We start from the raw sequence: 248,553 nt of genomic DNA, 5'->3' as shown, positions 1-248,553 counted from the left end.
TTGCCCACTCTAGCCATCCAGCCTGTGTGCCATTCCTTGAATATGCCAGGTACACTCCCACCTCTAGGGCTTTGCATACACTGTTCCTTCTTCCTAGAATGCTCTTCCAACAGATAGCCCCATAGCTTGGTCCTTTACTTCTCTCAGTCATACAGATAGGTTTCTTCTCAGTGAGATATTCTCCAATTATGCTATTTAGAATTGCAATTCCTATCTCTACTTTAGGATACCTAATTTTCCTTTCCCTGATTTATTTTTCTTCATGATATGTACCATAATTGGACAAATTACATATTCTAGTTATCTGTTCATCGAACACCTCTCACCTCACTATAATGAAAGCTCTATAAGGGCAGGAGTTTTTGCCTATCTTCTATAACATTGTCTGGCACATAGTAAACTCCAGTAAACTCTGGTTGAATCGACAAATGAATATTGAAATTTGCTAACAGCCTGGATCTAAAATAGACACTGATGTTTTTAGAACTTAGACGTTTGGGCAATATAGCTATTTTCAAAGCTGTTTTACAGTGAAATTAAACAACTCCAAAGTTATCAGGATGAGTATTATTGGGGTAATCTAGGACGGAGAATGCGGAAAGAATAAATGCCTTCCTCATTCCCTACTGCAGAGGGAAAATGATTTTAAATAGCCTCTGTTTTTGTCCTTCACCACAAAAACTACGAAAAGCGTTTATGCAGAATGACACTTCTAAAAATATTATCTCTGGCTCCAAAAATATACATTTTAGGGAAACTGGCATAGGTCTTTGGCAAAGCTCTCTTGGAGGTGATTGATATGTTAGCATTGACATTACGTATCTGTCTAAATAATAAGTGTTACCATTAGAGTCTTGAATTATAATATTTAGGGAACAATTAGTATTTTTCAGGTTAGTTGTATATGTTTACATCCTTAATTTATTTACCACTCGTAACAATATTATGAGGATGGCATGTTTGTTATCCCCATTTTACAAGTGAGACAACTGAAGTACAAAGGGATCTGAACCCTATGTAGTTTGGCTGTAGAATCTGTGCTTTTAACTTACTTTTGGATGGTTAGCATATGCATTTATCTGTGGAGAGAGATATTTTGTTAACATTTTCAGAGTTACCAGTTGACTAAATCCCCTTTGGATGATTTGGGGAAAAGAGAGAAAAGGAACAACTTTTTTTTAGAATCTACTGTGTTTTGCATGTGCTACCTCATGTAATCCTCGTAATAGCTCTGGAAGATAACGATTGCTACCCTCATTTACAGAAGAAAAAAACGGAAGCAGAGAGAAGCAGGTAATAGTGTCATAGGCCCTAAAGCTTTTATGTGATGTGATTCAAATGTGATTCAGGCTGGTGTCTGTCTGACTCCAAATGGCTGTATTCCTCACTATGACACATAGTAGGGAGAATGTACCCGGTGAATAGCGAAGAACCAGAGAGGAGGAGGAATACATAGTTCCAGCTGGTAGCAGGCTGTCATGGAGTTGTGGAATCAAAAAGACAATAGGCACAATCCTAACTGAGAATGTTTGGATCCAACGATACATTTTTCTGACCTTGGCCTTCAAAGCTACTCCCAGGTGAGCTCAAGGTGAATGAGCGGGAGAGGGGCTCTGCAATCACAGCCAGGCTAATTCTTCATTCTTGTATGAGATCTTCAATAAATCATACATCCTGGGCCCAGTGGTTCAGACTGAGGAAGCTCCTCTTCTTACTGTTGGAGCCGCACTTGCCTCTCACGATTTTCAGTGTTACCACGACTTTCTCATGGCCCAAGTGAATTCGTTTATCTTCATGCTTCAACTTTTTGCTTTTGTTTTTTAAAAAAATTAAAAATACGAAACATTCAGAGAATGCTATCCACTTTCTTGGTGAACTTGGGACTTAGTCATAGGTGTGACATGGATATTGCTCTCTTGACTTTAATGACAAAGTGTGACTTGCAATGGGATATCAGAATAATAGTTCCAAAGTGGTAAGCTGCTGAAGGACACCCACTCACTAGGTAGCAAAAAGGGACATTTCTATTGAAAACTCAGTGAAATATAATCTGGAACAATGAAACAGACATCAATACATCAACACAGTGAGAAAAACAACCAGCAACAGAATGCTTAGTGAGGAGAAATACAAGATGGAGAGGCTCAGCTAAACAAAGGCGTCACATTGATTATAAAGCTAAGAGTGGTCCTTGTGTGGTAAGTGCCAGATTCTGCATGAAGCAGCTGGTCTCAGAATCAAAGAGTAATGAATTTCTGTCCACTTATTGGTCTTTCAGCCTCCGGAGGACTTACTCAGCCAGCAGTTCTATTTTCAGAAGCAGAGGAAAAACGCATGCTTTAATTCCATAATTTAAAATCTAATAAGTATTTTTAACGAACATCTGTGGCCAGTTTTTCCATTGTTCTTTTGTATCTCTATATATACATCTATCAGTATATCTCCACAGTTAGCTTCCATTATCCCTTATATACCAGCTCACTTAAGAGCTTAATCTCTAGCCTACCTTGCTTGAATTCAAATCTGGGCTGTAATGTATTAGCTGTTAATTTGCTGACGTTAGAAAAAGTTCCCCATCTCTTCATTTGATTGGGGTGACCTCGGAGCATAATGCAACCTCTGAAACAACGTAAACCAAGACCGCACTAATCTCAGTGAGCCATTGCACATTGACCCAATAATTTGATCAACAGAATAAAACGAAAATAAATAAGTTATTTTCCATTTTCCTTCTTTGAAAACTGGGAGAAACAATAGACCTAATGGAACTGCTTCATAAGATCGTGAAGATTAAATGAGATAATCTATTTAAATTGTATAGAGTCTAGTGTCTGGGTTGTGACACTCAATAGTGAAGTGAGAAAAAAACTCCAAAACGTAGTCATGGACAGCAATGTATAGTTTGTCAAGAGCTTTCACATGCATTTCCATTTGGTCGTCAGAAGACGAGGCCTGGATCATTCAGTGGCTCACCTAATATCACAGAACAAGTGGTAGAGTCAGAACCTTTTATCTAAAGGAGATATTTTCATCCTTAGATTAATGTCCTCTTCACAATCTCATACTACTTTCCTTTAAAATGAAATTGCTGTTCTTTTTTGTAATTGATTTGGCCAACTTCATTTGTAATGGAAGAATCAAAATTAGAGCCCGGGTCTGGTCCTGCAGTGTCTCGTCCTGAACCTCTGGTCTCCCTCAGGAATGACTCAGAAGGAACGGAACTGATTACATTAAAATTTTGCTCATGCATGTTATCATTCATTTCTGAAAACTTGCTGGGATTTTAAAGAACTTTTAGTTACCTAAGGGAAGGAAATTAAATTTTACTGAGCAGAAGTCTTGGTGGCCAATGACAGAAACCCACCTCAACTTGGTTTTTGTATAAAGGGAATGCATTCCCTCTGTTATAGGCTATATAACAAACCCAGTACCTCAGAATGTGACCTTATTTGGAGATAGGGTCTTTGCAGAGGTAATCAAGTTAAAATAAGGTCATTATTGGAGAGTTGGGGGTGAGGAGCTAATCCAATCCGACTGATGTTTCTATGAGAAGGAAAAATTTGGGCAAAGATACACATGGAGGGAAGCTGTGAGATAACACAGGGAGAAGACAACCATTTACAAGCCGGGGAGAGAAGCCTTGAACAGATCCTTTCCTCACAGCCCTCAGGAGAAGCAAACCCTGCACCTTGATCTGGGACTTCTAGCCTCCAGAACTATGAAGCAATACATTCTGATTGTTTACACCAGTCAGTTTGTGGTTGTTAGCAGCCCTAACAAACAAATACACTCTCTTGTTCCTGAAAAGTTCAGGAATAACTCAAGAATTTAGGCTCAGATGGACTTGAGGGATCAAACGATATTATTAGGACTGGCGACTCTTCATCTCTTTTTCTTCTGTGCTGGTTTTGCCATATCTCATTAATTTAAAAATGCATGTTTTCCTTTTCTTTTTCACATGTCTGAAATCAAAATGCAATGTACAATTTCTTCTTACATTTCTTGATTGTTAGTAGTGTAGAAAATAATGGTTTATCTTGTAATTAACGGCATCTTAGGAAACCTTAGAGTGTTCACAGGCAGGCTATTTATGGGGGCAAATTTGCAGCTCAAAGCTTAATATCTAAGTTACTCAGTGACTCCAGAGAACCTTTTCCCAATTGTTTCAGCAGAAGGCCCTGAGCAAATGTTCACTGGCCGTAAGTGACCTGGCTTTGCACACACTCAACCCTGGAAAGCAGGTTGGGGGAGGGGCAGGTAGACGTCAGCACACTGAAACCACATGGCCTAAGAATGGTCAAAAGGGGATTTCCCAAAAGAAAACAAAGTGCTTTTACCAGGAGAGGAAGGGCTGAATGCCCAGAAGACCTGTGTCACCACAAGTACCTGCCTGTGCCAAGGGCTGCCACAGGACTCTTGCTTGATTCTCATTACAACTCTGTGAAGCAGGAGGTATAGTCAGATCCACTTCATTCATCAGGAAACTGAGGCTCGAAGAGCCACAGACCTATAGGCAGAGCTGAATATTGCCAAATGGTTACAGAGTGCTTGCAATGTGCAAGACGCCCCCTGAGGTCTACAAATACAAGGATGAATATTGTCCGTGTGCCTGAGGAGCTCAGCCTAGAGGGGAGATAGACCCAAAGCACCAAACAGCTTACTGTGAAATAAAAGGGTACCACAACAGAAATGGGAACATAGTACTGTGAAAACGATTAAGTCTGCTTCGGCAGGAGGGGAGACCCAGTATGGAAGCGGGCGTTGGGAAAGATTTTCTTCACACCCTAAAAACACCTTTCTTACACTTGTGGCAAATTCCAACAGCAGAGCACTGGGAAACAGTGATCTTGTTAAACCTTGCAAAGGGCCCGGTACATGGATAGTGTTTATTAGACAGCTACAGAGTGAGTGATTACAAGGATTAAGTAGGTCTTACTCAATGAAGCTAAATGTCACTGGACGTGATCTTGCTTTACAGGTCCTGGGCCTCCAGCTTTGTGGGCAGTCATGATATCTAAGGGTGCCATTTTGCTCCAGATTTGCAAACAGAGGGACTCATAGCTCTCAAGTTCCCGCTGTCTTTTCCTCTGAACTTTGAGCAACATTCTTCTGCTTGTTTGAGCTGTTTCATTATGAATCATCTCCCTATATTAATAAACATTTGTTTTCTAAACATTGGTTTCATGTAACTTTAAAAAAATCTTACCAGGTTGTGATAGAGCTCACTTTTACTCTGCTTTGTTTTCATAAACTAAAAAAATATGTAATTTTATAAAATATGTAAGTTTTCATAAATCTTTGTGTCTCAGTCTATAAGAAAGTGATATGTATTTTTAATTTCTATTCTGTTGATTTTTTTTTCTTTTTTAAAATGAAACTAGAAGCAAATCTCATTTATTCTAATTTTTTATGATCAAGTTTTATCACAAGACAAGGACGGGTAGCTGACTTATTCTCACGCTGATGCCCTCTGGTCTTCCTTGCTGTGTTCCCTCCCCTAGTTTCTGGAATCTCCCTTTTCCATCTAAGATATGCTCAGTATTTTATTTATATATATATATATATATATATATATATAGAGAGAGAGAGAGAGAGAGAGAGAGTCAAAAATTAAAAAGGATGGAGTACTGGCTATGTTTACCAGGTTAGTACCAAACTCCTGGCCTCAAGTGATCCTCCCATCTCGGCCTCCCAAAGTGCTGGGATTACAGACCTGAGCCACCACACCTGGCCTCCACTACTGTTTTATGAGTACCTTTATGATGTCCAGTATCCTTGTTGGTTGGACCTTTGTCCACTACTACTGATAAACCCAATTACTCTTCCAAAATGAAAATTTGAGCTCATTGAGAGTTGTTTAGGAATTGTATTCCTTTTCTACACACACCACCTATAGCTGGTCTCTCTAGGCTGAGATATTTCTGCTCACTGGAGACCAGATCATCAGTTACAGAGGCTTGGGTCAAGAAATATCTTAGTCACAGTGAACCCACTACATTCCACTGTGTATCTGTCTCCCTTAGGCATGAACTTAGATTTTTCATATCAAAATTCCTGTAAGGCAGTGTGAAATTCTGTAAATTCTTTTTGGCAAAAGCATTTCTGGGCTTGCGTAGCTCAGATATAAGTCCCTTAATCTCATTGCCATTTTATCTTTATAAGCCGATCTTCAATAACTCTGCAACTATTATAATGACTTTTTCAAACCTTCAGGTAACCTTCAGGTGTCTGTAACTCATACTGGTGAAATGCCACTATACAACTTCCTAGAAATGATCAGAACTACCTAGAAATCTTGTTTGGGGTAGAAATTGTAGTTATATATAAAGCACCTTTATTCTTGAAAAGGGCACTGGCTCTATTCATCAAAAAATTCTCAGTTTAGGTGACCTTTTGAGAGTGAACATGAGCAGAACGCAGACCATCTGTGGCTTAGGTTTTGCTGGCATGTTGCAGCCCCATTGAAAGATCTGGCTGTTGCAGTGGGAGTCCTCATGGACCACGGGTCCTGCCCACCTTTCTTTTGTCCTGTGTATATTGTAAAGGGCTGGCTCCTACTGATGCTAGGACTTACTTTGTCACCCTTAGGTAGTATCTGTGCTTAGACTAAATGTCACATCCTTCTTTCTTGAATTACCCACTTATTGCAAGTTAAGATGCCTCCATGCCTCCTAAATCAATGTGTATCTTCTAGTAATAGAAACACATATTTTTTGGTAGTGACCACAGGAAAATACAGAAATATATCGAGAAGAAAACAAAAATCTCCAGTAATACTACTGTTATATCCAGAAATAACTACTATTAACATCTTCTGTATTTCCTGGCACTGTTGCTTTTAATGCCTGTGTGTGTATGCATATTTAAAAAATAAACTTGGCTTTATAATAGATATAAATAAAATGTTGCGTGTTTTCTCATATGTCAGTATTTCATGAGTGTTTTCCTGTGCAGTACATTTTCTTTGGACATGTCCTATTATATATTCCTTCATTATGAATGAATCATAATGATTTAACTCTGCACCTATCATTGGGTGTTTGGCTTGTATTTATCTTTTATTGTTAATGGTGGGCATATTTATATCTTTATTTTCTTATCCAATAATCTACTTAGGATTAATTCCTTGAAGAGGAATTGCAGAGTTAAAAGCTTTGTTTTTATCTTAATGTTCTTGATACATACTGACAGATTGCCCTCCAGGAAGGGATTGTCAATTTAAATACCAGCTCTTACGCCTGCTTCTTTGAAAATTCTCCCCAAAATGAACGATATTTTTACTAATTTTATTTCTCTATATGATGGGTGAAAATGTTATTCACTCTTCTTTTATTTCTTTGGATAATAAGAAATTAAACATTGACTCTCATGTGTTTTTTTCTTATTTACATATATTTTGTATGTTAATTCTTTCTATTCTGTTCATTTTTTTTTCCTACTAGATTCTTAAGGCTTTTCCTTCTTTTCATTTTTGTTAGACCTCAGCTACAGAGGATTGAGTTAAATGATACTCCTCTTTTCATGGAAATTATTAGCATCATTCCCTTTTATCCTGATTCCTGATTCCCATTTTCCTCTCCCTCTGCCCCACAGACACACATATGCAAGCTTCCTAGTGTGTTCAATGAATACTCTTTCAGTTATATGAATTCTTATTAAATGTGTGTTATTGTAAACTTGCATTTTCAATTTATATAAATCAAATGGTACTGTGTATTACATTTAATTCTACTTCTTATTTTCATTTAGTGCTCAATAGCCACATGTGGTTAGTGGCGACTATATTGGACTGTGTAGATTTGGAACATTTTCTTTATTGTAGAAAGCTCCATTGGAGAAAACTATTCTAGATATTAGATGCAGATCAATTGTAGACCTTGAGATGTCTTCTCCTGTTCTGTCATGTGTCTGCTAAATTTGCCCATTATTCCTCTATTGTATAGAAGTCTCCAAGTTTGAGGTAAATACATTTATTGTTACCCTTACGATTTGTGCTTTGCAAATTTTGTTTAAGAAGTCTTTTCCAACCCTAGATCACCGGTATATTCTGTTATGTTACTTTCCATTAATTTTTTATAGTTTCTTCCCTTTTACATTTAGATTTTCAGTCTGTTGAAGTTCACCTTTGTTATTTGGTGTTAGGTAGAAATCTAGTTTTATTTTTTCCATACATGAATAAGTTTCACCAACATTGTCTGTTTTAAAATCTATGTCTTTTCTCCATTGATTAGTGGTGCTATTTTTATTACATATAAGTTCCCATGAGTGTATGGATCTGTTTCTGAACTCTGTCTTCTGTTTCATTGGTCTAGTTATTTGTTCTTCAAAATTCATACTTTTTATTATTGACATTGTTCTATGTCTTAGTATCTGACAGGACACATCCTGTTTTTATACTCTTCTTTTTAAAGGGTTGACCTATTTGTGGACATTTATTCTTCCAGGTAAATTTTAGAATACATTTATTTTAGTTTATCTAAAAGAAAACTGGAAGTTTGAAAGAGATTGAATTCTATTTAGGCGAATTAAGTCTAACTCGAAAAACTTTGACATCTTGGATAATTAAATCAGCCTGTTTTAAACCATATATTTATATACTCATCTGTGTCCTTTATTGGCATTTAGAAGCTTCCCCCACCCCAGAGATGTTGTATATTCTGGTTCGGTTAGTCCCCATATATTTTATTGTTTTATTTCTGTAGATTGTATCTCCTTTTAAAGTTTTCTAGTTGATTATTGCTGCTACAGAGAAATGCTATGACTTTTGTAAGTTGGTCTTATAAGTGGAAACCATGCGAAAGCTTATCCATTCTTATAGTTTGTTGATCTGTAAAAACTCTTAATATATTAAAAGTATTTTGCTATCTGTAGGTCATATTTATTAGAAGTATTTTCCAGTTTGTTATTTGACTTAGAATTTTATTTATGATGTATTTTTACACTTCTAAGTTTTAAATTTATCAGGTAGCAAATTCTGTTAATGCTATTTTGTCATTGTATCTATGAATTTATGCTATTTGGCAAAAGGAAGTATATTTTCCTTTTTTTTTCTTCAGTAGTAGCAACCTGTTTTATTGTTTCCCCAAAATACAGAGTTCTTCACGGAATGCCCAAGTAGACAGAAAGTGTGTGTTGCGCTTTTGATCCACTAGAGGCCAACACTTGCTTGAAAGAAACTGGCATGCCTTCCTAAATCTCCTATTTTTTTGCTCTCTGAATGGGAAGAAAGTGGCTGAAATAAAGCCTTACAGAAAATAACTAATTTCTATTTAAATTAGATGTCTAGAAATGATATAGAAAGAAGAATCTGCACAAAAAGAAAAGGCTATTTTCAAAGGCAACAAGTTATATAAAGAGGATTCAAAGCTGTTTTTAGTGGGAAAAAAAATGAAAGCAGAAAATCCAAATAAAACAGTTTCAAATGTTTTAAAAATTTAACTTAGAAGAAAGAGAAAACTAAAATAGAAATAAAAAAGGTCCAGCTTCTACTCAAAATACACATTTAGTGTCATTAAATAAGAAGTAGGTGACAAGAAGCTGGGCGCAGTGGCTCACGCCTGTAATCCCAACACTTTGGGAGGCCAAGGCAGATGGATCACGAGGTCAAGAGATCGAGACCATCTTGGCCAACATGGTGAAACCCTGTCTCTACTAAAAATACAAACACTTAGCCAGGCGTGGTGGTGGGCGCCTGTAGTCCCAGCTACTTGGGAGGCTGAGGCAGGAGAATCACTTGAACCTGGGAGGCAGAGGCTGCAGTGAGCCGAGATTGCACCGCTGCACTCCAGCCTGGGTGACAGAGCGAGATTCCATCAAAAAAAAAAAAAAAAAAAAGTAGGTGACAAGAAACAGCAAACAATAATGGCTTTTTCTCCCTTTTCCTCTATGCTCTGAAAAACCAGGAGATGGGGCTAACCTGCCTCCCATTCTGTAGGGTTCCTGCACAGATAACTGAGTGGAAAACAATTCCCAAACTGAAAAAAAAATCCATTGTTTTAATTCCAATGAGGTGATCTGTAGGAAATAACCCTGTATAAGAACCAAGCTGTCTTACAAGCAGACACTGAAAAGTGATTCCTCTCTGAGGCTTATTCTTAAAATCATGTTTATCACTCAAAAGCAGACACATCTGCAGAGGGAGGGATGAAGAGAAGCAGGGAAAGAAGGAAGGAGGGAAAGAGGAAAGGCGGACCAGTACCAAGAATGGAATTCTCTTATCTATGAAAACATAAAGAACGGTGAAAAACAGTTCTTTCCATATAGACAGAGGTGCTTATAATTTAGACCTGGAAAAAAATGATCAAGCTCAAATGATAGCCCACACGCAACACACTCTAAAAAGCAAGGTACTATTATTATGATTACAAAGGTGCATCTGCCAGCAGGGATCTTGGCTTCTGGGTGCCCTTTCATAAGTAGGGCAGCTACGTCATATCAAATATGAAAGCCGATGCTATAAAAAGAAGTTATTTTTACATCAATCGAAATAAATGCATAAAAGATTTACGTTTGTATTGAAGACAAGGTACAATTTTTAAAAATCAAATGGAAACTCATCTCAGACACGCCAAGTTATATTATAAAGAACTTCCAAATGAATATGTTTTCTGCTGGCTTTTGATTTAATACCTATAAAAACTGAGTACGTACAAGAGGAAGGTCACATTTACAAGGATGGACTAAAAAATACCATATGTTATTTCACAAAGTTTAGTTATTTAACTTTTAATGAATTAAATTTATGTTCATTTATAAGAAGTATGTGCACAAGATAGAAAATGCACACACAACGAAGGGGTTTCATTGGAAAGCACTCTGCTCTCCTAAACCCATTCCCATTCCCTGATCTACCAGTGTCACCATCCACAGTTAACTGTCATTGCACTTTCTTGCCATCGGTATGTCTGATTTTTTTTTTTTTTACAAAAATGCTAATATGCCATACAAATTGTTCCACATCTTGCCTAAAGATGCCACAACCATCACCAATAAGCACTTAACATGATTTGCTCTTCAACTCAGGTCAGTTAGGTCAGAAGGAGGTATGCTTTATTCTTTTTTTTTTTTTTTTCGCTCTTCTTGTGACGGAGTCTCGCTCTGTCGCCCAGGCTGGAGTGCAGTGGCCAGATCTCAGCTCACTGCAAGCTCCGCCTCCCGGGTTCCCGCTATTCTCCTGCCTCAGCCTCCCGAGTAGCTGGGACCACAGGCGCCGCCACCTCGCCCGGCTAATTTTTTGTGTTTTTAGTAGAGACGGGGTTTCGCCGTGTTAGCCAGGATGGTCTCGATCTCCTGACCTTGTGATCCGCCCGTCTCGGCCTCCCAAAGTGCTGGGATTACAGGCTTGAGCCACCGCGCCCGGCCCATATGCTTTATTCTAAGTTACAAAGTATTCCACCAGATGAAGGTATCATAGTTGATTTGTCTAGTCTCCTACTGAAAGACGTTTAGATTATTTTCAGTCCTTGGCTATAAAAACAATAATCCAGTGATTTTCTGTGAACTTCTATTTTCTTTGTGGAAATATGATTTAGGAATGGAAACCTAGAAGAAAAATTGATGGGTCAAAGGTATGAGCATTTGTTTGTTTGTTTGTTTTTGTTTGTTTGTTTTGTTTGTTTTTTTTTTCGTAGTCAGCTATTTAATTAGGTTCTTAAGGCATTTAGAACACCAATTTGTGAGGATAAATTCCATTCGTCAGAGCAAACACAGGTCGCAGGTAGCCCTGGAGCTAAGGAACAGCTTTGATTTTTCGTAAAATGTGTGAGTCCGCAGCTTTCTGATCGATCTTGCACTGCCCTGTAATCTTCTATTTCTCTTTCTGTGTCAAAGATCTCACCTTCCTGGTCTGGGCTTCCGCAGCTGCTTCTTGAAGTAAGCATCAGTAAGATGTTCGGGGACTTTTACGTTGCTGATAGCAATTTTGGTTGAGGTGGCAGTGACAAATTTCTGGTGTTTTCTTCATAGAGGAACTCGATTGAGGGCCAGAGGTCCAGTCACAAGTAACAAGCCACTAGCCAGCTGCTTCAGGAAAACCACCGCCTTGCCCCAGCGGCCTCCAGTGAGGAAGGTCAGAATGGTCCTGGGGGTAGTGCTGGCTCGCAGTTTTCTCACATGCTGACTGAAGGGTTTGTTGCCGTGGCTCAGCAGCTTTCCAGGCACATCTTCAGTAGGATAATATCTAGGCATTTTGTGAAGTTTAACCACCCGGGTACCACCGTTCTTGTCACCACCAACCGGTTTTGTAACAGTTGCAAGAACCTTCTCCTTCTTTTTCTTTTCAACCTTGAATTTAGCGGCTGAGTACTTCCTCTTATACATGGTCTTTCTGGAATACACGGCAGGTCGGGAATACCTGCCAATTCCTCTGACAAGGACAGGATTGCACTGCAATGGGGCTTCCCCTTCTTAGGCTTTTTAGCCTTGAGGTGACCCTTTTTCACCTTGCCACCAGCATCAGCCTTCTTGGCTTCGGGTTTCTTCTCTTGGGTATCTGGCTTTCAACTTTTTCACCTGCCATCTTGCAAGATGGGAAAGAGAGTTTTTTTGTTTTTGTTTTTGTTTTCATGAAATGGAGTTTTGCTCTTGTTGCCCAGGCTGGAGTGCAACGGCACGATATTGGCTCACTGCAACCTCTCCCTCCAAGTGATTCTCCTGCCTCAGCCTCCTGAGTAACTGGGATTACAGGTGCCCGCCACCATGCCCAGCTAATTTTTGTATTTTCTGTAGAGATGGGGTTTCACCATCTTGGCCAGACTGGTCTTGAACTCCCGACCTCAGGTGATCTGCCTGCCTTGGCCTCCCAAAGTGCTGGGATTACAGGCATGAGGCACCGCACCTGGTCTGGCATGAACATTTTAATGTGTACAGATACTGCCAAAATGGCCCTTCCCTGGGATAGTACCAGTCTGTATTCCCAAGGGGAATGCCTTTCCCACCACATTCTCCCCAAGATTGCTTTTAATCAAATATTTTGTTCTTTTCCAATCTGATGGGAGAAAAAAAAAAAAAAGAATCTTGTGGTTTTAATTTGCATTTCTCCTATTGTGGGTAAAAGTTTGACATCTTTCTATTTTAAAACTATTTGTATTTTTTGTGAGTGGATTATCGTGCTTTTGCCCATTTTCCTGTTTACCTATTTTGATTGTAAAACTTACAAAAAGTATTTGTAGATCCTTATGTAACATAGAAATTAGCCCATTGTCTGTTTTATGTGGTACAAAAATTATTTTCCTGAGTTTATTAGCAGGAATTTAAAAGTTTTAAGTAGCCAATTTTTATTTTACTTTTAAATCTTTGATGCAGCTAAAATTCATTTTAATGTAAGAAATGAAGTTGATATCTAGAATTATTTTCTTTCTCCAGACGGTTCCTCAATAATATCCAATGTAGGTTTTGACAGTTCATCTTTCCCATTGATTCAAAGGGGCCATTTCTCATAATCTGCCTTCCTGTATGCATATATGTCGGTCTAGACTCTTTTGTTAGTGTTTTTTTTTTTTGGGGGGGGGCAATGGAGTCTCACTGTTGCCCAGGCCAGTATGCAGTTGCACGAAGATCGTGCTTCTTGCAACTTCAGCCTCCTGGGCTCAAGTAATCCTCCTGCCTCAGCACTTCCCAGTAGCTGGGATTACAGACACGTGACACCATGCCCAGCTAATTTTTTTGTATTTTTAGTTGGCCAGGCTGGTCTTGAACTCCTGGCCTCAGGTGATCTGCCTGCATAGGCATCCCAAAGTGCTGGGATTACAGGTGTGAGCCACTGTGTCCGGCCTGTTGATTGGTCTTTATATCTATTGATACACTAGACATTTTGGCTACTATTGCTTTGTAATATGTTTAACTTTCTGAAAGGACTAGTACCTTCTTTTTTAGAATTTTTTTTGTTCTGAAAAACATAAATATTATTATTATTATTCTCCTATGAACTTTAACACAGCTTATATTTAAAGGTTTGTTGTTTTTTTTATTGATCACTTGAAATGTATATATTAGTTTAGGGAGGATGTTTGTCATTATATAATAATACTAAAACTCCTGAGTCAAAACCAAATTGAGTTCTATTTAAGTCTTGTTTATCTCTGTTCAATTTTATTTTATTTTATTTTATTTTATTTTATTTTGAGACGGAGTCTTGCTCTGTTGTCTGAAGTGCAGTGACACAATCTCGGCTCACTGTAACCTCTGCCTCCTGGGTTCAAGCGATTCTCTTGCCTTAGCCTCTGAGTAGCTGGGACTACAGGCCTGTGCCACCATGCCTGGCTAAATTTTGTATTTTTAGTAGAGATGGGGTTTCACCATATCGACCAGGCTGGTCTTGAACACCTGACCTCAGGTGATTCACTCGATTCAGCCTCCCAAAGTGCTGGGAGTATAGGCATGAGCCACCATATCCGGCCTCTCACTTTACCTTTTAAATTAAAAAAAAAAAAAAAAAATGCAGATTTAAAAATTTTATACAGGATTAAAATTATTTAATACAGATCTTGCATGTTTATTGTTAAGTATATTCCTAAGAATATTTTAGTCACTGTTATATACACCTTTTATTACATTATATCTATTATTTGATTGTTCTTTGTGTATTGGAAAGCTACTACTTTATTTTACACTAACTTTGTACCTAGCCAGTTTACTGAATTTTTTTTCTTATTTATAATGCTTTTGAGTTACTTCTCTTGGGATTTCCAGGTATTACAGTCACATCATGTGATAATAATAGCATTTAAAACTTTTTCTGTCTTCATTTTTAAGAAGTAAGAATATACTAAGAGTAAAGTTGCAAAAGTTATCTTTGTTGTTCCTAGAACCATTATTTATAGAATAAACATTTGGAATCAGAGTAAAGGTTGGGTATATATTAAAATAGTCAGGGTTGGGGGTGAGGAAGAGAGGGGAAAGAGAGAGAGAGAGAGAGATTATCAGAAAAAAAGAACAGCGAGCTCTTGGTGGTTATTAAGAAAATTAGCAGGGTGATGAAATAATCTGTACGACAGATCTCCATGACACAAGTTTACCTGTGTAACAAACTTGTACTTGGACCCCTGCACTTAAAAGAAACCCAAGAGATTAATATCTAGACTACCTTAAAAAGGAAAATTAGAAAACCTAGTTAAGAGTCAAATACATACAATGAACATGAACATTATGGATATTAACATCTGTTAAATCTTTTCGATGATGGCGCCTACATTGAACTTCCTGGCTAAAATCTTAAAATTGTGACTGACATGATCAGTCAAGTTATGTGGGCATGTCCTTTAAGCCCACAGCTGCAGCAGCTCAGGAAGGCAGAGGGCCCCTGCCCCTCTTGCTGCCAGCAGACGCTGCTGCTAATGGACAGTGATCACGCTTGCCTGCTTCTGATTTCCCCCCGGCCGGAGATGAAAGAACTCTCACTGTCTCTTAATAAAAGGAAGGGGAAAAAAGGTATGAGAGCACCAATGGATGTAATAGAATATGACTCAGTAATGAACTGACTGTCAGCAAAAGATGACAAACCTTTTGCTATTGTCAAGGTGGAGAATGCTGAGCATGTCATCACTGTTGGGAAGAGTCACCTTCTAATGGGCCAGGCAGTTTGCCTCACTCTGTTGGAGGCCCCTCCTAACTCAGCTGGCTTGCTTTACACTGGTATTGCTGCACTGGCAGGCTGCCTGCTCCCCCTATCTGAAAGTATTTTACATTCCATTCACGTTTTGCTTCCGAATTTATTTTTACATTTCTAAAAACTCGGATGCTAAATATGTCTATTTATGTGCTAAATTCATTTTATGTGCATTTAAGCTTTTCTGTTAGTCCAATAACTCCTCCAGCCCTCTTTTTATTCATTTTCAACCAACTAGATAGAAGACAGACAGATACCAGTGATAGAGTTTTAGTTACATAAATTATCCTTGTTTGCAGATGACATGATCTTATATATAGAAAGCTCCAAAGATTCCACTAAAAAAAAAATGAGTTAAAACTAATCAACAAATTCAACCAAGTTGCAGGATATAAAATCAACATACAAATTCAGTGACATTTCTATACACTAATAGCTATCTAAGAAAGAAATCAAGAAAACTACTGGCCAGGCGCGGTGGCTCAAGCCTGTAATCCCAGCACTTTGGGAGGCCGAGATGGGCGGATCACGAGGTCAGGAGATCGAGACCATCCTGGCTAACACGGTGAAACCCCGTCTCTACTAAAAAAATACAAAAAAACTAGCTGGGCAAGGTGGCGGTGCCTGTAGTCCCAGCTACTCGGGAGGCTGAGGCAGGAGAATGGCGTGAACCCGGGAGGCGGAGCTTGCAGTGAGCTGAGATCCGGCCACTGCACTCCAGCCTGGGCGACAGAGCGAGACTCCGTCTCAAAAAAAAAAAAAAAAAGAAAGAGAAAGAAAACTGCCGCATTTACTGTAGACTTGTCCTTTTCACTTTAACAACCCATCTTGACTTTTGATGTCAGTACATGTAAATGGAACTTGCTCTTTTTTTTCTTTATTTCTTTTTTATTTCAGGATCAACCAGGTATGGAACTCACTCTTTTAATGACTTACAATTACAATGTCTGCAATATGTACCACTCCCTTACTGATGAAAATTTGGGTTGTTCTGTCAAAATTTATTGCACTATATTTAACTCCCTTTATTTATTTATTAATTTTTGTTGTTGTTGAGATGAGTTCTGCTTTTGTCATCCAGGCTGGAGTGCAGTGACGTGGTCTTGGCTCACTGCAACTTCCACCTTCCAGGTTCAAGCAATTCTCCTGCCTCAGCCTCCCAAGTAGCTGGAATTACAAGCACCCACCACCATGCCGGGCTGATTTTGTATTTTTAGTAGATTTGGGGTTTCATCATGTAGGCCAGGCCGGTCTTGAACTCCTGACCTCAGGTGATCCACCTGCCTCGGCCTCCCGAAGTGCTGGGATTACAGGTGTAAGCCACTGCACCCAGCCTTAACTCTCTTTAACTTATGAAAGTGTCCAGAATTGAGAATGAGGATAGTAATGCCAGAATTTGAGTCTCCCCCAGCCAGAGCAAGAATCCGTCACAGTAGAGCAGGAGTCACCCTGTGGCAGTTGGATTGGGAGCTCTGGTAAGGGCCATACGTGTTTGGCTTTGGTGGCTTTGGCAGCTTTGGTGACTGGTCTGACACAAGAGGCCTGGGGAGAAGCCATGGTACTCGGTTTGGAACTTCCAGCAGTCAGGTTTAGTAGCTGCAGCATTGGAACAAAATGACAAAACTAGTCATATTTATTTTCATAACCCTGAAATACTGGCACTAATGCTGATATTACTAGCAGTATTTTATGAAAAGATACCATCAGCATGGTGCCATCATTTTCTGCACTTTGTTCTGAGAGAATAATGAACCTGAGAGACAGCCAGACCAAGGACTGTTGTTCTTCTGCCCTGCCAGCCTAAATCTCTCTAAAAAGGATAAATTGGTGAAGAAGTTAAAATAAATTATCTTAGGAGAGAACAGTCTATTTTTAAGAAAATGAATTTGGTGCTCTCAGGAAATAAGAGAAGAAAAACCACTAATCTGGACATTTCTTTGTCTTTTCTTCCCCTCTTCTCCCTAATACTTCTATCCTTCTACATTTTCCTTAAGGCCCTTTCTTCACCCACTACCCCCACAACAATCAAATCCCATCTGAGGTTTCTGGGAATTGATTAGGCTAAAACTGACTCTGAGGAAAATAGAAATACTACAAATCAAAAAAGAGGCCGGGCGTGGTGGCTCACGCCTGTAATCCCAGCACTTTGGGAGGCTGAGATGGGCAGATCACCTGAGGTCAGGAGTTCAAAACCACCCTGGAAAACGTGGCGAAACCCCATCTCTACTGAAAATACAAAAGTTATCCGGGCGTGGTGGCACACGCCTGTAACCGCAGCTACTCAGGAGGCTGAGGCAGGAGAATCCCTTGAACCCGGGAACAGAGGTTGCAGTGAGCCGAGATCATATCACTGCACTCCAGCCTGGGTGACAGAGCAAGACTCTGTCTCAAAAAAAAAAAAAAAAAAAAGAATGCTCAGTGATATGGTTTGGATATGGTTTGGAGATCTGTGCCTTCTGAATCTTATGTTGAAATGTGATCCCCAGTGTTGGAGGTGGGACTTAGGCAGATTCTTCTTGAGTGGCTTGGTGGCATCCCCCTGGTAATGAGTGGGTTCTTGCTCTGTTAGTTCACCTGAGACCTGATTGTTTAAAAGAGCCTGGAACCTCCCTCCCTGTCTTCCTCTCCCAGCATTTAATATGCCTGCTCTCCCTTCACCTTCCACCATGATTGGAAGCTTTTGGAGGCCTCACCAGAAGCAGATGCTGCCACCCTTCTTCCTATACAGTCTGTAAAACTGTGAGCCAAAATAAACCTCTTTTCTTTATAAATCACCCAGTCTCAGGTATTCCTTTATAACAAAGAAAATGGATTAACACGCTCAGTCTTACTAGTCATTTAGGAAACTGGAATTAATGCCAGATAACATTTTGAACAAGTTTTAAAAGGGAAGTGGTGTAGTCAGAATGCTTTCTATTTAAAAGCAGCTTTATTTGATATGAAATTTAAATGTGGTATATAGCTCTCTGAATATATATCATAATGCACATAATTCAGAGTTTAGATTTTTAAATACCAAAATAATGGCACTACATCAAGAAAAATACCAAAAGAATACTTGGTTCTTTAAAAATAGCATCATATTCTGGAATACCAGAACACCACAAGACTACATTTCAATCATTCGTTAAGTCAAGGTCGCACAGACTAACAGGCAAATTACCAGTGTGAAACACCAAGCTGGCAACTGGAGGAAACCCAGGAGATGGGACTAAGTTGCCCACGATAGTGAAAAGGGCCTGGATTTGGAGTCAGAAGACCTGGGTATGAAGTTCTGACTTTCACTTTCTTCCACTCACTATGGCCGTTGGATTTTGGCCAGGTTCTTCCAATCTCATTTGTCCTTATTTTCTTCAATACAATAAGCATAGTAGTATTGCTCTGCTTCTCCCCCAGGGGTGTTGTAAGATAATATAAGTAAAATATTGATAATAAAAGCTATAAAGAGGAGATCCTAGGCTGTAAGGATAGAATTATCCTTTATTTAAACATGTTAATGTTGGGAAAGAAACATCATTTGATTTTGCTCTCAAACACTGCATAAAGGATCCTCTGCTACCACATCTCTCTTTCTTGAATATTCCCTTACTTCTATTTAGATATAAATTGAGAGAAAATTTTGAACTACAGAATGAGAAGTGCCCTTCTTCACTAACCACACTAACTGGTATGTTTCATGAAAATCATTTTCAATTTCTAGCCGTTGTCATCTCCATTTAGAAGGAAGTGTTCTGAATTTAAAAAATAGCTTCTTTTGTTTTGTTTTGGAGATGGAGTCTTGCTTTTGTCACCCAGACTGGAGTGTAATGGCACGATCTTGACTCACTGCAACCTCCGCCTCCCAGGTTCAAGCAATTCTCCTGCCTCAGTCTCCCATGTAGCTGGGATTACAGGCGCCCGCCACCATGCCCGGCAAAAAAATAGCTTTTTATACCAGTGTTTGAAGTTAAAGGTCTAGTTTTGTTTAATATATACATGTGGGTCCTCCTTCCATTATTTCAAAGCAAACCTCAGACATCATCTCAATGCACCCTTTGAATGTGATGTTTGATTTGAATTGTCTTGGATTCCTGGGTATCTGTTGGCTTTATACCCTGTGGCTGGCCAGCTGATCCTGGGTCCTTACCCCTCTCCCACATCCCCACCTCCTGTCCCTTCCCTTCATCTTGAAGTCTCACTGGGCATAGAAGCCTTGTGTGGTTTGTTTGCTTGGAAAGGGAGGCGGGCTGTTTTCTAGCTGTCACCCTGCCTCATTCTTGTTTGCTCCTGCCTTGTTTTGCCCTCTTGCTCCATCTTTGAGCTGTGGCTCCAGGAGTGCCTTTACCCCTTGCTGGTATTTATCTTCCCTGAGCTGGATTCTTCCCCTCTCGAAGGGACAGTGGCTTGGACTTGACCTTCTAAGCTTTCCTGACTTTTGCTTCTTCAGGCCGGTCACAACCTAGTTCCAGCCCCTCAAATCCCAGCTCCTGGTGCCACTGGTTTACTGCCGCCTCAGTAGAGAGGAGAAGAGGACATGTGAATGTGTCACTGCTTTCTCCCACACTGGGTCATCGCTTCTCTTTCACTGGCTCCTTGACATGTCCTCTGATGGCGTGCTTCTGGGCAGAATCACTCAGTCTGAAACTTCATGTCAGAGTCACAGTGTGAGCTGGGAAAAAGGCAGGAAGTATCCTTTTCTATCTGTGTTAAATACTGCCATCCTTTTCCTTAGCCTTTGCTCTCAGTTTTCTACAGTACTTTTAAGTCAGCAGCTCTTCCTCTTGACTTGCTTTTCAGAATCCATGCAGCCTCCTTTACCCAGCAACTGTAAGGAGGAACTGAGGGAGCACAACTCCCTGGGGCTAGGGTGGGAGACAATTTGAGTGACACTGGTTGTGCAGCACTAAAAAATCTCTCTCATAGATGCCCTGTCCTCTCCGTTCCTGGAATGCCCTAGACCCTCTTCCACCTGAGTGAGTGGCTTCCTGATACACTACACAATGTTGAGGGGAGGAAGGACTGTTATTTCCTAACTGTCCTGCAAGGGCTGTTTTGCCTTTAGAACCAGCCATTAGCCCTAAGACATCCAATCCTTGTCTTATTTTTGAGGCTAGACCAATAAGCAAACAAAATGGCCACCAGGCCTATCCCCACTTACCACATCACATTACAGGCCCTGCCTTGCTAAGGATATTCAGCCCTACTGTGGGCTTTGATGATCCAGAAGTGGCTACAGTGAAGATTGACTGAACTGAATGCAAATTTAGGAGGCCTCAGGTGTAGCTCCATTTTTGCCTTTCCCATTCAGCTAGTAATGATTCTTTTCATTCAACTCTGATAGAGAGGTAGTGATTCTTTCTTCAGGTGGAAGAAATACACGTAAGAGTAAACTTTATTTTTATTTTTATTTATTATTTATTTTTTTTATTTTTATTTTTATTTTTATTTTTTTTTGAGACGGAGTCTCGCTCTGTCACCCAGGCTGGAGTGCAGTGGCCGGATCTCAGCTCACTGCAAGCTCCACCTCCCGGGTTCACGCCATTCTCCTGCCTCAGCCTCCCGAGTAGCTGGGACTACAGGCGCCCGCCACCTCGCCCGGCTAAGTTTTTGTATTTTTAGTAGAGACGGGGTTTCACTGTGTTAGCCAGGATGGTCTCAATCTCCTGACCTCGTGATCCGCCCGTCTCGGCCTCCCAAAGTGCTGGGATTACAGGCTTGAGCCACCGCGCCCGGCCTTATTATTTATTTTGAGACAAGATCTCTGTTACTCAGATTGGAGTGTAGTGGCATGATCACGGCTCACTGCAGCCTCCGTCTCCCGGGCTCAAGTGATCCTCCCACCTCAGCCTCCCAAGTAGCTGACACTGTAGGCACACCACTACCCCTGCCTAATTGATTTATTTTTATCTTTTGTAGAGATAGATTCCCACTTTGTTGCCCGGACTGCTCTCGAACTCCTCAGCTCGAGCGATCCTCTTGCCTTGGCCTCCCAAAGTGCTGGGATTACAGGCGTAAGCTACCATACCTGGCCCAGAATAAATTTTCTGTGTGTGACTATTTTCCTTCCCCCTCTCAATTCCATGTGTAGATTCTCTTCGAATAAACTTTTCATCTTCTTCTGTTATGGATTAGAGTTAGGTGTGCCTTTGAACTGAATCAGTATTCATGGGAGAAATGATTTTCTCCCCAGGCAGAGTGCTGTGTGGGTTTGTTTCTGTTTTCTGAAAACACATCTGAAGCTGTTCCTACCTTATGACCTAGAGTCTCAAAATTCTAATTGGTGATGCAAAAAGCACATTATCAGTTGCCCAACCTGTTTTTAATTTTCTCTTTGCTACTGCAAGAGTGGAAGAAATGTCAGAAGAATGAATATGGGCAAAAAATTGACAGTTGCTGGGATGTAAGGTTTGTCTTTTTCTCTCTTTCTGGTTAGGCTAGTTGTGTTCACTTGGCAAAGGGCAGCATAGAATGGAGAAGAAGGATGGGGAAAATGTTAGAAAATGTTTTGTATATAACATTTGCAAGGTAAGAACAAAGTCGTGTGAATGCCTATGTGCAAAGAAGGTGAACAATACAAATGCAGATATATATATGTATATTTATATTTATTTAGACACATAAATATACACTATACAAATATATATACATATATTGCTAAGCATTTCTACATGCACTATTTAATCTTCATTGAAAACCCTAAGATGCAGGTACTAGTATGATTTTCATATTGTAGATGAGTCAACTTGTGCGCAGAGAACTTAAATAACTTTCCGAAAACCATGTATGTTTGGAGCCAGAATTGTTTTTTTGTTTTGTTTTGTTTTGTTTCATTTTTGAGACAGAGTCTCAAGAAGGCTGGAGTGCAGTGGCATGATCTTGGCTCACTGCAGCCTCCGCCTCCCAGGTTCAAGTAATTCTCCTGCCTCAGCCTCCTGAGTAGTTGAGACTGCAGGCACACGCCACCACACCTATCTAATTTTTGTATTTTTTAGTAGAGACGGGGTTTCACCATATTGGCCAGGCTGGTTTCAAACTCCTGACCACCGGCCTCAGCCTCCCAAAGTGCTAGGATTACAGGCATGACCCACCGCGCCCGGCCCGGAGTCAGAATTTTAATCTGGAGAGGCTAATTCTAGACCTTGCATTCTTTACCACAAAGATAAGTCTGATTTAGCTCTGTGGATGGTGAGGAGTGAGAGGGCAGGGAATTTCCTTGAGGATTCAGCACCACTTGAGGTAAGTGTGGGTGGCTAGTATGATCTTCAAATGAAAGTAGATCCAGTTGGTCAGTCCCCTCTAGAAAAACCTGTGGACGAACCAGAGACAGTCCTGGAAACCCAGATCTAAAACAAATTCTGGTTCTGAATTAAATTGATCTGACCATTTGAACAGAAGAGAGAGTCTATCAATTGGACTGTTTTGTGGACACCATAAAATTGTCACATGGCACTGGTAAGTATGAAGCATATATTTTTATATTTTTTTCTATTGGTCTGATTTCTGATCCAGTTTTATAAACAACCACTGGCAGTATTCCTTACCATTCTGCTCTTATCTTCACAAGAACATAAAGTAGTAAAATTAATAAACCCCTTTATTTTAACTCTTGCTTCAGCATATAATTTTCCCCATACATGGCCAGCTATCTATAAGATGCACCTAATATCAAGATCGTTTGTTTCACATTGTAAAAATCTTTCATTTTTGCCTTCTTCCAAATATGTATCGCTTTTTGTCTACAAATAATTAAGTCAGTATGGCAGAACAATAATATTTCCAGGCAATGAACAGAAATGCAGAAGTGGAATTGACTAGCCAAACACTGCATCTGAGTCATTATACCACAAATAAATTATGTGCATGCATGAGCAATACATAAACTTATTTGTTCAATTTGTTCTGACATCATAAGACATTTTAAGGAAATGTTAGAGACTTTTAGCTCATTTCTATTCATTGAAAAATTTTATTTAGCCACCTGTGCCTCTGTGCTTTCTTCCAGTCTATGGCCTTTTTTTGTAGGAAAAAAAAATTCTAAAAGTAGATATGCCATTCCTTTTAAAATCAAATGCCTTCTTCAAAGAAGTTGCCGTAATAGAAATAGTAAGTAGTACAGATGGTATAGCTGTAAATTAAAGTTTATTCTGACTTAGATACCACATGCAATCATCTATTATTTAATAATAGAAAAATGGGGACTGGGACTGGTTATATAAACATGAATCCTTTTAGTTGATCCCTTTCATCTCTACCGATCTGTATTTCTAAATCCTGTAGACCCCGTATGCGTTGTTTTTGTTTTCCTGTTTTTAATGTCATGTGAGTTTCCTATAAAAATTGCAGATTTGCTTTCATTCAGCTTAAGACAAATCTTTCTTTCTGAATCCTATGCAGACGATGCCTGTAACTGGCAAGAAGAGGCATAGATTTGTTAGAATTGGAACGTTTCCAATGCCCACATGGTGCTTGTACTGACTTCCATCATCGCACCTGTAACATGTGGTTGTCTATATCTGATTCTATCTTTGTTTCCTTTCTCAGGCATTAAGTACCTGAGGGCAGAGTTCATCTTTTTTGTTGTTTTTTTTCCTGTGTATTTCTAGTTTTTTACACAATATTTGTTGAGAAAATTAATGTCCCATCCCATTCCTTACCTAGTTATTTATACATTGAGGAAAAAACTGATGTCTCTAAGAAAAATATAAATGTAAGCAACTCATAAATAGGTAAGTTAACATTTTGGGGCATCCACGGTATAATACTACTGATAGTTAAAGGAGGTATAAAGAAAACACTAGACATGGTTCCTTTCTTTAAGGTACTTCTAGAATAATGAAAAGAGAGGGCTCAAAAGCACATGTGTACACAATGTATGAGTATCTGTTTACCAAAATAACTACAGCCATCCTGTACAAAAACACAAGCCATACAAATGCAGTCTGTTTCACAATTAAGTAGGCAATATTTGTATCATGTGTTATTCCTGAGATATTTTGAATCCCAGCTAGATTTTCTACTGCTACCTAGCAAACTTCTAGCCATTTTCCCCCAACTATCCAGCAGTTATATGTTTAGTAGATGAAACATGTCTTCGGTGTTAACCTATAACATAATTCAGAAGGTGTATCCATTATAAAATATAATATATATTTTTCAGTGTCAAATAAAAATAGTGTATGGAATATCAGATTCTCTGTACCCTACTTACCAGGATAACTTGGCTAATTGTAATCTGACCTGAATTCGAAGCTTTTCCTTCCTTACCATTGCTCCCAAGAGCTTTTAAAATTTTCTGCTCTGTTCTTTCTGTGTTTTCTTTTTCAGCTCTTTACACACACACACACACACACACACACACACACCCCACTTACTTTCCCACTCCATTCTCTCACCTAACTTTACTGTGCTTTATACTTTCTTTTCAGCCTTTTGCAGTATCGGATAGTCTGACAAACTAATCCTTCTGTATGTGTTCACAGGACAGGGACGAAGGTTCTATGTCAAGGCATATATCAGTTTCAACACTTAGGCATTCAGAAACAATGTTTTCACTGGATGATCCAGGAGGGTGCTATTCAGGGATAATTTTTCAGGTAGGAGTCTAGTGGAGGAACCCCTCAAATGCCACTATGGAAGATTATTTTCTTAACATATAGGTAGGGTTGAATGTCTGGATTCAGGAATGACATGATTGATACTGGAAGACTAACAGGCTGGAATAATACTGCACAGCTTTATAAATAGGAACATCCATTTATTTGATTGATGAGGACTGTGCTCACTGCAGACACCGTTCACATGCATTGTGACTGAGGCCCTCTTGTCTTGACTGTATCCTGACAGGGAGTCTGAATAGTCATTTCAACAGGTGATGTTTTTGCTGACAAAGAGCACATTCTGAATTATCCATGAGATGTCCATCATCAGCTTTTCTTTTATGGTCAGGGAGGTCGAGTGAGGTCCAAATTCAGACCTCAAGGACTGCCATGGCATAGAGCCTTAGGCTTGGAACTCACTTCACAGATGGTACAATAAAACCATAGTCCACATGGGACCACCTACCTCTACAGCTCTTCTCCTTGAACACTAGTAATCTGCCAACCAGAGGCCAGAATGTAACAGCAAGGAATATTTCCTGTCAGTTTAAGTAGAGCCTAATATGCTGCTTTGATCAAGATGAGTATTAACACATCATCTTTCACAAAACGATTTATCTGTGTACTAATATGTCACGTAGAAGTTATAGTTGCATTATTTGTTCATCAGATTTACAGTTACCTATTACATATGTTTTTATTGTTTCATGTAGTTTTCTGAATATAACACTTACGGTTTTCATTATTACATTTCAAATCTAAAATTATTGGTTGGAATAAATTTATTGGTTTGGTGCCTATGTAAATTTCAATCACCATATACATATTTATTTCAAGGTAAGTAAATACATGCTCCTATTAGATATTTTAAGATTTTTGGCTTAGGGTGAAAGAAAAAGGAGAGAAACATCTCTAATTGGCTGGTACCACAGCAGGCACTGTATGTACCTTAATTCATTTAATCTTCCCATAAACATAGGAGGCACATTTTGTTCTGAGGATATCCACAGGGAAACTGACTCTTGCAAAGGCTGACTTATGTGCTCTGTCACACAGCTAGCAACGGAGCCACTCAGGATTTGAAGCCAGGTCCTTCCAACTCTGTTCTCTCTACTATCTGATGCTTCCTCTTTCAGTACTTCATGGTATTCGGCATCTCCACTGTGCACGGACTTTCTGGGAACCTCTGTTCAACAATTCTTTCAATGAGATACAGGATGGCTGCCCCCTCTACCCCTGTTCCAAAACAAAAGCCAGAAAAAAAGAACCTGCTCTCTGCATCTTCTATGCCCATCACTCTTGCAGTCCCATTTCTTTCTTTGTCTTTATGGTAGAGCAGCTTGGAGGAGTCGATATCTCTGCTTCCTCGCCTCCTGTTGTCCTCCTGGGTCCCTACAGCTTACTTCTGCCTCCACAGACACTCCACTCCTTAGTTCTCGGAACTTAAAGGACAGCTTTCCGCTCTTACATATTTGACCTTGGAAAATTAACAGTGTTAACCATTCCTTCCTTCTTGAAACCCGCTCTTTCCTCATTCCTGTGAGTTGTCTCTCTGGTTCTCTTTTTGCCCAGCACCTGTCTTGTCCCCACTCATCCCCACACTTTTTCACTACCTCTTGTTGTTTCATCTTCTCCTTGCATGTCAGACATTTCTTAGAGTTTTCTGCCCTTTCACTTTCCCCACTTCTCTTTTTCTCATTCTATTCCATTTATTTTCTCTACGAAGTCTTGCCCTTGCCACAGTCTCAACTCGCTAAATATATGTGCAGTTCCAGACTTCATTTGAAAGTACATCTCAGTGTGTGTCTCAAGACACCACATTCCCAACACACTAGCTCCCTTCCCATTGCCTTGCTCAGCACCCTCCCCCAGCCCCCAAACATTGATTGCTGTGTTCGAGGCAATAATATAATACTTTCAGATTCCTCCTTTATTACTTCATGCATTTTGATGATTTATTTACACATCTTCACCTTCTGTGGTTGATTAGCCATGAAAAAGCTCATGTTCCATGTTTATAATAGTTTCTTCCATTTTAGCATAGTTTCTGGCCTAAAGTAGTTCAGTGAATGTTTATTGAATAAGTGACTAATACTGCAGGTAGGTCTTTACAGCATCAGTTGAATCGTTGTGGAACAAATCCGGAAGCACAATAATAAAACTGTCCTTCACAGCTCAGTTTTCTGTGATCTATGAGGATAACCTGAATTCCTGAGATGAAAATATGGGCCACTTTTGTTGAATATTTAAGTATGTCACTGAGGAACATTGTGCAGTTATTGACAGAAGTTGGTCTCAAGATCTCATCCCAATGACAAAAGTTAAATAAGCTTAGCTTTGACCACAATGACTCCATACCAAAGCCCACCGGAAAGGTCCATCAGTTCAGTCCCAGTGCTCAAGCATACTGACCACAGAAACCTAAGGTTAGGACAAATGTGATTAATTCCCCAAGTTCCATTGTCGTTTTGTTTTGTTTTGTTTTGTTTTTGGCTTATCATGATTTTACTAATAAATGGAGTAAAAGCATTGCAGAAGCCTTCACTCCAGCTTTGCTGTCCATGACGCCTGCCTTTTCTCCTCTCAACCCTGGATTCTTGTTATAACTATCCCCAGTAGATTTGACTCACTCTGTGTGGCATCACTCTGTTAAGTCAGAAAGCTCTTAGGCCTAGGAGTAGCCTTCAAGATTTGTATTTCTTTACAACCCCATTTCTCAAACAAAAGTATGACTATTACAGAGATTTTTTTTAGTCTTTGTTTTTTCTTTCTTTCTTTCTTTCTTTCTTTCTTTCTTTCTTTCTTTCTTTCTTTCTTTCTTTCTTTCTTTCTTTCTTTCTTTCTTTCTTTCTTTCTGTTTGAGATGGAGTTTCACTCTTGTTGCCCAGGCTGGAGTGCAATGGCATGATCTCAGCTCACTGCAACCTCCTCTTCCTGGGTTCAAGCAATTCTCTTGTCTCAGCCCCCTGAGTAGCTGGGATTATAGGTGCCTGCCATGACGCCCGGCTAATTTTTGTATTTTTAGTGGAGACAGGGTTTCACCATGTTGGTCAGGCTGATCTCAAACTCCTGACCTCAGGTGATCCATTCACCTCAGCCTCCCATAGTGCTGGGATTACAGGCGTGAGCCACCATGCCTGCCTTTCTTAGTCTTTTATGGAATAAAACTGAGTTGGATAAGATATAATTGAGCGGGTATTTCTCCCTATAGTCAATCCATCAATAAGCATTGATTAAGCTCCTAGAGTGAGCAAAGCATTACATTAACATAGTGGGTAATCAAATGAAGAAAAAATGTGGTGGTGGTTTTTTAGAATGTCTGCATGTTGACTCATTTAGAATTTGATCACATGTTATGTAATAATCTAAGTTAGTCCTAACCACCTAAAGCTGTCTGCACATCATAATCCCCTTGATATCTTTAAAATAATAAAGATGCATTAGCACCACACCAGACACAGCTGAATTAGCATTTTTAGGGGATTGGGCCAGAAAATATGTATTGTGTTTTTTAAAAACCCAATTCTTAGCTGGTTCTAATGCAGCCAATGGAATCACTGGTTCAGATTTTATCTAGGTAAAATCCTGTTGAGGTATTGGATATGGCAAAACCAAAAGAACCATGTTAATTTAGATCTACATTTTTAGTGACCCAATTTTTAGAAATTTAGGCAAATTTGTAGTTTATAATTTTGGAAAGTAAAACCTCGGAGAAAAGAAAAATGTCAGTGCATTTATTTTATCCTAAATGCAATGTCTGTTTTTTTCTTTCGTGATTTATATACAGTTTACTTATTATACTGGAGTCATTCATGATTCAGTTTTGCTAATGAGTGCTAATAGGAAGAGCATCTGGCATATTGGAATAGAATTAGTTATAGCAATCATGAAATTAAAATCAAACGACAAATATTATCAAGTGCCTACTGTGTACCAGGCATAGCGTACAAAACAGAAAAAAAAATTTCTTAAGAGGAAATGAGCTATTTAAAAAGTGACACCATGGAAAAGCAATGATTTATAAGTAGTAGCGTAATATCGGAGTGATTATCATAATCCCTGTGATTCAATAAAGGGCAAATGGAATTAAGTCTGTAGTATTCACGCTAATACCATTGATTTTGGCGTTATTAATTTCATTTCTTTACTATTCATCAAAATGAACTCAAAGATCTTCTAGAGATGCATACATTTAGCAGAGTGTTCATTAGTTTTCAGTACTCAGTGCAATGGTTAATTTTAATATGTCAACTTGACTGGGCTAAGGGATACCCAGATAACTAGGAAAAGGTTATTTCTAGGTATATCTGTGAGGGAGTTTTCTTAAGAAATTAGCATTTGAATCAGTAGACTAAGTAAAGATCACCCACACCAATGTGAATTGACGTTTTTCAATCCTTTGAGGGCTGATTTAGAACAAAAATGCAGAAGAAGGGCAATTCCCTCTCTGCTTGAACTGGGACATCAACATTCCTAGCTCATGAACCTTTGGACTCTAAGTGGAACTTATACCGTTGCCCCTACTGATCTCAGGCCTTCAAGGCTGGATGGGAACTATACCAGTAGCTTTCCTGGGTCTCCAGCTTACAGATGCAGATTCTCAGCTTCCAGAATTGCATGAACCAATCTGTCATAATAAATCTCTTTCTATGTATACGCCTTTGGGGTTCTGTTTCTCAGGAGAACCCTGATTAATACACTTAGGAAAATAAATTTACTAAGTTCCAAGGCAGCTAAGATAATATAGAGGTGGAATAGTAAAGAATTGAAGGTCAGAATGTTGATCCATGACAATTAACCCAGGAGCAAAATTTAAAGTACTCCTTTGGCCAGAGATGAGGTATGGGGAGGGGTAGAGGAATAAAAGGAATACATGAGTTGATTTTGGTATAAGTCATGGTGTGTGGGGGAAATGGAGTGTCTTTAAAGGAGGGTGAAAGAAAATGATATTTGGAATTCACAATGGCATTCTATACTGATGTTCTAGAATCTAGAAAGATATGGTAGTCTTTGAAGTCGATGGGGTAGGGGAAGGAATTGGAAAGGGGTGAGACCTTGATATTTTAAGTGTCTGAAAGCAGATTAACTTTCTCCCTCTTCAGTACCAATCAACAGACAATTTTGACATTTTAATTGAGAACAATTTAGACGTTTCATAACCCTTCCTATATTTTTAAAGAGTAAATTAATTGCATGGTTAGGTTTTCAGCATAGCAGCCCAAACTCCAGAAAATTCTTATGTAGTAGCAAATAAATCTAAAGGAAACTTACTCCTATAAACATAATAAAATATTTATTTTGGGGTATTTTCTAATGGTTGCATATTTATTGTAGCCCTCCTAAGTGACTTAGTAATAACACATTCTCCTTTATTGGTAATCTATCTTTCAAAATAATTCAGGGGGATTGTATTAACAAAAAAGAATTCATGATATTATGACAAATGTTATTCATTCCCCAACTTTTTTTTTTTTGCTTATCATGGTTTTAGGAATGAAAAAAGAAAAGGTTTTGAAATCTCATCCATTTACTCTGTATGCTTATTTACGTTGAAAGGTCTGAGTTTGTTTTTTAAAACTCTTGAGGTTTTATTAGTCCCATTTTGTAAAGAGACTTCTTATTACTTCTTCAGTGGCAAGTAAACACTTGCCACTGCAATCTTTTTTTTTTTTTTTTTTTTTGAGACAGAGTCTCACTCCGTCGCCCAGGCTGGAGTGCAATGGCGCGATCTCGGCTCACTGCAACCTCTGCCCCCTGGGTTCAAGCGATTCTCGCGTCCCAGCCTTCTGAGTAGCTGGGATTACAGGGTTATGTTTGCCATCACACCTGGATATTTTTGCATTTTTAGTGGAGATGGGGTTTCACCATGTTGTTCAGACTGGTCTGGAACCCCTGACCTCAAGTTATCCGCCCACCTTGGCCTCTCAACGTGCTAGGATTATAGGTGTGAACCACCAGACCCAGTCCGGCCACTGAAATTTGGATTTGCAAGTAGACTTTGTTTTATTTTGGTTGTACTTTATAAAAATGGGTCAACTTTGAGAGAAGCTGACACGATCATTCATGAAAGGAAGCTTATTCAGACACAATCATTCATGAAAAGAAACTGGAAACTTGGAATAAAATTTGGAAAAAATTTGTGGGTTTTGGTGTAGTGTCTGGCATCTGTAATCCCAGCACTTTTGGATGCAGAGGCAGCAGGATTGCTTGAGGCCAAGAGTTCAAGACCAGACCGGGGGCAACATAGTGAGACCTTGTCTCTACAATAAATAAATAAATAAAATAAATAAATAAATAAATAAATATCCAGATAATGTTTAGGGCAGTTAAACTACTCTGTATAACACTATAATGGTGGATACATGTTCTCATACATTTGTGCAAACCCATAGAATGTACAACACCAAGAGTGAACCCTAACGTATGCTGTGGACTCTGGGTGATGATAATGTGTCAACACAAGTTCATTAGTTATAACAAATGTACACTCTGGTGGGGGATTGTTTATGATAATGGGGGCTATGCATGTGTAGGGGTAGGAGTAAATGGAAAAATCTCTGTACTTTCTCTGCTCTATTTTGCTGTGAACCTAAAACTGCTCTGAAAAATAAAGTCTATTACAATGTGTGTGTGTGTGTGTGTGTGTGTGTGTATGTAATCATCCATCCATATAAACCTTATCCCCAAAAAACTATGTTAATTTACAAAAATGCATGTAATACAAAAGAATATAATAAATTACTTGTGTAATCTGGGCCAGAGGAATATCTGTGCAAGAATATAAAACATAATCATGTTCTAAAAGCGTTGCTGAGGGGAAGATATAAATTTGGATCTGCATTTTCTAAGTTTTCAGAGAAAAGAGGAAACAACATGCAGTTATAATAATTATGGTGTCCACAAGATCAAAGCAGATTAGTTCTCTAGACAAAGCACAACATTTCTTAACCCTGAGACCTAAGGGAGGATTTTTGAGTTTTTGTGAAGACTCTGAGTTGTCCAGTTGTGGTGGCTCATGTCTGTAATCCCAGCACTTTGGGAGACCAAGGCAGCAGGATCGCTTGATGACAGGCGTTTGAGACCACCCTCAGCAACATAGTGAGATTCTGCTTCTACAAAATAAAAAAATTACCCTGTCATGCTAGCCCATCCCCTTAGTCCCAGGCTTGGGAGCTGAGGCAGAAGGATTGTTTGAGCCCAGCAGGCTGCAGTGAGCTGTGATGGTGCCACTGCACCCCAGGCTGGGCAACAAAGTGAGACCTTGTTTCAAAAAAAATAATAATAATTTTTAAAAAGACTCTGAGTGATCTAGGGATGATGTAATCAGCATTGTATCTTTGTATTAAGTACAACAGCAGGTTCTGTTTGGCTGTTCATTACAGTGTCCTTCGATTTAGGTTCAACAAAGTTGAAGTAAAATTTAGTAAATGCAGTTCAATGAGTTACCAAAATGAGATAATCCAAGTATTCAGCTTTCAAACAGTATAATATGATTCAAGAGACAAACCACACTGAATTGCCTTTCCCATATGTTGAATTGTCCTATTAAGGAATGAAATGAGAAAAATTAAGTTATAATAGAAAGCTACATAGAAGAATAACATAAGAAATAGCCTCCTGTATGCTGTACAAAATTATAGCTTTGTTTTCGTCCTTCTGTCACTGGAATAATATATAACTCCCTGAAAGAAAGCAAAAGCCATTGAGAAGATAATGGGTTAGGATGTTCTCCATAATATGGAGCTCAGCACAGGCATCAAACTCCAAAGACCCAATATTGTACTTTTTTTCTATGTGTTGTTAACACTTGGTAATCAATTTGGCTGCTGATAAAGAGCTTTTGAAGAGGTGACTGGTAGGCATATTCAGTTTCTTCTTAGCCTAGGCAAGAGGAAAGAGGCTGGGAGCTCTATAGCCCTCGTTATAGGTGGTGGATGTGTTGCTGAATTAAAAGAGTGTCGGCTGGGCGCGGTGGGTCATGCCTATAATCCCAGCACTTTGGATGGCCGAGGCGGATGGATCACCTGAGGTCAGGAGTTCAAGACCAGCCTGGCCAATGTGGTGAAACCCCCTCTCCACTAAAAATACAAAAAATTAGCTGGGCATGGCGGTAGGTGCCTGTAATCCCAGCTACTCGGGAGGCTGAGGCAGGAGAATCGCTTGGACCTGGGAGGCGGAGGTTGCAGTGAGTCAAGATCATGCCATTTGCACTCCAGCCTGGGCAAAAAGAGTAAAACTCCGTCTCAAAAAAAAAAAGACGGTCATTAGTAACTCAGATTGTCTATCTGTTCTTCCCTCTCCACTGCCTTTTCTCACCACAAAAATACAGTGTAAATGGGCTAACTAGTGACACACAAATAATTTCATTTCCCGTTTCTTCAACTGTAATGCAATGGTTATAGGACAAAAGTCATGAGACAGGACAGCTCTAAATGAGCAGCCACACCACGCCACGTACAAGAAAAAAACACATGAGATCAGCACATCACTTGATGATTTTTAAGACACTGAGGTAAACAGGGCAGGTGACACTCCTATTTCCAGATAAGAAAACTGAGGATCAGGAAGATTAAGTAAGTTCTCTGCTGTCACACAGCTTGTGAGTCAGAACAGGCTGGACAATGAATGGTGATGTCCTAATTCCAAACCTGGTAATGTTCCCGCTGAATCATGTATATCAAGCTGCCATTCTGCTGATACTTACAGGTGCCTACTCTGTGTAGGCACTGTTCTAGACCTTGGGGATATAGCGCATGATCTAACCAGAGTTCCTACTCTCAGAGAGCTTGTCTTCTAGGCAGGAGTAACAGATAATAAGGAAAATAAGCAAACCATATTATGAACTGGTGCTAAGTACTATAAAGGACAAGTAAGAAGGACGGAAAGCTTATGGGTGCATGTGGAGAGGCAAGTGTGGAAGGTGCCATTTCAAATAGAGATGGTCACATAAGGATTCTCTTATAAGGTGACATTTGAACAGAGATCTAAAGGAAGTGGAGAAGTGCCCTGGGGGAAAATGTTCTTGTTTTATACCAGATATGCTGGCCGAAGTATATAACTATCTTTTCTGATACGTGGCTTATATTGAAAGTACATGCTTTGTCCTATATATTTTAGACTTTTTTGGTCTCATGTAAAAATTATCATTGGTGATTATTATCACATTGGTAATTATTATGAACTGTTTCCAGCTTGGTGGGAGTAAAATCTGGTAGACTAAATCTAATTATGTTATCCTAACATATAATAAGACATGGCACCAAATGTTGAGGCCACACACAGACAGGTGGGTGGGCTTGGCCTCAAAATTGGGCTGAATTAAATAGCAGATGGGGTTTCAGGATATTATAGAATAAAGATAGCCAGGGTTTTATGGCCAATATTGAATCTTCTGCTAGATTTAATTCAGTAACTCAGTTTCATCGATTTCTAAAAGTATACAATTTCCCTGCTTTCAAAAGGTTTATAATGTAGTTTCGCTAAAAACAAACAAAAGAACAAAGCAAAGCACTCGAACATATAAATAAATTAAATAACACATGGTGTATAGCCGAGGTTCATTGTCCAGCCTGTTCCAACTCACAAGCTGTGGGACAGCAGATAAGTTACTTAATCTTCACTGGGAATTAGGAGACTCTTGGCCACTCTGCTCAAGCACTCAGGGTCTAGTTAATATTTCTTCCTTATTTCGCCCCAGTATTAAAAAAAAAAATCCCTTATTCTGTAATCTTGAATTTCTGTGTTACACAGAGCTACCCAGTGATGATATGCACCTCCTTTGGTCTCAAAATATTTTACCCTCTCCTTCACGCTCCTAGTTCAGTACTTCTTAACCCTGGCGGTAAGTGAGGAGCCCTCACCTGGAGAGATTAAAACAGTAACAAAAAAATGATGCCTACACCTCATCCCTGAGATTGAAAAGTAACTCTAATCCCTGGCCCTCATTAGTTTTTTCCTGCTGCTATTAAAAGTTACACAATCTTAATGGCTTAACATAACACGAACTTGTTATCCTAGAATTCTCTAGGCCAGAAGTCTGAAATAAGTGTCTCGGGGCTAAACTCAAGGTGTGGGCCAGACCATGTTCCTGTTGGAGGCCCCAGGGAGAATCTGTTTTCTTGCTTTTCCAGCTTTAGAGGAAGCCTACATTCCTGTGTGGTTTCTTCTAGCTTCAAAGCACCTCACTCCAACCCTTCCTTCTGTCACCAAATCTCTATTTGACTTTAACTCTCTCTCCTCCTTCTTACACTTTTGGGATTGCCTTGGGCTCACCTAACTCATCCAGGATAATCTCCCCACCTCAAAATCCTTAATTTAATCACATCTGCAAAGCCCCCTTTTCCATGTAAGGTAACACATGCACATATTCTGGGGATTAGATGTGGACATATTTGGGAGAAATTATTCTGTGCATCCCCTCACCCCCTCCCCGCCAACACACAGGAAATGTGATTTTGTGAAATTTCCCCTTGTGATTGCAGTGTTCAGCTATTTGAGGATCATTGCCTTAGTTGATATGCAGAATCTATACAATTCTTATGTTTTTCTTATCTATTGATGCAAGAGGACATAATACTAACAACAACATTAAGAATAATGATAATGGCAAGCACGTGACTAGTGCTCCCTATGGGTAGGGCACTGAGCATTTTTTATTTATTAACTCATTTAATCTTCACAACGACTCTGTGTACTAAGTACCACTCAAATGCCAAGAGGAATGAAATGTCACATGACATTTTTTGCCTGGCCCCAAACCAGTCCAGTTTAGGACATCACCAAGTCACTCTTTGGCAGCCTTCATCCTTCTCTCATAGCTCATTGTTTAGAAATAAAACACAAAATTAATAAGAGAAACTCGTCTATTTTTTTAAAGGTACAACATGCAGTAATTCTAAACATCAGGTCATGAGAGCCGTTTCGTTCTATTTTTAATGCTGTCACATGTAGTTTTGAGAGTTTTTTTTTAAACTTTCATTGGTAAATATAGCATAGCGACAGATAATTGGAACAAAACATAGATGCAAAGCTTAATTTATCATCACCAAGGGAACATCACTGTAGCCATCAGCAAGTCACGAAATAGAATGTTCCCCGTGGCCAGGAGGCGTCTTCCATGCCCCTTGTTTATCAGTCAGTTTCCATCAGAGGAAACAGTGAGGGCTGCGACAGAATGTGGGATTTCTTATGAGGGTTTCACCTTACACAATCGTGGTGGCTTGGTGAACAGTTTATATACAGCTGTTGCTTCTGGGTCTTATGCTGGCTCTGAAATGAGCAGGGCAGGCAATCTGGCCCAGAAGTTGGAAAAGTTAAAGAAGAAGGTCTGGGGTAGTTGTAAGAGCAGAGATTGCCTCATTCCCAGGTGATTCAGGAAATCGGGGACAACATCCACTAAATGCAACAGTACTTTGCACCTGCCTTTGTGCACAAAAACATACGGCTGCTGTTTCACTTCTGCCTTCTGTGTTATACCCAGGTTCAGGTAGCCTATGCTAACTTAGAATTACATGGAAGAAAATTCTGGATAAAGTAGTTAGTTACAGCTAAGCTAAGTTGACACAGTACAAATCTACCATACCACCTCCCAATAACTACACTTTCTTTCTGCTGAAAAGATAACCACTATCCCAATTCTTATTTTTTATTATTATTATTATTTTTTGAGACAGCGTTTCACTCTTGTCGCCCAGGCTGGAGTGCAATGGTGCAATCTCGGCTCACTGCAACCTCCACCTCCCAGGTTCAAGTGATTCTCCTGCCTCAGCGTGGGATTACAGGCACCTGACACCACATCTGGCTAATTTTTGTGTTTTTAGTAGAGATGGGGTTTCACCACATTGGCCAGGCTGGTCTCGAACTCCTGATGGGTGATCCACACACCTCAGCCTCCCAAGGTGCTGGGATTACAGGCGTGAGCCACTGCGCCCGGCCTTATCCCAATTCTTATGGAAACCACTTCCTTGTGGTTTAATTTGTGTCTGCCTTCTGTTCAACACTGTATTTTTGAGATTTACCCATTTTATGCATAATTAATTTATTCATTTTTATTGTATTCTGTAATATAAATATACCAAGAGTTATTTAGCCATTCCACAACTGGTGGACATTGAGATTGTTTCCAGTTCTGAGCTGTTGTGAATAACGTAGCTAGAAACATTCTCTTACATGTCTCTTGGTATACATGTGCACATATTTCTGTTAGATATACACCTAGGAGTGGAACTGCTGAGTCACAGAATGTTTGTTTGACAATGTTAGTAGATAATATCAAATTGCTTCCCAAAATGACTCAACCAATTTACAGGTCCGCCAGAAGTACACAAGAATTGCTGTTGTTGCACGTCCTTGCTGACATTTGGTATTGTTTGTCCTTTTAAATAATTCTGAGGGTTTTGTAGTGGTATAGTGTGTGTGTGTGTGTACTTATATTTTTTAACAGACTTTATTTTTTAGAACAATTTTAGTGCATAGCCTTTCCCAATATCAGCATCTTCTACCAGAGTGATACATTTGTTCCAAGTGATGAACCTACACTGACACGTCTTTATTATCCAAAGTCCATAGTCTCTATGTTGAGGTTCACACTTGGTGTTGTACATTCTGAATTTGGACATGTATGAAATATTTGTATTCACCATTGTAGTGCGATGCAGAGTAGTTTCACTGCCCTAACAATCTGTGCTTCAGCTATTCATCACTCCCTCACTCCCTGACTTCTGGCTACCATTGATCTTTTGACTGTTTCCATACTTTTGCCTTTTCCAGAATGCCAAATAGTTGGAATCATACAGTGTGCAGCCTTTTCAGAGTGGCTTCTTTCACTTACTTATCTGCATTTACATTTCCTCCTATCTTTTTATGGCTTGATAGTTCATTTCTTTTTAGTGCAGAATAATATTTCATTGTCTGGTTGTACTGGTTTATCTGTTCACCTACTGAAGGACATTTTCGTTGCTTCCAAATTATGACAGTTATGGATAAAGCTGCTATAAACATCAGCATGCAGGTTTTTGTGTGGGCATAAGTTTTCAGCTCTTTTGGGTAAATAACAAGAAGTGTAATTGCTGTATCGTGTGGTAAGAGTATGTTTAGTTTTCTAAAAACCTGCCAAATCGTCTTCCAAAGTGGTTGTACCATTTTGCGTTCCCGGCAGCAATGAATCAGAGTTCTTGTTGCTTTACATCCCCACCAGCATTTGGTGGTATCAGTGTTCTGGAGTTTGGTCCTTCCAATACATGTATAATGCTATCTCGTTGTTTTAATTAGTATTTCATTGATGACATACGATGTTAAGCATCTTTTCATTTGCTCGTTTGCCAACCGTATATCTTCCTTGATGAGATGTCTGTTAAAGTCTTTGGCTCATTTTAAAATTGAGTTGTTTGTTTTCTTACTGTTGGGTTTTTTGTTTGTCTGTTTTGAGATGGAGTCTAACTCTGTCACCCAGGCTGGAATGCAGTAGTGTGATCTCAGCTCACTGCCACTGCAACCTCCGCCTCCCAGGTTCAAGTGATTCTCCTGCCTCAGCCTCCCAAGTAGCTGAGACTACAGGGATGCACCACCATGCCTGGCTAATTTTTGTATTTTTAGGAGAGATGGTGTTTCACCATGTTGACCAGGCTGGATCTGAACACTTGACCTCAGGCGAGCTGCCCACCTTGGCCTCCCAAAGTGCTGAGATTACAGGTGTGAGCCACCATGCCCAGCACACTGTAGAATTTTATTATTTATATGTATTTATTTTGAGACAGAGTCTTGCTTGGTTACCCAAGCTGGAGTGCAGCAGTGCAGTCTTGGCTCACTGTCACTGCAGCCTGTGTCTTCCAGATTCAAGCAGTTCTCCTGCCTCAGCCTGCCGAGTAGCTGTGACTACAGACATGTGTCACCATAACCGGTAATTTTTGTATTTTTAGTAGAGATAGGGTCACCATGTTGGCCAGGCTGGTCTTGAACTCCTGGCCTTAAGTGATCCATCCATCTTGGCCTCCCAAAGTGCTGGGATTACAGGCCTAAGCCACCATGACTGGCACTGTGGAGTTTTAATAGTTCTTCTTGTATATTACGTAACAGTTCTTTATCAGAAGTGTCTTTTGCAAATATTTTCTCCCAGTCTTTGTCTTGTCTTTTCATTCTCTTGACAGTGTCTCTTACAGAGCAGATAATTTTAATCTTAATGAAGTGCAGTTTACAAAGCCAGGCATGGTGGCTTATGCCTATAATCCTAGCACTTTGGGAGGCCAAGGTAGACAGATTGCCTGAGCTCAGGAGTTTGAGATCAGCCTGGGCAACATGGCGAAACCCTGTCTCTACTAAAATGCAAAGAAGTAGCAGGGTGTGGTGGCATACGCCTATAGTCCCAGCTACTTAGGAGGCTGAGGCACAAGAATTGCTTGAACCCAGGAAGTGGAGGTTGCAGTGAGCCAAGATGGTGCCATTGCACTCCAGCCAGGTGACACAGCAAGACTCCGTCTCCAAAAAAAAAAAAAAAAAAAAGAATCTATTTATGAGGTACAGTTTATCAATTCCTTATTTCATAGATTGTGTCTTTGGTGTTGTATCTAAAACATCATTATCAAATTGAAGGAAATTTAAAATTTCTCCTGTTACCTTCTAGGAGTTTTACAGTTTTACATCTTACAATTAGGCTTATAATCCATTTTGAGCTAATTTTTGGGAAGGATGTGAGGTTGCATCTGAATTCATTTTTTTGCGCGTGGATGTCCAGTTGTTCCAGCACTATGTGTGGAAGTCTATCTTTTTCTCCATTGTGTTATCTTTGCTTCTTTGTCAAAGATCAGTTGACTGTATTTATGTGGGTCTGGTTCTGGGCTCTCTATTCTGTCCCATTGATCTATTTCTTTTTTTTTTTTTTTTTTTTTTTTGAGACGGAGTCTCTGTCCCCCAGGCTGGAGTGCAGTGGCACGATCTCCACTCACTGCAAGCTCTGCCTCCCGGGTTCACGCCATTCTCCTGCTTCAGCCTCCTGTGTAGCTGGGACTACAGGTGCCCACCACCGTGCCCGGATAATTTTTGTGTTTTTAGTAGAGATGGGGTTTCACCATGTTAGCCAGGATGGTCTCGATCTCCTGACCTCGTGATCTGCCCGTCTTGGCCTCGGCCTCTCAAAATGCTGGGATTACAGGCGTGAGCCACCGCGCCTGGCCTGATCTATTTCTTAAGTCTGTTGCCAGTACCACACTGTCTTGATCACGATAGCTTTATACTAAGTCTTGATATCAGTCCCCCAACTTCTTTCTTCTTCTTCAATATTGTGTTTGCTATTCTGTGTCTTTTGCTTCTCCATATTAGCTTTAGAACCAGTTTCTCAATATCCCCAGAGTAATTTTCTGGAGTTTTGGTTGGAATTGCATTGAATTTTTAGATCAAGTTGGGAAAAACTGACATCTTGATGATATTGAATCTTCTTACCCATGAACATGGAATATTTCTCCTTTATTTAGTTACTTGATTTCTTTCATCAGAGTTTTGGGGTTTTCCTCACATAGTTCTTCTATATATTTTGTTAGGTTTTTGCCTAAGTATCGTGTTTTTAATTTCAATTCCACGTGTTCATTGCTGGTAAATAGGGAAGCAATTGACTTTTGCCTATTAATCTTGTATCCTACAACCTTGGGTATAATTGATTATTAGTCCCAGGAGTTTGTTTTTGTTTTTGGTTGATTATTTCATCTAATATGGTTCTGATTAGCATTATCTTGATTATTGTTAAGAAAGTTGAGCACTTTTTAATACATGTATTGGCTATTTGTGTAGCCTCTTCTCTGAAGTATCAGTTCATGGTTTTTTTTTTTTTTTTTTTTTGCCTATCCTAGTGGATTGCCTTGATTTTTCTTATTGATTTGTTGGAGTTCTTTATATATTTTAGATATAAGTCCTTTCTTTGTTACATGAACAAAAATCTCTGCCATCCTACAGCTTGCCTTTTTTCTTTCTTAATAGTCTCTCTTTGGTAAACAGGAATTTTAAACTGTAATATAATTCAATTTACCCATCTTTTCTTTTGTACTCAGTGGTTCAAGAGATCTTGTTGCTTCTGTTTTTACCTTCTTGAAACCATCAGATCATTATGTAAAGAACTGTGGTCTTGCCTCTTTGTGTTTTTGTTTTGTGTTTGAGACAGGGTTTCGCTGACTCACTCAGGCTGGTGTGCAGTGGTGCGATCTCAGCTCACTGCAGCCTTGACACCCCAGGCCCAAGTGATCCTCCCACCTCAGCATCTCCAGCAGCTGGAACTATAGGCCTGTGCCACCACACCAAGGTAATTCGTGTATTTACTGTAGAGACAGAGTTTTGCTGTGTTGCCTAGGCTGGTCTCAAACTTCTGAGCTCAAGCGATCCTTCCACTACAGCCTCCCCAAGTTCTGGAATTACAGGTGCGAGCACTGTAATCTGGCCCCTTGGCTCTTTGGAGAGGAGAGATCACACAGAAAGAGAAGTCCAGTCAGCAGTCAGCATCAAACACAAGGAGGCCATCTTAGACCATTTAGACACTCACTGCAGTTGTGTGAGTGGCACCAGGTGAGACCAGAAGAAATGCCCAGGTGGGGCCAGCCCAAATTGCTAACCCACAGAGTTATGAGCAAATAAATGATTGCTGTTTCAAGCCACTCAATTTTTTTTATTGTTATGCAGCAATACATGGCTAGTATAGAAGGAACTTACATCTTTACAATATTGCATCCTCAAAGCCATGAACATAAATATACCTTTGCATTTAGATAGAATTCCTCAAAGTTTTCTCTAAAATGTTATATTGATTTCTTCATTAGACTTTTTCCCCTCCTCTCTTTTAATATGGAAAAAACGAAAACAGAGAATTTGAAAGAACTCCATAATGAATACCTATATTCCTACCACCTAGATTCCATAATTAATGTGGTTTTAGATATGCTCTAACACATATCCATCTATCAGCCCATCCCTCTATCCATTAGTTCATCTTATTTTTTTGATTCATTTCAAAGTAAGTTGAAGACACTAGTAATCCTATTAGCGTGCATATCAATGAGAATATTAGTTTACAGTTCTTAATTTTTTGAAAAAATTCACATACAATGAAATGCAGAAATAACATTCAATAAATTTTGAAATGCACACCTAGCTGTATAACCCAAACATTATTAAAATGAAGACCATTACCATTCAACCTAGAAAGTTCTTTCGTACCCCTTCTAAATCTCTAAATCTGTCTGTGACATTTGCCCTCTCTCCCAGAGGCCACCATTGTTTTAATTTTTTAAACTGAATATTAGTCTTCCCTGTTGTAGAATTTTATAAACATGGAATCATACAACATGTATTCTTTCTGAAAAATTCTTTTGACTTAACATATTCTCGAGATTGGTCTATGTTAATGCATGCATTAGCATTTTATTCCTTTTAATTGCTGAGGATTCCGTTGTCCTACCCTACCATAGTTTGTTTAGTCATTCTTCTGTTGTGGAAGCTAGGCTTTTTCCAATTTTGAGTTATTATTAATAAAACTATTATAAAGACTCTTGTTTATTTTCTTAAAGTATATTTTAATATTAATATGACTATATTGATTTTCTTAGGTTAGATTTTGCATGATCTATCTTTTTTCATTCTTTTAAGATTTTGGTGTCCTTGTATGTTAGATGTGTTTATTATAAACAACATTTAGTTGGGATTTTGTGTTTTAATCCATTCTGGCAACCTTTTAAATTTGCGTACTTAACCTAGTAAAGGTTTCATAATTATTGATATATTTAAGGTTAAATCTACCATGTTACTATGCTTTTTCTATTTGTTGACCCATTTTCTTCCTTTCTTTGCCGCCTTTTATATTTATCTGGAGTCATGTCTGGACTACGTGTGAATAAACTTAGGATATTTTCTTCCAGATAATATTTCTCTAAATGAAGAAGACAAACATCTAGAGATCTGACTGGCGCATTTTTCTTTTTAATAATAATTCTCTTGGTACAACACATAGCATGACCTGAAAGTGCCTCTTACTGCACATGTCCTGACAGTCATTCTGGCTCTGGAGTAAGGTGACCGGTGGGAGGAAGTGGAAAGCTAAACATTGATAAGCATATGATTTTAGACCTACCAATGCTATTGATTTCATTTGTTTTCTTATGTGTCAGTCTGCTCATAGTAAATGAGAAACACTGCCTAAACTTCTGGCTGCTTGCTCCTTGCATGGTATTCAGGTCACCAGAACTCCCTAAAGAATCTTCCCCATTAGTAGGATGGCCTGACACCAGAAATGACTGGTGAATGACACCAGAAATGACTGATAGTGTCTGCTGGTTTCTCCCTCTCATCCTGAAATAAAGAGAAGGTATCATCCAAACGTTGCCATTTTATGTGCAGCAGCCATTTCTGATTTTTTCTTCTTACTTGGGTATAGCTGGGAAGAAGGAAGAAGCCAGATTTATTTGTGGGACTAAATTTTTTTTCAAACTTCTTCTTCGTGATACCTGTGAAATAAAGAGCATGTCAGTTAGTAACTGGCATTGTACCGACAAACACAGTTTTCCAGAGGCAAGTCGTATTGCTAATTTACAAAGAGATTTTAATCCTCCTAGAAAAAAATGAATAGTTATTTACTTAACAATCCTATGGGACTTCAGGAAGAAAGTGTGTTAAAAGTAGGAGGTGGGGCTCCTGAAGGATGCGGTGGACAAGCCGAAGCTGAAGAGCTACTTGACTGGACAGTTAACCATTCTGGGACGCAGCTGCAGTGTGGAAGGGGTTGGGTCACAACAAAACAAGACTTGGTTAATTAATAATTAATATTGTGTATGTCCTGCCGAAGCAAGCACAATTAATAATTAATATTGTAGATTAATAACATCAGAGTCCATTGGCTCGTAGGAAAATAAAATCAAGTAATTATCAGTCACACAAATGAGGACTAAAAGGTTGGTTTTTGTTGTGTTCTATTTTGTTCTGAGACAGGGTCTTGCTCCGTCACCCAGACTGGAGTGCAGTGGCACCATCACAGCTCACTGCAGCCTCAACCCCTGGGCTCAAGCAATCCTCCCATCTTAACCTCCCAAGTAACTGGGACCACAGGCATGTGTCACCGCATCCAGCTAATAAAAGTTTGTTTTGCATTGATTATTTTTGGAAGAAATAGGTATAAAATTTAAACTAATTTGGTTTAAAAATTCATATCAGTAATGTTCAACCAATATTCATAATACATGTTAATTTGATTTTATGGTCTATGATAGGGAATAAGAAAGAAAGAAGAAAAAGGGAAGAGGAGACGTAGAGAGTTATAAGGAAAGGGAGAAGAGTGAGCTCCTAAGGTCAATATTCAACCACTTACAGGGCCCAGGTTAATAAACAGCAACTCGAGCATCCTAGAGGCAGCCATTCTGAGATGAAACAACAGGCACTTCCTGCAGGCCAAACAGGACTGCCAGGACCACATGACAGGGGCTGATGGCACCAGCACACAAACACTTACAGTAGGATCCTTTAAGCTTGCACATTAACAGGTCACATGACTACTCGTCTTTCTCCCACAGCCAAGGTAGGAGGCTTAGCTCCCTGATCAACCTGCTAAACCCCAGCAGAGGGACTTCCCAGGCTGCACAGATCTTTCTTTTATTTTCTCTTTTTCTTTTTCTACTTGTTTTGAAAGCTAATTCACGCCTGTAGTCCCAGCTACTCGGGAGGCTGAGGCAGGAGAATGGCGTGAACCCGGGAGACGGAGCTTGCAGTGAGCCGAGATCGTGCCACTGCCCTCCAGCCTGGGCGACAGAGCGAGACTGCGTCTAAAAAAAACCCCCTAATCCACTATTTCATTCAGCAAATGTTTCTGCAGTGTCTCTTATGTTCTAGACATTGGCACTGCAGCAGAGAGTGAGTTAGGCAAAGTTTCTGCCTTCGTGGATCTTACATTCTAGTGGGATAAAGGCAATAAAAATGACTTTTTTTTTTTTTGCCTTACATTCTAGTGGGATAAAGGCAAGAACAATGATGCTATATGAAAAATACTTTTGGAAAAAATGAATTTTTATATGATATAATGTCATGTAGTAATCAGAGTTCTGAAAAAAAATAAATCAGTGAGGAGACTGAAAAAGATGGGAAGGGTGGGGCTCTCTAATGTTCATTAATTGTTAGTTCTCATAAGGTTATTCTGACCAGGAGAGACCTAGCAGCTCACCCATCTCTGAATTATACTGCATTGCATTTAAGTGTCCAGGCTCTGAAGTTAAGTGACTGGGTTTATCCCAGCTCTATGACTTGCTTCTTTTGGAATCTCAGAGGAATCACTTATCCTCTGTGTTTCAGTTTTCTTAATTGTAACAGGAGGATGATCATTGCAACTATCTCAAAGTGTTTTTGCAAAGATGAAATGAAAGAGGGCATAGCAAGTGCACAGTATCATACTGGGCAACATTGATTTGAAAACAAAGGTTTGCTGTTATCATTAGAAATATTACTGAGTTACAGTTTATATATTCTTTTCACCTAAAATAAAATTGTGAGAATTTATCTGTTTTTTTTTTTTTTTTGAGACAGAGTTTTATTCTGTCACCCAGGCTGAAATGCTTTGGCATGATCTTGGCTCACTGCAACGGCCACTTTCCAGGCTCAAGCGATCCTCTCACCTCAGCCTCCCAAGTAGCTGGGACTACAGGTGCACACCACCACACCCGGCCAATTTTTGTATTTCTTTTTTTTGGAGAGACAAGGTCTCACTATGTTTCCGAGAGTGATCTCAAACTCCTGGATTCAATCAATCCAACTGCCTCAGCCTCCCAAAGTGCTGGGATTACAGGCATGAGCCATTGTGCCTGGCCTGTCATTAAATACTTTGGAAAAACTATGGAGTATGTTATCACATATACCATCTTTCACTTAGCCATTTTTGCATGATTGGACATGTTTCCACAGTTTTGAAAATGGGTTACGCTTTCCAAAGTTCACTTTCTTCCCTTCTCTTCCTACATTTAAACGGAAAAGGAAATATAAACTCATGTTCTGATTTATCTTTTGTTGTACCATGATTAATATTTTATAATGTGTTGTTTAATTCTAAAGAGATGTATACATGATTTAAAGAAGTTCACATTCAGAATTAGCATTTCTGTATTTAAAAATAATAAGTCAAAAGAGACTAAGATATCTGTTATTGAACCTTTTACTCAAAGGACTTTCTTCCAACTGTACTTTAAGTTCCTTAATCTATAAATGGATTCCTGGTGCCCGGAACAGTGCAGGGGACATGATGAATATTTTAAGGTGTTCCATAAATATTTGTTTCATTAAAGTGAAATTTCTCCGCCTAAATTTCTGGGGTCGTTTTATGCCCACAATTTTGGAAGTGTTTTTATGAAAATAGGCATTTGGTGTCTAACTATTGGTTTTATTTCATCCCTTATTTTTCCATTTAGGCTCTTTGGAGTTCTAAAATTATAGACAGGTAGCATAGTGGTGCTTCAATCCATCCCAGTTTCCAGATTTTGTCATCTTACTAAGTGCACAGTTTTTAACAGGGTCTTAATTTTATATTGGAAACCAATTTTGACGCCCGGACTTGACTATTTCCTTTAGTAAACCTGAAGAGAGTTTTATGTGAGGATTTTTCAATTTAAGCAAATTAAGGCATCTATTTTCTATAAACAAATGAAGACATCTATTCCTTTTGTCTTTCCGGTGTGATCAACAATCTATCAGAGTGATTAAGAGAAAATAAAGGATCTGTCAGAACATCAGGTTATTAGACATCTTAAAAATGTGTTTATGTTTGGATAATTTATCATTCTTTATGATCTCTAATAAAATTAATTATAGTAGAGTCAAACTCTGGTTATTGGAGTGTAGATTAGTCTTCATTTAGATTAACTGTGAATAATTTTTAATTCCGTATTGTTTTCCCCCGGTACCTAAGACATATTTAGCCATCTTCTTTCTGTCACTTAGTATTTACTTAAAGAATGTAAATTATATAACATCAGATGAGATAAAATTTAAGAGTGCAAATAGGCGTAAAATACATGAATTATAAAACATAATGCATATATTCACAGAGTCGTGCAGAAAAAAAATGCAAATACTTTCTTTATTACCTTTTAGTTTTGGATTTTTTTTTTCATTTCCACGTCTCTAGACAAGGTTTTGTATTATTTATACAACTGTGTTTCGTCAGTTACATAAAACAATTAAAAGTAAATGATTTTTTTTAACAGAACACTCTTCTAATACCAAAAATTCTTACTCAAATAATTGTCAGAGTTGATGATTAACAGAAATTATTCATATTCTCCTTAAGTGCACAAGCTAACAATATTATGGCAAAGTTTTCAATATTAAACAAAGCAGCTTTGAATATCGTTGTTGTTGTTATCAGTATTTATCTATTACTGAATTAGGCACAATCAATAAAGGCCAACTCCTTTTTAATTTTAATCTGACTTCATAGAAAGGAGACTTATTAAAAAATTACAGTATGCTGTATCTTCCCCCTAATGTTTGATCTATTTTAAAGACTGGATAAATGGCCACGGGTTAAGTTAGGCCCCTGAAAGCTTCTAGAACTAGTAGAAGAGTGATAGGTTATATAGTGATAGCAGTGTAGGCTATCATGGTTTAATTGAATGAGCATGGAATTTGGAGTCAAGAGTGGATCTCAGCTTATCACTTCATTTGTATGTGATCTTTGGTAAGGCACTTGACCTTACTTTAGACTCCATTTTTTTTCCCAGCTCTAAGAGAGTATAATATTTTCTTTGTACTTACTGTGAAAATCAAATGAATCACTTATGAAATCACTGCAAACTATAAAGCACTGCATGTTCGTTATTTTTATTAATACTTCAGAGAAATTCTTGCAGCTCCGAGAGAAACTGATCGATGTCATGGCTTTACTCTGTAGGTGCAACCAAATTAAGATGCAGGGATGCTTACACAGCCCTCCTCTATGTCGTGTCAAATCTCCTGGTTTCTAGAACAGCTCGGTGAATTTCAGTCGTAAAGCTCTAGATAAGCTTCATTAGCTGAGGCTTATTGATCTTATTTGATTTTTCTCTCTCTCTGTGTCCAGCAAATTCATGATTTTCATCTCACTGAGCTAAAACACACACATCTGGAATATTCATAAAAAGTATGAACTGAGGCTGGGATCGGTGCCTCATGCCTGTAATCCCAGCACTTTGAGAGGCTGAGGTGGGTGGATCACCTGAGGTCAGGAGTTCGAGACCAGCCTGACCAACATGGAAAAACTCTGTCTCTACTAAAAAAATTACAAAATTAGCCGGACACAGTGGCGCATGCCTGTAGTCCCAGCTACTCGGGAGGCTGAGGCAGAAGAATTGCTTGAACCTGGGAGGCGGAGGTTGCGGTGAGCTGAGTTCGTGCCATTGCACTCCAGCCTGGGCAACAAGAGTGAAACTCCGCCTCAAAAAAAAAAAAAAAAAAAAAAAGTATGAACTGAAATGATTTTAGGTTCAGAATGTTTCTGAAAGCAGAGACATATATATATATATTTTTTTAAAAAACAAACAGAAATAGGATACACTGAAATTGGAGTTAACTGTGGAATTAGTACTAACTTACTTTTTCATGTTGAACATGACCTCCCTTCTTCTTTCCTGTAATGCCATCTGAAGAGTCCTTTTGGGCTTCTACACCAATCAGTGGAAGAAATCTCAGACTAGTGGGGCTTGATATCTGGAAGCCATAAATTAGTCAGTGAGACACACTCAAAGTGAAGACTTCTGTAATATGAATTCAGGAATTGGGATGAGGAATGAGAAGGCCCAGCTGCTTCAAAATACACAGCCCCCTTCTTCCCAGTTGCTCAATATTAAACCTTTATTTTATTTTTTATTTTTAAAATAGAGACAGGGTCCCATTATGTTGCCCAGGCTGGTCTCGAATTTCTGGGCTCAAGCAGTCTCCTTGCCTCTGCCTCCCAATGTTCCGGGGTTACAGGTGTGAGACACTGCATCCAGTCTACCCTTTAGAAATTCACTATTAAATCTTGATAGTTCAGCCTTTAGCATCATCTGTTAGCTTACGTGTGATACCTATTACAACATGTTCTTAGGAAAGATAACATTTAAGATGTAAGTTAATTTGAAATATTTGCTCTCTGGCTTATTATTTCTTGGGTTAATTAATTAGTTGTCTAACCAAGGTTACCTGGGGTGGAGACTTAAAGGATGAGTAGGGATTTGGAGGGAAACAAGAAATGAATGAATCCTGGGCAGGGGGGCAGCACAGGCACAGTTTCAGAGGTGTCGGAGAGACCAGTGATGGTTAAGGCATGGAAAGTAATTTCATATGGTTGGAATATAGGCAGAGTATAAGGAGAAGGTGGTGAAACAAGAGGGTGGATCCTGGAGGTTGTATGAGCCAAGCAAAGGCATTTGGATTTTACCCTGTAGTTGATGAGCCACCAGAGTAACGTTCAAAATAATCACCATGTGGTATGGCAGAGATAAGGGACCCGGTCATTGACACACACAGCCCAAGACTTTTCTGGGACTGCACATAATACGTTTTTGGAAGCAACGGTCCACTTGACTGTATGATTTTCTCCAACCTTGCTTGGTAGCCCAGGAATGAGATGGCAGATTCCCTACTGTTCTGTGACCCCTCTACTCCTGGAAACTCCAACTCACCCTGTATATAGGCAGAGAGCCGAAAACAATCCCTGCCTCTCTGTTTTCAGTCACAAAACCTTCCAAGGGATATCTTCGAATCTGCAAAACAAAGGGATGAATGTTTAATGAAAGGGGCACATCCTATCACTGGTAAAATACCTGGGTTCAAATCCTGACTCTGTCACTTATTAGATGTATGATCTTAGACAAGGGCGTTCCCTGTTACCTCATTATGAGAATCAAATGAAATCATATGTAAAGTAAGGTGCTACTCAATTTAAGGTTTAGTACCACTGTATCATCATTCACGGTCACAATACATCAAAAAAGAAATTAACAGAAGAAGTGAATAGATAAATATTACATAATTGAGAATGAAAAGGAATGGGCATAATAAGACTGCTGGTGAAAATCAGAGTCCTAAGGGAAAGGCATTTTAATTTAACTTTAGCATTCAACTTTTGTTGTTTTACCAACCAACTGAGGTAAAAAGAGAATAAAGCAGCCGGGTGCAGTGGCTCATGCCTGTAATCCCAGCACTTTCAGAGGCCAAGGTGGGCAGATCATGAGGTCAAAAGATCGAGACCATCCTGACCAACATGGTGAAACCCTGTCTCTACTAAAAATACAAAAATTAGCTGGGCGTGGTGGCGTGCGCCTGTAGTCTCAGCTACTTGGGAGGCTGAGGCAGCAGAATCGCTTGAACATGGGAGGCAGAGGTTGCAATGAGCTGAGATCACACCACTGCACTCCGGCCTGGGTGACAGAATGAGACTCTGTCTCAAAAAAAAAAAAAAAAAAAAGAGTAAAGCTTATAATATGTGGGGCATTCAATTATTTCATTTCAAGGGCTCTAAAATCCATTATAAGGATTTCTCCAAATTTACTTAATGTTTCAGTTAAGTTACTTAAAAAATGATTTCTTATCTCTAAATTGAAAGAGAATGTTAAAAGTGAATTCCAATCTTTATTTCTAGGTTGTACTATTTTAGGCCTATTCAACAAAATCGAGTATCTGTTACAGGCTATGCATGTATCTGTGCTCATAAAGAGCTTATGATTTAGTGGTAGGGATGGGAAGTAGAGGTAATTATACAAATAATTCCTTTTTTTTTTTCTTGAGAAAGAGTTTTGCTCTTGTCGGGGTAGAGTGCAATGGTGCAACTTCGGCTCACTGCAACCTCTGCCTCCTGAGTTCAAGGGATTCTCCTGCCTCAGCCTCCCAAGTAGCTAGGATTACAGGCGGCCACCACCATGCCCAGCTAATTTTTGTGTTTGTAGTAGAGACAGGTTTCACCATGTTGGCCAGGCTGGTCTCAAACTCCTGACCTCAGGTGATCCACCCGTCTCAGCCTCCCAAAGTGTTGAGATTACAGGCATGAGCCACCGCACCCAGCTGAATAATTCTTGTTTTTTTTTTTTTTTTGAGACGGAGTCTCACTCTGTCGCCCAGGCTGGAGCGCAGTGGCGGGATCTCGGCTCACTGCAAGCTCCGCCTCCCGGGTTCACGCCATTCTCCTGCCTCAGCCTCCCGAGTAGCTGGGACTACAGGCGCCGCCACCGCGCCCGGCTAGTTTTTTGTGTTTTTAGTAGAGACGGGGTTTCACCGGGTTAGCCAGGATGTGAATAATTCTATCTTAATGTAGAACACGATAATAGGACATGTTATGAGACATGAAGCAGGGATATATGGGGCCTTTGGTGAAAGTGGAACTAATGTTTATTGAGAAACTAAAATGTACCTAGTATGTATTTTCTCATTTAATTCTCACAGAAACCCTTTGAAGGATTTTCAGATGAGGAAAGAAAGAAGGAACTTATCTAAAATTAAATCTAAGTCTGTTAGACTCCACATCCTGTGGCTTCCCTCCTTATCACCCTGTCTTGAGGGAAAAGAAGGTACCGCAGCTCCATTTGGACAGAAAGGTAAAGCTTTAGAAAATTGTTTCATTTGAAAAGAATTGAATATTAAATATTTATTAAATATGAGGTAGATACTGTTAAAAAATAATGACATACTGAACATTCAGTGGACGCTTGTACATCTGCTGTCTGTTTTACAAATTGGAACAACACCCCCAACTTTGAGCTTCTCCGTATGTGAAGCTCTCCCTCACCCCACTCCTGCTCATCTACCCTCAGACATAAATGACAATCCAGAATTTTGTGTTTTTAATTATCTTGCTTTTGTTTATATAATTTTAACTTATACATGTTTCTTGCCCAAACAACATTTTGTTTCGTTTTACCTGTTTTTGACTGTTACATAAATGAAATTGTTATGGATATACTTATGCAAAATTGTTCTCATTCAATGGTTGCTTCAAACCTTCATTCCTGTAGATGAGCGTTACTCTCATTCATTTATTTTCACAGGCCTATAGTATTCCAATTGATGAATATGCCATAATTTATTTGCCCATTATCCTGTTGTTGAGCACTTAGGCTGCTTTCAGGGGTTTGCTATTGCAAACTGCACTTCTCTGAGCATCCTGGTACCTGTCTCCTAAGGAGAAGTTCAAGTTTCTCCAAGGTATACATTTAATAGGATAGGCCTGTTTTCATCTTTACTAGATAATGCCACATTGCTTTCCACAGTGGTTCTACCAATTTACACCACTACCATCAGCATATTAGTGTTCTGACTGTGCCACAAAACACCAACCCTTGATCTTTTCAGACTTTTTGGTATTTGTCAATCTGGCTTCTGTGGAGGAAGGGCTCCTATGGAGTCCTCCTCTGCCATCTTGCTCAGCCCCTTATTTTAAACCATTTTGTTGAATTGTCTCTTTTTTCCTCACTGATTTTAGGAGTTCTTTCCATATCCTGTACAGTAACCTTTTTCTGTTATTTTTTTAATTATTATTATTATTTTTATTTTATTATTATTTTTTGAGACAGAGTATCACTCTTGTCACCCAGGCTGGAGTGCAGTGGTGCCATCTCAGCTCACTGCAACCTCCGCCTCCTGGGTTCAAGCGATTCTCCTGCCTCAGCCTCCTGAGTAGCTGGGGTAGGTGCACACCACCACGTCCCACTGATTTTTTGTATTTTTAGTAGAGATGGGGTTTCACCGTGTTGCTCAGGATGGTCTCGATCTCCTGACCTCATGATCCGCCCACCTCGGCCTCCCAAAATGCTGGGATTACAGGCACGGGCCACTGTGCCCGGCCCCTGTATACTAACCTTTCTATGTGTTACAAAGATAGGGTGGACTTGGACAGATGGAAGAGGTTATAGATATGGCAAGGACATCCCAGGGGAACTAAAGTGTAGGGCAGAAGACAGAGAGGAATGCTCAGGAAACAGTAATTAGTTTGATTTGTAGAGAGTGGGGTAACTGTAGGTTAGTAATGGGAGATACATTTAGAAAGGTTCATTTGGTTTATTTTGTGGAAAACCTTGAGGAAATCAATTTTATTAATGCTAGACCTTAGCCTAAAGAATCATTTTGTATCTGTTCTCTAGAAGTGTTAAAATTAGAAATAGAATGAATAGTACACTTTTATCTCTTAATTCTGCACTGAAGGAAAACGTGTCTGTCTGTGAAAGGTAGAAGAACAGCTACCAAAGATGTCTACATCCTTTTCTCCTACTTCCTAACTTGTGAATATATTGCTTTACTTGGCAAAAGAGATTTTGCAGATACGATTAATGTTAAGAACCTTGAGACAAGGAGATTATGCTGTATTCTCTAGGTAAGCCAAGTCTAATCACTTTAATCTTTTGTTGTTTTTTCTTTTTTTCTCTTTTTTTTTTCCAGACAGGGTCTCACTCTTTCGCCCAAGCTAGAGTGAAGTGGTGGGATCATAGCTCACTGTAACCTCAAATTCCTGAGCTCAAGTGATCCTCCCACCTCAGCCTCCCAACTAACTGGGACCACAGGTGCACTTTCACCATGCCCAACTACTTTTAAAACAAATTTTTAATAGAGACCTAGTCTCACTATGTTGCCTAGACTGGTCTTGAACTCCTGGACTCAAGGGATCTTTCCACCTTGACCTCCCAACATGATGGGTTTACAGGCCACTGCGCCCAGCCCACATAAATATTTAAAAGCAGAGAATTTTTCCTGCTGGGTCAGAGGGTTATAGTCAGAGAGAGGACACATTTCTGGCTTTTTTTCTTTTTTCTTTTTTTTTTGAGACAGAGTCTCACTCTGTCACCCAGGCTGGAGTGCAGTGGTGTGATCTCAGCTCACTGCAACCTCCGCCTCCTGGGTTCAAGCGATTCTCATGCCTCAGCCTCCCGAGTAGCTGGGACTACAGGTGCTTGTCACCATGCCTGGCTGATTTTTTTACTTTTAGTAGAGATTTTTTACTTTTACTTTTCGCCATGTTGACCAGGCTGGTCTCGAACTCCTGACCTCAGGGGATCCACGCACCTTGGACTCCCAAAGTTCTGAGATTACAGGGGTGAGCCACCATGTCGGGTCCATTTCTGGCTTTGAAGATGAAGGAAGGGAGCCACAAGCTAAGGAATACGGGCTTCTCTCTTACAGCCCCCAGAAAGAAACTCAGCTCAGGTGACGACACCTCAGTGTAGCCCCCATGTAGAACTTTTGGCCTCCAAAATTGTAAGATAATTAATTTATATTGCTTAAGCCACTCAGTTTGTGGTAATTTGTGATACCATCAATAAAAAATTAATATGTTATATTACTAGACATATTTGAATTCAGAAAAACAAAAGCAAGGTTTTTGTTGTTGTTGCTGTTTTTTCTTTTTCTTTTTTTTTTTTTTAAGCTACCTTAGGAGAAGAAAGAGACTTGAAAAACTTGAAGTCCTGTTCCACTTCAAAGGCCTTGGGAGGTGTGCGTTTGAAAAGCAAAGACATTGAGCTCATTTTTCTCCATCTGCATATAGAGACAAGAATAAGTACATACCCATACTTTTTATTCTCTGCCAACTAAACAAAGATCCATTATGTCCTTCTCTGGTGCCCACATTTCTTGGTTCCTATGGCATCAGTCCCAGTGACAATATCTCTGAACCCAACTCTTATTCCACTTGGTTTCCCAAATATTCCTCTAAAGAAACCACAGCAACTCCCACTCAGCCAGAACATTCCATTTATTTATTTATTTATTTTTATATTTTTTGAGACAGAGTCTCGCTCTGTCACCCAGTATGGAGTGTAGTAGTGCAGTCTTGGCTCACTGCAACCTCCACCTCCCAGGTTCAAGTGATCCTTGTGCCTCAGCCTCTCAAATAGCTGGGATTACAGGTGCACGTCACCACGCCCAACTACTTTTTATATTTTTACTAAAGATGGGGTTTTGCCCTGTTAGCCAGGCTGGTCTCGAACTCCTGACCTCAAGTGATTTGCCCATGTCATCCTCCTAAAGTGCTGGGATTACAGGCCTGAGCCACTGTGCCCGGCCATTTCATGTATTTAAATTCACTAATAGCACTTGGGGAGTGGGAGGGGAAACTGTATATTAGGGACTAGGAAACCTCTTTTACAAGACCAGTGCTTGACTTTTGTGTAGTTCAAGGAAGCTTCCCCTATAGTCAAAACTTAATTATGTATATATTTAGAAAGTCATAACTATTTTTTCTTAACTTTTATTTAAGTTCAGTGGTACATGTGCAGGTTTGTTATTTTGGTAAACTCGTGTCATGGGGGTTTGTTACACAGATATTTCATCACCCAGGTATTAAGTCTAGTACCCATTGGTTATTTTTCCTGATCCTCTCCCTCCTCCCACCCTCTACCCTCAAGTAGGCCCCAGTGTGTGTTATTCCCCTCTATGTGTCCACGTGTTCTCATCATTTAGCTCCCACTTATGAGTGAGAACATGCAGTATTAGGTTTTCTGTTCCTGCATTAGTTTGCTAAGGAAAATAGCCTCCAGCTCCATTCATGTTCCTGCAAAGGACATGATCTCATTCTTTTTTTGTGGGTGCATGGTATTTCATGGTGTATGTGTACCACACTTTCTTTATCCAGTCTACCACTGATGCACACCTAGGTTGATTCCATGTCTTTGCTATTGTAAATAGTGCTGCAATGAACATACACATGCATGTATCTTTATGGTGGAATGATTTGTATTCCTTTGGGTTTATACCAAGTAAAGAGATTGCTGGGTTGAATGATATTTCTGTTTAACATTTTCAAAAGACAAGAAATACTATGTCCTGAGATGAAGTCATTCTACAGAACAAGGCCCATTTTGCTACAGATAAGCCAATATTATTTAGCAACAACAACATAACATGAGCACATGTCCTACGCTAAAGCTGTCCCATATATACCATGCCCTTTCATGCTTCAGGATCTACCATTCACATCTGCTCCCTCTGCTTGTGATATTCTCCATTAGTCATTCTTTATTAGTTCCACAAATGTCTTTTGAGTGCCTGCTGTGTGGTGAGCACTGAGCTATGAACTGTTTTATACAAAGATGTATAAAACAAGGTCCTAGTCTTCAAGGAACTCACAGTGTAGGGAAGAAGACACATATGGACAAATTGGAATCCTGTCTTAAGTACTAGGATATATGAACATTAAAGGCTAAGCAATTGCCCAAAGTAAAACTGAGCAACTTTGCTTGGTAAACTTTGCTGCATCTTGAAGCTTGGCTTACTACACCACCTCTTCCATCTTAGCCAGCCTCTTCTCCAGTGCTCCTTACTGGCCAGCCAAAGTAGTCCTTGAACACTCTGAAGGGATCACCTGGAACCCTTATTGATTGTTTTCAAGTTGTTCCTGCTTTGATCTAAATCCTGTGTGGCTTCTGATTTTTAGCTTCAATTCCTATTTAGAACCCTTCTACCATCTTTTGAATTAGGTAATGACCTTGGGTCTTTCCAGCCTTGAGTGCACTTGGGATTTCCCTAAAGGACTTTAGCTTTGACATCCCTCTCTGATTCTTTCCATTTGGACTCATCTTCCTTGGCTCCCTTAGTGCTGGTCTGTGAGGTATAACCAGTCCAGGCAGGTCTGGTCCACTGAGGGCTAGATATTTTGACATTCACCATCTAGGGCTAAGCTCCGCTGATACTGAAACCTTAGAGTCCTGAACTCTTCCGTTGTGACAAAGGCCTAACCACATCTAAAACCAGGATTGAAGATTGCAAAAGCGGAAAATAGCTTCTCTCTCACATTCTGTGCTCTATCCTTCCTCCCCTATGCCTTTAAGCATGGTCAGATTACCCCCACTGAGTTATTGCACCTTTGGTCTTCTTTGGTTAAATCCTATTTGCCCTTCTGTTACTATCTTAAGAATCAGATGTTCCCAGAAGTACTATGAATTATAGCTTTGTTTAGAAACAATACATCTCCCTTCCACTGGATTACAAAATTATTGAAAAGTTCTGGGCCTCTTGCCTTGAATCCTCCACCTCAAGGACAGTGCCACAGCATCTCAACAGTTTGATTCTTGTACGCTTATCTAAAGAAGAGCTAATGGTCTTACTTTTCCCGGTCAAATATCAGAGGATATTCATATTTTTGCTTCTCTGTGAACTTGCTTTCTTCTTTTATTTCAATGGGATATTCAGTAACATCACAAGGCAAAATGAAATCACTTGTCTGTGATAATTCAAAGAGCCTTCGCTGTCCAAAATAGCCACAATAATGTCCGTTGAGGGCATGCCAGAGCCTGAGGGAAGGAAAAGGAAGGGAGGAAAAAGTAACTGGAAAATTCGGTCAAAGTTATTCTGTTCATTAGATCATTTATGTAAATTTGTTCTGGTCCATCAAGGATTTCTTACTTGAGTTCAACACCCTGTCTATTAAATACTGTGGAGCTAATCAAAATGTAAACTTTTTTTTTTTTTTGAGATGGAGTTTTGCTCTTGTCACCCAGGCCGGAGTGCAATGGCACGATCTCGGCTCACTGCAACCTCTGCCTCCTGGGTTCAAGTGATTCTCCTGCCTCAGCTTCCCGAGTAGCTGAGATTACAGAAGCCCACCACCATACTTGGCTAATTCTTGTATTTTTAGTAGAGATGGCGTTTCACCACATTGGCCAAGCTGGTCTCGAACTCCTGACCTTACATGATCTGCCCACCTTGGCCTCCCAAAGTGCTGGGATTATAGGCATGAGCCACCATGTCCGGCCAACTTTTTTTTTTGAGAAGGAGTCTCGCTCTGTCGCCCAGGCTGGAGTGCAGTGGCGCAATCTCGGCTCACTGCAAGCTCCACCTCCCGGGCTCACGCCATTCTCCTGCCTCAGTCTCCGGAGTAGCTGGGACTACAGGTGCCCACCACCACGCCCGGCTAATCTTTTTTTTTTTTTTTTTTTTTTTTGTATTTTTAGTAGAGATGGGGTTTCACTGTGTTAGCCAGGATGGTCTCGATCTCCTGACCTTGTGATCCACCTGCCTCGGCCTCCCAAAATGCTGGGATTAATAGGTGTGAGCCACTGTGTCCAGCCTCCAGCCAACATTTTTATCAGTTAGACTGTAGTCTGCAAACTTTTTGGGAAATATTAGTTTGAATCTGTACTTATGACACCCATTTGTCAAAGCTAGAAAACAAATGGGCAGTGTTATTTCAGGATAATAAAACTGCATTTGGTTGCTAAGGGTAATGGCCTCTAGCTCCATCCATGTCCCTGCAAAAGACATGATCTCGTTCTCTTTTATGGCTGCTTAGCATTCCATGGTGTATGTACACCACATTTGCTTTCTTTCTATTTTCTTTTGGGAAAACAACACTGCCCATTCAAGCTAATCAGAACCCTTGTTGACTAACAGTGTATTCGTTGAATTAGGTCTTAGAATGGGCTGTGTCTCAGCTGGCTACTTTTCAAATCAGCATCAACCGAACTTCAGGGAGGAGAGATCTCATGATGCTTTTACTACTATCAAATTCTCCTCAACCCCCATCCACAACTGCTACTATTGTGTAAATACCCTGCTAATGTTTACAACTGAGTTCTGAAATAGGACAGCAAGAGAAGTGACTCGTTATCCACATGCCTTGTTTCACTATCACTTCATTCCAAGAGGTCCCTCTAAATAGCCCATGTGGTTGAAAGTAATACAGAGTATTATTAGCTGGAGTGTGCCCTAGGCCATATGAGAACATAAAATAGTATTTGGAAGATCTTCCTTCTATTTCTTGATTTCAACCTCAGAGTGGCAAATGATGGAATTAATCATCATGAGCCCTGCAGCAGTGACCTAAAAGGAGGAGGAGGCAAGCAAGCTAAAGAAACTAAGAGTAGATTCTGCGAAGTCTGAATAGCTTCCCACCTCAGAGAGGTAGATGCTGAGAAGGAGGCAGAAACAGAGGTATCTGTTTGGGACTTCTGCCACTTGACAGTGTCCTGATTAACATGAGCATCTTCTATCCCTTCCATGTATTAATTTTCCAGCCCTATAAAAATGTCGTGGCCTGGCCAGAGCCTTTACCAAAGAGAAATAGACCAGCCCTTTAATAGTAAAAGTTAGAAGGGTGAGGGACTAACTTCAGAACAATTCTAAATTTATTTTGCTTTAGGCAGGACTGAAGAGATTGTAGTCTCCTTGTTTCAGTGTTTCCTGCTATGCATGGAGCTCTCCCAAATAACTGATCCTGCTTCTCAGCTTGATTTCCTGGGCCTCAGATATAGAACCTTAGCTACCTTGAGCCCCACTTTGCCTCCCTGAACTTTTGTCCAAAGACTGGTCACCCATCCTGTATCCCAGAGTTCAGCCGCAGTTATGTTTGTTTCATATTTTAAAATCTAATCTTTTTGACAAACAAGATTTGGAACGTTGAAACTGCCTAAGTCTTTAGAGAGTGGCAGCGAGTATTAGCAAAGGGACATGGCTGGCATCTAGGCGCTTTGAACTGAGTATCTAGGGAGATTTTCACTGTAAGAAACCATAAAATTAATTTCTCCATGCCAAGGATAACTGGAGTGAGCAGTGCTATGGCGTGAATGTTTTTGCTCCCCTGCCAAATTCATATGTTGAAACTTTATCCCCAAAGTGGTGATATTGATGTGAAATGGGACATGCTTAGGTCACAAGGACTCAGTCTTCACGAATGGAATTAGTGTCTTTTAAAAAGAGGCCCAAGGGAGCTCGTCTGCCTCTTCCGCCATTTAAGGACACAGCTAGAGGGCGTCATTTATGAAGCAGAGAGCAAGCCCTCAGCAGACTCTGAATCTGCCAGCGCCTTGATCTTGGCCATCCCAGACTTCAGAACAGTGAGCAATACATTTCTGTTGTTTATTAATCACCCAGTCTAAGGTATTTTGTTACAGCTGCCTGAACAGACCAAGACAGGCAAGGAATACCTTACAACAACAGTGGCGTGTACATATGTGGTTGTGCCGTATGTGCACGTCTGTGTGTGTGTTACAAACTCAGATGAACACTTCTGCTTACAGGCAGCTGAAAATAAACTGGAGCAGAGACCAAGGGACTGAGTTGTTAAAAACATCTATAATAATGACATTTAATGTTCTTACTCTTTCCTGCAAATAAAACAGCAGATGTCTTTTCTTTTTTTTTTTTTTTTTTTTTTGAGATGGAGTCTCGCTCTGTCACCCGAACTGGAGTGCAGTGACGCGATCTCGGCTCACTACAATCTCCGCCTCTCAGGTTCAAGTGATTCTCCTGCCTCAGCCTCCCAAGTAGCTGGGCTTACAGGCACGTGCCACCACGCCTGGCTAATTTTTGTATTTTTAGTAGAGACAGGGTTTCACCATGTTGGTCAGGCTGGTCTCCAACTCCTGACCTCGTGATCCACCCGCGTTGGCCTCCCAAAGTGCTGGGATTACAGGCGTGAGCCACCACACTCAGCCCAGATGTCCTTTCTTACAGAGGAAGTAACTCTAACCTTTTGCCTCCAAATAGGACCTTACTCCTAAAGATTCACCTTGAGTTCAACATTGTAAAGCTCTTTATCCTTCCACATTCTAAACATTTTCCTCTTTTAGAGCCCTGTAGCTTAATGATTGGTTCTAACATTCACCTAGTTGCATAAACCAGGTGTCATTCTTGACATTTATCACTTAGCTCCCCTTTGAATTAAAGTTCGTGTCTTCTTGATTTTACCTCCTGGATAGCTATCATCAAATCTAAACCACTTATTTCCAGACTGTTACCGCTCCTCTAATCCAAGCCATTACATTCACCCTGGACTTTAAACTGATCTCTTTGCTCCCACTTTTGTTGCCCTGCAATCTATTCCCCACCCATTACCTTCCAAAAATATAAATCAGGTCATATTACTCCCCCACGTAAAATTCTGTGCAGAGGCTATTTCTTTCAGGGCAAAGATCCACATTCTTATCAGTGCCTCCTGGACACTGTATGACTTTGGTCTGTCTAACTCTCTAGCCTCAAGCCCACACAGTTAGCTAGGCTCTCTTGAATTTCAGTCCAGCAGCTTTTATGCAACATAAAATATTCCTTCCTTTTTATTTTGATTACATTTAAATTCTCTAATGTACTTCAAAGCCTCTCTACCTCTCTTAATCTTACCTAACTTCATTCTTTTAAGGGGATAATTCATTACCATGATTTTAAGACATTTCAATATGCAGAAATTTGTTTCTAGAAATGCCATGATATTTCCTTTCTTTCTCTTTGTATGTGTGTGTGTGTCTTTAGCATTTTGTGTATAGGTACTTAGCATTATCTAGGTAACTGAAAACAATAGGCTTTGCAAAATCCACCACAGTGTCAATGAAATAATGAGCTTACCCAGTTTTCTCAGCATCAGTTGCTCTCTTTTCTATGACTTTTCTATGACTTCTGATTCTGAGTCCCCCTCTGTGACTTGGATCTAACTCTCTGAGATACCTATCTTGCTTAATTCTTTGAAATTATTCTACAAAAAAAGCTTCACTTTTATCAAAAGCATTTGTGATACCTTTTAACATCGATGAACATGACATCACATTTCCTTGGTCATGAAAGAGAACTCCAAATCAGTGGCCATCTTTTCAAAGTCCTTTTGTGTCATCTATTTACTTATTTATTTAAATCAGTTTACCAAGATTGCATTTGAACTATAGACTTCAACTTTAGTTTAAAACCTTTACCTTTCATGCTCACAGTACTGAATTCACAATATGATGCCATCTTGGCCTACCTTACTGAGCCATCGATGGAGGCAGTAATTACCACTTGTTTTTCTTCTACATAGATTACTTGAATAATTTCCAAAGAATGCGCACGCCAGGAAAGCAGCTGCTTGAATTTCTAGATAGCAACAACAAGGCATATTCCTTGGAGTAAGTACATGCTAGTCAAAATGTGATCTTGAACAAAAGCATTTTTCATTGAGCGAGGCTTATGAGTGGATGATGTAGACATCTGTGCTAGATGATTAAGTCCTTGCCTCAATTAGCTCTTCTCTTGCTTGTTGGGGTACCAGAAGTCCTGTTTTTAAAGACTTATTAATTCATACATCTCCCTGGGAGAGGAAGTATCTTGTGTCTCTGGCAATTTATCATGTAACTGAGAATCAGCGATTCATTTAATTGATGATGAGCAGATGACTAGAGGAAAGACATGCTTTAGGAGAAGGTTGGAGGGGGACTGAAAGTAAATATAATCAAGAATAGAAGGAAACAGAGCTGGAAGGTAAAAGCTAAAGGGGAGATTGGCAAAAAGACTTTTCCTATGTTCAGATTTTGTCTAGAGATAGAACTGGCTGTTTTGTTCTTTTTGGGGGAGTGTGGGTTAGGAGATATAGGCTATAAGTAATTAATGAAAAGAATAAAACTCAGCTCATTCTCTTTCAAAAACATCATGAATCATCTGTCACAGGAGTAGAAAAGAAAAAAATCATGAGGCTTGATTTTTTATGTTTCTTCAGGGTGTGGTTATACTCAAGTTTAGGGCCTCTCATGGGCCTCGGGAGACATTCCAAATTGTGTGAACTAGAGTTGTTAACTGGAGAGTTTGCTCTGCAGTCACACCCCCTGTGAATATATTCCCTCTTTATCACTGATAAGCCTGGACTAACACCTTACTTTGTCCTGGGTCATTTACCTAGAAGTGTGATGTGATGACAGTCCTGGCAGTTTAGAGTTCTCCTATGACTCTTCTATTCATTTAGGCTTTAACAAAGGGTAGGCACAGTTCCTCCTAAATTTGCAGGCCTTCTGACTGAATTCCCTCTGGTGGTTTTTAGAGAGCCAAAGTAAAATCTGGACTCTCCTATTTCTTTTTTCTTTTCTTTTGAGACGGAGTCTCGCTCTGTTGCCAGGCTGCCGTGCGGTGGCGCGATCTCGGCTCACTGCAACCTCTGCCTCCTGGGTTCAAGTGATTCTCCTGCCTCAGCCTCCTGAGTAGCTGTGACTACAGGCGTGTGCCACCATGCCCAGCTAATTTTTTTTTTTTTATTTTTAGTAGAGACGGGGTTTCACCATGTTGGCCAGGATGGTCTCAATTTCTTGACCTTGTGATCTGCCTGCCTCAGCCTCCCAAAGTGCTAGGATTACAGGTGTGAGCCACTGTGCCTGACCTATTTCTTATTATCTCAAAGCTATTCAAGAATATCTGGTCATCGAAGGTTTCTTTCTCTGCCTTAGGATGGCATTCTCTAACACAGACCGTATTTATAGTAAGATACACATTTTGCTTTATGACCCAGTGAATATATACATATACTTACACATGTGTCTGAAACAAGTTTCTTGAAAGGATACTTCACCTATGTGAAATGTACATCAATATGATCTATTCTGTTCTACTGCATTGCATTCCATTCTCTTCTATTTTTATAAAAATACTGGTTATGACTAATTTAATGATTTCATGACCCCGTGACGGATTGAAACCTGCAATTAGAAGCTAAGATTGTCCTTTCTGTATGTGTGTATATATGTAATTATATGTGTGGTCTCTCTTTCTGTGGAGAGGTTTTGACTGTCTTATCTTTTAGAATATCTGTATACCATGGAGCTTCTTTTTTTATCAGTAATATCGGGAGAGAACAAGATTGACCTTTTTTTCTAGACTGACCTTTTAGGTGTTCACTGCAGCTGTAATCTATAGCCGGACCTGGTTTAAGCACTGGTATATGTTGATCTATGTAATAATGAGGCATTTTATAGCTAGGTTCTATGGTTCTGTTGTATATTTATAAATAGGCAGCCATGTACAAATGGCATGATCCCATTGTCTGAGTACAGAAAAGGTTGAAATGAAGTTGAATACGAAAGAACTTAAAATAAGTTACTAAAGATTCTCTAATTTTAAATTTGTGAAAATGCTTTAAAATTATTTCTACTATTATTGTAACTCAATATTCTATAACTTTGTTTTGAAGATTTTCTCTAAATTTTGAAAGATCTCGGTTGCTAGTTTATAGCAATTCCATTTGCAAAACTTTAGGCTTTGAATGATATTTTATCTGTTGAAATTAATAATACAATAATAATCATCAACAGTAGGATAAAACAACTACATAACTTTTCACCTATATATGGTTCAAGCATACAGTTTGTTTTTGTTCAGCTTACAGCATGCGTTGATTATAAGCGATTTATAGTTACTGGTAAATGAAACTTCATGTTTCCCAAGTTGTTTGAACCTTATTGTTTTTCGTTTGATAGCATAAGTATTATATATGGAAAGAATATTGGACTAGCAAGAAGAACCCCGGTCCTGGCCCTGACTTCATCACTGTCTACGTGACCCTAGGCAAGCTATTCTCTGATTTACCCTCTGCAGGTGGAGATAGTCAAACTAAAGTTGAATACCGAGACCTTAAAAGAGTTAGAATAAATTCTCTGAAACAAAAAGAAAACTCTGTTAATCAAATGAAACAATATTTGAAACAATAACTATTCTAAGACACTCTGCAAGGAATCAAATCCTAATAAACATAAACCCCTTGTTAATACTTGTGATCCAAAAATGAAATGTATCTATTTAGGCTAATATTTAGCTTTTGATCTGATGTGTTAAAGAAAAATAAGGCTATGCTAAAATAGCTGTTCCTTGCTATAATATTTTAAAAAATAGAATAAAATGTGCTTTAATGTTAGGGAGAATTTAGACTAGAAATAAGAAAAAAATTCTTAAATGGTTCTGCCCTAGATTTGCAAGGAAGGTCATGGAATATCTTATAAAGAATAAGATATAGAAACTGACTGTGGAGGACTATATAATCTATGAACTCTTTCTAACTCTGGGTTGCTATATAAATTCTCACAAATAAGTCACACAAATAAGTCAGTCAAAACATGAAGAAGATGCGAAGTGACCAGTGGCTGGCATCCTCCCTCTCCCGCACTCACTTCTTCATCCCTTTTCACCAGCAGACCATTGCTATTTGTCGTGTAGCTCAAATTTCAACAGTGTATGTGCCTTGACAACAGAGAGTCTTTTACTTCTATCCTTTATGGTGTCTAGCACAGAAAAATGCTCAATAAATAAGTGCTGACTCATAAATTAAAGTGGAGAACTGAAGTTCTTACCTTTTCATCATGAGGTGGATCCAGGAAAGAGCTAATATTGCAAAGGATAACATGTCCTTCTGTATAAAATTTAAACATTGGAATCTTTGATTAGCTGTCATGTTATCTGAATCAATACTATCCAAAAGTTATTTTGATTTAGGCATTTATAATGCTGAATAAAACAGAATCTGAGAAAACAGAAATGAAAGTAGAAATTTCATATTCATTTTTATTTATGTATTTTTTTTTGAGACAGAGCCTAACTCTGTAGCCCAGGATGGAGTGCAAAGGCATGGTCTTGGCCCACTGCAACCTCTGCCTCTTAAGTTCAAGCAATTCTCCTGCCTCAGCCTCCTGAGTAGCTGGGATTACAGATGCCTGCCACCATGCCCGGCTAATTTTTGTTTGTTTGTTTGTATTTTTAGTAGAGAAGGGTTTCACCATGTTGGACAGACTGGTCTTGAACTCCTGACCTCAGACGATCCACCTGCCTTGGCCTCCTAAAGTGCTGGGATTACAGGCATGGGCCTCCGCACCTGGCCCATATTCATTTTTATGTGTAGAAATTATTTTGTTTCTGTCTTGGTAAGTCTTAATGAGATTGCTTCACCCACTTAGAGTTCTTTTAGAGATCAGGGTAATGGAAATGAATATACCACCAAACAGAATCCAAACTCTTACAGAGATATTCAGCCTGCAATTTAAATGATAGTTTCAAAAACTACATATCAAAGAGCAACAACGACTACACCTCAACGTTTAAACTATTTACACTTCAGGAAAACAAAGGTATAAAAAAGAGTCTTGAAAGAAGCCACATGGAGAAAAAAAAAAGCACAAACATAAGAATGACATCAAACTTCTTATCAGAAGCAATGCCAGCAAGAAGAGTGGAATGAAATATTTAACATGTTGAGAGAAAAAATTGACCAACCTAGAATTCTGCACTTTGCAAAATTAACCTTCAAAAGTAAAGGAGAAATAAAGACTTTCTCAGACAAACAAAAATTGAGAGAATTTGTCACTAATAGGCCTGCCTTTCAAGAAGTGTTAAAAGAAGTTCAGAAAAAAGAAAAATGATATAGGTAAAAAAACTCAGATCTACGTAAAGAAAGTAAGAACATAAGACAAGGAATAAGTGAAGATAAAATAAAAACTTTTATTTTTGTTAATCTTAATTGATCTACCAGATAATGGTTTGTTAAAAATAATGACAGCAACAATGTATTTAATAATTATAACTCATAAATACTTGAAATGAATGATAGTAATTATACAGGAGATAAAAGACATTAGGAATAATTTGGTATTATAAGATACAAAGTGGCATAATGTTATTTGAAAATAGGCACAGGCTAATTGTGAATATACATTATAAACTCTAGGGCAACCACTAAAAAAAAGTTTAAAAGGAAGTATAATAAATATGCTAAGAAAGGAGAGAAAATAGATTCACACAAAATGCTCAGTTAAAACCTCAAAAGGCAGAAAAAGACTGGAAGACAAAAACAGGAATAAAGAGCCAGGGCAACAAATTAAGAATAGTAACAAATATGGTAGATACTAATTCAATTGTGTCAATAATCAATTACTTTAGATGCCAACAATCTAAATACACCAATTAAGACAAAGAGAGTGTCAGAGTGAATTTAAAAACATGACCCAACTATATGTTGTGTATAAAAAACCTCCTTTAAATATGGATACATATAGATTAAAAGCAAAGGAATAGAAAAAGATATACCACACTAACACCAATCAAAAGCAAGCAAGTGTAGCTGTATTAATTTCAGACAGAGCAGACTTCAGAGTGATAAAACTTACCAGGGATAAACAGAGGGCATTACTTAATGATAAAAGGGTCATTTCTCCAAGAAGATTTGACCATCCTTAATGTAGATGCCCCTAATAATAGATATCAAAATACTTATAGGACAGAAAGTTGAAATAGATGAATCCATTATTATAGTTGGAGACTTCAACACCCCTCTATCAAAAATGGGCAGGCCAAGCAGGTAGAAAATCATTAACAATATAGTTAAAATCAATGGCACCATCGATAAACTGAATATAATTGACATCTGTGGATTACTTCATACACACACATTCAGAACACACATTCTTCTGAAAATCGTGTAGACATTCCTCAAGATAGACCATGTTCTGGGCGACAGAACGCACCTTAACAACTTTAAAAGAAGAGACATCATACAATGTATGTTTTCAGGCCAGTAGAAACCAGTAACAGAAAGACAACTGGAAAATCCCAAAGTACTTGGAGATTAGGTAGAATATTTCTAAATTCTTTGGGTCAAAGAATAAATCTCAAGGGAAATTTAAAAGTATTTTTTATTAAAGGTGAGACCAGGCATGGTGGCTCACTCCTGTAATCACAGCACGTTGGGAGGCTGAGGTAGGTGGATCACCTGAGGTCAGGAGTTCGAAACCAGCCTGGCCAACATGGTGAAACCCTGTCTCTACTAAAAATACAAAAATCAGCCAGTCATGGTATCAGGTGCCTGTAATCCCAGCTACTTGGGAGGCTGAGGTTGGAAAATTGCTTGAACTTGGGAGGCGAAGATTGCAGTGAGCCGAGAATGTGCCACTGCACTCCAACCTGGGCAATAGAGCAAGACTCTGTCTTAATTAAAAAAGAAAAAAGTGAAATTGCAATTTATCAAAGTTTGTGGTATGCAGCGAGAGCATTGCTCACATGGAAATTTATAGCATTCAGTGCATATATTAGAAAGGAAGAAAGATCTAAAATCAACAATCTAAGCTTCTGCTGTAGGAAAATAGAAAAAGAAGTAAGACCTGTCTCTACAGGGAAAAAAAAAAAAAGAATACACCTGTAGTCTCAGCTGCTGAGGAGGCTGAGGTGGAAGGATCACTTGCACCCAGGAGTTGGCAGTTACAGTGAACTATGAGCACACCACTGCACTCCAGCCTGGGCCACAGTCAGACCTTGTCTCTCTGTCTTTTTTTTAAAGGCAACAACTAATGATGTAATGATGCCTAAGGATATCCGATTTAATCTAGTGAATAGATAGCAGACTTCAAAGAAGTTCTTTTAACATCTCCTGAGGCAGAGAAAAAGAAAGCCTAGTAGCAGAATCTAGGAGCAGTCTACTTTAGTTATAATGTAGATGAGGACAGATTGGATCCCGAACCCACTCTATTTTTTGGATCACAAGCAGAAACCACAAATTTCAGGATGAGAATGGGCTATATAATAGTAAAGTATCCTACGCATAGGCAAAGAGAGGACTAACCCTAATAGAGGTCCCTGCTGGGAATTCTATAGACAGTTTCGAATTTTAATTCTCTGTATTTGTCAGAAAAGGCTTGCCACATAGTAGGCAAAGTTAATGCAAGAATAAGCAGGCTGTTTTTAGAAAGAAACAAAATTTGATCTTAGCTTTCTCTACAAGTTTTCTGTAAAAGAATTAGTGTCTATATAAATTTTACAGATGGATAAGTGAAAATCAGAAGTGTAAGAATATCAGAATGTAAAAGGATTGGTGGTAAGCAAAAACAAACACCAAAAAACTCCAGGAAAAACAGGGATAACCTTAAATACCTTAAATTAAATACCTTAAATACCTTTTTAAAAAACCTTAAAATTTATTTATAATACTATATACAAATGTAGACAATTATTTTCAACAAGGTCCAGATGACTCAATTGACAGTACGAAATGGTTTGTTGTAACTTTTTTATGAAATAAGTTTTGAGGCTGGCATGGTGGCTCATGTCTGTAATCCCAGCACTTTGGGAGGCTGAGGCAGGCGGATCACTTGAGGTCAGGAGTTCAAGATCAGCCTGGCCAACATGGCGAAACCCCATCTCTACTAAAAATACAAAAATTAGCTGGGCGTGGTGGTACACGCCTGTAATCCCAGCTACTCGGGAGGCTGAGGCAGGAGAATCGCTTGAATCTAGGAGATGGGGGTTGCAGTGAGCCAGGATTGCACTACTGCACTCCAGTCTGGGCAACAGAGATAGACTCTGTCTCAAACTGGAAAAAAAAAAATAAATAAAACAAATTTTGAAATGAGAAAAATGTTTATAAAAGAGAATATGAAAACTTAAGTATGAAAAATAAGTAAATTTGAAATGTAAGCATTTAAGCAGATCTAACCTAGATGCAAATCTTACAATTGCATTAGCAAAACAATAAGCAAAGGGGTAGATATGGAGAAAAGAGAAAGTGAAAGGGGGCTAAGCTTTTTGTTTTAACTGACATTATGCTGTTTAATTCTAACTGATTGTTTTGAAAAACTTAAAGATAAACGCTGGTAAAATAAAAAACTGTTTTTACACATGCATGTGCATTCACATACACACATAATCTTTCAAAGTATAGGAGAGAGGAAAGCAAAGAAAATTTAGGATTAATTCAAACAACAGAAGACAAGCATAAAGGAAGAATGTAAAAAAGAATTTTGTTAGATGGAAGAAGTAAGACTGACCATATTAATTATAATAAATATAAAAAAGTCCCCTACTGAGAAAAAATCATTCATTTTTTTTCTCTAATTTATGGCACGACTTCCTTTAATAATTAAGATTAACGCAACATACGCTTTCAATGTTAAAAATTAAAACTTTATATTTTTTTCCAAAAATGTAAGCTGCACAGATGGGTAGACACATACCCATTTTAAACACAGAAGAAGGCAATGCCTTGCTCTAAATGGAGAGCTAGGAATGAAACAGGTTCTCCTGACACTCATTTATTCTATTTATTCAGCAGGCTATTCATAACACTTTCTCAGGCTTGAGCATACCTCTTAGTCTCTCTTTTGTCTCAATATATACCATGTATTTTTCCTAAATTCATTTTTTGTATCATGTAAATTATTAAGATGCCTGTGGCTGGATATATAAGAGTAATAATGACTCACCCACATTTCCAGCCAGTAGTATCCTCGTACATGAATCAGTATACAGCGATGTCAGAGAAATGGCAGAATGTTTTGTGAAAGGTAGCATATCTTTCAGTAGTCTTCCCTAAATAAAGTAAAATGTAAATAAAACTTTTTCTTTGCTAGTAAATCTTATAAAATCTTAATATTGAAATTGATTTTTCTATGTAAATAATGCATCTCAAGAGTTCTCTCTACTACTGAACCACGATCCCCCTGTTCGTAATGAAAATCATTTGAAACTATCCATAGGGACTTATTTCCTCAAAAATAAATATTCTAAAGGTGTGAACAACTGTTAATTAGAAGGATCTAGACTCTGAGTATTATAGACTGTGTGTACAGTTGGGGTTGTTTTTGCATACCCCATGACCCTTTTTATGCAGTTCCTCAGACTTTCTTTCCAATTACATATTTTCTTTTTATTTCTTCTTTTTAAATTTAACTCAAGCAGGCATTGACATATTTTCTTTTTAGACATTCTTTTCAGAAGGGAGATACACTTAAGTATATGTCAGTTGTTTTAAACAAATATTTGCCTTTTCAGAAATATTTATTTTTTAATATCGGTGCAAGACAAAGAATTGTTAAGAGATTTAAATTCAAACAGTTTTTTCAGTGCTCAGTATAAGCCAGCACTGGGAAAGACTTTCACACGTATTATCTTGCTTAGAGAATAAACATCATCAACTTCAAAGCTTGTGAAGAGTTCAAATATGCTACTCCTTTCCTTAGACTGCTTGGACATAATCTCTTCTCCTATTTCCTTTACTCTTTCATTTCTGTATTAGAAAAATAAAAGGGGGCATTGTTCTAATACCAAGATCATCTCAAGGGAAGTTATTGTTAGAATACTTTGTATTTTCAAACCAGGGTTGTTTTCACGAATAAGTTAGGATCTACTGGTAGACTTAGAGTTTTATCTGGCAGAAAGCCATGCAGTTCTGTGTTGTTGGATCCCATTATCTGCCACATAAAACAGTTGTGTTTTCTGAGTTTCTCTGTAGGAAGGAGCCTTATCACAAGCGAGGTCACCTCCTCTGCTTTTCTAAGGATTTCATTGTCATCATCCTCAGGCTACTCAGGATCATTCCTTTCATCATCTTCTGTCCTCTTAATTTCACCCTAAATCATTTTAAATCTTCTGGTAAATGAAAGTGATATTTTTCTTTGTAAAATGTTGAAGGACACTGAATACGATGCAATACCTTCTTTCAACTGTCTGGTAAACTAAGAACTTATTGTACACTCAACATTTCAGTGTTCTTGTATTCTTTTACTCTAATACACAAGTAATATCCTCTAATATTATTTAAATATCCAATAAGATATTTAGTGGCATATATTCATAGCTCAATTTAAAAGAAAGATTTGAATATTTTGAATGCATGAACCCATCAAAACTAATGCCCTTGGCCGGGTACAGTGGCTCACACCTGTAATCCGAGCACTTTGGGAGGCCGAGGCTGGCGGATCGCGAGGTCAGGAGTTTGAGACCAGCCTGCCCAACATGGTGAAACCCTGTCTCTACTAAAAATACAAAAATTAGCCGGGTGTGGTGGCACCTGCCTATTGCCCCAGCTACTCGGGAGGCTTAGGCAGAAGAATTGCTTGAACCCAGGAGGTGGAGGTTGCGGTGAGCCGAGATCACGCCCCTGCACTCCAGCCTGGGCAACAGAGAGAGACTCCGTCTCAAAAACAAAACAAAAGAAAACAAAAACTAATGCCCTCTTCCCCCCAAGTAAAAGAATTACAAGCAGACTCAATAGATTTTTCTAGTAAATCTTCATGCCGGATTCACCTTTCCTGCTTCTATTAGGGACATAAGGGATGAGACTGAAGCAGTGTGCCAAAGGTGAAGACCTTCCCAGAAATTCCTGACTGTGAGGCTTGCATGACTGGTTGAACATTCTTCTCTCAATACGGGTATCTATCTGTGTGCAGGTATCTATCCCAGTGTGGGTATCTATCTGTAATGTGTTTGATGGAGAAGTAGAAGGGCTTCCAAAAAGAGGGAGAGGTTTGAAATAGCTAAGTTAGCAGTTTTGATGATTTGATCTTTGGAGTTACAAAACCTTTCTCTCGTAAAGTTTGGGTAGCATTATCAATAAACAGACTGCAAAATCAGCAATTTGGCTAGAAAGTTGAAAAAACATTAGAATTGGATGCCATATGGAAGAACGTTAAGATTCATTTAATGATTCTTTTTATCTTTCCCATTCTTTCCTATTCCCAGACTTGCTGGGTTCCATTACCTCCAGAGTCCACAAGCGGAGGTGTCCGTCCTCATGAGCAGTGACAAGGATAGGCGGCTGGGCTTCTGGTAAATTGGCACTTCCAGGGTGTTTTTTGTCCACTGGCTGTTGTTCTCCCACCGTGACATCTGTTTGTTCACCTATTCGAGAAATTAATGAACTATCATGAGGCCAGGCGCGGTGGCTCATGCCTGTAATCCCAGCACTTTGGGAGGCCAAGGCAGGTGGATCACTTGAGGTCAGGAGTTGAGATCAGCCTGGCCAACATGGTGAAACCCCGTCTCTACTAAAAATACAAAAATTAGCTGGGTGTGGTGGTGGGCACCTGTAATCCCAGCTACTTGGGAGGCTGAGGCAGGAGAATTGCTTGAACCCGGGAGGCAGAGGTTGCAGTGAGCTGAGATGGCGCCACTGCACTCCAGCCTGGGGGACACAGTGAGACTCTGTCTCAAAAAAAAAAAAAAAAAAAGAGCTATCATGGAATTTGCAATACTTGGAATTCCAAATTTTTATGGAATGTAAAACAGAAGGCAGACAAGAAAATAGCAAAAGCAACACATTATTTTTTTCTTCTTCTTTTTTTTTTTTTTTTAACGCAGAGAACTTCAGTCGGGGCAAAGGACAAAAAAAGCATTAAAAAATTGAATCCTGGATCACTGAAAAAATATAAAAAGCTTATTTTGATCATATTGCAAAAGCTTCTATACTATACATAACAGCTCACACAAGGTATTTATTCACAAATCTTACACATACAGAATGGTTCATAAATGCAGTATAAGTTTTAGAAAAATGGCTGGAGACTAAGAAGTTCGGTAATATTCTGGATTCTTAAAATCTATAATTAGTATTTAAGAAGGCATCATCATAATGAAAATTCTGCCATTTAGGCTACTGAATCCTATAGCACCTCAACATTTGGTTCCAAAAAGAATATGTATATTCTTTGCATATATATACACACACACACGTATATATGTATATGTATGTGTGTGTGTGTATATTATATATACATATATAATGAATATATATATGAATATATATAATGCATTCATATATTGAGGAATATATATATTCATAAAAATACTCTGTCACCTAAATGCCCTGTTGCAAAGGAGTTGCTTTATTATAAAGAAGAGAGGTGATTTCATACTGACCTTTAACCTCACTGTCATGTATGCTTTGCTTGCTTCCCTGAATTATGGGAGGAAAAGAGAAAATATTTCTATGACATTGTAAGAAAATGAGATATACTGGGTGAGTAAATTCTCCAGACAGTTGAATTTTCATTTCTAAGCATTAATTTTAAAATTATACTTAAAATTTTTTTTGAAAAAAACCAGAAATAGAGAATTCATAACACAACATTCTTCTAGTGGTTGAGGTACCAGCATAGTAACGAGAGTAATTAAAAATGCCTAATGCAGGCTTGGTTCTTGGTTGACATGATCTCTAATTGTATTCACAACCATGCAACTTCATCTTTATTATTCCCTTTTTACTGAAACAGAAACAGAAACTCAGATTAAGTGACAGCTCTAAAGCTAATCAGATATTAAAAGAAGGACTTGGGTTCAAGTACAATCTGTCTGACTTTTGCTTCCATATAAGTTTATTCTTTCCACTATGCTGGGGATTTAAAAACGATTTTTTCAGTGACAACTTTCCTTCGAACACAATTCTAACTAGAAATGTAAAGCATAAAAACATATAAAATTGAAACTGAGAACACAGTTTGAAAACCACTGCATTACAGTACATGTTGTAATGTAATTATATTACCTGCTGTCTCTTCTCCCTGTGACATATGTACTTTTTAGCAAAAGAGCACTTACTTTTTAGCAAAAGAGATAGTCTAAAATTACTTCATTACTTTGTAAGTATCAAAATAACATGCATGATTTATTTTATTTGTGATTGTATATTGATTATTCACAGATATAAAACTTTGAAAAAATATATAAAAATTGAAAAATATATAAAATTGAAAAAACAACTTAGATATTGCATTTTTTTGGCAAAACAATGTGTTTTTACACATATGCATGCACACACAGAATTCTTCCACTGTTACCTTCTATCAAAGGAGGGGCTCAAATGCGCAATAGCACTATTTTTGAGCCAACGTTGTGACAGGAAGATAGACTCTCTCTGTGTCTTGCTTACCTTACTGCTCTGTGGACCTTTGCTGGATTCACACTGGGACGAAGAACATATGGAATCCTGACTTGATCTCCTGTAAGGGGAGGGGGGAAGCCCAAGGATAAATGTTAAGATATTCTACCATACTCAAAGGGTGTGCTTCTCTGCTTTAATTTTAGCTGATTGCTTCTTTCATCATCTGTGGATACTGAGCCACTCAGGAAACAAATCATGCCTTATATTTTGTGTAATAAATGTTGACCACTATGATATTGGTGGAGACTATTGGGGAACCTCAGGAAATAAGGTTTGTTGCTCCCTGGGTCAGAAAATAAAAGTCTTGGCTATCCCACTGCAAAGGCCAGATTTAGTCCCAGAGGCTCTTACACTGAAATGGCAGGGGGTAGGGTGGCGGTGGGAGGACCTTACAAGCCTGTCTAACTTCCTGCTTGACAATGTCTAGTTCTAACCGGATCCTAGTCTGTGGCACTCCACTGAAATCGGCTGAAAGTGGCTTAAGGTCTGGTGCAGATGTCTACGGAATAAGTCCTCAAAATATTCTCAGAACAGTTTTGATGAAATTTCATGCCAAGGGGTAGGGAAGGGGTTACATTCTGGCTGACCTCTGGGTGACCCCAAACCAGCACAGAAGCTTCTGATTTCTCTCCAAAGTTATGTGTGGCATTGTCTGTTGCCTGCAAACCAGAGCTCTCACGCAAATATAAATAGGAAAAACACTTTTTCTTAAATCCCCTGCTCTCTCAGAAATGGATGACAATTGCTCAGTTACAGTGGATGGTGGATGAAACCTCCGGCCATATGACCTTCCATACCTACCTTGCAAGTCCTTCCTTCTGTTTCACACCAGTGTTAGATTCTGGCGAAAAGTACGGCCAAGTTAGCATTTTCCATCTCTGCTACTGGGATAAAGGGTGCTGTGAGGCTGACATGGTGAGGGGACCACACAACACTTCAAATCCCTGAGGAGAACCTCGCCTCCAAAATGACAGTAATGGGAAGAAAGCTGAAGCCACGTGTCAACCCAACTGATGTCTTTTTTTAGGTGTCCCCTCAAAGTTGGGATGAAGTAAACTCTGTTACTTTCAATAGCAAAAACCACAATTAATTTTGCATCAACCTAATGTACCAGCCACCTAAGTCCCAGACGGTATTACTGGTTCAGTAAGTACTGAGTTACCTTGCACATTCAGGGGTACGAAAGAGGAACAGTATGTCATTAATTTTAAAGTGCTTGGGATGCAAGTCCGGGTTTACAGGGAAGCAATCTTCAAGTCGGCACCTGGAAGCAAGTATATATTTATATGGTAAGAAATTACAAATTATGGAGCTTACAGTACTAAGATTGTATATCCCCTGCAGAGCTAAACAATTCCTCAAATGCTAATATTATTGAACACGAAAAGAAAATGCATGGAAGTAGAGTTTGAACATACCTTTTTTAACAAGGTTCTGTTAAATCATGATCGTTAGCGGTTTAAAAGTCTTTTAGTTCAACTAACCGGTCTTGTCTTCCTACCTTTAGATCAGAGAATGGACTTCTATAAAATCCCGTGGATAAAACTCTATTTTATTTTACTTTTAGAGATAGGGGCCCACTATGTTGCCCAGACTGGTCTTGAACTCCTGGGCTCAAGCGATCCTCCTGCCTTGGCCTCCCAAAGTGCTGGGATTACCGATGGGAGCCAACACGCCTGGCTGGTTTCATACAGTTTAAATAGTAGAGTTCTAATATTTTTTTAAATAAGTGGAGTAATAAATTTGAATAAAATATTATTACCCTTAAAGAGCTTATAATGGAGTGGAGAAGAACAGGTAGTCCAGTAAAGACACTGCTCTTGCTGCTCCAGTCTCCTGTTGACCCAGATTCCAAGGTCAACATTGAACTTTCTAGGCACCATCCTAGGAACAGGGGACTAGTCCCTAAATGCCTGCACTGAAACATCATGCTTGGCTCTTAAAGCTGCATTTAACATTCGTTATAGCAAATAGATCTTACAGCCAAATTTCCCCTTTTTCTTCAGTGGAAATTACTTCTGGTAAGTGAACCCAAGCTCAAAAGAGAAGTCTACGAGCTTGATGACTTGTCGAGCTCAAATTTTTTTTAGAGATTTCTATTGTGCAGATGAGCTGAATCATGAAGTGGATTATTAATTAGCAAGAATAATATTAAGTCTGGGCTCAAAAAGCCTGACGCTTAGAGCAGGAAGAGAAGAGTTATGTCCTCTGACTGGTGAAGGGGTCTTAGGCGAAGTTTGAGGTAGACAAAGAGATGGACTCTACTGCAAATATGGAAACCATTTTCAGTTTCAGAACCTTTAAAGCTGGGCCTAAATGACCTTCCACAGATCTGTGCTAAATCATATATTTTGCAAAATACTGCACTGATTCGAAGTCAATTGTCTTATATAATCATCTGCCTATAGGAAAGGGACACTGTGTATGACCCACACTATACTTGGTTGTTTTCCTCTGATTGGATGTTGGATATGCATGCATCCCTTGGCAAAATAACAAGGCACTTTAATAAGGAGGATCTTCACCTTTAAAGTGGGCTTATTATCATGAGTGTTGCCTCCCTCTTTAGGGTGTGGCATCGAGATAATGGTCTTCTCAGTCTATCTGCCTTCCCTTCTTAGGAAGGAGTCATACATAAGCTGACACAGCGTGAAAGCATTGGCAAGAAGGAGAGGAAGTTTGCAGTGCAGACAGGTGTAGGTATCAAGTGGCAGGTACACAGTGTGTGAGAAAAGGCTGGGGGCATGGGCTGAAGTGAAGGAACAGAAGGATAACAGGAATTCCAGGGGCAGGATCCAGGAGTATATGGACTGAGGGGCAGAAAGGGGGTTCTGCAGAAACAGCTATTTCAATTAAAGGTTCAAAGAGAAGAAATCCATAGTCCAAAGAAGAAATGATTATTTCCTCTCAAAAACTGGCTAAAAGGAATGACTCAGACTTGGATGGGAAGGAGCAGACAGACCAGCAGTATGTTAAATACTGTAAATAGAGGGGCAGACATTTCTTTTGTATTTTCCTCTTCTTTTCTCTTGTCCTTTCCAATTCTCCCTTCTCTCCTCTTTTATACCTCTTCCTGTCCCCCAAATGCTTAGATAAACTTGATTTTATTTTCATTCATTGTTAAGGTTCTTGGCCGTCTTGTATCTGCAAGTAAAATTTTCCAAACCCCTTTGCCATAGGGTGGCCACACATGGCCCTTGCATAGATTCCAATTACACAGCTGGGGAGAACTTATTATTTACAATCCATCCAAACAAATCATTCAGTGTTACTTTAGTTCCTTTGCAACAAATGGAAAAAAAAAATTGAAAAGTGGATGGTATGGGGAGGGTAAGATCTTGGCCATAGTCCAGAGTAAATCTAACTGGTTGAGAGGAATAATTGCATCTACCACATTGGCCCTTGTTAGCCCCAACCTGTAATAAATCAGACGTGTTGAGGTGGTGAATGAGAAGGACGTGCTACCCAGGAGTCCTCTCACCATTTGACTTTGGTGGCTGAGTGGATGGTGGTGGCACTGGGGATACGGGAATGGGAGAAGTTTGGGAGTGGGGAGTAGGTTGGGAAGATGTTTTAGCTTTGAGGGTCTTGGTAGTGATCAGATGGTAGCGATCAGATGAAAATTGCCAGTAGGCAGTTGGTTATGTGTGTTTGAAGCTCTAGAGAGATTAGTGTTTGAAGTTGTTATGTACTTCAATTATTTGTTGAGGTCATAAATTTGGGCAAGGTCACACATGAAAAGCATATACTCGGTGAGAATAGTAAAGATCAAAGCTCTTGGAAATATAGATGCTTACAATTCACCTTACTTATATCATCCTGGGATTCAGAAACTTAGAACATAGTCCGTTCATGAATATAACTTCCAGGAAGGCCTGCCTTGAAAGTTATCACCATTTTTATGTATTGCTTTTTTGTCCCCTGAGGTTTTTTGTTGTTGGTGGTGGTTTTTTGTTTTTTTTTGTTTTTTTTTTCTGAGTTTCACTCACTCTGTCACCTAGGCTGTAGTGCAGTGGTGTGATCTCAGCTCACTGCTACCTCCACCTCCCAAGTTCAAGCAATTCTCATGCCTCACCCTCTCCATTAGCTAGGTTTACAGGCAGGCACCAGTGCACCTCGCTAATTTTTGTATTTTTAGTAGAGACAGGGTTTCACCATGTTGGTAAGGCTGGTCTTGAACTCCTGGCCTTGAGTGATCCTCCTCCCAAAGTTCTGGGTTTACAGACCTGAGCCACGGCGCCCAGCCCTTCCCTGAGTGTTGCATGTTACTTGGCTCTTCTGCAGTAAAGTTTTTACATTGTTTAAGGATAATACACAACTTACACTTTTTTGACAGTAGACGTCACAAAATTCCATAAGATGATCACACCATTTAAGGTTCCAGCTGCTATCAAATTATACCCTTCTACTTGTAGTAAATCAATGCAGTTCACTCGTAATGAATCCATGACGGGATTCTGAAGAACGAAGAAAACAGAACACTATGAATAGAGTATTCATGATTCACGGTATAAATGCCATGTGTACACTTTGTAATTGTCATCAACTTAAAACAAAATGCTTTATTTTATATATATATATTTAATATCAGAGCATGAAATTTAGTAAAATCTTATTTTTCTTGCACGAAAATTTTTAACTGGCAGAATTCATCAAAGCAACAAAAATATACTCCTGTTTACCGGCTGCTTTTTCTCAGCCTTATTTGTTCTTTCTTACCGACTATTAGATTAACTTCCCATCATCCTCTTCCCTTCAAACTTTTTGAAAGAATATTCTACATTCATCATTTCCACTTACTGACTTTTCTTTCACTCAGCAAATTTCATTGGCTTCTGCTCTGTAACACTCTGTGATAGCTTTTCCTATTTACCATTAAGATATTTTTCAATTGTCTTGCCTCAAATATTTGTTAGATATCTACTATGTTAGATACTTGCAATACAAAGTCAAGTAGGACATCTGTGATCTAGAGAAACTTATAATAGTTTAAAGTACTCAGATAAAGTGTTGATTATGGTGCAATGTGAAAGTGCTGTATCCGAGGGAGGCACGCATAAGACTTCACAGGAGCATAGAAGAGTGACATTTAAATAAGAGGAGAGGTCTATTACCACTGTCAATTACCACTCTCAGTTGCTCTCCCCTTCCTGAAACTCCTTACTCTCCTGATGTCCTCGACTCCAGGCTTTGCTGGTTTTGCTGTGTTTCTGCGACTTTTATTTTTCTGTTTCCTACTTGGTACCCTTGCCAGCCTTTTAAATATTAATACTTTGGAGGTTTATCTCAAATTCATTTTCTTTTTCTTTTTTTTTTTCAACTCTTTCTGAGGAATCTCAGATTATGTTTCAAATATCTCAATGCTAATGACTTAATTATCTAGTCCAGTCCTCTCCTACAAGCTTCAGGCTTATACATTTAATTACTTAGACATTTTACAGGTATCTCAGTGTTAATATATATAACTTGTCACCTCCTTTAAGCATGTTTCTTTATTCTATTCTTTTTTTCAGAGACAGATCTCCCTCTGTTGCCCAGACTAGAGTACAGTGAAATGATCACAGTTTACTGCAGCCTTGACCTCCAGGGCTCAAGCGATCCTCCCACCTTGGGCTCTGGAGTAGCTGGGACCACAGGTGGCTGCCACCATGCCTGGCTAATGTTTTGATTTTTTTTTGTGGAGACAAGGTCTCACTGTGTTGCCAGGCTGGTCTCGAATTCCTGAGCTCAAGTAATCCTCCTGCCTCCGCCTCCCAAAGTTCTGGGATTATAGGCATCAGCCATGGTGCCCGGTCCTCTATTCTTAATTTCATTGGTTAGCACTGTTTTTCAGTTCATCATTCAAGTTAGAAATCCTGGAATTGTCCTTCTTTCCTTCCTTTCTCTCAGTACCCTCCTCTCCCAACTGCATGGTATCAATTGCAAGTTGTGCTACTTTTACTGCTAGATATTTTCTGAAACCAAAACCTTTTCTTCTGCACTACCTCCATTGTCATGACCTTATATATTTTATTATTTTTTAATTGTAAATTTGTTTAGAGACAGAATCTTGATCTGTCACTCAAGCTGGTCTGCAGTGGTGCAATCATAGCTCACTACAACCTCGAACTCCTGGGCTCAAGCATTCCTCCCACCACAGCCTCCCAAATAGCTCGACTAAAGGTGCACGCCACTGTGCCCAACTAATTTTTAAAAATTAAAAAAATTTTTTTTTGTAGAGACGAGGTCTATGTTGCCCAGGCTGGTCTCGAATTCCTGGCCTCTAGTGATCCTCCCACCTTGGCCTCCCGAAGTGCTGAGATTACAGGTGTGAGCCACTGAGCCTGGTCATCTTTGTATCTTTTAACTAAAACAGGAAGTAGCCTGTTGCCTGAATCTTCCGCCTTTAGTCTTGGCCCTTTCAAATCTGTCATCCAAGCAATATCAAAGATGAGCTGCCCACAACACAAACCTGATCGTGTCATTTCTCATTTAAAGCCCTTCAAAGGTCTTCCATTTGTTACAGGATACTCAAGCTCCTTATTCTTGTAAGCATGGTCTGGTCCCTACCTATTTGTTTGTCTTCATATTTTACTACTCCCAGTATTACTGTAACCACACTGAGATACTTGTAGTTATTCTTCACAAACCATGCAATATGTTACCTCCATTATTTTGTTCACATTACCTCTTCTACTTGAGATTCACTGTCTTTTCACTACCCTCTAGAAACTGCCTATCTGAGCCAAGCTAACTCCTGAGAGTTCTTTAGCTATAATTCGGCAATTATCCTCTTCAAAAACCTCCCCCTCTCCCCAGCACTCCAGGATCTCTGCTGTACTTCTATAGTGCAGGTACTATACCTCATTAATCTTGACATCCCCAGTGCTAAGAACAGTGCATGATACGTGGCAGGTATTCAATAAAAAGTGCTTCCTCAATAAAAGAGTTTTAGGGAGAGAATTTCCATGCACAATCAAATTTTTTTCCTAAGTGACTTTTGCAAACTTTTCTTTGAGACTGAGTCTCACTCTGTTGCCTAGGCGGGAGTGCAGTGGCACGATCTCAGCTCACTACATCCTCCACCTTCCGAGTTCAAGTGATTCTCGTGCCTCAGCTTCCCCAGTAGCTAGGATCACAGGCATGCACCACCACACCCGGCTAACTTTTGTATTTTTAGTAGAGATGGGGCTTCACCATGCTGGCCAGGCTGGTCTCAAACTCCTGACCTCAAGTTATCTGCCCGCCTCGGCCTCCCAAAGTGCTGGGATTACAGGTGTGAGCCACCGTGCCTGGCTGACTTTTGCAAACTTTCAATCTATAATTTTAAAGTCTGTTGCAAAAAAGAAGTGCTATAATGATAATTATGATAAGTACAAAAAATAAAGGTTTCAAAATTGGAGATAATTTACATTTACATTAAAAGCCCAAAAGGCACTTTATTGTGCTTCAGTAGTTTATTTTATAATTTATCACAATAGTTTTCCTTTTCTTTTTTTTTTTTTTTTTTGAGCAATCATTTTTTGGTACCTATGCAATTATTTGCTAACTGCCTGGTTCTGACTCACTATAGAGGCATATTCTTTCTGTTTGTATTAGCTATAAGTAAGATTTCATATATCAGATACATATAATTGAACCTAGTGTTTCCAATGATATGTAGAGTTGAAAAGGGAAGTAGGCTAGACTTTATGAGGACATGCATTTTGTTCTGTCTTTTGTGCACATTACATGGTAACGTTATTATGACATAGTCACTGTATATATTGATTTCAAAGGACTCTTAGCTAAGAAAAAACCTACTTATCATTTAAACTAGCAATGAATGACATTCAAATTGCAGTTCCAAACTGACATTTGTTTCAGTATGAGGAAAACTAATACAGTTTCTCTCCATTCTATGATAAAATAATTGTTTCCAAATTCCATAAAACCATCTATATTATTCTATTTTTTTTTTGCAAGGAAGCTTTATGGTTAATAATAATAAAAAGGAAATAAATTATATTATGGTTGTTTTGCTAAGGTCAGGGAGAAAAAAACTGAAGACTTTTCTCAGTTGCTCTGGCTGTAACTTGCAGTTTTCCTCCATTCTTTAGTGTCTGACCACTTATCTCTCTGAAAGCTGAAAGGTGCAAATGGTTTGATTAGAGTACTCTAATATTAGAGTAAATCAATAAAGTTAATCAAGATCCTCATTAAAAAAACAATTCGTTTAAATTTCTATGGGAACACAAAGGTATAGTTTTCTTTTTCTCCATTCTTCAGCCTCAAACATATGCCCGCAACACTTCATCCCTCAGACATGCACACATGCGCCTGCCTTGTTGAGGAGGTGTAAGCATATCACAAAAATAGGTTTCTGAAGAGATGGCAAATTAAGCTATTGAATTCAACATATACAGCTACTTTACTCAGAAAAAAAAAAAAAAAAAGATTCCTTTCAAAGTATTACTGCTCATTGAAAATGCATCCAGGAGCTCTGATGGAGATGTACAACGTGAATGTCGTTTTCATGCTGGTGAATACAATATTCCTTCTGCAGCCCATGGATCAAGGGGAAATTCTGACTTTCAAGACTTATTATTTCAGAAATACATGTTGTAAGGCTATAGCTGCCATAGATAGTGATTCCTATGATGAATCTGCCTGCTCAAATTGAAAACTTTCCAGAAAGAATTCACCATTCTAGATGCCATTAAGAACATTTGTGATTCATGGGAGGAGGTCAAAATAGCAACATGAACAGGAATTTGAAGAAAAGGATTCTAACCCTCAAAGATACTTGGAAGGGTTCAAGACTTCAGTGGAGGAAGTAACTGAAGATATGGTAGAAATAGGAAGAGAACTAGAATTAGGAGTGAGGCCTAACTTGCTGCAATCTCGTGATAAAACTTGAATGGATGAGGAGTTGCTTCTCATGGATGAGCAAAGAAAGTTGTTTCTTGAGATAGAATCTGCTCCTGATGAAGATACTGTGAACACTGCTGAAATGACAACGAAGGACTTAGATGACTGGGCAGGGGCAGGGTTTAAGAGAATTGACACCAATTTTGAAAGAAATTTTACTGTAGGTAAAATGCTATCAAACAGTATCACATGCTACTGAGAAATTTTTCCTGAAAGGAAAAGGCAATCCATGCGGCAACTTCATTGCTGTCTTATTTTTAAAAATTGCCACAGCCACCCCAGCCTTCAGCAACCACCTCCCTGATAAGCCCGGATCTATCAACATCGAGTCAAGACCCTCCGCCAGCAAAAAGATTAGGACTTGCTGAAGGTTTAGATGATTATTAGCAATTTTTAGCAATAAAGTATTTTAAATTAAAGTATATACATTTTTTAGGCATAATGCTATTGCATACATAATAGACTGCAGTATAGTATAAATATAACTTTTTTTTTTTTTTTTTTTGATATGGAGTCTCGCTCTGTCGCCCAGGCTGGAGTGCAGTGGCACGATCTAGGCTCACTGCAAGCTCCGTCTCCCAGGTTCCCGCCATTCTCCTGCCTCAGCCTCCCGAGTACCTGGGACTACAGGTGCCCGCCACCACACCCGGTTAATTTTTTGTATGTTTAGTAGAGACGGAGTTTCACCGGGTTAGCCAGGATGGTCTCAATCTCCTGACCTCGTGATCCTCCCGCCTTGGCCTCCCAAAGTGCTGGGATTACAGGTGTGAGCCACTGCACCCGGCCAACTTTTTTTTTTTTTTTTTTTTTTTGAGACAGAGACTCACTCTGTCACCCAGGCTGGAGTGCAATGGCGCGACCTTGGCTCACTGCAACCTCCATCTCCCAGGTTCAAGTCATTCTCCTGCCTCAGCCTCCTGAGTAGCTGGGATTACAGGCACATGTCACCACGCCCAGCTAATTTTTGTATTTTTAGTAGAGATGGGGTTTCACCATGTTGGCCAGGCTAGTCTTGAACTCCTGACCTCAAGTGATCCCGCCCGCCTCAGCCTCCCAAAGTGCTAGGATTACAGGCATGAGCCACCACACCCAGCCTAAATATAACTTTTATGTGTGCACTGGGAAACCCACAATTTCTTGCTTTGCGATATTTGCTTTATTGTCATGGTCTGGAACTGAACCGTCAATATTTCCCAGTCGTACCTGTTGTTATTAACATTTCTTGGTCACAAACACTTCAAGAATCTTAAAAAAAAAAAAAAAAAGCTACAGTTGAATACTACTGAGGCATTAAACTGAGTGAGCTACTGATTCATGCAGCAGCAACAGACAAATCTCAAAAGCATTATGCTAAATGAACAAAACCTTAAATGTATACTATATTACTGCACTATGTGACGTTCTAGAATAGGAAAAAACAAATGTTTGGTGAAAAACATTAGAACAGTGTTTGCCTTTGGGTAAAGAGCAGATATTGAATAGGCAGAGACATGAAGGAACTTTCTGGGGTGGTGGTGAAGTTCTTTATCTTGCTAGGGGTTCTGGTTGTTTATGTTTCTCTTCAAACTCATTGAATAGCGGCTTCAATTTTGTACATTTTATTTTATGTACATTTTACTAAAAGCAAAACCATAAACAGTGAACTCTAGTTAATGATGCATACACTGAAGTGTTTAGGGGTGATATGTATCAATGCCTTCAGCTTACTTTGAAATAGATTTTTAAAATAAGATGGATATAAGGGTGAGTAGAAGATGAACCGATGAATAAATATGTGATAAAGCAAAGACCGCAAAATGTTAATAGTAAAATTTAAGTGGACGAATATATGGATGTCCGCTCTAAATTTTTCAACTTTTCTAATGTCTACAAATTTTCATAATAAAATGTTGAGAAAGAAAAAGCTGTGAACCTTGCACTCTTCAGAAAAAAAAGTTTTGCATACAATTTCAGAGGCTTTTTAGACCCCCAAAGTCTACCCATGGACAGACAGCCAGTAGATTGCAGGTTAAAAACTCTGGGTGTATAACTTTTGAAGCTCTATCACTAAGAACTTATCAGGGGCAAGTACTTTAATATTCCTTTATTATGAGAAATTAAGGCTGGCTATTTTAAGACTAATTACAATTTTGGAATTCAGAGAATATCCTGAAAAAAATAATCTGATGATATACTTTCCTTATTTAGGTTTTAAAATAACCATTAAAAAAAGAAGATACAACAAAACAGGTGCCTTTACAGTTGACCAAGTGATGCTGCTAGAGCAAGAAGGGAAGCTTTAAAAAAAAAAAAACAAAAACCTATAAAAAGAGAAAGCTGGAATTTTATTAACTGACCCTGAAAAATCTAGTTAAAATCTTATGATGTAAAAATGATCAAATTAGTAATTGGCTAGAAACAGTGACCGACCATTTTGTGATGTTTTTGGTATCACAAACTTGTCCTTCTTAAAATCTCAGAGAATTTAAAAGAGCTACCTATTTTTAGAGAGACAAGTTATTTTTAGATAGACAGATGTGATTTTTTTATTATTATTTTTATTATTTTAATTTTTTTGAGACAGAGTCTTACTCCACTAGAGTGCAGTGGTGTGATCTCAGCTCACTGCAACCTCCTCCTCCTGGGTTCAAGTGATTCTCCTGTCTCAGCCTCCCAAGTAGCTGGGACTATAGGCACACGCCACCATGCCCAGCTAATTTTTGTTTTTTTGGTAGATACGGGGTTTCATCATATTGGCCAGGATGGTCTCAATCTCTTGACCTAATGATCCACCCACCTCAGCCTCCCAAGTGCTGTGATTACAGGCGTGAGCCACTGCACCAGCCTATTTTTAGATAGACGAATGGATTACCTGAACAAAGCCTGAAGAAGACTTATGATTATATCCAAGAAGTAGTTCCTGATAACCAGAAACCTCATCTACACCCAGCTTCCCAGAACTTAGCATTGCCATGGCAAACAAGGCCATACACAAAATGAAAACACTAATAAGAAACTGGAAAAAATATGTGGAACTTACATCACAAAGGACAAATATCCATAATATATCTTCTTAATTATTTATATATACATATATGTATATATTCCTAACGTATCTCATATACAAAAAGCTTTTAAAACATTAGAAGGAAAAGAACAACAACCTAGATAGAAAAATTAACAAAAGATACGAACAAATAGTCCATATGTGTATTAAAAAGATGCTCCCCTCACTCATGATAAGATAAATGCAAATTAAAGTATACCAAATTATATTTTAACAGGAAGGCTAAGTTTGGGACTGTATTAAAAGGTCACAGAATGGTTGTTCATTCTTTTCTGGCCAATTATTATTTCACTATTTTTACATCATGTAATTTTAACTAGATTTTTCAATGTCAGTTAATAAAATTCCAGCTTTCTCTTTTCATAGGTTTTTATCTTTTTAAAAACACTTCTCATTTTGCTCTCACTTGTTCAAGTATAAAGGCACTTGTTTTGATTTCTCATCTAGATTTGAAAAAGTTCCAAAGTTTGACTATAATATATACTGTTGGCAAGGCGGTGGGGAAATAGGCAGTCTCACATATTAGGGGCAATGCAGAGCTCTGTAACTTCTGTGGAGGGGAGTTTGGTAATGTCTAGGAAGATTATATTAGCATTTACTTTTTGATCCAGTAACCCAATCCCTCTTCTTGAATCTATCCCAAAGACACACTGTCAACAATGGAAACCAACTCTCTCTATATATATATTTCATAAAGTATATATGTATTTCATAAAGTATATATTTCATAAAGTATATATATATACTTTAATTTGCATTTATCTTATAATGAGTGGAGCATCTTGCTAGTACATGTATGGACTATTTCTTCATATCTTTCGTCAATTTTCTATCTAGGTTGTTCTTTTCCTTGTAATGTTTTAAAAGTTTGTTGTATATTAGATATATTAGAAATATATATCTATGTACACATAGATATGTATATATAGATATACATACATACAATATGTATATATAGATAATTAGGAAGATATATTATAGATATTAGTCCTTTGTGATATAAGTTCCACATATTTTATCCAGTTTCTTATTAGTGTTTTCATTTTGTGTGTGGCCTTTTTTGCCATGGCAATGCTAAGTTCTGGGAATCTGGGTGTAGATGAGGTTTCTGGTTATCAGGAACTACTTCTTGGAAATAATCATAAGTCTTTTTCATATATATATATGTTGCAGCACTACTTTTAATTGGAAAAGATTAAAAACAACCCAAATGCTTACCTACAGGGGATTAGTTGAATAAACAATGGTACATCCATTCACATGAAATACTTAACCCCATTGTCTCAGCCCAAAATCTCCTTAAGCTGATAAGCAACTTCAGCAAAGTCTCAGGATACAAAATCAATGTGCAAAAATCACAAGCATTCTTATACACCAATAACAGACAAACAGAGAGCCAAATCATGAATGAACTCTCATTCACAATTGCTTCAAAGAGAATAAAATACCTAGGAATACAACTTACAAGGGATGTGAAGGACCTCTTCAAGGAGAACTACAAACCACTGCTCAATGCAATAAAAGGGGACACAAACAAATGGAAGAACATTCCATGCTCATGGATAGGAAGAATCAATATCGTGAAAATGGCCATACTGCCCAAGGTAAATTATAGATTCAATACCATTCCCATTAAGCTACCAATGACTTTCTTCACATAATTGGAAAAAACTACTTTAAAGTTCATATGGAACCAAAAAGAGCCCATATTGCCAAGACAATCCTAAGTCAAAAGAACAAAGCTGGAGGCATCACACTACCTGACTTCAAACTATACTAAAAGGCTACAGTAACCAAAACAGCATGGTACTAGTACCAAAATAGAGATATAGACCAGTGGAAAAGAACGGAGCCCTCAGAAATAATACCACACATCTACAACCATCTGATCTTTGACAAACCTGACAAAAATAAGAAATGGGTAAAGGATTCCCTATTTAATAAATGGTGCTGGGAAAACTGGCTAGCCATAAGTAGAAAGCTGAAACTGGATCCCTTCCTTACTCCTTATACAAAAATTAATTCAAGATGGATTAGAGACTTAAATGTTAGACCTAAAAACCATAAAAACCCTAGAAGAAAACCTAGGCAATACCATTCAGGATATAGGCATGGGCAAGGACTTCATATCTAAAGCACCAAAAGCAATGGCAACAGAAGCCAAAATTGACAAATGGGATCTAATTAAACTAAAGAGCTTCTGCACAGCAGAAGAAACTACCATCAGAGTGAACAGGCAACCTACAGAATGGGAGAAAATTTTTGCAATCTACTCATCTGACAAAGGGCTAATATCCAGAACCTACAAAGAACTCAAACAAATTTACAAGAAAAAAACAACCCCATCAAAAAGTGGGCAAAGGATATGAACAGACACTTCTCAAAAGATGACATTTATGCAGCCAACAGACATATGAAAAAATGCTCATCATCACTGGCCATCAGAGAAATGCAAATCAAAACCACAATGAGATACCAAGTCATACCAGTTAGAATGGTGACCATTAAAAAGTCAGGAAACAACAGGTGCTGGAGAGGATGTGGAGAAATAGAAACACTTTTACACTGTTGGTGGGACTGTAAACTAGTTCAACCGTTGTGGAAAACAGTGTGGCGATTCCTCAAGGATCTAGAACCAGAAATACCATTTGACCCAGCCATCCCATTACTGGGTATATACCCAAAGGATTATAAATCATGCTGCTATAAAGACACATGCACACGTATGTTTATTGAGGCACTATTCACAATAGCAAACACTTGGAATCAACCCAAATGTCCATCAATGGCAGACTGGATTAAGAAAATGTGGCACATATACACCACGGAATACTATGCAGCCACAAAAAAGGATGAGTTAGTGTCCTTTGTAGGGACATGGATGCAGCTGGAAACCATCATTCTCAGCAAACTATTGCAAGAACAGAAAACCAAACACCTTGTGTTCTCACTCACAGGTGGGAATTGAACAATGAGATCACCTGGACACAGGAAGGGGAACATCACACACCAGGGCCTATTGTGGGGTGGGGGAAGTGGGGAGGGATAGCATTAGGAGATATACCTAATGTAAATGATGAGTTAATGGGTGCAGCACACCAACATGACACAAGTATACATATGTAACAAACCTGCACGTTGTGCACAGGTACCCTAGAATATAAAGTATAATAAAAGAAAAGAAAAGAGAAATGAACATGTGTACACCCATGTTCATGGCAGCATTGCTATTAATAGCAAAAAAGTGAAAGCAACCCAGGTATCCATTTATGGATGAATGGGTAAACAACATGTGTTCTATACATACAATGGAATAATGTTCAGCCTTTAAAAGGAAGGATGCTGTGACATACGCTACACATAGACGAGCCTTGAGGACATCATGCTAAGTGAAACGAACCAATCACAAAGGACGAATACCATATGTTTCTGCTTATATGATATACCCAGTGTAAGTTAATTCATAGAGATGGAAATTAGAATGCTGGTTGTTAGGAGCTGGAGGGAAGGGGAAATAGGGGGTTATTGTTTAATAAACAGAGATTCAGTTTTGCGAGATGAAAGCGTCTGGAGATGGCTGGGTGATGAAGGTTGCACAACAATGTGAATGTATTTAATGTCGCTAACGGTACACCTAAAAATAGTCTAAGTGGTAAATATTACTTTACGTGTATTTTACCACAATTTAAAATAAAAGGAAGATGAAGATCTCTATGTACGGCTTATAATGGTCTCAAATAGATTATTAAATAAAGCAGGGAATACAGGGATGTAAATCGTATTCTATCATTTGCTTAAGAAGGTGGAGAGGGAACCAAGTATTTGGTTATATTTTTTAAAAACAGCACGGAAACATAAACCAAAAACTTAAAAACAAAAAGTTAACTATAGGTTAAGGAGAGAACAAGGTGGAAAAGACATGAATACAATAGACTTTGTTTTGTAGCTCAGAATAGAACTTGTTTTGTAATTTAATCTTAGAAGTATGGAAATGTTTTACATAACAATAAAACAAAACTGAATTTTAAAAATGCAATACATTTGAAAAATGAAGCAAATTAACCATATATAGAGTTGGTGGTACAAGGAATTATTTTAAGCAATTTTAAAGCACAGTAATTTGACAGTACATTCCACATGCTATACACCCTAAGGACAAAAAGAACTGCAAAAAAAGCAAGATTCTGAGCTGTGTCAGGTATCATGTTCCTAGAAATTTTATTGTTTTCTGAAACTAGAATACAATGTAATGTACAATGATAACATATAAAATGACATAAAGAACCTGTATATTATGTAGAAGAATACATTATATAAATAATAGCATAAAGCAAATAAGTAATGATGCTTGTATCATTAGAAATCAAAATTTTCTGAGAGAAAGGTATAAATTAAAATAAAATTAGTAAAAGCCATATAACCTTACATTTGAATTGGGAATATCAGTGCAAAATAGTAGTGCATTTTCTCTTAATGTGTTTTCTTAGCTGTCTATTGAAAAAGTCTAAAAATAAGAACCAACCTAGTGGCAGTGGGCAGCTCTAGAACCCAGGTTGTGGTTTTTTAAGATACTATTTCTCACTGAAATGAAGTAGAATATATTGGAGAAATAGTGGATTTTAGATCTGGAAAGAAATGTACAAGATGAGCCTGGATCATCTTGTCATACCTAGAAGCTATCCACAGCTTCTGAGGTCACATCAGAGGAACTCAGGAGCCTGAAGAGGCTCCAACCAGTTTCAGATGGGACAGTTTGGGCATCAATAATAATAACAAATTAAATGGACTGAAACACATCAAGAACATTTAAATTTGTGAGTCAATAATGATATTAAATAAACAAAATTCATGGACCACCTTTGGAAGATGCTAGGAAACCTATTCTCCACTTTAAAACTGATAAATATAAGGAGCAAATCGTGAATTAGTTTGCTTTTCTATATAAACTGTACCTCAGTGTAACCAAGTATTTGATAAAGGAGAGGTTTTCTTTAATGACACGTTCCAGTAGTAAATGAAGCAGAAAGGCAGCATGAAAACTTTGAATGAAAATAATAGACCTAGGTAATAATCATCAATGACTGCTGAGATAAAAAAAAAAAAAAAAGATAACTGGTCATTGTGAGAATCTTGATGGAATACAGGACAGCACCTATGAAGGAGTATTGCTAAAAAAAAAAAAAAAAAAAATTCCATGTTGTAGTCAATTAAGCCACCAGATTAACTACCAGATTGCAGGAAGTACAGTGGAACTTCTTAAATAACACCACGAGGGTGCAATCAGCAAAATCTAGAAAGTGGAAAACTATGGCGTCAACTGTCCAGCTTCTTCAGGACATAAATTGCAAGGAGAGAGAAAAAAAAGATATTTAACAGATTTTTCCAACCAAATTCAACAAATAGACCTTGTTTGGATCTTGGTTGTTGAAACCAATTATAAGAAAGAAATTATAAGGATATCTGGAAAATTTGAACACTGAATGAATATGTGATGAGATTAACAACTTCTTACAAATTATTTTTAATGTATTTTAGAAAATAATGGTATTATTTTTGAAATAGTCATTATTGTTTAGACATATATACTGAAATAGAAAGGGATGAAATGACATAATGTTTGAGATTTGCTTCAAAATCCATTTTTGGTGGGCCAGACACGGTGTCTTATGCCTATAATCGCAGCGTTTTGGGGGGCTGAGGCAGGAGAGTCATTTGAGCCCAGGTGTTGGGGTCTGCAGTGAACTATGATCACACCACTGCACTTTAGCACGGGCAACAGAGCAGGACCCGGTCTCAAAAAAAAAAATCCATTGGTGGTGGTCATGGTGAAGAGCTGGGAATAAAGAATAAGAGCTGGGAATAAAGAATAAGTTTGGCCATACACAGAAAATTTTTGAAGCTGAGCGATAACGCATAGAAGCTCTTTGTATTATTTTCTATACCTTTATATATGTTTGTAAATTTCCATAACAAAAAGCAAAAGTTAAAAAGAAACTAAGAGAGGAAACTTACATTAGAAGGTTGAGAAGCATTCCTCTCAACTATTAACTCGACATCTGGGAAAGGAATAGCCATGTTCCTATCTCTAGTAGACACTCTCAGATGCACAGCATGTTTCCCATCTTGTAGGAAAGGCACAACATCGGGCAGCTCCCAGATCACCATGAGGTAAATATCATCTTCCTTGCCCTTTAATAGAAATCCAGTGAGTACATGAAAAGTTCAATTAATTATTTTATTTTGAACTGTTTTAAAGAGATAGAGAAAATAGAACCTACACTGATGTATCCACCATCTAGCTTTACCAAATCTTCAACCCCATCTCTTCCTTGCTTATTAATATAATTCCTCTTTCTTCCCTCCCTAGAGTAACCAGTAATGTGAATATGATGTCAGTCATGAAAGTTTTAATATTTCTATGTATACATATATATACGTTCTACATATATATGATAGTGCTTTCAAACTTTAAGCCATTTTATGAATGCTGTCCAACTATATGGATTCTTCTTCAACTTTCTTATTTCACTCAATAGGATGCTTTTGAGATTTATACAAGTTATTTCATGGAACTCCAGTTTATTTATTTTAAACTGCTTTATCGTATTATATAAACATACTACAATATATTTATCCATTCCCCCATTGTCGGATGTTCAGAGTGCCAATTTGGTACTGCTTTCCTTTACAGACAGGCGGCACAGTTTCTACAGCATATATCTGGGGTAAAATTACCTAACTATAAGATATGCACATCTTCAACTTTACTAGCTATCACCTAACCACTTCTCTAGGTAGTGTTTAGCTATGTTCACTCTCACCAGGAGTAGATGAGAGTTCCCCTTTCTTCATATTCTTGCTAACACTTGGTATTATTTGATTTTCTTAATGTTTTGCCTGATGAGTATGAAATGGAACATTTCAAAACTAATTTTTAATACCCTTTCAAATAGGAAGACAGGAAGTCAAATTGTCTCTATTTGTAGATGACACGATTGTATATTTAGAAAACCCCATGGTCTCAGCCCAAAATCTCCTTAAGCACCTTCAGCAAAGTCTCAGGATACAAAATAAATGTTAAAAAATCACAAGCATTCCTATACACCAACAACAGACAAACAGAGAACCAAATCATGAGTGAAGTCCTATTCACAATTACTACAAAGAGAATAAAATACCTAGGAATATAACTTACAAGGGATATGAAAGACCTCTTCACGGAGAACCACAAACCACTGCTCAAGGAAATAAGAGAGGACACAAACAAATGGAAAAACATTACATGCTCATGGATAGGAAGATCAATATTGTGAAAATGGCCATACTACCCAAAGTAATTTATAGATTCAATGCTATCCCCATCAAGCTACCATTGACTTTCTTCACAGAATTAGAAACAACCACTTTAGATTTCATATGGAACCAAAAAGAATCCATACAGTCATGACAATCCTAAGCAAAAAGAACAAAGCTGGAGGCATCACACTCCCTGACTTTGAACTACACTACAAGGCTACAGTAACCAAAACAGCATGGTACTGGTACCAAAACAGACATGTAGACAAATCGATTAGAACAGAGGCCTCAGAAATAATGCCACACATTTACAACCATCTGAACTTTGACAAACCTGACAAAAACAAGCAATGGGGAAGTGATTCACTATTTAATAAATGGTGTTGGGAAAACTGGTTAGCCATATATGCAGAAAACTGAAACTGGACCCCTTCCTTACACCTTATACAAAATTAAGTCAAGATGGATTAAAGACTTAAATGTAAGACCTAAAACCATAAAAACCCTAGAAGAAAACCTAGGCAATACCATTCAGGATATAGGCATGGGCAAAGACTTCATGACTAAAATACCAAAAGCAATGGCAACAAAAGCCAAAATTGACAAATAAGAGCTAATTAAACTAAAGAGCTTCTGCACAGCAGAAGAAACTATCAACAGAGTGAACAGGCAACCCACAGAATGGGAGACAATTTTTGCAGTGTATCTATCTGTCAAAGGGGTAATATGCAGAATCTACAAGGAACTTAAATTTACAAGAAAAAAACAACCCCATTAAAAAGTGGGCAAAGGATATGAACAGACACTTCTCAAAAGAAGACATTTATGCGGCCAACAAACATATGAAAAAAAGCTCATCATCACTGGTCATTAGAGAAATTCAAATCAAAACCACAGTGAGATACCATCTCATGTCAGTTAGAGTGGCGATCATTAAAAAGTCAGGAAACAACAGATTCTGGAGAGGATTTGGAGAAATAGGAATGCTTTTACACTGTTGGTGGGAGTGTAAACTAGTTCAACCATTGTAGAAGACAGTGTGGCAATTCCTCAAGGATCTAGAACCAGAAATACCATTTGACCCAGCAATTCTATTATTGGGTATATACCTAAAGTATTATAAATCGTTCTACCATAAAGACACATGCACACGTATGTTTATTGCAGCACTATTCACAATAGCAAAGACTTGGAACCAACCCAAATGCCCATCAATGATAGACTGGATAAAGAAACTGTGGCACATACACACCATGGAATACTATGCAGCCATAAAAAAGGATGAGTTCATGTCCTTTGCAGGGAAATGGATGAAGCTGGAAACCATTATTCTCAGCAAACAACACAGGAACAGAAAACCAAATACCACATGTTCTCACTCATAAGTGGGAGCTGAAAAATGAGAACACATGGACACAGGGAGGGGAACATCACACACCAGGGTCTTTCAGAGGGTGAGGAATAGGGGAGGGATGGCATTAGGAGAAATACCTAATGTAGGTGACGGGTTGATGGGTGCAGCAAACCACCATGGCACATGTATACCTATGTAACAAACCTGCATGGGCCAGGTGTGGTGGCCCACACCTGTAATCCCAGCACTTTGGGAGGCTAAGACCGGTGGATCACAAGGTCAAGAGATCGAGACTGTCCTGGCCAACATGGTGAAACCCCGTCTCTACTAAAAATACAAAAATTAGCTGGGCTACCAAGCATGCACTTGTAGTCCCAGCTACTCGGGAGGCTGAGGTTGCAAGAGGAGAATCGCTTGAACCCGGGAGGCAGAGGTTGCAATGAGTCATGATCATGCCACTGCACTCCAGCCTGGTGACAGAGCGAGACTCCATCTCGAGGAAAAAAAAAAAGAAAAAAAAGAAAAAAACCTGCACGTTCTACACATATATCCCAGACCTTTTATAAAGTGTATAAAATGAGATACTAAAAATGAAAACTACTTACCACTATTAAAAAAATTTTTTTAACTATTTTTTAAACATATTAGTTATATTAACCATTAATAATATTTCCCTGACTGTTGTGAGTTGAACATTTTTTCATGTGTCTGCGAGCCATCTGGATTTCCTTACCTGTCCTTTGTTCAATTTTCTATTGGGCTATTTGTGGGTTTTTTTTTCCTGCAGTTTGTGGGGTTCTTTACATATCCTGGTTTCTAACTCTTCTTCAGTTAGCTGGGGTGCAATGGCCTTTTCACTGTCTGTGACTTGTCTTTTCACTTTGTTTTTTAAGACCAGCTTTTATTTTTAATTTGAACATAATCATGATACCTTTGCCGTATCCCATCTGTGGATGTGGTATATCTCTCCATTTATTCAGATTCTTTTCACACCCTTTAAGATGTATTTCCACAAAACTTTTGCATAGTTCTTGCTATGTTTATTTTAGGTACCTTATACTTTTGTTTGCTATTGTGATGTGATCATTTATTCCACCTGTACTATGTTTATGTTTTCTTTCGTGAGTGTGTGTGACAGTGTCTTGCTCTGTCGCCCAGTTTAGAGTGTAGTGGTGCTATTTTGGCTCACTGCAATCTCTGCCTCCCAGGCTCAGGTGATCCTCCCACCTCAGCCTCCCAAGTAGGTGGGACTACAGGCACGCACCACTACATCCAGCTCATTTTTGTATATAGAGATGGGGTTTTGCTATATTGGCCAGGATAGTCTTGAACTCCTGGCCTCAAGCAATCTGCCTGCCTTGGCCTTACAAACTGCTGAGATTACAGGCGTGAGCCACTGTGCTGGGCCATATTTGTATTTTATAACTGGTTATTATTGATGAGAGGCCATTAATTTTTAATGTTTGAATTGTTATATGGGAATAAAAGTCAAAATTTTAAGGTCAATTATTTTGCTTGCAGAACAGGACTCTATGTTGACGAGCAGTTATGGAAAAGTGGAGAGAATATTGGCCTAGGAGTGAAGACAGCCGGTTTCTAGTCTTAGTTTTTGTAGGACCTCGGGCAAGGTCCATACCTTCTTTGGCCCTAATTTTCTTTTTTTTTTTTTCTTTTTTTTTTTTTTGAGATGGAGTCTTGCTCTGTCGCCCAGGCTGGAGTGCAGTGGCGCGATCTTGGCTCACTGCAAGCTCCGCCTCCCGGGTTCACGCCATTCTCCTGCCTCAGCCTCCAGAGTAGCTGGGACTACAGGCGCCCGCCACCTCGCCCGGCTAGTTTTTTGTATTTTTTAGTAGAGACGGGGTTTCACCGGGTTAGCCAGGATGGTCTCGATCTCCTGACCTTGTGATCCGCCCGTCTCGGCCTCCCAAAGTGCTGGGATTACAGGCTTGAGCCACCGCGCCCGGCCTGGCCCTAATTTTCTTTGGCCCTAATTTTCTTATTTGCAAAATGAGGACTTTAGCTAGTTGATGGATAAAAGTCCTTCCATTTTTTAAACTTTGATTTTAGGTGTTGCCCTAAGGCCTCTGTTATTTCATATCCATGTTAATTTAAAAGTATGGGCCAATAGTACTCCTGCGTACTGGTGGGGTCTTTGTTTAGAGTTTGTGCCATTGTGGGACAGAAGGAATGAATCTCAGCAGTATCTCAAGAGTGACCAGGTATTTACACTGAGTAATCGCTTAGTTAGATTTATGTGCCTACCTGGTGGTATGAGTTAGTGACAGTGGTTTAGTTTTTTTTGTGTCTTTTTGAGGCAGAGTCTTGCTCTGTCGCCCAGACTGGAGTGCAGTGGTGCAATCATGGCTCACTGCAGCCTTGACTTCCCAGGATCGAGCAATCCTCCCACCTCAGCTCCCCAAGTAGCTGAGACTACAGGTGTGTGACACCATGCCTGGCTAATTTTTATATTTTTTTGGTAGAGATGGCGTCTCACTATGTTGCCCAGGCTGGTCTCAAACTCCTAGCCTCAAGCGATCCTCCTGCCTTGGCCTCCCAAAGTGCTGAGATGACAGGCATGAGCCACCACACCCGGCCCGACAGTGGTTTTTAAACAGGCTTAACCGGTTTCAATAGAATCTCCTATGACAGTGGCTCTCAGACTTTCTGAATTCACAGAGCAGTAGAATTTACAAAACACCTTTTGAAGATTGACCTAGAGTTACTCACATTCAATTTTACCAAGTGAGGACATGAGGGAGAAGGAGATGGGAAACTCTACTAACATTATTTTATGAAAAGAAAGGCTATAATAATACAAAACAGTAGGAAAGATACAATCTTAAAATTAAAAGAAGTAAAAGTAGCTTTGTGAAAAGTTACCCTTATTTTCTACATTTCATCTCTACTTGGTGAAATCTTTTATCTTATATTGGAATTGGCTGGTAGGTCTTTAGGAATCAGTTATCTAGCAAAACAGCAGTTCATATAATGCTAAGAGCACTATTATGTTAATTGCTTCATAAAGAAAATCATTTACTTTAAAGGACACACAAATATAGCTATATGAGTAGATCTAAAGTACTGTGGATAAAAGGAAGGTAAGTAAGTGGGTCTTTAGAATGTGAATGATTTTGAGATCAATTAATCATCTTCCTGGAAACCCCCACAGTGCTTTGTTTATTATGTTAGAACAGTAATCTCTCACCAACCTATGGTTTTGTCAACAATGACTTGGGGGCAAATTTCTCTCAAATTTGCCAAAGGTTTCATATAGGCAGAATGCAGTTCTATCCCCTTAAAACTGAGATGATGAGAAGAATTATTGTTTTCTTCTCTTGTTGTCTATGAAGTTGTATTAATAGGCCAGTCAATTTACAGACTGCCCTCTTGTTACACGGCTTAGGAAATCATGCCCAGAATATTCAGCACGGCCATGATTTGTGCCCAGAGCGGGCAGTTGCACAAGCATTTTTCTGAGACTTGAGAAAATAAAACCAAGAACAGAAGTGTAAGAGAGATATTGTATTTAAGCCATTAAGGACTGTTTGAACACTTTTAAAAGTACATGAGACTTTGGAGACCCTTCTCAGCTCATACAGCTCATAATGCATCAGCAGTGTTTCCTGAATAACTGAATGTGATTACTGAAGCAGATTTTGGCTTTTTGGTTTGCTGGGGGGCGGGGGGGTTGTTTGCTTTTTTGTTTGTTTGTTTTTGTTTTTGTTTTTAAGGCAGCTGGGAGTCTAGGAAGATAGAGGTTTGGTTTATCTTTCCTCCATTCCACTCTCAGCTCCAACTTCCACCTGTCCACCTTCCAGTTTCTGGTGCAAACAGAGAAGCGGGGTTTGGAATTTAGGGAAAGAAATTTATTATAAAGCTTGTTCTGTTTTTAGCTGGAAAAAAAAATGTCCTGGCTACCCAATTAGTCTGACAACCATCCCACCACACAAGCTTCTGAGGCACTTTGTGAAAACACTCACAACACTTGTAATAGGGGGATCAGTGCAACTCCTATTAAATTATGAATTTCATGGTGAAAGGGAATATCCTTCTGGAACATGGCAAATATTTGGTAAATGGTCATTGAAAAAAATGAATGAATGAAAGTATTCTAGAAAATAAGTATGTAAATCAAATTATTTTATTTCAAATAGGCAGATTTAGTAGATAATAATAATAATAAACTAATAATAATATGCAAATAAGTATACTTTCAACATTACATTATAAAGCTGCCTGCTCCAACACTGGTAAAAGTTCTCCAAACACCGCTCATAAATTTACTGTTGTCTACCTTAGAAGAGGTTCTTTATTTATTTTTATTCTTTCTATCCTTAATGAGCACCTGCTCTGGGCATGGCCAAGAATACAAATATAAATAAGAGAGGTTTTCAGTTCTTACCAAGATCCATCTGCAGGTTCTAAATGCAGAACCAGAATAATCAAAGTAAAAAATGCTACAGTAGAACTAAAAACAATTTTGGTGAGTGAATAGTTCCATGCTACTTGTTGCAGCCCTCAAAAAAGGAGCATTTGTGACAACAGACATTGTCTGGTAGGAAGGGCATCTTGATGAACAATGGCACTTTATAAAGCAAAAATCAACATTTCATTTTGTTTTAGAGTGCATTACTAAGAAATGCCTTTCTACTGTGCCATTTTGGATTGCTCAGACGAGAGAAGAGTATATTACATCAGGGAAGTTTTTTACTCCTTTTTTCCAGTTCTTAGGTCATCCGTCATCTTAAGCTGGTGCTTCATGTTTGCTGTGCTATTCAAGACTTTTCTTTTTCTGGTCTTAGCTTTCAGAAGGGGAATAATAAAGGCAGTGAGTCCTTGAGTTCGAGGTGACGGGGTGAGATCCGCTCAATAGCCAGGATAGATGATCTAGTCTTCATTATAAATTTGAAGAGGGCATTAGCATTCCGAGGTGGTAATAGAGTCATAGGAAAAATAAATTAGCCTACCTCAATCCTCCCCAAACAGCCCTGGGCAGATTGCATCATTAACCTTAAAATAAACAAAGCGATTTTGGTGACAAGCTGGAAAAGTGACTTGAGCATCCCTAAATGCATTATGGGTGATAAGGGACAGAGCCTGCCGGAAAGCAATTCTGCAGTGAATTATCCCCATATGAGGGTATAAAGCATGTCCGAGGTGGCAGCTGAGTATAAATTTAACATTCTTGACACCCGCCTTAGGAGACCCTGACTAACCCTTCAGCAGAAGCTTGATGGGCAACATGCGGTGACTGGGCAGGGATTCTTTTTTGCTCTTTGCTTGAACCTGGGCAAAGTTAATGAGGAGCATCACGAGAAGGTTGACGATAAACACTATCTTCAGCTGGCTACCAAGAGAGGAGTTACATGGGTGGGGATTATCCACGGACTCATTTGATTTTCCCAAAAAGGGCACCTGCAGTACGAATATGAAATGGGATTATAAACCTGGATCATTTTGATAGTCCCGTTGCGCTCCAAGGCCAGGACCAGGTGCTGGTGTTTTTCTTGGGCTTTGAGGAAAACGAGGCGTTGTAGGCAGTGCTCCTCCTCCTTCCAGTCTTTCCCCTCCGGCAACACTTTCATCTCCTGCCCACTGCCAAAGTCCCAGATTCTGACTGTTCCTGAGCATACAGAGAAAAAGATTACGTAGGTAAAAGTGACTTAGAGAAAGCTTGGCTTTTTGCTCAGAGAAAATTCATCCGATTGAAAGCTTTCTGCCAACAATTTATCCTATATTTATTCCCTACTCAGATGGGTGAGTCTTCCCAGGCTTGCTGTGCATGAAATTTATTCCTATATGCCTTGATTTGTCACAGGCTGAAAAAATAAAAATAAACAGGACCAGGCAACGCCTTGAAATCTGCCCTCAGGCTCTCCTACTAAGCTTTTGCTCTTTAGTGAGTCTCTTCTGTTTTTATTCTCCCAACGCTTTTCAGTGTGCTAAACACGCCGTCCCGAACACGGGAATGTTCGCTACCATGCCACAATTATTATTCACAGCGAAAGATCATTCCAGTAATCTATCACGTTTCTTAATGTGCTGACATGTTTTAGGACATTAGCTCTTATTAGATAATAAAAAGTTGGAGGGAATCCCAGTCAGTAAGAATCTGCCAAGCTTGGAGATTGGTTTTGTTGGTTACATGGGAGGAAAGTGAAAGAGAAGTATGGAGTGTTTTTCTTTTTTCCTTTTTTTTTTTTTTTTTTTTGAGACGGAGTCTCACTCTGTCACCCAGGCTGGAGTGCAGTGGTGCAGGGTCTGGGCTCACTGCAAGCTCTGCCTCCAGGGTTCATGCCATTCTCCTGCCTCAGCCTCCCGAGTAGCTGGGACTACAGGCGCCCGCCACCACGCCCGGCTAATGTTTTTGTATTTTTAGTAGGGACGGGGTTTCACCGTGTTAGCCAGGATGGTCTCGATCTCCTGACATTGTGATCCACCCGCCTCGGCCTCCCAAAGTGCTGGGATTACAGGCGGGAGCCACCGTGCCTGACCGAGTGTTTTTCTTACGTTTAAAATTATACTTTCTGTTTGAAACCTAATCCTCGATATGATGGTATTTGGAGATGATTAGGTCATGGGGGTAGAACCCTCATGAATGGGATTAGTGCCTTTATAAAAAAGGCCCCAAATTCAGATCTGCTGTGACTCAGATGAAAAAAGAAAAGTAAGTAATAAAATGGGCCCCAAGGATCTGCCTTACCCCTTTGTCATGTGGGAACACAGTGAGAAGGCACCATCTATAAACCAGGAGGTGGGCCCTTGCCAGACGCCAGATCTGCCAGCGCCTTGATCTTGAACTTCCCAGCCTCCAGAACTGAGAGAAATCGATTTCTGTTGTTGGAAAACACCCAGTCCTCCTGCCCTGAGTGGTAAAGCATGTCAAATGGGCTGAGCCCAGGAGGTTTTCCTACCTCCCCTCAAGAGGTAGAGAACAACTTGCTCAGCTCTGTCTCCCTTACAGTAGGTCTTCATCTACAATATCAGCAGGAGGGTTTGCTGCCCTTCCCTCAGTGGCTTAGGCATTTGCTTTGTCGGTAAGACGGATGCTGGTGGGACTTTCTGTGGCTCCACAGTGTAGGCTGTTCCTGTCTCCCAGATTTGCACCATGAGGGAGGCCAGCCCTGTGTGACATGTGACAAGCCGTGTGAGGAGCATGGGAATGGACGCATACTCCCTTTGTGTTTCTGGCTTTTAGAAGCGCTGTACTCTCATGCTATCCTACACTCAGATCTCAGCAGTTCTTACAAATCTGACTACATTCTCACCCATCTGAATGCCAGCCCCATTTCCTTCTCATCACTACCCTAGGTTAGCCAGTAACTGTGTCCTATCTGTCCCCAGAAGTGCCTGTGTCTTTCCTTCTATTTCAGGCTATTTGCCTGCAACATCGATTCTCGCATAGGTTCAAGAAAAGTTCTGATTTCATAGATCAGCTTGCTTTTTTATAGATGTCAGTGTGGGCCCAACAATCTTTCCATCTTATTACATACCAAGGAGACACTGTCAGCTCCAATTCTGATAGTGCTTAAAGCATTTTAATTAATCTGATATATGACATTTGAGACCTCAACTAATGTAAAAATTTAAAGATTTATATCAGTGTTTCAGTGTTTGGCAAAATTTGTTAGCCTTCTACATTGTTTTGAACTTTGAAAAATAAAAAGAAACAGAAAGTTGCAAAAATAGTAAAGTCCTGTGTATCTTGTCCCAACTTCCCCCATTGCTTCCAGCCCATGTGACTACGGTATAGTCCTAAAACAAGCAAATTGACATTAGAAAATCCCATTAACTAGACGACAGACCTTGTCCAGATTTTACCAGTTTTTTGCATGCCCTCTCGTGTGTATGTGTCTAGTTCTTCACAATTTTACTGTGTGTATAAATTTGCACAACCAATATACAGAAATGTTCCATCAATCCACAGGAACTTTCGTGTTAACCTTCATAGTCACCACAACCCCCACCGTCACTATTTGGTAATCAGTAAGCTGTTTTACTTATCTAAAAGTTTGTCATTTTGAAGACATTTTATTTTGTTATTTCAAGAATGTTATTGGCTGGGCGCGGTGGCTCATGCCTGTAATCCCAGCACTTTGGGAGGCCGAAGCGGACAGATCATTTGAGGTCAGGAGTTCCGAGACCAGCCTGGGCAACATAGCAAAACCCTGTCTCTACTAAAAATACAAAAATTAGCCGAGCATGGTGGAAAGCGCCTGTAGCCCCAGCTACTCAGAAGGCTGAGGCAGGAGAATCGCTTGAACCCAGAAGGCAGAGGTTTCAGTGAGCCGAGACCCTGCACCACTGCATTCCAGCCTAGGCAACAAAGCAAGACTCCATCTCAAAAAAAAAAAAAAAAAAAAAGAACTGAAATGGATGAGATTGACTCTTGTCTTTTGTTAGTGTCTTTCAGATACATTCAAACTGCTGCAAATATAACTAGCTTGTTTCTTTGTATTACTTGTAATAACTGTAGTATTCCACTGTATTGATGTACTGCAGTTTGTCTAACCAGTCATATGTTGAAAAATGGTTTGTTTTTCAGTTTTTGGTTATTATCAATAAATCTGCTATAAACTTTTTTTTTTAAACACCACCCACTCTATGGCATTCCATTGTAGCAGTTCAAATGAGTGGAGATACTTTCTTTATCGTTAACTTCATTCATTTGCTTTGGGGGACCTGGAAGAAGGGGCCAGAGGGATGATAAACAGTATAGTTGTGGAATGCCTGTTTCTAGGTCATTGCTCAGAGGAGAGAATTCTCTTCTCACATGGGCTTTTATAGTGGTCACCTCAAGTTCAGACTCTAGTGAACCACAGGTCTTTTCCTCTCCTCCTTTAACCCTACCCCCTTTCTTATCCCTCAGCTCGAATCCTGCTCGACACCCAGAGTGTTTTCACTGCACTGTTTTCCTTCCCCTACACCAGGTTCTCTCCATCAGCAACACTCACACCCCCAATATTTGTTTGCTGGCCACTAACAACATCATTAAACGTCGATTAAATACTCCCTGTATACCCAGCACGGTGGTAGGAGCTGGGGGTACTTAATGAATAATCATAGTGCCCATCCTCAAGGACTCTGTGGCATTATAGGAAAACAGTCACACAAACAATTAAAAGACATTATCATGTTCTCAGACATTCCTGGGTTATGCAGAGGCCAGTCTCCTTGTCCAAATTTCCTGCTACCTTGGGACTTGGGCAGTCAGATTTAGTGGAGCAGAGAGCAGGGAGATGTACTCCTCAGCTTTTCCCAGGTGATGGGTGGTAATGAGAGGAGACCAGTGGCTTGTGGTTTGAACTTCACTGGGAGTCAGAAAATCTCACTTCCCAGGGTGTCCTGGATCTCTGTCAATTTAACCAAGAGGGCCTGGCACAGTGGCTCACTTCTGTAACCCCAGCTACTCGGGAGGCCAAGGAGGGAGGATTACTTGAAGCCAGGAGGTTGAGACCAGCCTGGGCAACACAGTGAGACTCCGACTCCAAATAAATAAACACAATAAAATAAATTTAACATATGTACCTTTGAGAAGGACAAACTCAATATCTGAAAGAATTCTAGGTTCTAGAACTAACAACATAAGATATGGCTTGCTTGCATATAAACAATACTATTGTCAGTCATATATTGAATTGCTTAATGCTTCTGCGTGATAATAATTGTGTACATGGCTCAGAATTTCAACAACTACATTTCGTGTCTATGCAGGGTGTGCTTATGGAACAGTTAAGACTGCTTTCTCAAGAACTGGTCCACGTGAAGGGCAGTTGCATTTATTCATACCCCATTGACTCAGTATTCATGATTTTATTTCACATGGTGTTGTCATCTGCTCACACTTAAAAAAGTCAGACTTTCACACATCGAGATGCTCACTCAATTCATCAATTGGCTTATGCGTGTAGGCCTAGGGTAAATATATTCAGAGTAGTGCATGCAATTGGTCATATGGTCTAGATAAAGCAGTTCTTTCATTTAGTATGTAGTGAGTGGGGTGAAAGGCAGGGCAGTCTGTAGCTCTTTAGTTCCTGGAAGTCCTACCAGTGCTGCATAGTGTAAGGCACATCAAACAGCCCACCCCAACCTGGGCCTGGCATCCTCTCAAGTTTGGCATGGCACATGCCCTCCGCAAGGCTAGACATGTGAACAACTCCAATATAGAACTCTAGGAGTAATGTGAAAAAGTTGGCTGGGTGTTTTGTCTGGTCCAGAAATCTACTGTCGGTAAAACTATTGTTAGCAAGCACTGAATCCGATGTCTGTCTCTTAGCTGATGGTACCCAAAAGTGGAACGATAGGATGAGTCAGTGCAACACGGATTAGATGAGATGTCATATGCGAAAGACTTCTGCAAACTATTAAAGCGACTATGTAAATGCAATGTGAGGAATCATTTTTAACATCCATATCAAGACATTGATGCCTGTTAGATAAGGGACTCTACCACTATTCACCCAGGCACAGGAATTTCACTGGCACCCAGACATATTCCAGCCTGCTTCATGCTCTCCTTCTACCCCAAAGAATGAAAGAGTTTTCGGCAGAAATTCTCAGGACACTAAAGCAGAGACGCCACATTCTGGATGTTAGTCTGACCGTTATATGCTCCTGTGGCAAAAAGAAATCCACTTTCATCGACAGCTGCAGAAGTCACTTCAATATTGAAACCATGAGGGTCTAAAATCTGGTATACTTGGAGCCCAGTCTCGAGTTCCCATACCTGTGGGAAAGAACAAAAATATCAAATAATCCCTTGGAATAAGCCCTTCAATTCTCATCAGAATTACACCATATTCACAACAGCCTCACAGATGGAACTCTGTACATCTAACACATTTCCTAGCACTCTGCCCTGAGTGTTGGTTTGATCAAAGATAGTTCTGAAAGATAAAGTGCGTTTAATAGTTACTGTGCTCTCCCGGACTGTGTCTGCTGCAAATGGAGGGCTGAGACAGGCAGGGACTCTATTCCAGGCAGCCCCTGGCCATGGAAGAAGTGGTCAGTTGGTACTGTAAGCCTGAAGCAAGGTTAGAAATGGAACAATTGCAAGCTCAGCGACAAAAGAAATATGAACTGGATTTATTCCCTGGAGACACTCATCCTAGTTAGCCAGGGATCATGGGACAGGATGTGTGGTTAATAGCATGGGACCTGAGAGAAGAATCCTGAGGAAAGAGCTCATTGACCTTTCCTAGGAATGTTGTGACTAGAGACATGGGCCCAGCGAGAGAGAGAATGGGAGAGAGAGAGAGACATATACAGAGAGAAAGAGAGAGACAGAGAGAAAGAGACTGACCTCAGAGGAGGCCATCTGTGTCATTAGGATGGGTGTAATCAGAAAATCTAGAGACATGTCAAGACTCAAGAGTCATCATTATCTCTCTCTGGAAACACAGTAGGGGCCTTAGACCTGCAGATTTTCTGTCTGAGTCTCTCCTTCATGGAGTTGCCGTGCTCAGATGTAAATTGCACTGCCATAACGTGCCAGCACTGAACCGGCAACACAGAATGATTGCACTCTAGGTATTGTGGCAGAGAGGACAGCATATACAAAGTGCCAGGGTGAGAAAGTTCATCTTTCCTCCAGGGAATGGAAAGAAAGCCACTGTAGCTGGGTGAAAGGGGGAGTGTGGAGGGGATGGAGCTGATGAGATAGTCTGGGGGCCAGATAATGAAGGGCCACTTGTCGGGAAGTGGTAGAGCTGGGATTTGAGTGAAGTCAGTCTGGCCCTAGAGTCCGTGCTTTTAACTTCTGCGTGTCCCTGGTTATAGACGAGGTTCATAAGGGAGAAAGAGGAATGTGGGTCATTGCATGAATGGGTCTCAGGGGTCACCCATCTCCTGGCCTGCAGTGTGATCTCTCTCCAACCAACCTGGCATGAAAACTCACCTTCATGTATTCCTTTCCACTCTTTTATCCCACACAGGGATGACATTTTCCCCGTAAGAGGTGACTGCATGAAATACTGATTGCACGAAAGCAGGACAGGTTTCCGTTTTCGTTTTCCTCTACCTCTCTCTTTAGGCATTACCAGAAATGCACTAATATCATGAACTCAGGAGATTCTCACTTGAGAAAATCTCCAGCAAACGATCACAGAAGTCAGAGACTGAGAGGTAATTTGAAGGGTCCCCAGAGGAATGCTGTCTGCTAGTCTAAACGTCTCCTTTTGGAGAGCATGCATGAAATGAAGGGACAAACACCTGAAGCACACACCTCCAGCCATCACTGCCAGATGACTTCAGTGGTCATAATGATGGACACAGTTAGCATGGCCACAAGCCCTGGCCTCTAGGAAATGCTGTGATGGCCATGTTACAGGAAAGGGGTCCTGATCCAGACTCTCAAGAAAGGGTTCTTGGATCTCACACAAGAAAGAATTCAGGGCAAGTCCACAGAGTAAAGCGAAAGCAAGTTTATGAAAAAAGTAAAGGAATAAAGAATGGTCACTCCATAAACAACCCCTTAGGGCTGCTGGTTGTCCATTTTTATGGTTACTTCTTGATGATATGCTAAACAAGGGGTGAATTATTCATGCCTCCCCTATTTAGACCATATAGGGTAACTTCCCGACGTTGCCATGGCATTTGTAAACTGTCATGGCGCTGGTGGGAGTGTAGCAGTGAGGAAGATCAGAGGTCACTCTCATTGCCATCTTGGGTTTGGTGGGATTTGGCCGGCTTCTTTACTGCGACTTGTTTTATCAGCAAGGTCTTTATGACCTGTGTCTTGTGCCGACCTCCTATCTCATCCTGTGACTTAGAATGCCTTAACCGTCTGGGAATGCAGCCCAGTAGGTCTCAGCCTCATTTTACCCAGCCTTATTCAAGATGGGGTTGCTCTGGTTCAAATGCCTCTGGCAGCTAGGCTGGAGGAATGCGGCAGAAAGGGCATGGGTACTTACATCAAAAAAACTTGGGTTTATATTCCAGCCCTCATGCTTATCCCAGCTATGTTGCTTGATCTCTCTGAGCCCTAGTTTCCTCATCTTTAAAATGAAACTCTTTATCTGTCCACAGAGAACTGTTGTGAAGATTAAATAAGATCACAGAGACTTAAGGCTCTTGGCAAGTATTCTGAATCTACAGGGGTTACAGTAAACACCTATAAATTTATTCCCCTTCCTTCTTAACATAAATCCTCTTCCCATACTCCGTTAAAAAAATAAAAATAAAAATGCAGACTAGTTCTATCTCCTTGATATATTTCCTTTAAAATTCCTATTTTGATAGTGAAAACTAGCCATGTTTATTCAGTGGAGCATGTGGGTTGACAGCAAGCAGTCTGAACTGGCTTAATTAAAATGCTTGTTTTTCACCTACTCATGAAAGCTTAAAAATCACTGTAATGTATGGTCTCATCATATGTGCCGCTACATTTGCTTAATCACTCAACGATTTATTTTAAGAAGAGAAAATTGTATCTGCTTTGCCTTTTTTCTGTTTGAAAAGCCAATAGGTACTTACCCTAATTATGGATTCAGAGCAGATAGTGAGTACTTGGTGAAGATATTTGTTGTAAAGCATGACATTGATTTCTCGTTCATGAGTGTGAGGAACCTGTTTGGTATCTTGTATCATCCTAGTCAAAGGATACATGTCCATAACACTAGATCCTGGAACAGAAGTAAGAATCTCATAAATACCCAATATTTGAAGTTTCTCATCACAAAGGATTTCAGCCAAGCAGTTGGGTTTGGAAACAGCCAAACAGTGAGATTAGCAATATCGATCAATGCCTAGGAAATTTAATGAGGTGAGAATATTTTCATTTATTCTAGAACATTTTTGACAGATAAAGCACATATGATTCAGCCACAGAAAAGCATTCTTTTTGGACTGGATTATTTTTCAAGTGCAGGCCATTTGGACTTCCTTGATATCCTTTTTAGTGAACCTCATTTTCCTATATTTCATAGTCTACTTCTCTCCTCCTTTATTATGCCTGCAGCGTGCCTCTCCATCTGTTGCACAGTAATAATGGTGATGACCAGCTTTCTGCTGAAGGTTAGCCTCCACTTAGTGGTGGAAATTTATGGTTAGAGAGCCCCTTTCAACCAATAAATTGATAAAGCACTCTGAAAACATGGTCTTATTAAGTATAATGAACGAGAATGATCACAAGCCAGTGCTTGCAACATCGATATAAGGTTAATTTCTAAATCACCACTGTAAAGTAGAAGTAGATGAGGAGCAGGTATGCTTTACTTGTGTTTTTCTAAGTATGATTTAAGTATCAAAATTAACTGTGGCTCTGTTTTAGTGTAATGTCTAGAAATATTAATAAGAATCTCAATTAGCCTGGTGTGGTGGTGGGTGCCTGTAATCCCAGCTACTCGAGAGGCTGAGGCAGGAGAATCGCTGGAACCCGGAAGGGAGGTTGCGGTGAGCTGAGGTCATGCCACTGCACTCCAGCCTGGGCGACAGAGTGAGACTCTATCTCAAAAAAATAAAAATTAAGATAAAAAAAATAAGAATCTCAGAGCATTCCTGTGGCTCAAGCAAAACTGAAACTTCTTCCTGATTTTATTGATGTAAAGATTAAGTTAATAAAAGGCAGATTTTGCATTGAGTTTCTCAAGTTTCTCCAAAGAATTCTCAAGTTTAGGAGAAGTTTCACCAGGAGTTACTAAAAACCCTCCGAAGTGTTTAAATTTTAAGATAAAATCTGTTCATGCGTAGATACGGACTGAGATGGCTCATCTGGTTGTATTTCTCAGTTCATATACCTTAACATGGAAATGTGAACAGAATATGGTAACCAGATAGTCAAATTATACTTGGACCTTTTGGTAGATCCTTTTCATTATAGCAACAGTAACTGACTTCATTCAGAATGGATGTCAACAAATCTTGATATGCTTATGGAAACCTGGCAATCTTCTGTTTTTTGGCTAGTTACACTACTGCTATAGAAATGATGTCGAGACCATCCTGGCACGGTGAAACCCCGTCTCTACTAAAAATACAAAAAAATTAGCCGGGCGTGGTGGCGGGCACCTCTAGTCCCAGCTACCTGGGAGGCTGAGGCAGGAGAATGGCGTAAACCTGGGAGGCAGAACTTGCAGTGAGCCAAGATCGCACCACTGCACTCCAGCCTGGGCCACAGAGTGAAACTCCATCTCAAAAAAGAAAAAAATAAAGAAAAGAAATGATGCAGTGCCAAGAAAGAATGTGGAGCCAAGAGTTAGAAGCTCTGATATTGAATCTCAGCTCAGTATTTTAACCTTGTGTCCTGCCACTAGTCAGTTGGGCTGTTTGAGATTCAGTTTCACCATTTATAAAATAGAAAAAATGATTACTACCTCATATGGTGGCTGTACAGATCAAATGAAAAAATATATGATTCTAATGGTGCTTGTCTTAATAAAAGTAATAATGGTAACAACAGTGACAGCAGCAATGACATATTCTACAAAGCATTTCTAGAACGTGGTACTGCTGTCATTGGGGTTTAGAGGACTGATGGCTGCTTCATTTGAATCAAAGAATGAATTAAAATCCTAGACATAAGCTTCATGTAATTCTGATGTCAAGTTCATGGTCTCAGTAAGTGTCTGCAATTTTGGTGATTAAACAATACACAGAGCTTTAAATTTTTGCAAACAGAGGTGCTATCAGAATGGTATAAAATTGGGAAGAAATCTTGATTTTTCTGTCTTCTTTTTCTTTGCCTTACTATTTGAATCCTTAGTGACTATGATGATAAATGGGATGGGAATGCTAAGCCTAGTAATCAAACATGCAAATTGGGGCACTAAGAGAGAAAATTTGTTTATAGTCATTAGTATGTTCCTTTTAGAGGAGGTAAAACAGAGAATAGGTGTTTAAACTAAAACTAAGTCCTGTTTTATAATGTGGAAAGTTCTTTATCAAGTATGAAGTGCTAGTTCATTCCTAATCCAGGAAATAAAAACACTGAATGTCAAAAATAATTACATTCTCCATCAGCAGAGACAGCACCAACCTCTTCCCTGCCTTAATTAATCCCACAGGAACTCAGAGCAGGTGGCCAGTGGGAAAATGCTTAGAAAATTCACTCTAGTTTTGTGTTCTAGAAGGAGGAGCTACTATTAATATAATTCATTTTTATCCTGAAGCATAAAGGTGTGCATATAAAAAGTGCTCCCTAGTTGTCTAGCAGGGCTCCTTGTTTCTTTAGTAGGCATGACTTTCTAAGAGGCTACAAGAAAAATCAGCAACAAATCTGTTGGCATCAGCACTGGGACTCCATCCTCACTCTCCATTGGTCTTCGTCAAGAGGCAAAGGCTGGTGAAGGTGTCAGCACTTTTCCTACTGAGTAATGACTCGTTAACTAGAATGGCATGGGCCCAAATTTCCTCGCTGCAGAAAAGGGGCTTGACTCGGCACGCTGGTGCAGCCACTGTAAGATAGGATCATATTCCTGCTTCAGAGTCAAAACAGAGCTGGGTGTGGGGGCTGGATTTGCCCTCTACATAGCAACAAGTTATATACATCCCACTTCTTTGCTTAACCCAGGCCCTTCTTCCTAGGTCCAAGAACTTAAAGCAATCACCTGGTATTTTCAGATTATAAAAACTATCCTTCCAGGGAGGAAAGATAACTATAGAATTACTCAAATAGAACTTTCTTCCTAGGTTCAAGAACTGAAAGCAATAACCAGCCTGGTATTTTCAGAAAAGTGCAGTTACACATTTCATTCACGCAGCCACAGAAATATATAGGAAAGAGCAGAATTGAATTGAATATCTACTGTCATGAATCATGGTTTTATAAGTTACCCTTCAAGTTTTGTTTTTCTTCTCGTTAGTGCTCCAGTGCTAGTTTAAAAAAGGTGAAAAATCAAGACATGAGTTTCATTTGGCATTAATTGTATACACTTACCTGTAATAAGCATGCCGTGATTGGCATCATATATCATGGAGTAAATCTGCATGTCTCCTGGCCCTCCCTGGCTGTCATGGAAGACTTGTAACAGTGAGAGAGTTTGTATATCCCACACCCTGAAAACCTGGAAGAATAACAAACACAGTTCACCACTATTTATACTCACTTTTCCCACCCAAGATATTTAGGTGAATCACTTTCAGTCTGAAATATGCTCTTACAAACTTATACCAAAGTATTATATGATGAACATAAATTTGCTAAACTCCAATTTAGTTCTGGGTTGAATTATTGTCCATTAATATCAGAGGAAAATGGCAGCAGTGATTAAAACTTTGCTTAAAGGTAAACCTTTAGGAATTGGATTTTTCTATCATTATAGAGGAGGAACATAGTATTTATTACTCTTTAAGAACATGGAGGAATAATTAAAGATCATGGCTTACAGTTGAATTAAAGTCACATTTCTCTTTGTAGTATGGATGAGAAAATAGGGAGAAGACATATTTTAAGTGGAAGCTTTCAAATTGCTCTCTTATGACAATGGAAACATCTTACTAAGTGAAGTTACTAAAAACCTCCCTCTCCACTTGCCCAGAGATGTAAGCATTATAAAAGCAGTTTTTAGGGATGGTGTAGACATACTAGGAGTATGAGAATATAGGTTTTTAAAACTATCTTTTGAGGGAGGAAAGATAACTCTATGATTACTCAAATAGAACTTGAGTTGATATCAGAGAATAGAAAGAACAATGAAGCACAAATTTAGCAAAATTAGGTTCAATTAAGGTTAAATTAGGTTAAATTAAGTTTGTGATCTGAAAGAACTGGTCTTAGCTTCTTTATTATTCTGCTTTTTTAGTAAGTTAGTGTTATTGAATTTCAGAAATAAGTGTTGACTGATCAATAATTACATTTCTTCAGTTATAGAAGCTGGGGGGAGATTACATTTTCTAGCTATACATCAGCCCTTAAATAATATTTTCATGTTATAGTAAATTTATTAACCTATGAAATTGGAGTATTTGTTGAGTAAATGGGTGACCATTAACAGAACTACATATAAAACTTTAGTAAGTCGTTTAGTTAAGAGAGCTACTAACTTCTAATTAGAGGCACTTATAATTGAGTTCATTATAAGTTAATTAGGTTCAAATCTTCACTATTACTAAGGCAGGTTAGTCCTGACATGTAAGAACACAAAATCGTCTAGGTCTTGTGACTTGGAGAACATTGGTGAGGAGCTTTTGCTCAAATGTAAACCCTCCGTAGGCTAGTATCACTCAGAACTTGTACTGTTGATATTTATTTTATTTGTTCTAGTGAAAATGCCAATTTTGAAAGGGTAGCTAGAACATTGAGCCTTTTCAGGTGTTTGCATCATAAAGTAAACAAGTATAATGGATTATATGGATTTCAATCCAGAGCATAGAATGAGAGACAAGTAGAGGAAGAGACACAAAAGTGGATTCAAGGAGTTCGCCAAAAAATGTGTTTCTATGCAAACTGTTTTTTATTTTATTGCCTCGGCTAAGGTATGCTCATGGTGAGCAGTCTTTCTGCTGTATGTATATACATTCTGAATTGTAATTGACAAAAAGAACAAGAGACTAGGCAAAGGAGGATTAGGGTTTCAATTCTAGTTCATCACTTAAACTCCTTGAGTCTCAGTTTTCTTGTTTCTTGAATGGCCGTGATGACATCAGCACCATTCACCTTATTTAATTGATGTGATTATGTTTTGAAATCTGTGATGTTCTCTGTAGAGTTATTATGTTTGCTTTTGTCTTCTTCCCCTTCTTCAGGGTGCAGTTCTTCGGGTCTTCCCTGTGTGTTTTAGAGAAGTGGCAGTTGTTGGGCTGTGGGAGGCACAAAAACCTTCTGCGTCATACTGCTCCTACCCTCTGGGCTTTTTTGCTGCCCCTCTCCCTGTATGCCTTCTTTGCTACTGTCATACCAAAGTGTTTTGCATTTCCAAAAAGCTTCTTATTCTGGTCTCTGTGCATTCACACAAACTCTTCCTTTCATCTGCGATTTCCTCTCAAAGGCCTTCTCTATCTAGCTAACTCCTACTCTTTTTTAAAAAACTCTTCCATAAAGACAACTAAAGAGTTCAGGTCAGAATAGTGCTAAAAGTTTTTGCTTTGATGAGCTATTTCTTCTCCAAACACACAGAAAATATATATTCAAAAAAGCAAAAAGAAACAGCAGGGCTCCAAAGCAAGATACATCTCTCTAGATCTCTCTAGATCTCTCTAGATCCAAACAAGAGAGACGCATAAAGCAATGGATGGGCTGAAGCCTCAGACCTGGGTGCTTGGTCTGGAGCAGGCAATGGCAGCCGAGCAGCTTCTGCAGACAGACAGGACCAGAAGACCTCCATGCCTGGGCTCCACGGCCGAGGGAGCAGCAGGTCTTCCAGTTCAGAAAAGCAACAGGCTGTGCTCTGTCCTTACCTGGATGTGTAGCTTTTTCAAAGATATGAGACCAGTGAGGGTGGGGCACATCACTTTTTGACTAGGAACTAAAGCAAGGTAACCTCTGGCTCAGGGACGAGAACTATTTCTGAACTGGGACCTAAAGGGCCAGGTAGAGGAAAGTATAGATTGAAAGGAGTGAGCATATAGACACACACACGCAGAGAGAGAGAGAGACGGACTGGGAGCAGTGGCTCACATCTGTAATCCCAGACACACACACACACACACACACACGCACACGCACACACACACACGCAGAGAGAGACAGACTGGGAGCAGTGGCTCACATCTGTAATCCCAGACACACACACACACACATGCGCACACACACACACAGAGAGAGAGAGAGAGAGAGGCTGGGAGCAGTGGCTCACATCTGTAATCCCAGCCCTTTGGTAGGCCAAGGGGGGCGGATCACTTGAGGTCAGGAGTTCGAGACCAGCCTGGCCAACAAGGTAAAACTCTGTTTCTACTAAAAATACAAAAATTAGCCAAGCATGATGGTGCACACCTGTAATCCCAGCTACTCAGGGGGCTGAGATAGGAGAATTGCTTGAACCCCGGAGGTGGAAGTTGCAGTGAGCCAAGATTGCGCCACAGCACTCCAGCCTGGACGACAGAGCGAGATTCCATATCAAAAAAAAAGAGAGAGAAAGAGAGAGAGACAGAGAACTAGGGAACTAAATATAAAAATGAGACTATACTTTTTAGAAAAAATATAGGGGGTATCTTCAAGAACTTCAGAGTTGGAAGGGATTTCTTAAATAAACACAAAAAGCATAAGCCATAAACACTTTAAAAATTAAAATTAAAAACTTCTGTTCAACCAAAGCAACAAGCACAAAGATACAAAGTGTAGAAACTACTCAAATGTTCATTGACCAACTTAGACAAATAATATGTGCTGCATTCATACAACAAGATTCCATCAGCAGTTAAAACCAATGAACTGGAGCTATATGTAACAGCATGAATAAATATCAAAATAGAGTGTTGAGGGAAAAACTGTAGTAGGGTGTATTCATTATAATATTTATACTATAAATATTATATAAAACATGCAAAATAAAACTATATCCGGGACACTTGCACTAATGGTGTAAAAAACAGGGTGCTGGTTAAAAATTAACAAAAACTCAAAAAAATTAATCTTTAAACGACTTTCATGGGACACCCTTCCAATTAGATGTTCTTTCTCTAGATGCCTACAATATAGCCATGTGCTGCTTAAGGACAGGGATATGTTCTGAGAAATGTGTCCTTAGGCGATTTTGTCATTGTGTGAACATCACAGAGTATACTTACACAAACCTAGCAGGTATAGCCTACCAGACACACAGGCTATATGGTATAGTTATATGGTCACCATCATATATGCAGTCCATCATTGACAGAAACATGGTTATGCAGCACATTACTACCTGTCTATATTAATAGCAGTTAGGAATTATAATATGGTGACTCATTCGGTGGCCTTCTCTACTAGACTATAACTCTCGTGGGGGGAGGAGCCACAGTCTATTTGACTCTTTTTTTCCCAGTGTCTTATGTATTCTGTTTAGCTTGATTGGTTAGTCAGTTTTTGGTCTTATTCTCTGTCTTGGTCAAATAGGAATTTATATGACTTCACACTGTACAGACAATACATTTTAAATTTAATAAATCCATTAATAAATAGCACAACCTCAGAAAACATAATCTACTTACTTTATTCTTAGGTGATCACAAGATATTAGTTGCTTTGGGGAAAGAGAGTAGTGATATTTGTGAAGCCCAAATATCTGAGAGAGGTGAATTCAGAAAGTTTATTTTGCCAAGGTTGAGGCCACACGCCCGTGACATAGCCTCACTCAGGAGGTACTCAGGACATGTGCCCAGGGTGGTCGGGACACAGCTTGGTTTTATGCATTGTAGGGAGACATGAGAGATCAGTTAATAGATGTAAGATGTACGTTGGTTAAGTCCGGACAGGCAGGACAGCTCAAGCAGGGAGGGGCTCTCAGGTCACAGGTAGGTGAGAGACACACGGTTGCATCCTTTTAACTTTCTGATTAGCCTTTCCAAGGAGGGCAGTCAGATGTGCATTTATCTCAGGGAGCAGAGGGATGAATTGCATAGAATGGGAGGCAGGTTTGCCCTAAGCAGCTCCCAGATTGACTTTTCCCTTTAGCTTAGTGATTTTCGGCCCCCAAGGCTTACTTTCCTTTCACGTGTTAATTAGGCTCTAGTCTTCTTTCACTTATTCCCCTGGAGGTTGTCAGTGTTCTCATGGCAGGTATTAGTGACGCAAAGCTTGGCAGGACAGAAATGGAGCCAGGTCAGCACTGAGGGGGTTTAGGAAGAAAACAAGGGGCAAAACATGGCAGAAGCAGACTAAATTGGTATAAAAGGAGACTGAGTCGCTTTATGGCAGGGAAATGTCGTTAAGACTTGTAGAGAAAATCAAGGAGGACAGGTGGCTTCTACTAAAGAGGCCAGGGCAGAATGGAACATTTATAAGTTATAAATTAAATATTATATACATATGTGTATATATGCATTATATATAATATATGAATTGTATGCATATAAATTGAAATTATTTTAAAAATGTATCTTCTAGTTGTAGCAAAAATAATAATGATGATCTTCTCTTCTCTTCTCTTCTCTTCTCTTCTCTTTTTTGAGACAGAGTCTCACTCTGTTGCCCAGGCTGGAGTGCAATGACATGATCTCGACTCACTGCAACCTCCGCCTCCCGGGTTCAACCAATTTTCCAGCCTCAGCTTCCCGCATGCCTGGGATTACAGGCACCTGCCACCACACCCGGCTAAATTTTGTATTTTTAGTAGAGATGAGGTTTCACCTTGTTGGCCAGGCTGGTCTCGAACTCCTGACCTGAGGTGATCCATCCACCTTGGCCTCCCAAAGTGCTGGGATTACAGGTGTGAGCCACTGTGCCCGGCCGATAATGATTTTCAGATGCATTGGGAATGGAGTGAGATGGAGGGATTTTTTTAACACTGGGAAAAACATTCAACTATAAGGTTGATTAAGTGTTTTGAGGGTAATTTGGTAATTGAAGTCACTTATCATAAAATATCAAAGAAAAGGACAAGAGAAAGACTTCTCCTGGAGCCTTTTGTAAGAATTAATTAATAAATACTGATGAAGTGGAAGAAGTTTAAAAATATATACCCGAAGTGAGGATTGTTTTGAATCAACTACATTTCCTGGCATTTCTTCCTGCAAACTTTATGCCAATTATTATTGTCCAAATGTATTAATAAAGTAAGTGGATTTGTTTTTGTTGTCGTTGTTTTTGTTTTTGTTTTGAGACAGAGTTTCACTCTTGGTTGCTTAGGCTGGAGTGCGATGGCACCATCTCAGCCCACTGCAACCTCTGCCTCACAGGTTCAAGTGATTCTCCTGCCTCAGCTTCCCATGTAGCTGGGGTTACAGGAGCCCACCACCACGCCTGGCTAATTTTTGTATTTTTAGTAGAGATGGGGTTTCACCATGTTGGCCAGGCTGGTCTCAAACTCCTGACTTCAAGTTATCCACCCACCTCAACCTCCCAAAGTGCTGGGATTACAGGTGTGAGCCACCGCGCCCAGCCAGGTATCTGTTTTTTGATGGGTGTTTATTATAGAGTGACTAGAGCAGAATGTCTGATTTATAAGAAGATGCAACACTAACAAGTCATACAAAATTCATTATACATCAAATAATTATGAAATTCTAGCCTAGGTGTTATAGATACAAAGATTAATAGAAGCTCCGTTGTTCTTGAGTAGATCTAAGTCTCGCCAGGAGAGTAGATAGATGAAAATGGTGACACTGCATTGTAAGAAACAGTTGAATGGAAGTTTGAACATTATTCTATAATGACAATTGTACCAGTAGAAATCTTTAGAATTAGAACAACAGTATCATTTAGATAGAGCAAGGGGTCTGGGGAATTCACCATTTTCTGATTGTAAAGGAAAATCAGAATGTGGCCTGCCTTTCTAATTTTACCCAATGGCTACAAGAGGCTAATGAGATTTTTAGTCCCCAAATGAATCAAATCAGGGTCACTCAATTGATTACATGATTTTACATTAAGGAGCCTGAAGATATATGAGATTATGAAACTCTTTCGAGAGTTAACATAGTACTACAGACAAATGGTGCATTTGAAAATCAGGATATGTATGACAGTACAGTATAAATGGCAGGCATTCAACACTGTTTAGGAAATTCAATGCTGAATGTATTTATTAAGTTCTTACACATTACTTAATAAGAAAAAATATTTTTAGCACTGTAGGTAGAACCAAACCTGTTAATTTTATCTTCTTGTTTTCACATTTTCCCTGTGTGATAACTGGCAAATAGAAAATGAAGACATTCAGCATGTCTTTAAAAATTAACTTTTTAATTACCAAACTAATGTACCTAGTAAACAGATTCAAACAGTACAAAACCAGAGTTCTCCTTCCCACCTACCACTTAACGCTGTACTCCTCAATCCCACTGCTTAGGTAATAATTGCTGGAAGATGCCACTTCGGGAGGCAGACTATCTCAGTTGAATCCTGATTCACCTCCAATAACTGTGTGCACTTGGGCAAATCTCGTAACTTCTCTGAGCCTTAGTTATCACACTTGTAGGGAGAATAATACCAGTACCTATCTCAACCTATCTCATAGGGTTGTTATGAACATTAAATGAGTTCATATATATGAAGAGCTTACATCTATGTTGGGACATATTTATGTACTTAGATTTACCTCTTTCTTTTTTTTTAAGAGACAAGGTCTCTCTATGTTGCCCAGGTTGGTCTTGAACTCATGGGCTCAAGTGATCCTTCCGCTTCAGCCTCCTGCATAGCTGGGACTGCAGGATGCACCACTGTGCCTGGCTTTATCTCATTCTTTTAGTGGCTGAATAATATTCTGTTTGTGAATGCTCCATAGTTTCTTGTAGTTAGTTACCTGTTCATATGTATTATATTTCTTTATTTTCTTCTATTAAAGCAGTAGTGAACCTCTTTGCACATATATTTTTGCAAAGTACACTGGCTTTGTAAAGCAATATAGATATAGCTGAATGATAAATTCCTACAAATAGAATGTTTGTGTCAAAGGGTGTGAATATTTTGAGTTTTGAGAGATATACCAGATCAGCCTTGCCTTTTGAGAAGATTCCAGGCAGTTTGATAACTTCCTGATTTCAAGTTGCACAATCAAGTTCAATTTTCCTGGTCCAGTTTAACGGGAAAATTGAACTTGATGTCTGTGTCATTCCTAGGTTTGGTCATCAAAGATTTGGGGCAGCTATGCTTTATTTACTCAAGTAGATTTTTAGCTTCTTTTGGACAAAGATTACATCAAAACGTAAATAGGCACAGAGCCTAATGCACTCTCAGGCATTTAGCAGGGGGTCATATATTGGTTGACATATTAATGCATAGAAAGTTGGGATTCCTAGTTGTACAGCCCTGAGACACAGTTTACCAGCCAAGAAACAATGCGAGGGAACCACATTTTGTGAGAGAGAAAAGATTAATGTCAATAGAATACCCAGATAGTTACCTTAGGGAGGCTGTAGTGAATATGTGTATGTGTGTGTGCAGAGGTTCTGAAAGCTGGTAGAAGTGTCTAGAGAAAGTCTAGAGGATAAAATAAAGATACTCAGAAACACAATAAGAATTAACAAAGGAAAGAGTCCCAAAGGGCAGCAATCACAAACAGCCTGCCTCATCTTAAGTAAATGTGCAATCATAGCTAAGAGCTCCTGGTTATAGAAGTGTGATAGCCACACTCAGAAGGAAGCCTCATGTAGGGACTGCTTCCTGGTCTTGGTAGGCATGTTTGCCCCCAGGACTCAGAGCCCTCCACAGGGTCTTCCTTTGAAGGTTATCAAGGAGCCATCCTGGGTGATGAACTAAAGAAAAAGCAACAAGACCTGCACAGAAGCAAAATGTATTGCAAGTTGAGAACTGAATTCCAAAGCATGTGCCCTCGCCCCTTTTCCTTAGTTTTTATTTTTTCTTCCTAGATGGCCACTCACATTTTATGTTTCCTAATACATAATTTATCTTCCCCAGAAAATTTTCCTACAGTCACTCAGGAAGGTTTTCAAACAAGTCTTACTCTTAAGAACGTTGCAAACAGTTTACTCAAAAGGAATGTCCCAAGCCACAGAACGAGGACACAAGGTAGTAAAATATGAAGGCAGTGAAACCAGGTTCTCAATCATGGATGTTTCCAATTATCAAAAAAACAAGAAAAATAAACTTTTGAACTTACGTCATTTACGATAATCCCATACAAACAGAAAGCACAAGGAACTAAAGCAAGGAAAGATTTCAAATTTTTAAAACTTAAAAGTAACATTTTAAATTCTTAGTTTTTCTTTCTATCTCCAGGTTTATTTCAAATTTACACATTTCTCACTCACGAAAAGGGAAAAAACCCTCCATTTTTGTCTTAGTGAAGGCTTTGTGCATGACTCGATATTTCACTTAGATGTGAAGGATAGATAGGATGGCTGGGAATGGGACGAGAATTGTTTCAGACAAAGACGGGAATGCATAAAGCCTTTGGAGAAGCATTTAGTGAAGCTTGAAATTTCTGAAGCCAAACAAAGCTGAAAAGATATTCTGGTTCCAGACCCTAGAGAACCTTAAGAACTAGAAAAAATAAATTGAACTTTATTTGTAAGGCATGAGGGGACTTTGAATATATGTGAGAAGGGAATGACAAGGTTATAAATGGGTTGGAGGAGGATCAACATGGCCATACAATATCTGAATGGTTTGGGGAGAGAAGAAACTGAAGATAAGAGGTCTACAAGTGCTTTCTAATGGGCCACCTGCAACTGGGCTCCCCTTGGTGGATGGGTCTGAACCAAGGCCATGACTCTGGGAAGAAGAATGAGGTAATTTATAGGAGACACATTTTAGAGACTTCAGACTGACCAGTGGCAAGGCTTATGGAGACAGAAGGATCAAAGGTGACTTTGAAGTTGGATCACGGCTCACTGGGAAACAAATGATACCATTAACAGAGGAAAATCAGAAGTAAGGAAGAGAAGACTTGAAGTAGAAAAGAAATTCACTTTTAGGTATGCAGAATTTTTTTTAAAGATAACTGCCTTTGAAGAGATGCACACTCACAATCTAGTCAAACTGCCTTTTCTCAGGTTTCTACATACCACTTCCAAAGTGAAAATGTACAAAAAACAGCAAGTTTTACACACATTTATAATCTGTTATAAGTCATCGAAGTATGTAAATTTCTCCCCTTCAGAGAAAAAAAAAAGAATCAGCCTTTTGGTCAGTAGAGCTGTGCTTGCGAAGGTTTCCAACCATTGCTCCCATTGCTTTTGCTGATGAAATGAAAGTAAGTGAAGATTATATTTGTCTCTGCATTTTTCAACATTTGTCAGTTATTCTTCAGGTGTAACAGATGTGGCATATCTGTTCAATACTTGGGTTCTGTGACTAGACATACAATTTTAGCAGTTGGGGAAGAAAATAATATCCTGGTGGAAAGACTGCAAAATTAGAAGAAAGAGTGAAAATCTTGCTATTTTAAGAGCTTAGGAAAAGGCATGTAGTGGGTATGCAACTACACATGGTGATTTATGTGCTTTCTGCTTAATGTGATGAAAGCTAATTTATATGAAATAGTTTGAAGGGATGTTGTCTGTTCTCTTTTCTGTAAATAATAATATAGCTTTGATAAAAAAAACCAAAAACATGTATGTGCCTAGTTTGCTTTTTTTTTTTTTTTCTTTTTTGAGACCGAGTCTCACTCTGTTGCCCAGGCTGGAGTGCAGTGGTGCAATCTCGGCTCACTGCAACCTCCACCTCCCAGGTTCAAGCGATTCTCCTGCCTCAGCCTCCCAAGTAGCTGGAGTTACAGGTGCCTACCACCATGCCCAGCTAATTTTTGTATTTTTAGTAGTGACAGGGTTTCACCATGTTGGCCAGGCTGATCTCGAACTCCTAACCTCAAATAGTCCACCCACCTTGGCCTCCCAAAGTGCTGGGATTACAGGCATGAACTACTGCACCCAGCCTAGTTCGCTCTTCTTTCTGCCTAAATCGCCCTTTTCCTTTTCCTAGCTCTTCATGGGGCTGGTTTGCCTGATCATTCAGGCTTCAGCTTTTATGTCACCTCCTCACAGGTGAGATTCAGTCGCACTGCACCGTGATGTTTTCTATTTCTTTTCTTCTTCTTCTTCTTTGTTTTTGTAGAGATGGGGTCTTTCTGTTTTGCCTAGGCTGGTTTTGAACTTCTGGCCTCAAGCAATCCTCCTGTCTCAAAGTGCTGGGATTACAGGCATGAGCCATTACATCCAGCCCTGTTTTCCTATTTCTTACCATAGTTATCATACTGTTTTCTCGTGTATTTGTTACTTTGCTTGTTTGTCTCTCTCTTCCCCTAGCATGTCAACCTTCTCATTGCAGGGCCCTGGTCCTCCTTGTTCAATGCTTTGTCTCTGGAACTCAGAACTCAGAACAGTAGCTAACACAATAGACACTCAAGAAATAAATAAATATTTGCTAAATAACCAAATGAATGACCTCCTTTCATCTTTATGATGGCCCTCTAGGCTAAACATTCCTACATTTACAGATGAAGAAACCAAGTGGAAAGATATTAAGTAATTTTCCCAAGTGGTGCTACGGAGATGCATGAATGAGTATCATTTTAATACACTCATTACATTTAAAAGAAATAGGAGAGGTTCTCTCTTCTGTCTCTTCATCTCTGAGCGTGAGTGATCTCAACTTTTGCTAGAAGGATATCTTATTTCTCTTTAAATTATCTGTAGGAGACTCCAGATCTCAATCATAACATGTTTTTAGTTTTAGTGTCTCAAAATCTTCACTGTTTTTCCAGTACTACTTAAAAAAATTAAAGTTTCCTAAGCTGGGCATGGTGGCTCACACCTGTAATCCCAGCACTTTGAGGGGCTGAGTCAGGTGGATCACCTGAGGTCAGGAGTTCGAGACCAGCCTGGCCAACATGACAAAACCCCGTCTCTACTAAAAATACAAAAATCAGCTGGGCATGGTGGCAGGAGCCTGTAATCCCAGCTACTTGGGAGGCTGAGGCGGGAGAATAGCTTGAACCTGGGAGACAGAGGTTGCAGTGAGCTGAGATGGTGCCATTGCACTCCAGCCTGGGCAACAAGAGTGAAACTTCATCTCAAAAAAAAAGTTTCCTTATTACAAAGTAACGTATATTTACTATTAAAAAAACGAAGAGAAAACAAAAGAAAAAAAATCCATTCATGTATATCCATAAACTTGTTAGCCTCACTAAAACATCTTGCTTTTAATCATCTCCAATAACATATGATAGACACGTTATGTTTTAAAATTGATTACTTACATATTATTGTATTTTATATATTATTTAGATATTTTCATATCACTATTCATTTACATAATGTTGAATGTCTATGTGATTATTATATATGAGGATACAGCATAATTTACTGAATCAAAGCCTTTTTTTCTTCTTGAATTTTACTTTATTGGTACATCACCCTAATTATCTTTCATTATTGAGGTGTAATCTATTTACCTTAAAACTCACCCGTTTTTAGTGTAAGGTTCTGTGAGTTTTAGTCAATTTAAATAATTGTGCAACCATTATCATAATCTTTTTTTTTAAAGATGGTGTCTCACTATGTTGCCCAGGTTGGTCTCGAACTCCTGGGCTCAAGCGATCCTCCCGCCTTGACCTCCCAAAGTGCCAGGATTACAAGCATGAGCCACTATGTGCAGCCCCTTACTCTTTTTTAAAAATTAATTTTATTAATGTATTTTTAAACCCTATATAGCCAAATTATTATCACTTCAACATATAGTCAATGTAAAAACGATTGACCCAGTGCCATGGTTCAGGCCTATACTAGTGCTTTGAGGCAGGAGGATCACTTGAGCCCAGGAGTTCCAGCAACTTAACAAGACCCCATCTCTACCAAAATTTAAAAATTAGCAAATTAGAGAGACCTACAAAAAATAAGAGAGCTCTCTACAAAAAATAAAAATAATTAGCTTTGTATGGTGGCCCCCACCTGTAGTCCCAGCTACTGGGGAGGCTGAGGTGGGAGGCTCCCTCGAGCCCTGTAGGTCAAGGCAGCAGACAGCCTCGAGGCTGCAGTGAGCCCCATTGCGCCATGCCAGTGTACTCTAGCCTGGACGACAGAGCAAGATCCTGTCTCAAAAAATTGAGGGTTTTTTTTTTTTGGTGGGTGGGGGGGATACTGAATCTTTGAAGTCTTGTGTATTTTACACTCACAGCAGACCTCAATTCGGACTAGTCATGTTTTAAGAATTTGTGGCTACCATATTGGCAGGTGAGGGCTGCTGGCCCTGCTGGTGAAGCCTGCAGGTCAGGAGGTCACGTCCTCAGCTATGAGGTGGAGGAGGCAGGTGCCGGGTGCATTTTCCTCTCTGGCCTGGGAGGAACCCCTCAAAGGTCCTTAGAGTCTTTCCCTTGTGGTTCCACATGGCAAGCACGGGCTCCGGGGAGATTCACATAGTTCCGTGAGCATGGAGGGAACGACTGGGCCTTGGAGATCCTGATTGCTTCCATCGAAGGGCTTTGCATTGGGTAGAGGGTGTGTGAGGGGTAGGGGGTGTATGCGAGGAGGGAGGTGCGGGGGTGGGGGACATGGGGCAAAGAGGGAAAGCATCCGGGTTTTCTTCTTTCCCCTCCCTTCCCTCTTTCATATCCTTTCTGTATTTCTTGTTTCCTCCCTCTTCTCTTTTGTTTTTCTTTTTTCCTTCTTAAATCAATGTAAGCAATAGTGCAATGAGCATCCTTTTATACAGATCTTTGTGCACTCATCTAGCTATTTTATTAGAATAAATACTCAGGAAGTTTTTGCCAGTTTTATTTCCGCACAGCAGTATGTAAACCTGTCTGTGTTCTTAAACCTTTGCCCTTCTCTCCTCTTTCTTTCCCCTACTGATTTGCTAGAGATGTTTGATATTTGTTCAGGGATATTATTCCAATTTCTCTGCTTTTTATTGCATTTTTACGCCCCTGCCCCCGCCGTCTGCCTTTAACTTTGTTTATGGGTATAGGGAGGCAGGCTGAGGAAGGGCAAATATGGGATTGGCCACACTTCGGCACCAGATAGCTCTGTGACCTTGTGTAAGTGATTTAGATGTCATTTTCCCTGACGTGTGTAAAACAGGGATAATTACTTTATAGGGTCGTTATTAGCATCAAAGAGTTACATATATAAAATACATAGCACAGTGCCTGGCACTTAAGCACTCAACAAATGATAGTTATTATAATTTACAGAAAGTTTGAATGTTTATTTAGTCATATTTATTTTCTCCTTAGTCGTAGGTGCTATGCTGAGGAATTACCCAAAAGTTGTAAGACTATTCACCTATATTTCTTCTGGAAATCTAGAATTTCTATGGTTTTGTATTTTAAATTTAGAATCTTTAATTCATATGTAATGTATTGTGCTGTATATTATGAAATGATGATCTGATTACATCTTTCTTTCTTTATGGCTAATCAGTTTTCCCAACACTTATTTAATAAGCCATCCTTTGCTCACATATTTGAAACATTATTTCTGTCCTATACAAAATTCCCCCATAGACATAAGCTAATTCCTGCATTTTCTCCTTTGCTTCATAGATGTGATTATTTCTGCATTGACTACTGCTCTGTTTTATTTATTTTGACTTTATGATATGCTTAATATTGGACAGGGAAAGTGCCATCTCATAATTATATCTTCCAAAGTTTCTAGGATATTTCCATATACTAGTATTTTTACATTAACTTTAAACTTGGCAAGCTGATACTTAAATAATTCTGACTAGCAATAAATAAATAGATTAATCTGATGGAGAATATCTTTTACAGCACAACATTTCCATGAAAGAACATAGCATGTCCCTTAATTTGTGTTCTTAAATAAAAGTGCCTCAGTAAAACTTCATAGTTATCTCAATGTTAGTAGTTAATATTGCTTATTAAGTTTATTCCTAGGTATTTCATATTTTTTACTCTGGTGAATACTATCTCTTTGACCTTTTTTCTCACTAATTATTGTTCTTATATAGAAATTTATTTATTTCCTTTTTTATTTTTTAGAAATTAATTTTTTTATTTTATTTTTAAGTTGCTATTGCAACTAGCCACCTTACTGAATTTATCTATTCCTACACTGAAAGTTGATTTATTGATTTTTTTTCAAGCAAACGATCCCATTATTTGCAAATATAATTCAGTCTCCTAATTTCTAATATTTGTAACTCATTTTTTTTGTTTTACTAAATTGGTTAGAATGTTTCAAACACTGTTTAATAACAGCAACAATAACAGAACTCCTCATTTTTTCCTAATGTTCCTATCTATTGAAAGGCCTCTTACGTTTTACTTGTGAGGATAATATTTGCTATCTTTTCAGTACTGTTTTTCTTTTACACTTGTTTTTAAACTTGTGTTTGTTCTTATGCTATAATCAATAGACACAGAGAACATTGGCTTCTCATTTCCTTTTCCCTCCTGACAATATTTTTCTCAATGATTCAATGACTATCATTTATTTCAGTCAAAAATTGTGTAACCGCTATGCCTTCCAACAGATCATTTTAAGGAAAAAACTAGTTTTGTTCTGTTATTTTCTTTTTGTTACCTTTGCAGAGGAGAGGCTGACGATGTGTTGGTCTTTTTCATTGGTGACGATCTCAGTGATACTGAACATGTGTCCCACAAGTTTGCCCACGGGCTTGGTGCTGATATTGGGGTGCCACAGCCGGATGACCTTATCGTCTCCTGAAAAGGAGGACAGGGAAAGATTGTTTGTTTCCTCAGGTGGTCAGAGTTTCAAATGTATCTCTCACTGTATCACACCCATATCTTTCTTCTAAAAGCAAATCACAGTCTGTTTCTGGCGGGATGCATCATTCTGTGATTGATGTGCTAAGGGGCTGGCCTTGGTTTGGATCTGCCACTTCTGGTGAAGGCTGTTTTGTGAAGACTGTATTTACATACACAAATGTGAATTCTCATAAATATTTTATGAGCTCTTTTCTTGATTCAATCTTTTCCTATACTTTCATGCATTAATGTATTATTTATACTTTATTTACTTCCAAAAATATTTAAGGCAGCTGCTCTTTTGTTTTCATTCTTAAATTAAGCAAACATTATAATAATGAAAGAAATCAAGGAAAGAGGAAACTGCATTTAATCTTCACCATTATAACAAATCAACTGTTGTCATTTTTCTGTCTTCCCTTCTAGCATGTATTCATAGGCATATATCATTTATGTGTAGTTACTACCATAGAATAAATATGATTTTTTAATTGCTAAAACATCATAGAAGGGTATAATTTTTATAAAAATGTCTTTTCCTTCATAATCTCTAATTTAACTCCCTGTAGGAAATCACTGTTAACTTTTTAAAAATATAAATTAGATACATTTCTAGATACATATTTATACCCACTACTTTTTTATATTTATGAAAGACCATGAGCTCATGCCCTCATAATTATCCTTTTAGTTACTATTTCTCAATTTCTTAACCCCTTGTCCATTGATTAGTCAACTAATTCTAGTTTTTTACTTTATTCAACAATACTGTAATGAATGGTTATTGTACTTCTGTGGTCTTTTTTTTCCTTTTGGATTATTTACTGTGGATAAAGTCCCAGGTGTGGCATCATTATGTTAAAGGCTATAAACATTTTTATCACTTTCAAACGTATTGCTAGTTTACTTTCCAAAATGACTGTACTAAATCCCAAGGCCATCAATGATATATTCTGCCAGTTTCATTAAATTCTGGCCAGCACATGAATATTGTCATGATTTAAAATGTTTGCTATGTTAATAGGTCTAAATGGTACCTTATTTTTAATTACATTTTATGATAGCTAATGCTGTTGGGTATTTTTCCCCAAATAGATCTGCTAATTGTATCTTCTTCTTCTGTAAATTTTTTGACTATATCCTTTAGCCATGATCTGTTGGAATTTTGATAGCACTAAAACTAAAAGTTGAACCAGGCATATATTATCATATGTACACACAAACACACACACACACACACACACACACAGTTTTATGAAAAACCTGGCTACGTGTTCACCAAACCCATATCCTCTCTTCCTGGGTACACATTTCCAGGCTCCTTTGCAGTTAGGTGTGGTCAGGTTACTGAGTTTTAGCCAGTGAATTCTGAGAGCTGACATTAAACTTTACATTTTCATTGTGTTGGACCCATTCACATTGTGGGGGTTATTTTTTACCGCAGCCATCATTACTTAAACAAACGTGCAGCTGTAATCTAATTATGTTTCCAAAAAGAATAAAAACTGTAATTGTTTACAAAATATAGAATATTTTTTAAGATATTAAATTTTATGTTTCACAAATAATTCTTTAAATGTCATCCTGGAAACTGAGTCATAAAAACATCAAAGAACTTCAAACTGGGATCCTAGAAGTTGCATAATCCAACTTTCTTATCTCACAAAAGAAAGAAACTAACTCCCAAAGTTTAATAGTTTTAACTGAATGAATTAATTTAATTATTTAAATGTGATTTGTACATCTCAGAAAATGGAATTGAGTTAGTAATACAACAAAGCATTCCTAAGCACCTTACATATTACCAAGGACCTTTAGGCTACTAGACAAAGAGGCTGTATAAAGGCATTATAACCTAAGTTATAATTTATATATAACCTAAATTATTAACAGTCATAATTTACATATAAAAAGCCTAAAATTCAAAATAGTCATTTTACATTCTTCACAGAAGTAGAAGAAACTATTTTAAAATTCAAGTGGAACCAAAAAAGAGCCTGAATAGCAAAGACAGTCCTAAGCAAAAAGAACAAAGCTGACGGCATCATGCTACCCCACTTCAAACTATACTACAAGGCTCCTGTAACCAAAACAGCATGGTACTGGTATGAAAACAGACACATAGACCAATGGAACAGAATAGAGATCTCAGAAATAAAACCACACATCTACAACCAGCTGATTGTCAACAAACCTGACCAAAACAAGCAACGGGGAAGGGATTCCCTATTTAATAAATGGTGCTGGGAGAACTGGCTAGCCACATGCAGAAAACTGAAACTGGACCCTTTCCTTACACCTTATACAAAAATTAACTCAAGATGGATTAAAGACTTGAATGAATGTAAACCCCAAAACTATAAAAGCCCTAGAAGAAAACCTAGGCAATACCATTCAGGACATGGGCACGGGCAAAGATTTCATGATGAAAACACCAAAGGCAATAGCAACAAAAGCAAAAATTGACAAATGGGAAGGAACTTCTGCACAGCAAAATAAACTATCATCAGAGTGAACAGACAACCTAAAGAATAGGAGAAAATTTTTGCAATCTATCCATCTGACAAAGGTCTAATATCCAAAGTCTATAAGGAACTTAAACAAATTTACAAGAAAAAACTACCCCATTAAAATGACAAAAGACATGAACAGATATTCCTGAAAAGAAGACATTTATGCAGCCAAAAAACATATTCAAAAAGCTCAACATCATTGGTCATTGGAGAAATGCAAATCAAAACCACAATGAGATACCATCTCATGCCAGTCAGAATGGTGATTATTAAAAAGTCCAGAAGCAACAGATGCTGGCAAAGTTGCAGAGAAAAAGAAATGTTTTTACAGTGTTGGTGGAAGTGCAAATTAGTTCAACTACTGTGGAAGGCAGTGTAGCAATTCCTCACATATCTAGGGACAGAAATACCATTTGACCCAGCAATCCCATTACGGGCTATATACCCAAAGGAATACAAATAATTCTATTATAAAGATGCATGGCTGTTTATGTAATTGCAACACTATTCACAATAGCAAAGACACGGAATCAACCCAAATGCCCATTGATGATAGATTGGATAAAGAAAATGTGGTACATATACACCATGAAATACTGTGCAGCCATAAAAAGGAGCAAGATCATGTCCTTTGCAAGGACATGGAGCTGGAAGCTGTTATCCTCAGCAAACTAACACAGGAACAGAAAACCAAACACTGTGTGTTCTCACTTGTAAGTGGGGGCTGAACCTCGAGAATGGACACATGGACACATGGTGGGGAACAACTCGCACTCACTGGGTGGTGAGGAAGAGAGAGGATGAGGAAGAATAGCTAATGGCTGCTGGGCTTAATATCAGGTGATGGGTTGATCTGTGCAGCAAACCGCCATGGCACATGTTTACCTATGTAACAAATCGGCATATCCTTCACATGTACCCTGGAACTTAAAATAAATTTGAAGAAAAAAAGAAAATAAATAAATTTTGAAAACCCAAAATAGTCATTCCAGTTAATCTGGTATTATATATTGGGCCACACATTAGGATGTATTTCCTGATGTATATCGGATTTTTATTTTGATAGATTATCCACACTGAAAGAGCCAGTCAGGTATGGAGGAATAATTAGTTCACTTGTTCGTTGGATATTTATAAACCAGGCACATTTGATAGATGCTTCCATAATTCTATGATTATTTTATTGGGCCTCATGAAAAAGCATAGTATTTTCTCTACCTTTTTTCTCTTCTTTGAGGATCCCAGTCCATCCATCAAGTCTCAGCACAGCTTTTCCTCCAGTAATATTCCAGAATACTTCCATATTCTTCAGACCTGAGTGCTCTACCTATGTGCCTCCTTCATCCCCATCATCCTTCATAGTTAATTATTTGTCTGGACCACTATTAGACTCCACGTGCCTTGAGAACAGGACTTGTTCTTGTTTACTGTCACATATAATCTATGGTAAGAATTCAAAAGATATTTTTTGAACCACTTCAATAACTTCATTGTTGGCATGGTGAATCACAGCTGAGAGGTTTAACTATCAAGTGCCAAAAACGGGGAAAAACGTGTTCAAACAAAAAAATGGATCTTCGTTGAATGTTCATCTAATATTTTTGGAAGGTCATTTGTTCATTTCAGAGGCTCTCACTTCTTGGAGTGTTATTACAGGCAGGCTGAAAAAAAAAAACTCATTGCATAGCTGATTCTTGGTTTCCATTTCTTAAGAATTGCAGTGGAGTGAATTCATTCCCTCCCAGATTTATATATTGTAGCCCTAGCCCCAACACGATGGTGTTTGGAAATGGGGGGGGCCTTTAGGAGATAATTAGGTTCAGATGAGGTAATGAAGGTGGGCCCTCATGATGGGATTAATGTCCTTATTAGAGGAGACACCAGATCCTGCTGCCCCAACCCACCCTCTCTCCCCTCTTTCTCCCTGCTGTTTGCGAACATGGAGAGAAGGCAGGTGTCTACAAGCCAGGAAGAGAGCCCTCGCCAGAAACTGACAATGCTGGCACCTTGATCCTGGACTTCTAGCCTCCAGAAAATTTCTGTTGCTTAAACCTTTCTGTTTATGGTATTTTGTTAAGGCAGCTCAAGCTGGCTAAAACATCAACCAAGATATTTTAGGGGCTGTGGCTGATGAACAAGTGGAATATTTTCTTAAATTTAAAACTTCCATGATGCTCTTATTAACAACAAGAAAGAAAATCTCTTGAGAAGTTAACTGTGCACTTACTGTTTTTTTTTTTTTTTAATCTATGCTCCCCCTTCTCTTCTGATACCTTTGTGCCCTTAGTATTTTGCAAGATGTGAAGGATACAAAGAAATTCTAGATGTTGTTCCTGCCCAAGGTCTACTTTTTCAGAGACCCAAGTTTATACCCTTTTAGACTTAGTTTGATTATTACTCTCCCCAGTGCCTTCCCTAGTCACCTTTCTCTGCCCTAAATGGAGTTCAGACTCCTTCTGTGTTTTTACTGTGTTTTCTTCAGCTTTCTTTTACAGCACTAATAATTATTTGTTTACCTCTCTGTTTACCCATTATCTGGTGAGCCTAGTAGTTCTCATTCATAGCAGTGTTTGGCAAGTAGTAAGCACTTAATACATATTTGCTAAGTAAATGAGCTGGCTGGTAGAGTCACTCATGAAGTGGTTAAGGACACATATTTTGAGTGAGTCATATTTGATTTGAAACCTGGCTCTGTCACTTAATTAAATTTATGACTTTGAGTAAGTTGCTTTGCCTCTCTGCATCTGAGTTTTCTTATCTATAAAATGGGGATAAATGGAACTTACATCATAGTTGTATTGTGAAGATTGAGTGGAGTTACACATGTATAACTGAACAGTTTCTGGACCATAAACTAATAATTACTATTACTATTATTCTAAGTTCCTACAATGCATTTAGATTATATTTATGGGAGAAGAACTGATACACAGATATATGAAATATGATCCCTGCTCTTGAGAGTTTACAATCTAGTAGGTAGTAGCAATAAGGTAAGGAGATATAGAGGGTAAACAAGTATTTGTAAAGAGTATGTCAAATCTGAAGATAGGTCTTTATAGTATAAATATTATGGTTCATAAAGAGTTAATTCCATGTTTTTTTGTTGCTTTCTATTTTTTTCTTTCTTTCTTTTGTGCGTGTGTGTGTGTGTGGTGTATGTGTGTGTGTGAAGCCGGAATTTAGATAAAGTCACATATCAAAGAGAGGATTTTCTTTCCTTTAGCAGATTATTCTCTCAGTTGGTGAGTCACTTCATCCAAGTGCATCACTCTTGATGAGATGAGCGGGCTCAGTTCACACAAAAAAGCAGGAGAGAGAGAGTGTCTAGTAAACCAGATTTCTGTGGTCCAGGAAGAACACAGGGCTGAGTGGGTGCAAAGAGAACTGACTCAGACTCAGCTCTGCCAGCTAACTAGTTGTGTGACTTCTCTGGGGCCTCAATTTCCTCATGTAAAATAATAATCTTCAAGGCTCCATCCAGCTCTAAAATTTCATGATTATGTGCTCCGGAGGGAGAGATCACTACAGTTAAAGCAGAGGGCAATCTGGAATTTTTATAGCTAGTAAGAAACTCACCAGATATTCAGTTACACGATTCAAACTGAATAATTCCAATAACGCAGTATCTTGCCTGCATTTGCTTTTCACTGGCGATGGCCGAGATGTATCACGCTCTTCAGACATGTTCAGAACCTAAGCCTTGCACCCACACGCGATCTTACATCGTGCTGGTGGGACATCCCCTGAAATGGGCATTAGCATTCCTGGATGATGAGGCTAGGCAATAGGCTATATCCCCAGAAGAACATCTGTAACTTGTGTATCACATGAAGAAGAATGCAATAGAGAACTGCCACCTGAGAAATATCTAGGCCTCTTAAACTCATGGCTTTGTCCATTATGCGTTGTGAAGAAAACCCAGTCTTCTGGAGGTTCCCTATTGCCTGATCCCAGATGTCCTCCAGCTCTGCTTGCCTTTGTTGCTAGGAGTGCAATCATACGTGGTGGCTTTGTGGAGGCAGAATGAGCAGAAAGAGACAGATTCTAAGCTCTCAAAGCCTATATTATTTCATCTGTATTATTATCACCGTCACCATCACCATCATCATCATCGTCATCATATGTTGATTCATGCTATACTTTGTAGTTATCTATAAACTTGTCTTATTTATACTATTAGACTTTAAATGTTCGCAGGTTAGGAATACAATCTGACCTTTATAAGGTTAATAGCCTAATCTATAGCAATTGTGCAGAAAATATTTGTTGAACAAAACATGAAAAAAAATGCATGCAGAGCCCCCAAAATATCTTTTTGGGAGGTTAATTGTGTTTCTACTCTGAACCTTCCATACTAGGAACTTAATTCCTAAAAAGGCTAGTGCAAACACTATTCAGCAAAAACATTCTTGATGATCACCAAAATAATGCTCAGGAAATTTTTAGGTTTTCTTGGTAAACACTCTGTCCTGGTTTGGCTTTTTTTTTTTTTTTTTCCAGCAAAGGCTTGTGCTTTTTTGAAGCTCATCAAATGCCCCTGCACATTTAACACATTCGACTAAGCCTAGCAAAGCTGCCTTTATTGTATATTTTGAGTCGTCAGCGGGTACATACGGTACATTTAGCAACGGTGCTTGGCTGAGTCACTAATCAACAAGAGTACTCTCCCGAGAAAAATGTGTTTTCAGTTACTGGGAATTTGCATTTTCTACTAATAGAGGCTCCATAACTGTAACAATTCAATAAATTATGCATGATGAAAAGTATTAGTTGCTTGTCGGTCATACTACTAAGTGTTTTCTTCCCTCTGTGAGAGAGCTAGAAAACCTATAATTAATACGCTTTCAAAGCTGTAGATGAGGATCTTATAATATAATGAACACTGAGGTTAATGAGAGTCAGATGGCTTAATCCAAAACACTGAAGTGGTTTAAGTCCTAAAACTTTACCAAACACATTTTCCCCCCAGAAATGATTAAAATACTAAGATTACAAAGCCTGTAAAAACCGGTCAATTCTTAACATTTTGTGTTCTTTTGTGTGTGAGGACAAAGGGCTGTTCAGAGGAGTTGGTTAAGATTAATGTGACAGCATAATGTGACAATCAGATTTTAGAATCAAATTTTATATTAGCCATGTATTTAGGTACTGCTTTTTCAAAGGGTTTCATGTGCAGGGTTTGCATTGAAAGAGGAAGAGGGTTAATATTTTTGCCTAACTAAAGACATGCAATGGAGAGAGGAGCATTCATTGCAGTTTGATTCTCAAACATGTTTGCTGCTTTCTCTCTCATACCAAAGGGCTCTCCCTCCCTCAACTCTTGCATCCTCCTTCTGATGTGTGGTCCAGACCAAAATCTGTGCCCATTTCCATTGGAAGTAATAAGCCAAGACCGTCGTTAACTCAGGAAGGGGCAAAGGGGATCAGGCAATTGGGATATAAGTAACCCACGTCTTTTTCTGAAAGTATCCCACTTCTTTTTCTGATTCTAGCATTTGTTTCTTGATGTATTCTAGACCTCAGTATGGAGCTCTTTAAATAACTGTAATTAGTTTGGTTGAGAGACTTGGATTCCTGTTTTTCTTAGAATCATCACTACCAAGTATCAAGAAACTTGCTCCCTACCCAAGCCATGACTCCCACACACTTCTTTACAGACTTCTTATCCATATGCCTTCCTTTCTTTTCTTCATGTCCTCACTTGAGTTTTAGAGGTTTGTGGACAATTAATGCTTTGGTTTTTCTGAGAGCACAAAGCTGTAATTATATATTGAGTAGCATCTAATTGGCAAACTGGGTTCCAAATTTTCCAAAGGACATTTTTAGTTTATCTCCCTGTGAACAGGCAGTTCTTTAAAAAATAGAATCACAGTATTTTAGGCTCAGAGGGATCTTGAAATGTATTTAGTCCCACTTCCTCATTTTACCAGATAAGGAAAATGAGCAAAAGGGAACCATTAAGTGATTGCTGAAGAATCAGAGTTGGTGATTGGCCAGGTGATGGCTAAACCCAGCTATTCTAACTTCCAGTGCATTGTTTTTATTTGTTGTGCTTGCCAATAGACTACTATATCATTTTGTAATACTGTTGGAACCATAAGCTAATTTCAATTTAGAGTTGTAGAAGGCCCAAAGCTGAGCATAGATTTAAATATAAATTTTGAATGCACAGTGTACTTGAAAAAAAAAATAACTTTATGCCCTTAGGGGAGATTCCCCAGCCATGAAATAGGAGCTCAGCTGTCTTTATATCTAGCAGTAAAGGCACTTCAGGGATGAGGCAGGACACTTTAGATAGGAAACCAAACTGCCTGCTGTGTATGTTTGAGAGTGAAAAATTTGGAGAAATCTTACTATTGACAGAGTCAATAGCATTTACTCATTAAACATCATGGCTCCTTTAATAGATATTTTTGCCATAAACTCTTTTACCAATGATGTATTTATTGATTTTTTTTCTTGATGACAGTTTCTTCTTTTTTTAAAAAAATTTATTGTTTCTTCCCTTTTTAAAGTTTGGGTTTGCAATACAAGTCACTTTCTTGATATTTGTTTGTTTGTGTTTCTGTTTTGCTCATTGAAGTCTTGCAAGCCTACATGCCTCCTGTCTCTTGCAAGGCCACCCTGGCCTCCTTGAGGAACCTGTGGGAGCTCATCTCCTCCCTGATTCAGGTAGCCTAGGAGCCCTGACGTCATTCATCTCCAACCAGATCTTTTCCTGTCACCAAAAGGAATCTTCTCTTGGATGTCTAATCAACACTTGACATTTAAGTTCACAATTGAGCTTTCTTTTGTTCTCCTTCCCCAGGTAAGCACCCACTGCCTCATTTCTGTATAACTATCAACACAATTGCTACTTTTTCATTTCTCCTGCCTTGCAAACGTGGAGCTGGTTGATTTCTCTTACTAATTCCCAAAAGCATTGCATCTCCAAGTCTTAGGAATAATTAATTTCCCATGTCTTTGAGATTGAGTCTTTCTTTTTTTAAATAATAGCACCTACAGTAATTCAGACCTTTTCCATCTCACTCATGTCTTCTCTAACAGTCTCCTAGCTGGAATAGCAAATTTCATTTTATTCCGACAAAATCTCCACATTTGCCAAAGTGATTTTGCCAATGTGTTTAAACAGAGAGAATTAATATTTATTGAGAACCTATTATGCACCAAGCATAAATTATCTCAATTAATCTTAAACACCATCCTATGAAGTAGGTATCTTTCCTTCCTTCCTTCCTTCCCTCCCTCCTTCCTTCCTTCTTCCTCCCTTCTTCTTCCTTCCTTCCTTCCTTCTTCCTCCCTTCCTTCTTCCTTCCTTCTTTCCTTCTTCCTTCCTTCCTTCCTTCCTTCTTTCTTCCTCCCTTCCTTCTTCCTCCCTTCCTTCTTCCTCCCTTCCTTCTTCCTCCCTTCCTTCTTCCTCCCTTCCTTCCTTCCTCCCTCCCTTCCTTCCTCCTTTCCTCCCTTGCTTTCTTTTCTTTTGTTTTCTTTCCTTCCTTCCTTCCTTCCTTCTTCCTCCCTTCCTTCTTCCTCCCTTCCTTCCTTCCTTCTTCCCTCCCTTCCTTCCTCCTTTCCTCCCTTGCTTTCTTTTCTTTTCCTTCCTTCCTTCCTTCCTTCCTTCCTTCCTTCCTTCCTTCTTTGCTTCTTTCCTTCCTTGCTTCTTTCTTTCTTTTTGAGACAGGGTCTTGCTCTGTCATCCAGGTTGGAGTGCAGTGGCACAGTCACGGCTCACTGCAGCCTCAACATCCTGGGTTCCAGCAATCCTCACACCTCAGCCTCCCTAGTAGTTCGGGCTACAGGTACACACCAAATGCTCAGCTAATTTTTAAATTTTTTTTTTGTAGTGATAGGATGTCACTGTATTACCCAGGCTAGTCTTGAGCTCCTGGGCTCAAGCAATCTTCCCGCCTCAGCCTCCTAAAGTGCTGGGATTACTGGTGCGAGCCACTGCGCCTGGCCAGGTATTATAATCTTATTGTTTGTATTATTAATAACAAATTTGTATTGAGCACTTTGAATTAGTTAGTTTTGTCGTTATTGTCGTTGCTGTTTTGAGACAGGCTCTTGCTGTTGCCTAGGCTGGAGTGCAGTGGTGCAAACATGGCCCACTGCAGCCTCAACCTCCTACGCTCATGTGATCCTCTGCCTCAGCCTCTTGAGTAGCTGGAACTAGCAGTCTTTTCATGTTGTCTAGGCCGGTCTTGAACTGCTAGGCTCAAGCAGTCTTCCTGCCTCGGCCTCCCAAAGTGCTGGGATTACAGGTGTGAACCATGGAGCCCAGTCAGTTTAATTCTTATAATAACCTTATGGGTAGGTAACTATTATCAACTCCACTTACAAATGAGGTTGAAGCTTAAAGGAATGAACAACCTGCCCCCTACCACATAGCTCACAAGTGAGAGAGCCAGGAGTTGTACCCACACAGTCTGACTCCAGGGCCCCGGCTCAAAGCCACCCTACGGCTATTAAAACCCCAGTATTATAAATAGGGAGTCTGAGTCTCAAAGATCATTTCCGTCCTTTACCTTCCCCCCGAAACTTATTGTGTCACCTTTTTCTTTCCTCATAGCAGATAACCTTTTTTCTCAATTTCTACCTAACCTATCCCTTAAATGTTGGTATTCTTCAAGATTCTCTTCTTGGCCCTCTCGTCTGTTAACTCTAAATCACTGGCTCTTGACCTTTTTGGTCATGATCTCCTTTGGAGGATCTGATAAAATTTTGAAATTTTTCTCCAGAAAAAGGCACACACACACACATAAGTGCCATTCTGCTTCGGGGGCTCCAGGTCTCCTGGGACACCTAGGAACTCATGTTCTCACACATAAAAATAAGCTCTAGATGGATTAAAGCTCTAAAGGTAAAACAGAAAACAAAACAATAAGAACAAATTCTAGGAAAAACAGGAAAATTTGTCTCACGCATTCTTGGGCTGAAGAAGGCTTTTCTAAGTATGTTATCAAATCCGGACACCAGAAAGAAAAAGGCAGACAGATTTGAGTTGACACCAATTTGTAAATTCCCTAATGTGTTTTTCCCAGCACCAAAACTCAAAGAGAACGACGTTTGCAAAGTAGAAAACCCCTGTGTAATGTGAACCATCCTCTCACCTCCAGTGACAATCACATTTGCTTTAACACAGTAGCAAAAAGTGTTCGCTCCTCTTGGCATGGAAAACTCTCGGACGGGCCTGGAAAACACAAATTAGATGTAAAACGTATATATTTTTCTTTTTTTTTTTTTTCTGAGACAGAGTCTCGCTCTATCACCCAGGCTGGAGTGCAGTGGCATGATCTCGGCTCACTGCAAGCTCCGCCTCCTGGGTTCACGCCATTCCCCTGCCTCAGCCTCCTGAGTAGCTGGGACTACAGGCACCGCCACCACGCCCGGCTAATTTTTTGTATTTTTAGTAGAGACAGAGTTTCACCATGTTAGCCAGGATGGTCTCGATCTCCTGACCTCATGATCCGCCCCTCTCGGCCTCCCAAAGTGCTGGGATGACAGGCATGAACCACTGCACCCAGCCTATATTTTTCTTTATCAAGTTAATTATGTGTTATACATTGATTATGTTTAATAGGCTCATTTCTAAGTTGGTTGTAAATCCATTTGCCCACAGGCAATATTATAAGTAATGATTAAGTCGTGATTAACAGTAAGAATGTACTTATTCCATTAATTGGTGATATTTGCGTAGTACTTTGTATTGTTCCTGTTTAAAAGAAAATCCAGCCCTCCATGCTGGGTTTGTGGTTTTGCTTGTGGTGAGGATGGGTCAACCTATATAAGGTCTTAATCCAGAAAGGATATTGGGTGGCTAAGTGAGTCTGTTGGGTAGCACATAATGCCAGGAACCCTTTTGGACACTTCTCCCTTGCTCACCAGCCACATCCAATCTGCTGTCAAGTCTTGTTAATTTTTCCTCTGCAATATACCTGAAATCTGACCACTTCTTCCCACTCCTACTGCAACATGTTGGTTCAACTCTCCATCCTCTCTCACCAGAACTACTGCAATAAACTGGTAATTTCTTTGCTTCTACTATTTTTTATTTATTTATTTATTTATTTATTTATTTATTTATTTATTTTGAGACAAGGTCTCGTTTTGTCACCCAGGCTGGAGTGTAGTGGCACAATCCTGGCTCACTGTAACCTCTGTCTCCCAGGCTCAAGCAATTTTCCTGCCTCAGCTTCCTGAGTAGCTGGGATCACAGGCATGTGCCACCACACCCGGGTAATCTTTGTATTTTTAGTAGAGATAGTGTTTAACCATGTTGGACAGGCTGGTCTCAAACTCCTGACCTCAGGTGATCCACCTGCTTCGACCTCCCAAAGTGCTAGGATTACAGGCATGAGCCACCGCGCCCAGCCTGCTTCCACTATTGCCCGTTCTTCTTTCCTCATTCCCAACCCAAATCCCATTGTCATGTTGCAGACAGAGTGACCCTTGTAAAATATAAATTAGATCACATCACTTCTCTCCAGTGGCTCCCTGGTGCTCTAAGAAGACTTCGTTTCTTTTACTTGGCTGGCCTGGCCCTGAGTGATCCCTATCACTCTTCCAGGCTCACCCCATGCCCTCCTCTTCCCCCTGTGCTGGATTCTAATCCAGCTATACTAGTGTCTCTCATCAGCCTCCCTTCTGGACATACTGAGCTCTTTCTCTCCTCAAGAGCTTTTGCACAGGCCAAAGATGTTCATCTCCCAGACTCCAGCCTCACTAACAACCATCCTCCTTTGGGCGTCAGCTTAAATGTAACTTTCTTAGGCCTCTCCTGGACATCACTGCCACCCACCTCTACCAATGAAACTCTGTCTTTTGTCTTATTCTCCCTTAAAGCATGTAGCATCTACCGTATAATATTCATATGTATGTTTGGGGTGTTAGTATCTGTGAGTGGTATTGTGCCATGGTTAAAAAAGCTCAAGTTTGAGTGACAATGTGTGGGCTTCCATCCTGGCTCCATCACTGTGCTTCAGTTTCCTCACTTAGTGGACGGGACAATGGACAATAATAATACCAACCTCAGAGACTAGCAACAGCTGAAAGCTGTTACTTCCATTGATCAGATAGCGTAACAAGAGGAAACAGGGTTATTGGAATAGAGGGGCCACCCAGAAGGACCCTAGACAAGATGCCCAGACAAGGAGGTCTGGGAGGAGGCACTTGCAGATCTGAGACACACAAGCAGGGAAGGTGCAGAGAAGAAGAAACCTGGCTTCTTGCTGTATATGCATGTGTTTTTCTTTTTAAAAAAAAAAATACAAAGGGTAGCATATACCATTCTGTTCATTGCTTTTTCACTTAATAATGTATGTTGAAGAGCTGTCTAAATCATATTTTTTAAATGTTCTCTTTTTTTATTGCCACCAGATACTCCTTTGTATCACTAAATTAGCACTTATTTAATGTCTGAGGGGAACCCGCCTGTCTCAAATTTCTTGTGATTACAAATAATATTGTAATAAACAGTCACTTGTGAAAGGGCCATTTTTGTATATATATATGTATAAGATGAATTTCTAGAAATAGTATTGCAAGTCAAAATGTATGTGTATTTATAATATTGAAAGATACTGCAGTTCCTTTTTAATTCCCTTTACCCACTGGACTATACTTTTAAAAGTGTATCTCTTTACAAAAACTGGGTCTCACAAAGCCTAATTTTCCTTCTTTTTTAAGCAGAGACAGAGTCTTACTCTGTTGCCCAGGCTGGAGTGCAATGGCATGATCATAGCTCACTGCAGCCTCAAATTCTTGGGTTCAAGCGATCCTCCTGCCTCAGCCGCCCAAGTAGCTGGAACCATAGGTATGAGCCACTGCACCTGGCCAAAGCCTAGCTTTAATGTAGTTTATATTTTGGAGTCATGTTTGAGATATCGAACCTAAGGGGTAATAACCAGAAATATCTTGCATTGCAATTATCACCCCAGACCTCAGGCAAGAATGAATTCTTGCCACAGCTGCCCAACTATTGAACTTTCATATTTCTCAATATGAAACAAATGGATGCAAATTAAACAAAAGCCTGTAGAGTGTTCAGAGCACAGTCACAAAATCAATGAGACAGCATGGAAATAAAGTCTGAATTGCAAACTTTAGGAGGATGCAGATTTATAATTTAGCTGAAACATATCTTATTAGTTTAAAAAAAAGAGTTTGCTCAACTAAATTTGAGCATCACAAATGAGAGATCCATACTCAGCAGTTCAGGCATTTATCTGAGTCTATACTGGATACCATGGGTCATATGTAGCTTTTCCAATTAAATTACTTTATTCTTCCTTAAGCCTAAAGTAAGTAGTTATCCTTAGACCTGTATATACAACTTCATCAACATCTTAACTTTACCTAGGTCAGAATGCTCAAGACCTTAGCGTAGTCGTTCCAAAATCTGGTTGTGCATCAGAATCACTTTGGATATTAAAAAAGAAATTCCTAGACTGGGTGCAGTGGCTCACGTCTGTCATCCAAATACTTTGGGAGGCCGAGGTAGGAGGATTGCTTGAGCCCAGAAATTCCAGACGAGCCTGGGCAAATAGTGAAACCCCATCCTTACAAAAAAAAAAAAAAAAAAATCATGGACCTCAGCCCTAACTTGATAAATCAGACTCTCCAAGGGTGAAGTCATAAATGTCTTTAAAAATTTTTCTTAAAGGCTGGGTGCAGTGGCTCATGCCTGTAATTCCAGCACTTTGGGAGGCCAAGATGGGTGCATCATGTGAAGTCAGGAGTTTGAGACCAGTCTGGCCAACATGGTGAAACCCTGTCTCTACTAAGAATACAAAAATTAGCCAGGCGTGGTGGTGCACACCTGTAATCCCAGCTAATCAGAAGGCTGAGACAGGATATACTGGACCCTTGAAGGGGAGGTTCCAGTGAGCCAAAACTGTGCCACTGTACTCTGGCCTGGGGAAGTCTGTCTCAAAAAAATAAAAAATTCTTCCAATTGTTTTTCATGCACACCACTGACATTACTTGCAAATTATGTACATATATTACTGAATTAAAATTGTATAAACATCATGAAACAGACAACAATAAAATAATGAGATAATAATTTAAAGGAAAGAAAACTTCTAGAGTTTTCTACCCCCATTGTGATGGATCATCTTGCATACCCCCTGGAGTATATTCGCCCTGCTTTGCAGACCTCACAGGACATGGGCTGGCTCCTGACACAGTTTGAAGAAAGAACGAGCACTCTTTGGCTCTTCTTATGGGAGCCCCAGTAAAAGGAAGAGGTGGGATGGGCAGACTTCTGTAGGACCCTGCCATAAAGTGGGTGGAGCAGGACAGGGCCGACTGGTAAAGTCGACTTAGAATGTACTGTGGACATGAGGTCAGGAGACCTAGATTCTGGCTGTGTTCTGTTGCTAAATATATGACTTTAGAAAAGTCACTTAATCTTGCTGAGCTACAGTGTTCCCACTTATGAAACCAAGGATTGACTATGACCTAAATAGTTTCTTCCCTTCTTAAAATCTTAGATTTTGTCCTTCCCCTATAGCTTCAGCTGGGGCAGGGGTCAAGCAGGGCAACTGCACAGGCTTTGTGGATGGCATTCCAGAGCTGTAGGGGGCACAGCCTGCACAGCCAATCGCAGTGGTCCCTGGTTGGGGTAGACGTACATGAATAAGGATTCTCATAATTCATCATACTTTCTGAGCAGCAATGCACCTAGATGTGGAGGAAGAAGCAAAATCAGAACAGGCTGGTGGGTGGTGAGAGATCTTGATTTGGGGATTCTTTGCAGGTTGCTGGCTATAAAATTTTATATTGGGAAGGCTTAGGCTTGTAAGATATTTGAAAAGTTCTGCTGTGTGTAACATTGCTAAAAAATTAGTTTCTCATATCAAAGAATGTCTAGGGCTCATTAGAGAGTTAAGAAGAGAGGACAGTTGACTCCAAGTGTACTCCAAAAGGGAAATACTCAAGGTAGGAAAGTTGCCAGGGGCAGTGAGGCCTATGAAGGAAGTAGAGTTTTTAGGGCCTACTCAGTGGGTCCTCAGTCAGTGAGTCAGCACTTATGAGTGCCAGCTGTACACCCAACACTGCCCTAGGGGATAGATACATCAGTGAACTACAAGAACAGAGGTGAGAGTGTCCATCGGTTGAGGGTCACAAACTCAAAGTCTGCAGCAGCCAGGCAGGTAAACTAGCTGGGAGAAGGGGTTGGGTGTGACACCACAGGGAGAAGGAGGGCTGTGGTGAACTGAGACTGCATGCCCGTGAAAAGGGGGAGCCCAGGCCCAGAGCCAGCGAACATGCACAACAGGAAAGGCAGGTTCACCACAAGCAAAGATGAGAGAAATAAGTGATCCCCCAAACACATTTTGTAGCTGCATTTAGCTAACAGGCTACCAGTTTACAGGAATAGCTCTCATAGTTTTTGAAATAGACACTACAATTAAAAATCAATTAATTAAATAAAATTTGTTAAAATGTCTTAATGGGTGAGAATAATCACCGGAAAAAAATGTGACTTTTAAAATTTTAATAAAAAATAATGCAAAATAACCAAATTCACTGCTAGGTAGAAAGCTTTACTAAATGGAAGAAGAGATAGTATTATCTTTATGTGAAAGAATACTTCCAAAATATTTAAAACAGTTTTTTGAACTAATTTAAATCTACTTTGTAAGTAGTTGTTATTCTATCAAATGCAAAGTTCGTAAAAGGAGTCTCAATTTAGTAACATAAATCAGAAGTCAGTATTTACACTTTTGAAAATGCTTAAATGTCCCAGAGGAGAAGTAGTTAAGTTCCAACTGATGACTCATTTACAGGTTTGCCAGTGACATACTTTGTCACCACAGCTGGTTGGCTGAATGGACTGAGCTGGATGTAGTACAAACTACGAAGGGCCTTATTTTCCTCCACCCTGTCTTATCATGTCACCTCACCCCAGCAGCAGATCTTCTGGGGCCAATGCCCATTAGGATGGCTCCAGCGAAGCTACCTTCTGTGGCCCAAAGGGAATTCACAGGATGCTGGCAGTACCAGTGTGAATGCAGCCTTGCCACTCTGTGGTGGGTTCCTCCAGCCAGGGTCAACCTGATCCTTAGGCACAGCTGGCACAAGGCCTGGAGCCCAAAGTACTTTTAGGGGCCCGTGGAAATACTCTGATTGTACTTTAAAGTCAGAAGGCAAAAATAAAAGCTTAGGGTCGTAGGATATTTTTTTTTTTCACATCCCAAAATTAGAATTTTTAGGGCCCATGAAAACATACTAAATTTTTCCTAAGACAGAAGAAAAATGTTGAAGACATAAAAGTATATGAAAAATCATGTGTAAGATTGATAGTATTATGATGGGAGGGACCTATAAAGGCAAAAATGCCCAGGGCCAGGAAAGTCAGAATGTGGCCTGGCCTGCAGCCTTCAGAATTCTCCATGAGGGCTGGGCATGGTGGCTCACACCTGTAATCTCAGCACTTCGGGAAGCCAAGGTAGAGGATCATTTGAAGTCAAGAGTCTGAGATCAGTCTGGGCAACGTAACAAGACCCCATCTCTACCAAAATTAAGAAAAATTAGCCAGGCATGGTGGCACACATCTGTATGCCTAGCCACTCAGGAGGCTGAGGCAGGAGGATTGCTTGATTCCAGGAACACAAAGGTGCAGTGAGCTATAATCATGCCCCTGCCCTCCAGTCCAGGTGACGGGGTAACATTAAGACCTTGTCTCTTTTTGTTTGTTTGTTTGTTTATTTTGAGATGGAGTCTCACTCTGTCGCCAAGGCTCCGCCTCCCGGGTTCACGCCATTCTCCTGCCTCAGCCTCCCGAGTAGCTGGGACTACAGGCGCCCATCACCACGCCCGGCTAATTTTTTGTATTTTTAGTAGAGACGGGGTTTCACCGTGTTAGCCAGGATGGTCTTGATCTCCTGACCTCGTGATCCGCCTGTCTCGGCCTCCCAAAATGCTGAGATTACAGGCATGAGCCACCGCGCCAGGCCAAGACCTTGTCTCTAAAAAGAAAAAAAAATAAATTCTCCATGAGGAAGCGAGTAGTGGTCATCACGTACATGTGTCACATGTCAAGCTTGCCCAAGGTGAGCCTGTGAGTTCTGAGCCTCAGCAACTAGCTACTGGGGAGCTAGATACGTTTCCCCACTTCAGGCTCTTCTGGAGTAGGTCTTCCTGGATCTACCAGCACTTGCTTTGTAGCAGCAGAAGCTGTCACCCCAACCTCCACTCCCATTTTGGGGAAGGCAGACAAAATGCCCCTGCATTCCCCCACTGGCCCACAACTATGTACCTTAATCCCTCTTTTCAATTATTTTAGAATTGCTGGTTGTATCATATTCATATTTGCTGGCAAGGGATGATGGTGTAAAGGTCATGGATCTAGAACAATCCACTCCAATAGTTCTTGAGGATGGTCTACTATACCTCTCTTTAGAATGGCATTAGCTGGAATTCTAAGACAGCAGGAGAAGAGCCATTTAATACCCTATTAATTGATTATGAACAAATCTAACAACCTTTTTACTTGAATTTCTCAGCATATGGAATTGTGTTCATACTTCCCATTTTAAAAACTTCAGTTTCTTAAGGATATTTGCCCTTTAGATGTAATTACTCTATTTTCCTATAAAAAATAATTATAGGAGCCCACATAATTAAATGAATTACAAATAAGTGAACTGGGCCTTTAAATAAAACTTCTTTCAAGTAGAAAGGCTCATATAATTGATGTCAATTTGGAAAATGAAAGATGGCCTGCTTTCCAGTATTTCATATTCATATTCAGCTGCATATTCTTTGAAAGACTGCTTTTTCATTCTGTTACTAGAAGTATCTTATTCTAACCAGTGTGCATAAAAAAATCAAACGTTTCGTGAGAAATCTATCATGATATTAATGAGCATTTCGATCACACTTTAAGAGTGAAGAGCGTTTTCTCATATACTTTCCAGTGCATTGAGATATCAGTTTGGTGTTTGGACTTGAGCCCAGGTCCACCACACCATACTCCCTTCTCAGGATGGCAGGGGTGGCGTTGGGAAGGAAGGAGACTGTCCTCTTGGCCAGGGCACCTTAGTAAGCCCCACCTGTAAACACTACCCATAGCAGAGTGGCACCAGACTCACAGTTTCATGTACAATGTGGGCCCATGATGTTCATTCATAACAAAATAAAATGTAGATACCATGTGATATGGTTAGGCTTTGTGTCCCAACCCAAATCTCATCTTGAATTGTAATCCCCAAGTATTGAGCAAGGAACCTAGTGGGAGGTGATTGGATCATAAGGGCAGTTTCTCCCAGGCTGTTCTTGTGTTAGTGAGTTCTCATGAGATCTGATGATTTTATAAGTGTTTGGCAACTTCCTCTTTTGCTCACTTTTCTCTCTCCTGCTGTCATGTGAAGGTCCTAGCTTCCCCTTCACCTTCTGCATGATTGTACGTTTCCTGAAGCCTCCCCAGCCATGTGGAACTGTGAGTCAATTAAACCTCTTTCCTTTATAAATTACCCAGTCTCAGATAGCATCTTTATAGCAGTGTGAAAATGGATTAATACACAATGGTTCTTTGAATATAGAAGGCTCCCAATAAATATTTGTTTGAATATCCTTAAGGGACAAATACCTAATTGACAATAACCACTTCCCAGAGTCACACAGAACAGAAATGTATTGATTCTGGGAAGTTCATCCTGAATTTTTCCCTGATCCCCCTGAAATGATAGCATTTTTAAAGAGAAACATTTTCTGGCAGTTTCTTCAAGACAGGAAAAAAAAAAAAAAAAGCTTTTGATAGAGTCCCCTATCAAAAGACCCTGGCTGAATTACCACATGCTTCATCTCAGACTTTTCTCCTGTTGTTCCATGAATTAATGAGCATGATGCAGGGAGAGAAACAGAGTAATCAGGTAGAAGGTAAAGGGGTGACTCTTTTCAGGGGCCATGAGTTACACGATTGCGGTTGTTCACTGAATGGAAGGCAATGCTGCAGACAGGAAGCATCCCAGGGGAACTGTGTGATTGCTGAAGAAGCAGGGCTACTGAGTAAGCAGAGTCCCTCAATATTTTCTCCTGGTGACGGTGAGGTAGTTGGTGAGGAATGAAGGCAGGAAACAAGGAATAAGGCATTTCTCTCTTCCCCTTTATAAGAGGTAAGAAATTTCAGAATGCCTCAGGTAAGGCATTTTTTAAAAATGGCCCTAACTCTGTATTATTGTCTCTTATTGATCCATAGTGTGCCCATTCCCAAGGGGCTAGGGAGGGTGCAATAGAAAATTCTAGATCAGACATTGGCAAACTTTTTCCATGAAGAATAAGATAACAAATATTGTAGATTTTGCCATAAAGTCTCTGTTGTCACATCTACTCAACTCTGCCACTGTAGAATGAAAACAATCATAGATAACACAAAGAAGTATGGCCGTGTTTCCCTTACAACTCTATTCATGAGCAATGAAATTTAAATTTCATATCAATTTTATGGGTCATAAGATATCATTTTAAAAAATTTTTGTTTCAGTCTTTGAAAAATGTAAAAACCATTCTTAGTTTGAGGATGTTATAAAAACAAGTGACTCATTGGATCTGGCCTTGGGCTACAGTTTGCTAACCCCTGCTTTAGATGCAGTAACAGGAAGCTTAAACCAGTGCACAAACCAATCTATGATAGCTTCATCTATTCTCCTTTGTATTCAAGTTCTTTTTTTTCTCCTTTAAATCTTTTCAGTATCTTTCTTAGGGGAACAAGAAAAGGAACCAATATTTATTGAGTACTTTGTGTCAGGCATTAAACAAGGCACTTTACGTGAATTAAGTAATTTTTATAAGACTATCATGTAGGTATATTCATTACCATTTAAAGATGGGGAAATTGAGGTAAGAACTAATGGTAAAGTGTTCAGTGGTCACAGGGTTAGTGAATGCTGGGACAAAACCCACTTCTGTGTATCTCCACAGCAACGTTACCAAGGGGCACTGTGCTCTTTCTAATATGATACGCTACCTCTGAGTTGGTAACTAATAAAAAGTAATGCTGAGTAGTTAGTTGCTTATCTCTTGGAAACTGGCAAGCTATCAAAGGGTTTAAAGATTCAGCTTATGTCTTGCAACAGGCAACATGCTTTGCATGGCATAATTAATTGCAGATGTTTATTTTCCTGCTAGTACAGAACTCCATTTGTGAAATTATCATACAGAATTACAAACAGAATGGTAATCACTTCTGAAATGGAAATTTTTTTGAGAGGACTTTTTTCCTGCCTTTTTGGGAGCTGTTGGCTCCCATTTTAACAGCTGGCCAATTATGTATTGTATAAATGCAGCTGTATCTGGTTCAACTTAAGATTCATTATAGGAAATTACAGAAATAGGAATATGTTGAGTCTAGAGATGGAGGAGACCCAACTCTCAGTCTATTGAGATGACTCTCCAATGTCAGTGGCTGTTCAGGAAAACATGATTACACTATCTCACTTGAGAAGCCTCTTCGTGGCCCAAGTGAGAAAGTAGTTGAAAAGCTCATCTAGCGTTTGACTGAACAGATCAATGACCACTATTTGCTGAGGTTGTCATTACTACTCAACTGATTTCTTGACTTCTTCTCAGAGGAATACATTACCAACCAAATTCCAGGAACCCCAGCACTGGGCTCAAAGACAAACTCCTGTCTATTGCAAAGTAGATATTGTTCAGAGCAAAGATCAGATTGCACTGGTTAATCAGAAAAGTAAAACTTTCTAGATAATCTAAGTGTTCACAACTACTAACTACCAAACCTGTGGAACACGACGGAGAGTAGGAATTTAATGCCCCTACAATACCATTACATAACTTACAAATATCTACAAATATACATTTTGAAAAAACATATAAAAAACAAAAAAGTTGCTTTAAACCCCAAGAATGGCTGAGGGTGTGTGTGTGTGTGCGCGCATGTGTGTGTGTATAAATGGAGTGGAGTGAATTAAGAGAAGGAGATAGTGAAAACGTGTCTAACTCAACTTTGCTCTTGAGGTTACTCCCCGCAAAAGGTATTATATTTGATTAGAATCATGCTAGTTGAAGGTCATATTTTTCTTGACAAAAAGAAGATGATGTCCAGTCTTTAGATAAAAATCGATTACTCCTCATTTAAAGCCTAACACAAACTTCACAACCTGATTGACAGATCCTAATGCTTGAACAAAGGGAATGTTGGCATCATCATAATTGGTTCCCAGAGGAAGATATGAGTGCCTTTCCTTTTCTCTGGTGTTGGGGTATTTATTATTTTCATGAATTTTGACAGCACACGGAAATCGAAGTCTTCTTTAAAAGTCCATTCTTCAGGAAAGCTTAAATGACTGTAAGCAAATAATAATACTTTCAAGTTGTACTGCATTTTATAATTTCCAAAGCACCTTCACCCATCTCAGCTTATTTGACCATCAGAAAAATCCTGTGAGATAAGAAAGTTAGTGCTATTTCCATTCATAAAGGAGGTTATTGAGGTTCAAATAATTTCAGTAACATGCGCAAGACCACATGGCCAACAAATAAGTTGGCAAAGGTTACATTAGAATTCTTTTGCTCCCTTGAAGCAAGTGAGCAAAGTGCTGCCTTGCTCACTTATATTCCATTACAGTAAATAGTGCCATGTAAACAGCCCTCCCAACCAGAAGCCTGACAGTCACCTGTTCTCAAACCTTCTTCCTCTAAATATTTGTATGATTTGACCTTCACCACATTCAGATCTCTGCTCAAATGTTGTCTCTTCAGAGCAGTCTCTCCTGACCATCCTGTCAAATATACTGCCTCCCCTCACCATCTATCCTCTCCCTTCAATTTGTACTATTTATTTAATTGTTTATTATCTGTCTCTCCACTAGAAGAGGAGCCCCATGAGAGCTGTTAGTCTCTTTTGCATACCACTATATTATATCACTACCTGGAACAGTTAGTTTTTGGTCTAAAATAGGTATGCCATAAATACGTTAAGGATAAAAAAAAGAAACAGATTCTTCCCTCTCCTTTATTCTTCTCATCCAGTAGGCCACCAATTCTTGTAAGTTATGCAAGAATATCTGTTCTCTCTCTGTCCCTACTTCCCCTGGTTAAGCCCAAACGCTCATTATTTCTCTTCTAAAGTAGTATTGTCATATCTTCCTCAATTGGTCTCCCTACTTTGAGCTTGCCCTTCCCCAATCCATTCTCCACTCTGCTGTTAGGGTGATCTGTCAAAAACATATTTTTTTCACTCTCTTGTTTAAAGCATTAGATGGCTTCCAATAGCTTTCAGGTTAAAATCCCAACTCCTTAGCATAGTATGCAGGTCTTTTCATGTTTGGATTATCTAGCCTCATCTTTCCCAATTCTTCTCTCACTCAATTCTCCAATTATATTGGATCATTTGCAATTTTGAGAACTCACCATCTTTTTCTCTCCCATATCTTTGTGAACACCACTTCTGTATTGTGTCTGTTTATCCACTCTGCTACCTCTCAGTTGTTTTGCCTGACTAATTTTTACCAATTCTTCAAAACTCGGCATTTGTGACATCTTCAGGAAGCCTGAAGAGTCAATTAAACTTCTTTCCTTTATAAATTACCCAGTCTTGGGTATGTCCTTATAGCAGCAGGAGAATGGACTAATACAGCATGAAAAGGGTATTTAACCTATCTTGGAAGAAAGGTGCTGGGGAATGGTCAGGAAAATTCCTTGGAGTAGGTACCATCTGATCCTTAAAGATTCCTGGAGGTTGGAGGACAGAAAGAAGAGGAAGAATGGGGAGAGTATTTCAGGCTCAAAACATGTACAAAGTTCCAGCATGGGGGTTTCAAGGGAGCAGCAAGCAGTTCAGATTTACAGGAAGCTAAGTACAAGGCAGTGAAGGGCACTGAAGGGGATGAGGTAAGGGGTATGTGGGGGGCTAGATCATGGAAGTACTGTGGGGAGGGGACAGAGAACTGTGAAAAGTATTCAGATGTTTGGATGTCATCTTCAGGAGAATACCCGGGAAGATTAATGAAGAATAGTTTTGACAAGGATAATATTGAGGCAAGAGGGCAGTTGGAGATAAGGGCCAGGAGAGTGAAAGGAATAGAGATAAAGGAGATAGGACAGATTCCATGAGTGGTTATGAGGCAATATAGACATATTTGGTGATTACTGGTTTGTGGGGATCAAGGAAGGGAAAAGAATCATGTGAGGTGACAGGTATATATTTTAGAGTGGGGGGAGTTAAGCTCAGATATGGTCATATGAATCTGAGGGGCTATGAGATATCATCCAAGTGTAGATGTTGAGCAAGAATAAGTCCCAAATTCAAGATACCTTGGGTTTCATCAGTACACAGGTATCAGTGTATTGAAGAATACAGCTATCGCCCAAGAAGAGGATAGAATGTAAGAAGAAAAGTTGGCTAAGGACCAGATGCTAGAGAATGCCACCACTAAGAGAAGGCATGAAAAGAAGAATCACAAGAAAGAGGAACCAACAGTAAGATACTGGGAGAAAACTCTGGCTTCCCAGAAACCAGGAGAATAGTTTCAGAGTGGGTGAGATCAGTAATGCTGAATGTCCTGAGGCTTTCTGATTCCACAGAATAGATAGGGAAGAAGCTACATTAGAGAGGATTATGGAGGGAATGACTAACATCAAGGAACTAGAGGCAGTGAATGCAGAGTACTCTTCTGGGAAATTAAAATAAGAAGGAAAGAAAAGATGTAGGATGATTGTTAGGAGGAAAATGTAGGTCAAAGGAAGGGTTACTCATATCGATAGAGACTTGAGTATTATAGTTTGAAAATAAGAGTTTAAGCTGGGCATGGTGGCTCCTGCCTGTAGTCCCAACTAGCCTGTTGGATGCTGGAGGAGTGAGCTATGATTGCACCACTGCACTCCAGTCTAGGTGACACAGTGAGACCCTGTCTCTAAAAATAGAGAAAGAAAGTAAGGAGACAGTGGAAGAACTGAGACACAAGGTCCTGGAGAAGATGGAAGGAGTTGAGCATAAGGTCACCAATGGAAGGTTTGATACTTTAACCTCTGAAACAAAAAGAAAAGAAGGTATGACCAGAGATCATTTTGAAAGGTATGATGTGTTAAGGAATTCCCCTTGAGGCTCCAGGTTTTGTCATCATATAGGAGGACAGGACATCAGTGAAGAGTGAAAAAGGGGCAGAAGTCTGGAATAGTCAGTGGAGAAAATGAGACAGGAAGTAGAGCAAAGGCACGTAAAGGGATTAGGAGTCTAGGCTAAGGGCTCTGCTAACAGAAGGGTTGGGGTTCTGCAATCAGATGCAGTGATCAGATAGGGACATAAGGCCAAGAAAATGCTGGTGAGATATTATCTCAGATGATCAACCTGGGGTCCAGCTCAATAGGAAGGGAAGCAAGTAGAGGAGAGGGCTGACAAAATTTGAGATAATGAAGAGATCAAGGTGTCAGAGGCATTTGAACCACAACAACTCCATCTTGAATAGGGGCTGGGTAAAATAAGGCTGAGACCTGCTGGGCTGCATTTACAGGAGATTAGGCATTCTTAGTCACAGGATGGGATAGGAGGTCAGCATAAGATACAGGTCCCAAAGACCTTGCTCATAAAACAGGTTGCAGTAAAGAAGCCAGCCAAAACCCACCAAAACCAAGATGGCAATGAGAGTGACCTCTGGTCATCCTCACTGCTCATTATACACAGATTATAACGCAGTAGCAGGCTAAGAGACACTCCTACCAGCGCCATGAGAGTTTGCAAACACCAGGACAACGTCAGGAAGTTACCCTATATGGTCTAAAAAAGGGAGATGCCCTCAGTTCCAGGAATTGCCCACCCCTCTCCCAGAAAACTCAGAAATAATCCACTCCTTGTTTAGCATATAATTAAGGAGTAACTATAAGTGTCTTCAGTCAAGCAGCCCATGCTGCTGCCTGGCCTATGGAGTAACCATTCTTTTATTCCTTTACTTTCTTAACAAACTTGCTTCCACTTTACTCTATGGACTCGCCCCAAATTCATTCTTGCGTGAGGTCCAAGAACCTTTTCTTGGGGTCAGGATCAGGATCCCTTGCCAACAACAAAGATATCTGAGACTTCAGTGAGGTCATTGAGTAGCTATAGTGGCAGTTAGAGTGTTCAAGAGCTGATAAAAGAGGTCAGAGAAAGGAACTTTCTCTGAAGAGAACTTTTTCTGAAAGAAAAAATTCCAGGTGCTATAAGTTAGGGTCTTATCAGTGCTATTCGGACTAATGCTTTTTTTTTTTTTTTTTCTTTTTTTTCTTTTTTTTTTTTTTGATACAGGTCTCATTCCATCCTCTAGGCTGGAGTACAGTGGTGTGATCATCACTCACTGCAGCCTTGACCTCCCAGGCTAAAGTGATCCTCCCATCTCAGCCTCCCAAGTAGCTGGGACCACAGGCGCATGCCACCACACCTGGCTAATTTTTAAATTATTTGTAGTGACAGGATCTCCCTATGTTGCCCAGATTGGTCTTGAACTCCTGGGCTCGAGTGATTCTCCCACCTTGGCCTCCTGAAGTACTCCGATTACAGGCTGAGGCACTACGCCTGGTCTCAGACTAATGCCTTGATTTCTATTTTATAATCTTAGCACTGGCAATAGGCAATTAAATGCACCAGTGTAAAGATACTCTTTAAGAAAGTAGAAATAAGCCACCTCATCCCTCCAAATGTAGAGTTGGTATGTTTACTGTGGCTGCTGTAACATTTCTTGTTAATGAAATCACTGCCAAGTTTATTTTTACAGTCCTCTAAATAAGATTTCTTGTTCTTATCTTTAGGCTTGCTGAGGACTATCATTTATCACTCCGTTTTCTTAACTTCTACTATGCCTATAATTCTAAACCATTCAACTGGTCTTTGACATATCCTGCTTTGCACTGATAATTATCATCCCATGCAATGGTGTGCTGGTAAATGTGTAATATTCAGCTGCAGCCAGGGAAAGCGGGGTGGGTCCATTGATTTTTAGAGTTTGCTGTTTTCCATGCTATAGATATGGTAGCATGGCTGCTTCCAAATTACCAATGTGACGTCTCTAAACATGGAGTTAGGAAAAAACATAGAGTTGTGCACCATTGTACTGTGTAGTATTTTCTGAGGATATTAAAAAAAAAACCCTCGAGAACACAGACAGTGCTAAATCGTAATAAGTAAAAAAGAAGTGATGTATTTTGAGTATTTACTGCCTTTGTTCTTTATATAATTGAATCACTAGCTTATGTAATTCAATTTTGAACGATGACAGTGATCATTTGTTTGGTTGATTGTTTTTGGCTTAGGTTTGACATCCCAAGATGACAATGTTTTACAACAGGCTTTGCCTAATTCCTGAAATTTTAACAATCAATTCTCATAAGCTAATATGAACTGGCTCCAACATACCACTGACTTTATGTCTGTATTCTTTATCTTACCACTTAAATTTTAAGCATGTAGAGGTAGGGGTCATGGCTTAAATATATTTGTATTGTCCATAGTGCTTAGCCCATAGTGACTTACTAAATAGTTGTTGGATAACAGATATATTTCTGGACTAAAAGCGATATATGACCTGTATAAGTTTCTGGTTGCTACATTAGTTGCTGTAATCACCCTGGTAAATGTGCTGGAAATGTTCCAAGATTTGTGTATCTTGGAAATGAATATGTTTTCTCTGGATGTTGAAGTAGAATATGTCTTCTGTAGGACTACAAGGGCATATTAATCTGCATATGTTTTCACAGTGTTCCTTTATGGTTATGAATGTATCATGAATTGCCAGCATAGTATACAATCACATGGGATATAAACTTGCATCTATTTCTTAATTAAATGTTTCAGAAATGCACTCCTTTAAAATGCAAGAGTATAATCACTAGCAGTTAATTATATTACAGAAAAAATGAAACTGTGCAATTAATTATGCCATATAAATGATATTTGTGGAATCCAATCTGGTGTCAAGAAATGAAATTGTTTTTAATGTGCTGTGAAGGGTTTTTAATTTGTCTCTCAGTGCAATATGTTATACACCAAAATAAACATTTCATCCTTTCTAAATGAGTGAAAAAAAAGTATCTTTCATGAAGTCTACAACTTTCAAGAAAATCACATCTTAGAAAAAAAATCACATCTCAGAGATGTGATAGTCTGTTCTTCCATTAAATTTCTAATTCTGTTATTTCATTGCTTAAATTAAAAACCTCAGAATTTAAAGGAATTCTAGCTCTGTATATGCGGAGGCTATGTTTGTGTCTCTTTTTTGTGTGTGTGAATTTCATTTAAACAGTTCAAGAGCACCTAAAGGACATCATGCATTTTGTTAGGGGGACAGGCTACTCACCATTTTTCCTAGCACTACTTTTAGTTGTACTCTAAGTGTAAAGGTGGGGAAGGAAACCAGGTTCTGTGGCTAACAATCAATCTCATTTCGACTCACCCATTTTTTAGATTAAAAAGCTGAAATTTAGAAAAAATTATTAGGGTTTTGAAAATAAATTTTTAAGAATGGAACCAAATCACCAGAGAAGGGTTGTATGTTTTAACCAATTGTTTTTTAGATAGGTTGATGCTCATTCTTAAAGCCAAATCTGAATAATATGACTGTTGTTGTTGCAACAAGTCAGATTCTTGTTTGTAGCTCAGCACATTTTTAAAATAGATTTTATTTTTCAGAACAGTTTTAGATTCACAGCAGAACTGAGGGGAAGGCACAGAGATTTCCTGTATACTTCCTGTCCCCACACATGCAGAGTCTCTCCCGAAATCAAAATCCCACACAACAGTGGTACATTGGTTATAATAGAGGACACATGATTATAAACCAAAGTCCATAGTTTACATGAGGGTTCACAATTGGTGTTGTACACTCCATAGGTTTTGAAAAATGTGTAATGACATTATCCCACATTACAGTATCATACAAAGTAGTTTCAGTGCCCTAAAAATCGCTATGCTCCCTCCCTCCCCTCAAAGCCCGGGAAACCACTGATCTTTTTACTATCTCCACAGTTTTACATTTTCCAGAATGTCATATAGTTGGAATCATACGTATGTCACCTTTTCACCTTGGCTTCTTTAACTTAGGAATATGCATTTAAGGGTCTTCTATGTCTTTTTATGGCTTGAAGGCTCATTTCCTTTTAGCACTGACTAATATTCCATCATCTGGATTACCAGAGTCGGGTTATCCATTCAGCTACTGAAGATTTCTTTGTTGCCTCCAAGTTTTGGCAATGAAGAATAAAGCCGCTATGAACATCCACGTACAGATTTTTGTGTGAATATAAGTTTTCAACTTCTTTGGGTAAATACCGGATAGTATGACTGCTGGATCATGTGGTAAGGGTGTGTTTCATTTTCTTAAGAAACTGTCAAGCGGAATTCTAAAGTCGCTGCACCACTTTGCATTCCCATCAGCAATGAATGAGAGTCCCTTTTGCTCCACACCCCACCGGCATTTGGTGCTGTTAGTGTTCTGGATTTTGACAACTCTAATATGTATGTACTGGTATCTTATTTTAATTTACATCTCCTTCATGACTTAAAGTGTTTAGCATCCTTTCTTATGCTTATTTCCCATCTGTGTATCTTACTATTTATTCAGATCTTTGTCTATTTTTCAATTGGGTGGTGGTTTGTTTGCTTATTATTAAGTTGAAATAATTTTTTGGATATTTTGGATAACAGTCCTTTATTAGATATGTCTCTTGCAAGTACTTTCTTCCAGTCTGTATCTTGTCTTCTCATTCTCTTGGCAGTGTCTTTTGCAGAGCAGAAGGTTTCAATTTTAATGAAGTACAGCTTATCAATTATTTCTTTGTTCCAGAACCATTTGTTAAAAAGAATATCTTGCTCCATTGTATTGCTCCTTTGTCAAAGAGCAGTTGACTATATTTATGTGGGTCTATTTCTGCTTTATTGATCTATTTTTTCCATTGTTTTACAATACCGCACTATCTTTATTACTATAGCTTTATGTCTTGGCTTGTCAGTCCTGTGATTTTTTCTTCCTCTTCGTCGTTGTGTCGAATACTCGAGACCTTTTGCTTTTCCATATAAATGTTAAAATGAACTTGTCAAGATTCACAAAATAACTTGCTGAATTTGGGGTGAGATAGCATTAAATCTATATATCAAGTTGGGAAAAACTGGTATCTTGACAATATTGAGTCTTCCTATTCATAAACATGGAATATCTCTTCATTTAATTCCTTGATTTCTTTAATTGGAGTTTTGTGGTTGTCCTCATATGGATCTTGCATATTTTGTTAGATTTATACCTAAGTATTTCATTCTCAAATGCTAATGTAGATGGCATTGTGTTTCTGTTTTGTTTTCTTCTTCCTCTTTTTTTTTTGAGACGGCGTCTTGCTTTGTTGCCCAGGCTGGAATGCAATGGTGCGATCTCGGCTCATGGCAACTTCTGCGTCCTGGGTTCAAGCAATTCTCTCGCCTCAGCCTTCCAAGTAGCTGGGATCACAGGCACCTGCCATCATGCCTGGCTAATTTCTGTATTTTTGTAGAGATAGGATTTCACCATGTTGGCCAGGCTGATCTTGAACTCCTGACCACAGGTGATCTACCCACCTTGGCCTTCCAAAGTGTGGGGATTACAGGCATGAGCCACTGTGCCTGGCCTATGTTTTTAATTTAAAATGCCACTTGTTAATTGTTAGGATATAGGAAGGTTATTGACTTTTATACAATAACCTTGTATTGTGCAAACATGCTATACCTGATCTTAGTGGGAAAACTGTTTGCCCAATACTGTAGATGATGTTAATCGGAGGTTTTTTGTAGATGTTTTTACAAGTTGATGATGTTCCCTCTATTCCTACTTTGCTAAGTCTTTTTATATAAGTGTCATTGGATTTTGTCAAATGCTGTGTCTGCGTCTATTGATATGATTATGTGATTTTACTTCTTTCGCTTGTTTATGCGATGAATTAAATTAATTGATTTTTGAATGCTGATCCAGCTTCGCATTCTTGGAATAAATCCCACTTGGTCATAGTTTTAGTCAGTTCATGCTGCTGTAACAAAGTATCATAGACTATGTGGCTTAAACAATAAACTTTTTTTTCTCAGTTCTGAAGACTTGAGACTAAGGTGCCAACATGGTCAGGGTCTGTCAAGGGCCATCTTCTACATTGCAAATGACTGTTTCCTTGTGGCAGCTTCACATGGCAGAGAGAGAACTAGAGAAGTCTTTGGGGTCTCTTTTACAAAGGCATTAATTCTATTTCTGAAAGATCTACCTTCATGACCTAAATTGTCTCCCAAGGGCCTCACCTCTAATACCATAATTTTTGAGGGGCAGGAAATATAAATTTGAAGGGTCCACAAACATTTAGTTCATGTCAGTCATGGTGCATAATTCTTTTTACACCCTATCGGATTTGATTTACTAACATTTCACTAATGATTTTGCATTTATGTCAATGAGAGATATTGGTCTGTGGTTATTTCTTGTAATTACTTTGTCTGATTTTGGTATTGGGGTGATGTTGGACTCACAGTGTGAGTTAGGCTGAGCATGGTGGCTCATTCCTATAGTACCAGCTACTCAGAAGGCTGAGGTGGGAAGATCACTTGAAGTCAGGAGTTTGACACCAGCTTGGGCAACATAGCAAGACCCTATCTCTAAAATAATAATAATAATAATAATAGGCCAGGCATAGTGGCTCCCTCCTGTAATTCCATACCTTGGAGGCTGAGGTGAAAGGATCTCTTGAAGCCAGGAGTTTGAGACCAGCATGCATAACATGGTAAGATCTCATTTAGCTGAGCATGGTGACATGTGCCTACAATACTGGCTAGTTGGGAAACTAGAGTAGTTTATCAGCTATCAGTTTTTGTCTCTAGGATCACTTGAGCCTAGGAATTCAAGGCTGCAGAGAGCTATGATCACATGATCACGCTCCAGCGTGGGCAACAGAGTGAGGCCCTGTCTCTAAACAGTAATAATAATAACTAATAAAATAGAGTTAGAAAGTATTACCTCTGTTTCCATCCTCTGAAAAAGACTATAAAACAAGATTTAATTTCTCTTGAAGTTTCTTCCTTGACCCACATGTTACTTAGAAGTGTGTTGTTTAATCTTCACACCTATTGGGATTTTCCAGTTATCTTTCTGTTACTGATTTCTAGTTTAATTTCTTTGTGGTCTGAGAACATATATTATGTGATTTCTATTCTTTTACATTTGTTAAGGTGTGTCTTATGGCCAAGAATGTGATCTATCCTGGAGAATATTTTATATGAGCTTGAGAATAATGTGTATTCTGCTGCTTTTGGATAAAGTAGCCTACAGATGTTAGTTCTATCCAGTTGACTGATAGTGCTGCTGAGTTCAACTGTCCTTAACTGATTTTCTCCTTGCTGGGACTGATAGAGGGGTGTTGGAGTCTCTAACTACATCGTGGATTTATGTATTTCTCCTTGCAGTTTTATAAGTTTTTGTCTCATTAATTTTGATGCTTTGTTATTAGGTGGCATACACATTAAGGATTGTTATGGCTTCTTGAAGAATTGGGTCCTTTGTCTTTATATAATGTCCCTCTTTATCCCTGATAACTTTCCTTACACCGATGTCTGTTCTGTCTAAAATTAGCATAGTAACTCCTGTTTTCTTTTCTTTTCTTTTTTTTTTTTTTTTTCAAGACAGAGTCTCGCTCTGTCACCCAGGCTGGAGTGCAGTGGCCGGATCTCGGCTCACTGCAAGCTCCACCTCCCGGGCTTACGCCATTCTCCTGCCTCAGTCTCCCAAGTAGCTGGGACTACAGGCGCCGCCACCACGCCCGGCTAGTTTTTTTGTATTTTTTAGTAGAGATGGGGTTTCATCGTGTTAGCCGTCTCGATCTCCTGACCTCGTGATCCGCCCGTCTCGGCCTCCCAAAGTGCGAGGATTACAGGCGATGAGCCACAGCGCCCGGCCTCCTGTGTTCTTTTGATAAGTGTTAGCACGGTATATTGTACCCTATCCCTGTACTTTTAATCTATATGTGTCATTATATTTAAAGTGGGTTTCTTATAGACAACATAGAGTTGGGTCTTGTTTTGTGACCACTCTGACAATCTCTGCTCTTAACTAGTGTATTTAGACCATTGACTTTTAAAGTAATTATTGACATAGTTGGATTAACATCTACTATGTTTGTAACTGTTTTCTATTAATTGCTCCTTTTCTTTGTTTCTATTTTTGTCTTTTACTCTTTTTCTGCCTTTTGTGTTTTAAAATAAACAAGTTACATGATTTCATTTTCTCTATTTTCTTAGAATATCAGTTATACATTTTTTAAAACAACTTTTCGTGGTTGACCTATCATTTGCAATATACATTTATAGCTAATCCAAGTTCACTTTCAAGTAACACTGCACTGCCCAGGCAGGACAAGTATATTAACATAAACAAAAACCCTAATTCCTTCCATTATTTGTATTATTGCTGTCATTTATTTTGCTTACACATAGCAAATATACCATATATACATACATGTATGTTTTTACATGTGTATATTGTGCATATAATTGAATACATTGTTATTATTATTTGAACAAATTATCTGTTAGAAAAGTTAAGAATAACAAAAACAACAGTTTTTATTTTACCTTTACTTTTTCTTCCTCTGATGCTGTTCTTTTCTTTATATAGATGCAAGTTTCGGACTTACGGCTTTTCTTTCTCTCTGAAGAACTTCTTTTAACCTTTCTTGGAAGGCAGGTCTACTGACAGCATATTTCCTCAATTTCTGTTTGTCTGAGAAAGTTTTATTTCTCCTTCAGTTTTAAAGGATAATTTCACAGTATACAGAATTCTAGGCTGGTAGGTCTTCTAACACATTAAATATTTCACTCTGCCCTTCTTGCTTATGATTTCTGAGGAAAAATCACAAGTAATTTTTATCTTTGCTTTTCTACGACAAGTTGTTTGTTTGTTTTTCCCCTCTGGCTTGTTTCAAGTTTTTTTTTTTTTTTTTTTTTTTTTTTGAGACAGTCTCCATCGCCCAGGCTGGAGTGCAGTGGTGCGATCTCAGCTCACTACAACCTCCGCCTCCTGCCTCAGCCTCCTGAGTAACTGGTATTACAGGTGCGCGCCACCATGCCCGGCTAATTTTTGTATTTTTAGTAGAGATGGGGTTTTACCATTTTGGTCAGGCTGCTCTCTAACTCCTGACCTTGTGATTCACCCGCCTTGTCCTCCCAAAGTCCTGGGATTACAGGTGTGAACCACTGCGCCCGGCCAGTTTTTTTCTTTATGTTTACTTTTCTGCTGTTTGAATATGATATGCCTAGGTATAGTTATTTTTTGGCATTTATCCTTCTTGGTGTTTTCTGATATTGCTGGATCTGGGGTTTAGTGTCTCATTTTAATTTGTGGACATTCTTAGTCATTACTTCAAATGTTCCTTTTCTTCCTTTCTCCCTTTCTTCTTCTGGTGTTCTCATCACACATATGTTACACCTTTCACAGTTGTCCACAGGTTTTGGATAGCCTACGGTTTTTTGTTTTTGTTTTTGTTTTTCCGTTTTTTTCCCCTTTGCTTTCTGTTTTTGAATCTTTTATAAATTATTTCCTCAGCTATGTCCAGTATACCAATGAGTCCATCAAAGGCGTTATTCATTTCTATCAGTGTTTTTGATCTTTAGAATTTTTTATTCTTTTAGAATTTTCATCTCTCTGTTTATAATGCCCGTCTGTTCTTGTATGCTGCCTGCTAATTATAGTTGTTTTACATTCCCATTCTGATAATTCCAACTTCCTTGCCATGTCTGAATCTGATTCTGATGCTTGCTCTGTCTCTTGCAGTTTTAGTTTTTGCCTCATTAATTTTGATGTTGTGTTGTTAGGTGCATACACATTGAGGATTGTTAGGGCATCTTTAAGAATTGACCCCTTTACCATTATGTAATGCCCTTCTTTATCCCTGATAATTTTCCTTGCACTGATATCTGTTCTGTATAGAACTAGCATAGCTTCTTCTGCTTTCCTTTGATAAGTTTTAGTATGGTATATCTTTCTGCATCTTTTTATTTTTAGCCTATATGTGGCTTTACATTTAAAGTGTGTTTCTCATAGACAGCATATAGTTGGGTCTTGTTTTTTGATCACTCTGACAGTCTGTTTTGTGCCTTTTAGTATGCCTTGTAATTTTTTTCTTGATAGCTGGACATGATTTACTGGGTAAAGGGAACTGCTGTAAATAGACCATTAGTAACATGTTGGTAAGCTGTGGGGGAAGGTGAATCCTGTGAGGAAGTCTCATTCTTTTGATGAGCCTGTGTGTCTGGATTGTGAATTCCACAGGTGCTTCTCAGTCTTCCTCACCCTCCCTCTTAGGTGTGACCACAAGTTAGAGTGGATATTTTCCTTCCCTCTGTGAGCTATTCCCAGACAAAGTTCCAATAGCTTAGACTCTGATAACATAGTGTCTCTTGAGGGCAGGCCTTGGAAAGAACAACGTGTTCTGGCACATTTCCAAGTGGTTCCTTTTCCTTCCCCTCTGCCAGAAGCAAGAGTGGATTTTTCACTGATACTTTAAGAATCTGTTGAACTCCGGGAAGTAAAACTCACAAAAGCATAGGGGCCCCTATGACTGGGCACCCCTGGAATTTTTAACTCTAAAACTGCCCATGCTGAGCGCTTGTCCATTACAGTTTAGGCTTTCCTGCCCTATGCTGGTTACTCAAGGGGTCCCTGCCTGTGAATTTCTGCTCCAGTAAGTTGTGATTCTCAGCGTTTGCCCCTCTCTCTCTCCAATATGGGGGCAACAAAGCTGCCTTGTGACCTTACTTCTCTGATGGATCTAAGAAAAATCATTCATTCTTTTAGTTTGTTACATTTTTACTTGTTAGGATGGAATGGCAACTTCCAAGCTCTTTACATGCCAGGCTGGAAGGCAGCCAGGAGTCTCAATGCACTTTTCTGAGACATCTTTATTAGGGTATGTAATACCCCAGTAGGTACCATAACATTTGCGTATCATAAAATTCACCCATTGTAAGTGTACAACTCAATACTTTTTAGTAAATTTAGAGAATTGTGTAACAATCAACAGTCGCCACAAGAAGCTTAGAACATTTTCATCATCCCAGAAAGTCCCTTTGTGCCCATTTGGGATCCCTGCTTCTACCACCAGTCCTAGGCAACCACTGATGTACTTTCTGTCTCTATAAATGTGCCCCTTTTTGGGATATTACATATAAATGGAATCATACACTATGCAGTCTTTTTGTCTGGCTTCTGTTGTTCAGCTTCATGGTTTTGATATTTATTCGTGTTGTAGCATACATCTCAATGCAATTTTAAAACCCCAAATCAAGATACAATAACTGCTTTCTAGTTATTAATACCTATTTAACCAGATTGGAAATAAGACAATATTCAAATGAACCTTTCTATGAGAATGCCAACTTGTCTATTACACATGAAACGTGATGACTGGTCTACAGATCATACTCACAAGCTCTTGGTTAGCCAACTGACCTGTAAGAGTGATTTTAAAATTATAAAGTTTTACCAACAGAACTATATTTTGAAATAGGTTATAGATACACTCATATTGATTAATTTCAGTAGATGATAGAAATAAATGAATGAGCACAGTTGATGTTAGGACACATCATGTTCAAATTTGCATAAGTGGCTTCAATTTCTTCCTGAGAAATCTAATTAACTTTCCCAAACAAATGGAATAGTTAATGTCTGATTTTTCTTAAAGCCAGTTTGAAAGTTCCAAAGCTGTCATGGTTTTATCATTGTAAAAAGTTTGAAATTCACAGACTGTTCATGTATATAAATTACTGTACTTACAAATTATCCTCGAGTCTCTTCAAGGATTCCAAAACTAATGAATGATTACTGTCTAAGGAACAGGATCCAAAACAATTTAGGGCTGAAATATATCTAATTTTCATAACCCAGTCATTATGTAGCTTCCTTTTAACACTGGGGATTAAGAAAAGGCAGGGGAGATTTATGTTAGACACATAAACGTATAATGTCAGTTTCTATTCAGCAATTTATTTTGACTTTAACTGAATTGTAACTGAATTGTGCTAAACCCGAATGTAGAATACAGCCCAATGCATTATAACACCTTTTATTTTTATTTATTTAGTTAGTTAGTTAGAGACGGAGTCTTGCTCTCTCACCTAGGCTGCAGTGTGCAGTGGTGTGATCTCAGCTCACTGCAACCTCTACCTCCTGGGTTCAAGCAATTCTCTTGCCTCAGCCTCCCAAGTAGCTGGGATTACAGGTGTGCACCACCATGCCTGGCTAATTTTGTATTTTCAGTAGAGACAGGATTTCATGATGTTTGCTAGGCTGGTCTCAAACTCCTGACCTCAGGTGATCTGCCTGCCTCGGCCTCCCAAAGTACTGGGATTACAGGCATAAGCCATTGCACCCGGCCCACTTTTAACTGTTTATTTATAATCAAGCATACTTAAAATGGAAAAGTAACTTTAAAAGACTCATCAAACTTTGAGCTGTGAATTCAGAATTAAAAGAATAATCTAGAAGAATCCCAATTTAATAATGGCACTATTTTATTTTACTAGAAAATTTCTCATCATCCAAATGGAGCAGTATGCTTCATATTCTTTTATATCTTATTTGAATCAATTCATTTGAAAATATATTTATATTTTCCATTAATACTTTTCAAACTGAAGTACTGGGAAATGTATAATCTCAGTTCACTGGTGAAGCTGAGTGGGGGATAGTGATCATATTCCTTGTCAGAGTGTTGGCCATCAGTTCACAAAACATTTGAATGTGGGGCTTAAGGTTACAGACAAAACCTCTGCCTCAAAATTCTTGTCTTCATGGTGTTATATTTACCCATATTTAATGGCTTGTCTCCTCATTCAAATTTTGAACACCTATTGCATCCCAGGTACTAAGGACACAAGGATGATTAAGGTAAAAAGTATTGTCACCAAGTTGCTTAAATTCTAGTTGAGGAATAGAAATGTTTATAGCTCAAGGCATGAACGTTCTGCAATATGACATTAAACCGAGTGGAGAGGGAGCTTTCTGTTCTCATGCCAGATATGTTTGAACTCTGGATGCTGGTTGCTTCTTTCTTCAATTTGTATAATGGTTTGCATATCAGTGTTTACTACCCCCACATCCACCCATTCAACAAGAATGAATTCTACAGATGTCAGCTGCAGGAAAACTTGTATGATAGCACCAGAATTTAATTATCTCTTTGGCCTTAATACTTTTCATTCTGGTGAGGTTTGAAGATCTCTTGGTGTAAGAAAATGCCGCAACACTCAGTCTATATGTACACCACAGTCTTGAATGATTTGAATGATCTGCACGATTAAATCATCTACATGAATATAATAACCACAAGAACTAACGTGAATTAGCATTCCTTTAACTGTACCCAGATTCCTTAACTTCCTCAGATTTCTAAACCTCATTTTTCACATGTCTATCTAATGAAAACAGGGATTGACAAACGAGCCATGGAATTTTCTGACAGGTGGCACACATATTAATAAAAAACAGATTCATGTCTCAGCATCTGTTCTATGAGTCTAGCATAACTAGAATGAAATGCTTAATAGTATATAGAGCAGCACGTCACATATTGGGGAAGCCCTCCACCAGGTCTAAATCTCTGTTGGGACTAAGCAATACTGCTTACATGTGAAAGATGGAAAATGGAGCCAGTTAATTTTATTGTATCATTCTTAGGGTTTCAGCAACGGGACTAGTCTTAATTCCATGGAATATCAGTTGTAATGAGCTTTTAATTGCATATTCTAACTCTGGGATAAGTATTTGTTACATAACAAAGTATAATCCATTTTTTAATGTCTTTATAAAGAAAAAACATTCATTGTACAAAATTTAGAAAGCAAATAAAATTTTTAAAATTACTTCTTTGAAGTCCTATAGAAATTATTTATTAAACTTTTGGATATTTATACTCAATATTTTTCTTTTTTTCATTAATTAATTATTTTTTAAAATTACACTTTATGTTCTAGGGTACATGTGCACTATGTGCAGGTTTGTTACATATGTATTCATGTGCCATGTTGGTGTGCTGCACCCATTAACTCGTCATTTACATTAGGTATATCTCCTAATGCTATCCTTCCTCCCTTCCCCCTACCCCACAATAGGCCCCAGTGTCTGATGTTCCCCTTCCTGTGTCCAGGTGATCTCATTGTTCAATTCTCACCTATGAGTGAGAACATGCGGTGTTTGGTTTTCTGTTCTTGAGATAGTTTGCTGAGAATGATGGTTTCCAGCTGCATCCATGTCCCTACAAAGGATACTAACTCATCCTTTTTTATGGCTGCATAGTATTCCATGGTGTATATGTGCCACATTTTCTTAATCCAGTCTGTCATTGATAGACATTTGGGTTGATTCCAAGTCTTTGCTATTGTGAATAGTGCTGCAATAAACATACGTGTGCATGTGTCTTTATAAGCATGACTTATAATCCTTTGGAAATATACCCAGTAATGGCATGGCTGGGTCAAATGGTATTTCTAGTCCTAGATCCTTGAGGAATCGCCACACTGTTTTCCACAACGGTTGAACTAGTTTACAGTCCTACCAAGAATGTAAAAGTGTTTCTATTTCTCCACATCCTCTCCAGCACCTGTTGTTTCCTGACTTTTTAATGATTGCCATTGTAACTGGTGTGAGATGGTATCTCACTGTGATTTTGATTTGCATTTCTCTAATGGCGAGTGATGATGAGCATTTTTTCATGTATCTGTTGGCTGCATAAATGTCTTCTTTTGAGAAGTGTCTGTTTATAATCAATATTTTTCTAAGTAGAAATACACACACATATATACATTTATAAGACTGAATTCATATATACATAAAAATTAATTAAATTAAAATTTTTTATACCCCAAATTCATATGTTGAAAGATAAATCATTTTTACTTGACATTATGTCATAAACCCTTTTTACACTATTAAATATTTTTCAAAACAATTAAATGGGTACATGACATATGGTTATACTATGATTTGCTGAACATCCTTGAAATCTGAATGTATTTTAGGTGTCAGACAAAAAATGTATTTTATATATAAATATATTACATATCATTTATGTTTTTATTATATATTTATATATCTGAATTATTTATGTAAATGATTAATCATCTAAATTAATCATTCCCCTTTTGTTGGACACTAGATAATTTACCATCAGAAATAATGCTGTGGGCCGGGTGTGGTGGCTCAAGCCTGTAATTCCAGCACTTTGGGAGGCCGAGGCGGGCAGATCACAAGGTCAGGAGTTTGAGACCAGCCTGACCAGTATGGTGAAACCCCGTTGTTACTAAAAATACAAAAATTAGCCGGGTGTGGTGGCACGTACCTGTAATCAGCTACTCAGAAGGCTGAGGCAGGAGAATCGCTTGAACCCTGGAGGCGGAGTTTGCAGTGAGCTGAGACTGCGCCACTGCACTCCAGCCTGGGCAACAGAGTGAGACTCCATCAAAAAAGGAAAGGAAAGAGAGGGGAGGGGAGGGGAGGGGAGGGGAGGGAAGAGGAGGGGAGGGGAGGGGCAAGCTGTGATAACCATTCTTAAGATTTTTGAAGATAGGGATACCAGGTCCTAGTGTATAAATGGTTATGAAGGCACTTGATGCAGCTTCCCAGATTCTTTCTGGAAAGGTGGATCCAATTCATACTTTTACCACCAACAGTGTGAGAACGCCCAGGCCACAGCATCTTCCCCATTTTTAATCATTTCTGATTTTATAAGTGAAAAATTGTATCTGATTTTAAGTTGCACTTCTTTGATAAATAAGGAAGACCATTTAACATAAAATTTAGGTTTTTCAGCTAATAAAAGTAATATGTACCTTTCTCAAAAAGTTTAAAGACATTGCCATTATAAGGAAGACAATAATTATCAGTTGGGGATAACTATTGTTAGCATTTTTTTGTGATGATCACTTTGAAATGTTTATTGACCGTTTGTACTGCGCGCACGTTTGTGAGTTACATGTTCATGACCTTTGCTCATTTTTCTCTTCGAGGATTATATCTTTTAATTGAACTCTACAACCCAATACAACTATCAACCCATTGTCTGTCATATTTGTCACAAATGTTTATTCCAGTTTGCTTTTAAAATATTATCTTTTGATGTCCAGAGGTTTTATTTTGTATATAGTCAAATCTATGACACTTTTTCTTTGAATTCTATATCCATTGCTTTTATGTTTAGAATGTTTCCCATATTCAAGTGCTCATAACTAGTCATATATTTTTATAGTTTTTTTCATGATTTAATTTTTTCATTTAACTTTTCAATCTACTCAAGTACCTGTAAGTTTTAGTTGTCAATAGCACTTAAATTAGGAGCTATTACACTGACAGTTTCTTGGGGCCAGAAGCATTTCACTGTGTGTGTGTGCATGTGTGTGTGTATATATGAACAATGACTATACTTAATTTTTTATATTACTTTAATTTTTCTTAATTTCTTATTTTCTATAATTTAAATCTCATTTTTCACTTTTCACCATAAAGCTTACTTGCAAAAGACTATATTATTAAAAGAATTAAATTAGCCATATGATACCCTTACCTTTTAAAGTTCTTTGAGTCTAAGACCTGATTTTGTAATTTTCTTTTGGATTTTGCCTGCTTTATTCCAAAGTCATCACTGTTGACTGTGAATCTGTTCACAAAACCCCCATCATCCCCCAAGAGGATGTCATCTCGGCAGAGATGGTCAGGCAAAGGCACCACACACACACACAGGAGGCAGTGATCCATTGGCTTTATGACAAAATAATTTTCCTAGAAACAGAAAAATGACTTTAATGAATTGCTACTTTGCTCTATTCAATAAATATCTCCCCTATTATTTGACAAAAATTTCACTTTCCAATGTTTTTTATTGTAGATACTCCTATCGTATAAGATAATTTGAGAGAGGAAAAAAAAACAGTTAACCAAATAAAAGTTATAGAACACTCGCTGTTATTTTGGGTGTTTTGTGGAGAAAGGAGTAGAGTGCCTACCCCTGGGCCAAGAAGTAATGAGATTTTTCTGATGCGTGACTGTAAATGACCCTTATTTGGATTTATAAGAAAATATTAAAGTAAGCATAACAAGATTCAGGTGTTACCAGACTATTGACATAAAACTGAGTGGCAAACAGGAAAATCAAATATCAAAGTCCCAAGGAGTCACCAGAAGAAAAATTATCCTACCATCCAAGTTTATTCAGAAATATTTAGCATGTGTCAAGCTGATTTTGTACTATTGAATGGGGCCACTAAGCTATACAGCTATTGCTCTTCCGTGATTCAGTCTCTATAAATTTGTTCAGTCAACAAACATTTATCTATATATTTCCTTCTGTGTGCCAAGAACTACTGCAGCACGACTGTGCAATGGTGAACAGGACAGTTTCTGACTTTGTAGAGCTACCATTCTGGTAGAAGTGCATTTAAGGAAACAAATCACAGTGCTCTGATACACAGTGACTGAAAAGGCCACAACAGGTCCCATGGCCAAAGAAAGTGACATTTGATCTGGGGCCTGAATTGGTTGACAGGAAGATTAAGAGGAGGTTGAGAGGAGGGAGTCTAGCAGGAGAGTGCAATCAGTCTTCACCAAACTAGAAAAAAAATTCCTAAAATTCATGTGGAGCCAAAAAAAAGCCTGCATAGCCAAAGCAAAACTAAGCAAAAAGAACAAATCTGGAGGCATCACACTCTCTCTTTTCAAACTATACTATAAGGCCATAGTCACTAAAAATAGCATGGTGCTGGTATAAAAATAGGCACATAGACCAATGGAACAAAATAGAGAACCCAGAAATAAACCCAAATACTTACAGCCAACTTATCTTCAACAAAGCAAACAAAAACATTAAGTGGGAAAAGGACACCCTATTCAACAAATGGTGCTGGAATAATTGGCAAGTCACACATAGGAGAATGAAACTGGATCCTCATCCCTCATCTTATACAAAAATCAACTCACGATGGATCAAGGACTTAAATCTAAGACCTGAAACTATAAAAATTCTAGAAGATAACATTGGAAAAACCTTTCTAGACATTGGCTTAGGCAAGGATTTCATGACCAAGAATCCAAGAGCAAATGCAATAAAAAGAAAGATAAATAGCTGGGACTTAATTAAACTAAGGAGCTTTTGCACGGCAAAAAGAAGCCAGCAGAGTAAACAGACAACCCACAGAGTGGGAGAAAATCTTCACAATCTATACATCTGACAAAGGACTAATATCCAGAATCTACAAGGAACTAAAACAAATTAGCAAGAAAAAACAAACAATCCCATCAAAAAGTGGGCTAGGGACATGAATAGACAGTTCTCAAAAGAAGATATACAAATGGCCAACAAAAATATGGAAAAAAATGCGCAGCATCATTAATGATCAGGAAAAATGCAAATCAAAACCACAATATGATACCATCTTACTCCTGAAAGAATGGCTGTAATCAAAAACTCAAAAAATAATAGATGTTGGTGTGGATGCAGTGAAAAGGGAACCCTTCCACACTGCTGGTGGGAATGTAAACTAGTACAACCACTGTGGAAAACAGTGTGGAGATTCCTTAAAGAACTAAAAGTAGAACTACCATTGGATCCAGCAGTCCCACTACTAGATATCTACTCAGAGGAAAAGAAGTCCTTATATGTAAAAGCTACTTGCTCACTCATGTTTCTAGCAGCACAATTCACAACTGCAAAAATGTGAAACCAACCCAAATGCCCATCAGTCAACGAGTGGATAAAGAAACTGTGGTATATATGTATACACAATGGAATACTACTTAGCCATAAAAATGGATGAATTAATGGCATTCACAGCAACCTGGATGGAACTGGAGACTATTATTGTAAGTGAAGTAACTCAGGAGTGGAAAATCAAACATCATATATTCTCACTCATAAGAGGGAGCTAAGCTATGAGGATGCAAAGGCGTAAAAATGACACAATGGACTTTGGGGACTCCGGGGAAAAGGGTGGGAAGGGGGTAAGGGATAAAAGACTACAAATTGGGTTCAGTACATACTGTTTGGGAGATGGGTACACCAAAATCTCACAAATCACCACTAAAGAGCTTACTCACAGTAACCTGTGATCCCCAAACCTATGGAAATAAAAAAGTTTAAACAATTTTTAAAGAAAGAGAGAGGAGGCTGTAGAGCCATGTCGTGGCCGAGACAGGAGGGGAGGGCGTGTCAAATGCAAGGATATTTTGCCTTCAGAGAGAGGACGAAAGTAAGGATGTGGTTTCCAGTTAAATCTGTAGGTGAAAGCACTGGAATTTGAAAGAGGACAAGTCTGATAGTAGACTCAGTTTTTTGCAGGAAAATAGAGAACAAGTCCTTATACTACAGGGAGAAGCCTGAGAAGAATATTGAAATTGTGGATGACTTACAAGAAATGGGCCAGTGAGTTGGTTAGGGCCAGAAAGAGATTGATGGAGCCACTGAGAGCCCAGCTGAGTCTGCAGACCCCAAGTTTGTAATTGTGCCAAATAGCACTGTTTGGTTCTTTTCCATCAGTGCTTAGCCACTGTAAAGGAGCAGAGAAGGGCTAGGGCATCTCTCCAGGTTGAAGGACAAATATTGAAGAGAATGAAGGGTGAGGCTGACCAGCTCAGATGACACCCCCAGAGGGTGCAGACCAGAAGGGAAGAAGAGAAGAGTTGAGAGGGAGTGAAGACTGGAACATGATGTTTTCAAGGAACTAGAGGCGTCTATGGGATTGAAAAGCAAGAGTGGAAACAGAACAGCGTTAGGAGAAGAGGTTATGATCAAAGTTCAGGATCTTGGAGTTTAGGGGTTTGGAAATTAATAAACCTGGTCTATAACCCAGCACATAATAAAGTACGTTGACCAAGAAGCTGCCCTCTTTAAAATTACTCTGGCATCACTAGTTGGTTACAACATTGTGAACAAATAGCAAAAGAAAGTTAGTTTTTTACCAAGGCTAGGAACAAGCAAGGCATGAAGGAAGGTTAATTTATTTCTTAATCATCCATGTCCTTCAAAGTCAGTCTGCTTCCTGAAGATATTTTTAAATAACCTCGGTGCTCAGTGATCTCACCCTCCCTGCGTCCCTGTTGCACCATATAATTTGCTGTATCATCATATTATATATTATGTTTATTCATGAGGAACTTCAAGACTGAGTTTTGTTTGAGTGCAGAGAACATAATCCTTACTTCTAAATGTCTGCAAATGCTCAATAAATACGATAGATTGGTTAAGCGGTAACATCTCAGCCACTGAAGGGCTGCCTCATTAGATGTTTTTGCCAGACTTAGACATTTGATTTTAGTAATTTTCTCACCTAATGAAGCTGGACTTGGGAGAAAAGATTTGAACTTGATAACATGAGTATACCCAAAGAAAGATAATACATGGATTCAGAGAAGGGCATAAAAGAAGAAAGGAATTACTCCCTCACTCAAAAACAACCCAACCCCCACTGAACTAAATATAGACTAAATGGAAAGAATAGTCCCTTTTAATTACAGAATATACATGCTGAACTTGATCTAAGAGACTACTTACTTAAATCCTCTCATCTTACAGATGAAGAAACTGATGTTCAATAGAGAAAGTGGATTGCTCATACTGTACCACTACTGAAAAGACAATCTCATTTCTTTGAGTATTTCTCTTGGCACAATACCTGGCTGCTCCCTTGAGCTTTATAATCCCAGACAATAATGGTCCTTTCTGTTGTGGCTACGATTCGTTTCAGCTGCGAGAGGTAATCACACCCTGTAATCCAGGAGGTGTCCTGACAGAAAAGCAGAGAAGTGGGGGATATAATGCATTTCCTTCTATGACCTGGTGATGGTTAACAAAGGGCAGGTTAGTCACACTAAAAGCCCCATTTTGCTGCCTTGTTACAGAGAAGCCTTGCAGTACATCCTGTCTGAGCATCTTGGATACAGGCTCCCATCTTTTCCCCTTTCACCCTTACCCTGAGTGTCTCAGTACTATCAGCTGGAGAATGATTCAGTTAGCGATGGGATTGCTCCCTGGAAGCACACAGCAGTTTGTGGAGCATCTTTGTGCACTATTTACTGCTGTGAGGCCGCTTCGTCACATGGGCACTAGGAGACTAGATTTAGGGCGCTGATTAAGCGAGCTCTCCAGCCCTGTCCCCATGCTAGAAAACAAAGACCTTAGTAATGACCTGGTCCATGATAAGTGGAGACCAAGGAGACTTTCTTGTATCCTACCTAAAGACACCAAGCTGGCATGGCTAGGAGCTGTAATATCAACAACACACTCCTTAACAGAAACAGAAGCTTCCATTTATGAGTGCTACATGCATTTCAGGCATGGCCTCCAACATTCTGTAAAACCTGTTAGAAATTCCAGGGCTGGCTTTTTTTTTTTTTTTTTTTTTTTTTTCCAGTTTAGGAAATGGAGGTTCAACAATGAGAACACTTGGACACAGGAAGGGGAACATCACACACCGGGGCCTGTTGTGGGGTGGGGGGAGGCGGGAGGGATAGCATTAGGAGATACACCTAATGTAAATGACGAGTTAATGGGTGCAGCACACCAACATGGCACATGTATACATATGTAACAAACCTGCACATTATGCACATGTACCCTAGAACATAAAGTATAATAATTAAAAAATGGAGGTTCAGAAGTTTACAGAGAATCCAGACTCCTTTGCCAGGAAGCATGGCAGCCTCCTTTGTAGTTCAGGGTATTCGGTGCGTGCAAGCAATGAAAGAGTCAAGCATTCTCCCAGCTCTCGTGAATCCGTAATGAGATTCTGCAAGCAAGTCACTATAGCTTTACAACATCTGCTGCAATTACTATTCCGATTAGTGATGTGGATTAAATAAATTACAAAATTGTACTCAAACTTTTAATGTTGTATTCAACTTTAAAATAAAAATATTTTCTAATTATTTCCACGGGCTACCTCCTTGTTCTCACAACTTGGGTTGTATCCATTCTTTACATTCTCCGATAACAGATGCTCAGAAAAACTGAGAAGCTTTTAAATTGAAGCTTCCAAGGAGTGACCAGTTTCCAAGCAATTCTCTGCAGTCAGTTTAACTCCAGAAAGCAAGACCTGGGTCCTCTTTGCTGTTGCTCAAGGCTTAGTTTTGATCCTAGCCAGTAAACATAAATTTATAATATAGGAAATATATATCCAGAGTCTATTCATTACTTCATTGAGATTTTAAGTAATTGTGAAGGAACCATCATCACCGCTCTAACCTTGACTTAATTAGGAATTTTTTAAGTGTACTTACTGTAACATTGGTGCTGGTCTGAACTCTCATCTATGAAAAAGGAAGAGAGTAATGAAATCTAGTTGACACTACAATTAAAGATGAAAATGCTGACTCTAAAACAACACAGAATCTTCTTGGTTTCATCTCAGCTGTCATTCTGCCCTCTGTAAGTCTCCTCCCTGTTTCTCCTTCTCCTGGAACAGCTAGCTCTGTGGAATGATGCGGACTGTTTGCTGTGAGCAAGGCTTATCCCTCTGTGGCTCGTTGTTAAACCTGGTGACTGTGCTGTTAAGAGTCTTACACTTCACTAATCATTTTCTTCCTTCTTTATGCAAACTACATCTCTTTTTTTTAGTTGTTTGGAGCAACATTTGATGCCAAAAAATAGGAATGCAAAATAATCTAACAGCAATGGCAAGAATAGTTACTAAATAGAGTGATTGAGAAAAACTACCATTTTTCATTTGAAGTTAACTCTGTCCAAGTTGAGACTTAAAAGAACATTTTACCCAGTGGGCCTCCTCTTTTATTCAATAAGCACCTGTTGAGTGAATATATATGCACTGGGTACTACACCAGTTAAGAACCACAGCTTTATCCCATGCAGAGAGCTAGTGTATACATGAGCAGCCTTTCCCACTCTTGTGGCATGGAAAGTGCTCCCAAGATGAAGGCAAGTAGTTGAAGTATTTCAATGACCTTGTTTCTTTTACATGCTCAGATGGCCTTGAGAAATATCTAGGAAACAGTGGCCCAGAAGAAACGGATGATGTGAAACAGAGAAAGTAGATCACAGAGATCACTAAAGCTGTTAGTCATGGCTACCCACAGGCTGCCTTTCATCTGAAGAGTTCAAAAAGGCTTTTCTAACCCGGGACTGACTTGTAGATGGGAAAAATACATCGCTGTAAGAAAACCGGTGAGTAGCAGACCAGAACACCTGTGGTTTCTGCTGCTCTTTCTCTATATATATCTTTAGTGGAAGTCACCTATTTAAAGTCCTCTCAGCTGCTTTAAAAGTTTCATAATCCTTATAGATATATTTTGAATTTTTATTAATAACATTTAATGTTTATATCATCAAGAAAATCCTGAACTATATTTATTGTACTTCAGATACAGCCTAAATTATGAATTAATCCAAGATATTTGGAGTTGTTAAGGGCTACCTTTTAATAAATCACTCCTGTGACCTACACTTTCAGCTTAACTTTTCTCACAGGATATGTCATATTTGTAAGGCTTGCAACAATCAAAACAATATTTATTCCTGCTGTATCAAATCTCAAAATAATTAATTTTGGGCTGGACATGGCTCACTCCCATAATCCCAGCAATTTAGGAGGCCATGAGGTGGGAGGATGTCTTGAGACCACAAGTTCGAGACTAGCCTGGACAACACAGCGAGACCCTGTTTCTACAAAAAACAAAAACAAAACAAAACCATTAATTTCTTAGCCATCTTTTTCTCCAGTTACATTATCTTATAAAAAACATATGTGTTTGCACATTTGTGAGTATGCACGTGCCCATCTATAAGCTTTTGTGTGCATGTGCATGTTTGTAAAGCATCTGTGGAAATGTGATAATGTCACCTGACTTATTTCACGTCATTCTGAATATTTTAGTATGCACATAATTATTTTCCTTCTCCTATTATTTTTTAGATACCATCTTAGTTCTATTTTTGAGGTAACAAAAGAGAAGGTAAATAATGCACCAAGAGAAAAAGATCGAGGTTTTTATATTTAAATGAGGCAAATTCATTTTTGTTTTCACATTATTTGTTTATTACAGCAATTGCCAACATTTACTGAGGAACTCTAATGATGCTAGCACTTCATTAGTATTAACTCAAAGAGCAAGAAGGAAGGTCTATGATTTTGGATGAGGAACCAGGGCATGCAGATATTAAATAACACACACAGCTCTAAGTGTTAGTGCGAGGCTGGAGCCCAGACTCCACGCCCACACTCTGCATCCCTCACTGCACCGCCTCCAGGGCCACACAGCCCCCACCTCTGACAGAATCTGGCTGTCTGTGACTTCAGCTTCGGAAAGATTCCCTGAACTGGAGATTACTGAAGAACTGAAAATTATGTGAAAAATTTTAATCACATAGTGATTATTTCAAAGATATTTTACTTGCATAAAGCTTGTTTCTAGTTGGAAATGAACTAATCATTAGGATTTTTAAAATAACACCAAAGATTTACCTTTTATTTTCATAGCAAAATATTATGTAGGGTATATTGTAACATATTCCATTAAAGTGAAAGTCCAAAACTTACAAATTTAGAAATGACATTGATAATAGCAAAGCCTTACATTCGTGTAGGGATGTATTGTTCATAAAGTGTTTCTACACCCATTCTCTCATTTGACCTTCACTACAATCCTTTGAGGGAGGACAGGTTTTATTGTCCTCATTCTACAGATGTGGAAAAAAAAGAGATGTGAAAGATGTAAGTGACTCGCTAAGCTCCCTACTTAATGACGTAATTAGTAAAACAGCGGGGCTGGAATTTGAGCAATTCATTTTTATTTCAAGTCCAAAGTTCCTGATGGGACCTTTTATTAATCACTTGGCTCATGAGTGTTTCTGATTTTAACTGAGACATTATCCAGGAGCATCTTTTAATTGTGTTGATGCCACATGGTTCGATATGACACCCTGAGGAACAATGCCAAATGCAGTCACCAGTTCCAAAGAATTGCCACAGGGCACAGCAGCCTCCTCATTACTAAATATTTGGGGGGTTTTTTTTGGAATAACTCTAAAATACAATTTATGGTTTCCGCTGTACCTGATACATATATATAATGCAGAGACAAACCAAGAGAGAGAAAAGGAAGGGAGGAGGGAGGAGGGAAGAAGGGAGGAGGGGAGGAAGAGAGGGAGGGAGGGAGGGAGGAAGGAGGGAAGGAAGGAAGGAAGGAAGGAAGGAAGGAAGGAAGGAAGGAAGGAAGGAAGGAAGGAAGGAAGGAAGGAAGGAAGGAAAGAGAGAGAGGGAGGGAGGGAGGAAGGAAGTAGGGAAGGAGGAAGGGAGAAAGGAAAGAAGGGAGGGGGGAAAGAAGGAAGAAGCGAGGGAGGAAGGAAGAGAGGAAAGAAGGAAGGAGGAAGGGAAGGAGGAAGGGAGAAAAGGAAGGAGGGAGGGAGGAAGGAAGGAAGAAAGGGAGGGAGGGAGGAAGGAAGAAAGGGAGGTAGGAAGGGAGGGAGGAAGGAAGGAAAGAAGGGAGGGAGGAAGGAAAGAAGAGAGCAGGGAGAGAGGAAGGAAGGAAAGAAGGAAGGAAGGAAGGAAGGAAGGAAGAGAAGGAGGGAGGAAGGGAGGGAAAGAGGGAGGGAGACAGAAATCCAAGCTTTTAAATTACCTGGTTATTGTAAAATGAATCCTTCAGTTAGAAAAAGAAAAAGAAATTACCTGGTTATTAAAAACTGTTATTAATCCTTTCTGAGTAGCTGTTATTAGTAAATCCAGGTGAGGTACCTTGACAATGCTCTTAATCACATCTCGTCTTCTACTACCTGTCAACAGCATAATATTAATTTCAACTTTCAGCAGTAAAGATGCTGAAACTCATTAGGTTTGTTTTAAAAAAAAAATGATATGGCCAGACACAAGTGGCTCACTCCTATAATCCCAGAATTTTGAGAGGCTGAGGAGGGTGGATTGTTCAAGTCCAGGAGTTTGATACCAGCCTGGGCAGCATGACAAACTCATTTCTACCAAAAATACAAAATTAGCTGAGTGTGGTTGGTCATGCCTGTAGTCCCAGCTCCTCGGGAAGCTGAGGTGGGAGGATCTCTGGAGCCCAGGAGGTTGAGGTGCAGTGAGTTGTGATCGCACCACTGCACTCCAGCCTGGGTGACAGAGCGAGACCCTGTCTCAAAAAACAAAACAACAACAACAACAACAAAAGATAAACAGCTTTTTTGCTAGAAAGCCCCAAGTTACTTAAAAATTAGAGTAAAACCATAAAACCCAGCAACCATTGTGTTTTAATGATCCTCGGAGATACTAATTTGCATATATAGAGCTTTCTAACTAAATGTGGTGCATTAATTCCCAGAGAAAATGCAAGACACACACCCACCCACCCCCCACACATACACGTGCATGTGCATATTTCACAGAGAACACGTTTTCTAAACATCATTTGGAATCATTTCTTTTTTGAGATATTTCACATCTCTTAGGACTCCTTTCTTTGAACTCGCACCATTGTGGTTTACACATGATAATACTATCTCAGGCTTTTCAGTATAAAAGAATGAAACTAGAGCTGTCATTAAGGCTTTAAAAAAAAATGTGCCTTTTGACAAAAAAAAAAGACTAGCTAGACACTTTCATGTTTCTATGGCCATGTCCTGAATGATAAAGCCATATATATAGAATTTCTTCCAGGTACTTAATTTTTATAATTGCAAACTCTTAGGAAAGAAACGCAAGTGAACAGGTGTCATACCCTAGTATTACCACCCTCATCCGTGTATCTCAACAGAGAAGATATTGCCCCCAAATGGGTACAAATCAGTTCTTGGAGGGAACATGAATACATTTTACTCTTTTTGTGCAGAAAGTGCAGATATGCATGTAGTATATAATTGGATTCACTTAATAATTAATACCTGAGGCATTAAAATGGCATGGAGCAAGATAAGGCAGAGGGGAAGGCAATTAGGAGCAAAAAGTCTGAAGAGGCTCCGTAGGGGTCAGTAATTTAAAAAATAAAGATGGAGAAACACTGCCCTATTGCAAGCCACCATCATTCTCTTTGCTTCCACCCCGTCCACACTACAGACTATTTTAAATGCAGAAGCTAGAATAGAATATAAAGGATAACTCAGGTTACTCCTCTCCTCTATCCACAGCCCCCTTGTAGCTTTCTGCCTCATTCAGAAGTCTTCAGCATGTCTTACAAGTCCCAATACATCTGTCCCCACTCCCATTGTTGCCTCTCCAACCTTGGCTTCCACCACTGTCCCCACTACCTGAAATACATGGTTTTCTCTCTCACTTTCTACGGATCTTTTTCACCTTCTCAGTGGGGACTTCCCTGACCACCCTGTCGAACACCATGCTCCCGCTCTCAAACCACCTTCTGCTTCCCACATTCCTGCTTTATTTTCCCCACAACCTGCTTACTTTTTGTCCTATAGCATGTATTACCATCTGACATACTGTACATTTTACTTGTTTAATGTTTGTGGTTGTCTGCCTCTCCCTATTGGAATGTAAACTCCATGAGGTCAGGGATTTGTGTCTGTTTGTTCACTGCTCTGTCTCTAGCATTTGGAAAGGTATCTGGCCTACATAGTAGACTTTAACAAATACTTGTTGAATGATAAATGAATTATAGAATGCAACTGTCATCTAGAAAAAGACTTTCAAAGCTCTAACATAGGCTGCCAGCAACACTTCTGCCCTGCTCTGGGCCCTCCTCAGCTTAGTGTGGTGGCAGAAGGGATAGCCCTTTTGTGTCTGGGTTTTTGTTTTCGTTTTTGCTTTCTAGTTCCCATGGCCAGAGGCCAGGCTCTGTTAAGGTCTGTGGTTGGGCTAAGGAAGAGTCAAGGATGAAGATGGGTTTGGCTCAGAAAGCATTCCAGGTGCTTTGTTTGTTTGTTTGTTTGAGACAGAGTCTCGCCCTGTCACTGAGGCTGGAGTGCACTGGTGACATCTCAGCTCACTGCAACCTCCATCTCTGGGGTTCAAGCGATTCTCCTGCCTCAGCCTCCCGAGTAGCTGGGACTACAGGTGCGCACCACCATGGCTGGCTAATTTTTGCATTTTTAGTAGAGATGGGGTTTCACCGTGTTGGCCAGGCTGGTCTTGAACTCCTGACCTCAGGTGATCCACCCACCTTGACCTCCCAAAGTGCCAGGATTACAGCCGTGACCCACCGTGCCCAGCCTCCAGGTGCTTTTTAAAGAGACATCACATTTGACCTTCATTTCAGAATATGGGAGGAAATGCTGGAAGACAGGAGTAGGTTTGAAGGTTTGTCTTCCCTCTTCCTGACCTCCTCCCACCATGGAGGGAAGAAGGAGAAGAAAAGCCAAGGTGTTAAGAGTGGAGAGGGATGGGAGGTCCTGGGTCCCAGGCTCAAAGTTGAAAATGAAGAACACATACATTGGAGACTTCCCAGATTGGGGACAATGCCCCTCCGTGACTGGCCCAAGCTCTCCAGAGATGTCAGATTAAACTTCTTTAAGATAATCACGGGTAGATGAGAGTGAATGGAAGAGTCACGTTTAGTGAAAACTCAAAAACTTAATTTGAAGAATAAAAGAAACGTGACTTCTTTTCCTGGAGCATGCATTATTGTGACATCATTGCAGAGAGTTTTCACTGGAAGTCTGAGTCTTTTTCAGGAAAATGTGAATTTTCTCCCATCACATTCTCTATTTAGTGTCCTTCAAAGCAATTATAATATTTCAATTTCAATAGTCATAGTTTCTTCTGATACTGCATATGAAACTCTCACCACCCCGACACCCAGTGATAAAGCATTGAACAAATACATAAAATGAAAAGTGATTCTATGGAAACATATAGTCCCAATATTTATTCTTGAGAAAAATATTAAAACTCGTACTAATTTGGAAGAGAAAATTAAAATGTCACCTGAAATTAAAATTCGCTGTTTTCTAGACACAAAGAAAACCAAATTTTCTTCATCCAACTGGGAAGTAATAGGATCTTCTTCAGAGGAGAAGTATCCAAAGATCTGAAATCCCAAACAGCACGTATAAATATGCACCATGCCTCAGAATTAACTGTAAAGTAACAGATTTCATGTTGGCTGAATTTAAAGTCTAATTAGTATTAACAGCCAGCACCTTGCTTTGTGACTGTCAGGGGTTCCCTATACCAGGAGACATTTACTACAGCGGTCCCCAACCTTCTTGACACTAGGCACCAGTTTCATGGAAGACTCTTTTTCCACAGACCAGGGCAAGGGATGGTTTCAGGATGAAACTCTTCCACCTCGGATCATTAGGCACTAGATTCTCATAAGGAGCACGCAATCTAGATCACTTGCACGCACACTTCACAACAGGGTTCACGCTCTGTGAGAATCCAATGCCGCTGCTGATCTGAGAGGAGACCGAGCTCAGGCAGTGACGCTCACTCCTGCACTGATCACCTCCTGCTGTGCAGCACAATTCCTAACAGGCCACAGACTGTTGGGCTTGAGGACCCCTGGTTTAATATATTCAACAAACTGTATACTGATAATGCATGATTTTTGAGCAGTTACTCATTTTTCTTTTCAATAGATCTGACGCTCAGACTGATAGGTCTACTCGGAGCTGGCACTTATTTGGAAATGAAATCAGTCTTCATCATGCAGGGTCCTACTAAGAACTGTGACACTGAGTTTGGCCACTCTCAAATCACTATCTTACCCATTTTCCATGAAATTTTCAGGGCTAGATTTTTTTTTTTCTTTATCCCTGTTGGTGGGAATTTAAGAGTTTCTTTATTTAAGTGTTCCAAATCCTATGTCTAGGCATTGCATGAGAATAAATTACTATGAAAAGAAATAAAAAATAAAACATCGTGAAGAAGAAAAGAGTTCTTATTTGTGAATAAACTGTCAAATTATATAACTGAAAAATGAAGAAAATAAGATAGCTGTTCTTCAATTGTCATATTAATCAACCAACAGAAGTAAAATTCTTATAATGAGCGAACTTAAAAATAATTATGTAGTTAAATTTTTTAATTAATAAAATGCTTATAAAAGTCATATAATTAGTATATCAGTATTTCCCATAAAGTTGAATGCACGAAATGAACTGAGGAGTCCTTTTGAAATTTCAGTGTGCACACTAACCACCCGGGATCTTGTTAAAATGCAGATTTGACTTCAGTAGGTCTGGGGTGAGTCTAAGAATCTGCATTTCTAACAAGCTTTTCATGAGAGACCATACTTTGAGTTTAAAGGAACTAGTGACTAAATGATTGAATTGGAAATAAATCAAAACTAGCAATATGCCAGTTTGTTTTAATAATACTGATTTAGATGCTAGATGATGGCTTAACATTATATAAATATTTTAATATATGTCCTATCATGTTGCTTCACAAATGTTACTACTTCTTCATTTACATTCCCCCACCTTCAAATCTCCCAACATACAATTGCCCTAATTATTCCCCACAGTTAGATTCCTTTCTGTGGGAAAATCAGGCTCATCGAGACTTGCTTGTATTTTCCCTTTTACCCACCAGCAAAATTAGCACTCCATAAAAACTTAACTTGTTCTCTTCTCAGAAATCATTGCTCATTTTTTATGGGCACAGAAACCTCTAGGTTTAATATCAACTTCCCTCTGAACGACTGAGAAAATAAAAGGAAAATGAATAGATCTATGTTGGAGGGGACAGGAAGGTTTTCTTACTGCAATCTTTGTCATCATTCATTGATGCATTATTCAGTTAACAATTACGTATCGATCTGTACCTCAGCCCTGTATCATTCAAACCCACGATACCACTTTATGGCAAAGAACGTGTGCTGCTGAGTCAGGTGGTCCAGGGTCAGGGTTCAGACTATACAAGGAATTGATAGTCATTACTTGGAAAAATACCTTCACCTTCTGAAGTCTTAACTTCCTCATCAGTAGAATAAAAGAACAAACTTCTGAATTTTGTCTTTGTTTTGTTTTATTGAGGTTTAAATGACATAATGGATGACATCATGTCATGTCAAAATGAGCATTTTGCACCGTGCCTGGCATATAGTAATCGTTTTAAAACATTAGCTATTGTTCTCATTGGAAAGCCTACACTGAGAAGGCCTCATGGGAGAGAGAAAAATAAATGACACATTATATCCAGACCACAGCCTCTAATGAGAACAGTAGCTTGTCTTTAAGGGTAGTTTTTGTTTTTTTGGTCTTTTTTTTTTTTTGAGATGGAATCTTGCCCTGTCACCCAGGCTGCAGTGCAGTGGTGTGATCTCGACTCACTGCAACCTCCGCCTCCCAGGTTCAAGCAATTCTCCTGCCCTCGTTTTATAAACACAACTTGGTACAATTTAAATGACTTATGCAAAGTAGACAATTGATAAATGTTGGCAGCAAATTTAACCTCAGAGAATAGTGTGAAATAATAATTTTCAGAGAATGTGTAATGATAATGGTGATGATGATTCTTTGTTTCTACATTAATGAATTCCAGTGTTTATTGGAGATGAGAGAACTCCACATCATATATGCTGTCATCTAATTTGAAATTATGTCTCCTACATCAGTGATACCCATACTCAAAGAGCAGTTTGCAGTCAGTCATTTAACTTTATTTTAATTGTTGTGGGGATAGTGCCAAGGCATCAAGTGTCTAAGAACAGATGTGAGAAGAAATTCAGGAGCAATGTCCTATGCGAGGAAGTATTCAGTGCTTTAGGAATTGGTCACGGGTCCAAATCTTGGTTCTACTGTCTACTAGTCACATGACCTCATGCAAGATCCTTAATTTCTCTGTACTTGAGTCTTTCCCATGTGTAAAATAAGGATAATCAGTAATAATCCCCGTATTATGCCCTGTTGTAAGGATTAACTGAGGAAGTGCATGATTAGATTACTTCGTAATGAGGGAGATTAGCAAGTACTTAGATTGCACCAATTGCCAGGAAGGAGCTCAATCAATGTCAACATTTGAGTAACTATAATTCCTAATTTTTCCAGAGACAGTACAGGAAACAGAATTCAAGTATCTTCCTTGCTAACTTAAAACTGCGCACTAAGCATTTTTGTTACTTACCCAAACAACACATCACCTATGCATTTTATCATGCATATATTTTATAATCACATCTGCATGTAGGTAGTGGCAGAGTGTGGACATATGCTCTTATGAAAATAATAAATTTTGTTACTTTCACTTGTAAATAACATGCTATTACAATGCTTACCAAAAAATAACTTCGAAAGGATATGAAAAATATCAAATTATTTGAATTTATTGAGAAAAATTTAGGTATTATACCAGATAAACTCCTTCAGAAACAACAGTGAAAGTTTTACATTTTGAAAGGAAATGTTTCAAGCAAATAATGTTGTTAAAGAGCAGCAAATACCCCTTTTTCCCGTGATGAGCCATAGCCTCTAAGATCTCAAATTTCTCCTTCGACCTTTTCAGTTTCAGTGTAGTAATTTTGCCTGTGACAAGATTTGAGTATTTTATCACTTATATATATATTATGACTATTAGAATGTTAATTTTATTTTAACTATGCTATTTAAAAGTCTTGCTCCATGCTTTAAGTGATTCATTTTTAACTTCATTTTTATCTGATTATATAAGGAACATATGTTCATTGTAGAACATATGGAGAAAATAAAAAAGCCAATAGAAGAAAATAAAAACCTGCATGCAGCTTATTTTTCAACCTATCCTGGAACATTCTTTTAACATTTTTGAAGTTAGCAAATATAATTTTAGATTTATAATAATTCACTTTAAATTCACTTTTGGGAGGGAACACAATTATAGGCATTCCATATGGTGTCGTATGCCTCTTCTTTGGATTAATTTGTAGTGTGCTCCTAAAAAAAAATGTGTTGATAAGTTGCCCACTGGAAACCCAGACTAACATGGCATTGTAAGAAAAGTAGACCGTGTCTGCCCCAGACTCTTCCACGAACTAGCTTTATAAACTTAAGGCAGTCATATTTCTTTCGATCTCCTTACATTAAATTTTTTCCATTATAAATTGAAGGGGCAGGTCTAGATAATGTTTAGGTGAGTAATAAGATTTCATTATTCTATGAATTTCAAATTCTCCAAGTGTCTTTGCATCAAAAAATCTTGAAAAAGAAAGTGCAACTTTTTGTGGCATTTCTACCACAAAGAGATTTATATTTGGAATAAGATTGGTATGTCTGTGCCTGAGTTTAAAAGAATAAATCTTGTTTTTATTACCTGATATATTAACTGATTAAGAAAACACTAGGTAATCCATACCAAAACGAAGTTAGTCTCCTTGAATTGAATTTCCATTTTACAGATGATGGCTCTGAAGCCCAGAAAGGTTAGGTCGCATGGCTTGAAATAGAAATGCCCCTTAGGAGCATTGACACAAATAGTTTGTGAGAAAAATGACAGGACAATAAAAGAAGAACCTTCCTGCCCTATTTTTTTTTTAAACCTCAAGTGATTCTTTATATACATACAGTGTGCCAGAGGCTGGCCATGAGTTTTTCTATTAAAATTGCATACAATTTATAGGAACCCAAGTGATGTAACAGAATAACGTCATCTGTTTTGTTTTTTTAAAGCCTTCTTCTTCTTCTCTCCTTCTCCTTCTCCTTCTTCTTCTTCGTAGAGACAGGGTCTTACCATGTTGCTCAGCCTGGTCTCAAACTCCTGGGCTCAAGCAATCCTCCTGCCTTGGCCTCCCAAAGTGCTGGGATTACAGGCATTAGATACCGCACCTGGCCCCAGGATAATGTCAGATGAACTTACTACATAAAGAGGGAGAAAAATCTCAGCCCCAAGACCAAAACAGACGTTCTGTGCAGCTTTAGATAAGTCAATTAAGCTTTTTGTGATTTTTCTCATCTTTATCATTTCAATAACATATCCTCCATAATCTACATTGTGCGGCTGTTGTGAAGATTAAATGAGAAACTGAAAAGAAGGTTCTTGAAAAAAAGAACACATTTTACAAATGAAGGAAGATTAAGTTAGAAGGAAGTTCTAAGTAGAAAGGGAAAGAGAAGGAGTAGATGTCAGAGAGAATGAGGCTTGACTTCCTCATCTGTAAAACAAACAAACAAAAAATCGGATTTACTTTAGAGTAGTATTTCACTCAGAGACCAAATTCTCAGTTACTGTAGAATTCCATGTAAACGGATTTATCACAGAGTGCTTTGTCTCATTTGTTGGCATTTATGAACTATCTTTAGAGCATTGCTTTTCTGAATCTAAGTGTGTAATAAAATATGAACAGACTTTTCTAATTTCCAAATGTGCATAATTTTTTTTATATTGACACGAAACATTTGTTAGACACACATTTTGACATTTTAGGTGGTCCAAAATGATTGCATTAGAAATTCATGCACATAAACCATTGAGTGTGTGAGAAATATTCATAAGAAAATAGAGAACAATGAGAAAATGTGATTCTCAGAATCACATCTATCCCAAGTTTAATGACATTACATTCAAGTTACCGATCTATGGGGGAATATCCACAGGGTTTAGAAAGTGTGATAGAGATTAGATCCTGGAACAAAAGCACAAAACAATGCATTCATGTTGTACACTTACACGATTTAGGGAAAAAATGGTCATTTCTGTGTGGCTGCAAAGTGGCTGACTGTTTCACTCTTCATTTGATTTCTCAAAATCTTTGGGTGTCTAAGAGTTCTTGTTAAATACATATATGTCTTCTACTTTATTGAATCAGTATATTAAAAAAAAAATAGCCATGATTCCATTTGCAGTGTTGCTTGTAGGCCCAGGGCAAGGGGCCTGTGCCTTTAGAGTGGCACTGTCCAGTTGAACTGCCTGTAATGATGGACATATTCTGTAATCTGTCCTGTATAATACAATAGCCACTAGCCACATGTGAATCCTGAGCACTTGAAATGTAACTAGTGCAACTGTAGAGCTGAATTTCTAACTTTATTTACATGTAAGTAGCACATGTGGCTAGCGGCCACTTTGTTGGACAGCACAGCTTTACACGGCCCCACTCTAGTCTTTTCTGTGGAAGCTAATGGGCCCTTGTCTACCAGGGGTCCGTAACAATGCTTTTAAACCATGCCCTAGATTCCTCGAACCCCAGAATTCTCTCCCCAAAGGGGCCAAGTCTACTTTCAGGCCTGTGAAGCCTCTTATCCACCATATGAGAAAGGGTTGCACACCATTGGTATGTACACCGCTAGCTCTGAGGAGTGGCCAAGGGATAGTATTTGTGGAGGTGAAGGTATGGAAGAGCTTAGACGTGTGGGCTGGGGTGCCCATGTGTGAGCACACGGCCCCTCATGATAGAAGATGGAGCCAGTAATGGCAAAAGAAGGGACGGGGGGTCGGGCCCAGCTTTCCCTTTGTCTTCATGTTTCAGCGTGAAATGGCAAGGAGCGTGAGATTAAATTTTAAGTCAATTCAGGAACAGTTGGTATCTACAAACTGAGCCTCTCAATTATTATTCTACTGTCTTTTTTCAATAGAGTCATCCCATGATGCTTTCTCCTATGTGTTGCTTTTGTGAATGGAATCTGGTGAGAGAGGGGTGGTTATTGCTGGTGTTTGTGGAAATTACTTATTCTGCCATGTGTATCTTTTTCGAACTCTTTTGAACCCTCTCAGTTCTGATAGTTTGCCATATAATTCTCTTGGACATTCTTGGTAGAATATCCACAAATAATGAGAATTTTGTCTTTTTAAATAATTGATTACATATCAATTCCATTTCTTGCCCCTTTCCCCTCTCTTTGCATGGCTTACAACCTCCAATAAAGTGTTGAAGATTAGTGGTGAATAGGCATCCTTTTCTTGTTCTCGACTTTAATGGGGTTGTGTCTAGTATTTCAGCAGTAAATATGATCCTTGCTTAAATATGTTTCTGGTAAGTCTCTATGGTGGACCTATTCTAAAATGACCTCCTCTTCCCTCCCACACACACAAGTCACACTTCTGTATCATCTCTATCCCTTAAATATGGTGGAAACTGTGACTTACTTCTAACTAAGAGAATATGACAAATATGATGAGCTATTTCTCCTATGATTATGTTACATTATATAAAATTTCCTCTTATCAGACTATGGAGGGAAAAATTCTCCCGCTGGCCTTGAAGATGCAAAGTTGTGAACTGCCAGTATAGAGGGCCACATGGTGGGGGCTGCAGGCAGCTTCTAGGACAAGAGGGAAGCCTGCAGCCTCCAGTCAACAAGAAGCTGAGGTCCTCAGACTTACAACAGCAAGGCACTGAATTCTGCCAACAACCTGAATGAGCTTGGAAGCGGATCCTTCCCTAGCGGAGCTTCCAAATGAGAACCCAGCCTTGCCCACAGTGGATTGCAGCCTTATGATACCCCAAGCAGAGGACCCAGTGAAGCTGTCCCAGACTCCTGATCCATGCAAACTATGATATGTATTTCTTCCCATGGCTAAATTTATGATAATTTAGTAGAGTAGCAATAGAATACTAATACAGTCCGTTTCCTTTCTCAAATTAATGGAATTTTCTATTATTGCTATTCCGCTAAGATTATTTTTCTTTTTAAAGCAAGGATGGCTATTGAGTTCTTATTAGACATCTTTTTTACTTTTAATTTTACTTTACTTTCAGGTTAGAAGTCTGCAAACATTTTTCGAAAAGGGCTAGGTAGTAAGTATTTTCGGCCTGCAGGCCATTCAGCCTCTGTCAAAACTACATAATTCTTCTATTGTATCACAGAAGCAACGTGGCCAATTTGTAAATGAGTGAGCATTCCTGTGTTCCAGTAAACTTTATTTACAACAAAGGTGGCTGTCTATCCAGATTTGGCCCATAGGCCTTAGTTTGCTGACTTTAGATTGAGATTAGCATATTATTTTTTCTCTCCTGACTTGTTAAATGAGGTATGTTTCTGGCTTTTCTAATATTGAACCACTCTTACTTTGCTGGGGTAAATTGCACTTAGAAATGATTTTTAATGCACTGCCGGATTCAACTTGTTAACATTTTATTTAGGAGTTTAGAATTTATATTTATAAGTAATATTGGCTTATAGTTCCCTGACATTTTGCCTATGTTCAATTCAGTGTTATTTTAACGTCATAAAATGACCTGGATAGCTTTTCAGCTTTTCCTACATTATAGAAACATGCATACAACATGGGAATTATATATTCCTCAAAGGCTTTGTAGAAACCTTTTTTTTTTTTTTTTTGCAATTTTTTTCTAAAATCAATTAATTTGGTTTTTATTTGGGTGATGTGGGGGATTGGCTATCTTTTATTTTAGGCTTCTAATGTATTATATCACAATTTATTCATATTTTCTTTTTAGCCTAATGCGGTCAATTTTGAGATAGCTCCATATATATTTGAGAGAGACGTATTTTTCCTGCGTCTTGGGTTTAAATTCTCCTTCTACATATCCATCGGCTTATAAGCCACATTTTATAAAATGTGGTATTCAGATCCCTTAGATTCTTGCTTTTTCTTTTGTCTACTATTTCCATTTATTTTTTTAAGGAACCAGATAATCTATAAAAATTATTTAATTTCTCTGTATGGATATATGTAATTTTTTAACAATAAATACCATGGTGATCAGAAAACAACTCAGGGAATGTAACAGGTAGTGAATTGTAGCCTCTTCTATTAATAACTCGGATACACTGAAAATTTGTGTACATTGAACCCATTGAAAAGAAATATCTCCTATAAAGTGAAATGAAGACGATTAAAATCCTGGTTGTTGTTAGAGGCATGTATAGCTCTTCCAACTGGCAGCTTGGTCTGAAAGGATTTAAGAGTTGTTTATTAATAATACAGCTACATCATTACCTACTTTACCCACTTTCATTTATTGAAACATGGCGCATGCACATTGTGGTTCAACCCCTGTGGGAGTAACACTTTGTTTGAATTATTTATTCCAAAGCTAGAAAAATAATACCTAGATTTCATATTATGAACATGAAATGAATCTACCTCACACCAGTCTGCAAATGCGTCCGTGTTGTTGCACAGTTTCCTGTAAAAGCGTTTCACATCTTGATCCTTCACATCTGGACCAAAGAGCTTCTGTACTGATGCATAAAACTTGTCATAATCAATTGCATCTGCATTGAAAAAAGTACAGTACATTTTCATCAAATTCCAAGGACTACCTTTTGTATGTCAGCTACAATTTTTATTTCCTAACCTTCTATTTTCTTATCTCAATCTATAAAAACCGGATTTATTTGCATTTTAAAGACCTTGTCTTTGCACAATACTAAGCAAAAAGAACAAAGTTGGAGGCATCATACTACCTGACTTCAAACTATATTACAAGGCTGGAGTAACTCAAAGCATAGTACTGGTGCGAGAATACACACAAAGACCAATGGAACAGAATAGAGAACCCAAAAATAAGACCACACACCTACAACCATCTGATTTTCTACAAACCTGACGAAAACAAGAAATGGGGAAAGGATTCCCTATTTAACAAATGATGCTGGGAGGACTGAAGAGCCATATGTAGAAAATTGAAACTGGACCCCTTCCTTATACCATTTACAAAAATCAACTCAAGATGGATTAAAGGCTTAAATGTAAAACCCAAAACTATAAAAACTCTAGAAGAAAATCCAGGCAATATCATTCAGGACAGAGGCATAGGCAAATATTTAATGATGAAGATACCAAAAGCAATTGCAACAAAAGCAAAAATAGACAAATGGGATCTAATTAAACTTAGGAGCTTCTGCACAGCAAAAGAAACTATGATCGGAGTGAACAGACAACCTACAGAATGGGAGAAAATTTTTGCAATCTATCCATCTGACAAAGGTCTGCTATCCAGAATCTACAAGGAACGTAAGCAAATTTACAAGAAAAAAAAACGAACAACCCCATTAAAAAGTGGGCAAAGGACATGAACAAAACACTTCTCAAATAAGACATTCATGTGGCCAACAAACATATGAAAAAAAGCTCATCATCACTGGTCATTACACAAATGCAAATCAAAATCACAATGAGATAACATCTCCTATCAGTCAGAATGGCTACTATTGAAAAGTCAAAATACAACAGATGTTGGTGAGGTTGGGGAGAAAAAGGAAGGCTTTTACACTGTTGATGGGAGTGTAAATTAGTTCAACCATTGTGGAAGACAGTGTGGCAATTCCTCGAAGACTTAGAGGCAGAAATACCATTTGACCCAGCAATCGCATTACTGACTATATACCCAAAGGAACATAAATCATTCTATTATAAAGATACATGCATGCATATGCACATTGCAGCACTGTTCCCAATAGCAACGATATGGAATCAATACAAATGCCCGTTAATGATAGACTGGATAAAGAAAATGTGGTATATACATACCATGGAATACTATGCAGCCATGAAAAGGAAGGAGATCATGTCCTTTACAGGGACATGGATGGAGCTGGAGGCCATTATCTTTAGCAAACTAACGCAGGAACAGAAAACCAAATACCACATGTTCTCACTTATATGTAAGAGCTGAATGATGAGAACACAAGGACACATGGTGGCTAACAACACCCATTAGGGCCTGTCATAGGGTTGTGGGGGTGTGGAGGGAGAGCAAGAGGAAGAATAGCTAATGGATGTTGGGCTTGATACCTGGGTAATGGGATCATCTGTGTGGCAAACCACCATGGCACACGTTTACCTATGTAACAAAGCTGCACATCCTGCACACGTACCCCTGAACTTAAAAGAAAAAAAAAAAAGATCTTGTCTTTGCAAACATAACCAGGCCTTTGGCTAAAGTATTACTAAATAAAAAGAAATATTTTGCTATTGCGTTTGATACATTCTCCATGATTTCTGTTTAAGATATTTTAGGAGTTTTGTTCAGGAATGCAAACAGTTTCACCATTGGAGTCTTTGCTAGAATTCATCTTGAGTGGAAGGTGGAAGTGAGCAAATAGCAATTCTTTTATTTTATTTTTTTTATTTTTTGAGACAGGGTCTTGCTCTGTCACTAAGGCTGGAGTGCAGTGGTGCCATCATGACTCACTGCAGCTTTTACCTCCCGGGATCAAGTGATCCTCCCAGCTCAACCCCCCAAGTAGCTGGGACTACAGGCACGCACCACCACGCCCAGCTAATATTTTATTTTTTGTAGAGACAGAGTCTCACTATGTTGCCCAGGCTGGTCTCAGACTCCCAGCTTCAAGCGATCCTCCCACTTCAGCCTCCCAAAGTTCTGGGATTACAGGTGTGAAGCCACTGTGCCTGGCAAGCAATTCTTAACTGGTTCTTGAACTCCATGTAAACACACACACACACACACACACACACACACACCCCATTGCTTGAATCTTGATTTTGTCAAATTTGGTGATTCCGTGGGGTAAGACTATTGAATCTAAGGACAAGAAGGAACTAGATGTGAGGCTTTCTCAAACTGAATAGAGAAGATCAGATGGTTTTATTTAGTTAAAAATATAACTAGTATCTCTTATGTGTAAGAACTGAGCCAGACATTGGGCTTAGAACAGAAAATTAGATAAGCAAAATCCCTGCCCTCAGGAAGCTTATATTATAGTGGGAAATCAGAAAAGTAACAAGTGAACAAACTATTTACAGCTTGTGACAGGCAAGGCTAATTAATAAAGATAGACATTACATGAGTGGTTACCTGTGTATATGGTGAAAAGCAGTATTGCTGCAAGAGGGCATGAGGGAACTTTCTGGGACGCTAGAAATGTTCCCTGTCTTGATCTAGATGGTGGCTAAAGGTGTGTTTACCAAGGTTCAAATTTACAGAGCTACCTCCTTAAGAAGAGTACATTTTATGGGCTTTATTGTATGTATGTCAAGCTCAGTAACAAAGTTAAAATAAACAAGTTGTCATAAAAAAAAGCACATAAGAGGAAAGCAGTATGGAACTGTGGTAGAATTGTATGGTGGTGGCAGGTAGGGGTAGACCTCAGGGAAGGCCTCTCTAAGGAGGTGGGTAAAAGAGTTAAGCTGAGACCTGATGAGCAAAAAAAAAAAGTCAGCCACATAGAAAGCTAGACAAAAGCCTTTTAGGCATAGGCTGATCAACACGAAGGCCTGTTGCTGCACAGGCTTGGCATGTTCCAAGAAGGTCAGTAGGTATGAAGTACCTACAGTGAGGACTGCGGAAAGTGCTGAGGTGAGACTAGGGGCCAAGGAGGGCAGAGCTAGAGTCAGAAGCTGGTATTTTCTTTTAAGCATGATGGTAAGATGTCATTGGGGTGTTTTATGGGGCAAAATGATACAATATGCCTTTAAAAAATTTTAAAGCACACTGGCTGCTGCAAGGAGGCCAGATGGAAAGACATAAAACTAGTAGAGGGTAATTGCATTAGTGTAGGCTTCAGAAATTGGAGGTTTGGGCCAGGATAACACTGAGGGTGAATGCACATCTGGGCTGCCATGGAAAGTCTCATTTATGCCTCTTTTTAAAATTATTAATAACACTCCCTTTCAATCTTGAAAGTGTCCCCAGTTGGATGGTAAGTGGCACCCGAGGATACAGGCACCCTAGAGATAGTAGTGGAGATGGTAAGATATGGTTGGAAGTAGTAGAATAGTAAAGATATGCTAATGGTTTGGAAGTTTTGGGGGCAGAAGTGGTAAGTGAAGGAAAGGCAGGAATCTAGAGCAGTGGTTCTTATCCAGGGGAGACTTTGCACCTCACCTCCATCCCCAAACACACACACACACACACACACACACCATTTGGCAAAGACTGGAGACATTTTTGACTGTCACAACTAGGATTAGGTGTGCTACTGGCATCTAGTGATTAGAGGCCAAGGATGCTGCTTAACATCCTACAGTGCACAAGACAGCCCCCACCCTACCCCCGCAACTCCACACATGCACACATACACAACTAACTATTTAGCCAAAACATCAGTAGTGCCAAGGTTAAGATACCTGGTTCTAGAATGACACTCAGGTTTCTGGTTTCAAAACTCAGCAAATGTTGGTCTATTTACCAAAAGCAGGGCAATGGGAAAAAGAATGTTGGGGAAATTAAAGCACTCTATTTTGGTAATACTGAGTCAGATATTCTTATGAGGCATCTAAACAGTTACTTAGCTGCTTTATATTTATTTACACCAACTTGTACAATATATGAGTTTCATTGTAAATATCACTGGATGAGGACAATGAGACTTTTTTGTCCTGGGATAAAATTAATTCCACCAGGTCATTCATACGATCTAAGGGCATTACTTTTGAACAAATTCCTTCAATCTACTTGACATCATTTCTGAGGTAGACCCTGTTCCATTAAAAACACTCTCTCTAGTTCTTAGTTCCTTGCCTGTAATAGTGAGACTTTATTTTCCAATATTTGTTAATAAATATGAATTTGTGGCAGACAGTATTAACAGCCTGACAAAAGTTAAGATTACATTTCTCCCTTCTCCTCACTGTTTCTTAGGCCACTCTGTGATAGAAGGTAACTTGTCTAGCAGTATGTAGTTTTCATCAAATCTTAACAACTATAGAGAAAGGAAATTTTCAATGTGGCTTTGTGATTGCAAGTTTCTTAATGAGAACAAAGTCAACTTATGCATTTAGAACACATTGAAGGAGTACCTTCTGGACACCAGACCCTGTGCCAGCCTGAGGTTCACAAACCTTCACAACAACCACAGGCCAATGGTGGAGGAGAAGGGGCAGGAACGAATGAACACATTAATATCAATTTCAGCAGGTTAAATGCAGCAGTTAAGTTCCCTAAGATGGCAATAAAGTGCATTAACAGTGCTGAGGATGGCTTTGCTTAGGGAAAGTTTGGAAGTTTTTACAAAGAGGTGACATTTGACTTGGGTCTTGAAAGATGAGCAAGAGTTTACAGGCACCAAAAAAAAAAAAAAAAAAAAAAAGCACTCCATATTGGGGAATGGCATGCGCAAAATCAGAGTCATTAAGAGCACGTTTGGGCCGGGCGCGGTGGCTCACGCCTGTAATCCCAGCACTTTGGGAGGCCGAGGCGGGTGGATCACCTGAGGTCGGGAGTTCAAGACCAGCCTGACCAACATGGAGAAACCCCGTCTCTACTAAAAATACAAAAAATTAGCCAGGCGTGGTGGCGAGCGCCTGTAATCCCAGCTACTCGGGAGGCTGAGGCAGGAGAATCGCTTGAACCCAGGAGGCGGAGGTTGCTGTGAGCTGAGATCGCGCCATTGCACTCCAGCCTGAGCAAAAAGAGCGAAGCTGCGTCTCGGAAAAAAAAAAAAAGCATGTTTGGAAATGACAAAAAGTTTGTTTTAGGGCAGAAGGTGCATGAAAGGAAATGCCAGGAGTTGAGACTAAAAAGCTGGGCTGAGGCAAGCTATGAATGGCCTTGCATGCTATGTTAGTATATATGGATTTTAGAGGTGAGTAATAAACCAGGAATATGGCAGATTAATAATTTTTAAAATGAAAAACTCTTGGCAGAAGTATAGATAAATGATTAACTCGGCAAAAAGACTATTTTTTGGGGGGTGAAGGGGGACAGAGTCTTACTCTGTAGCCCAAGCTGGAGTGCAATGGTGTGATCTTGGCTCACTGCAACCTCCGCCTCCCGGGTCCTGGTTCAAGCAATTCTCCTGGCTCAGCCTCCCGAGTAAGTGGGACTACAGGCATGCGTCACCATGGCCAGCTAATTTTTGTATTTTCAGTAGAAACAGGGTTTCACCATGTTGGCAAGGCTGGTCTTGAACTCCTGACTTCGTGATCCACCCGCCTTGGCCTCCCAAAGTGCTAACATTACAGGCGTGAGCCACCACGCCTGGCCAAGAAGACTATTACAGTAATAGGCTATTGTAACAAGCCAAGAGATAGATACCATGACATAGTGAAAGGTTGCAGAGGTTGAGTATCCATTATCCAAAATACTTGGAACTGGAAGTATTTCGGATTATGGATTTTTTTCAGACTTTGGGATATTTATATACTGTACTGTACATAGTGAGAGGTCTTGGGAATAGGACACAACTTTAAACACGAAATTTATTTACATTTAATATACACCTTATACATAGAGCCTGGAGGTAATTTTACACAATAGTTTTAATAATTCTGTGCATGAAACAAAGTTTGTGTGCATTGAATCATCAGAAAGCAAATATTAATATGCCCCTATCTCATGTCAGCTCTCAAGAAGTTTTGAATTTTGGAGCGTTTTAGATTTTGGATTTTTGGATTAGGGATGCTCAGCTTGTACCAAGATATCTGGCTTAGGAAACTAGTTAAATGGTAGCTATGCTCTAAGACTGAGAGAGAACACAGTAGGCAAAGCTCAAGGAGAAAAAGAAGCAAAGAAAGAATTGAGACGGGAAAAATAAGAATGATATGATGAAAGATGCAGGACAAGGAAGTTTCTCGAAGCAGAGGCAGCTAACACTGTTAATCTAGTACAATGGCCAAGTCGGCTGGAAAATGAAAACAATTTATTGAATTTGGCAACTATATTAGGTTATCAGATAGCTTGGTTAGAGCATTTTCAGCAAAGTGACCAGAGAAGCCAGGCCTGAGTAGATTGAAAGTTAAGTGGAGATATTGTCAGGAAATTCAGTGCAGAAGGATAGGAGAGGCATACAGAGGTAGCTTAAAGAAAAGAGAAAGTCAAGGTCATGATGCTTGAGTATATTTTTAGATTGAGAGGACAAATCCAGTAGAAAAGGAGATTTTGAAGCTGCTGCAGCAAACTGATAGCCTTGAAGGGGAGGAGAAATAGAAAGGACAGCTGCTGCTTTCAGTGATTCAGAAGTGGAAAAAGGGGGGTTGAGAGAATTCTTGTCTTTTGGCCTTGCTTTCTTTTATGACATAGAAAAGTTGGCTGAGAGAAGCAGACATCCCACAGAGAATTCAGAAAAAGTGTCAAGGATTTGAAAAACCAATTAAAGAGAGGTAAAACAAACTGACTAGGAAAGAATGCAAGTTTTGTTGAGTAGTTTAGAAAGCCCAGTCAAGTTCCCAATCACCAAAAAAGCATACCCAAAAGGTCCAAGTCTTAGCTTTAACACTTAGAAGCTGGATGACTTTGGCTGGGCGCGGTGGCTCATGCATGTAATCCCAGCACTTTGGGAGGCCATGGTGGGTGGATCACCTGAGGTCGGGAGTTCAAGACCAGCCTGGCCAACTTGGTGAAACCCCGTCTCTACTAAAAATACAAAAAATTAGCCGGGCGTGGTGGGCGCCTGTAATCCCAGCTACTTGGGAGGCTGAGGCAGGAGAATCGCTTGAACCTGGGAGGCGGAGGTTGCCGTGAGCTGAGATCACACCATTTCACTCCAGCCTGGGCAACAAGAACGAAACTCCGTCTCAAAATAAAAAAAAAAAAAAGAAAAGAAAAGAAGTTGGATAACTTGCGCAAATGATTTATCTTCAGCTCCCATTTTTTTCCACAAATAAAATGAACATAATTACATTGATTAACATGACTATAAATTATTAAATACTATTCAATTAATACCAGTTTGGGTTTGAACACCCAAAGTCAAGATTTTCACTTACATATTACTATGCAGCCTGGCACACTCTGAGGCTGGCTATACTATCCCTTTAGCAATTATATGGGCTCTGCTCCTTTCATTGCAACAGCAGGGTTTGTTCTGTTAGTCTTCCACTCTGCCATTTAGCTTTATTTTTCACAGCTGTCCTCAATATGCCAAAGCTGTACACTACACCACTCCCCTTGAATCTTGTCTATGTACTGGTATCTCTGCTGCAAATCCTCCTGTGAGACCACTGTCCACCATATTCCCCATAGCTTGCATCCTCAAGATCATTCCTGCCTAGAGCTATGGAGCGTGGCCAAGACAATGGAATCATGGTGAGGCAGGAAGCTGCACTTCTTATGAAACTCTTTATGGTCTCATGGTATCTTTGGGCTAAGAAAGAGCAGTGCTATACACTACTGAGGATCCCAGGTCAACCAGTGAGCCATCAAATGGCAGTGTCTACAGAACACCACTGGACGTCACTTAATCCAATCCCATAGTTTTACAATTGAAGCAACTTAGGTTCAGAGAAGAAAAAACAAAAACAAAAACAAAACAAAAGCTTCCTCGTGTCCACTTTGTTATTTAGGGACACAGAAAGAACAAGAACCCAGGTCTTCATCCCCTCTCAGCACCCATTCTTTCACATTAAGCTCTGATGCTTCTCTCTGATGGCTTAAAACCTTTTTCAGTTCTAACCAACAGACCCAATTGGACGATCGTATAATCACTGATCTTACCTTCTTTATGGATAAATAAGCCTGCTCTTTCATCTCTTTTCTGGGTTGCTGTTTGTTCAACCAATCTTTCAAACCCGTTCAAAGCCTTTTTGAAATTGCTGATTTGAAGTGCCATGTTGAAATGCTTTTCCTTGCTGATATCCATAGGGACATAGGGGATCTTTTACTTCTGTACAGAAAGAATACTGCAAGTTTACCAATTTGGAAAACTTTCCAGTTGTTACAGTGCCTCCCTGCTGTCTCAGTTTTTGCCCTAGGTCTAATTCCTTTGATCTTAAAATCCCATGCTGCGGGTAGGAGTAAGACTTGCCACCAGGATGCTGGCAGGTAGGAAAGCTGATTTAGGTCTGATACATTTCATATAGACAAACATTTCAGTAAAAATCCTGACCTCACAATGTTATCAGTGTCCTTCATAGGGTCCTCATTGCATCATAATATCTCTGTAACATCCTACTTCCTTCATAAGGAGGAGATTGAGATTTTTTTCCCCACAGACTGTGTGTGTGTGTGTGTGTGCACATGCACATGTGTGTGTTGTGTATACTGCTTGAGAGGGAAAAGGAATGAGCAGAGACCAAATAAGAAAACTGGGTAATATTTTCTCCCTCTTGTGTCTCTTCTCACCTCAAACTTTTTTGCCTTCTTCACAATGCCACGGAAAGTAAAGTTTGGCCTGGCACGGTGGCTCACGCTTGTAATCCCAGCACTTTGGGAGGCCGAGGCGGGTGGACCACCTGAGGTCAGGAGTTCAAGACCAGCCTGGCCAATATGGCAAAACCCTGTCTCTACTAAAATATGAAAATTAGCTGGATGTGGTGGTGGGCGCCTGTGATCTCAGCTACTTGGGAGGCTGAGGCAGGAGAATCACTTGAACCTGGGAGTCGGAGGTTACAGTGAGCTGAGTGATAAAGTGAGACTACACTCCACTTTATCACTACACTCCAGCCTGGGTGATAAAGTGAGACTCCTTCTCAAAAAAAAAAAAAAAAGTAATGTCACACTTATTCTTGCCACTGTACTGGATATGGAAATTTGAACTTCTAAAAATGAAATGTATTTCAGCACCTGTCATTTCTACCACAAACATTTTTAGAGGTCATAGGGAATACAAATGCTCTTCTTCCTTTGTGCATTGTCCTTCGATTGAAATAATAAGGTGAGCCAAGGATGAGGAAGGAGTGGCTCCTGATTATGAGGACAGCTTTTCAAGGTAAGGGGTCAGTTGAATTAGAAGGTGCCTTTCTGCACATCTCCTTCCCAGTCATTGCAATCTCCAATCCCATTTAATCCAACTGCTATTGACTCAGGGTTTCCAATTTTCAGCTTTTTATGGGAAGGAGAAGTTGTTTAATGTTTCTCAACAATTAGTTAACTTCCTATGGCTTAGGTGAGTTAGATAAATTTCCTATTTCTTGGTAGTCCACTTTTTAAAACATTCTTCAAGAACTTGCATTCAGAGATGAAGCAGATGGCATTTCAGAGCACCTCCAATTCCAGTACTGTCTTCTTGGTGTCCACCTCTAACTATCTGTTAGGAGAGCACAGTATGATATTATTTAAAGAAAAATCCCCCAACCCCATTTGTTTCTCCTCCTTTTTCCTTTAAAGCTTTCAAACCACTGTATAGTGATATCTGGAGAACCACTTTTCCTACAAGTCTAATGTATGTATTATTGCATTCACCATCAATTCATCTAGCAAATATTTACTGAACACATACTTCATGCTAGAGGCTGTTTTAGACACTGAGGATACAGCAGTGAATAAAATAGCTTCTCAAGTTTATAGACTAAGGCAGAAGACAGACAAACAAACAAATAAATAATGTATCAGTGGGCAACTGTGCTATAAAGAGAGAGGAATTGTGTGTGTATTAGAGTGGGGGGTAAAAATCAAAGTAAAAGAGGCAGGGAGATGAGGGAATTCCCCATTAATAGAAAGATTTCTGGGCAGAAACCTGAAAGAAGTGAGGTAGCAAGTCATGTGGATAAATGGTAGAAGGATGTTCCAGGGACAGCAGGTGCAAAGTCCTGAGATCAGTGTGTGCTTCACATATCTGAGAAACAACCGAGACCAGTGTGACTGAGGTGGCGTGGGATGAGAGAGAGAGGTAGAGAGAGAAGGCAAGAGAGTCAGGGGGTGGTGTCCAGATCATGTACGATCTTATAGGCTGCTTTAGGACTTTGGCTTTTACTCTGAGATGGGAAGTTTTTGAGCAGAATAGTGACATGATCTGACGTGCATTTGAAAAGACTCATTCCAGCTGCTTTGAGGAGAATAAACTGAAAGGGAAAGAGAGTAGAAGCCAGGAAGGCAGTTAAATAGCAATTTCAGTCATGCAAGTAAGAGATGACAGTGGTTTAGATTAGGGCGCTAGTGACAGAGGTTGTGCGAAGTGGTCAGATTGTGTGAAGGTAGATGTGACAGATGTCCTAATAGATTAGATGGGGGTATGAGAGCAAGAGAAGGATCAAGGATAACTCCAGGGATTCTGGCCCTAAGAAATAAAAAAGATGGAATTATCATGTACTATGTTTGGGAGGAAGCCAATAGAAGGAGCAGATTTTGGGGTGGGGGGAAATTAGGAGTCAGTTCAGGGTATGTTAAGCTTGAGAATTCTATTAAACAATTGTGGATGTTGAATAACCAGATGTAAGAGTCCAGGATTCAGGGCACAGCTCGGGAGTCATCAGCATTCAGATGGTGTTGTATTTCAAGTCATTAGGCTGGACGAGCTCACCTAGGAATCAATGCAGATAAAGAAGAAGGCAAGGTGAGGATCAAACCCTGAACATACCAGAGTTGGGAGGTCAGAGTGATCAAGAAGAACCACTGACTAAATATGAGTGGCTAGTGAGGTAGGAGGAGAACCAAGAGAAAGGATCATCCTAGAAGCCAAGAAAAAAAGCTGTTTTGAAAAGGAAAGAGCCATTGGATGGACAATCCAGTTTATTCAATAAAGAAATTGCCTAGGAAGAAAAAAGGAAGGAGGAGGAGAGCTATAGCTTAAAAGGACTTTAAAGAAACACCATCCAACCACAGTGTGTGGACTGTATTTAGATCTTGACTCAACAACCAAACTCAAAAATAATTTAAAATGCATGAGAAAATTGTAAATTGGATGCCAAGTAGATATTTGATGATAAAAAGAAATTATTGGCTGGGCACAGTGGCTCGCGCCTGTAATCCCAGCACTTTGGGAGGCCAAGGCAGGCAGATCACGAGGTCAGGAGATCGAGACCATCCTGGCTAACACAGTGAAACCTTGTCTCTACTAAAAATACAAAAAATTAGCCGGGCATGGTGGTGGGTGCCTGTAGTCCCAGCTACTCGGGAGGCTGAGGCAGGAGAATGGCATGAACCCGGGAGGTGGAGGTTGCAGTGAGCCGAGATTGCGCCACTGCACTCCAGCCTGGGCGACAGAGCGAGACTGTCTCACAAAAAAAAAAAAAAAAAAGAAATTATTGTCCAGTGTTTAGATTTAGTAATTATATTTTATGTTATATTGTTTGTCTTAGTCCATTCCTGCTGCTATACCAAAATGCCTTGGACTGGGTAATTTATCAACAATGGAAATTTCTCACAGTTCTGAAGGCTGGGAAGTCCAAAATCAAGGTTCTGGCAAGATCCAGTATCTAGTGAGGGCCTGTTCCTCATAGATGGTGCCCTCACATGGTGGAAGGGACAAACAGGTTCCCTCAAGCCCTGTCATGAAGGCACTAATCCCATTTATGGGGGTGGAACCCTCATGACCTAATGACCTCCCAAAGGTTCCAACTCTTAGTACCATCACCTTGGAGTTAGGTTTCAACATATGAATTTCGGGGGGACATAAACATTTGGACCATAGCACTGTTATTTATGTGATGTAGTATTTTAGAACTAGATACTGAAATATCTATGAATAAGCATTAAAGTATGAAGGAGCAGTCAACCTTGCCAAGTACTGGTGAGGGCCTACTTAAGATGAGGACTGAAAATTAACCATCGGAATGTGGATGCTAGCGACCTTGAGAAAGGCTACCTCAGTGGAATGGTGGGCTAAACAGAGAGTAGGAGGAGAAGTATTGATAATAGGTATAAATGCACATTATGGCAGAAGCTTTTGGGAACATCTTAGTTGTTATATGCAGGAGTAAGTCACAGCTATTATGGTCATTTATAGAGCTACCGGATGCATTTGTACTTACATTTTCTCAGTTGCAGAAATGATATGGCAGCAGATTCAAACAACATTGAAAATCACTCATGTTCCTACACTCTTACAAAACTAATAATTTTAGAAAATTGCCTTCTAAACCCAGACCACATACTTTGATAATTTTAGTTTCAACAGAACTATGCACATTACTTAAATTTTAATGTACAACTTCATAAACCTGTCCCCGTGTTTCTAATGTCCTTCATAAGTGTATTTATGTCTTTCTTATCTACCTATTTTTCTCAAGGAAGTATTTTGCTATTTTATTATTTTTTACATATAAATGACCATGAAAGGCAATCATTATAAAAAGTCAAAAGCAAACACACACCTAGCTGTATAAGCAAAGAAATGATATTGGCACTGTCAGAAAAAGACTCTAGAAAAAAGCAGGTGGAATAATTGCTGTGAGTTAGTTTGGCTTCAGCTTCCATGAATATTATAAGGGTCATATGTGGAAAGAGTGCTACCATGACACAAGGCCCATGGTTGGGTCCTCAGCTGGTCTGACATGTAGGCCTGGTACCAGTCATCTGGCGGAAATGCTGTTGGAGCAATAGGTTGCTGTGCATTTTCTGCTTCTGGATTCATGATGGCCAACTTCAGTTTCCAGCATAAATCAATGAAGAACTCCTTTGAGGTGAAATGAGTATACTCAGCTAATGCCTATGGCAGGGGACAAAGAGGTAGGCAGGAGCTTCAACATTACATGGCCCTTGGTGACCAGGTACTGTTAAGACTCTGGGCCAGGCTCACCCTTACGTTTTCAGAATAAAAAGATGACAGAAGAGCAGAAGGCATCTTGGTGACCACACTCCTCAACACGGCTTTCTCTTGAGTCATACCCCTGCAGTCTGGACTGATGCCTTATATACACAGGGGCATGGCTGTCCTGCTACCATCCCCCTTCATCATCATTTTGGGAATTCCCTCATCCTCAAGCTTATATACTATGTCTTTCTTCACCATGGTTTATTCCCTCATTTTGGTCACTCATATTCAGAAATAGGGCCTGGAAGATAGATATGTTTTTGATAGTTGCATATCTGAAAATATCCTGATCTTTCCTTGCACTTTGTTGACATTTGGTTGAGTACAGAATTTTAGGCTGGAAATTATTTTCTTTAAATATTTTGAAGATATTACTCCATTGTCTTTTTGCTTCTAGTATTGCTGTTATAAGGACTGTATTCTGATCAGCTTCTGTTGCTGATTGTAAGCTATTCTGATCCTTGATGCTTTGTATACAGCTTGTTTTAATTTTCCTCCCTCAGGAAACTTATAAATGTTCTCTTTGACCCCAGTGTACCGAACTTTCACTATAATGGGTGTTGGTGTGGAGATATATATATGTAAATTAATCATAACTTCAATAACCACCAGTTTCTTCTGGAAATTAAATGTTTACTCTTTCCTACCTCCTCCTCTGTCATGTAAACTGCATTTTATTTATTTATTTATTTATTTTTGAGATGGAGTCTTACTCTGTCGCCCAGGCTGGAGTGCAGTGGTGCAATCTTGGCTCACTGCAAGCTCCGCCTCCCGGGTTCACGCCATTCTCCTGTCTCAGTCTCCCGAGTAACTGGGACTACAGGTGCCCACCACCAAGCCCGGCTAATTTTTTGTATTTTTAGTAGAGACAGGGTTTCACCATGTTATCCAGGATGGTCTTGATCTCCTGACCTCGTGATCCGCCCGCCTCAGCCTCCTAAAGTGCTGGGATTACAGGTGCGAGCCACCGTGCCTGGCCATAAACTCCATTTTTTAACAGCAATGTAACGTGAGATTTTATTTTAAAAACAAATGTATGTATTTGGGGGTTGAAGGGATGTGGACAGATACACAGTTTATGTATTAAGCTGATCCCTACATCTCACCCATCTGAGGAGCTGTATGCACCAGAAGCATTGACATTCAGAACCTTAAGGCATGCTAGATTCTCCTGTTTTTTAAAAAAAGTTCAATCACATTCACCAAATTGCATTTCCTAAGGTAGGAAAGGTGCACACGTGTTTCGCAAGATTTTCAGTAAGGGCTCTTCTGCTGCTCACCAGAGACCAAGGTTAGAGGGGCCAGGGAAGAATGTGTCTCAACCCTGGGAAAAAATAATGATTGAAGTTCCCTCTCTGCCATCACGTTACGATGCAGAAGGCTAGGGGTTATCAGTTTCCAAACAAGAATGTCAAATGAAACGTGTCTCCATTCCTCGCTCCCCTATACTTTGCAAAGGACTTCCTTGGAGTATAGGTATTGTGATAACTTAATGTTTCAATGTAAGAGGGTGTTTAGAGGGTTTTAAATGAACCTCTTTCTGTCTAAAGGACAGGGCTAGATGGCCCATGGAGGAGGATGTGTGTAGGCACTGGGAACCAGTTCCGCCAGCATTAGCTCCTGCTCACCTTCAGACTATTTAAGAGAAGGCAACAAGTTCATTAGGAGCTCAAGGATCTCCTTAATGAGCACTCCCACAGAGAGTTTTCAGAGTCATGGAGGATCCATGACATCTCCCCATTTCTTTCCATCCCAGGGGCACTGACAGGGAGAGCCTGGGGCTGGCCAGCTCTCTGCAGTAGACCACTTCCAGAATTTGGCAGGGTAAAAGATGCATACATATGTACAGAGGCCCAGATGCTAGACTCTCAGTAGAGGGGCCAGACTGGGTCAACTTGGAAGGGTCCCCAAGCAGGGGCAGAGAGCAAGATCCCAGCAGCCAGCTATGAAAGGCACTGCCTCTGTCGAGAGAGTTGTGTGAGAAAGATGCTAGAGATCTCAGTTTCTCTAGAGAACCTGCAAATCACCCTAGAAGACAAAAACCCAGCATTTAAAATTTGCTACAATTAGAGAGTACCACTATCATTTTTTTTTTTTTAAAGACAAAGTCGCAATCTGTTGCCCAGGCTGGATTACTGTCTCCTGGGTTCAAGTGAATCTCCTGCCTCAGCCTCCCAAGTAGCTGGGATTACAGGTGCATGCCACCTCACCTAGCTAATTTTCGTATTTTTAGTAGAGACAGGATTTCACCATGTTGGCCAGGCTGGTCTTGAACTCATCTCAGCCTCTCAAAGTGCTGGGATTACAGGCATGAGCCACCATGCCTGGCAGAGAGCACCAATATTAGACTACAACTTTACCAATCAAGGAAGATTTTTTTCCCCTCACAATCTCAAAGGGGCCCAGAGCAGCATCTACAGGTAGCGGATCAAGAAAATGGAGGGTGAAACCCCGTCTCTACTAAAAATACAAAAAATTAGCCGGGCACGGTGGCGGGCGCCTGTAGTCCCAGCTACTTGGGAGGCTGAGGCGGGAGAATGGCGTGAACCCGGGAGGCGGAGCTTGCAGTGAGCCGAGATCACGCCACTGCACTCCAGCCTGGGAGACACAGCGAGACTCCGTCTCAAAAAAAAAAAAAAAGAAAAGAAAAAGAAAATGGAGGAAGCTAAACTTGTTATCCTTCCCACCTCCACTCACAGAAGTTCTACAGGCCTGACGCTGGCTCTATCTTGGAGGGTGGACAAGCGAGTTTTACGTGAGTTTTAGCTTTTCATCTTTTACAATGTTCTGGCCTTGATGTCAACTGCAAGGGAGCAGAAAAGCTTTGGAAGCTGCCAAAATCCCCTCTAAGGGCAGGAAGGAGCAGGTGGTCAGAAAACATTTGAAATGAGTAGTGAGAACAAGTTGCTTTTTGGTTGCAGCATACTGAGTTCAGCTTGCTTCATCAGCTGGTTACAGTAGTTTACTTCTCCCACTCTTGAGAGAGTGAGATGCAAACACAATTCGCACATGCTTTTTTCTTTTTTGACAAAAATGTGGTAAAATATATATAACAGAAAATTTTCCTTTCTAACCATTTTTAAGGGTACCATTTAGTGGCATTGGGTACATTTACAGTGTTGTGCAACCGTTACTACTATTCGTCTCCAGAATTTTTTCATCATCTTAAACAGAAACTCTCTACCCATTAAACACTAACTTCTCATTCTCCCCTCTTCTCAGCTTCTGGTAACCACCATTCTACTTTCTGTCTCTATGAATTTGCCTATTATAGGTACCTCTTATCATTGGGATCATATAATATTTGTCCTTTTGTGCTTGGCTTATTTCACTTATCGTAATGTTTTCAAGGTTCATCCCTGTTGTAGCATGTACTAGAATTTCATTTCTTTCAAAATATGCCTGTATAATATTCTATTGTATGTATATACCACATTCCATGTATCATTCATCTGTTGATGGGCATTTGAGTTGTTTCTACTTTTTGGCTATTTTGAATAATCCTATTATGAACATTAGCATACAAATATCTGTTTGAGTCCCTACTTTCAATTCTTTTGTGTATATACCTAGGAATAGGATTACTAGATCATATGGCAATTATTTTTAATTTTTTGTTTTGAGACAGGGTCTCACTCTGTTGCCCAGGGTGGAGCACGGTGACATGATCACAGCTCACTGCAACCTCAAACTTCTGGGCTCAAGGGATCCTTCTGCTTCAGCCTCCTGAGTAGTTGGGTGAGACTACAGGTATATGCCACCACACCCAGCTAATTTTTAAATTTTTTTCTGTAGAGATGGGGTCTTACTGTGTTGCCCAGGCTGGTCATTGTACTCTTGGCCTCAAGTGATCATCCTGCTTAAGCTTCCCAAAGCACTGGGATTACAGGCATGAGCTCACAATAATTCTATGTTTAACTTTTTGTGGAACTACCAAATTGCTTTCCACAGTGGCCACACCATTTCACATTCCCATCAGCAGTACAACAGGGTTCTAATTTCTCCACATCTTCACTATCACTTGTTTTTGTGTTTTGTTTTGTTTTTTGATGATAGCCCTTCTAGTAGGTGTGAAGTGGTATGTCATTGTGGCTTTGATTTGCATTTCCCTAATGACTAATCATGGTGAGTTTCTTTCCATTTGCTTTTAGGCCATTAGTATATTACTGGAGTAATGTCTACTCAGATCCTTTTCCTATTTCTGAATTGGGTTGTGTGGAGTTTTTTGTTGTTGTTGAGTTGTAGGGGTTCTTTATGTAGTCTAGATATTAATGCATTATCAGATACATGATTTGCAAATATTTCTCCCATTTGCTGGGCTGTCTTTTCACTCTTTTGATAGTGCCCTTTGATGCATAACAGTTTTTAATTTTGATAAAGTCCAATTTATCTATTTTTCTCCTGTTGCCTGTGCTTTTGGTGTGTCATACCCAAGGAGTTTTCTTCTAAGAGTTTTATAGTTTTAGCTTTTACATGTAGGTCTCCAATCAATTTCAAGTTAATTTTTATATATGATATAATGTAAGGCTCCAATTTCATTCATTTACACATGGATGTGCAGCTTTCCCAGCATCATTTGTTGAAAAAACTGTTCTTTCCTCCTTTCCCCATTGAATGGCCTTGGCATCCTTGTCAAAAATCAATTGACCATATATGTAAGAGTTTATATCTTGGCTGTCTATTCTATTTCATTGGTCTACATGTTTGTCCTTAGGCTATGTATTAGGCTGTTCTTGCACTGCTATAAATATCTGAGACTGCGTAATTTATAAAGAAAAGAGGTTTAATTGGCTCACAGTTCTGCAGGCTGTACAGGAAGCATGGTGTTGGCATCTGCTCAGCTTCTGGGGAGGCCTCAGGGAGCTTTTACTCATAGTGGAAGGCAACGTGAGAGCAGGCATCTCACATGGCGACAACCAAATAGAGAGAGAGAGTGGGATGGGGGAGTTGCCACACACTTTTAGATGACCAGATCTCGTGTGAACTCAGAGCTATAGCTCACTTAACACAAAGGGGATGGCCCAGGGCATTCATGAGGGAACCTCCCCGTATGACCCAAACACCTCCCACTAGGACCCACCTCCAATATTGGGGATTACATTTCAACATGAGATTTGGGTGGGGACAAATATCCAAACCATATCATGTGATCACGCTGGTGCTTTTTTTGTTGTTTGTGTGTGTGTGTGTTTTTTTTTATAAAAGATTGTAACGTTTTGCCATTATCCTATCATTACATAATTCTAAAATTAAAAAGAAACATATCCTTATCATTGCCTGTTTCTGTCAAGCTCAATAAATGTCCTTAACGGTTTATAGTATTATAAAATTACTGTATCAAAAATTCTTAAACATTTGTCAAAGTCCTCTTACTCCTCCTTTGCATTCACTGCTAGTAGGCATTGCCCTGGACTTTACTCTGATTGAGTAAAAGCCAAAGTCCTTCTAATGAAATGGTCAAGGTCTTGCGTATCCTGGCCATTCACTGCCCACCAACCTGACTGGCCGCATTTCCTTATTCTCATTCTTGTTTCCTTATTGTTCCTCCAATGTACCAACCACAGTCCTCCTGCCCATAACCACCATGTCTAAATAACAACCTTGACAGAGCAGGGGCATCACCATCTTGGACAAGCACTGCTATTTTAAAGTTCTCCTTGATCAAAAACCACCTAAATCCAAACGGCATCAGCCTAATGGCTAAGGTCAGCATGACCATAAACCACAAATGGCATCTCCGACCAGAAACATTCCAATCCTAAGATAAACCCCTCCCTGACCTGAGACATGCCAGTCTCGAGATAACCTCCCCTCCGACAAAGACATTCCAACTCCGCAATAAACTTCTTCTCCACGCCAGTGATAAGCTCTCTCACTCTAAAATGTTTAAATACTCTTAGTCTGTAAGAGAGTGCTCCTGACCGAAATCTGCCAGAAGCCCCTCTTAGGTTTATTCTCCCAAATAACCCTGTCTGACTGTTGAGCTGCTATTTGTGTTTCTTTCCTCTTTCTTTAACTGTTACAAACCCCTTCGACCATCTCCCATAGCTCCTTGCTAAGCCTCCTAAGTAGCTGGCACTACGACATGTACTATCTTGCCTGGCTAATTTTTTATTTTTTGAAGAGTTGGGGGGCAGTTCTCACTTTGTTGCCCAGTCTCGTCTTGAACTCCTGGGCTTAAGCAGTCCTACTACCTCGGCCTCCCAAAGTGCTGGGGTTGCAGGAATGAGCTACCACGCCTGACCTTTAGTTCTTTATGGCATTTGACAGTGGCTGACACCCTACGTATGTATTTATCTAATTTTTGTCTGTTCTCCAAACACTACTGGAATGTAAACTTTATAAGGGCAATGACTTAGCAATGAAGAATGAATAGGAAAAAATATAGTGAGTTCTTCATTCATTCAAATTACTATTTATTGAGAACTTACTGTAGACTAGACACAGAAAACACAGTGGACATTAAACATATAGAACTTGTTAGTTATGTTTTGTTCAACAGTTGTACAAATCTAAAATTAACAATTAAATGTGTGTGTGTGTGTGTTTTTAAGGAGTGGGTAGGTAGGAAGTCTCACAGATGGCAAGTCCAGAGCACAAGCCTTGAAGGAAAATCAAGGTGTCAAAGGCAGAGCACACTGCCCCTTAGCTATTGCTCAATGCACCAGGGTGGAGAGCTGCTGCCAGCCTATTAGATCCTCTCTGCAGGGAATTCGGAATGTGGATTGATCCAAGCTAGTCATTCCCTACTGATCTTTCAAACAGGGGTGAGGGGGGTAAACGCCCCCATGGGGAGCAATTTCTTTAGCTTGCACAAACCTTGTGTTCATTACCAGTGTCCGGGACAATCTTCAGGTGTGGCTGGGGACTGTGATCTTCTTGTAGGGCCTCCTTAGGGACTGTGCAACCACAAAGGCAGAAGCAGCTCTTGCAGAGTGTGATGACGTTCACAACCTATATTTGACTTGTACTATATTCTCATCACTACAGGGGAAGAGCCCAGTGGGAAATGTGTGCTGTTCTAAATATAGCACCTGCCTCCTATACCTGCTAGATTTAGGTTGAATCTTTCACTGCCTGTGAAGGACTTTAGCAGGCCTCGGTGACCAGAAAGATCTATCCACACTTTCAAGCACAGGAAGGACGGTATTGGAAGGCCTCGGGGTCAGCCCAGGGCTTAAAGTCAGTTCCACTAGAATGCCATTTTCAGAGAGTTTTCATCCCTAACTCTCCGAGGGTGGCAGGCTCTTGCATCAGCCCTGGGACATGTGTCCTCTAGCAGTTGGGTAGTTAGGCAGGCACCTGTGTATCAATTTGTTTTTCTTCTCAGTTTTCCGGTTTGTAAGACTACCCCGAGCTCTTCAATGTGTTGCTTTTGTTTACATTAAGTGTATGAGGTGGGATGGGCTTCGTAGGCTGGTGGTGGGTTATTACAGCTTCCCAGGAAGGGGAGAAGCCCAATTCCTGCCAGCACGTGGTGGGCGCAGGCGCTTATACTTAGGAATAAATGAATGCATAAGTGAGTGAATGAATATGTCAGTGGACACGAAGCTTTCAAGCTGGGTGCAGGGAGGTGGGGATGTGACGAGCCATCAAGGCTACACTGCGGTCCTGGCCCCCGGGCTATCCCGCGACACGCGTCCACGCCGACCAGCGGAGGGGGCCTGGCCAGTGGGGGGCGGGGCGAGCTAGCCACGAGGGCGCGCCCGCGGGGTTGGGGCTAAGAGGACGCCCCGGGAGCAGCTGAGCAGCGAGAACGCGCCGCGGGGAGGGGCGGGGCCACGGGGCGCGCCGAGCGGAAGGGGCGGGGAGAGGGCGGGCCCGGCGCGCGGTAGCGCGGGCCCCTCAGTGCACAATGGCCAGAGCCGGCGGCGGAGCCCGAGCCCCACCCAGTGCGGAGCGCGCCGCGAGCCCCGCCGCACGCTGAGCGCCTCCGCCCGCCAAGCGCGCCGGCGCCGGGCCATGTACTCGGGGAACCGCAGCGGCGGCCAGGGCTACTGGGACGGCGGCGGGGCCGCGGGCGCTGAGGGGCCGGCGCCGGCGGGGACGCTGAGCCCCGCGCCGCTCTTCAGCCCCGGCACCTACGAGCGCCTGGCGCTGCTGCTAGGCTCCATTGGGCTGCTGGGCGTCGGCAACAACCTGCTGGTGCTCGTCCTCTACTACAAGTTCCAGCGGCTCCGCACTCCCACTCACCTCCTCCTGGTCAACATCAGCCTCAGCGACCTGCTGGTGTCCCTCTTCGGGGTCACCTTTACCTTCGTGTCCTGCCTGAGGAACGGCTGGGTGTGGGACACCGTGGGCTGCGTGTGGGACGGGTTTAGCGGCAGCCTCTTCGGTGAGTTGGACCGGGAGGAGAAGGCAGCCTCCCCTCTGCAAACTTCCACTCCCCGCCCCGCCGCCCGCTCCGTGCGTCCGCCTGCCCCCAGCCCGCCCCGCACGGCTTCCCGCTCGGCCCGGCGCCCCCCGTCCGACCCCGCCCCGCTCCCCGCTCGCCTCCTGACGCTGCTCGACCCCAGCGGCATGTCGGGTGCCTTCCTCTTCCTCCGCCCCCTCCCGCCCCACGCTGTCCACGACTCCATTCCTGTGGTCTCTCATCTGCCCCCACATTGACCCCAGACCCCAACCCGTCTCCTTTCTTGTCATTTGTTTTTACCTCCTAAGATCACTCAACAAGGCACGAAACCACAGCTTTTTTACACTTTGAGGAATGAGACGAGGGCCTGTAGAGTCAAGAGATTCAAGAAAAAAAGTGATTAACTCGTTAAAGTTGGAGGGGGTGATGAGATTAGATTCATATACTACTATTTGTTTTCTAAAATGAGAGTGGAAAACTAAAATAGCAATGTGTAAAAAAAAAAATTCTCATTAGTACTTGTAAACCTTTGAATGCTTTCTAGGGAGAGAGACAGTTTCATTCAGGTCCTCAGAATGCAAATTGGCATGTGCCCTATAAGCTATTTTTACTATTTTCCTTCTTATAGATGGGTTCCAGCGCACCACAATCTCGGGTGAGATTACAAATGGTTCAGCCAGTACCATCTCAGGTGAACAAATACTGTAATTAGCTCTGCAGTCGGTAGATTTCATTAAAGTAGAACTTGATTGTTGAAGATTTATTTCGACAATACTCTTCTTATGGAAGATTTAAGTTTCACTGAGACATGATGTTTTGAAGGATGATCAACAACTCAGCAAATCATTGAAGAAAGCGTAGGAAAGAAATTATTTTTTGCATGCGTCAGGAATTTCATTTGTAGGGAGATTTGAAATAGAAATGTGTATTTCTCAAGGCTTAAAGTTCCTTTTTTAAATCCGGAAATCCATTGATACTTTATTGCTTTTATATTGGTAGGTTTGGAAGAACAAAATCTTCATAGAATTATCAAAGGTATTTTCTTAGTAACCTCTATGCTATGACAAACCCAAATATTATATTTGTAATGATTCATTTTTTGGAGTTTTGAAGGAAATAGAAAATGTAGATTTATTTGATTGCTTCAGAGGTTATATTTTCCTCCCTGCCCCTCATAAGCTTTAATCTGATAATTTCATTTGAACAAACATTTGAAATTTAGGGAGGGGGACTGTAAGTGTATGTAGGTTGTGATGTGGATGGCTATGGGATTACACTCCTTATATTAATTTAAAAATACCTATCAGGCAATTTATTTGGCAATGCTAAGAAGGTTATTCAAGCCCAAGCCTAAAGTATCATCAGTAGTGTTCTCCGGGGTAGTCAACAGGTGTTTGTTCAGACATCAAAGTTCTTTTTTCCTCGAAGTGCCTTTTCTGTGCTGGAAAATTCTATTTTCGTTCCCGGGAGTTTGAACACAAGGGTGTACTGAGTTCTTTATAAGTGCTAGCTGTCATCCACCCTCTTCCTCACCTCTTTCCTCTGCTGACCCCACCCTCGTGTGTCTCCTAGTCACTTCTCCCTTCCTGTTTTTCTTCTTCACCATCCCTCTTAGGGTCCCAACCCAGTGATTTTCTAAGTTCACTTAGGTTTTTGCCTAAGTGCTGCCCTGTTTTTCAGGGCATTTAGTGCTTTCAACCATGACTTTCTCCCTGTTTTTAATGTGGAGGTGGAAACCCTGGGGTAAGAGATTCAGAGACTTTTTTAAGCCCTGGGGGGCAAGTTAGTAGTGAAGTTACTACAGAGTTTAAACAGTTTTTAGCAAAGACAATTCCTTTGCCTGGAGTGAATTCCAGAGTTTGTGCTTCTAGATCCAGGTTAAGGATGAAGAAAAGGAGGGCACTTCCTGCATAGTTATCCCTGAGCTAGAACTACCTAACAGTGGAGTATTGAAGGGGAGGACATTTAAAAATGAGGGAAGTAGTTTCTTGATGCAGAGGCTTTTGGAGAGGCTTGCCCTATCTGTTGGAAAGACCACTGGCCTGATGGCACAAGAGTGGGTCCTGTTCCTGATCCTGCGGCTCATGTATTGTGTGGGCTTTCCCAAGTCACTTAATCTCTCCAGCCATCAGTTCTCTCATCTCTATTATTGGGTAGTTCAGCTTAATGCTCTGTAAGGTCATCCTACTTGCTTTGCATTTTGATGACTTCTTTGATATCTGTAGGTTAGAGCGTGCCTGATGTTAGCGCTTATTGACTGTGTCTTCTGCTCTTACTCCTACCCTGAGCCCTATCTTTCTAAGCCAAGAAGCAGCATATACTATGGTTACACCTCTTCAGATACCATCATAGATTCAGTCTCCCTCTTCACACCCTGCTGGAAGAAGCAGAATAAGTAATTCAGACATACTTAAATTTATACTTGAGTGGGCCAGGCAACTGTTTCATTCTGTACTTAGTTCCTGGCTTCTTAGGGAATGCCAAAAATGAGTGGAATCCTTGATATTTTTGAGACAGAGGCTTTGACTAGACAGGACTGTTAGGATTGCCATTTTAGTTAAACTAAAGGTCTGTGCCCTACGCAATTTAAGTTCCAATTGAATGGCTTGTTTTACCAATATCCAGGATTATTAGTCATCTTGGCCTATACAGGTCTAGCTTGTACTGATTTATATTTCAGTAGGTTTAACAGTAGTGAAAACCAGAGCTCAAACCAGTGCAATGATGAATGTTAGAAAGTTTAGCAGTAATGTGTATGTAATACTTTAGCCTAAAGACTTTCCGGTGAGTATGCTCTTCAGTACCTTGGCCGTTCTACCTCTGGCCACACGTGGCATCACACAGATGTCTTCTGCACGTGGAGTGTAACCAGCATTATGCTCAAAGTTAACAGGAGAGCCTTTTTTTTTCTTTACTTACCCTTCAAAAATAAGAACAAACAACGTTAGTCTTGGCAGAGGATGTTTACATAGACCCTTTGCTTGGGATAGAGATTCAGGGTTGCAGAGACAGTGGCAAAATGCAAACATCACTGTATTCAAACGTTAGAAGTAGGCATTATTTATGTTAAGATATTTTAATATGAAACCAGGAGTTTTCCTTTTTTACTTACATACATTTTTTCCTTTTTTACTTACACTTATATGCATGTGTACATTCATATACATATTTTTAATATATAGGTTTTCCTCCTCAGGCCTATTCTGTTATGAGCCTAAATATTTTTAAATGGCCAGTTGTTTTACTGAATTAATCCTTTTATTATAATCTTACTAGTAATTGAGTAGAAATAGTCTCATGTTGCTATCATGAGATCCTAAGGTGGTTGTGGCATGAAAAGGTCTTATATTCAGCTATTCGGGAATCACACACAGACTGTAATGGCCACAGAAATATTTTTAATCATGGCAGTATGTACATAATGTATAATCTGTTTCTATAAACAATGGAGCCATACGTTCCTTTTAGTCTAAGCTCACAGCTGTGTATAGATTTATTCACATGATAGTTTTCTTAAAAGCTAAAGTTAGAGAATTGTATTATGTTATTTCTTCTTTATTTTTGTGGAACATTATGTTCATTCTCTATTACTATGTTGCCTGATTCTTGGGAGGGCTGTTATATCTCTATTGTCCATTTTCAAGAAATTAGAAAATATGTGAGAAAGCATTTAAGACATGCTTTAGTGGAGGTTTATGTCCAAATAAGAAGTCATACTCCAATGGATTGTCATTGTTGCATGAAATTATTTTTCTCTTATATTGTTTACAATGTATTCTTTCTTGAATTTTCTTCTTTCAGAGAAGAGTTCCAGTCACAAATGCATATATGATGCATTTTGACATTTACTGCTAAGATGAAATACAGAAATGAAACCACACATCCATTTTAGTATTCTCAGATGTGATTAGATGTACTTGCTCATGTTTTTATGCTACTGACTTATAAGGAAAAAAATATATTTTAAAAGGGTAACTGTTAAACAGCTAGGACCTGCAACTTCATTGCTTCTGGGATAAACTGGAACATCAGAAGGACAGATTTTATTACAGCATAATCACACCTCATTTCTTTCATCAGCAACTGTCACCAGACGCTTTTACTTCCTAGAATGGCGGACAGTCTTCCCACAGAGTTTGATGTGGTTATAATAGGGACAGGTTTGCCCGAATCCATCCTTGCAGCTGCATGTTCAAGAATTGGTCAGAGGGTTCTGCATATTGATTCAAGAAGTTACTATGGAGGCAACTGGGCTAGTTTCAGCTTTTCAGGATTGCTAACCTGGTTGAAGGAGCATCAGCAAAACAATGACATTGGGGAAGAAAGTACTGTTGCATGGCAGGACCTGATCCATGAAACAGAAGAAGGCATCTCTCTTCGCAAGAAGGATGAAACTATCCAACACACAGAAGCTTTTTGTTATGCCAGTCAGGATATGGAGGACAATGTTGAAGAGGTTGGTGCTCTGCAGAAAAATCCTTCTTCAGGGGTGTCTAGTACCTTCACTGAAGTTCTGGATTCTGCAGGCTTGCCTGAAGACAGCCAGTCATCGTATTTTAATAGCGATGAAATGTCTGCCAAACACACTCAGAAAAGTGATAGAGAGATTTCACTAGAAGTAACCGATGTAGAGGAATCAGTGGAGAAGGAAAAGTATTGTGGAGATAAAACTTGTATGCACACAGTTTCAGATAAAGATGGAAATAAAGATGAAAGCAAATCTACAGTAGAAGATAATGCCAATCAACCAATTAGAAATAGGATTACTTACCTTCAAATAGTTAAAGAAGGGAGGAGGTTTAATATTGATTTGGTATCAAAACTGCTGTATTCTCAAGGATTGCTAATTGATCTTTTAATCAAATCAGATGTTAGTCGTTATGTAGAATTTAAAAATGTCACTAGGATTCTTGCATTTCGGGAAGGAAAGGTAGAACAAGTGCCTTGTTCCAGAGCAGATGTCTTTAATAGCAAGGAACTCACCATGGTTGAAAAGAGGATGCTAATGAAATTTCTCACATTTTGTTTAGAGTATGAACAACATCCTGATGAATACCAAGCTTTCAGGCAGTGTTCATTTTCAGAATACTTAAAAACTAAAAAACTAACTCCCAACCTTCAACATTTTGTACTGCACTCAATTGCAATGACATCAGAATCATCTTGCACTACAATAGATGGCCTTAACGCAATTAAAAACTTCCTTCAGTGTCTCGGACGGTTTGGCAACACTCCCTTTTTATTTCCCTTGTATGGCCAAGGAGAAATTCCCCAGTGTTTCTGTAGGATGTGTGCAGTTTTTGGTGGAATCTATTGTCTTCGTCATAAAGTACAATGCTTTGTAGTCGACAAAGAATCTGGACGATGTAAAGCAATTATAGATCACTTTGGTCAAAGAATAAATGCTAAATATTTTATTGTGGAAGACAGTTACCTTTCTGAGGAAACATGCTCAAATGTGCAGTATAAGCAGATCTCTAGGGCAGTACTCATTACAGATCAGTCTATACTAAAGACAGATTCAGATCAGCAGACTTCCATTCTGATAGTTCCTCCAGCAGAGCCAGGAGCTTGTGCTGTACGGGTCACAGAATTATGTTCTTCAACCATGACATGCATGAAGGACACCTATCTGGTACATTTGACATGTTCATCTTCTAAAACAGCAAGAGAAGACTTAGAATCAGTGGTGAAGAAATTATTCACTCCATATACTGAAACAGAAATAAACAAGGAAGAACTTACAAAGCCAAGACTCTTGTGGGCTCTTTATTTTAATATGAGAGATTCCTCGGGAATCAGCAGAAGCTCATATAATGGCTTGCCTTCCAATGTTTATGTCTGCTCTGGGCCTGACTGTGGCCTGGGAAATGAGCATGCCGTCAAGCAAGCTGAAACACTTTTCCAGGAGATCTTTCCAACTGAAGAATTCTGCCCTCCACCTCCAAATCCAGAAGACATTATCTTTGATGGCGATGATAAGCAGCCAGAGTCTCCTGGAACCAATAATGTAATAGTGGCCAAACTAGAGTCCTCTGAGGAAAGCAAAAACCAAGAAAGCCCAGAGAAGCACCTTCAAAATTAGAAAAGAGCAATCTGGAAATGCTGTTTTGGACCTCCTTCGTGGCATCAGAATATTCTCATTTAAAGGACAGTTTCCCATATGAGTAATTAGAAGTGGTTATATATGTTGAATGCTATGCAGATGTTGTCTTTAACTCTCAGACATTCAGCATTGAATATCTTTGTTAACCTATCAATGAGTGATTTATTGATTATTGAACATTTTGTTTAGAATGGGCTATATGACCCATAATCTTAAAACAGAGTTAGCTGTGTTTTAGTATTGGGTATGTATGTAAGGGTTCCATATTAACAACTCAGCTTAAAGGTAATGTTGTATTTGCTAATGATCTTCAGATTTTATCTTTGTCTACAGAACAATTAGTAATACCCAAGTAATATTTTAATTACTTTCGCAGCTATTATAGTTGCTGCGGCCTGTTCGAATAGTGAAACACACAAATGGTAAATTATGTGGATCTTTTGCATATATATATAATATAAATGTATAGACATGGTGGTAGGAATAGCAACTAATACAAATGCCAATATGATAATAAAATACGTTTGTCTATAATCGTTAAAAGATTAGCTTTGCATGATCCTTTATTCATTGTGAAGGTCTGAAGTTTATAATACCCACTTCACTCTTGTAACTGATGAGGCAATGACGCCACCACGGTGTTCTAATTTACAAAAAGAATTGGAGTTCAATTAGTGGTTGAAAAACTCATTTTGGGGAGGTTGATTGCAAAGAAAATTTGAAGGATAAGATTTATTCTCATTTAATACTTCAGAAAATTTCTGCAGAGCCCTGCTTTGGCACTTGAAGAGCTTCCAACAAGTAACTTAGACCAAAAGGAAAAATGAAGTGCCCCAGGAGAAGATACTTCAGAAGGGCTGTTCTGAAATTCCTAAGGAGAAACAGAGTGAGGCCTTTTTAACCTGGGATTACAGATAGTTATAAAACCCTCTATAAATAGATTACCCAAGGTTTTTCAGTGAGAATGAAACCTACCACCTTGTTGGCTCTACCACTTTAATTAATGTTACTAACATAACTGATAGGAATGAATCAAAGGAAGATTTACCATGCCCTTTTGGTTGTGTCCCACTTCACAAATTGTGAAGCAACAACCTTCTGTAATCTCTTTTGCCTCTTAGCTGTTATCTAGAGTATAGAAACTTTTTTTCTCCCAGAACTACCCAACATCATAAAACTGGTAGTACTCTAATAGTAAAAACCTGTGGCGCTGTCAGAAGACATGAACTTGCTTTTCCTCTAGTCCAGTTTCCATTCCTCAGGCAGAGAATGATGATCCTTGTGACAGTTTTTGCTCTGAAACAGCATTTATCATGTGCTTGGTACTTAGTATTATGCTTTCTCATGACAGTTTCTCAGCAATCCTGTGAGGCAGATTTGCATATACTTTCTGTATTAGTCTGTTCTCATGCTGCTGAGAAGACATACCTGAGATGGTAATTTATAAAGAAAAAGGTTTAATGGACTCACAGTTCCATGTGGCTGGGGAGACCTCACAATCATGGTGGAAGGTGAAAGGCATGTCTTACATGGCAGTGGACAAGAGAGAATGAGAACTAAATGAAAAGGGAAACCCCTTTTAAAACCATCAGATACCGTGAGACTTATTTACTACCATGAGAACAGTATGGGGGAAACAACCCCATGATTCAGTTATCTCCCACAAGTTTCCTCCCACAATACGTGGGAATTATAGGAGCTGCAATTCAAGATGAGATTTGAGTGGGGACACAGCCAAACCATATCACCTTCAAAGAAGAAATAGAGAATTATTAGTAATTTGCTCAGAATCTGGTATGTGGAAGAGCCAACATGGGGACCCAGTCTTTTGTGATTCTAAAACCTTTGATCTTTCTACTGACATTCACTGTTAGAAGAGTGTAGGCACTACAGGAGAAAGAAAAAGTGCCCACGAACATTAGTCGAGCATTGCCGGGGTGGAAAAGCACACACTGGTCCTGCAGCTTATTGAATCGGAGAAATGTGAAGATTAAGATGAACTAAACAAATGTATTTTAGAGCATGGATCTCATTGAAGCAGAATTTGGCTAAGGTTTAAGAAAATGTTCTTCAGTAACACATCTCTTGATCTGAAGATCGTGTTACAAAAAATATTACCAGGCCAAAATTTGTTCGGAATACACTCATTTTTTGCTCCTCTATATGTGAAGAAAATGAGACCAGACAGATTTAAGTAATTGACAACTTACTTAAAGTAGCAAAGTCGTGGATTGTATTGACTTTTAAAATATAGTAAAGTCATATTTAAATTTTATCCTGAAGTTTAAATCTATCAAAACAACTGAAATACTTGAAATAGACCTATAAAATAGTAATTAAAATGAGAAATACATAAGATGATAAATAAAATGACGGTGAAGGTATTCCAGATCTACCGAAAAGATTTTCAGTATCACAAATTATTCATAAGAAATCGAGGAAAGGAACAATGAGAAGTTGCAAAAGATGGTATAGCTGAATATAATAGAAATAGGAAAAATTAGTCCAAAATAAAGGTTGATTTAAAAATGAAGGAAATGAATATACTTCTTACTGAATACAAAATAAATGGGAAATGAGAAGTTATACCAATAAAAACATTTAAAAATTTAGGGGATATTATAACTCAGTATAATTTTCTGACAGGTTGGATTTTGACCCTAATGGACTTGCTGGTGAACTTTTTTTTTTTTTTTTTTGAGACGGAGTCTTGCTCTGTCCCCCAGGCTGGAGTGCAGTGGCCGGATCTCAGCTCATTGCAAGCTCCGTCCCGGGTTAATGCCATTCTCCTGCCTCAGCCTCCGGAGTAGCTGGGACTACAGGCACCTGCCACCTCGCCCGGCTAGTTTTTTGTATTTTTTAGTAGAGACGGGGTTTCACCGGGTTAGGCAGGATGGTCTCGATCTCCTGACCTCGTGATCCGCCCGTCTCGGCCTCCCAAAGTGCTGGGATTACAGGCTTGAGCCACCGCGCCTGCCCTGCTGGTGAACTTTTAAAAATGTTTAAATAATGTCTCTCCATCTATCATGAAAGACAGTATGCTTCAGATTGTCTTTTGAGGCAAATATGTTCTCAATACTAAAAGACATTTTTAGAAGGATTTTATTCTCAACATGCAAAATGCAGAATGAAATATTGGCAAACAATAGAGCAAATAATTTACTATCACTCAGGATTATAAGGCTGGTGTTCAGCAGAACAGCCATTAAATCAGCATCAACAGAACACATGGTAAAAATCCAAAGTATTAACTACAGATAACTTTTCAAAAATTAATCATTCACCCTTGATTCAATTATTTCTGGCAATGATTTCATAGACTTCTTGGAGTCTGTTAAGTACTTAAACCAAGAACTACTACTATTCCTACTGGGAAAACAAACATTCCTCAGGTGGAATGTAAACAGTGTTGGCACCATTTTTATATATGGTTAAAGAAACCTGTCATTGCAGTAAAAGCCAGCATTCACAAAATGAGGAAGATAAGGAAGGAAAGTAGCGTAAATATTTTCTATTAACATGGCTTTACAACTGCTTAAACTTATAGAAATATACTCACAATAAAAGACTAATTCAAGAAGTTGCAGGATATAAAATTTTTAAAAATATTTCTACATCTCAACAGTGACAAACTGCAACTTAAAAAGTGTTTGGTTATTAATATATATGAGACTTTTAAAGAAAGTTATATAACTACATTGAGATAAATTAAGAAAGATGCCTAAATAGAAGCAAATTTAAGGAGCTATATTTTTAAAAATGAGCAAACTCCCATGGGAGCCATGCTGGTATAATGGAAAAGTAGTACATGGGGAGATGGGGAGTTTTTTGAAAACCAGAATTACAGTTCTCATTTCACTACTTAGCAGTTGTATACTCTTGGGAAAGTCACTCTTAGTATCTATTTCACCATCTACAGAATAGAAATACTTCACAGAATTATTGTGAGGATTAAGTTAGATAGTGTGTATTAAAATACAAAGCTACATCCAAAGGAATGCCAATATGTGACATTAGTATGAAATTTACTACAGTTCATTTAACATTCCAACTGGTTGCTGTGTGTAATGTGTCATAATTGTAATAAATTATTTAGGAAAGCAAGCAAAGATGTAAGTTTTTTTAATTTAGGGGGAAAAAATGGGAGTCTTGCCTCCAAATCCTTAAAACATGCTATTAAGCAACCTTTCTGAATATTCTGTGGTGCCAAGAATAAAGTTTAACTAAAACTAATAAACCAATGGAAAGAAAGAAATATTAATAACTGCTGGTGAAAAGACTAGCTAGATGCCAGTGTGGAAAGATTAGATCCACTTTACATATGATATTCCAAATAAATTAAATGTTAAGTATAAAAAGAAAAATAAAGACTATGAGTCTCACACCAATAGTGGTACAAAGGAACTTCATGGCAATTGATAAGGTAGATGAACTAAGAGAAAAAATTTTAGATGTGTAGTAAATAGGAAAAAGACAAAACAAGATGAAATTTAAAAGAAGCTATTTGCATTACACATGGGTGCACTCAATTTTTGTAAAACTATATACATATCCATAAGGGTTTGTACTTTTAGGCAAATTTATAAAGAGATCATGTATACATGATACAAAAAATCAATTCTTTGAATGGTATTCAAATTTCTTAATATTAAAAATGCAACTTTGACTTAGTTCATGCTATTGTATTAGCAAAATTGTTTTAATTGCATGTGTCCTCATAGCAGCAGCATTGTATATTAGTAGCCTTTTAAGAGAACTATGTAGAAGACTATAATATAAAAAGGGCTTTATAACCGATCTATCTTTTGACATACTCACTTTGAGTGGCATATGCCTGGGAAAATGTTTAAAAGAAAGAAAAGCTATTTGTACAAAGGTTTCTAGCAATTCCAGTCAGATAACCGTTTTTGTTTGTTTGTTTGTTTTGAGACAGAGTCTTGCTCTCTCACCCTGGCAAGAGTGCAGTGGCGTGATCTCGGCTCACTGCAAGCTCTGCCTTCCGGGTTCACGCCATTCTCCTGCCTCAGCCTCCCGAGTAGCTGGGACTACAGGTGCCGCCACCTCGCCTGGCTAATTTTTTGTATTTTTAGTAGAGACGGGGTTTCACCGTGTTGGCCAGGATAGTCTCGATCTCCTGACCTTGTGATCCTCCCACCTCTGCCTCCCAAAGTGCTGGGATCACAGGCGTGAGCCACCGCGCCCGGCCTCACTCAGATAACTTTAAGGGGGAAAAAGCCCAACAACTGGGAAATGGTTAAGTAAATTTGGGTGTATTGCTAGTGCTATCACAGAATGTTATATAGCCATTAAATAATATTGATATATGTAAAATTGTATGCAAAAAAGTGTGAGATTGAAAAATGTTAATAAGAACATAAATTATGTTTACTGATATGTGTGAAAATTTAGATCTACATTGAAAAGAACCAGAAGATAACATGTAATTCACTTCAGTTTAACATTAGGGGTTCTTTATTTTTCTTCTGTTAAATATTGATGTATGCAATAAAAAAATAAAAGATTAATTGGTAAAGTGGTTTACTGAACTGGTGAGAAAATTACTGATTTCTTAGAAGTTTCTGAAATTCTATTTTAAGTTAAAATATACGTTTCTAGGTGTTAAAAAAGATCATCTTCAAATATGTGTGGCAGAAAGTTTTACAAATCTTGGTGGGAGGGAATTCTTGGTCAAGATGGACTTCATAATTTATTTTTTCTTAGTTGATCACCATTGAGGAATAGTAATAGAAATATTAGTAATACATTCTAGGACATAGGCATGAAGACATCATATACTAATTAAAATATGCCCCTAAATGCAGACATGTCACTTGGGAATCTTAAAAGCCACGGATTCGTAGATGTGACCAAACCTTGTTTGCAGAGAGACCTGTGCGAAGGCCAGATCTCAGGGGACTGAGGATGTGACAGACCCTTTCTTCCAGTCAGCCTGAGAGATCCAAATCAAGGTGATTTAATTTAATAAACATCCATTGAACACCTACTGGGGGTTATGAATTGGCATTATTCTGGGAAATTAGAAATATAAAAATAAGTGCTCTGTACCTGACAAACATTCTGTTGGAATGTTTACTTTAAGGTAAGGTCATTTTACCTTAATGAGCATTTAAGACATTTTTTACCTATCTCACTCCCCACTGTAACTAGCACTTCCTGTTTCCTGGCAAAAGAAAAAACAGAACAGAAGTCTCTGCCTTGCGCATGGCATCCCTTTTAAAAGGTGCCAAAACTTACTACACAGTTGAAAACAGGTGGCTTAAAGGTTAAAAGCCGAATCATTTAACACTCTCCGAAATCTATTTCGGATGACATTCAGTGAGTTAAGTTTTTCAGATTAATCGGAAATTTTTTCTCTTTCCTGGAGAAGGAGCCAAGACGAACTCCAGGGGATTGAGTCCAGGAGCCCAGGACATCAAGGGCTTAGGGAGAGGAAGTATAAAGAAATTAGATCATAAAGTTTCAATACCAAGAAATTCTGATTAAGATTAATTTTATTTGCCTTCATCTCGATGGATTAAGTGAAAGTCATGCTCCTATTGCATGGAGGTAGCTGCTTCCTCTGAAGATTTTCAGATTTTTATTTTAGTATTTTTACCTCCATTATAAAGAGGCATTTGTAGTGTAGTTCATTTCGTTTTAACCAACAACCAGATGTATTCACATTTCAACAGCAGGGGCCACAGTACTTCCAGCTTTCTGTAAGGCACGAACAGTACAGAAGCTGAGTGATTCACCTGAAAGAATTTGGCTATAACAAAAATATATGACCACAGTTCTGCTCCAGCATTTGTGGGTGTGCTTTCTTCCTGACAACTACATTTTCTTATGTGATCCTCAGGACAACCGTGTAAGGTAAGAAAGGGCAGGTATTTGTACCAGTTTTTTTTGTAGATAAAACCTGGAGGAGTTAAGTGACTTACCTGGACTCTCCTACTTTGTATTTAGACCCATTAATGGGAAATGAAATGCTACTGTTTTGCTTTGCTTGCATCTCAAGAGTGATTTATTACATGTAAGAATATATAACACATAAAGCACTATTTAAAAAGCGGCGGCTTCTGGAACTTTAGAATAGATTGACTTTTCAACAGATAGCAAAATAATCCTATAAATTACAATTTGTATAATTATAATCAAATGGGCCAACTGTGATTGAGAGAGGAGAAGGGAGTTACTAAGTTCACTCCTGAAATCAGAAAAACAGTTTCTTTATTCTGATATGTCAAGAGCTTAAAATCTTTATATATAATACCTTCATTGGTCCCTGCTGATGTCCTATGATTCCTGGCATTTGCTTGTTGCTAAATATATATTTAATTCTAATACACTCTGGACAGCTATTTAATAATAAAGGCATACATATCAGAGGAGTGACTGGATTCAGAGGTGCAGGGTTGACAGAGTGTAGCAGGAAGATGAATACCTGATTATAATTCAGTCAGAAAGAGATACATATGTAGGCATTTTATAGTTTTAAATAATCCTTGAGGATACTAGTACAGTGTGTTTTATGCCAGTTCTTTTTATTACACATCATATAATTAAAGCCCTTGAGTTCTCTATTTCTGCTCATTTGAGACTTCTACCTGTTGCTTATTCATCTCTGACATAAAAATAAGTATTACCCAGTATGGGGAAACTTTATTTTTTATCATTAAGTTAATTTTACTATATTTGTAAGTTAAATTTACAGTTAAAGCTTGTGTAACCATTGCAGTATTTTACCAACTATAAAGGAAACATTTGGGGGAATGTACTGGCTGAGAAGGTGCTTGGAGTCTTGTTTTTAGGCAATTAATAATACAGTTAATTTCCTAAAATGATTCAAGCGAAGTATTGTGGAGAAACGAGCTGTACATTGTTCTGTTCTCATTTTATAACTACATAACATTATTTGTAATGGCCCTGCTGTTGAAATGTAAGTACCAACCAGATACTAAAAGTAAAAAAGCAAAAAGATGAGAATTGCACTGGAAATAGTTTGTCAGGAGATTGTAATCTCCTTTCAAACAAAGTCTATGTGTATGGTACCTCTGCATTCCCTGCAATTGCCTATATATCACAGGTATCTCCAAAACGATTTGCTAATTGAAAGACCAGCTAGCAGTTTCCAGTGGCTCTTTTCTTCTGTGTCATCCTCTTGCCTTCACACTCTTCTAGGTTCCAACCTGAGGAACAGAGGACTGCTAGGACCCATCTCTGGTAAAATATATTGCAATCATAGTCCTGGCTTCTTGTATTATTAGTACAGATCATTAGTTTTAGGGTAAGTCTATATGAGTCAATAAAGCTACTTAAAAATAGTGCACATTTAAATATAAGAGGTTCCATCTAAATGATTTTGCTAATTTTCTTCCATTAAGGCAGTGATTCTCATACGAGAGTGTTTGGCCTTTTATTGGCAAAGTCTGGAGACATTCTGGTTTTCATGTCTGGGAATCAGATGCTACTGGCATTTAGTGGGTAGAGGGCAGGGGTGTTGTTCAACATTCTGCAATGTGCAGGTCAGCTCCCTCATAACAAAGAACTATCCAGCCCCAAATATCGATAAGTGCCAAGTTGAGAAAAACTGCACTAGAGCAAGTGTTGATTATTCATAAGGAGTCTGCTTTCCTCCTTAGGTTTTCTGACCCCTATCAGTGCTTCTTCAACAGGGTCATTGTTGATGGAAACTGCTGTCTTTGCTGCTCCCATATAGGTCCCCCAGGTCCCCACTCCCTTCCCTCACCAATGCACAGTGGCTTCCTTCTGGTGGTTTATTATAACACAGATTCCAAAACAAAAGTCAGAGAATTAGAGAATATTTTTCATCCTGCCCCAGTTTGGTATAGGTTAGAAATTTGCAAATTTTGGTATTTTTAAAATACTTTTATCCAGAAATACAGTTCCTCTGCAAGGCAATTATATTAGTAGAAATGAGAAGCAATCTTTCTATGCATGGCAACTACCTCAAAATCAATGTAAAAACATTTTAGCATACTGTTTTTGGAAGGTGTGCTATTCACCTGACAGACTATTGGCATATTAATCAAATTACACGTATATAACAATATTATGGCTTCAGGGAAGCCTATTCAAGACTAAACAAACCATCCATAATTGTACACACATTTGCACTCACTGGTAGTTCACCAAGCAATGAGATAGGCAGCAGCTTGGCATTTTGTAGATGGGTATTAACTATAGAAAATACTTAATTGCAATGGAATGAGTCAGTATGCTTAACGCAGGTAAGAACTTTAACTAGACACTGCCAAGTGAAGCATAGGGTTCAATACAATGTAATATTTGTTGAGCAAGAACCATGTCCCAGTTTCTGTGCTAGACTCTGGGATACAGAGATGAAATTGTAACTAACACTTAGCACTAACTGGATGCCAAGTACTGTTCTCCTTGGTTGCTATATTTATTTTATGTTATCCTCATGAAAACCCAGTTGGGTAGGTATTTTATTATCCCCATTTTGCAGACGGGTAAACAATGTGAAGACCAAGAGCTTGACCAAGATCACACAGCTGGTAAGTGGTAGAAGTGGGCTTCAAACCCAGGCAGTTTGATTCCATCACCCCTAAGCTTAGTGCACATGCTATACTGAGATGTGATGTGGTGCCTTTGGAGGTGTCTGGTGAAGTCCAGGAACACTAGTAACTGTTTATGTGCCAGGAACTGTGCTGATTTCTTCACACATTTTGTCTCCATTTTTAAAGCAACTCTGTGAGGTAGGTATTAACGTTTCCATATGTAGATGAGAAATAAGGCTCAGTAACTCTCTGAAAGTCAGAATCTGTGAGTACTGAAACGCTCAAGCTATTGGGCCTGACATTGATGCACAATTAACCACTATATTAATCAGGCTGTGATCATTTCTACAGTATATAAACAGAGTAGTCCTACTAGGAAAATCTAGGAATGCTTCAAAAAAGAAAAGGTGTTTCTGCTTAGCCCTGGTGGTTGAGAAGGATTTCCGTGGGCTGATACGAGGAACAACACTCCGTGTAGGAAGAATAGCAGAAACAGGCATGGAGGCATTGAGGACACAGTCTGCATGGCAGGAGCATGGAGTGCCGGACCTGGCATGGGGAGGCACGACAGGTGGAAGAGGGTCCACAGTGTCGGGAGCGTGGAGTGCCTGGCCTGGCGTGGAGAGGTAGGACGGATCGAAGAGGGTCCACAGTGTCTGTAACCTTGAATAACTTGCTAAGATTTGAGGACTTTTATTCAGTGGATGAGGTACTATGGAAGGTTTTTCTTGATAAGACATGTTTCAAAGGTTAGCCTGGTGACAGGGGAGAGGAGGCTGGGAGAAAGGTGTGGATACTGGAGGCAAGTGACTGGCAACGAGGAAGAATGTAATAAGGCCTGGAGAGGGCAGAACGAAGGGAATGAAAGAGGCAGAGAACAATTTAAAGACAGAAATACAGGATCTAGAAAATGTCTACAAGTTAGGTAGAGAGGGAAAGGAATCGAGAATGTCTAAAATTTCAGCTTTGGTATCTGAATGTATGTAATTCGTTTAACTGGAAACAGGGTTTGAGGAAAAGCAAATGGATTAGTTTTGGTCATACAGGGTCATCAGTAGATAGCTCTGGATGATCTTGGAGGGCTTTGTATGCCATTCTAAGGAATTCTGACTACTATATCCTAGTGGAGAAGCACCTAATGGTATTAAATAAGGAAACAGATTGCATTTGCTTTTCTTTGTGTCTGTATGGAAGACGAATCAAGGAGAGGCAAGAATGGAGAAGGGTGATCAGACAGAAGGCTATTAAAATAGTTTGGCAAGAGATGGTGAGAGTCTGAATTAGGGCAATAGTAGTCAGGACAGCAAAGGACAGATTTGAGAACTGTTGAGATAAATTAGCCTGACTTAGTGATTGACTGAATGGGAGTACTGCAAAAATGGAAGAGAAATCAGAAGAAAATTAATAGCTGTGGACTTGGTAATGCAAACATGGTACCCTGTCTGATTTGGCATAGTAACTCCCACCCCTGGATTAGTCCTGAGCCATAAAGATTGTCTTTTTTTTTTTTTTTTTTTTAAGATTTCTAGGTATAGACATAAAAAAAAAGTCCTCCTGGGCTTCTGAAAGCTCAGGGATTTGAGTCAGAGTGTGCCAGTACTTTGATTGCCAGGGAGTCTGTCCAAATACAAAGAAACTAAGCCAGTGATGGGAGGAGAGAGCCAAAGCCCTGATGGCATTGCTTCAGGCCCCCAGATGATGCGGCCCACATATTTCTGTACTGGACACTATGCTTAAAGCCAGTGCCACTTTGGACTTGCCAGTTACATAAGATTACCCACTTACTTGCTCCTTAAAGGGAAAAAGCATGCGGTATGGAAATAGCAGATGATGCAGAAGAGAGAAGTGTTATAGAAGCCAAGAGGAATTTCAGCAAGAGCGTGGGCCAAAGTGTTAACATTGCAAAGAGACTGGGTAAAACCAAAGTTTTAGCAGTTGATTTATCAATTGATGAAATTCTAGAACAATGGTTTTAAACTGAAGACTGCTAATGAATTGAATGGGCACCTCTTTAAAATGCGGATCACCAGGCCGCACTCCTGCATTGTGGGTCAGTAGGTACACAGAAGACTATCGTAACCGATTCCTGAGTGGGTAGTGGGTTGTCATGCATTGTGACATAAATAAGAGGGAATCAAACAAGTATCAGATGATATGGTAACGAGATTTAATTTCTCTTCTGGTGAGTATTTTGGCAAGTTACATGAAAGCATTAAAATTTTTCACACCTTCTTACCTAACAATTATATTGTCAAGAATTTAACCTAGGGAGATAATCATGAATGCATATAAATATATAGCTACACTGATTATAATGTCCATAGCTAACACTTAGTGTTAGGTACTGTGATAAGAGCTTTATGCATATTAATGAACTCTTTATTTTTCTCTCAACTCGGTGAGGTAGATAGATATATCAGCACTCCATTTTACATTTAGAAAATTAAAGCACCAGGAGATTAACTTGTTCAAGGTGACACAAAAAGTGGAGGATATGGAACCTAAACCCAGTGCCCTTGATCACTATGTCTCACTCTGTCTTCCCACAGCACTGTTAGAGGAGTGAAACATTGAAAGAAATTCAAAAGTCCTCAGTTTGAAGCCTGAGAGAGAGCACATATTCCAGAAATCAACATACCACCAAGCAAATCATTCAGGACCTACACGCTGGAAACACTCTTTACCCTGCTTCTCCCCAGAAGATGATCAGAACTGACCCCGTAGTACCTCACATTCTTGCGAAAATCAGTTGATGCCAGAAGGGAAAACCTCTCCAGTTGGCCATGCCTGGGCTCACATCTCTTTATGACCCATTATATTTATTGATCTGTTCCAATCCTGAGCTTCCAATGTACACCCCCTGGATCCTCCCTTCATGAGCAGTACACTCCCCTATAACTTCCACATCTTTGCACATTTCTCTACCTCCTTACTTTAACTTAACCCTGGCTGCCCCCAAGAACCCTACTTTCCCACCTCTCCCAGCTGTGTTTTCCTTAACACCAGGTATGCCCCAGGGCCAGGTAGTGGAATAGGTGACTCATTAAGTATCACTGCTGCTTTTGAAGCATTACTCCCTCATTCTATAAAACCCTCTGCTTCATCAACACTCTCCCAACGTGAGGTTGCAAAATTGAACTCACATTTGTCACAGATGTGCAGGGAGTATAAAACTTTAGCTGTCACCTCTCGTTCACAGCCTTAACTCTCCTTTCTGGATCATTCCCATCAGTTGACAAACCAAGCCACCATCCCCAGTTGTCCCTTGACTTACAACTATTCTTTCTTCAAAGAGCCAGTCTTCTGATTGTCTACTACTTGCACCTCCATATCCTCAGTGAATTTTATTTTGTAATTTTCTTAAAAGCTTTTAAATACAGAAAAATACAAAGAATAATACAGTAAGAGTCCATGTATCTTCTACCCATTGAGCAAAGACTAATATTTCTGTATTTGTTTTAATCTAAAGAATTAAAATATTGCAGATAAAATTCACACCTATGTATTTCCTCCGTTCCGTTTTACCTCCTTCCTCCCAGAGGTCACCAACATGAATTTAAGGTGAATCCAAGCAATGCTTCCATCCTTTTGTTCATGGTTTATTTACACATTTCTCCCGTTTGATGGAGGTCCATTTCCTGTTTTTCAGTATAATATAATGCTTCAGAGTATATATTTATACACATTTCTTCCTGCCCAATGCACAGAGTTTCTCTAGGGCCATGCTGTCTGATATGATGACTACTAGTCACATGTGTCTCTTGAGCTCTTGAAATGTAGCTAGTTTATACTGAGATGTAAGTGTAACATTCATTAGATTTCCAAGACTTTGTATGAGAAAAATATAAAATATCTCAATAATTTTGTATTGATTACAAATTGAAATATTTTGCATATGTTAGTGTCTTAGTTCGAGCTGCTATAACAAAATACTGTAAAGTAGGTGGCTTATAAACACAGAAATTCGTATTTCACAGTTCTGGAGGTTGGAAGTCTGAGATCAGAGTACCAGCATGGTTGGGTTCTGGTGAGGGCTCTCTTCCAGGTTAGTGTGCTTGCTTGTGTTATCCTCACATGGCAGAAAGAGAACTAGAGTCAGCTCTCCGGCCTCTTATAAGAGCACTAATCCCATTCACAAGGGCTCTGCCTTCATGGCCTGATTAATTACCTTCCAAAGATGTCAACTCATGCCATCACTTGGGGGGTTAGGATTTCAGCACATGCATTTGGGGGGACACAAACATCCAGTCCATACCAGTTGGGTACAATAAAATATGTTATTAAAGTTAATTGTATCTGTTTCTTTTTGCCTTTTAAAAAGTTAAATAATGTTTATGGCTGACATTATATTTCTACTGAACAATGCTGCTCTAGGGTTTATAATTAAACCTGAAACTGCTAGGCATGTACATGCTGGGCAAATTTTCAGATTATTTTCAACTTCCCTTAGTCCCACCCCTTTATTTAACACCTCCACCCCCCCCACCCCCCCCCACCCCCGTAGTTCCCCAGTACTTGGTGAACTTTGCTCTGTCTGGGCTCCTCTGGCACTTAACATCTGTATGTCTCGTTTGGCATTTCAAATACGCAATTTCGTATTTTAGTTTGTTCTTTCATATTGCATTTTCCCCTTTACATCAAGGACCATATTTTATGACTTTGCTTCTCCAGAACTAAGCTCAGGGCCCTATACGTTAGAGCCACTCAAATATTTAAAGAAGATTTAGACACACCGGCCTGGTGACTGTCTGCTGTTAGACTGTGATTTGTCCTGGAACAATTTTATCTGGTTTACTTAGAATATGCCGCAAGTTTCTTGTACATCCAGGCTTCTGCTCTCCATAGTGTGAGAGAATTCCCTAGGAAGTAACATCAGTCTGTTTCATGATGAAGCTGCCCATGTCTCCCCAACAAGCTTCTCACTTCCTGATGGGTTCTGGAGTCTAGGGAACTGGCGAAGCCAGGGTGAACCTCAAGGGTGTTTAGTTCAATTTTTAAGAGCTTTTCATATGACATCACTTTCAGCCATTTTATGATATGCTGTGCCAGGTTCTATAAAATATGGCATTATTATAGTTTATTGGACTATAAGAAGCAGCAGAATTGCAAAAGACAGGGAGATAGGTAAAGAGGAATAAAAGCTAGAAATGAGTAAAGTACAAAAATCAGAGCTGCCTATATAAACTAGAAAAGATGCCCTTTCCTCAGGGCTGGCTCAGCCTGGTACCTGGACATCCGTACTGACCCTCTCAACTAGGGAGCCTTGTGCATAGCATTGCTTTTGGTGTCCTGTGCACTACTGTTTTGTGAAATGTTAATGCAAATGAATAGTTCAGTTCTTCTGTTGGGGCAATTTCCAAATTCCTAATATGCAGCCACTGAGCAGCAGATAGGGACAAAGGCAAGCAAATTTTAGAGCCCGGTATGAAACAATCAGAAGGTTTATCCTGAAAGTTCTCAAGTTCCAAAGGATGAAGGAGTGTTGATATAGAAAGATCTCTGAAGAATGAAGGATTTCACACATAAAAGGCACCATAGCACTGAATTGTAAGTATGTACTGTTTCCTTGCCTGGAGTGATCCTCATTTATATCTGAAATATATGTATATAAACTAGTCTGTCCACTGGAGGCTTGAGGTATATCTCTTTATTCTCTGTTTCTTAAAGATGTAGAAGGATTCTTAGATAAGATGAAATAAGCAAAAATAAATAAATACAAAAGTGGGTATGCAAAAAAATACGATACAATGAGCAAAGAAGAAAGCCTTAAACTGCTGAAACCCTAGCATACACGTGAAAGTCTTCTCATTGAAGAGAACTATTCCATAGAACGTTAAAGTCCTTAAATATATTCTGAATTCTGTGCTGCTGCCTGGACAGAGACAGAATGATGGTGGTGTTGCTTTGCTGAAAACGATGGTCAGCATGGACCAGAAATGGGCTGGCTGCAGAATCTGTCGGAGATGGGAGAGAGGGGCACCCCTCTGCCATGCACCTCTTGGTGTGGGATTGAGACTGAAGGATTCAGAGGCATCTGGAGTGGTTTCTTGTGCTCCTGCACCAGTGATGGGAATTGAGGAGAACCTGGGGAATGAGCGAATAGTCAGAGAGATTATATTAAAGGAAATCTGATTTTAATCTTGACCCATTGTTTTGAAAGTCAGAATCATCAATGTTAACTTTTAAACATACAGATATTCAGGTTCTGACCCAGGCCTACTAGATCAAGTATTTTCAAGGGCAGAGCCTTGGAATCAGCATTTTAAACAGTCTCCTCAGGAGTTTTGTGTATAGCTATTTCAAAAGCTGGCGTTCGGAAACAGCATTCTTAGGAAGGGAAAGAGACATGCTGCTCTGATCCAGAAGGTGTTAAATTGAACATCAAAGAGGAGAGAGAAGTTCATGTTAACCCCAATTTGACAGTGTGGAAGAGAAGCTTGAAACAGTAGAATGTGAATGGGTCTGGGAACTAGCCTTGTTCTAACACCTACTTTGTGGTCTTGGGGAAAATATCTCGTATTGTGAAGTTTCCTTCTCCCACCTTCATAATTTTTTTAAAATTTTTTTTTAGTTCTTCGTTACGTGACATTCTCAGATCAGGATGACTAAGACTTTCAAGGAAATGAGATTTTTCTTGCCTATCCAAATTGTTCCACACTGGTCACCAATGTGGGTTTTGCTTTATACTCCAACGCCTCCACCTCACAAGTTTGTTTTAAACTTAAAGCATTTTGCCCGAGTATAGAACTGCACAGGCTATATAGCAATTATGTTTTTCCTTAGCATGGTATATATGACAAGCTGCTTCTCTCATTCTCCTCATATGGTCCTGAGAGATCATATCACATTTTCTGGTTGATTAATTACTTATACACAATTATAGTAGAGCCCGTGATATTCATTCTGGAGAGAAGAGTCACACTCGCCTCTGTGTTTCCGTACTGTCCATTTGCATCAGCAGCAGGGTAATAGAAAATGACTTAAATGGAATCAGTGTTGTTATCGCCTGCTCTAAAACCTAACCCCTGAGCTTCCTTGAGAGCTATGTAAATTATAAATGACGCAATGAAGATGTAATTCAGTGCCTGTGAGATTCCCTCATATTTTTAATTTGCTCCTTTGGGATATCGGATTTTTTTCATTCGCTGCCAGGTTCATAATCTAGGAAGGAACACCTAGAAACTAGACTCATCATTGCAGGTCACAGAGCTGTTCCACAATTTATTCATGTATTGAATGTTTCCATAGAATTAAAAAGACCTCAAGCTTCACCATTGCTGAGAAACAACTTGCTTTGTGTAATCTTTTTGGGGAAAATCCAAATAGAGCTCCACGCTCGCAGTCAGAAGATCTGGGTTCTCATTCAAACAGAACCTTCCTAGTCTTGTGACCTTAGGCTAGTCACGGATATCAGCCCCTTTTTTCACCCTCGCATCAAATGGGGACAATGAGACTTTCCTGCCTGACATGTCTGGAAAGATCTAATTAGAAAAATACATTTAAAAGTACTTTGAAAATTATAAAATATCATATGAAACAAAGTTATTATAATGTATTATCTTGATTAGAGAATAAGAGATGATCTAACAGGGTTGTCATTTGACTTTACAACACTCATAAAATGAATGTTTTATAGATTTTTTAATAGTCAAAAATTATCATGTAAGGACTGTCAAATCATGTTTTGAGTTGGAAAAGAGATCCTTTAGGTAAAATAGCAGGGAATTGGCCTCATTTTATGTTCTTCTAACCTGTGTATTGCTAGTTTCCTAAGGAAAAAAAAATTTTTCGTTGAAATGTCACTGTGGCTATTTCTAAGCAATGTTTCACCTGAGTTTGGTTAATTACGGGGATGACCATGTTTACTCCAGGATTTTTCCTTGTTATTTGGGAAGAAACATGGTCGGTCATGTGTATATAACTTTTATCAGCAACAAATACATAATAATCCCTTGTACTATTCTAGGTGCCAAAATGATGTCAAAATACAAAGACATATTTAAGTATGTCATACTTAAGTTTACAATTTAATTGGAGAGGTAAGACATGGTACACAGAATTGTACCAAAATACAGTTAAGTAGGAAATAGCAGCCATGAAGATAGTCTGTCTGTGTCGTGGATGGACAGAGTGAGGTATGCACTAAGGAAGTTATAAATGGTGAAAGAGAAGGTTGACTAGGTAGTGCAAGAAATACACAGTTTCTTAATAGCCAGCATGCTACATGAAGGGAGCTTTGCAGGTCATTATTCTAGAAAGGGCTTTGTGAAAGTAATAAGATGATTATCTTGGCACACGTTCCCCACATATAAAGCCTAAGGCAAAGCATATATGCTACTGATTTATTGGGGAGCATAATCCCAGGGAATCAAGACTAAGGGAATAGAGGAAGAGGCAGGGAAGGGAGGAGGCCAAATCAGAGAGAGGATGCACCACTGAGCTGACCACAGAGGGTCACTGGGTTTTGCAGGACGTCTTCAGAGAAACTACCTGATACTAATGCAGCTTGAAACAACCCACGGGATGAGAGGAGCGTGCAAGCAATCTAATCTCTGGCTTCTTCCTGTCTCCTGACCATTGGTCCAGCTCTGCTCCATGAGGTGTTAATGTCCCTTTGCTTCTAGGTTGGATCAGCCAGCTTCAGGCAGCCAGCCAGTAGGGAAGCCAGATTCTCTGTGGGTCCAGTGCAGCGAGGCACTATTTGCATGTAGGTATGCATTGGTGGTGACAGTGGCAGCAGCTGAAGCTTTGTAACTATAGTCACAGAGCCACCGCTGCTGGGAAGCAAGGCAAATAGGGCCCACAGTTGGGAGTGGGAGCTTGTGAGTGGGGTCACGGAGATCTGGGATGGCACATAAATAGAGTCCAGTCAATGATTAATCTGGTATGTGGTTCCCAGGAGGATGACAAAGGCTGCACAAACAAAAGAAATTTAGTCACAGATGGGTGACAGCAATCATTTGTGGAATATGAACCTGCACTAGAATAGTGGGAATGGTATGAGGCACAGAAATGAATTTAGAAATGTTTCCCAAGAAAGGTTTTCTGTTGGTTTTAAAAGCACATACGAGATAGGGGAGAGAGGAATGGGAAGACTAAGCAAAGCAATGTGTTCCTAAAGCGGATCAGAGTCTGATGCAGTTTTCTTGAGCATACTGTGGTGGGTTATCATAAAACCTAGATTGCTGTGTTCGCGAAATAATTTTAAGTGTTGGAAACAAAGTGTATGCCTCCCATTTTATCTGTGGTACCACAACTTCACACTTTTATTCTATGAGTGCAGTTGATTTAGGAATAGAATTTAGAATTCTCAGTTCCTGTTAAGTGCTTTCATCCAACTGGTGTGTGTGTGTGTGTGTGTGTGTGTGTGTGTGTGTGTGTGTGTGTGTTTTAGACTTTGGCCTCATTGTGCTTATGTTTGTGATTCTTCTGAACCTGAATTAATTCCACAGATAAGTTACTGTATATTCAAACTGTTTTTTCCCACTCAGCCCATAGAGTCTGGTCATAATGGATATTTCTTGGGTCTCTTAGTGTAATAATGATCTTTTTTTTCATTGTTAACCATCTTGTTCCATATCTTTTCCTGCCGCACAGAGACGTAAGTGTGGAAAGAGTTCTAATGAGGTCCTATTCCAAGATAGGGTACTCCTTTTCCTTGGTTACGGTATGTGAAGTTTAGGCAGTTACTGGGAGGAAACAAACACCTAAAACTTTGTCAAATCAGAGGCAAGTCAAAGAGTCTAAGGCTAGGATATCTGTCCAAATGGGACTATAGGCAGAAAATAAGCCAAGTTTGAAGCCAGAATGGTCAGAGGACAAGGGGAACTGATATTAAAAGAACCAAAGATAACAGAGGGAAGATAAGCCCAGAATGATTTCCAAGTCACTGCACAGGTGCCCAGTGTAGCCTAGGAGAAGATGCTCATGGCGAAAAAAGTCCGTATGCTTTAACAACTACATCAACTATTTGCCCCTGTGTCCCCTATTAGAAAAAAAAAAGTCACTAAGTTTAATAGAAAAAAAGATTCAACGCATGTGAAATACCGTTGAAGGATAGCATGACTGACCACAACGGAAACAACAGTGCAGCATTGTAAACTGTGAGCAGCTAGCCACAGACCACAGCATGCGGCCTGCCTCATTCAATCGTTCTCTTCTGGTAGTCACTGGCCCTCTCTTAAGGGGGCTCTCAGTTTTAAACGCACTGCAAGCATTTGGATAGTTATGACACGTAATAGTCAGAAATAAATTTCTGTATAAGTTAATTACCTGAAATCATAATTTTTTTTAAATTTTGAGGTGGAGTTTCACCCTGTCACCCAGGCTGGAGTGCACTGGCATGATCTCGGCTGACTGCAACCTCCACCTCATGCGTTCCAGCGATTCTTCTGCTTCAGCCTCCCAAGTAGCTGGGACTACAGGTGCACACTACCAAGCCCGGCTAATTTTTGCATTTTTATGTAGAAACAGGGTTTCACCATGTTGGCCAGGCTGGTCTCAAACTCCTGACCTTAGGTGATCTGCCTGCCTTGGCCTCCCAAAGTGCTGGGATTACAGGCATGAGCCACCACACTGGGCCTGAAATCATAGTTTTTTAACCCATGGAAAGGGTTTGAACTTTGATGTTGTGCTGGGTTTCCTTTGGAACTGAGTCATTGTGCACTAAACATGAAGACTACTGAACATGAAAAATTTAATAGACATCTAGTAAATGCCTAAAAACATATATAATAAAAACCAACCATCATTTTGGTTGTTGTAGCAAACTGCTTTTATTGGTCAAATGGAAAGCACTCATTCTGACAGCTGAGAGATATTATTCAAATGAAGGTAGTCTTTCATTTTCTCTAAAATTCTTCAATTTAAGAATATTGAGTTTAAAAAATGACTTCGTTTGATATCAAAGGTGGACATGGTTACAGAACATATGTAGCAGATAATGGATTAAATATGCTTTCTGTAGAGACTCTACATCACTAATATAAAATTTTTGATAATTCTCAAAAGAGAATTAGAAAACAAGTATAGCACAGCATGGACTTTGGAAGCAGACTGTGTGATTCGAGTCTTGGCTCTTTTATTTTTTAGCTTGTGACCTTGGCAGATGACTAAACCATTTTTGCCTCAGTTTCTTCATCTGTAAAATGGGAATTGTAATTATAATTTCTACATGTCTCACAGAGTTGTTATGAAGATTAAATGAGATAACACAGGCAAACTACTTAGAACAGTCCCTGACTCATAGTAAGTACTCTCTATAAGTGTTAGTGGACTGAAATTACTATTGTCAATTAAATAAAAAGGAGGAGGGAAACTTTCTCAACAAATAAGCACTATAAACAAGATTTCAAAGAAGAATTGGTTACTTGCTTAAAAGAACAAGCTTTTTCAGGCATACTAAATTTACCGGTTTTCTTTAATATTGTTCAAATATGAGTAGATATTATAGGATCAACAGGATGGTATGCCAGCTACATGGTAACAGCCATGATTGAGTGGGTGCTGAGTGAGAAGATGGGAGGAGACCCTGAAATTCATCTCCCTGGGGGGTTCTGGGCTGGGATTTTTAAGGGGACCATGAGGAGAAAGGGGATGGGAAATTGGGGTCATTGATTGGTTGGGGTACATGGGGATGAAATCATCAGGATGTGGAAACTGCATGCTTTGGTGAGTCAGCTTCTCGTGGGATCCTTCAGGCAAGCTGATGTCAGTAGTTTCACTGGTACGTAGGACCTGAAAGAATATCTCAAACAGAAAACTTAACATTATATAATGTTCAAGCTGTTATCTATAGAGCAGTTAAGGGGAATTATAATTTTGTCACAGGGTCTACGTGATTCTGGGACAAGAGACAAACAACTATAAGGAAGCAGGTCAGAGAGCAAGCTGGCCTCATAATCCAGGGAGAATGTACCGCAGGCTTGGTTTATTTTACATTCCCCTTGTCCCTTTTTCCTTGATTAATTTTATAAAGCTTCTAGGGATGGTTTCATAAAGACCACTACTTAGTAAAGTAGCATCTTTATTAAGCAATCTTCATAGAGTTTTGTTTCCATTACTATCTGTGAACAAAAATAGTTAAACTGCATCTTTTAAAATTGCTATAAATCGATATATTTTTGAATGAGCAAAATTTTCATTAATTTGAGAAAAAAGTATGCACTTAGTTTGGAAGATTTTACTGTGTGCTCATCCACCCTGCCAGCTCTCAAGACCACAAGACAGGTGTTTACAATTGCCCCATTTTATAGGTAGAGAATCTGAAATACAGTCCATCCAGATACTCTTCAAAATGATCCAGAGAATCTATGATGACGTAAGTTATCCCCTAATCATCTTCACTTCCAAATTTACTTCTCTCTTATTTCTTTTCTAAGTCAATGCAACATCATCTATTAATTATAACAAACCAGTAACCCAACACTTCCTTTGATTCTTCTTCATTCATTCCCACAGCCAACAAAGATTAACTTCCTTAAATATGGTGGACCTTCCTCGTCTCTCCTTCCCTAGTGCCAGTGCATCGGTTTCCTTCCTTATCACAGTAACCATATTTCTCCACTAGGTTTCCCTAGAACCAGGCTTGGCGCACAATCCGTTTTCCTCATTGCAGTCCAAGGGAACTTCCCATGAGAAAAATCTCCAAAAGCAAAATCAAAAGACAATAAAATTCTCTAGAATTGTACAGCGATGGAAGTGAATAAAAATGACTTAATGGCTCCTCAGAGCCCTCGGGACACATTCCAAGCTCCACGCATGGCATTTAAGGGTTTTCCTAGGAGAGTCCTTAGTCTTTTCATTCTCTGTTTAGAATTCCGTCCTACCATTTGGAATTATTTGCAGGCACCCAAATGGTGCAAGCTCTGTCAGGTCTCCATGTATTTACATAAGCTGTTTTCTCTTCCTGGAATAGGATAAGAGGATTGGCTGCCTCTTCCCCATCAATTTTTTTTTTTTTTTTTTTTACCTCGTTGAAGTGTGCTTAATATCTAAGACTTACTCAGTTGGTACCTGCTTCCCACAGAAAATCTCCTGAGTTGGGTATTCCTCCTCCCACTATAGGCAGAGTTTCTCCTTCCACCACTTTCTCTGGATTGTGTGCTCCTTGAAGGCATAAGTTTTGTTATATTAAACTTTTTAATCTAACAGATAAGGATTAACAAGTCTGGGTCATGGCCTTTTTTGAAGCACGCTCTTCTGTTTAGTGTGAACTTGCTTACCCCAGTCTAGATACTTGAACTATAAATAAGCTATTCAATGTGGCCATCTAGTGACCAAAGTGAGAAAATAACTATATTATTGGGTAGTTGTACATTGATAGACACACCTTGTATTAATATTTAAGCTCCAGAGTCCTGTCCACTCCCATGCCTTCCACCCACTTTCTACTACTTAAAGCAATTTTGCTCCCAGATATTCAACTATTCAGTAGTAATAATAATACCTTATGCATTACCACTTTACTAAACATATTTATATTCTCATTTAATACACGCCCACACCCACATGATGAGACAGCATTTTGGTACTATTATCCCTATTTTACTGGTGAGAAAATTGAGATTCCAGGACATTAATTAATTTTCCCATGGTCACATAGTAATTGTGTGAAAAAAAAATGAAACTGATCTGAAGTCAGATGACTTATTCATTAGGTAATATGGAGAAAACTGGAATTGAATACAGGACTGCTGGCCTCAAACACATTTCTCTATTATTGAATTTATCACATTGTTTTATAGTAGTTTAGTTCTCTGTTTATAATTCATCATTTTTTCTTATTGCCTAGCACAGTGCCTGACACACAGTATGTGTATGATATGTGTTTTTTGATAAATATTGCAAATGAGTGTATAATCATTAAGTTATATCGGAAAGAACTATTTGACTCAAACTGAAGCACAGAGTAGACATGTAAATATATTTTTTCACTTCTATGCTTTCACACATATTGTATCCTTGGCCTTGAAATATCCTCACTCTTGTCAACTTGATAAAATACTCCCATTCATCAATTCAAATGTTGCTTTCCCTTAAAACCTTCGCCAGTGGTTCCCCAGGCAGAGATAAGTACTTCCTACATTGCATTCTCCAGATCCCCAACACAGCTTTGGTAACTTTCATCACATTCCTGTAATTATTTGCTTACACATCTGTCTTCTCCAGACTGAGATCTTTGGCAGCAATTCAGGCAGAAGGAATGGCGGTATCAAAGCTGCCAGCTGAGTGAACATGCCGGGCAGTTTGCAGCCTGGGCGTGGTGTGTTTCCCGATGCAGCAAGCTTAGGCAAAGCCTAATGATATGCCAATGAGATTTGATTTTACAGACTGCTGTCTTCAAAACCGCTGGGGGTACATAAGCCCTTTCCAATGGTTCCAACTTTGAAAAGTTTGTATTACACAATTCTTTAAACTTAAGACAAAAAATGTAGATGTCACAGTTTAAATATGGTTGTATACATGGTTTTTCAAAATTCTGTTAGGGAAAACAGTAAGAAAAAGATGGAAGATCCCTGCTGTGGACCATGGATAGCCACGGAAGGCAGATTCAGCTTTGCGCCATCCCCTGTAGTGACTGACCTTCCCACCTCTTGGTCCAGGCTCCACAACCAGAGTCCAAGGCACTCTTGCAATAATTCAAGGAGGCTTCAGTTTTAGAAATGCCCATTTCATTCCTTTCTGTTCCTTAACACCTATTCCATCTTTTAGGACCCAAGTTAAGCTTTATCTCTGAATGAAGCCAGTAGTCCACTGGGATTTTACTTTTTCTGGTTTGTTTTTGCACCATAACTTTGACATATGATCACGTATCATCTTACATTGTTCTCAATGTTGTGTGTGATATAAAAATACAGTATTGCAGTCTTCTTGAGAGTAAGGACCACGCGTATCTGGTTTCTCCAAAAGACCTACTCAGCACAGTGACGAGCACATACCTGATCAATCTGCAGCTTTGCAGTGAAGGCACAGACATCACTTCACCACTGGTAGAATTTGTGGAGAGGTAGAAGTCACCCTCTAGTGGCAGCAGGTGGTATTAAGACAAAATCGCGGGATTTGGAGTAAGTCTTGGGTTCTCAAAACTGTCTCCACCACTTGTTGGTGTAGACATCAATTACTTAACCCTTGGAGCCACAGACCTTCTTTCCAAAAGAGTGCATATCATATGTGGAGTGATGATCATGGGAGCTGGTGCATAACTGGCACCTAGTTTGCAGCACTCATCATTCCCATTGCTTTTCAATGTTCACGGAAATGGATGCACCATTTGAAGTTAGAATTTGGTTGTCTTCCTCATATCTGCTCATATACCATGTAGTTTTTATTTCCATTGATAAGGCTTAACCTCAGTTAAAGGTCTAAAGTAATTGTAAAACAGTCCTTTCATTCTCATCCTCCTGGGAGAGTGTTGTGGGAATCAAATAGAATACAGCAATTAATTCCAACTCAAGACCAAAATTTGTTAGTAAATAAAGCATTGGTGGGAGAAGAGCTGCATATTTTGCAAGGAAGATGTAGATTAGATCATTTCAGTTGGGTGACCCTCGAAGACTAAGTCAGTCTGACTGACGCTGCCACTCAGTGATATGCTCGTGCTATCAGGGAAGACTTAGGAAATACAAAGTTTGCTAGGTCTGTACAAACATGTCATGGTGCATAACGACTGAAATCAGGCACCTGAAAGTCATTGTGCTTGCTAAGACACAGGCATGGTCAAAAACTGTATTAGTAAATGTTAAAGTCTCTTTGACCAACATAACCAGCAGGAAAATGTTACTAAGCTCTTGCACCCTGACTTGTCACAAGGCTGGGGTTTTTCGTACTTCAGCTCTGAGTGCAGTGGGTCTTTTCCTGACACCCTGCCAGTACCAGCTGCGTCCCTTTCTGTGTCCTTCCCACCATGCCTCACGTTATTCTCTATTCCTGCACTCTCTGTTCTTCATAGCACTGCCCGGATTTGCTTGTTTGATTTGTTTTTCTATTGTCTCTCTTACCCACTGGACCTTAAGGCCGTGAGGGTTGGTTTCACTCACGTCTTTATGTGTATTTTCTAGCACAGTGACTGAAACATCACAAGCAATAAGTAATGACTAAATGAATGAATGAATATATGAACATGGTATACTCATACCAGTTTATTTTACCAGCTTATTGCTTTCACCATAAGAACTCATTTATTCCTCTCTAAGGTACATTGAAACTTACTAATTTACAACAGTGTAATTATTTTTACTGAGTTTTCTTGCCTATAAAAGAGTAAATCATATTCAGTGTAAATTAACTAAAAGTTGAAGGCCAAACTATGTTTTAACACATAAAGGCAGTTATAAAAGTAAATACCATTATACTTAATAAGAAAGTTTGTAAACTACATAAAACCAACAGTATTTCATTAGCATCAACTTATGTCATTATCTTTAGGTTTTTAGATATTTTTCTAGGAATAATATCAGGTAAATAAATGATAATATCACTTTTTAGATAAGAATTTAATAAGATAAAAATAGACTTCTGACTATGAAAGTCATCCACCTTGATACTCTCATTGCCCCAATAACCACTACTGTGATTTGAATTTAAATCCATTATTTGCTATTATATTGTTACTTTCTTTTCTTTTCTTCCCTTTTTTTCTCCTTCCTTCCTTCCTCCCTCCCTCCCTTCATCCCTTCCTTCCTTCCTTCCTTTGATGGAGTCTTGCTCCATCACCCAGGCTGGAGTGCAGTGGCACAATATCGGCTCACTGCAACCTCCGTCTCCGAGGTTCAAGCAATTCTCCTGTCTCAGCCTCCGAGTAGCTGGGATTACAGATGCATGCCACCGTGCCTGTCTAAGTTTTGTATTTTTAGTAGAGATGGGTTTTCACCACGTTGGCCAGGCTGGTCTTGAACTCCTGACCTCAGGTGGTCTGCCCGCCTCAGCCTCCCAAAGTGTTGGGATTACAGGTGTGAGCCACCACACTCAGCCTTATACCATTACTCTCTGAAGTATTTTCTTCCACTCTATTCCAAAACCCAATCTTTTTCCGATTGCTTGAGTATGTAGTAAATATTCACTTATTTATTCAGTGAACATTTATTGGATGCCATGAATATGAGACACTGGGAATCATACTGCTCCACACCCTCCAAATCCCACAGAAGAACAAACCCGTCATGGGATAAATGAATATTAACTATGTTATGCCAATTGCTTTCTGAGTCCAGGGCCTCTGTATTTCATACTTACATAATTGCAGACTCACTAAATGTTAAAATGTGAAGGGATTTTAAATTTTATGAAAACAAAAAGGTCTAAGAGATTGTTTGATTTGCTGAAAGTTACAGGGCTACTTCATGGGGAGCTGGGACTTGCCTCCGGGCCTCTTAACCTGTTTGCCACCCACACCCTTTTCTCCCTTCTCAGGAGACCAGTCTTATTTTCATTCTTCATTTGAACTGCTTTTCTTTCCATCTCTCTGCGTCCACTCATTAAACAAATATTTATGCTCCAGGAAGCTCACAATTTTATTGTCTTCCCCACATCTGTTCATACACCTTGTGGTTTTTACTTCAGTTCATGTAATCACTCACTGTTCCTTAGGCAGGTTAGAAACCTCCAAGTTATTTTATTTATTTATTTATTTATTTATTTATTTAGAATCAGAGTCTCACTCTTGTTGCCCTGGCTGGAGTGCTATGGCACGAACTCGGCTCACTGCAACCCCCGCCTCCCTGGTTCATACAATTTTCCTGCCTCAGCCTCCCAAGTAGCCAGGATTACAGGCTTCTGCCACCATGCCCAGCTAATATTTTGTATTTTTAGTAGAGACAGGGTTTCGCCATGTTGGCCAGGCTGGTCTTAAACTCCTGACCTCAGGTGATCCACCTGCGTCAGCCTCCCGAAGTGCTGAGATTACAGGTATGAGTCACCATGCCCAGCCAAAAACCTCAAAGTTATTTTTAACTCCTCTCTCCCTTCATGCCTCACATTCAATAAACAGACAGATTCTGTTGATACAAGTTGCTAAATGTTTCTGAAATCCAGACTTTGTTGTTCATGCCTTTTAATGTCATCCTAGTTGAGGTCCCATCATGTCTTGCCTGCGGTTGCAATAGCCTTCAAGCTGGTTTCCATGGCCTCCAATCATGTTTTAAATTCTCTACTACTGCTAGAATGAGCATCCATTTCAGAAGAAAAAGGAGGAGGAGGACAAGGGGAATTTAATTGCGTAAAAGGACAAGAGAGTAACAGATTTATAATTTATTATTTCATAGAGGAAAAGGTTAAAAAACCAAAAAAAATTAAAATAACACAAATATTAGCTAGAAATTAAAAGCCTTTGTCAATGTGACTCTAAATTTCTCTTTCCATGTCCTATGAACCCTGGTGTCTTTGAATCATTGTTTGTAGACCCCTTTGTGTCCTTTTACGTCCCCATGCCCCAGTACATCTTTCTTCACTCTTCCTGGAATGTGCTTCTGCCTTGTGCGCAAATGCTTCCCTTTCTGTGTCTCCAGTCCATTGTGTGGCAGTTGTAGCATCCACACATTGCATGGTCATTGTCAGTGTTTACACACACACGGTCCCTTCAGACATCTAGAGTTCTGTCTCTTAGTCACCGTTGGACATCCACTGCACAGTGGCTGGCACATAGTAGGTGCTTGTTAAGTGAGTATCTTACTGTCTGAAGGTGACAGAGAAATATACAAACAGTATCATTAAAGAGGACTTGTTGCAAAATAGCGGTATACGTGAAGACCATGGAAGCCCAGAAGCACCCCGACCCTTGTCAGCAATCCTTGCGTGTGAACAGTTTGTATGCTGACATCTGCTGGTAGCAGGCAGATTACGGTCATCCTCCCCATCATTTTACTGCGACGTCATTCAGTTTGCGCTTTTGCAACCCCCTTTGACTTTAAAGGCTGAGTCAGAGACAGCCAAGAGAAGGTAAACTAAAGAGACACTTGCTCTAGTGACTCTGCCTTACTCCTTCTGGGATTTCTCTTCAGGAGAAAGTTTAATGCAATAGGAGCATCTTTGGGGTGGGGCTGATTTAGGGCTTTTAATTTTTGTCTAATCTCTGTTTTAATCTGCATGGCGTTTTCCATTTTATGTTTTCTTTCTTTTCTTTTTTTTTTTTTTTTTGAGACAAGGTCTGGTGCTATCGCCCGGGCTGGTGTGCAGTGGCACGATCTCAGCTCACTGCAACCTTGACCTCTCTGGTCTCCAGCAACCCTCCAGCCTCAGCCTCCTGAGCAGCTGGGACCACAGGCGTGTGGCACCACATCTGGCTAATTTTTCTATTTTTTGTAAAGACAGGGCTTGCCGTGCTGTCCAGGCTGGTCTTGAACTCCTAGTCTCAAGAAATCCTCCCACCTCAGCCTCCCAAAGTGTTAGGATTACAGGCGTGAGCCACTGACTGCCCTTCTATGGTTCCTTTTGTGGATAGCTGTTTTCAATAGAATTTCCTTGGGACTATAAGACACTGTTAGCACTCTCTCAGTCTCAGATGCTCTGTAAGGTATTTCCGGTGGAGAATGTATCACGTCTCTTATGCCTGGTTCCCCCGGCACCATGCTATACTTTTCCACTTTCTCTTCTTGCAGGGATTGTTTCCATTGCCACCCTAACGGTGCTGGCCTATGAACGTTACATTCGCGTGGTCCATGCCAGAGTGATCAATTTTTCCTGGGCCTGGAGGGCCATTACCTACATCTGGCTCTACTCACTGGCATGGGCAGGAGCACCTCTCCTGGGCTGGAACAGGTACATCCTGGACGTACATGGACTAGGCTGCACTGTGGACTGGAAATCCAAGGATGCCAACGATTCCTCCTTTGTGCTTTTCTTATTTCTTGGCTGCTTGGTGGTGCCTCTGGGCGTCATAGCCCATTGCTATGGCCATATTCTGTATTCCATTCGAATGGTGAGTTGAAGACTACAGATGCCCCCCTCCCAAACCACATCCAGGGTAGAAAATGTTGTGTGGAAAATAATGAAAGTCTTCCTGTGTCATCAGTAGTTGCCCAGAGGTAGAGCAGTTCTAGGAGACTTCCCATTTGGTTGAATTTTATGCTATGAGTCCCTCTCTGGGAAGATCAATGCGGAATAGCATTTACTCTACATCCCTCTCTCAACCAAAAGAAGGAAAGAAAAAGCTTCTGACTGACAAAATCAGCAACCAAAAAACCCTACATTATCGAACACTCTTAAAATTTAAGAATTTAAAAAAGAGAGTTCCACACTTCCCATAACTTTGTTTATTCAAAGGTCATACGAATTTGACTAGAGAACAGCATGGATGTTTTGTTCGGCAATCCCAGCAGAGTCATAAAGGGTAAGAACTGACCACAAACAACTTCACGTTGGGTGCCAACAAGAACTTTCCAGTTTGAACTCAAACCCAGTGTGGAGCAGGCTCCATTTCCCAGTCTCTATTTTCAGCCATGGATGTTTCCTTCCCCATTCACTGATTCTTCCAACTCTGTTGTCTGCTTCCGTCTCTAGTCTCTTGCTCACTCCGCCAAACCGCTCTAACTTTCACCTGTTTTTAAAATCGGACTTAGCTACATGCATCACTTTAAATAATTTGTTTCAAATTTCTTTA

At 39.3% G+C, this 248,553-nt stretch overlaps 3 protein-coding genes and 1 pseudogene across 4 annotated transcripts in view; 2 read left to right on the top strand and 2 right to left on the bottom strand.

Moving 5' to 3' along the window:
• Positions 1-11,659: 11,659 nt before the first annotated feature.
• Positions 11,660-12,517, bottom strand: LOC112609874 (annotated as a pseudogene).
• Positions 12,518-42,665: 30,148 nt separating this feature from the next.
• Positions 42,666-199,366, bottom strand: WDR64 (WD repeat domain 64). The gene is made up of 27 exons (XM_025360038.1): positions 198,985-199,366; positions 190,731-190,861; positions 181,689-181,791; positions 178,485-178,588; positions 173,478-173,588; positions 169,379-169,593; positions 164,596-164,730; positions 138,943-139,022; positions 127,135-127,274; positions 111,989-112,115; positions 108,589-108,737; positions 105,718-105,841; positions 100,563-100,738; positions 92,478-92,654; positions 78,854-78,987; positions 75,693-75,794; positions 74,519-74,588; positions 73,510-73,546; positions 72,353-72,492; positions 70,077-70,182; positions 65,187-65,245; positions 61,847-61,956; positions 57,225-57,410; positions 54,552-54,657; positions 49,821-49,901; positions 48,751-48,864; positions 42,666-43,652 (listed from the first exon to the last, which is right to left on the bottom strand). Exons 1-27 carry the CDS (start codon positions 199,127-199,129, stop codon positions 43,569-43,571), a joined length of 3,246 nt encoding a protein of 1,081 aa, XP_025215823.1. The 5' UTR covers positions 199,130-199,366; the 3' UTR covers positions 42,666-43,568.
• Positions 199,367-211,812: 12,446 nt separating this feature from the next.
• The window catches only part of OPN3 (opsin 3), a 47,055-nt gene continuing 10,314 nt past the window's right edge, over positions 211,813-248,553 (top strand). The window contains exons 1-2 of the mRNA XM_025360063.1: positions 211,813-212,294; positions 247,553-247,872. Of these exons, the coding sequence (XP_025215848.1) occupies positions 211,922-212,294; positions 247,553-247,872 (693 nt within the window). The 5' untranslated portion in view covers positions 211,813-211,921. The remainder of the gene's footprint in view (positions 212,295-247,552; positions 247,873-248,553) is intronic.
• CHML (CHM like, Rab escort protein 2) lies at positions 212,043-218,949 on the top strand. Of its 2 annotated transcripts, none has more exons than XM_025360051.1 (2): positions 212,043-212,294; positions 216,393-218,949. In XM_025360051.1, exon 2 carries the CDS (start codon positions 216,424-216,426, stop codon positions 218,395-218,397), a length of 1,974 nt encoding a protein of 657 aa, XP_025215836.1. In that variant the 5' UTR covers positions 212,043-212,294; positions 216,393-216,423; the 3' UTR covers positions 218,398-218,949. The 2 variants fall into 2 exon arrangements, with proteins under 2 accessions (XP_025215836.1, XP_025215831.1); XM_025360046.1 differs by lacking the exon at positions 212,043-212,294 and adding an exon at positions 212,937-213,003 and having other exon boundaries at positions 216,114-218,949.

The sequence above is a fragment of the Theropithecus gelada genome, chromosome 1 (genome assembly GCF_003255815.1).
Source record: "Theropithecus gelada isolate Dixy chromosome 1, Tgel_1.0, whole genome shotgun sequence".
In the NCBI taxonomy this organism is placed as follows: domain Eukaryota; kingdom Metazoa; phylum Chordata; class Mammalia; order Primates; family Cercopithecidae; genus Theropithecus; species Theropithecus gelada.
This window is presented reverse-complemented; position numbering and strand designations above follow the sequence as displayed.

Bases quoted from the DNA above. Each gene is read 5' to 3' on its own strand.
- WDR64 (XM_025360038.1), bottom strand. From the start codon at position 199,129: ATGGATATCAGCAAGGAAAAGCATTTCAACATGGCACTTCAAATCAGC. The intron at 100,739-105,717 runs GTCAGACTAACA...CTGTATGCTCAG, and splicing joins TGCCACAGGAGCATATAACG to GAACAGTCAGAATCTGGGAC. The intron at 65,246-70,076 runs GTGAGTCATTAT...AATTTTATACAG, and splicing joins ACTACTGGCTGGAAATGTGG to AAGGACATGTTATCCTTTGC.
- CHML (XM_025360051.1), top strand. From the start codon at position 216,424: ATGGCGGACAGTCTTCCCACAGAGTTTGATGTGGTTATAATAGGGACA.